Here is a 281,880-nt window from a genome sequence, read left to right as displayed (position 1 = left end):
TTAGAGAAACAAAACAAAACAAAACAAAAAAACCTGATGTGAAAATTGAGGGACTACACAGCCTGCTAGAGCTGTATTCCTTGACGTCTGGGCCACCTTAGAAGAACCAGGGGCCTGGTGACTTTTGGGGGGACAGGTTGGGAAACTGGCCTTCAGTGCTGGGGACTGACTGTCAGTGGCTGGCTTGCTAGTCATTTTAGTAGGGAACTCCATGGAGCCAGTACTTGTCCTGGGGACAAGACAACCCCAGGGGCAGGTCACGGTGTAGTCAGAGCTGGGGAAATGGACCCCTCTCTGGCTGCCAGAGGCCGGTGCGACTGGGCTATCGATGATTAGACCTGGAAGAGGCAAAGCACTGCTGTGCGAGCATCCTGGGATGGAGGATGTGAAGGGGCCATCACTGCACAGAAGCGAGAGGTAACCCCTCTGCCCCACCTCTTGTTTGCATGTGCCCAATGGAGTGTCCCATCTGTTCCTTGTTAGGGACTCAATAGACAGCTAGGAGATTAATTAATACCAAGCTGCTGGCAGACTGAGATGTGTGCCTGCCCTAGGGCCCCATTCTGGCAGCACAGATGTCCAGCTAACCCCGGAAATGCTATTGCATTGCCACCCAATCATCCTGGAGATGTGGGAAGTCTTGTGGGGAGTCCAACCCTGACTACCGAGGCTTTCGTGCAGAGAAAGCTTAGGTGGTAGCGGGAAGCCAAAGGGGGCTACAGGACAGTGTAGGGAACGTCTCATTCGTCTTTGGTTGTGTCCTGGGCTTGCTGTGTGACCTAAGCCTGGTGGCTTACTCTCTCTGGGCTATTTTCTTTTCCAGTGCATAATAGGAAGGCTGATCGCCTAGGTCTGTGTTAACTGAGCCCAATTCTCCCCCTGCTATTCCCATTTTTCCCCGAATTGCTTATGCTACATGCTGTGCCCTGGGTCATCCTTCCTATAACTAATGCCTGTCCATGCTCAGAACATACCTCGGCTTGGCTTGGTCGGACCAAGTGTCCTGTTGGGACCCTATCCCCACCCTCAGGCTGGCCTACTTCTTCCAAGGCCAGGGTAAATGTCTACTTCCTCAGAGGCCACAGCCCACAGTCCCACACATTTCTCAAACTTATCCAGGGCCCCACCTCTTGGACTCTGCCCTCCTACCCAGGAAACACCAGTCAGTACCCAGAAGAACTGCCCAAGAGTCCAGGGGCCAGGAGTAGGGTCTGAATGATTTGAGCTGGTGACTCAGCCTCATCAGGCTGGAGACAACCAGGTATAGTGTGGTGAGCTGGAAGGGTAGGCTTTTGTAGATAACCTAACCCTGGGCCATCTCCTGATCCCCTCACCATTTCCTGGAAGTTCTCCTCTGGGATCCCAGTACTCTCAGGAAGGTGGGGTGCCCTGGCAAGTTGCTCTAAGTCTGCCCCAAAGTTGTAAGAGGATGGCCAGGTGCCACCAAGCTTAGGGTCCAGGCTTCTCCAAAGCCCACTACCTCAGTTCCTTCCCCTCTTTTGCCTTCACCTCCACAGCAAGCAGAACGGGAGCCAGCCATCCCAGGAAGGGGTTAACTGCCAGCCCCAGCCTTGAGGGAGGGGACTGGGCCGGACCATTTTTCTGTTCTGCCTCCACCTCGCTTTTCCTGAATGGTTCTGCCGTCCTGGGGTTGGGAGGAAGGGAAGGAGGGAGGGCGGGCTGGCAGAGGGAGGGAGGAGTGTGGGAAGAGGAAGGAAAAAAAGAACGAGACAGCTAAGGGGGAAGAGAAAGATGTCACTGGCTCTAATCTCCCTGTCATTTGGGTTTCTAGCAGGAGCTGGGCGAAGGAGCCGCTAGAACAATGCTGAGGTGGGGGAGGTGAGGAGTGTCTTAAACAGGTGATCAGGGGAGACCAAGCCACCTGGGCACCCTCCCCGGACTCAGCCCAGCCGGCACCCCAAAGACAGTGGGGCAACCATGGCGACCAATTTCAACGACATCGTCAAGCAAGGCTATGTGAAGATGAAGAGCAGGAAGCTTGGGGTGAGCCACCCTGGTGGGAGCCCTTGTCAATAAACAGTACTGAGGACGGGTCTGGAGGCATGGTGTGTCGGGGCAATGCTGCCCGCCAGCACTGGGGACTGTGTGACTGTGATTTGAGGCTTCTCAACGCGGGCTGGCTGGCATGTGGCTAGCCAGCCTCTGTCTACTGCATCTCTTGCCCCAGCTGGGCTGGCTGGCTGGCATCCCAGCCACTGGACCAGTAGTGGTAGCTGACAGGCTGGCAAGAGGCATCCCCTGCTATTGTTGAAGTTGTGGCCACGGCGCTGGCAGTAGCGGAGGTGGCAGCCACCACCGGCTATCGGGAGTGACTGGAGAGTGAGGCTGTCAAGAGTGGAGAGCAGCTTTGGCTCCTGGGCCTCCTCCCTTGCTCCCCCACCCCTTTCCCCTCCCTCCCCCTTGCCTTGCTCCCCACCCCTCCTGTCCTCTTTTCTTTAAAGTGTCCCTCCCCCGCCCTACCACACACACACACACACACACACACACACACACACACACACACACACACACACACACACACACACACGCTTGCTCCTCAGTGTGTTCAGAGCCCTGCACTTATATTTTAGAGGGTTGCTTTGGGTGTTAAATTGTTTGGGAAAGAGAATGGCTTGTTGGGGGGTAGGGGTAGGGACATCAAGGACTGAGGCCAGAGAGGCTGACACTTCCCTGATGTGTGGGTGGCATGGCCCTTGCTCTGGGACAGGCTGCTTTCCTTGGAGTTGGTGGTGGCGGCCCTGAGCTGGGGCTTGGAGGTGCACATACCCCTCCTCACCACCCCATACAGGTTTCCAGCTGAGGAAAATCCCCTAGAGGCATGATTAGGGCCCCAGGTTCCCTTTGAAGCCTCTATTCCCCTGCTATCCCCTACCTCCAAGGAAGGAGGAAAGAAAGCCTTGGTGACAGGTGACCCAAGTCTGTTTTACCCAAGACTCTGTGCCTCCCTGCTGCCTTGATGGGCTGGGTTCAAGGGTTCCTGGGCTAACCAGAGGGTGAAGAGATGCCCAAGGGTCTCTTACTCAGGCCCACCTTGGAGTGGGGGTGATTCTTGTTCCTCCTGGCTTTCTGGGGCCTTGTTGGGCTGTCTTGTGTCCAGGCAGGACCAGCAGTCCCCTGCCCTCAGCTGGGCCATCAGTGGATTGAGGCAGGGCTTCTCGGCATGTTCGGCATGTTCGAAGTCTCACTGGCTCAAGCCTGGGAGACTCTGCTCTTTCCAAGACAGAACAAAGAGCAAGGCTAAGGCCAGGCAAAGAGGCCCCGGGAGTGGGGACCTCATTCCTGCCGCCACCCCTTATTCCCATGCTTAGATCCAGCCAGTCCCCAGGGGCCAGCAGAGCTCGATCCAGGGCAGGCTTACAAGAAAGCGCTGGCTACAGGCAGTCCTGTGGGGTCAGTGTCAGACCTGTTACAGAAGGATTCCCAGACCCCAAGTGGAGAGGTGGGCAGACTAGGGAAAGAACTGGAAGGTGGGGTGTGGCCTGACCCAGACTGGTGTCCACACTGTTCAGGGAGATCTACTTTCCACAGACCTAAGCTTATTCTGCCCTCTGTGAGGGGCTAGGCTTTTCAGTTGCCCCAGGCAGTGTCTTATCTCAGTCTCCAGGGATCAGGGGAGGGGGTGTGCTGAGAGGAATGGAAAAGGGATGGCGCCCACCCTCCCTTCCTACCTGCCAGGGCCTCCCTCCTCCCTCAGCAGAGCCTGGCAGTGTGCTTAGGAAGAGCTGATCAAAGACCTGTGAGAACTGAGGAGAGCTCTTGAGTGCATGGCTCCCTGGGGTTGTGTGAGTGTGTATCCTGTAACCAGGCAACCAGGGTGCTCAGGCCCCCAGGCCTCCCATGTTGCTGCCTGTTGGGGTGGGGTGGGGTGCTTGGGCAGCTCCCACCCATTCAGTTATCTATCCATTCATCTGTCTGTCCACCCTGTCCTTCATATGGTCATATGCACAGCCGTCAGTCATTGCTAGCTGGTATTAGCAAAGGGTGTGAGAATATGGTATACACGGTTTCTGCTTTTAAAAAGGCTCATGTGGTCAGATCAGGGCTCAGCTAGGGACAGACATGCTTTTCAGGGTCCCAGACAGCAGCTAAAAGTGACCCAGCTGTAGAGACTTCCAGGGACAAGGACTGTCTAGGTCCATTTTGTTCTGTGATCTGCTTGGCAAGGCCTGGTGGCACACCTCTGGCATATGCAGAGAAGGTAACTGGGCTGGCCAGTGGCCTCGTCCTTTCCTCTGCCCAGCCCAGCCCTTCTTTAGGCCCCTTCTGCTCACATTGACAACAGCACAGGGATGCTGGGAACAGGTCTACCAGGCTTGAAGCCTGCTGGCAGCGGCTGGTAACTCCATCACAGCCTGGCTAGACAGAGGCTCTGCAAGACGAGCTCAGATGGGCAGTTTATGGAGATCCTGGGACAGCCTTTCATGGTGTCTGATGGGTCAGTTTGTCTCTGGAAAAGGGTCATCTCTTTAGGAGTTTACGAAGCTCTGGAGAATCTCAGCAGCATAGAGCACAGGGCACTTAGTAGGTGTTGTGGCTCATACCTCTGCCCCCTTAGCCTTTGTGGGCCTCTGGTGCCCGTAGGGCACAGTGTTGATTAAGTGCTGATGGAAATCCTTGGAGGGCAACAGTGATTCCCCTCACACCAGAGCCTTGCCTGGGCCCACAAACAGGGCCGAGATGATGTGCAGTCTAGCTGGGTCCTAGGGGGCCGCTTCTTGTTCCCGAAAGACCCCATGTATGTATGGCCAGAGTGGTCTGTCCTATGGTAATGGGTGTGTCTCTGGAAATCCTGTCTTAATCCCAGACGCATCACTTGTCAGGTCGTTCCTACTTGCCTTCTTCATAGCCACTAGTCTCTGAAACGGAAGAAACAATCGAACTGCCTTCAGGAGTGACCCTGATACTGAATTCCACAAATGCTCCTTCTGTTACACGGAGCATCACAGAACAGCTCAATAGAGATGATCGTGAACTTGGCCATTTGGGTAGGGCTGCCCCTCTGGTGGCTGGCATCCTAGAGCTACGATCCTAAGGTTTTTTTCTAAGCTAGGGTCCAGGGAAGGGTGTGGTACTGCTCTCTCAGGAGGCTGGGGTAACTTCAGGGCAGCATCACTGGGGAATCATAGTTCAGCAACAATCTGACCAAAAGTTGGCTTCTTGACCCACAGATTTACCGGAGGTGCTGGCTGGTGTTCCGAAAATCTTCCAGCAAGGGGCCCCAGCGGCTGGAGAAGTATCCTGACGAGAAGTCAGTGTGCCTCCGGGGCTGCCCCAAGGTTAGGGGCCTGGGCCCTAGATCTCCCAACCTGTGAGCAAAGTTGACTCGCTGAGTCCTGAGGTCTGAGGGTACCTTCCTGAGGAACCCAGCTATGGGAGGTAGGGTTGAAGGGGCCAGCCTGGCTACATATCTTGGGATGTCTTTCCAGGTGACTGAGATCAGCAACGTCAAGTGCGTCACGAGGCTCCCCAAGGAGACCAAGAGGCAGGCGGTGGCCATCATATTCACGGATGACTCTGCTCGCACCTTCACTTGTGACTCAGGTGAGGCCCCAGGGCTGCAGGCTCCATCTGCTCTTCTTGGGCTGGTCAGTCAGTGGTCCAGGCAGCGGCTATCAGAGCAGGGCCAACTGTTGCGGGAAGAGCGGGAGAGCTGTGTCTCTCCTTAGTGGAGTAGGTCCCAGACGGAGGTAGGCAGGCAGGCAGCAAGGCCTCCCTGCAACGGGTCAAGCCAGGGCAGACTGGGTGGGCTGCTGGGACTCTGAGCTGGTAGAACTATTAAGTGCTATTTCTTTCTAGAGCTGGAGGCAGAGGAGTGGTACAAGACACTGTCAGTAGAATGTCTGGGATCACGGCTCAATGACATCAGTCTGGGAGAGCCAGACCTCCTGGCCCCAGGAGTACAGTGTGAGCAGACAGGTGAGGCTGGTCCTGGGTCTCGAAGCGGGGAGGGGGAAGGGGGAGCCCTCAGTTAGCTCAACTGTTACCCTCTGCCGCTGCAGATCGCTTCAACGTCTTCCTGTTACCCTGCCCTAACCTGGACGTGTATGGCGAGTGCAAACTGCAGATCACTCACGAGAACATCTACCTCTGGGACATACACAACCCCCGCGTGAAGCTCGTCTCGTGGCCCCTCTGCTCTTTGCGCCGTTATGGCCGAGATGCCACACGATTTACCTTTGAGGCGGGCAGGTAGTACCCTCTTTCTTACCATCCTGTCCCACTGTGGCCATTATGGAGCCTGCTCTCGGCATGGCGTCAGGCACGTTCATCAGCACGGCAGCCCAGGGGGGATATAATGTTTCAATTTTACAGATGAGGAACTCAAGGCCAGAAGAAGTAATTAGCTTGTAACAGGCAGGTCAAACGAAGCTTATACCAAAGCCCAGCTCCCTAGCTGAGTCACTGCCAAGGGTGACACTTTCTGGCTTTGTGATTGTAGCCTCAGTACCAGTTCCCTATAGGGGGTGAAAAAGCGCCCAGCCTGCCAGAGTGATGTTATAGTGAGGGAAGGTCCTTGCTAGGACTCCAGCAGTCTGCTTAAACTTCAGCTCCCCACCATCCTCTGTGTAACCTTGGCTGAGCAACTCCTCTATGGTAAAATGTAGAGGAAAACGAATAGGCTAATTTCTGTGAAGCTTTCAAACCTCCACTGGGTATGTGGTAACTACTGCTCAACCCATGTGTACTGTGACCAAGTCCCCAGATCACCATAGCCATCCTCTCCCTGAAGACCTTCATACAACTGCAGCTGACACTTAGAACTTGGTGCGTATGCACGCACGCACGCACGCACGCACGCACGCACCCACCCAGAGTCAAATTCCTGACACCTTGCCCTCCTTGCTGCCTTGTCCTTAGGATGTGTGACGCTGGGGAAGGACTCTATACCTTTCAGACACAGGAGGGGGAGCAGATTTACCAGCGGGTTCACAGTGCCACCCTGGCCATCGCTGAGCAGCACAAGCGGGTCCTGCTGGAAATGGAGAAGAACGTGAGGGTGAGGCGTGGCTGCTGTTCCAGGGCACTGGGAGGCAGGGCAGACGGGCTGGCTAAGTCTCCACCAGCGCGTTCGAGGGTGAGTCAGGCAGGACCTTGGGCTGGCGGCAGTGTCCCTAGGACTAACAGACGGAACCTCTTCTGTGACACAGCTGCTGAACAAGGGCACCGAGCACTACTCCTATCCCTGTACACCCACGGCCATGCTGCCCCGCAGTGCGTACTGGCATCACATCACGGGTTCTCAGAACATCGCTGAAGCCTCCAGCTATGGTGGGTCATCGTTGGGGGCCTGCCCCTGTGGAGGTTTCTTGGGTGAGGGCTTTGGGTCTTGGATTCAGATTCTAAGCATGCATCTCTGTCCACAGGTGAAGGATATGGAGCAGCCCAGGCCAGCTCAGAAACAGACCTCCTGAACAGATTCATCCTGCTTAAGCCAAAGCCTAGGCAGGAGGACAGCAGTGAGACCAAGACCTCTTCCCAGTGACAGCTGCTAGGCTGCAAGAACTCACGACTGCTGGGCCACTTGCTGGAGGACGGCTCACTGCAGCAGTCCATGGACAGCCTCAAGGAGCTGGTGGCCAAGAGCCAGAGAGCAAGCTGTCCCTCCTTGCCCTCAAGGGTGAGGCTGGACCTCAGTACATGGCTGGCCACACCACCTGAGCATGAGGGGCTAGAGCCACCGTGGGACTATACACTGTTAATGGTTTTAATATATATGGCTTATAACATATTCTGTATAAACGAGGCTATCCTCTATCCCTCCCCACCAACACATACCCATTTTTAATTCCACGACCAGGCATGGTCAAGGCTGTTTTTTGAGTATGAATGAGGGCTGCCATGCCTGTCCTCAGTGATACAACTCTCCTGTTGCCAAGATTGCTTGAGCTGCTAGGGTCAGAGGAGGGGGACAATCAGACTGGTGCTGTCTGCTGGCTCTCCTCAGAAGCCTAAGGGCCACAATAGCAGGTAGCTTCTGTCCTCTGGGCCTACAGTGACACAGGAGAGTTCTAAACTTCACTGTACCACGTGGCAGCCTTGCACTTGGGAGTTTTAAGCAGAGGTGGCATCTGGTTTTTACATGCACTTTCTGCACTGGCTCCTTCCCGCTCAGTAGGCTAAGATGTCTTCAGGCGGGCAGGGCTCCCTTACCTCAGCAGTAGAGGACAGCTGGGACCAGCCCAAAGGCTGCAGCGGGCCTGCTGTGGGGAGCACCTGGCTGCCCCCCTTTACTGACCAGGGTATGTGCTCCCTTGCCCTGGGCCAGCCACCCCAGGCCAGATTCCAAAACTAAGACCTTCCCATCTCCCCACACGGTGCTGAGGCTCCCTGCTGAAATGCAATTAAAGCAACTGATTTTCTAGTGCTGGTATTTATTGACTACCGTGCAGAAGGGCTATCTTTCTATTCACATCCAACCTTTTGTTGCGTGTTTCTGTTTTTTAATACTTTAGGATCTGCTCTGTGGGAACAGACCTTGTAAATAACCACTGTTCATATGTGTGGCAGAATGATAAGGGGGCCTCTCTCAGGGGGCCCTGGAGCCAGGGAGGTGGCAGAGCCAGCCCAGCTCTGACTGTGACCCAGGAACGACCACCAGAGGTCAGTTAGTTTGTACAGGAAATGGGCCTAAGCCCTTGGGAGGGAGGCAGAATGGGCTCAGTAGCACGATGACGCATGAAGGAGATTATGTTGTGCTCTTTATTGCCAAAAATAAAAACTTTTAAAAAGACATCTACTGTTGATCAATAAATACTCCTTTTCTGTACTAGTGTGTGCTTCCCCCTAGGCTGCCTGGAAACCACTACGTAGGGCCAGGGATGCTAAACCTCTATAAAACCTGCCTTGTCTAACACCAGTGGAACCCCTGGCCATCTCTCCGATGACCTTCAGGAGGCAACGTGAGCAAGCGCAGTCCTTAGCCCAGAAACCAGAAGGGCCCCAGGGCCTGAAGTCTGGTCAACTTTGAACCTAGTCTTCCGCAGCAGGCGGGCTGTGCTAGTTTATGGTGAGCACGTCACTCTGGATCTCATGGCTCAACTGAGTCTGTAAATCACTCAGCTTCTTCTTTAGCCCAGACAGGGCTGAGAGAACAATGGTTTCAGGGCGCAGTGAGCCACATGACTCCACATTGTAGTAAAACCTGAGAGACAAGAGGGGGTGAGAGCTCTCATGAGGCAAAGCTTGAGCTTCAAACAGACTTCATTCTGAGACTGGACTCCATTCCTATGAGGCCTTTGATCTTAGGACAGGGCTGACTTCCCTTTCCCTAAAACCCCTTACGCAGAGTGGTCCACATCCACTTCACAGTTCCCCGAGGAAGCTACTAAAAGGGCATTGTTGTAAAAACCCTAAAATGACTCTGGGCGTGCATGTCTACACTGGAGACAGCAGGAAAAAACCAAACACGATTCTGGCTACAGCTCTTCAGTTCTTCAGGGGAGGGCTATGGTTAATTTGTTCTGGCTTGAGCCTAAACAGGAAGGCCAGAAATAGCACGGGGCAGTAAGAAGGTCCCTTTCTTTATGGTGACCAGAGAGGGATGAAGACCAACTCAAGAAGTGCGAGTTTGGCAGTCGGTTCTATCACGTGGTGGGGATGAGGTGGGAGTGGGGGATGGGGTGTGGTGTGGTGAGCTTGGGTGTGTGACTGCCTAACAGCCTCCCACACCTACACTTACAATTACAGTCCCAAGCAGGACTGGGGTCTTACCTCTCTGGCTTGCCGTTGGGGTCATAGGGAGCCTGTGACTCATCCTCATCCAGCTCAGAGTACTCACTCTTTGGCCTGAGGGCAAGCACAGGTAAAGCAAAAGTGGCTGCTTCTACTGTTAGCAAGGCTCTCAGAGCACCCACCTACCTAAATCTCACTACAGCCATTGCTATTCTCCCCTCCCCCCCAGAACATACCATTCCTCAGGCTTGGGATACACTGTATGCCTAAGTGCGTTGTCTGGATCGTATTCAAAAGCTACCCCCGCAGTAGGGTTCCACTTGGCATGCTCCTTGCCAAACCCCTTCTTGGCATAGGCTCGAAGTCTCAGCTCCTGGCCCTTCCTCAGCTTGACAATAAGGATGTCTGCAGGGAGAGGTGAGAGTAAGGCAGAAACAAAAGGGACAAGTTCTCCAACTTGTGTCCTGCAGTACTGCATGAAGAGAACCCATATCAAGAGACCAGGCGACTCAAAAGGGTCTCTGCTCCGACCACCAGCTTGACTGCCCCATCCCTTTCCCATCCAGCCTGACCCCCTTACCATCCTGCTCCACATAGTCATTGGGGTCATTATCCCGGTTCCGGGATGTCACCTGTAGGAAGTCCAAACAAGTATGCATTAGCCTCTCACCTCTCAATCACCTCTGGCAACTGTCTCTCAGCAAATCCAGCCTGTAAGCTGTCAAGCCAGGGAAAGGAGGCTGAGAAGGAGATGGCAGAGTTGTCCAAAGAGCTCCGTGGCCTTTAAAAGGGTCTTTGGACAACATAGGGCACATGGCACCAATACTGCTCTGTTCAGGAACTCAGGGCCAGCACGTCTAGGTGGCAGTTAGAGTAGATGATCACAGGGTAGGTTAGCATCTCATAAAAGATCCACTCTAATCTACCCCACTTGGAGCCAGGCAGAGAAGAGCAAAGGCACTAACCGGGATAACCCGGGGGCTGTTGGAGATGAGATCTCGGGAGGTAACATGGCGCGTCTGGTCTTCATTGCACCTCACGTCGAGAGTGAACTCCACGGAGCACTCTGGGCAGAACTCTTCACATGTGCAGTCCTGAGGCAGGAAGGGCAGTTGGAACAAGAAGACTGGACTCTCTGCTTTTGCTAACCAGCTCCTTTCAACTTCTTCTTGGTGAAAAGGGGCGACCCCAGTCCCAGGCCCTTCAGAGCTGTGACATCTGGTTCACCACATGGTAACTTGTATACCCGCTGGCAACCATACTTCCTTTCCAGGGCCACTGCTACAGGTGACCACTAGGGGGCACACTGCTAATACAGCAGTGCCTAGAGAGGACCAAGGTTTTATGGAACAATACAGTTCTGTCTATGCAGCTTGGGAATTACTGAAAATACAAACAAGAGAAGAACAGGAAAACAAAAAACAACAACAAAAACACCCCCAAAACCCAAACAACTTTGAAGTTCTAGATTATTTGGGGAGGAGGGGGCTGGAACTCATATAGCCTAGGCTGGCCTGGAATTTAGGATGTAGGTGAAACTTAAACTACTGATCCTCCTGCTGCTACTACTGCCATGTGAACGATTACAGGCACGTGTCACAACATCCAGTAATCTTTACTTCAAAACTTCTTATGGAAAATTTTACCCACATACAGAACCAGAGAAGACAGATGGCCACTTGTCATATGCCCACCTTCCAGCTTCCTTAATTATCAACATTTGCCACTCTTTGTGGATGTTTTGTGTGTTCCGAGACAGAGTTTTTCTCACTAAGTAACCCTGTAAATGGTGGGATACAGGCACACAGCCGTAGAAGACTGCAGCACACTGATCCGTGCTCAAGTACACAGGAGGCAAGGGCAGGGCGCCTGCAGCTTATTTTCTAAAGGTTAGGGAAGAACAGGGCAGATGTAGTAAAACGTTAACATCTGGTAACCACAGAGAAACAAAACAAAGGGGGGTTTACTACTGTTTCTCAGACATGCACGGGACACACGCCTTTAATGACCAAGGGAAGCACTCAGGAGGCAGGGCAGGCAGATTTCAGTTGAAGGCCAGCCAGGGCTACATAGCGAGAGTCCCTTAAAACTAACACAAAAAACGGAAACAATAAGTGGATGGAGGGTGTGGGGCCGGCTATTAAGTGACTACGGCTCAGCTGCCAGAGCAACACCCAGGAGTTCACAACTGCCTATAACTAGTTCCGGGGCTCCGAGCGATGCCCTCTTTTGACCTTAGCCCACCTGCACATACAGAGGCAGACATACACACACATAAAAGTGGGTGTGTTCCCCCACCCTTTTGGTTGTTTTGAGACAGGGTTTCTCTGTACAGCCCTGGCTGTCCTGGAACTCAAACAGATCCACCTGCCTCTGCTTCCCAAGCTAAGCCTAAAGGCGTGCGCCGCCACACCTGCCCGTGTGATGAAGCTTGGATGTGCTGAGAGCAATCTGAAGCCCCATCAGAACCACACTATTAAGGACCACACTATTAAGACATCATCTCAACAATGAGCATGCTACAGTCAGCTGGAAGGAAGACGCCCAGAAAGATTCCAGGGAGAACTGGACCCCCCCACCCCCCGACCCGTGCCTCCTGTCTACCTGCCAACACACGTACCCGGGAGTACTGCAGCTTGTCCACAATGTCATCACTAGTGAGGGGGATTAAACCTGCAAGACACAGAAAAGTGCTCTACAGAACAGCCAACAGCCAAGCCACCACAAGAACCTCAGAGGTCAGGCAGGCTGGGGACAGGGAGCATCCCACTTTGACCTCTTCCTCCTCAACACCAGCACTCACCAAGCCTGTGCGCGATGAATTCATCATGAAGGACCGAGGAGTTGGCGTCAATCTGAACCCAGTCGATGGCTGGAAAAGGCGGCAACAAGACAGGACAAATGAGAACTAGCCATCAGATTCATTTACAGACCTACAGCACTGTCTCAAATCACTCAGTGCCCAGCAGCACTCGGGAGGCAGAGGCCAGCCTTGTCTACAAATTGAGTTCCAGGACAGCCAGGGCTACAAAAGAAAACAGTGTCTCCAAAGCAAAAACAAAAACAAAAAAACAAAACAAAAAAGAAAGAATCAAGTCAGTGCTTACAAAGTTGAAGGTGACCAGACCAGGCCAGACCAGGGGGCAAGAGGCTCTGACTTCAAAGTTTAGCTCCAGGTTTAGGCCTCCCACATTTCATATATATAATCTTCCTGCCCCAGTGAACTGGGTATAGGCCTTGCTAGTGATACACACACACAAACACACCCCTACCTACCTCAGAGAATTTAGGGATACTTAGGGAATTGAGTACTTTAAACCATCTACCTGTGCCAATACCAAATCCAAGAATAAAAGCTATTTGGGCACCTAAAAGTTGAGGGAAACATGGGTTGGAGGAATGGCTCAGAGGTTAAGAGGTTCCTGGCGGGGTTGGGGTTTTAGCTCAGCAGTAGAGCGCTTGCCTAGCAAGCGCAAGGCCCTGGGTTCGGTCCCCCTCCCCGAAAAAAAAAAAAAAAAGAGGTTCCTGGCACCCATGTCAGGTAGCTCACAACCCCTGTAACTCCAGCTTCGGGGGGATCTGAGACCCCTGGGCACCTCTGGCACCTGTATTCACCTGTAAACACCCACACACAGAGACAGTTAAAAACAATTTAAAGGGCTGGAGAGATGGCTCAGCGGTTAAGAGCACTGACTGCTCTTCCAGAGGTGCTGAGCTCAATTCCCAGCAACCACATGGTGGCTCACAACCACCTGTAATGGGATCCGATGTCCTCTTCTGATGTGTCTGAGGACAGCAACAGTGTACTCACATACATAAAATAAATGAATATTTAAGAAAAGGAACAATTTAAAAATCTTCAAGTTAGGGAAAACATCTCAAGAGTAAAACATCACAAGTTCATGGCCCACACCCTATTTATGATATCACCAGAGAGCCCACTTAGAACTTCAGTGTTACTCCCATCAAGGGATGGTTCACTGGACGACTTCAACAGAGAAAGCACAATAACGATAAATCCAACCCCTCTCAGTTCAATGCTGGGCATACGGGACTGTACACACACAGAAGCTTAACTTAAACCTGTACCTAATCGCCCATAAGCAAACACCTGCATGCAAACAATGATGTTCAGAAATCAAATGGTGTGGGAGCCCAGTTCTCAAGCAGCTGCCATAGGCACAAGGAAGAGAGGTCAGAGGACCAGGCGAGGACAGGCCCAGCCTGCCCTTCCCTGCAGCACTTCCCTAGCAAGGGTGAGGCTTCCTGACGCTTTACTTCCAGGGCCCCCTCAATGCCCTTAATCTACTCCCCATCCCTTAATCCCTGGTGGGAACTCCCAGTATTTGTCCGTATCTACAAATGCTCCATCCCCTTCTTCCTTTCTCCTTCCTGGTCTCCTGGTCTCCTTCCTTTCTCTCAAAACAAACAACAAACAAACAAAACTGTTCAGACTCTCCTGAAGACAGCTGTCATATTTTGCCTTGTGTTATGTTTGCTCATTTCTTGACTTCACCTGGAAACTTACATGATCTACAGAAATAAGAAATTCATTAAAAAAAAAAAAGACACCAGAATAGATACAAAAAACCCCTGCAGTCTGTCTTATCTGTCTCTCACTCACACACACCTCAACCATAAAGAACTAAAGTATGTTGTTTGTAAAAGAAAAGTTTAATAACACACATGCTTTCTCTCATGTGGAATCAATCTCTCTCTCTCTCTCTCTCTCTCTCTCTCTCTCTCTCTCTCTCTCTCTCCTCTCTCCTTTTTAAATAAAAGGAGAGTTCAGGGCCTACAAGATGGTTTAGCAGGATAAAGGTACTTACTTGTTGTCAAGCCTCATCGAGGTCAATCCCTGGGACACATATGGTGGGAGATGAGAATCCCTCCCACAAACTGTACTCTGACCTTCACACATGAACTGTGTGGTACTCTCGAGCCCAGAGATATACAGATATATGTAAATAAATATGTTCTAAAGAAGATAGGGGGAGAAGATAAGAAAGTATAGCAGGGTACTCTCTGGAAGGACGGGAGAAATCACTGTGTGTAGATTTAAAAATGTCATGACGTAGTCTGTTATTTTGTAAAATTAACAGACATTTTCAAAAAACGCCAACCAGTAGCGAACACTGACTTAAAAGCAAAAGCGCATCATCTACATTACTTCGGTAATCTCTGTATCACCCGTTAACGACGCTTAGCGTCACCTTACGGATGAGGAGGCTGCAGCCCTCGGCTGTTTTAATAGTGCTTAGTCTTGATTTCTGTTGCTTTTGGGTAGACGAACAGAGTTGGAATCCCCGCTGCCGAGCAAGGCACGCACCGAGCGGGCCTAGGCAGCCGCAGCCTAGCGTGCAGGCCCTCAGTGTTCTCAGCTCCCACCCGGGAAGGAGGGACGGCGGCACGGGCTCCGAGGGAGGGTCGCTTACCTATTATGGGCACCTCTGCGATGAAGACCCTCCGAATGGAATTGGCCACCCTACAGGAGGAAAGGCAGGCAGCGTGAGAGGCCGCGAAGACACAGCCCCGGGGTCAGGAGCCCGAGGCCCCGGCCGCCCGCCTCTCCCCTCGCCTCCTTACGCCAGGTCCGTGTTCTCGATAATGAACTTGACATTCTCTTCAGTGAGTTCCGTGATCCGCACGGTTGGCTGGTTGGCGTACGGCATCACGACCGGCTGCCAGTCTCCCGCACCAGCTCCACAGCGCGCCTGCGCGACCACCAGTTTGTCGGCGGGGCACCCGGGCGCTTCCGGGTAGACGTGGGCGCAGCGCCACCTGCTGACCGGAGGCCGGAACTCCTGGCCTGTGTTTTCTAACCACACTGGCTACATGCACTGGTCCTATGCTCTTGAAATCCCCAAGATACACAGCACAAAATTTCACGGACAGGGTCATTCATGCCAATGTTATTTGTAATTGTTAAAAATAATAATAAAAATTGATAGAGGCTTGGTTAAACGTACATACGGGGATATGGAGATAAGAGCACTGGCTGCTGTTCCCTAAGAGTTGGATTGTATTCCCAGCACCCATATGACGTCTAACATCTTTAGCTCCAGTTTCTAAGGAATCTCTTTCCTGGCATCTGAGGGCACCAGGTAGTCAAATGGTGCACATGCAAGCAAAACACCCATATACATAAGAATAATTTTTTTTTTTGGTTCTTTTTTTTCGGAGCTGGGGACCGAACCCAGGGCCTTGCGCTTCCTAGGTAAGCGCTCTACCACTGAGCTAAATCCCCAGCCCCAAGAATAATTTTTAAATGTGTAGGAATACAATAAAGCCTTTTAAAAGATGGAAGCTGTACATCTATACAGAAACAAAATGGCTAGGGAGGTGGCTCATTGTGTAAAACGACTGACAGGTTATTTCTCTGCCAGCGAAATGAGTCAATTCAAGACAAATTAGGACATATTAAAAGGTAGGTTTATTGGGAAGCTGCTCTCAGGCAAGTTCACTGGCCCCCAAGAATGGAGGCCAGGGGAGTCACCAAGGGAAGGACAGGGAGGGAGAAGAGGGGAGAGGGAGAGAGAGAGAGAGGGAGAGAGAGAAAAGGAGAGAGAGCACAAAGCACAAGGTGTCTGGATTAAACAGGAAAGAGAAGAGCCTCTGAGGAAAGGCCACCCAGCCTCTAAGCTGGAAAGTTCAGGGTGGGGGCAGAATATGACAAGTAGGGACTGAAGGATGCTGGGAGTACCTAGGGGCCAGGTCTGCATTGATATGTAAAGTACGCACCACAGTCCCTGGTCCCACCGTCAAAGCCAAAACACCGATGTGCAAGGACACAGGTCCAAATTCTCAGAAAACCCATAAAAGAGCCGGCATGGTAATGCCAAAGTCTGTAATCTTAGTGCTCCTTTGAGTTGGAAGGTGGAGAGAAGAATCCCCTGGATGCTCTCTGGACAGTTAGATAAAGCGCAAAGAAGCAAACAACAAAAGAGCCACACCCGAGCTGATGTCAGAGAGAGTGCTGTAACGCATACACATGAAAATCAAAATACATGTGTGTGTGTGTGTGAGAGAGAGACGGTACAACACATCATGTGTGTGGAAAGACACCAGGCCTGACTGCAAATGCTCTCACCCACTGAGCCATCTCAAAGGTCCCCAACATATACTCCAACAATGCCCATACAGAGGGGGCCTGCTCATGGCACACACCATCCCTGGGAATTGTGAGTCCCACTTGTCTGCTGAGTGAGAGGGATGCTATAAAGGATAGAGAAAAGATGAACTGTAATCATGGCAGTAACTTTATGGGATGTCGAGACATAAAAAAATCAGAGGTTCGAAAAGAGCCCGACAGAAAGTCCAGTGGACAAGAACAGAAACTCAGCTTTCCCCGTCAGCTGATTTAAACAGGAGTACAGCAGAAGGCAGTGCAAACCAGGGGCACAAAGGAAACAGCCAGTGTAAAGGCTGGAGGACTATGAAAGCTAAGGACTGCCCTCATGTAGTCAGAGAGTAGGAGCAGACAAGGAGCTCATGGCCTGGGACTGCCCTCATTTGCCTGGGCCCAGAGACGCAATGGTGTCATGGTGGCCCTGTAGGCTTAAGGAAGTGTCACAGTCAGAACTCAGACCTCTTCCATATACTACTGTCTACCGTCGGGGTCTTGGATACTCAACATTGTCTAGATGGACACCGTATAGACAAAACAGTAAGAAATTGTTTCAAACATATTTATTATTTTTACAGACTCTAAATATACTAATGATCCTGCAATGCACACTGGTGACTGTGATGCCAGGCTCAGCATGACCATCCAAAAGGCACCTGTCTCGCGGAGGCAGCTTTCTGAGGGGATCCAGAGGAGCAGTGGCCGATGGCAAATACCTCTGTGAGCACACTGTCTGCCCTGTGCTGGGGAAGAGCCCCACTATGTGTCGCCTTGGACCTTGGTTGTGAGCCCCTAAGAATATGTCTCAGGGGATTTTGATTGACAGGATCACACTCTGTGGCTCACGCAGGCTTGTAATTCTCTACACAGACAAGCCTGCCTCTGAACTCTCAATCCTGCTCTCGAGTCTCCTGCGTACTGAATACAGGTATACGTCACTGTGCCCCGCTCCTAGAGAACAGTTCTAAGGTCAAGACATGATCAAGATGCCCATGACACCATGGCAGAGTCATGCCAAGTTTCTGTGGTTTGAAACCTTGGATGTGAGTCTCATTTTTCAAACACACAGCTGCAATGCAAAAGGCACCAGAAGGCCAGGCCTGGTGTTAGGAACTGAAGAAGAGGCCCAATTCCAGGTCAGAACTGTAGCAAATGCACTGTGATTTCCAGCCTTGTGGCCGCCATGCGACTCCAAGTTCTTCAGTGTGTTCTCATTAACATCTCACTCAATGGATGATGCATCTCGTCAAAGCCCTTCATATCTACTGATGCTCCTTCCGGCACGTGGGTTCGCCTCCTCTCACCGGCGCTGGTTTAGACCTGTCAGGTTCTTGAGCTAACACAGGAATAGAAGCAGAGAGTACTGAGGCTTGCCTTACCTCTAAGACCACAATGGGAAACCCTGGGGTATGCAGGGCAGCAGGTACAGCTAGGACACGGATTCAAGCCTACTGGGAGCTCAGAGGCAGAGGTGGTCTTCTTTGGGGGGTGGGGGGAGCTTGCCCTTTGGCCAGGGTGGCCTAGAATTTTTTACCCTCCTGCCTTAGCATGTGTGATGGAATAGAGGCATGCACTGCCCCGCCTCACCCAGCTCTAGCAATTGTTTCTTGATGACAAGAGGGAAGAGCTGGGGCATTCGAGAAGATACTGAGGAGAAACCAAGGTCAGTTTTATTCAGCTTCAGCTTAAGGCTCCAAAGCTATATGGGTTGGTGACACATTACAAACAGCATGGGTCCAGAGTGGAATGGAGGCAGGCAGTGTGAACTGGGTAGTACTCACCGTGACTGCTGCACCCATCAGTCCTTGCACCAGTGCTTCTCCAGTGGACTTCACCTAAGAGGAGCCTGGGTCAGATTCTCTGAAGCCCCCAGAGTGAGCTCAAAGGTGAAACAGATAGGACAATTCAGGAAGCCTATGAGCCTCACAGTGGAGTCAAGGTGGCTTAATGTACTGGAAAAAAGCCTATGGGCAACACAACCACAGACAGACAGCAGGCTGTTAAGGAAGGACTAGCATGAGGAAGAAATGGCTAGCCTTCTTGGCAAGACCTTTGGGACAGTCAGTTAAAGACAACAGGAAGCCAGAGAACCACCAGGTGATCACATGACAGACGGGTGTGCCTACTGAAAAGGGGTTCCAAAGGGTCAGTCCCCATCTACCTGCTTAGCCGTGTGGCCCATGTTCATTGCATCATTGATCCGGTTGTCCAGGAAACGCCAAGTATCTTCAAAGTCTGGGGAGGAGTCCTGCATCATCACCAGCTCTGTTGTGTTGTAGATGCCGGCCAGCACTGCACGGCGGGTGTACCAGTTAAACTGCAGAGAGGCCCGCCCAGCAGGTGGAGAATCACTGCTCTGTGCGTTAAGGGAGTCCTGGGTTCTTTCCACTCAAGACCTCAGGCTCTTTCCTCATTTCTTCTCTCTCACTGACACAAATTAGCCCTCTGGACACCACTACTACCCTGAACTTGGCTGGGTATGGAAATTGCCTGTGAGATTAAAACTGTAAGCTCTCGGTCCCAACCTCTGAGGTTGAAAGCCAAAGGGTCTGGATTAAGCACCAGGAACCAGGGAGTTTAACCAGCACCAAGATGATTGATTGGTAAAATGCTCTACCCTCCGAGTCCTGGGGAGGTTCCACGAGCAGACAGCCATGACCAAACCTTAGCATGTATAGCACATGGGAGGGCCAAGGCAAGATCAGAGGCAGGCTATAACACCAGGTGAAGCTGGGAGTTCGAGTCCCTGGTGACTTCTGCCTGTCCTGGTAATTGCTCTTCAGAGGACCAGCTCAGCGGCTCCGTGTTTTATTCCTTTAATTTCTTTGCTTTCTAATTTTGCTCTCCCACCGTCTCTGTTGGTGGTAATTCCCACACAGACAAAGTTTATTAAAGCACTTTGTTCTAAGTATGGTGGGAGTATGTATCTGCTGTGTGCCTTCCCATCCTAGAGGCCACAAAGTACCATCCCATTTTAATTTCCTTTATGAAGGTATATTTTGTTGTTTTTTTTTTTCAACATCCCACTATGGTAGCATTAACAAGTCATATTCTTCCTTGTGCCTGCTTAAAAGGGGCTTATTGATCTCTCAACAAAACAGGTCAAGATGGGGAGGAGTTTCTTTTTAAAGCAATGGCTGTCTCCATGGTTTTTTTTCTCTTACAGTCTCAGCAAAGGCAGACATGGAGGAATCTGCTGCAGAATCTGTGTCTTAGGAGACCGAGAGGAGACAGTTAAAGCAGCACTATCATACGGTCCTAAAGTCTGAGCCACCTCTACAAGCCGGAAGGACAGTCACCGGTTCATGCTCAAATGCTGGTCCCTGAATGACAATGACCCAGATGCCTCTCTGGCTTATCAAGGACCCTTCCTCCTAAAATGAGAATAACACTGCTGCTCTTCCAGACTTCTGATCAAAGAAATTTTACAAACTTTAAGAGATCCCAAGCCTTTGCTAGCAGCCTATGGGCCTACTGAAAACACTCACATCAGTGGACTGGTCCCCAGCGTAATGCCACATGTCATCCACCATGCTGGTGAGCAAGCTCAGGCTAGGTGGGATGTTCTGAGGGAGCAGGAGGATGCTGAGGGCCTGGAGAACAAATGACAGAAGAGGTACCATATACACCAAGAGCGGCACACACAGGGTTCACATGAGGAGGTCATGGGGTCGCCCTAGTTCTTGCTCTTTGAAAGTCATCATGGCTGGAGGTAGCACTAAGAAACCTTGACTAGAGGTGATGGGGCCAGGGACATGGTTTTGTTCTAAGATGACTAATTAGATTCTCCAGGTCAGCATCTGAAGTGGGGAATACTGGCAGCTGAAGGGGTCACTCCTGAGAGTCCTGGAGCAAGGATGAGAAGGGCACCCCATTCTGTCACAGTAAATTCCTGTTGGCTTGCTTAACTCAACTGATTCCTATTCTCAGTAGGCAAAATCCCCACGGTCGATACTAATGCCAGTGCTGATCTGAGAGCCTCTTTTAGCAAATACCCGTTTTTCCGGGCCTGACCGAACAAGCTCATGATGCTTTACCTACTCCACAATCCTGAGGCTGGCAGAGAGGTCCTTCAGTAGCTGGAAGGTGTCCCCTGCAAAGTAGCCCAAAAGGTTGGACTGTGTTGACCCAGGCAGCTGCAACCCAGTACTGCCCTGCCTGGGCTTTATGAGCCATGGGCGATCAAAGTCTATCAGCTGCTGCCCAAAGTCAGAGTTAAGTCTTGTGGCTGGACAGAGGATGCTGGGTGCTTTCTTAACTCAGAAAAGGCCCAAGCTAAGACCTGCTTCAGAAAGGAGAAAGGGGAGCTTTAGAAGATGGAGGTGAAGTCCTTACAATGAATACTCTTCTAACAGGCATTACTCTAGCAATACAGCGAGCAAGGAGGCCCCTCTTCCAGACCTGGAACACAGCAGGGCCTTCACTAGCAAAGATGGCCGATACCAAGGTCAGACTGCTGTGACCTTACTCAAGAAGACCGTTCCTCCCTGACCTGGTGGCACACTTGGGCTACTGGGTCCACCTGTGATATGAACTGGTATGCAGGGCCACTCACAGGTCCGTGAATTTGTACTCCCTATGGCCACTTCCAAGCAGGAACCTAGTTCTGCTAAGTGCACTATGCTTTCCTGGCCCCATGGGAACGCTGTGAGCTACTGTCTCAATGGTGTGGTGAGCCCTCCAAGTGCACGGTGCTGAGGATGGAACATTATTACTGCTGCTATGGGGTTCAACACGGACTCTGTACCCGCGGCCAGTGCTCAATGTAGGGGATCAGCATTCTCAGTCTGGTTTCCACTGCATCCCTCAGGAACTGGTCTGTCTTCCTCTTCCTAGAAGAGGGAAAAGAAAACAGTGTGTTTCTAGTTCAAAAGCCAGGGCCATACTTCTTAGGTCGCCACAGGAGGAATGTGCTGCCAGATGTGGAGGAAAACTATCAGCACAGGCTGCTGGATTTCAGACCGTCCAGGCTGTTAGCCCTACTCTGGGCACTTCTTTTATCAGCTTCCTGGGGACAGCTAGTGGGGCAAGTGGCTGATCCCTCGTTGCCCCACGAGCTATAATGCCATGAAACTTACTCTGCCTGGCCCAGCTGCACCAGCTTCTGCTCCTCTTCCAGCACGTGGTTGAGGCGAGCATTGCACTGGGTCACAAAGTGCAGAATCAGTTCACTGCCATCGCTCCCAAACATGCTGGCTGCTGCGCTGGAGAGACCCAGGGACTACCGGAGAGAAAGCAGCAAAGTGGTGGGTACGCATACCAGCCTGCTTCCCGAGGAAACATAATCCCTTAATGGAGCTGGGTTTTCAATGGCGATCCCTGACTCAGAGCTCCTGTGATTTCAGTGACCACCACTGGTCCACTGAGCCCCTTAATTTGTGCAAAGCGTAACTGCAGGTGTGTATGCTGGAGTTCATTGGCTGGCTCGAAGATGGGTGCATGACCACACATAAAACTTAGGATACCATAGGAATCTTGCTTAGTATGGAATGGTTATAAATTCATTTCTGTTGTTGTGATGAAACCCTATAAAAAGCAACACAAGGCTGTGTAATAGCATGTCTTTAATCCCAGCACTTGGGAGGCAGAGGCAGGCAGACCTCTGAATTTGAGGCTAACCTGGTCTACAGATCTAGTCTAAGGACCTGGTCTAAGGACAGCTAGGGCTGCATAGAGAGATCCCATCTCTAAAAAATCCTAAAGCAACACAGGAAGAAAGAATTTATTTGGTTTTCAATTCCAGCTTTTTTGTTTTTCGAGACTGGGTTTCTCTTTGTAGCCCTGGCCATTCAATTTTTGTTTGGGGGAATCAAACTTAGGGTCTGGGGCACATTAAAGCATTTTTACCCTTGAGTTATATCCCAAACCTCTGACGGTTGTTTAAAACATTTTTTTTTCATGGATGCATTGAGGAGTTAAATAAGTCAGAGATGCCCTTCGCTTCCTTGCTCCCTCCATATTGTTTGTTGAGCATCCAATGCAGGCAGAACCTTGAAGCAGCAGGAACAGACGGCAGGAACAGCAGCGGCACGACCACTGCAGGCCGCCTGCACACTGCTCACACTGCCCTCACCCAGCTGCTCTATTCAGTGGCAGGTCCTGGCGATACTTTACAAAGCAAGAAACTGAGGCTTCCAGCTCTCACCCATGAACTGGGTTGGCAGGGTCTATAGGTGTCATGCACGCAGCACAAAAGAAGATAAGTAGGTGAGGAAGGCCACTAACAGAGACTCCATTTCATCCAATTTTTCCAAACAATCCTATTAATTTCTCTCACATTTGTTCCATCAATTTCTTCCTCTCCCACACATTTCTGCTGCCCTCTACTCCTTCCTAACCTCAGGTTCTCCGGGCTATGACATGCACACAAAGAAAACAAAAGTCATCCCATGGGAATTCCCCTAAAGTTTAGAAACTACACCTGATGAGTTTGTGGCTAGCCTAGTCTATACAGTGAGACCCAGGACAGCCCGGCTACGTAGGAAGACCCTCTCAAAAACAACAAACAAACAAACAAACAAACAAACAAACAAACAAACACACACACACACGAACCCAAAGCTGCCTTCTCCAACTCCGTTCCTAACACGTCTGAGGCCAGACCTTCCACCTGTACTCTGGATCTTGCAACTCCTGTCTTAGGAGTCGTACGGTTTTGGTTTTGCCTGCCACCTTCTATTATCTCCACCCTCACTATGATTCCCTCCTCTTCCCTCGACCATGCTCGCCTTCCATTCTGCTTGCCCTGCTTAGCGCAGCCTTCTCGGCCTGACGGTTACCTACTTCTTTCATGCCACAGCTCCTCCCCGATTCTGACCCAGACCCCACAGCTATTGCTACAATAACCAACAGAAGATATATTTTTATTCTCTCTCCAGTACCAAGGTGCTATAACCCAGACCCTCCCCTATACCCTTCTTCCCAGCCCTTTTCTTGATAGGCTCTCAACATGTATGTAGCCCAGGCTGCCCTCAAATGTGCGGCAGTCATCTTGCCTCAGCCTCCTAGTGTTGGGAACAGGTGTGAGTCACCACATAATACTGGGGTTCTCTTCCCACTTTATGCTCTCACCATACACCCATATACTTGAATCCTGACACATGCTAGAATACTCAAACAGCTATCTGGAGGTCTGCTATCTCCTCAAGTTCAAATTCAGATTCATATGTTTGCTTGACACCTCCATCTTGGAGGAGGGTCAGATATTAACATTAGAAACACACAAGCAAAATGCTAGATCCAGAGAATGGAGCACGTGAAGAAAAATAGCTCCATGGCTAGTTTGTAGGAGCTGTTCTGGTCTTTAGTTCAGTTCAGTTCCCAACACCCACACTGGGTAGCTTATAACCTCCTCTAACTCTGGCTCCAGGGCTGGAGAGACTGCTCAGCAGTTAAAAGCACTGACTGCTCTTCCAGAGGTCATGAGTTCAAATCCCAACAACCACATGGTGGCTCACAACTGTCTGTTGTGAGAGATCTTCTGGTGTGTTTGAAGACAGTTACAGCACACTCATACACATAAAATAAATAAATAAATCTTTAAAAAAAAAAAAAAAAGAATACTTGCTGCTCTGACAAACAACTGGGTTGAGTTTTTAGCACCTCCATGGCAGCTCACAACCACCTTAGCCACCTGTTCCAAGAGACTCAACACTCCCAAGGTCCCCCTTAGGCACAGGTATAGACATGGTGCATATACATACATTTGGGCAAAACATACATAAAATAAAAACAAATCCTTGAGTTTAAAGAAAAATATTGCTGGACTGAGCTCAACCAGAGGAGGAACTCTGTCATGTGTTCACTGTCACCTCCCCTAGCACAGTGCCTACTCTATCATTGCTCAGTAAGTATTTAAAGAATAGACTAACAGTTTCTTAAGTTTTTTTTTCATGCCAAAAGAACAGGCATTGAAAGCTGTGGGCCTGGGGGCACATGCCTGTAGGTCCAGCATTTGGGAGGTTGAGTCAGCAGGACAAGTTTCAGGGCAGTCTTGTGTACATCTTGAGTTTCAGGCTGGTGCTGTCTATACAACGTCTCTAAATTAAAGAAAAACAAAAACCAAAAGGGGACATGAAGATGGCTCATCAGAGAAAGGCCCCAGGGTGCCAGGGCAGGTTGTGGTTTGCCCTGGAGTTATTGGTATCTTGATGCTAATTCCACTGCCCCAAGGACAGCTGCCCTGTCAAGTACTCAGAACTCAGGTGACTTCTCCAGAACCACCTCCCCATGGAATCTGTAAAGTACAGGTGAGGGGCAGGTACAGGATAGAAGGAGGCCTGTCAGGATAGAAGGAGGAGAAGGAAGGATGGGCGGGAGAGAAGTTTGAAGGAAGAGGAGGAGACTAGAACAGAAAGGAGAGACAGGACAGAGGAGAGGGTGAGAAGCCATGGGAGGTGATGTTAAGATTCTGCTCTGTGTATTTACAGGTTGTTATTAATGTTCCTAAAGGATGGATGGTACCGGGCTGTGTATGTTTAAGTAGGCAATTATATCTTATCAATTGGATCTAAGATTATTGTGTTGTGTGTTCTTTTATGTGAGGGTTTGAGTGTAGGAAAGTGTGCGGCTGGGATGTGTTTCTGTCAAGATATCTAGCAGATATGTTGGGGCACCTTGGTGCAGACCTAGCGGGGTAAAAGATACCTATACTTTTTTTTTTTATTTTTATATTTTTACAACAACAATGGCAAGCAGGACCATCATCTGAATTTGGTGCCTGAGACCCACACTGACAGAAGGTGATCCTCCCCCTGACTTTTATACATGTGCACATACCAGATATAAAAGAAATAGGATCGAAAACAAGGTTAAACTCAGAGTTTCATGTATGCTAGGAGAGCACTGCAGCACAGCCTCATGCCAAGTCCAGCATTTTTTTAAAAAAATCAATGCATTAAAAACAGTGCTTCTTAAGCCAGGCATATGCCTTTAGTCCCAGAACTCAGAGGCAGGGGGCAGAGGCACGAGGATCTTTCTGAGTTCCGGGTCAGCCTGGTCTAGATAGCAAGCTCCAGTGCAGCTAGGAAGACACAGAGAGACCCTGTCACAAACAACCAATCAACCAAACATTGCTGCTACAAAACACCAAGCGCCAACTCCATGGTGCATTCTTTTAATAATTAAAAAATAGCTTGGTGTGGTAGCACACAAGCAGAGGCAGAAGGATCTCTGTGAGTCTCAGGCCAGCGTGGTTTACATAGTAAGTTCTAGGATAGCCAGGGTTATGTAGAGACTCTGTCGATAGATAGATAGATAGATAGATAGATAGATAGATAGATAGATAGATAGATAGATAAGCAGACAGGCACGGAGGCAGGCAGACAGACAGACAGACAGATAGACAGACTGACTGTAGGCAGGCAAGCAAGCAAGCCATCGCTATCCTATGGGGAAGAGAGAGAGAAAAAGAAAACCCAGACAATCCTGGGCTGTGCAGCTCTGACCTAGGCAGGAAGCATGAGGCCCTTTGTGTTCTGACTCTGCATTCATTTGGGTCTGCTGTCCCACCCTCGTCTCTACCTACCTGGGCTCCTTCAGCAATGGCCTCTGCAGTCCAGCCATGGTCAGGCACAAACTCTAGGGCTGCCGTCAAGATGCGGTGCTGTATCTGCTCCTCACTCTCATAGTCCTCTTCCTCCTCTCCACTCTGGTCCGTGTACCTGAGATACAGAACGCAGCACACATCACACCTCATTGTCTACAGCCTGGAATGCAGAATGAGCCGACCAGAAACAGAGGCTCTGGCTCTCCTTCGAGCCTGCTAAGAGGGGCTTCGCTTCTGCATTAGTATGGGTGATTTAATACCAACAGGGTTCCAATCCTATTATCCTTCCCCTCCCCCCACAGTGCCCAGGGCTTTGAGTTCTTATGATATGAAGGCAGTGGTCCTGCAGTAGCCTGGGAGAGCTGTGGACATCTGTAGGTCACCGCAGAGCCATAGGTCGGACTCCTGCAGCACATGGTTATATAGATGCTTTTCTTATTTCTGCACCAGGCTGAAGTCCAAAAGAGCATGGAAAATGGTTATTCTATTCACAGGTATAAATCCTCAAAAATATTTGTTGAATCGCAAAGTATTTTAGCTGGGTATAAGCTGGCAATCCCAGCCCATGGGAGGTTGAGACAGGAGGAACTTCAGAGTTAAAGACCAGTCTTAGCTATATGAGAACATCTCAAATAAATCAATAAACAAACAATAGGGGTGGAGAATATCTCAGCATTTACTACTCCTGAAGAAGATCTGAGCTCTTCTAGTTCCCAGCACCCACACCAGGCGGCTCACAGCTCTGATAAGTTAAGCTCCAGGAGATCTGATGCCTTGATGATGGCCTTTTTGACACCAGCACCCATGTACACATACCATAACAGACACACATACGTACACATGCACGCACTCACACACACGTGCACACACACACACACACACACACACACACGGAGGGAGGGAGGGAGGAGGGAGGGAGGGAGGGAGGGAGGGAGAGAGAGAGAGGGAGAGAGAAGTGATGCATGCTTTTTATCCCAGCACTTGGGAGGCAGAGGCAGGCAGATTTCTAAGTTTGAGGCCAGCCTGATCTACAGAGTGAGTTCCAGGACTGCTTCAGCTACCCAGAGAAACCCTGTCTCAAAAAACGTAAGCACTAAACAACACGACCCTATCAGAAAGGAAAGAGGGAAGGGGAGACGAGGGAAGAGGAGGAAGAACGAGGGAGGGAATAAGGAAGGGGTGGAAGGAAGGGAAAGAAGGGCACTGTCTGAAGGCAGGAGAGGACGGTGAAGACAGAGGTACACTCTGAACCATGCAAGGTGGCCAGCAACAGGTAGACGTGGACACTGATGCTGACCTGGGGGGTGGACGAGAAAACTCTGGCCCCTGTGTCTCAGAATGCTGCTGAGAAGAGTGGGGAGGCTGCTGCTTCTGCTCTTCTGAAGACCTGAACCCCACGGCGGTGTGGAAGGCACGTGGCATCAGAGGTGATTGGCAGCGGGCCACTGAAATAGAAATGAGACTCTTGGTTACGGACGTTCACCATGGAAGACCCTTTGAGCCCCAGAGTGGTGGTAAGATGAGGAGGAAATGCACAGCAGGGTTGCCTCTGCAGCCACTCATTCCAGTGTTGAGTCCCCCATAGACACCTTGAGTGAAACAGGAACCTTGAGACATGTAATGCAGTTAACACAAGACCTGGCTGTCTTCTTGGTCTGTTTCTACCACTGGTCAGCTGTATGTCTCTGTATAAGACATTTCCCTCCATATGCAGACTAAAATAATTATCTTAGTTATTACTGAGTGTGTATGATGTGCATGGATATTCATTCTGTGACATGTTTGGAGCTCAGAGGACACCTTTGTCGAGTTGGTTCTCTCTCCCCTTACGTACTTTCTGAGAATGGAACTCAGGTACCTAAGTTTGTGTCAAGCACCTTTACCCACTGAACCATATTGCTGGCCCTTCATATGCTGCTCTTTAAACCCCACAATGGAGAGTATTAATCTCTACTTGATCAATGACATTGTTGTTATGGTACCCCCCGAATGTAAATACAACAGTGCCTGCCTTCCAAGTGTTTGCATGGCATTTCTTTTCTTCTTTTTCCATGTTTGTGTGTATTGTGTGTATGTGCATGTTTGCATGTATGTGGGTTGGAGAGTGTGCACAAGTAGGTAAAGGCTTGAGGTCCATTTTGGGAATCACCCGCAAATCATCTGTTCTTCCACTTTATTCGCTGAGGCAGGATCTCTCAACCAGACCCAGAGCATATGGTAGTCTTACTAGCCAGCCTGTACTAGGGATCCCTAGACTTCACCTTCAGAGACTCCTTCCTTCCTTCATTTTTGTTATTGGTCAAGGCCTCACTGTGTAATCCTGGCTGCCCTCAAACTTTTGGAAATCTGCGTCTCTGCCTCCTGGGATCAAAGGCATGTAAACTTATGTGGGTTCTGAAAACCAGAATTCTGGTCCTCACACTCAAGCACTTTAACCTCTGAGCCATCTCCCCTGTCTCCCTAATTAGTATATTTTTACAAGATCAGCCTAGGTAATTCTTTGAGGAGTCTATAAAAACTTAGAAATGTTTTGTTTTCTAGGACTCTCTGAAAAGCCATTTTCTTGGCTCTTTCTTTTGAGTGCCTGTCTTTTTCCTGGACCTTTAAGCCTGCATTAAAATCTTTGTTAAACTTCCAACTGCTTTAAACACACACACACACACACACACACACACACACACACACACACACACACACACAAATTGAAAGATCAGCCCGTATTATTTTGAGACATAGTCTTCCTGTATAACTCAGGCTGAGACAGGGCTAACAGGTCCAAAGGAGAAAAAAGGAATTAAAAAGTAAGGCATGATGACACACTCGTTTAAGCACTCAGGGAGGCAGGGGCAGGCTGATCTCTGTTAAGTTCAAGGTCAGTCTGGTCTATATTATTAGCAAGCTTCAGGTCAGCCAGGAATATAAAGTGAGACCCTGTCTCAAAAACTTTAGGAAAGCGAGGAGTAATTTGGAGGCACCTGTTGTAATCTGCTTGCATAGTACTGAAAATGATTAATGTTTGGCTTTTAGGGGCACAGCCACTATAAAGTTGCCATCAATACACTTGAACTTTTTGTGGACACAACTTCATTCATGGGTAAATAAATACCCTAAGACTGGATTTGTTGGCTGACATCGCATTATGTTTGCTAAGCATATTTTGTCTGCAGCTTTAGCTAAAAATGACAGAAAGGAAGTCACTGAAAATAACAATATGGAAAGAAACTCAGAACATCATGCATAAAAACATCAGCATTTTGGTATATGCACAGAAAATGGAGTGAATGACCACGAAATTTGAAGTGAGGAGTCCCCAGAGTGAGGAGTGAGTGGCTGCGAAATCTCTGCGGCTCACAGAGATTTTAGTTGTATACTTTTTTCGTTAATGTGTCAGTGCAGAAAAATTCTATTATGGACAGCGATTTTTGCCTTTCCATTTAATGACAGTGTACAAAGTTTTTAAAAGTAAACATCTACTATAAACGTGGAAATAAGGGGTTGGGGATTTAGCTCAGTGGTAGAGCGCTTGCCTAGGAAGCGCAAGGCCCTGGGTTCGGTCCCCAGCTCCGAAAAAAAGAACCAAAAAAAAAAAAAAAAAAACAAAAACGTGGAAATAAAAACACGGGGCATATGGCAGCAATGACAAATGTCACCAGCTTAGTAACGTGGTGTGGCAATAACTGACTCTGGCGAAAAGATCGGACTGGACACTCTCTGGCTGTTCGGTCGGTTTCTCCAGCGAGGCTGGCACGGCGCCTAAGGCGACGGAGTTAAGAACGCTTCGCCACGGACGAGCTTTGTGACCTTGGGCACACCGAGCCCTCTCTGAAGCTCCATTACCTCTGGGGACCGGGGTGACAGGGCTGCCCCCAGCTTTTGCCCCTCACAGCTCAAGTCCGGAGACTGAAACCCATAAGTGCCTTTTTCCAGCACGCGACTCCAGCGGCTCCACGCCGATGCCCTTCACCTTGCTAGCCCCCACCACAGCCTCCGTCGTCCCACGCCAAGCCCAGATCCACCCTGTGCCTCCTTCCCCGCTTTCCCCCCGCGACCCGGCTCGGCTGTCACCTCACCAGGCAGGCACCGCAGCTGCAGGAGCCTCCAGCCCAACCGGCCGAGGACACCAGACACTGCTGCCGTCGCCGCCATCTTGGAGATGGGCACGCACGCTGAGGGCGGCGACACGCCGGGCAGCGTCACGCTGTGAGCGGAGCCGCGTCGACTCTCTAGGACTCAGACGCTGTGCGGCACCTTCTCGCGAGAGATTGGAACGAGAAGCCGGTGTCTACCCAGCGTGTTTTCAGGCTCTGAGGAAGGTGAGGACGCTCGGGGCGTCTCGAGCACCTGACTGGGCTTAACGGCCCTCTTTGAAGCCACTCTCGTCTTCCGTCCTCTCGCTCCGGTCCCGGCGCCGTCCTTGGTACGCCTGGGAAAGTCAGTGTGAGGGGCCGCGGCGGCAGGGCCCCTGCACGCGGCGTGCCTGAAGCCGGGACTCGTCTGCCGCCTCTTTCCGCGTGAAACCCGGAGCTGGCATCGGGACCGCCGGTTTACTCATAGCCATCGGTGGTGACCTTGAGTCTCTTCCAGGCAGTTGGCGGAAAGCACCAAAGGTGGGGAGATCCTGGAGCCACAGGTTGTCCACCCGAGCCTGGCATTTATTACCTAGGATGCTTGCTTAAAATACGATGCACCCCAGGCTTTTGTCCTGGAGAGTTGACCCTGTGCCAGGGTGTGGTCCAGAGATCTAGCAGTAACAAGCCATTTGCAAGGTTGGCAGAAGTTCGCTTCTCAGTGTCTGGCATGCCTGAGTCCAAGGTGCGGGTCGCTACTCCACCAGGGTAGGCTTGGTGTTTGTTAGAAGTAAACGGTGCTGTGTTTATTGTCATGGTCGTGGAGGGAACATGTATGTGTAGGTGTATATGTGTGTGCTTGGAGTCTTCATCAAACTGTGACCACCTTCTGAGTGACAAGGCCTCTAGTTGGCCTGAAGCTTAACAGTTAAGGCTGGATCCTATCTTCCGAGTGCCCGATTACAAATCTGGTCACAGGAGCTCTTTAAAAAAAAAAAATCATGTATTCTATTTTGTATTATTTTATGTGTGTTGGGGGGAGGTGGCGTGTGCAAATGGAAGTCGGGGGGCGATTTTGAGGATTTCTGAGAGTTAAACAGGTTGTCAGGCTTGTGTAGCAAGCACCCCATACCCACTGAATCATCTTGATAGCTAACATACCAAGGTTTTCTATGTGGGTTCTGGGGCTCAAACTTTGTATGCTTGCAAAGCACAGGCTCGTCCTTCCCAGAGCCCTGATTATGGTTTTTGAGAGGAGTTTCGCTGAGGAGCCCAAACTGTCCTCAGAACTCATAATCCTTCATCAGTTTCCCAAGAGAGCTAGGATTACGTGCAGGCGCCAACATTCTTGGCTATTAAGTTGGTGTTTGTTTGGCTTTGTGATATTGAAGTCTGAACCCAGGACAAGCCGCTGAACTGTGTCCTTATCCCTGGTCAGCTGTACCTGCTACCACTGAGTCATCTCCAGCCTCTCTGCCACCTTAAATGGGACCACAAGCCTAAGATTGTGCTTGTTAGGTGCCTTAAAGATAAGTAAGCTCACCTCCAGAAGTTACTCTCAGAAGCATCTGCTCTTACTGCCTGCTGGTAACTTAGCAGACTGGCCTCAAACTCCCAGAGATCTCCCTACCTTTGTCTTGAGAATTCTAGTATAAAAGCAAATGCCTGTTCACCTGCTAGTACATTTTTAAAAAGCAATGGGTGGATGGTATCAGTTGGAGACGTGTCTAATAAACAAGGTCAGTTATGTGACATTGACTTCTACTTCACCTCTTTAATTGTGAAACAGCCCTGAGTCACAGCTCCTAAGTATGCTGGCACAGGCACCGGAGTTTGGGTTGTTTGTTGGTTTGTTTGTTTGTTTTTGATGTTTGTTTGATTTTTAGTTTTTTTGAAATGGAGTTTCTCTGTTAGCCCAGGCTGTCCAGGAATTTGCTCTGTAGACCAAGCTGGCCTTTTTTTTTTTTTTTTTTTTAAATGAACAAAAGCAAGCAAACAAAACAGATGACAATTGTTAGTTAACACTTCTGGAGTTGAAAAGAACATTGTCTATTAAGGAAATGCTGACTGGGGGTTGGGGATTTAGCTCAGTGGTAGAGCGCTTGAGCGCAAGGCCCTGGGTTCAGTCCCCAGCTCCGAAAAAAAGAATTTAAAAAAAAAAAAAAGAAAGAAATGCTGACTGGAAGCTGTAGGTGTGTGTGTTTTGATGTAAGGAGAGGTTTTTTTGTTTTGTTTTGTTTTGTTTTGTTTTTTATGAAGTCACCCCTGACAGGCATGGTGCTTCACTCTTTTTTTTTTTTTTTCCGGAGCTGGGGACCGAATCCAGGGCCTTGTGCTTACTAGGCAAGCGCTCTACCACTGAGCTAAATCCCCAACCCCTCCTTCTCTCTCTCTTTTTTTTTTTTTTGTAAGGAGAGGTTTAAGAGGTTTTAATCTACTCATGAGGTCCCTCTTGTTATGGGAAGCAGAATGTGTTATTCAGTCTAATAAGTTCCTGACACAATGCCGTTGGTTCAGGGATGTCAAGGGGAGGCTCTCCTGTGAGGGTCTAAGGATGAAGGGGGAGCTTTGCATATCTTCCTTACAAGCATCTTTAAAGAGGAAGAAGAAGGTGTTACCAAGACTGTTGGAAACCAAGTAGTGGGCCTGAGTCTTTTCAAAACAATGTCATTGACCTCTGTGTCCCGGAATCTGCTGAATGTTTTACATAACTTACTGTCCCAGGGCTTCTTAATCAGTCTTAAGAATAAGAGAAGAGACTCAGAAAAGTTGACTTTTTGTAGTCATGTACCTAAGGAAGCTAAGTAGATCTGCAGGTTGCTTATTTTTAATACCTTCCTACCCAGCCATAAGTACTCTGATCTTCCCTGGCCAGTTCTTAAATGTGAGATTGATCCCAAGTTACCCAACTTAAAGATTTACAAAGATTCTTTCTCAACACCATGTGACAATTAAAAGCTTAAAAGTGTTCATTCCTGATGCTGTATTTCTTGGGGATTTAAAATCCAAAACTAACCAACCAAAAAGTCCTGCCTGTCTGATGACCACGTGGCATCCTTTTACTTCCGTTTTTTGCTGAGTCAGGGTAGCACACAGCTGATGTTCACATGAAGGAACTAAACAAAAGGTGTGGTTGGAAATGTAATAAGGAAGGACTCACTTGGAGTGGAAGCTGGGTTTTGAATCTAGCCAGATAATGCATTCAGTTTGCTGAAGAAATTAAAACCATTAATTGGTTATTTCTTAAATGATGAAGCACTCTGTAATCAAGAGTGACTAGTCAAGGGCTGGAGAGATGGCTCAGTGGTTAAGAGCACTGACTGCTCTTCCAGAGGTCCTGAGTTCAAATCCCAGCAACCACATGGTGGCTCACAACCATCTGTAAAGGGATCCGATGCCTTCTTCTGGTGTGTCTGAAGACAGCAACAGTGTACTCATATACAAAATAAATAAATAAATCTTTTTTTTTTTTTCTTTTTTCTTTTTTCCGGAGCTGGGGACCGAACCCAGGGCCTTGTGCTTCCTAGGCAAGCGCTCTACCACTGAGCTAAATCCCCAACCCCAATAAATAAATCTTAAAAAAATAAAAAAAAGAGTGACTAGTCAAAGGCCACGCTTTTAGACACAAAGGAATCAGACTACTTGAGCATTTTTTTCAAGCCAAACATGATGTTGTATACCTGTAATCCTAGTACTTGGGAATTAGAGGAAGCATGATCAGAAAGAAGTTCAAGACCAGCCTGAGCTATATAAGGCTCTGACCCCCCCCCCAATACCTTAAAAATGGATGAAATTTTTAAATTATGTTGTATTTATTTGTGTGTGTGCGCCCACCTGTGCTGTACCTGCATGTGTGGCTGTCATAGACAATGGGTAGAAGTTACTTCTCACTTCTCTTGCTCTGTGTGAGTTCATGAAGACTGAATTCAGATCATCAAGGGTGGCAACAAGTGTCTTCACCTGCTGCTCCATTCTGTCGGCCCCCAAAGTGAATGTTTGTACAGAAGGAAAGTGTAGTGCATGTTACTTAAATCCTGCCTGGGAGTGTGGTGGCGCCCCTGTTGCAGAGTGGCTGTCTCTGCAGAATCAGAAGTGTTGAGTGGGAATCTCCTGCCGCTGCCTCTTTGTTTCACTTATTGGAAGCTAGAAACTTAGTAGCATTAATGTTTAAGGAGGGAGGAGCTAAAGAGAGGTATCCCTTGACCTCCTTCACAGTAAGCATCATGTACACAGACCTGCATATCAAGTGGAAGAGAAAGTTGACCCAGGGCAGGGAGTTTTCATAATTAAAACATAGGCTTGTATTCTAATCCCACTTTTTGTTTTACATCACATAATGTTGGTGTGTACAGTGTTGGCTGACACAGTTCTTTACTTATACATTGAGAGTGACCTAATATCAGACTGTTCTGAGGGTCATTTGAGGTGATGTATATATAAGGTGCTTTAAAGAGGCTGGCTAAGGTTAAATGTTGAAGGCAACATTGGTTACCACAGATGCAGTGGAGTTGAATTTTTATAAGTAATGAAGTGTTTGGTTTGCAAATTTAAAAAAGCCTGGCTGTGGTTAAGTTATCTGCCAGCTTTTTGCTGAGTCCTTCTGCCTGATGAATGCCCTACTTGTTGTATAGCCAGCTCAAACTGAATTATCTTAAAGATGAAATAATCCTTCTGTCTCCACCCTTCTTACTTGATGCTAATCCCTTGTCTTGACTCTGCCTTATCCCTGTTATGTCAGGGACTATTGGGATTTTCAAGCCTGAGGCCCTAGGCTCATTCAGTCAGGCTCTTAGGGTCACAAGCTTTGTAAAGTCATCCTTAGCAGAGGTTGTTGGAGGAAGCTGAGACTAATCATACCTGATGAGCCCATGACTTACACTGTACTTTTGTCCTGTCTTGTTTCTTTTGCCAGTAGCATTTAGGTCCAGCAGCTCTGCAGGAATGGCTGAGTTTGGGATCTCCCCTGGCCAGCTTGTGGCAGTGTTCTGGGACAAGTCATCTTCTGAAGAGGCCCTTAAAAAACTGGTGGATAGAGTTCAAGGGTTAACTGGCAGCGAGGGCCAAGTATTCGTGGAAAACATCACCCAGCTGTTGCAGTGTGAGTACCTACCTCTTCTTTCCTTGAAGGGCCAGAAGAGTTTGGATGGGAGTGCCACTTGTCTGTAGTTTCTGATACTTGGGTTTTGTTTGCGTTGTCCTATTGCTTTTCAGATGAAATGTAGTGGATTTGGGCATGCACTTGGGAATCTCTGCGTGCTCTTGTGTTGTGGAGTCTATTCCCATCCAAAAAGCTTTTTCACTTCTTCTCCTGGTCCTACTAAGGTCAAGAGTTAGTAAGAAACAGAGCAGAACAGTCTTACTACTATTTGCTAGTATCAGTGGCTTAATGTTTGCTATGTAGGTCATTCTCCGGGATGATGCCTGTGTCCTGTGGGAGCTTGGTAGGTCGGAGGGTTAGGAGATCGCTTCCTGGCTTAGGCCATTGTTGATTATTCTTTTCAGCTGCCCATAAGGAATCCAGCTTCGATGTCATTCTGTCCGGTGTAGTCCCAGGAAGCACCTCTCTGCACAATCCTGAGGCTCTGGCTGAGATGGCCCGGATCCTCCGGCCAGGGGGGTGTCTTTTTCTGAAAGAACCAGTGGAGACAACTGGAGGTAAGACATGCACGCTGACTCCCAGAGCCAGAGGTTACTCCCTCAGGGATAGATGTTAGAATCTGAGGCAACAGAGCTGAAAAGCTGTGATCTTTGGTTGACCCACCAGGTCATAAATAGGAGAAAATTATCACCTAAAATGGCTGAATCTGTCACCAGATGAAAGGTTCATCTTTGTCATGTTTCTGACACAGAGGACATTCTAGCAGTAAGGAGAAGCACTCAGCAATTTCCTGTGAATCTATGGTTACTGGAGAATAGAGTGTTTTAAATGGCTGGAATCCTGGGAGTAAAGAGCAATTTGTGAGAAGCTAAAACTAGTCCAAGAACTTTGGCTCAGTAGTATAGCTGTCAGAATTGTTAATCCTGGGTTTCTAGCTTTTTTTCCTTCATTAAATTCAATCAAGATGTAGAAATATATTCCATCAGATACACTAAAATAGTAGAAATGGAAGAGTAAATAAAAATGTATTGTTTATCTATGTATTGTGATGTCTGTGGCAGACACTAGCTTTCTTGCTGGAAACTTACTTTTATGATTTTTTTTTTTTAAAGATTTACTTATTTATTATATATAAGTTTACTGTAGTGATCTTCAGACACACCGGAAGAGGGCGTCAGATCCCAGTACAGACGGTTGTGAGCCACCATGTGTTTGCTGGGATTTGAACTTGGGACTCTGAAAGAGCAGTCAGTGCTCTTAACCAATGATCCATTTCTCTAGCCTCCTACTTCTGTGATTTTTAAGAAAGAAGAAACGCACCATGCATACATGCATGCATGCATGTCTGTCTGTCTGTCTGTCTGTCTGTCTAAACATGAGTGCATAAGGCCACAGGTATCTCTCCTGCCCTGTGAAGCTAGAGTTAGGTTTTTGGGAGCCCCCTGATGTGGGTGCTGGTAGCCAGCCAAATTCCCATGGCAGTATATGCTTATAACCACTGAGCCATCTTTACAGCCTGTTCTTGCTGGAAATTTAAACCTTGAGTCATAAATGGTGTCTCTGACAGAACTTTACAGAGACAGTACTTAGGTTTCTGTGTACTTCACGGTTTATAACTTTATTCATTATCTAACATTTGGGAAGGGTTTCCAAGAAGCAGACTGATGGAGTTATGACCTGTAGAAGCCTAGATAAGAATACCTGGGGTACTGGAGAGATGGCTCAGCAGTTAAGAATATGGACTGATCTTCCAGAGGTCTTGAGTTCGATTCCCAGCAACCACATGGTGGCTCACAACCCTCTGTAATGGGATCCAATGCCCTCTTCTGGTGTGTCTGAAGACAGCGACAGTGTATTCATAAAATAAATAAATTAAAAAAGAATACTTTGAACAACCAAAAGACTTTTTTGAGGTATAATGTTATCACTAAACTGTATACACATTAAACAAAGTAAGTTTTTCCTGTTTGAAAGCCTGCTGACTCAGATAGGGTAGATAGAGCCTTATAGTTTTTCCAACTTTAACATATGGAGGCATTAATGGAGGTTTTCCTTGACAGTTAACAATGACAAAATAAAGACAGCCTCTAAGCTGTGTTCAGCCCTGACTCTTTCTGGCCTTGTGGAAATAAAAGAGGTGAGTGTGGCTATCCATCCATATCAGTGCTTGTCAGTAACCTGGGGGAGTGAGGTGATAGGTGCTGTGCAGAACTGGGAGGTGATGTGAAACTTGCTGCCTGAGAGAGAGATACAGGATGCTTTGAAAAAGAAACCCTTGGGAACAGGGCCCTTCTGAAGACTTGGTGGCTCACACTGGTCTTCCTCGAGCTGTTTAACAGTGGTGGCTGTGCTTCAGGGAGGACGGCGACTCACTGTTTCTGTCTGTCTCAGTGTGTACAACTCAGGCATGATGGAGTGTTGTCCTGTAGACCTTTTGGTGGAGGCAAGACTGTGGGTGCGGGTTGTGCGCTTAGGACAGTTGAGTAGAGAGAGATGTTCAAGCTAAGCAGAGGCATTTGTAGTTCTGTATGCTTTAGAAGTTAAATTTTAAAATATTAGCACTTCCTTGATTTGGAAGAAGTATTAGTCAATGGCAGCTCTATTGCTGTATTCCTGCTTTTTAAAAAAAATGTGATTTAGGCCTTTAAATTCTCTTTTTGAGACAGAGCCTCACTGTTGGATGTTGCCCAGGCTAGCCACATGGCTGGCTTGGTGAAACAGTGAATGGAGGAGCGTGCACTGATTGGTGGAATGTCTTCAATTACAGTTGCAGCGGGAGGCCTTAAGCCCTGAGGAGGCGCAGTCCGTGCAGGAGCACCTGGGCTACCACAGTGACAGCCTGCTCTCAGTCCACGTCACAGGCAAGAAGCCAAACTTTGAAGTGGGTTCTTCTAGCCAGCTAAAGCTTCTCCACAAGAAGTCGTCTTCAGGTAAGACTAGTGGGGGACATTCTTCTGTGTGTGGTGAGGGACTGTGTGGATGGGTGGATCTAAATATTCTTAGATTGGTCCTTCAATGTCTGTCATTTGCAAACTGCAGGTTGTTTCCTGTGCTTTTATCTTGGATATACTAGTATATAAACCTGAAATAACTCAATGATATTTCCTAGTGTGGCCTGTCTAAGACCACCTCAGCTTGGAGACCTGAGTCATTTGTTCAGTTGACAAAGTCTCTTCAGGCCCTGGGCGGATGGGTTTGTCCTCAGGAGGCCTCACAATGGTGATAACACTTTCATACATAATTCTCATACAGAAAAAAGGTTTTTGTCATGACCTTTTCATATACATCATTGTACACTGCTCCTCGTTGTCCCCTTGCTGCATCCCCTGTAGATATCATTTTAATGTTCTGTCAGAGGTGTAATCACAGGATGCATCCTGTTTAAATGCTTAAACACAAAACGTGTGTTTCTTCTTTTGGCTAAAATGTGTGCCTGTGTGTGTGCAGACACTGCTCATTGCTCATCGCACATCTCAGTTGTCATGCCTCAGTTGTGTTTGGCTGTGAGGAATGCAGAGACTTAACAGAAGTTTGCCAGCAAATCCACAAATGCACTCTTGCTGTCTAGCTTTAATCTTTATGAAGTACTTTACCTCAGGTTACAGCCCGCCCTTCTCTGTCCTCTGAGTGGCAGGAATCATGGGCTTGTGTTCTCAAGCCTGGCCTTAGGAAATACTTGGACCTTTGATTTCATAGTTCCTGGAGGGTTGGGATAGCTTAGATCAGTAATGGATCTTGTGGATGTTCTTAGTATCCAGCTGTGGCAGTGACAGTCTCTGGTGGTGTGCTTACCCAAGAGGCCTTACCTAGGATTTGCCCCTCTATGAGCCCTGAGGCTCATAGATCTTTCTAGTGTCTTGACCTAGATGGAAAATGTTCTATCACTGACTATGTAACCTGGCCACCAGCCTCACCGGGGTCTGTTTTCTTCTATAACAGGCTTAAGTGAGGCTCAATTGTAGCCACTTGGGAAGTTGTTGATGCTTTTTTCATTTGATTCTCCAAATACTTATAGTAGGCAGAGGGAATGCTACAACCCATGTTGTAGGATGTAAACTCTGGTAGCAAGGAACAGGCAGCAGGAATGGATGTTGTAGCCCCACATAACAACCACAGCTATAAAACTAGGTGGGGTACCTCAGAAGATTCTCAGCACGCACGGTTAGTGGGATGATGGGAATGCTGGTGGAGTGCCTCGCTTAAAGCAAACAGGTAATGAACACAGACATCCTTTACTGCGTGAAGGCTGTACCTTTGGGCCGTAGTGGAGCTGAGCACAGAGCCTACCCTCCTGTCTCCTCAGTCTATTCAGTCACTCTCCGACTGTTTCCACAGTGCTGGTGCTTGTAGTTTGCTTCTGACAGTTTAAAGAGCTCTTTTTCTTTTATTGTTTGACTCAGTGAAGCCTGTTGTGGATCCTGCTACTGCCAAGCTCTGGACCCTGTCAGCCAATGACATGGAGGATGACAGCATGGTGAGTTGGCCCTGTGGTCACTTGACTGTTCCTCCCACCCACACACCCCCATGCCTTGCAGTGAAAAGGGACCTTACATTTTTACGTTTGTTTTCATTTGATGTATGTGAGTGTCCATCTACCTACTGTGTATATGGGCACTATATGCATGCCTGGTCTCTCAGACCAGAAGAGAGTGTCAGATCCTCTGGACCTGGAGTTGAGTTGCAGGCAGTTATCAGCTGCTGTCTGGGTCCTCAAATCCAAACCCACATCCTCTGCAAGAGCAGGAAGTACTTTTAACCACAGGGCCATGTTTCTAGCCCTGAAAGTTACCTTTTAGGTTTTTGGGTACTAATGTTTTTAAGGCCTGGCATTGTAGTTGTGCCTGACATTGATGTCTTTGATTAGAACAGTCCTTCCTAGTAGTATTTTAGGTTTAGTATCTCTTTCCCCCCAACAGATTTTCTTGTTTTCCCTTTAGGTGAAGTAGTAAAGATTCTTGTAGACATATAAACCAGGAAGGAAGCTGGCTGAGATATTTTATTGTCCTCTGTCTAGGCAAATCATTGACTACTCACTGTCTTAAACCCAGTGTTTGCACCTTTGATCTGCCCCGTCTTTAAAAAATTAAGCTGGGGGGTTGGGGATTTGACTCAGTGGTAGAGCGCTTGCCTAGCAAGCGCAAGGCCTCTGGGTTCGGTCCCCAGCTCCGAAAAAAAGAAAAGGAAAAAAAAAAAAAAAAAGAAATTAAGCTGGGCAGAAATTAAGGAACACACTTAATTCTAACATTTGGAAGGCAGAGGCAGACAGATCTGAGTTCGAGGTCAGCTTGGTCTACAAAGGAGTTCTAAGATAGCCAGGGCTACACAGAGAAAGAAAAAAAAAAAAAAAACAAAAAAAAAAAAAAAAAAAAAAAAAAAAAAAAAAGAAAATGGTTTCTGCAGCTTTACTATTGAGGCAAGAGTGATGAGCAAATATATCATGGTTTATGCTCTCAAGCTTATAGACATAACTGTCTTCACGTTTATAAAAAAGTTATACAAATATATAACTGCCTTTTCCTCTTGAATTTTATGGAAAAGTGTTTTATTTCCTTTGACTATATTTTATTCCCATGACTAGTCATATATTGAAATAAATACAATACTTCTCTTTGTTTTACCTGCTTCCACCCTTCCCATGAACACACACACACACTCTCACACTCTCACACACTACATAGTACAGATAATCTATTTCTGGCCTCATGCATCTCCCATGGATCGTTAGCCCCTTCCGCCTATGGCCTAGTTCACAGTGGCTGTTGCTTTACTTTGCACTGTGTGAGCTTGCTCTCATAGCTGGGATTACCTCAGCTCTTCATCAGAGGAACCATGGCTGTGTTGCTAAGTGTTTGGATCACTCTCCAGGATCTCATTGACTCAGATGAGCTGCTAGATCCAGAAGATTTGAAGAAGCCTGATCCAGCGTCTCTGAAGGCGCCTTCATGTGGGGAAGGGAAAAAGAGGAAGGCCTGTAAGAACTGGTAAGTGCTGGGGAGCAGGTCTGGTCTGCTGGGTATCTCTCCAGGTGTCAAGTCATCTCCCTGTGCCTCATTCTCTTGCAAATGGTTTTCCTCTGAGATGTGAGGTCTAGAGAGGAATAAACTAAACAGGTAAACCTTAAAGAATAGCAAAGACAGCCCACCCACCCACACACACACACACCATGGTGTAGATTAAAAAAAAATGGAAGCATTCTGGCTGGGCATCCCAGCCCTTAAGAGGCAGAAGCAAGCAGCTCTCTCTGAGCTCCAGGTTAGCATGGTCTACGTAGAGTTCCAGGCCAGCATGCAGGAGGCTGAGACAGGGTTGCCTATATAGCAAGACTGTTCAGAAACTTTTTAAAATAAGTGAAAACAAGCTGAGCATCTAGGTGAATTTATTTGTTCACTTGCATCGAAAGGAACCTAGGTAGATGTTGGGGGTGGGGTCTTCTACAGGGACGGGGTTATTCAGGGTACGGTTTCCTATGTGTGCTACCAGTCCTTTGACACCTTAAGGTTCAGGATGAAGCGGGAGTAACAGTTTATCTGTTAAGCTGATTCTCTTGCTGTTTCCCTACAGTTGTCAATAGTGAACCGTTATTGTTTCTGTAGTGCTGGTGGGGGCTTGAAAATGAAATTGTAGGTACCCGTGTCATTCTTTCCAACATGGAAGTTTTGCATTGATGTTTCTACTAGTGTTGGACAGACTGGGCTTGTTTAGTCATCCACTGTTACTATGGTTTTTTTTTTGGTGGGGGGTTGTTTTGTTTGTTTGTTTTGAGACAGTCTCACAGTACAGTTCAGGCTGACTGAGCTCAGAGTTGTTCTTTGTTGACCTCTCAGTGCTGGGGCTTCAGCCCTGCATCACCACGTTCGCCCTCCTTCATCAGGCTTTAGTTATTCCAATTTCCAAAATCTACAAATGAGAGGATTGGTTTGTTTATTTTTGGTATGTTTGTGATGCTGGGGATGCAGCCCAGGGTCCTGCACGTGCTAGGCAGATGCTCTACTTCTGAGCCACATCTCAGCTCCTTCTGTTCATGAATGTGGAAAATGAAGCAGCACAGGGTCTGCTTCCCACAGAAGTCAGCAGTATCCTTCTCCACTCTGCTGTCTTCCCCAGCAGCCTCACCCCTAGCCTGCTGCTTCTGTAGCATATATCTTGGCATTTGGTAAAAAGAGAAAAATCTTAAGTGTGCGTTGTTAGCACTGTTAGAGATTTGACGTTTCTGTTGGTTCCCCAGCACCTGTGGCCTGGCAGAGGAACTGGAGAGAGAGCAGTCCAAGGCGCAGAGCTCTCAGCCCAAGTCAGCCTGTGGAAATGTACGTACTACACCTCCCCGCACCCACCAACCCCTGCTGCTCAGAACCACCCTGACTGCACAGAGTAGCTGATCTGAGGGAATTTCTCATCGAGTGTTCTCATAGTGGGCCAGTGAAAGGCCATGTATGCAGCTGGGCTACAGAGGTTGCTCAGAGAGAGTCCGAATTCTCACGCCCGTGCTGAGGGTGGCTATCAGTTTTCATTCCTTGTGGGGTGTGGTCTATTCAGCCATTTGGCCGATCTTGCTTTGATCCTATAGCAGAGGCTGCCTGAGCTACCAGCCCTTACTGACTGACTTTTCATAAAACCAGAGACCTGTGGGTATACAAAGGTACCCTTTCCTTTGGCCCTTAGCCTCTCTTTGTGACTGTTTCTCCACAGTGCTACCTGGGAGATGCTTTCCGATGTGCCAACTGCCCCTACCTTGGGATGCCAGCCTTCAAGCCTGGAGAGCAGGTCCTGCTGAGCAGTAGCAACCTCCAGGATGCCTAGGAGGAAGCCCAAGCCCACACACCTCCTCCTCCAGTCGACTCCTGCCCCTCAGTGCCTGCCACGGCCTCCTCCCATCCCTGGATTCAATCACTCTGAAAACATTCACAGGGAGAGGCTTGTAGCAGAGCGAAGCTGCTTGGGGCAGTGGGGTGTGGTGCTGCTATGTCTTGAAAGACCAAGGTATGAGGGACCTGCCTTCTTAGTGTTAGGAGGAGGAGATGTACCATAGGAACTCTGCTCCTGGTGTTACAGTGCTGACCCTCTCCACCCTTGAGTCTAGACATCCTTGAATATTTATGCTGAATAAGCTCCAGGTCCACTCAGTGATGCTACCACTTGCTGAACTTCCTCAGTCCGTATTACTTGGAGCCATGGGTCAGCTGTAAAAGGGCCTCAGGGGCACCAAAGAAGTCACTCCCTTAGTTGTCATGATCCATCTTGTGTCCTGCCTTTCTCACCTCACCCCATTTTACTGTAGTGTTGTATCTGTGTCCTGTTGTCATTTCTGTTAAATAGGTATTAAATTTTTGTGTTTCTGTCTCCCTTTTACTTTGTGTCTCTGTGTCTGTGTGAGGCAGGGGTATGTGTCAGCCATCCACATTCAACTTGAACTATGAAAATTGTTTTTGAAGAAGTCTGCGTCACACAGGAGTGGGGCCAGAGCTGCCTTTGGAGATTAAGAGCCAGGCTGAGGAGAATGCAGTTTAGGGCAGCCTGGACCAGCAGCAAGGAGTATCAGAGCAGGAGACCCTCTGCAGTCTCCCTCCTGCCTCTGCCCACATACCTGTAGTCCACCGTGCCTGCTCTTTCCTCTCCTTGAAACTTGATCTTCCTAACTTGCCTTTGCTTCTGCTGAAGTTTAGCTGTGGGTGTGGTAAAAAGCCCCTTTGAGAAGCAGAATTTCTGTTGACCCCTGTGACCCTTGGCCACAAAGTATTGAGGTACATAGTTAGCCCCACTAAAAAAAGTGGGGGCTATAGCCCCACAACCACAAGGAACTTGGTTCTGTCAGTACTGTGCCAGCTTGGAAGAGGACTTATTTTCAAATAAGAACACAAGGCCTTGTTTTTGATTCCTAGTACCAAAACCAAAAAAGGTATTCTCAGGCCAGAGCAATTGACTGAAAAGCCAAGATAATAAGTGGGTGTGTGACTGACTGATTTGTCACACAGCAACAAAAACTAACAGCCCCAAATAGGTTTAGGTTAGCGCTGACCAACTGGCCCAGCCACAGACCTGCTGATGCCTCTACTGCAGTTGCCGCTGTGAGAGACAAACATTTTGGCCTCTGGGTTGAGGAGAAGCTCCTGGGCCAGAGCTTCCTTCAGACCTGCTTGTTGACTCCTAGCTCTGATCGGCACAAAGGATAACGGTTTGATTCGCATGGTCAATAGGATCCTGGTGGGCAGTCTTTCTGTCCTTCCACAAGGATGGGAAGGAACTCGTCCAGTTCAGTCAGGTCCTCGGCTGGTGGAGAGAACCCGTGCCCGGAGCACATGTAGGCCTTTACCTGGCTACCATTGCACGCTGAGGAATTTGGAGTGTGTGTGGCGGGGCACAGCTGTTTCTCTGTCCAGACTCTTGATTCTGTGACAGTAGCCTAAGGAACAGTTTCAGCCATTTGTAAGCTTACAGTAAAGAATCCAAAAACAGTGTTAGCTGTCACTGAATTCAACCTCCATCTCCCTCCCCTCCTCCTCTCTTCCCCCTGTCTGAAACAAGCTCTGGCTACAGGAGCCTGAATCTCACAGTGCAGATCAAACTAGCCTGCAGCACACGGTGACCCTCAGGCTCCCAGATACTGGCATTACAAGCATGTCCCATCATGTCAAACCTGGCTTTAAAAAAAGGTTTTCATTTTATGTGTGTGTCTGCATATATGTCTGTGCACCAGGTTTGTACGGTGCCCATGGAGCCCAGAAGAGAGTATCACATCCTCTGGACTGAGCTGCTATGTAGGTGCTGGGAATCAAACTTACGTCCTCCCTAGAGGCAGCTAAGTTCTCCTAACCATTGAGGATTCCTCCGGCTCCCTGGCTTCTTAACTCTAAGGTCTTTGGCTTAGAGTCTGGTAGTGTGCACTCTATCTCGCCTCGTTCTGAAATCACTTGGTTGGTATAGGCAACAGAGGCAAGCCACATCTTTCCTCCGTTTTGGTGACAGCTGGGCCTTAAGGGGGCCTAGAGCTGAAGCATGAGGGGAATGAGTGAGACGGCCTGCCATTGCCTGAAGCTTATAGTTCTCTGATGTTACAAAATGTTGCTTCACCCAGTATGTGGTGATGGGGATTATTCGGAAGGCTAAGCAGAAACCCTACCAGATAAGGGTGGAGGTGTGGCCAGGCGGGACACAGCAGGATTTATTTGGACAGTTCAACACTGGCTGAACATGATAATCACCGGGCAGCTTCCAAAAATAAAAATAACGTCCTGTGCCTGGGTTTTATTTACAAAGACCAGTTAAATCAGAATCTCTGGAGTCAGCAGTGTTTTGCGAGGCTTTCCCAGGTGATTCTAAAGTGCATTCTGTGTTAGAGAAGACTTTTCCCACACAGCAGAAGACAAGGTAAAAAAACACCCCAGCCAGGGATTGTGGTGCACACCTGTAACTCCAGCACTCCAGAGGCTGAGGCAGGAAGATTGAAAGTTTAAAGTAGCCTGAGCCAAAGGTCTAGTCAGGCTAGGCCACATAATGAGACTGTTGAAAACCAAAAATCCTAAGCAAGAACCTAGGGTGCAGGCAGGTGGCCCTTAAGAGCGAGAGGGACTGGAGAGATGGCTCAGTGGTTAAGAGCACTGACTGCTCTTCCAGAGGTCCTGAGTTCAATTCCCAGCAACCACATGGTGGCTCACAACCATCTGTAATGGGATCTGATGCCCTTCTGGTGAGTCTGAAGACAGCTACAGTGCACATAAATAAATAATTAAAAAAAATGGAGTGAGTTATAGGCCCAATATAGCTGTGGGTGCTCAGATGGTGTGTGCGTGTGTGTGTGTGTGGGGGGGGGGAGGGGGAGAGGAAGAGGTGAAAGGAAAATTAAAAACATCTAAAGGATGCGTTCATATACATAGAACTTGAGTACATGTGACAAAGATGTTCCAGAAAGCTGGTGAACACACTTGAGACCAGAATCTGTTCTGGAACAGAGATGAAACGGGGAGGCAGGCTTTCAGGGTAGAAGGATACTTGGTTGGTTGGTTCGAGGCTGGGTCTCATACAAGAGCCTAGGCTGGCCTACAGCTCACCTTGTAGTCCAAGCTCACCTAAAAAGGCAGTTCTGCTCCAACCTCCTGAGTGCCGACCTGAAGCTGAGCCACCACATCCACTGGCAAGATGATTTCAGCCCCAGGCCCCCCTCACATATGTGCCTTATACGTACATGTACTTAGTATTTTAGGATACTTCTAGGCCAGAACAAAGTCCTGAAGCTCCTGACAGGGACTTTCAGGGATGTGTTCCATATGTGGAACAGCACAGCGGCTCCATAAAGAGCCCACATAGCCTGTAATGCTAGCAGGCAGGAGGCAAAGGCAGGATGGAGGGTTCAAAGCCATGCTGGACTATAGCAAGATGCTACCCAAAAAACGAAAGTTAAAGTAAGCACGCTTACATAGCAGTGCTGTGGAGAATGTCACCACAGCTGATGAACACTGACCAGAACCTTTATGTTTTCACTTAATTTCTGTGTGAGTGCATGTGTTTCCACAGTTTGTGTGAGGAGGTCAGAGGACAATGTGGAGTTTGTCTCCTTTCCTGTGTGGGTTCCAAGGTCAAACTCAGGTAGGTTTAGTGGCAGGGACCTTTGCCTGCTGTGCCATCTCACTCGCCCAGGGCAAAATTTTTGCTAAAAATTACACAGATGTATAAAATACGGAGACATGAGAGCATTACAGGAAGTGGTCATGACGTGGAGACATGATGAGGGCGCTTACCAGCAGGCTCACCGAAGACGGAAGAACAGTTTGGGTTGTTGGGAATGTCACGAGGAAGAAGGGAGGACAGAGTCCCGCAATGGACTGGGAACAGAATGGAGTCAACCCAAAGTGAATGTATTGGAACATCATATGAAGTGAGTCTCACTACGTCATGCATGCATGCATACATACATACATCATACATACATACATGCACATACGTGTACTTACCACTTTATGAGTTACCTACAATAACTTTTTCTTGAGATTTTTGTGTGTACTGGCTGGTTTTGTGTGTCAGCTTGACACAAGCTGGAGTTATCACAGAGAAAGGAGCCTCCCTTGAGGAAATGCCTCCATGAGAGCCAGCTGTAAGGCATTTTCTCAATTAGTGATCAAGGGTGGGAGGACACAGCCCATTGTGGGTGGTGCTGTCCCTGGGCTGGTGGTCTTGGGTTCTATAAGAGAGCAAGCTAAGCAAGCCAGGGGAAGCAAGCCAGTAAGAAGCATCCTCCATGGCCTCTGCATCAGCTCCTGCTTCCTGACCTGCTTGAGTTCCTGTCCTGACTTCCTTTGGTGATGAACAGCAATGTGGAAATGTGAGCTGAATAAACCCTTTCCTCCCCAACTTGCTTCTTGGTCGTGATGTTTGTGCAGGAATAGAAACCCTGACTATGACAATGTGTTATTATGTTGTCAGCATCTATATGTGTGTCACGTGTGCACAGGGCCCCCAGACAGAGGAGGATATTGGATTCACTAGAACTGTATGTAGTTAGAGATGATTGTTAGTGGCCCTGTGGATGCTGGGAATTAAAACTAGATCTCTGGAAGGACAAGTGTTTTTCCTACTTAGGTAATTCTACACCTGAAAAGTTTACAAATAAGTCAAAGCACAGAAGTAATAAAGCCCAAAATGAAATGGGAAGGGGGACCCCACAAAATATCAAAATAGTTACTTAGATGCAGTTCAAGAATTAGCCAGGAATTGAGTTGATTTATAGGTCTAGAAAGATGACTCGGAAGTTAAGAACTTAATGCTTTTCCAGAGGTCCTGAGTTCAGTTCCTAGCACCCATGTCAGGTGACTCACAACTGCCTGCAGATCAGCTCCAGGAAGTCTGACCCCTGGCCTTGTGGCACCCACATATGCTGACGTGTACACAACAGTCTTCAGAGGAAAACGTCATCTACAAGACAGAACTCGAGCATCATGGCACATGACTTTACTCACAGCACTCAGGAGGCTGAAGCAGTGTGGTCTAGAGTGACTTCTAGAACAGCCAGAGATACATAAACTGCCTCCAAAAAAGAAAGAAGGGGGAGGGGTTGGGGATTTAGCTCAGTGGTAAAGCGCTTGCCTAGGGAAGCACAAGGCCCTGGGTTCGTTCCCCAGCTCCGAAAAAAAAAGAAAAAAAAAAAAAAAGGGGGGGGAAAGGTCAATCTATAAATAACTTTAAAGATGGCGATGTCACACTGTCTAGGAGGCTTTGTCGGTTCTCAACCCTTAAAGGAGTGACGTTCATGTGTATAATCCTGGTAGTCAGGAGGCGTTGTGCACGACTGAGTTCAGAGTGAGCCTGGACCATATAGGAGAGTCTACTACTCCAAAACCCACCACCACCTGAAAAAGGGTGAAGTTAAACTGAGTCCAGAGAAGTCTAGACTGCAGTCTCATCAGAGGCCACAGAAAAACGCTGCTTACAGGCCCATGCCTCATGGCTTGCTCAGCCTTATACAACCTAAGGCACAGTGGGCTGGGCCCTCCCACGTCAATCACTAACCGAAATACCCATAGACCTGCCAGCAGGCTAATCGGATGGAGGCGTTTTCTCTATTGAGCTCCTCAGATAACTCGAGCTTGTGTCGAGTTGATAAAACAACCAATCAATACAGATAGGGTGCCCATGTCATTCAACGGGACCACAAACAACACGGGGTTTCTGTAAGGTGTGTGAGACTGAAGGCGACTTAACTGGGTCCACCCTCAACAGGTCACTGTTGCTGGAGAAGTGTGAGGGAAGGGAGGCCATCTTGTGAGAGCCCACAGCCAGGCAGTGGCAGAGCATAGGGCATACTGAGGGATGTCTTTGAGAATCTCAAAAGCATGATAGTGATTTTTGTTGCTGTAGTCAGGACATGCCTTAACTCCCTTGTAACCTAGGATAATAGGATTTAATTTAATCCTTGGGGTCTATGGCTTTATCTCCTCAGCCCATACTCTTCTCCAAGGCACCCTAGAAACCACCTATGATCTCATTTTAAAATATTCCTAGCTGAACATGGTCGTGCATGCCTTTAATCCAGTATGCTGTACGGGTGGGGGTGGGGGGTTCCTCTGCATATGTCTGTACCATGTGCGTGCCTGGTACCTTTAGAGGCCCAAAGAAAACAGCAGTGAGTGGCCATGTAAGTGATGGGAATCAAACTGGAGTCCTGTGGAAGAGCAGCAAGTGACTTTACACTGTCATTTCGGTTTTGCTTTGGAGTTAGATTCTCCTACGCTCCAGGCTGTCCTCAGCCGCACTGTTACAGAAGCTGGCTCTTGCCCCCATCTCGAGGGTGTGCTTTGCTCTGTTGCTGTAGTGCAATTCTAAATTCTGTATCCCAAGGTCCAGTTGCCTCAAGATGGGGGAATTCTCACCTACACCAGCTTTTGTTTGCAAACCTTGCTCCTCAATTTAAAACTATTGGTTGAATAAAGATGCCTGCAGCCTGTAGCTGGGCAGAAGAGGGGTAGATGGGGCTTTGGTTCCCAGCCTTGGGGACTGAGGAGAGACCAAAAAGGTAAGGAGACGAGGGAAGAAGGCACCATGGGGTCGATGGATCATGAGAGCATGTCCGTGAGGGCCGGCCAGTTAGAGTAGGAGCGATCCAGGCAGAACACAGCAAGTGGTATCTTGGGATTTTTGACAAGGAAGTAGACAAAAATAGCATCAAGGGTTAATATCTGCCCAGCTCTAGTGCTTTAAGGCTTGTTATAAATATAAAGGCTTTGTGTCTTTTATTTGGGCACTAAATGATCTAGGGTGGGGTAGAAACCCTCAATTAATGCTTACTACAACACAGGTGCCGGGATTACAAGCGTGAATCAACATGTCTGGCTTATAGTGATTTTTAAAAACTCACAAAAGTTGGATCACAGGTATACAAACGCCATTTGCTATTTGTGGCCTTGTGATAAGTGGATGATAAACAGTTACAGGTGAAGGAAATAGAAACCTGTGTGCTTCTTAGTGCTCTTGGAGTTTGCCCAAGCTCCTGGTGTTAGTGGCTCTGCAACTCCATCCCCCATCTTGCTAACTCTGGTAGTATATTTGGTGGTTTCCTGACCCATGCTCCCCAAAAGGGACCATCTGACCAGCTACAGACACCCTGTTTCAGGTCTTCCATAATTTCAATCAGCTAAGGCCAGAGTATATGCGGCTGTCAGCAATCTTGGACCTCTATTAGTGTGCCAGCGCGCCCTCTGGTGGGGTGTTGAAGAACTGCCCAATTTCAATTTCCACATCTTAAAAGGTGCTTCAGTGTTAGGAATTCTCTGGAAATTTATTTCCTTGTAGGTGTTCCTTTAGGAATTCACCCAGCCATTGTTGACAAAATATATTATCAAATGTCCACAATGTAAATAATTCATTTACTGAGTTAGCTCACCCAAGTTATCAGAGACTATAAACTTTTTGGGGAAATCTAAGCCTCCCTAAGTGACAGGTGACATTTGGCCAAGATTAGGCATGTGTATGTCAGACTGGGGGTGTCCTACAAAAGTAAGAAGACCATGGAAGGTCTTGTGGGCATGGTGGTGTTGGCACGGAGCACCAAAGGGAAACTATTTCAGAAGTAGACAGGAGAGGCACTTTGAAGACAGAGGACAAATGGATACCTTGCATCCCTCCCCACTGCCCACCCCCATTTCCACCCCTCTCTCATCAAGCATGAGAGTCTTCAAGCCACAGTCCCTTAAAGTGCCCCCAGGAATATGGGTGTTATCACCACACACCCTTGCACCCTCCCAAGTGGTTAGCTCGGATCAGAACCCTGCATTTTGTTGCCAGTTGTGGCCCCACACTTTCTCTGCCCAGTGGCCTTGAAACAACCCTTTTACTCTCCCCAGGGCTCACAGGTCTCTTTGAGCTGCCCTGCTTAGCTGAGTTTACCCAACAGGTGTCTCTGGAAGACCTGAAGAGCACAAGAGATCCGAGCAAACGGGGCCAAGCATACTCTGAGGGCCCCAGGATGTCTTCAGGATGTCTCCAGCCCGCGCTCTTCTTCCTTCAGTAGGGCTCCCCTTTGCCTCCCCTTCCCACCAACTACCCTTTCTCTAGTCCCTGGATTCAGAGCCTGTCCCCTGTCCTCCCTCCTCCCAACATGAGAAGGTACCTCAGGACTCAGAATCTTAAGCAATTGTTGGAGGGACATTCCTGGTGCTCAAGGGAGAGATGCCTATTGTGATAGAAGGAACCTGGGCTCACAGAAACCACTTCATGGCCACGAGCCTTATGCCTTCCTTGTTCTTAATTTTACCCCTATCACGACACTTAGCATTCATTATGCAAGGCAAAAACTGGCCACAAGGTGGCAGCAACAGGTTAAAAAAACCTTCCCTCAGATGACTACTGCAGCCTGGCAAGAGTCCTGGGAAGAGGAGGACTCTTGCCCGTGCTACACCCGACCTAGAAAGCGAAGCATGCTGATTGGCAAGGTTGACCTGGAATACCAAGACGCCAACTCCCTCCACAGTCCAGCCGCAGCGCTGAGCTAGGCTTGGACACGGGGGCCTCCTAGACTCCTGTGCCGTTCCTTCAGTGGCCCCAGAGTGCTCATAGAGCCCTCGGTAGAATGGCAGAGCCACGTCTGCAAGCACGCACAGGCATAGTTTGATGAGCTGCCAGCATCCGAGGCCAGTGGCAAGGCAGCCAGCCCCTAAGAGCTGGGGAAGAAATCCCAGGGCTTGTGCAGTTGGTATCAACAGCAGGCCATGTGCAGAGGGAACAGAGGAGGAATCGAGCCTGGGGGCCTGCTGGAGCCTGGGGGCAGAAGGAGATAAAGTGGCCATCGAGCCTTAGGTGATGGGTCTTCTGAAAGAAGACCATTTCCCAGAGCCAGACAGACTGCAGCGGAGGCGGGGGTGGGGTGGGGGGAGTGATGGGGGCGATGACGACACTTGGAAATGAAGGAGGAGAGACAGGGCCTCCAGGGAGACAGACACCTGCAGAAGAGTCTGGACATGTCTGTGACAGAGTTCAGTGCAGCTTCATGTGGGACAATAGGAGCTGGCCTAGGGGCTGGCCTTGAGGTGATCGGGAGACTTGGGGTACAGGGAAGACAGGCCCCCTTGGGATTCCTTTGAACACTTTCCATGGGATACAGAAGGAAGGGGGACCCTTGTGAGGGTCCTGCTGGGCTCCTTGTCCACCTCTGCCCTGCCCTGCCCTTGACCATGTCACCCCAGTTCCATTCTCACTTGTATGGGACCATGTCTCCCTCTCAGCCTCAGGTAACCTGGGCAGTGGCAGGACCAGCTGTCCTGTGTGACCAGCCACAATGGAAGGAGTTCTGCATTGTGGGGACAGAACGCGCTGACCCAGTCTGAAGGAGGAAGACTTTAATCCGTGCTTTTGTGTGTGCGTCTGCAGCACACAAGAGTCTATACAAAGGGGACAGGGACTCCTGCTCTGTGGCAGCTCTTGGGCTCTCGGGGCCTCCACTGGACACAGGCAGCTCGAGGTTGAGGCCATGGACAGCAGCTCTGGAGTCTCCAAATGACTTGGTGGGAGGATCACAGCCTTTGGTTTTTCAGGTGTCTGATGGCCTTCTTCACATGCTTGTCTTTGGGGTCTGTGCAGATAAGCCTTCCCTGGACAGTCTCAAACCTGCACAGAGGAAGGCAGTGAGTAAGAGACAGGAAGGCCTTCAGAGCTCGGCAACCAGCCACACCTGCATTGACCTGAACACTGAGCGACCTGGGCATGAGCTGGATGACGTTACATACACCATTAGCGACTCCTTCCTACTGGGACCCCGACTCCATCCCAGCCTCCCTAGGGCCAGGGCTGTAGGGCTGAAAGCCTGGTCTCTCAGAGCACCTTGAGCCTGATGAGTAGAAGTGAGAGAAGAAGTCTCAGGCTGTGTGTTACCCTCTATTCAGTCAGACCCAGAGCAGGAGGGGACGGCATTGCTGCATGCTGGCTCTGTAACCTGGGACGTCCTATCCATCTTGGAGACTCAATTTCACCATCCATAAAGAGGTTGGACCTCCCCCCCCCCGCACTCTCCCCCACCCCCGGCGACTGTGTGAGGTAGGAGAGCTTCCCTGGGTGCCCAATGCTGCTGGCCCAGGGGACCCCAGCTTGCACTTTCCTTCCCTCTTTCCCAGTGGCCTTCCTGTGCCCTCCAAGGCCCACCCACTTACCCCTCTGGGTTCTAGGCATAGGAGCAGGACAGAGGGAGGGATACTCACACGATGGCATCCCTGGGACACTCCACTGAGGTCCTGAACCACATCACCAGCTTCCTGATGGGAATGGCCCCCTTGAAGTACTCCAGGCAGCACTCTCGGCCTACATTGGTGGCTCGAGCTAGAAGAGCGATAGGAAGCAGGTGTCCTGAGGGTCAGGTCACATGCCTGATGTATGCCTGTGTGAGCTGTGCTCCCTGTGTCTGCATGTTTGCATATTCATCCGTGTGTGTCTGCATGTGCAGCTGGCTGGGTCTAGGGACCTCGTTTCAACTTCCCTTTCTAAACTAAATATAAAAATCTTTTCATACATTCTTGGAACCAGTTCTCCATCGTTACGCTGTTCCCTGATGATACATGAAGCCCATTAATGAAACAAATGGTGGCAATTCTGAGAATCATTCATTCTGCATGGTGAGCCCACGCTCAAGGCCACCATGTCCTAACATCTCCAGATGAGATGTGCAGCCGGTGGGGTTCCAAGTGTGTGCTCAGGTCAGGTGCCCCACATCATCCCCATCACCCCCACCATCCCCAGCCCCATCCTTCCTCCTGCAGTGCCCCTGCGGCCACCCCCCTTGTGACCCCTGTAAGAACAGACAGGGTATAGGTCACACAGCTTCTCTGTATGACTGTCTCTGCTGTGGTCTCTGTGCGGGTGGATGAGTGGCTCCTCCCCTGCCTTATCCTGTCTGTGCGCAGCTCTCACCAGCGCTGGCATGCTGCAGAGAAGTCCCCAGAAGAAGGGCAGCCAGGAGCAGCATCTGAAGTGACATCATGGTACCAGAAGTCCAGGCGAAGGTCTTCATGGGCCCTTCTGCTTGTCTTGGTGCCCAGCGTCGAGGTGACCTATTTAACCTCTTCGGAGGTCATCCCACGCCTCCTGTCTCCTCCTATAATCCTTCTAGACTAGAAAAATTCAAAGAATTTGAAATAATTTAGCAGAAGTCCAGCTTGGGAATGTTTGTGGCTTTCCAAAGAATGGTCACTCGACTCAAAAGAGGAGGGGGTCCATGTCTAGGGGAATGACAATGACTTACTTCTCTTTTCAAAGGGAACATTTCTTGGTTCCTCTATTAGCAGGATTCAGGGCCTCAGCCTCAACTCATTTCATCCCTTGTCCTAGTACTGGTGAACTTCCTTTGTGCCTGATGCCCTGTGGAGGCAGGGTGGGGGCCTAAACAGAGATCTTAGGGACTGTGCCAGTCAGGGATCAGGGGTCCAAAAGGTCCACAGGAGGGTGAACAGGTTACAGGGGTTTTCTGTAGAAAAGGCCTAGCTCCATCCATTTCTGAGGAAACCTATTCTTGTGCTTCCCCAGGCTGGCCCTTAGCCCAGGAGGCTAAACTGACTGGGACTTAAGTCACTGTGTACCCACATGTGCTAGAGGACTAGAAAGTGAGAGAGAGAGAGAGAGAGAGAGAGAGAGAGAGAGAGAGAGAGAGAGAGAGAGAGAGAGAGATGCTTACCTCGATGGGAGCTGCATGCTAGAGGCTGCCCTGGAAGCCTGTCCAGCATCGCCAGGCCCCAAGCAGACTTTTAAGAAACCTGTGGTACTTCCAGCAAACCCCGAGACCGTTAACAACAGTGCCCAGAAAGGAGTTCCAGGACGAGTCACTGTGGAGCAAAGCCTGGCTTTAGTGAGAAAAAGAACCGGTTCTAGTGGCTTAGGCCTGGCATCCCAGCGACTAGGAAGGCAGAGATAGAAAGGTTTCAAGTTCGAGGCCAGCCTGAGCTACCAGAGTTCACAGGTGCTAGTGAGCCCTATCACAATGAAGGGAAATGCCACTGCTTTGCTGTGTGACCCAGGACATCTTACAGATAAGGCATGTGCCTCCAGGCCTGGTTTGGCTGTTTGTGTCTTACTCTTTAAATTTTTAATTTATTGATATCTTATTTATTTATTACATTTATGTGCATGGGTGTTTTGCGTGCATGTGTTAGCAGGCACTCTACTAACTGAACCACATCCCAGCTTCTCCTGGCAATCGGCTCTCAGCCAGCAAGAAACCCACACGCAGGCCGAGGGACCCCTTTCTCTTCCCATTTTCCTTCGATTGGGCGCCCCACTCTCTCAGACTAAGAGGCCTTTCCAGGCCAAAGCCATCTCTTCTCTTATTACCTGTCCCCAGGGGTGCAGTACTGTGGCAGGCAGGGCAGTGGAGGCCTGTAGGTGTTTGGGCTTTGATTCTGTCACTCGAGTTCTGGGCCAGGCTTCTCCTTGCCCCTAAGTGACCAGAGGCAGTTTGCAATGACACCCCATCCTCCCTCACCTCCTCTCATGCTATCAGGTCTGGCCCCATATTAACCATTGAACCGCCATTAAATTTTCGCTGGAAGTAACGGTAAGCTGGGTGGTGGTGGCCCATGCCTTTAATCTCAGTACTTGAGGTAGACGCAGGCGGAGCTCTGTGAGTTCGAGGCCAGCTTGGTCTACAGAGTGAGTTCCAGGACAGCCAGGGTTACTCAGAGAAGCCCTGTCTCAGGGGTGGGGGCGGAGGAGTGATATAGGAACAGCAGCCAGTATCCGTTCAGACCAGACTCTTGGGAACAGTGCTCAGAGTATAAGCCCATCAGTCCCGGGGACACTCTTGAGACCAAGAGGAGAAAATCCAGGCATCCTTTCTCCCTGCCAGGACGCTGGCTGTTTCAGGTCCTGAGGCCTGGGCTTTCTCCTACATCATCCAAACTTTCCTGTGGGTTGTGACCTGTGGCATTGTTTCACTGTGACCTAGGGCATCTCGCTAATGCTCCATGCCTCAATTTCATCCCCTGTGGGGGGAAGTCCACATACTTCCCAGGTACCTGGGGTAGCAGAACCGGCAAAGGAGGGCTCTTCCTTTGGCAGGCCATCCTAGCGATCCTCTGCTTCCCTTGGAGTCCTGTGGCTGCCAGATTCCCTGCCCTCCCTACAGCTACAGCTTTTACAAGCCTTTAGCTTGTCTGGCTGCACCCTGGCTCCCCAGGCCAGACTTGCAGCGCTTCAGAGAGGATGCAGGGGAGGCTGACTGTCCTATGGCCACAGAGGTTATATTTGTCTAGCGGTGTCCCAGGTAAAGGCTGGTCTGGTCTGAGAACCAGGTAGGAGGTTGTAACCTGGAGGCAGGAGCCTCATGCTTGAGAAAGAGCTGGGAGGGAGCTGTCTGCTGATCTGTTCCTTATGGGTATCTCTTAACCTCACTGCACCCCTGCTGGCCTCCCCCCCCCCCCGACTGTCACCCTCACCCCTGCATTCTTTTCCCAGTGGCGGCAGAGGCCATCACATGATGCTCTGTGCCAGAGCACAGAAACGGATGATTATGCTGCAATCAACCATTCTGTTGCCAGGGACACAGCCTGGGCACCGCTTTGGAAACTCCCCACATGCACAGCACGCTGAGATCTTTTCTCCAGAAAGACCCAAATCCCCGGTCCTTCTAGAGAAGCAGCTGGGCAGCCAGCAGCAAGAACAGAGTCTGAACAGTGACCTCTTGACTCAAGAAGGGCAGGACAGCAGTTGTCTAGGTGTCCCCTCAGGTCCTGGCAGCCTATCTACTGCTCTTGGGGAGGTTCCCCAGGAAGTGGGGAGGGGGCTACAGGTGAGATAGGCACATTGGAAGGCTGTCTAAGAGGATGTGGCAATTCGAAGGTCTTTGCAGGTAGAATTCCTACCCAGAGAGGCAGGAAGGGCGACTCTATAACCATGGCATAGAATAGGCAGGGGTTCCGAGGGAGCACACACAGAGAGGCAAACTGGGACACCAGCATGAACTCTGAGGGGAAGAGCCCAGTCGCTAGGTCAGAACTGTCCATCCTAGCAAAACTGGTGAATTCGGACAAGAAGAGGGGAGAATCCTGTAGTTCAACACTGTTGGGGAAGCAACATGAAGGGACATTTGTGAGGGGCTTTCCTGCCCAGGGATTATCCACACCAAATCTGCTCCATTACCCCAGCAATGTCGTGGATTCCCTGGGGACCTTCCAAGTGGAATGTTCTAGCATCTTTGGGCATGCCATGTCCAGATCCCTGCACCCCCAGGCGGCCAGACTCACGACCTGTGCTCTGGCTCCCTCTTCTGCCCCCCACCTCTGAACTTCTGCCTCCAGGGAGTCCTTGGGGCAAGACCAGCTAGACTCTAGCTGTTAGTGGCACTGAGACCCCTTCCTATCTTGACCAGCAGGAGCTGGATCAGTGGAATTCTGGGTCTTTCACCCTGAGAGGTCCCTGCTTCTAACCAAGACTCTTCCTAGGCATGGATCTTAAGGCTTGGGATAGTCTTAGGATGCCCAGGTCACAGAGGAGGTAGCTGGGCTGGAAGCTCTTTATCACCTTCAATGGTTTGGGACACTTGTCACATAGCCGGAGTGGAAGGTAGCACAGAAATGTCATCCCAGGGCCTTGTCCAGGGAGTCCTCTATTTTAACACCCAGCATCTTTCCCCATACCTCCCCTCCCCAAGACTCTCAGTGCAGTCGCCTCCCCCCCGTACATCCCCAGCCTCAGCCCTTCCTGCAGCGCCACCTCTTACTACTCAGCTTCCAGTTCATGGACACCCAGGTCTGTTCCTCTTGTCCAAAGCCTTCACATCCACCTCTCCCACTTCCTTACACTCTCGTCTTCTTCGGATCACAGCTTGGACTCCTTCTCGCGTCTTTGACCCCCACCCTACTGTGTTCAGAGGTCACCGAGTCACTATTTTACTTGTCTTCACGTTGCGCTTGTGTGTTGCGTCACCCTCAAAGACTGTGGAATCCGCAAAAAACGAGACCCAGTAGCACCCAGAGAACATAGCAGGTGCTCAATTAAATGCACCGGATGGAAGTAGTGTGTGGTTGGACGGATGGCTGAATGGCTGACAGGTGAGGCAGCAAGTGGATGGGTGAATATGTGGATGAATGGATGTGGATGGAGAGACCATCGATGTATGCACACATACACACATGCACACACGCACACATGCACATGTGCACCCATGCATGGCCACTCACCAGTTTCTGAACTGCAGGCAGGTTCATGCCCAGCTCCTTCGCTTCAGGACAATTATTTATTTTACTTTAACATCTTTTTTTTTAAGATTTATTTATTTATTTTGTATATGAGTACACTGTAGCTGTCTTCTGACACACCAGAAGAGGGAATCGAATTCCATTACAGATGGTTGTGAGCCACCATGTGGTTGCTGGGATTTGAACTCAGGACCTCTGGAAGAGCAGTCGGTGCTCTTAACCACTGAGCCATCTCTCCAGCCCCCTTACTTTAACATCTTTTACTTTATAATTTTCCTATGTAGTACAGGCTGTCTTGAATTCATAACTCTCTAGTCTTAGCTTCCAAAGTGCTGACACTAGAAGGATGCTATGCTATGCCCAGTTTAACAGATTTATTATTATTATTATTATTATTATTATTATTATTATTATTATTATTACTGGACATAGTTTCACTAATGTAGCACAGGTGGCCTTGAAGTCATAATCCTCCTGCCTCAGCTTTCCAAATACTGGGATTCTAGGTGTGAGCTGCCATCTGGAATCTAACTTACTGTGTCAGCGTGTCCCAGCACTCACGGGTCACTCTGGGGTCCCTCTTGTCTTGAAAGAGGCAGAGAATTGAGCTGAATGCTCCTTACGTGAGGAGAGTGGGCACATTCGGGGCAGTTAGGGTGTAGACATGACCCTAGTTCACAGCTTCCTGTGGGTTGTGATGTCTGACGATCTGAGTCGCTTCTGTGGAAGCTGGGGTTACACAGCCTGCCTTCATCCTGTAGAGGTCTCCTTTCTCACACACAGCTTCAGCCCTGACTCAGTTTCTGACAGTAATGGCCAATAACCATTGCAACGGTTACCATCTGCGAGGATCCACACAGCCCCCCACCCCCCTGGGGTAGGGGTCCCCTGAGTCCTTTCCGCCTGTCCCTCTGCTTCATAAAGAACTCTGCTTGACCCACACCCTTCTCCACGACTTCCTACTTCTTCTTTCACTCACGGCACATCGCCTTCTCCCTCGTGTGGTCCACCCTTCCAACTACCACTTCCTCTCCACCCATCTGTGAGGTGATTGTTCCTTGGCAGTGTGGTTGAGGCAAGCTGCTCGATGTGGGCCTCTGAACCATGCAAGGCTACTCCCAGGAAGTGCGGCCACCCAGCAGACACCCTGGGAGGGGCATCACGATTGCTGTCCTGTCCCTCTTCCATCTTTCCATGTTGGTAATTTTGTGACCTTCACCTTTCTATCTGTGCAATGGGCACGATGCTGGACACTCCATCATGGTGCTGTAGGTGAAGGGAGTATGGGAAATTCCTCGTTCCCGGGAAAGGAGCACACTCCTTTCCTGATACTCTATCCCTCTGGGATGTACGTGGGATGGGATTCTCCCCCTGGGCTCCCTAGGGCTCCTTCCTCAGGAGCATACCTGTGTTCCCACAGTGGGTCGGTAGGCACTCAGCAGTGATAGCTCCTGGTGACATCCACCTCAGGACAGCCATAGCATCCTTTGTATTTTCAGATGAAACTCTCCAGGGCACAGGACCAGAAGTTTGCAGGAACCCAAGTCTCTGTTCTAGACTTTGTCCACTGCCCCTTCTAGTGTCACCTCTCCACACCTCTGTCCTTAATGTACACCTACAGCTCCAGACGCTGACCACTGGGACCCTGCTGCCTCTCGCTCATTCACCTGTCTGTCTGTGAGCTCCTCGACCCTGCGCTTTGCCATCTGGCAGCCGCGAGGTCGTCTTGGTAATGGATGGATGCGCTCTTGGAAGGCAGAACGCCATGCCCTCTGCACCCACTCAGCCTCAGGATCCACTCAGCCTCCATCCAGCATCGCTCTCACCTCCCTATCACCATGGAGTCTGAAGCTTTGCCCTTGACTCATCCCTGGCCTGCAGCCCCCACACGTCATCAGACAGAGGCTCTGCTCAGTCACTTGTCCTCACCTCCTCCTCATTCCACTACCTCAATCTTTTCCTTTCCACCCACACAATCCAACCCATGGAACCCACTTCCTCCTGGAAGTTTCTCCTACTGCCACCTACTGGCAGTAGCCTGTATACTGGGCTATTCCTGTATTATCCCAGGAGGCTGAGGAAGGGGGATTGAAAGCTTGGGGCCGGCCTGGGCTACACAGTGAAGATGCTATCTCCTCTCTCCAAAAGCAATCATCACTTAGGGCGGTGGCACACGCCTTTAATCTCGGCACCCAGGAAGTAAAGGCAGGAGGATCTCTGTGAGTTCAAGGCTAGCCTGGTTTACCTAGTGAGTCCCAGGACAGCCAGGACAAGTCTGTCTCAAAAAAAATTACCCATAAAAGGCTCTGTGTGGTTTGGATATATGAAGTGTCTCCCAAAAGGTTTATGTGTTGGTGCTGTAGAAATGGCTCAGAGGTTAAGAGCTTTTATTGCTCTTCCAGAGGTCCCATGTTATCTTATGTAGTTCATAACCACCGCAGACACCTCCTTTTGGGCACTAGGCATACATGTGGTATTCATACACACACACACACACACACACACACACACACACACACACACACACACACGGGGAAAGCACTCAGACACAAACAATAAAATAAATGGACATGGCACTTCGGTTCTGTGCTTACGGCATTTGCTGCCAAGCCTGACAGCCTGTTTGTCCTAGGAACCCGCACGGTCGAAGGTGAGAGCCAATTCCAACAAGACGCCCTGTGAGCTACACAGGAACATGGTGGCACATGCCCCCCCCCATTTTTCATAATTATTAACATTTAAAGAGAAAGGCGATTAGCTCATAAGGGCGCTAACTTCATTCTTAGGTTTATCCACTGATGAAATTGTACTACGTGGGCTGTGAGAAAATGGGACCTGCGTGGTGAGGGGTGGGGAGCCTGTAAAAAATATACCGCCTCACTTCCTCTGGATCCTGCCCTCTGTGAGGCAAGCAACCCTGTTGCACCATGTCCCTCTGTCTTGCTTTTATGACTCAACTCAGACCGGAGTCAACACACTCAAAACATAAGCTGGACTAAGCCCTTCCTACTTATCACACTTCTCCCTGACAGTTGTCACACGGTTAGAAAAGCTGACGACACAGGCTCTCCGTGTCCTCCCGCCTCTGTGTGGCTGGGACTGTCCCTTTCATTTCTGGAGGATGCCTCCGAAATGGTCTGCACTCTAGAAGATGGCAAATCCAGCGTGCTCCTTGCAGCAGCAGAGTTAGGAGCAATGGGTGAGCTGGGTGCCTGACTTGGGGTTCCAGTCTTCCATTAATGGGTGGTGGCACGTCTTAGGGTCAAAGCCACCTCCCTCTGAACCTGCAAGATGAGAGTAATAATAGCAATGACATCAGAAGTCGTCACTGCCTTTTGGTGGCTAAAGTAGGCAAAAAAAGAAGGAAGGAAGGAAAGAAAAACCATCTATATGCTGGTGACTCTGACTTTCACAGACTGCAGAATCGCACATATCCAGCTTCCTACTCAACACACCAAATAGGCATCTCCAATCCCCATGTCCAAAGCTGAGTTCCTGATTCCCTCACCCCCACTTGTGTACCGCCCCTTCCTTCCGGTTGGACGAGCCAGGAGCCCGAGTGCTGTCTTACTGCTTCTTCCTCTCTCCCTACCTTCCATCTGCTAGAGGGCTCTCAGTGCGTCCTTCGCTGAGCCTCAGATGCCATCGCTTCTCCTCTGGATTCCTGCATCCACCTCCCAGACACTTCTGCTACACTTGCTCTACACTCTGTCCCCAGCCTAGTAGCCCAAAAGTCACAACTCTCCTGGTGCCTAAAGGTTCCCCGAGGCTCTGTGCTAACCCGGAACAAGCCTGCAGCCCTCTTGGGCCACTCCCAGCCTCTGGAGTCTTTCCCATCGACCCCAAATGCCCAGACACACTCCCTTCTGGAAGAACCGTCTGCAGATACTCACACACCTTTAGCTCCTTGTTTGGGTGTTCCATGAAGTGCCCCAGTTTCGGGGTGCTCCTGCCCCTCCTTGGCGCTACTTTTTCTGCTGATATTCTGCTACGGATGCTTTCAAGTCTGCTGCTTGTCACCTGTTTGCCAGCTGCACCCCGACCACGTTACCACCGGGCTAAAATGTGTCTTTTGTTCAGCACAGTTTATTGTGGGTCCCTGGCCCACAATCATCTGAGACAGAGAGAGAAAGAAGGGGGAGGGGGAGAGAAGAAAGGAGAGAAAGCCGACCTGGTGTCATTCTTGAGGCAGAGTCCATAAGCTTTTGCACGAGCTCCCTCGTGCTAGTCAGCCTGTCTCCATGTCTCTGATATCTGGACATTAGGCACTGAGCTTCCCTCTAGCATGTAAGTCAGTTCTTTTTGCATGCTGCAAAGGGCTAGCTCTTCCTAAAGACCACAGGTTTCCAGGTTATTTCAAAGGTGGGTCCTTGATTCTCCAACGGCCCTGGGGACAGTTTAAGGCTCAACCAATGGGTGCAATGAAAGAAGCCATTGAGAACTCAGCGGTCTGCCGTTGCTAGGGTGGAGCTTGTTTGGGTTGCTAGGGGCTCTTTCCGACCCAATCAGACCCTCTTGGTTCAGCACCAGGGCCAGCGCTAGGCACCCAAGTCTGGGAAGTGGCGTCTAGTAAGGAGCCTACTAAATCTTGCCTGCTTGAAAGGCTCGTGTTGAAGGATCCCTGCCCCCACCTCCACCTTTATCCAACTCCAGCCAGAGCCAAAAAACCACCAGGGAGAGGTCAATGAAACCCCATCAACACTGTGATTTGACCTCCCGACCACTTCGTATCTCCCCAGCAGGCAGGATTGGGGAGGGATGTGGCTCCTTCTGAGCAGGGTCCAGACCCGGGAAGCATGGCCCCCGAAGACCCCATTCCTGAGATAAGCTGGCACGCCACAGCCTCTGCCCCAGCCGGAAGGGGCAGCAGCTTTCTCCCTGCTTTGCCTGCTGCTCGCACACCCTTCCTGCCACGCTTGGGCTCCTTCCAGCTCTCAGCTGCCGCTTCTATTTTTAAGTGAGACGAACAGAGCTTAATCCACCTCCACAGATGACTGCAGTTGCGTTGACTTTACAGATTACCTCGGGAAGATGGACATCTGTCCCACTCATCACCTCTACTCCCCACGTCCTCCACAAGCCAGTTCTTTCCCCCCTTGCCTTCTTCCCATGGGAGCAGCGGTTGGGGCTCCTTCCTCTTAGGTGGTCTCCCTGCCCCTCCTGGCTTTCCTTTTCTTTCTTTCTTTCTTTCTTTCTTTCTTTCTTTCTTTCTTTCTTTCTTTCTTTCTTTTTTCTTTCTTTCTTTCTTTTCTTTTTCCTTCCTTCCTTCCTTCCTTCCTTCCTTCCTCTCTCTCTCTCTCTCTCTCTCTCTCTCTCTCTCTCTCTCTCTCTCTCTCTCTCTCTTTCTTTTTCCCCACAAAGCAGTTTTTATTTGAGGCAAGGAGAAGTCTGACTCAAAGGATTCCAGTTTTAAGCACTCAAACTTAAGTGTTAGTGGCGCAACTTGGGCTATAAATCTTGTTTCGACTTGGTTGGAAAGGGAACTCGTGTTAAAGTCCTCCAGGTGGGAAGAAGAAAGACCAAGGAAGGCTGAAACACACACCTCGGCTGCTGGTAGTGCCCTCCAGAGTCTGTCAGGTTAACCAACTCTCACTGTCTGGTCTGCAAGGTGCCAGCCAGTGCAGAGCGACACAGGCCACAGGACACTTGCACGGGCAGATGAGGCAGAAAGAACAGGTGTAAGCCTCTCGAGGGGGAGCGGGAATCCTCAGCTTGCAGAAGGGGTAACCCTTGTGTTTGGCACAGCTCACCAAGGCACACACACACCCTCCAGTCCCTGTTGTAGCTGAGTAGAGTGTCATGTCCTTGCTGCTCGGCTCAAAGTCAAGGGCCTTAAAGTTCTCAGCAATGCGTGCTGGTGTCACAGAGTTGGGGATCACTACCAAGTTCCTTTGAGGAACTGGATCAGCACCTGGGCTGCAGTTTTATTGTACTTGGCTGCAATGTCCTTGATCCTGGGATTCTCCAGGAGAGAAAGGTCTTCAGGCTTGGCCCAGGGCCTGTCAGGAGAACCAAGAGGACTGTATGCAGTCACTGCGATGCCTTTGTAATAGCAGTACTTGATCAGCTTCTCCTGGGTTGGGTGACACTCGATCTGGTTAACAGCAGGCTTATACTTTAAGCCAGGTTTGTTCAAGATCCTCTCAATCTGAAGAGGAAGAAGTTGGAGACACCAATTGCTTTTACCAAACCTCCATCCATTAGTTTTTCCATAGCCGTCTGTCCAAGTGTCCACAACATTGGTGTCACTAGGAATCACGTTTCCTGATGCATCCAGTGGGAGATACTCAGACCCAGGCTTGAAGCCAGTGAACAAGGTAGAGATCCAGGTAGTCCAGCTGCGGGTCGCTCAGTGTCTTCTCCTTCCACCACGCTCTTGTGGAACGTGCACCACGGCTTGCTGACGATGAAGAGATCCTGGTGCTTCATCACCTGCTCCTTGAGCTTCTCCTGGAGGGCCACTCCTATCCCCTTCTCCTTCTGGTACACCTGGACGCAGTCAATGTGGCCGATACCCCATGTCAATAGCAACCTTCACAGCCTCGGTCACCTGGCCAGGAGGAGACATCCAGGTGCCAGGTCCAGGGTGGGCATCTTGGCACCTTGTTGAGTTCCAAATGGCTAGCTGCATGTTAGACACTGGACTGACAAATGTCCCCTCTTGGTTTTTCAAGAGAGGGTTTCTTTATGTAGCCCTGGTTGAACTGAAACTCACTCTGTAGACCAGGCTGGCCTTGAACTCAGAGATCTGCCTTCCTCTGCCTCCCAATTGCTGGGATTAATGGCGTGCACCACCATTGCCTGACTCTTAGGGGGGCCTTTAAGGATGTGCAGGCAGGTCTTGCTGGCACAGGCCTGCAATCCAGTTACTTGGAAGGCTGAGGCAGGAGGATCACAAGTTTAAGGCCACCTTGGGCTCCTCAGTGAGACCGTGCTTCAAAATACAAAAGCAAAAGGAAGGCTGGGGAGTTGCCGGAGGGGAGATGGCTCAGTGGTTAAGAGGACTGGCTGCTGCTTCAGAAGACCCGAATCCAACCAAGCCCCGCATCCGTGTGGTGGCTACAACTGTCTGTAACTGCAATGCCAAGGGATCTACCGCCCTCTTCTGATCACTGTCACAGGCACACAAGTGGTACACAAACATACAGGCAGGCAAAATATCCACATTCATAAAATAAAAGAGACAATTACAATATTTTTGAAAGAGAGATGAGAATGTGTATGTGTGGTGTAGCCTTTGGATATGTATGAATCCCTGGGCTCAATCTCAAGCACACACACACACACACACACACACACACACACACACACACACCACATGCATGCACACACGCATACACACACATGCACATGCGTACACACATATACACACACATACACACACATGCATACACACATACATGCATACTCACATGCATACACACATGCACACACACATACACACACATATACACACAACACATGCATACACACATGCATACACACATGCATACACACATACACACATGCATACACACACATGCACACGCACACACATATGCGTACACACATACACCACATACACAACACATGCACACACACACATATATACACACACATGCATGCATGCATACACACACATACACACATGCATACACACATGCACATGCACACACATATGCATACACACATACACCACATACACAACACATGCACACACACACATATATACACACACATGCATACACACATACACAACACATGCATACACACACACACACACACACAGCATCCAGTGGGGAAGGAGGGGGTGAGGAAGGGAGTATAAGAAGGAGATAGAGTAACTTAACAAGCAGAGGGGGCAGCTTCAGCATGCTGCCCCCGGTTGCTCAGGACTACGGGTTAGAAGAAGTCAGACCAACCAAAGGAAGCCAGGCCTATGAGCCACATCCTCGTGTCCTGCCCAGGCACTCGGTGGGCTAGCCATGCCCACAAAATGTTCAGGTGCTTCTGCAGTCACATCCCCTTGGACTAGGAAAAGCAGAGTTGGGCACCCGCTGGCCCCACGTTTCTTTGTGCTCTCCTAAGCAGTGTGTACCTTTAACATGCAGCTGCTTCTCAGAAGCCCGGGGTGTGGATCTAGGGCTTCCTGAGGGCACCGATAGCTAAAAGCGTTCAAGTCCCTACTGTGAAATGACACAGTGTTTCCCAGTCTCTCTGATCATCCTCCTACGTGCTCCTCTTTAGATGGCTGCTTCTATCGTCTGTCATTACGTAAGCACCGTGTGAATGCCATCTACCTCAGACTGCTGGGGAATAATAAATGACAAGAAGAGAAAAAGAACAGGATGTGGGGCCTGTGCATAGCAGACACGCACTCTACCACTGAGCTAGATCCTCAGCCCTGGTTTGGTTTGTTCTTCCTCTCAGACCACATCTCACTAAGTAGCCCTGGCGAGCCTGGAACCCCTTCTGTAGACCAGGTTGGATTTGATCTCACAGAGCTCCACCTCCACCTGACTCCGCTTCTCCACTGCTGAGACTAAAGGTGTGGGCCACCACACCTGGTTGTCGATTTTGACCTGATATTCTGGGTCCGTGGTTGGTTGGTTTTGAGTGTGGACCCTGGGGTGCGGGTTGACCGTGTGGAATTCTGAAAGCACCCTTCGCTTTGCACCAGCAGGATCGCACCCGGTCTGTGTTTCACTTCCCCGAGCATTGCTCATTAATCCTCTGCTGATGGGTACCGACACCTTTCTTCCCATGACTGTGTGCTACGTGTGCGTTACTCTTCTCAGTCCAAAGTTTGTGACTTTGGGTACGTTTCTGAACCTTCTCTGTGCCTTTGTACACCATGTGGAAGAAGTAACTCTTTTCAGCATGAACTAATCTTAGAGCATCGGCAGGAGTTACATAAGGACGTTTGTCTAAATGCTTACAGCAGGGATGGAGATCTGGCTGGTGGTTAGGATGCATGAGGCTCTGGTTACCCTTCCTTGCATCTCTCTCTCTCTCTCTCTCTCTCTCTCTCTCTCTCTCTCTCTCTTCCTCCTCCTCCTCCTCCCTCCCTCCCTCTGTCTCTCTCCCTCTCTCCCTCTCTCTCTCTCTCTCCCCCCCCTCTCCTCTCTCCCTCTCTCCTCTCTCTCCCTCTCTCCCTCTCTCTCCCTCTCTCTCTCTCTCTCTCTCTCTCTCTCTCTCTCTCTCTCTCTCTCTCTCTCTCTCTCTCTCTCTCTCTCTCTCTCTCTCTCTCTCTCTCTCTCTCTCTCTCTCTCTCTCTCTCTCTCTCTCTCTCTCTCTCTCTCTCTCCCTCTCTCTCTCCCTCTCTCTCTCTCTCTCTCTCTCTCTCTCTCTCTCTCTCTCTCTCTCTCTCCTCTCTCTCCCTCTCTGTCCCTCCCTCTCTTCTCTCTCTTGCTCTCCCTTTCTCTCCCCCCTCTCCTCCCCCCACACATCACACCACCACCACCACCACCACCACCACCACCACCACCACCACCACCACCACCACCACCAAAGCTCATGACACCTCTCAGGAAGGTGCCAATGAGTACCTCTGGCAACTGACAATGTCTCTTCCTCTTACCCCAGGCCATGCGGATGGCACTTCAGTCCTATCTATCTGATGATGACCGTGATAATGTAATAAAAAGTGGTCCCACGCACACATCAGAGAGCCATGTGGACCAGAAAATCGTTTGGTTAGGAATGAGTTTAAGTTCTCAGGCTGTCCAGAGCTCAGGCCTGTTGGATTTTGCCGCTAGCCAGTTATCTAAGGAGGACGGGGACAAGCAGGACATTGTCCCAGTGGGAGTTCTGACCTGGCCTGGGAAGCAATACCCTACAGAGTATAATGATGGTGGGTGGAGGCTCATTCAGGAGGCAATTAGGTCTATCCACCAGACATCCATCTCCCCGGAGATAGATGGGGGTACAGTACAGACACCAGGTTAGGGGGTGCCAAGGACATAGGAGGTTCTGTCCTTTTCTCTTGTCACTACTTCTAGCATCCATGAAGGCACTGCCACAGAAGGGGGAGCAGAAAGCCCTCCCCTGGGAGCCTATGGGTCCAGAGGGAAGCAGCATTACAGCTGGGAGCACAGGAGACTGCCATTAAACCAAGTCCAGGCCTTTGAACTGAGCAACACCCAAGCTAAGCTCAAAGGTGACGGGGGACCAAGATCCAGGCAAGAGGATCTACAAAGAGTGTAACCAAAGGGGTGGGTAGGTGTATAAGTCAGGGTTCTCTAGAGGAATAGAACTGATAGAATGATCTATGTATACACAGCTAGTCCCACGATAGTTGTCTTTCAACAGAAAGTCCAAGAATCCAGTAGCTGTTCAATCCACAAGGCCGGAAGTCCCAGTTCAGTAAATGTTGCAATCCCAAAGAAGTAGGTTCTAATGCTGGTGAAGGAATCGACTTGCCAGAGAGAGGCAAGTAAGCAGAGAGCAAGTGGTTTTTCTTCTTCCATGGCCTATACGTGGGCTGCCATGAGAGGGTGTGGCCCGGATTTAGGGCGAGTCAAATGATCCAATCAAGGAAAATCCCTCACAGGAGTGTGCAGCTGTGTGGGCTTTTAGTTAGTTCAAGGAGTAGTCAAGGTGACAACACTCACGTCTCCTTAAGTCATACTTTATTCCCAAATGAAAATGACAACGGAGCCATAGTTACACCTATCATGATCCAGCTATCCCATGTACAACCTCAAACACTATGCATTTTAGAACAGGTGGCGATGTGGACCAAGGGACATCCTTTTAGTATCTCATGACTTAACTATGACGAACACTGATAGTCCCTCCATTGCTGTTACATTACTTGAGAAAGAAATCGAGGAAAGAAACAAACATCTGGACAAACACATTCCTAACAAAACATGACAGAAACACTTCAATCAATTTAATCCTCATTACTTCGGCTGAAAAGGTCATCTGGCCTTGGCTGGGATTTAAAAACACCCACACTGTATTTTCTTACCTTCAGCAAGCACCTGGGCAGGCCTTGGTTCTATCCCCAGAGCAGCCATCTGTATCTTCATTCCTGAAGGGCCTGTGCCCTTTGTCCTCCTGCCTGTATTGGGCTGTTGTGCGTTTCCACTGACTCCAATCAGTGATAACTTGGGGAGATATCCTAAAGCTTCTCCTGCACTCCAGATGTGAAGAATTACATTCTTCTTATCTCCATTCAGAAGAATCAATAGGATTTTTTTTCTTCTAGAAGTCTGGATCCATCCTAACACTGCTATTCCTATCTTAGCCTTAGCACATCAGAAAGCCCAAAGTGGCCTGGGGAAGTCAGAGCTTCCAGTTCAATGAAATGCTTGTTGTATCTCAAGCAGGAGCTCTTTCCACTCTGGAACCAAAACTTAGCAGAAGTCAAGAGCTCTGGAGCAGGAAGCAAGCATTTCCCTGGTGGGCCACTAGGAGCGGTAGTGAGTGTAACCATCCCCCTTTCCTCCCTTGATTAGGTTTTCGAGAGTCAGCTGTCATTCTCCATGATCTGTCCATCTTCTGCACAAGTCGTTTAGGAAAGTTAGTGACAGGTGCAGTGTAAACCACCACCCCTGCATCTTTTAAGTCCTTGATGGTGGCACTAAGTTCTGCAGTCCCTCTAGGGATGCAACACTCTTTTTGGTTCCCATTTTCCTTGAGAAAGGTTAACTCCAAAGGCCTCTGTTTAGCCTCTCTGTAATAGCCCTATTCCACCAGTGAGAACCAGTGTGCGAATTCCTAATTTCTAATTATATCTATTCCAATTATACCTTCTGGAGTCGAGGGAATAATCACAGGATGAGTTCAGGAATGCGCTTGACTTACTATGAGTCGGACTTTAGTCAAAACCCCTGACCTCCATAAACTCCTGCTTTAACCGGAGGGCCACAATGTTTCTTGGAGTCTTGTGGAATTGGAGTCAGGTCAGAAACAGTATCCAGTAGACCTAGAAAGTCTGATTGTTTCCTTTTCCTGCTTTTACAAGTTACCCTTGTAAAAGGCCAGAGGGTCTGAATGACTGGGGAAAGGCTAACGGTAAAACGGTAAAACGTTTGGGTGTTTTGTCAAGGTCCTTCCTCAGAGGAAGCTGGCTGCCCATCATTCAAGGGATTCTGAGTCTGAAAACTGGTTCAAGTCTGGAAATCAATTCATGGGCTGAGATTCCCCTTTGCTGCCATACAATGTAGGCTTTCTTTCATTTGTTTGAGAATTTTTTTCCACTTATGCAGATCAAGCAAAAGTGGTTTCCTTATCTATTTCATGCCTGGAAACACCATGACTGATTAGCCAGTACCAATGGTCCACCCAGGTCATGCTACTATGTCAATCATTTTACCTGGGCAACCCATTCCAGGTCAGGCCCTTACGGACACTGCTTTGCCGGTGCTGTCCATTTTGATACCTGTGATCACCTTGCCTTTGGCAATTTAGTGCAGCTGCTGCCTGGCCTCTGGTACTCTGGAGCGAAAGTAAAAACATCACATCTGATTCACCCAACAGCATCTCTGACCCTAGGGTCTGACACGAGGAAAAGGGCAGCTGCACAGCTCTTCAGAGGTGCCGGTGCCCCTCTCACCATGTTGAGTCTTACAGGATCAGTGAAGGGCGTGTCTCCTGGGCCTGTCCATTGTGAAGGGTTAGGATTTACAAAGAACACTCAATCTAGCATGGTGGTTTCCTGGAGCTTTAAAAATCCCTTCATCAATGTCGTGGAGTATTCAGCAGAGAAGGCTGCTGGGGATATGGGTTGAGCCAATAGAAAGTCTATATTAGCTGGCCAGCGACTGTACTTAAAATTTGGGATCCCAGTGTAGCCTGGAGCCTTTTTTCAGGGTGAGTTTTAACCCAAAAACCAACATTCTGGCTTGACATAACTGCTAACAAGAACAGTTATCCAGAAGCAGAACTACAAAAGCCAAAAGCAAGGTTAGCACATTTAGGGAGTTTTCCAGAAGTGTGGACTTTGATGGACAGGGCCTTTGTTTCAGTTTTGGCATGTGGTCCTATCTACACGCTGAGTTTTGTGGCCTGAACGGTATTTCCATCATGGAGTCAGTCGTGCTAAGGTTTTGGAGCCTACTAAGTCTGAGACTCTGTTACAGTCGACTCTAAGCCGAGGGATGTAAGTCATTTCTAGTTCCTTTTCAGTAGGCTGTCTTTTGACAAAGGCTTCAGGCTTTAAATACCACACTAACTGATCAAGCTTCCTAAACCTGGGCTCTCCACTCAGTGGTCCATATCAACAAACTCAGCCTGACCCAGTTGTATGTTCCTTCCATCACTATCCCAAATGCTTAAAACGCTTTCCCACACATATTCCCCAGATTTCTGCTTGAATCAGCAACTCACTGAGCTCTTTAATGGTGGAGCGCACTTCCTCATTGGGCCACACTTTCTTTCTCCCTCCGCTCCAAGAGCCTGTTTTGCCTTAAGTCTGGTTATAGGTCTAGAGACAACTACCAGAGAGCCGTTGGGGACACCAGTACTATCTCGTCTAGGATCTTCTTCAGGGGCTAGCAGACAATGAGGAATTGATTCCCTCAGGAGGTGGGGGTTGGGGTACATTCTTTGCTAAGGGCGGAAAGGCTACCCACTGAAGAGATTCCTCAGCAGCAGGTATATGAGCTCGCCAGGGGGTGCGGGCAAGCAGGCAAAAAGCAAAAGCCTGTGTTCTTTCCTGCGTCTTTCACGTCATGCCACGAGAAGGCACACCCCAGATTTATGGTGGGTAGTCCGACCTCGAACGACCCAATCCAGAGCAATCCCTCACAGCTGCGTCTGTCAAACTGCTTGGGTTTTCAGGTAATCCCAGATGTAGACGGGTTGGTCACCAAGAACGGCCATCACGGTAAGGGGGAAAGGACGGAGCATCCACGGCCAGTGGACAAGAATGGGGCTCAGCACATTTTCTGTCCACTGAGAGACAGTGTTCAGCTGGGTGTGCGAGAGCACTCCTGTAATCCTGACGCTTGGAATCCGGAGACTGGAAGATCAGGAGTTCAAGGTCATCCTCTGAGACACAACAAATTCAAGGCCAGACTGGGGTGCCTGCAACACAAGACCTATGCCCTCATCAGAAGCGTTCCAGCCTTTGAATGGCATCGCGGCCAATAAGTCAGCCTCCAAGCTAAGCCTGTGTTTTCTTGATGGTGTCAGAGCTAACCGGATGGACCGGTTATGCAGAATCATAAGAACCCTCCAACCCTCCCAGATTAGAACCGCAAATGTTTATTTGTTCTAACCCTGCACGTTGATCAGTTGGACTCTCTTCCACAGCCGGAAGCTCCCTGTCCCTTGTGCTCTGAGACCCACATACTTCCTGGAATATTGTAGAGGCTGGGCCAGGGGTGACATGCATGGCGTCAGTCAGTCCCAGAACCGTAACTAGGGGCGATGAAGAAAAGATAGAAACGTGATGGAGAAGTCTCAGCACCCCAAGAAACTCAAAGCCCCAGCAACCCCGGAATGCTTAGTGGGTATACAGCTGAACAGGGAGGCATGTTTAGGTAAGCTCACTAGGAGCAGGCTCTGCAGGGGAACAGCCCTTAGGCCATAAACATGGGCGTTGGGGGAGAGAGAGGGGTACCCATGAACTCACTTGGACTCAAGGAAAGCTGAGCCTCTCCTGGGGATGGCTCTGCCACTTCCACAGGGCTGAGGCACTGGTCTTTGACAAGGCTATTCGAGCTGACCGGTCACTTAAGACTCCACTGAATCCCTACTGTGCAGAGAGCTCTGGTGAGTGTCTGTCTACTCAGCTACCTCAGTCTGCCAAGTTTACACACAGCTTCCCATCTCACTTACCAGAGCTGCCCCACCAGCCCAAGAGGAGTGCCAGGTCATGTGCCTGAGAGGCAGCAAGCCAGGAACATTAATAACAACCCCAGTCTCCAAGGACTTGACTTGAAAACTTAAAAAACAAAACAAAAAAGCCCCCAAACTTCCCTTTCTGTCCAAGCATCTTGATAGTCTGGTTTGAATTACTTGTGATTCAAAAAGTTTTGCTTACGAAGTTCAAAACAATAGAGAGGAGAAAACTGTCAACTTGAACAGAAAGTATTAGCTTAGGGGGGGAATGGTGCAAATTATAGATTTTTTTTTTTGAGATTTTATGTATTTTTGTTTTATGTGTATTTGTGCACCATGTGCCTGCAGTACTGGAGGAGGCCAGAAGGTGGCGTCAGATTCCCTGGGAATTTGGGCCTAGAACTGGGGATGAATGGCCATGTGGGTGCGGGGAATGGAACTAGGGTGCTGTAGAAGAGCAGCCAGTACTTATTCTTAACCATTGAGCCATCCCTCCAGCCCAAGTTATAGATTATTGTTCTCCGCTTAATCATTCATTAATGCTTTTTTTCTCCCCTCTTCCCTCTCTTTGCCTCCTTTCTTCTTTTTCTTCCTCTTCTTTTTTTTTTTTTTTTTTTTTTTTGAAACACATTTCCCTCTTGGTCTGGCTGGTCCTGAACTCTCAGCAATCCCCCTGCCTCTGCCTCTCTAGCATTGGGATCTGACACCCCAGTCTTTCTTTACTTCCCTGAAGACCAGAGAGACTATATTTATTTATGGTCACCCTGTAATTCTATAGTCTTATTCGAATACCCAATAACAAGATCTTGTATTCCCAGATCCCTGGGAGGCTGAGAGGATCCTGTGTCCAACAGTTCGAGGTCAGCCTGGGCTACATGAGATGCCCTGCCCTCCACCCCCTCCCCCAATTAGGATGGTGGCAATTCCAGCACTTGGGAGGAAGAAGCAAGATTATGAACTCATGGTCACCCTTGGCTCCATGTTAAGTCCACTCCATGGGAGACCTTCTCTTTTTTCTTCTTTGAAGATTCCTTTTACTATTTATTCATGTGTGTTATGCGTGTTTATGTATGTGAGCATGTGTACATGCAGAACCCCGAGAACTATTGTTTCGAGCAGTTCTGAGCTGCCTGCCATGGGTGCAGTCAGCTGAACTCAGGTCCTCCAGGAGAGCGGCAAGTGTTTTTAACCACTGGGCCATTTCTTCAGCCTCCAAGATCAAGTTTCAAAGTGTGTGTGTGGTGTGTGTGTATGTGTGTGTGTATGTGTGTTGTGTGTGTGTGTGTGTGTGTGTATGAGTGTGTGTGTATGTGTGTGTGTGGTGTGTGTGTTGTGTGTGTGTGTGTGTGTGTGTATGAGTGTGTGTGTATGTGTGTGTGTGGTGTGTGTGTTGTGTGTTTGTGTGTGTGTGTGTATGTGTGTGTGTGTTTGTGTGTGTGTGTGTTTGTGTGTGTGTGTGTGTATACACAATTTCAAACCATTTGGAAATACAGATCTTGGGTTCTAGTTACCAGCCACTGGTCACAACCACTTGTCTTAAATGTTCGGTGAGGGTCATCTTACAATTCCTATACCCCTGAGATAAGTTCTCCTTCCTGTTTGATATAAGAGGAAAACAAGGAACTGGGTCAAAGTGATATTGTGATATTGTGTCTCTGTATTGTTAGAGACGAGGGGCGCGTTTTGAGCAGTACTCTTCTGCCCCCTAGGGACAGCAGGGCCACCTGGAGGTTAAGGAAGGGCATCGTCTGCTCTGGCAGTAGAGGCACTGACTGCAACGGCTTGAGATTACAGAGGTCCTTCTGGAGTCCTAGCCCAGGAACTCGGCGTGGTTCAGGCAAGCCAACCTAGAACTAGGTTTTGTTTTGGAACTAGGTTCTGTTCAAGTCCTTGAAATTGAGTCATTATGTACTTTGAACATGTGCATGGGCCCTTGAGGCCTTTGAGCCCTCTCTGCCACCCCCTAAGTACAGCTGTATGCACTCACATATCATGCCTGAACACATATACTACATGCAACACACGCACGCACATGCACACACACACACACACACACACACACACACACACACACACACACCGCAAAACATCTATTATTCAGCTCAAAGCTGGAAATTCCCAGCCATTCACTTGTGTGTTTTTCTGTGTGGCCTCGCCCTTCTGGGGAATGCAGAAGTCGGGCACAGATCTAGGAGCAAAGGAGCTAAGGTGGAGGAGCCGAGGCTGGCTACTGCTGAGTCTCCCTGGGGAGAGAGAAAGGGGTTTACCTGTTGCAGTGGGCCCTAAAACTCTGGCCAAGTAAGAGGTAGAGGCAAGGGGTGAGGAGGAGGGGCTGTAGCTTAATGGTACAAATTCCAGGCCTGCGCTTCTGGGGCTGAGGGTAGGAGGTCTGATGGGTTTAGAGGTCTGCAAGCTTAGGAATCGTGGCTGCTCAGCCGTGACTTACGGGAACAGTGTGGAGCTGGGCGTGGTGACACACACTGCAGCACTTGGAAAAGAGAGGGCAGACCATCAAGGTTTTGGTAGATTGCTCTGCCCCTTTATTTCCGGTGGATTCCTTGCTGTGTAGGAAGAGGTCAGGGGAGACATCATCAAAGCCAGCCTGGGCCACACGAGGAGAAAAAAACAAACAACAACAACAACAAAAACCCCAAAAAACCAAAAAAACACAAACAAACAAAAAAAACAAAAGACAAAAACCATCTCCCAGAGCCCCAAAGCCTAACGACATATTCCACAGGATTTGAACGCTGGAGAAAGGCTTGGCCACGTGCCAGCTCTGCAGGAGCCTGGAACAAGTCACACATCTTCAGATCTCACATCAGGAATGAGTCAGTTGCTCTACCACTGAGCTATGCCCCTGAGCCTGAGTGCACATATCCTTGCAAACTTTACTGCCATGGTAAAGCTCACTGCCGGAAGAGCTTGGCACAGAGCCTGGTGCGAGGAAACGACGAAGAAAGAGTGTCTATTATCAGCACGATTGCACGGAGCTTTAGAATAACTGCCATTTCAAACTTGGAACTGGTGATGGGAACTGCTTTCGCTAAGTCAAGCTTGCAAACTGAAAGAGAAAATGAGAGGCCACGGAACTTTGAGGTCCCTGGGGAGCCTTCAACCGGGATCCAGGTTTCTCGACTCCCTTCCTCTTCCTGAACCCATCATGTCCAGCCAGGGAACGGCCTGGGGCAACAAACTGGGGCGGTTCCCATTTGGATGTGGGAATCACGTGAGGAGGATGAAGGTCCATCTGAAAAACTCCCCTCACAGACGGAGAGCTGACTGCAGCTTTCATGGATGTGGGGAGGCAGCCCCTTGTCCTTCAGGAGCTGCGGATCTGTGCTCCTGATGAAAATGGGCAGGAAACGATGGGGCAAGGGAGGCCCCAGAAGAGAGGGAAGTGAGATCGCGGTCTGCCTTCCCTTGACACGTTTTTGATAGGGACAGTGACTCCGAAACAATGTCCTTAGCATAGGAAACCAAGAGCACCTGATGGATCCAGTGAGCCCAGGGAGATGGCTGAACTGCATAGGACAGGCTGCAACCCCCACTCCCAACCCCCACCTGTCACCCGGAGAGAACATAGGCCTATGGGGTCCCGTCTCGGTCACAGAGAGAATTTAGGAAATGAGTGTACACGGCCGACTTCCTGATTTTTAAATGCTGTCTCTAATTTTATTTTCAAAGATTTACTTATTTTTATTTTACGAGTATGAATGGGTGTCTGCAGGCGTTTGACGGTGCCCATAGAGGCCGGGAGAGAGAGCATCAGATCCCCTGTGAGTTACTTGATCTGGGTGCTGGCAAGAGCAGCAGGTGCTCTTAACACTCTCTCCAGCCCCTCGATGCCTCCAGTTTTAAAACTACAGTGTAGACACTGAGTCTACGATGTTATTGATAGAAAGATGTTCTGACATTTAATAACCACAGAATACGTAATGCTAGCTACTCAAGATGTTGAGGCAGGAGGATTATAAAACCTGCCTGGTAGCTGGAGAGATGGCACAGTGGTTAAGAGCACTGACTGCTCTTCCAGAGGTCCTGAGTTCAAATCCCAGCAACCACATGTGGCTCACAACCATCTGTAATGAGATCTGATGCCCTCTTCTGGTGTGTCTGAAGTCGGCTACAGTGTACAGTGCACTTATATATTATAAATAAATAAATCTTTAAAAAAAAAAAAGATCCTGCCTGGACCAGACCGGTCACACCCACACGCATAGAGGCTCACCATTATACACAAAGGCAGCACTGAGCCGGGCCGGGGCCCAGTTCTCCTCATTCCCATCTGCAGTGCCTTCTGGGAAATCCCTGCCCATGGTGCATGATGAGTTAGACACAGGGTGTCTGAACTTGCCCCTCACCTGTTCCATTCCTCATGCTCCCTCCTCCCCCCAAAACCCCAGCCTAAGGCCTAGCCCAGAGAAAAGTTCCCTTATTTGATCCACAAGACTTTAAAATTTTATTAGTAAAATACAAAATGGCACAGACATTGGTAATGATGCTTGAAAAACCAACTCCTTCCAAAGTCCTCCTCAGATTGTTTTGGCCCGCGAGGCGCGGGAACCAACAAAGTCCAACCATGGGTGTCCCAACCCTTGAAGGCTCCCCACCGAAGGAACCAGGATATAGTGCACTCGGGCTGCTGCTCCTCAGGCCTACAACTAGTACTCTGGAGCCAGGCCAGAGCCTCCCACAAGCTTCCCAAGAGGAGGGTCGCCAAGGGGCTGGCTTCCTCACTCCGGGACAGAGCACCTGTTCTGGGCTTCCACTTATCAAGGAGTGAGTCACTGGCTTCTGGGTGAAGCCTGCCCCTGGGAGGCTCCAAAGGTGACGGTTGGAGCTATTCAGAGCAGGGTGGGGAAAGCTGCCAAGGAGGGCCCCCCCCAGGGGCGTGGTCTGCCGGTACAGCTCCCGCTGGGGCGCTGGGGCGCTGCTCTCTGCTTCAGTAGACACTTTGTGCCCAGGGCAGAGTCCCTTCCAGAACACGTCACAGGGCTCTTGGAGAATGTTACGGGAGTTCTGGCCCTGCCTGAAGTGGGGCGAAGGTGAGACCTTGTCAGGAACTGCGCTCTCAGATGTAGGAAAGGACCCTGGCAGCTTCTGAATGATCTGGGCTGTGCAAGTACACACATGCACAAGTCCCTAAGCTGAAATTGGGTGTGTGGCCACTCCAGGGGTTTGCCGTGGATCCTCGGCCTCCCAGGGGCTCGTCATAATCTTCCTTCTGTGGCTTGTTCTTCAGGCAGGGCAGACCTGTGACTGTCACCTTGGTGCACAGGAGGGGTGGCCAGTGAGAACACAGGGGGCCTTCTGAGTTGGCCTCTCTTCCTGCAAGCCCCCAGCTCAGCCTCCATTGGGGGGCCCATGGGGTAGGATCTGCACTCTCAAGTCATCCCTGGCCAGCCCTCAGAATCACAGCATACAAAAGTGTCAGTCCAGTGGAATGGCAGTGACTATTCATGTTGATAAGGGCTGGGGGGTGGGGGGTGGCATCCAGGGATGGGGACAAAGATCTCAGAGAAAGTGATGATGTCAGGGCCATGGGTTTTTGCCAGCTCTGGGCCGAGTCTCTTTTCCTTTACAGGTGGGGGGGGGCACTTTGTTGTGCTGGCAGCGGAGTGGGGACCAGAGCCTTCCTTCAGAGGCAGCATGCCTTCACGGCACATCAAAGTCTGGGGAGGAACACTTTAAACCCTCACAGAAGCTCATCTCCCTTCCCAGAGAGCTCCAGAAAACACAGCATTAACCTCATGCAAGCAAAGACAGAACGCGGTGTTGGTGGTGATGGTGGTGATGGCTCTGTACACGGGGGAGGGAGACCGGGATAGATAGCACCGCAGCTGGCCGGGGAGGAGACAGGGCTGGCGACTGCAGCAAAGCCAGGAGACACGAGGAGGTCAGGGGACAGGCAGAGAGGCCTGGCCTGCTGCTTGTAAGATGGGTGGACCACGGTGCGCACGGGAAACGGGTGTCTCAGGGGCTGGGAATCCAATAAATAATTGCTCATAGAGTTTGGGATGTCAAGGGCCCCTCTCACCAGCCAGCAGCAGAGGATTCTTTCAAATATGGAGGAGCTGGAAGGCCACCTGCTCTGTCTGTCTCTGATAAGTGAATAATGGTCTAGGGTGGCCTCCAGGGCCACTCCTCGGGGGTTGGAGCACATGGCCCCCGGAGGATCCAGCTTCTGCATTCCCATTCTCCCAGCGTGGATGAAGGTGGGTATGAGGATGGGGGTCCCCAGACAGCTGTCCGAATCACACTCTGGACACAGGCAGGCAAGCAGGCAGCTCACACCGGCACCAGGACGTACGAGTTACTGCCGCAGCTTCGGGGGACGTAGCGGAGGCCTTCTACCATCTCCCCTGCCATTTTGCGGGGACAGCCCTGGAGGCTCTGGTAGGCAAACATGGCCACCCCCAGACAGAAGAGTAGACCAAGAAAGGCCAGTAACCCCACTGCCTGCCTCCGGGTGGCTGCCTGGGAGTCAGGGACAGGAGTGATAAACACACTAAGTTTCTGGGGATCTGCAGTGGCATGAATGGGTTCCTCTACCTTAGGAGCCTGGCTGCCCGAGGCCACCAGCTCTGGGCTGGGGGTCTCTTCAGAGGAGGTGGGAGCCGCTGAGGGATGGACTGTGCTGCCAGGTCCTCTGTCTTGGAAAATATCAGCATGAACTGGGTTTGTCTCCTCAGGCCCTGGAGCCTTCTCTGGAGTGGGGTCCTGCTCCTGGACCCATGGGGGCTGGCCTTCAGACCCAACATTCTCCTTGGGGGTTGAATGTGACGTGGTGGACACTTGAGTAGATAGGGCTACAGTGGTGGGGGATTCAGTAGCTTTTTCCTCGGCCCAGAGGCTAGATCCAGACTGGTAGACAGCAGAACTCGGCCAAATGGTGGTAGAGACAGCAGCCACCTCAGAAATTCCAGTGCTCTGAGGCTTGGCGGCAAGCCCTGCATCCTGGGCTTTGGAAGTTGAGGGAGACGATCCAGTCACTGCTGCTGGTGGCTCTTGGGAAGTCCCCATGGGCCTTCGGGCCTCCTGGGAAATAGCAGTCAGTTCCAAAGTAAGGTCTTCCACTGTGGCTGACTCAGGCTTTGCCAGGGCAGTTGGGGACAGTCCCCTGGTGGCCGAGGTGATCCTAGGTGTCACATTGTCCACACGCTTCTCAAACTTGCCACCATTTCTAGTCAGGGCAGCGGTCTGGTGGTCCAGGTGCTTCATGGCGTCTTGGACCCATTTCTCCTTTGGGTCAGCACAGAAGTGTCTGTGCTGTCTCGTCTCTAGGCTATAAGGAAGACAAGGGTCTGGTGATGCCCAGATTCTAGACAGCCAGGCTGCTGTGGTGTGGGGGGCTCCTTGTACGCTCTTCAGGAAAGCTGGCCTGGCTTGCTAGCATGAGGTTTTGGGTCACTCCATCCCCTGTCTCCTAGTCCTCGGCTGAGACACAAATACCTGTTGTCTGGAGGGAACCCTCCACCTCAGATGAACTGTGGCATTCAGCCTGAGGTGCTTCCCCTTTCGAAACCAGGAAAGTCCCAGGCCAAAGAAAAAAAAAAGGGGGGGGGTAAACTATCTAGAGAATGGGTGTTGTGAGATTTAGAAATAACCACAGTGTTAACCACATCACTGCTATCAAGGTAAGGGGGTGCTCTGGGCTCTGACCTCCTGGGGATGCCACAGGCGTTCTCTGACACCAGATATGTGGCAAGATGGGTTTTCTCGATCTGGAAAGATCCTGTGCATAAGATCCCGGTCCCATGGTGACAGCTGCCCTCTGGATCCCGACCTCCTCCTCTAGGGTTTGTCCTTTAGCTAAAGTATCTTCTCAGAGCCAAAGCCAAGCAGTATCCTCACTGGGATCTTGAGTGTGGTTTCTGTCTAGAGCCTTCCCATGAGGCTGGGCATGACTGCTTTGCCCCAACAGCAGCTCAGAGCTGACCAGAGCCTACATTCCGTGCCTACGGCCTCTGCGGCTGACACATTCAGCTAACTCCACTACGTTAACCCCATTGAACAGGTGGGAAAAGTGAGGTTGACAGATGAAGTGCGACCAACTGGGGTATGCCGGGGTGCTGTGGCACCCCCAAAGGTCCCAAGTCCCTCTTCTACTTTCTCTAGAAGAGAGAGGCCAGTGTTTGGGGGGTATCTAGAAGGAGCAATCCTTGCTTCTGGGGAAGCAGAGCCAGCAGGAACGCAATATGAACCTCACTCCTTGGGGGAGCTCTCTAGGAGACAGGAAAAGCTGGACTTCCTCCAGCAGAGCCCGAGTTAAAAGGGACACTGATCATTTCCTGCCTGACTGAGGCTGCTCAAGGGACCACCATCAATGCCGGGGAAGGCAGAAAATGACTGACTGGGCCTGTTTCCTCCCCAGAGGCCTGGAGGGCCCTGCTCTTCTGTCAGCTTGGTGACAAGAAGTTAACTTCTAAGTGTTTAGCCAACCGTTTTAGCTCCTCCATCTCCTCTCAGCCTCCTGCTAATCCATCTCCTGCTGGAGTCTGGATCCTGCTCTGATGGGCCACTTCCCTCAGCCTCCCCACGGATCTAGTGGGCGGAGGGGAGGCTCCATCCTGGGTGCTGCCTTGGACCACAGTGGGCCATCCAGGACATCCAGAAGTCCGTTTCCGTTTCCTACCTCTGTGGTTTGCCACTGATCTTAAGGTCAGCGAGGGAGCCTGGGGGCCTGGAACAAGGGGACACTTGCTAAGGCCTTTGGCGGGAAGCCCGGGGAGAGGTGGGGGAGGGGGCGGGATGTCCCGGGGCCTCCGGAGGTCAGCAGTGATACCTACATGATGGCGCGCTTGCCGCAGGACTCCTGGTTCAGTTGGTAATTGATGAGCAAGGTCACCGGGATTGGCGAGGTCATCTTGTGGCACGTGATGTTGCATTTCGTCATGCCGAGGTGCTGCCCTGAGTCCAGAGAGGCCCCCAGTCAGTAGGACCCTTGGGCATCTGGTGTCCCATCCCCATTTCAGCTTCTCCCAGCTACACTCCCAAGCCAGAGCCCACCTCTGACCCAACCCTTGATAACCTGACAGACAGCAAGAGTCTCAGCTCCCGGGGTTGTTTCTGGACCAATGCGAATTAATATTTATTCATAAATCTCCTTTTGCCTGATATCCAGGAAGCATTTAGTTTTGTTATCATTATTATTATTTTTAAGACAGGGTCTCTATTGTAGCTCTGGCTATCCTGGAACTCATTAAGTAGACCAGACTAGCCTTGAACTCACTAAGACCTACTTGCTTCTGCCTCCCAAGTGCTGGGATTAAAAGTGTGGGCCACAACTCTCAGCCCAGAAGCATTTCGTTTTTAAAGTGAAGTCATAGCAGGGGAGAAGGATCTAAGGGAGACACAGATCTGCCCATAGTCACCTGGCCTAAACGTGATGGAGTGACCCTACTCTTCAGGCCCCGTCTCACCCGGCTGGCCTTGCCTGCCCTGCTCATCCCTGTCTTTGGCACGATTAAGTCAAGCGCTCGACAATCACCCTACACATGCATCCTCCACACACATGATCAGGTCCATGAAACAGGTAAGGTCCTGTGTTGAATAGGAGAGTTCTCCTTCCTGGGAAATGTATGAGTGTCTGCTGAACAGGTTCCCCTGTGCTCTGCAGAATGAGTTTGGGATAAGGAGTTCGGGAGAAAAGGTAGGGACAAAGTAGTGGGTAAGGACACGACACAGCTATGAAGCAAAAGCCCTTGGGCAGGGATTTCTGTGAGTGGATAATCCCAGGCATCTGATATGAACATTTAACATTTTTTGCGTTCTATTTCTGTCAATCTGCTTGGTCTCAACCCTCCCAATGCCACACCTTTGTTTGATACAGCTCCTCTCCTCAAAAATTTTTGAGCTGTATCAAAAATAAAATTATTTTTCGTTGCTACTTCATGACTGTAATTTTGCTGCTGTTATGAATCGTAGTGTACGAATCTGATATTCACCTCCCCTTCCCAAGTCCCTGGTCACAGTAGCCCGGTGGCCACTCCTGCATGGGTCTGGCAGATGTCTTCCTGGAGAAATCTTGGGATGATCTGAGGTAGGAGGCTGTGTGGCAGGGAAGACCCCCAACTAGGATAGAGAAGACCACTACTGCCTGCAGACTGCGAGGGCCACAGAGCCAACTTATGCTATGAGCCACAAAGCCCTTGGCTGGGGTCAGAGCTTGGTTCTACCAGGGTGGCTGTGTCACCAGTTGGGGGAGGGCTTTCCCTTCTTCAGACCGAGGCTTTCATTTGTAGAAAGGGAGGCAGCACTTGTGTGCAGCCAGCCACCTACTGTCCGCCAAATGAGTTGGGAAGTTAGAGGGGCATTGCGTCTGCCTCACATCACTGGGCGTCTCAGCTTTGGCCGCAACCTGGGCACTCAGTAAATACTCAGAAAAGAAGCAATATTTTAACCTATTTTAATCTACTTGTCCCTCCTTTAGATATATCCACCCACCCTTCTATCTACGAATGCATTTATTTATCCATCTGTCTATCAGACCATCCGCCCATCTGTCCATCTATCCATCTTTCTATCCTACTTACCTCCTTCCTCCTAGCTGCCTTCTTCTTGTTCCTACTCATCCTCTCCCATCCATCTACCCACCCTACTCTGTCATGCTTTCAAAATCTCACCCACGGGGTTGAGGATTTAGCTCAGTGGTAGAGCGCTTGCCTAGCAAGCGCAAGGCCCTGGGTTCGGTCCCCAGCTCCGAAAAAAAAAAAAAAAATCTCACCCACCCATCAATTTTTCACCCACTGCTTGTTACTAATCCACTCACCAGTCATCCATAATCCATCCATCCAGTCATCCATACACCCATGCATGCATGCACACATCCATCCATCCATAATCCATTCATGCATCCATGCATGCATCTGTCCAGTCATCCATCCATACATCCATACATCCATGCATACATGGAACCATGCAAAATCCATCCATCCATGCATGCGTCCATCCATAATCCATCCATCCAGTCATCCATGCATCCATTCAGTCATCCATCCATCCAAGTCATGCATGCATCTATCCACCCACCCATCCATCCATCCACCCACCCATACAACCATGCATCCACTTCCCAAGTCAGCCAGCACTGGCTTGCGTTACGTCCGAGTCTGTACACAACTCTGAGCACTTCCTCCTGCGGGTGCTGCCGTTTGGAAAGATCACTGTTTACTTAGGCAGCAAGGGCTGGCTCCTCCCTCTTGCCAGGCCCTGAGCTGGGTGCTGTGAGGCATGTGGGGGTAGTGGGGGGAGGTGAGGTGGTGGGTGTGTCGTGGAATGGGAGTGGGGGTGTGAATGAGATCTGTCTCTGCCTTCAGAAGGGTCTTGGGTCTACAGGCAGGTAAGATACAGATGAGGAGGAGGAGGATGTTGAGGACCTGCTGTGTTTCAGATCCCGTGGGCAGCACACACACATCTGCCTTTATTAACTTCCAATCCCCGCAAAGGGCACACTGTTATCCTCTTCTTACAGATGGATGCAGAAACTGACGATCAGAGGGTCCAGACGCTTGCCACTGTAAGCACAGTCTACCGTCCGTGGCAGAGCTGCTTTTCTTCCTAGATGCTACGGTTGCATAATCCTGGCAAAGCCCCTCATTCTGGCCGTTCACAAACACCCTAGGACCTACAGGAATTCGAGATAACTTTCAAATGTAAGGAGTAATCAGGGGAGGCTTCCTGGAAGAAGTATGCTCCTTCCGATTGTCCCTTGAGGACTGCTAAGACACATTGGACCCTGGGGCGGCTTTTCTCAATGGCCGTACTGTTCACAGTTTGGACCTGCTTAACTTTTTGTCCTGGGGGCTGATGCTGTGCACTCTGAAAATATCGGGACTTTCATAATAATTAAAAATGTCTGTGGAAATTGCCAAATATCCCTTGGGCGGGCCATCAGCCTTTAGAGAGCTCATCTATTCCTTCTTCCCACAGATAATGTCAACAATTCCTATAGGCCCCTCCCGGGAGGCTGAGACCAGTAGGAGAGCTACATGGAAAGACCCCGTCTCAAAAAAACAAAACAAGAACCAAGCAAACAACACAAGTTAACCCTCCCCCTTCCTGTGCTTTATCCTTATAATAGACCAAATGGCTCACTGGCTTATTTTTGTGTACTACAGCCAAATTTCAGCACCCCGAGAGATGGGCTGCACGGACCCTTTATTCACTGCTGTGGTCCTAGCACCCAGAAATGAGCTCGTCACACAGCAGGTGTCTGGCTTACATTTGCCAAATGAATGGAAGTGCTTAATGCATATAAAACCTCGACCAACAGAGAAGGGCAGAGTGGGGGGAGCTTTTAATAAAATACACAGGGCCCTCGATCTGGCACTGGAGCTGTCCGCCTCCGACCCCCTCCGCCCCCACTGAGGATGGGGGAGCAGGCTGTAACAGCTGAAAACAGATCTTTTTTTTTTTTTTTTTTCTCTTTCTTGCTGAGACTTGAGTGGGAGTGAATGCGTCAGTGCTGGAGAGCCTTCTCTGCTCTAACTTGCATTTGCAGGTTTGTTACATAAAGCGCTGAGCGATCGCCTGACACAGCCCTGCAGACCCACATTTGGGGACTGACGCAGATGCCCTGCATCAGCCACGCACCAGCCTGCAGCAGCCCTAAAGCCCGAGACCCCCTGCTGGGGAGCTCTAAGGCAAACCTAGCTGAATACCTCATTCAAGGGGAGGAGAAACTGAGGTTCACTGGGGTTGCATCATGCTCACCGTCTCCTAGCAGAGCCAGCAACCATGACTAGGGTCCCCAGACTTCAAACATTCTGGGTTTCCTTTCCAGCCTAGCCTAGGATTTCCCTATAAGCTTAGTGAAAGTGATATGTGCCGGCCATGACCACATGCACTTTCCAAAATGCCTCCCTAGACACTGGAGCCTTCTCACCAGTGGGGCAATGAATGGTACAGCAGTTGAGCCCAGAGAAGTCAAGACCCAGCTCCAGGACACACAGGGAGGTGATGGTCAAGCAACCTCCATCTGATTTCCACTTCCCAGTGCTCACTGTCTCCAAATAGCTCAGGCTTCAGGGCCAGGGCTCAGACACCATAAAGCCAGGCACAATTTTAGCCTACCACCCCCACTCCCACCCACTCACCCACCCAGCTCCCCGTGGCACTGGTGATTTAGTTCCATGGAGATATCCCGGAAGCTGGGGGTTGGCTATTATTCTTTTCAGTTTCACTGTGCACCCTAAGGCAGAGTGCCACCTTCTCTGAGCATAGACCTGCCAAATAGCCCTGCTAAATTAGCCTTGGCCCTCCCTGAGGATAGAGTTCTAGAGGATAACGGGGGTGGGATGGTCAACAGAGACGGTGGGCAAGGCTGTTAGTCTCTCCTCCATTAAGTCCCGTGGGCCTCACTCTCTCCTGCCCTGCGCTGAGCTGGCTGAGCATCCTCAGACAGATCTCTATCTCTGGGTCTCTATGTCCCTAGGAATGTCTACACCTTGTGCTCCCAGGTAGTGGATTCCAGGACGCAAGTCTGTGGAGACAAAATATTTTCTAAGCTGGGTTTAGAGGAAGTGGCCAGGATGATGGGGGAGACACAGGCAGAGAGACGACAAGCTGCACGCCAGTACAAGACACAAGCCCCATCCGTGAGCTGCAGTGACCTTGACCTTTAACTATTCCTGGGGCCCTTGTACAACAGGGCAGGGGAAGTCCTAACTATTCCCTGGCCCCGTGCGTGCCAAGGCTTATACAGGTTATAGTTTACCTCAGTAGGAAGAACCAGCTCTTGTCCATCAGCCAGGAGCCTGCTTAGGTTTCTCCCAGCCCTCATTCTCCTCCCTGCACACCTTGTGCTTCCCACAGATCCTCCGAGGTGTCTCCCCAACTCCCAGCCCAGTAGCCACTGGGATGGCTGGGACTAGCAGGGGCCTATTTTCCCCAGGGAGATGCAGTCTGCACCCCAACATACCCTTCCTTTCTTCCCCAGGTAGGGTCGGGACCCACTCACCCGCCAGCAGAGTACACAGATGAAAGAAGGCGGCCAGGCGCAGCAGCCACGCGAGCTGCGAGGGAGCCATGGCTGGATGGCTGGAGTGCAGGAATTCGGCGGGCCAGGAGACTGAGCCGTGTCGCAGCTCGGAGTAGTCGCTCGCCGATAGCCTGGTTGCTTTTTATAGTGGGCTGGCAGCCTCCGCCCCCGGCGCCCGCAGTAGGAGGCGGTGGGAGGGGAGAGGAAGAGCCTGTAGCTGAGGCTGGATTCCTCCCAGGTTGCCAGGGAACCAGTTGCACTCCAGCGCTGGGCTCCGCTGCGGGAGCGGCGCGGTGGGAACCTGGTGGGAAGCAGGGTTACCTTCCCCGGAGAACCTAGGTCTTGTCTAAGCCGACACGGAGCCAGAGACAGGCCGGATCTACCAAGCCCTTTCTTGATTTGGGGGTACATGGGGTCTTTCGCCCGTGTGATGCTGAACCTCCCCCCAGCATTCACCCCTTAAAACCCCCAGATACATCTCAGTTAACGCAGCCGCTGGGCTCACACCAAGCCTAGCAAGCAGAGTTTCCTGAAAGAATGATCCAGTCTCGCTTTCTGTGGACAAATGGGGAGACTGAGGCCCAGACAAGGGAGAGACCACTCCAAATCATACAGAGCTTCACAGTGGATAACAGACTTATTTAGACCACAGAGAAGACTGCAGAGTAGGGCTGCTGGGGACACGGAGGGAACACGGGCCTCCAGGCCTCCGTAGCTGTGCCCCTCTAGCCTTTGATCTACTCACTGCCAGCTCTGCCTTCTGTCAGCTCCCGGAACAGCACAGCCACGCACTTGTCTTCAGGGGCTATGGGTCTCTTGGCTCCTCCTGGACCCTAGTGCAGAGATTTGAAGAGGTCCTGCCTCCTTCCAGGGCAGCTCTGCCGCAGTACAAGGAGAGTCTGGCTAACCCAGCTTCCGGCTCGGATCTTCCTGAAGCTTTCTCAATGAGACCAAGCAAGACTTAGCAGCCAGGCTTGGGTAGGGCAAACAACTTGCTTTCAGGGAAAGCAGGCTTCCCGGAAGACAGGAGGTACAATCCTGGGAGTCTAGAGGACTCGACTAGAGCCTTCCCAATCTCAGGCTGGGAGTGAATTGCGCTATTCTTTTTTGGGCTGCCAGCCAGAGGGAAAAACCAGTTTGTGAAGAAAAGTGTCCCGGGCTATGGAGCCAGCTGGACCATAGCCAGCCTGGTCCAGACTCCAGAGACTGCAGCTGCTGCACCAGAAGACCTCGTACTCTCTCCTGCTGTCCACTAGAGCAGGGCTGGTACCTGGGGTGGGTACTCACAGTGTATGAGGATGGCTGTCCTGGCAGGGGTCAATGTCCACAGAGGCCCAGAGAACCTCCTCTCACTTGGCCAGATAAGAAGCCAGGAAGCCTCATTTTACAGCTGGAGAGACTTAACAAGAAGTGATAAAGATGGGGGGCTGGACTAGGTATGGGATTCATGCTTGTAATCCCAGCACTGAAGAGGCAGAGGAAGGATCCCCTGAAGTCTAGCCTGGGCTACATAAGTGACTTCCAGTGGCTAGAACAACAACAACAACAACAACAACAACAACAACAACAACAGAAAAGAGGCAAGGGGGGAGAGAGCAGGGGCAAAGGGAGAGAGAAGAGGGAGAAGACAGTGGGAGGTAGGGGAATCCAGGGAGGATTATGGGAAATCAATACTTGCATTTTTAAAGGAAAAGGATCCGGTAATGGAATCTTGGACTCTCTGACTCGAGGGTGTGCTCCAGAGTAGAATTTGGAGGGAAGGGAGATGGTTTGCAGGACGTAAGCCTGGCTCTGGAGTTACTGTGAAGTGTTTGGATTCTGTTTTTTTTTTTTTTTTTTTCGGAGCTGGGGATCGAACCCAGGGCCTTGCGCCTTCCTAGGCAAGCGCTCTACCACTGAGCTAAATCCCCAACCCCTGTGTTTGGATTCTGTAAAATTAGGAAGGAGGTTCTAACTCACGCTGAACCAGGTGCTCTCTAGTAACAGTTCCCACGGTGCTGAAGCTGGGGGAGGAGCTCAGCTGTACGGCACTCACCTGGCGTGCCGAAAGCCTGGAGTCTATCCCTAACAAAAGGAAACGTAAGGATTCTCCGTGACTAACCCGTGTAGTCATGACAACCAACCTAGGGTATAAGACTAGTCTCTATCCCTGTGGTGGCCTAATTTATGGTCGGGGCAGCTGACAGGTAGAAAAAACCAAGAAGGATGGGTTGACCCAGCTGAATGTCTCTTGGGTCTGAGTTACTATTCCCTGGCAAAGAACCATTTGATAAGCAAGTATCTGAATTGAGAAGACGAAGGCAGCATTACTTTAACTTGCTCAGCTCCGAGGGCAGTCCATGCTCCCTCCAGGCCCAGCTCCTGGCCTACAAATGGTTGTTCCCACCCTCCCATCCAGGTTTCAAGGAGTAACTGTTGAGGTACGGTAGCCCACCCGGCCCAATTCGAGCTCAACTTTGCCGCTCCTAAAGGTCCCACTTGGGCAGGCTACTACTGCCCTTTGTACTGCAGTGTTTCTGTCTATACTATGCTGTGGTGGATTGAATTTTGGCCCCCCCCCTCATACTCTTGCGTTTGAGTGCTTGGCCCATGGGGAATGGCACTCTTAGGAGGTGTGGCCTTATTGGAGGAAGTGCGTCATGGTGGAGGTGGGCTTTGAGGTCTCCTACGCTCAAACTGCGCCCAATGTGGACGAGAGAGCATCCTCCTGGCTGCCTACAGAACACAGTCTCTCTCTGCTGCCTTCTGATTAAGATGTAGAACTCTTGGCTTCTCCAGCACCATGTCTGCCTGAACGCTGCCATGCTTCCCACCATGATAATTGTCTTAGTTAGGGTTTTACTGCTCTGAACAGACACCATGATCAAGGCAACTCTTATAAGGACAACATTTAATTGGGGCTGGCTTACAGGTTCAGAGGTTCAGTCCATTATCATCAAGGCAGGAGCATGCAGGCATGGTGCAGGCAGAGCTGAGAGTTCTACATCTTCATCTGAAGGCTGCCAGTGGGAGACTTACTGCCAGGCAGCTAGGATGAGGGTCTTAAAGCTCACACCCACGGTGACACGCCTACTCCAACAGGGCCACACCTTCTAACAGTTATTCCTTGGGCTGAACACATACAAACCTTCACAACGGTAATGGACTAAACCTCTGAAATGGTAAGCCAGCCCCAATTAAATGTTTGCCTTTATAAGAGTTGCTTTGGTCATGGTGTCTCTTCACAGCAATGAAAACCCTAAGACCGATGGTAATGGCCACCTCTGCAAGTCCCTGGGGAGTAAATAAAGCTGAGGGCTTTCTGGGTGCCCAGCATACAAGAGTGTGCTACAAAGCCCTGGAGTGTGGCTGGGACTGTGGTAAGACAAGAGACTTAGGGGCGAGCAAATAAGCCGTAATTCTTGGCCTCGGTGAGCCTCAGCTCAGTAGCAGGAGGAAGGTACAAGGCCTCCAAGGACTCTCAAGCTGTGGGGCTGAGGCAGGAAATTAGGGAGCAGTAAGCTAGCAGTGTAGCTCAGTGTTAGGGTACTTGGCTGGCATATGTGAGGGCCTGGGTTCCATCCCCAGACTATAAAAATAAATAATAAGAAAGGAAGGAAAGGATGGGGCGGGGTGGGGTTCATTTGGTAGACTACTTGCCCTGCTTGTACAAAGCAAAAAGCCCTGGCTTCCATCACCCGCAACACGCAAAACTGGGTGTGCTGGCTCATACCCCTAATCCTAGTGCTTGGGAGGTGGAGGCAGGAGGATGGGAATTCAAGATCACCATCAGCTACCCAGCCTGTGATATACGAGACCCAGTCTCAGGAAAAGAAGAAGAAAATGGAGGGGGAGGAGGAAGGGGAGGAAGAGGAGGAGAGAGACGGGAAGAAGAAAGGGAGGAGGAGGAAGAGGAGGAGGAGGGAAGGAGGGGAGGGGAGAAGGAAGAGGAGGAAGAGAAGGAGGGGAGGAGGAGGAGGGGAAGGGGAGGAGGAGGAGGAGAAGAAGAAGGGAGAAGGAGGAAGAGGGAGAGGAGGAGGGGAAGGAGAGGAGGAGGAGGGGGAGGAAGAGAGGGGGAGGAGGAAGAGGAAAAATAAGAACTGAGAAAGGAAGGGGAGAGGGATGAATTCTTTGCCCAGAGAAAAGCACAGCAAGTCTAGCTTCTCAACATTCTGTGAAACGTTTCGAACAGTGCAGAAGAGAGTATGACACAAAGTGTTTTCACGTGTCAGTCTCCAAGATTCAGTGCTCGATGTTTTTCAGATCTGCTTCACCTCCCCCCTCCCCCCTTGGCCAAACTATTGCAAAGAAAATTCTGGCTGCTTGACCTTTTGCCTTTAGTAGATCAGCCTGTACCTCCATTTTCACTCATAAGTATGTTAACAATTATAATTCTCCCACCTCACAGAGTCAACAGTAACTCGCCTATGCCATGTAACACTCAGCTCACATTGTAATTTGTCCCCAAATATATTCTTCTTTCTCCTTCTTGCCTCAAACCCTTCTTGCCTGCTTTCTTTCTTTCTTCCTTTCTTTCTTTGTTTCTCTGTTTCTTTGCTTTTAAAAACCTTTCTTCTTCTTTTTTATTTTAGGATTTATTTTTACTTATGTGCCTATCTGTGTGTGTCCCACCTATGTGCAGGTGCCTGTTGAGGTCAGCAAAGAATGTGGCATCCTCTGGAGAAAGGGTCACAGGCAATTGTGAGCCGTGTGGTTCTGGGAAGTGAACCCAGGTCCTCTGCAAGAACAGCGTGCATCTGAGCCATCTCTCCAGCCCTTTTTTTAACCCTTCCTTCTCCTTTCTCCCCCAACCCCCTTCAGCCTCTCATTGACACATAGCCCAGTTAAACCTTGAACCCATAATCCACCTGCTTCACTTTACCAGTGCTGGAATATCCAGGCTTGAGTCATAGTTGGCAACTCCTGCTTTTTTCTGTTTCCTTCTTGACTTAGACGATCATCTAACTGTCCTTGTAGACCACTCACATGTTTTTTATTTTTATGACATTGACCTTTCAAAGAGTCAAGAGCATTGTTTGTACAATGCTTTCATTCTGTCTAGTTACTTCCTTATGACTCATCTAATTTTTCTTATCCTGTGTGCTTCCTATAAATCAGAACTTTAACCAACACGTTGGATGAGACCCAGAATACATATTCAAGGCAAGGCACTGGCATGAGTAAGGCTGGGAGCCATGTGTGAGCTCACTTTTCCTTTCAACTAAGAGTAGATGGAATGGGAGGTGAATGAATGGATTTTGTTGTTGAAGTACTATTGTCTTGTAGCCCCACAGTATGCAATATGCACACGGCAGGTTTGTTTATTTATTTGCTCCTTCCTTCCTTCATCCTTCTCTGGTGTAGCTCAGGCTGGTCTAGAATGTACTGCACAATCCGGGCTAGCCTTGAGTTTGAGAGCCTGCTACCTGTGCTTCTCTTGTGTGTAGGTTGCCGGGCTTACAGGCAGTGTTCTAACCAACTTTCCAGGCAAGCCTAGTGTGGATGAAGGTGCTGGCCCCCTTGATAACAAGAGGGGATGCCTGCACCAGTGGCTCTGAGGAAGGGCCTGGGGCGAAGCTGCATTACCAGGGCCTAATGTCGACAGAGGAACGCTGGGGTGTGCGGTGGGGAATGGGGGGGGGTGGACGACTTTGAGCTAAGGATGACTAGGGAAGCAATTTTAAATTGTGCAGCAGGAAGAAGGGTTTTTTTTCTCCCCAGTCACACTGAAGGTGACTCTGAGACCACCCGGGGGTTCACAGCCTTTCTGGGCTCCCTGGCCCTACCCCCAGCTCTTTCCAGTTCACTCTGTCTGGCCAATCAGGAGGACACACTCCCCTCTCTCCCTTCTTCCAGCTCCACCTCACAGACGGTTGTCCTGGAGGCTGATGGCTGTCTGCGCCCTTGCCTTACCTCAACCTCCTGCTCTGTTTTGATCACCTATTAGTTTATTCGTATAAAATGTGCATTTTAGTCCACATCGTTATACAGCAGAGTCTTTTTCGAGAGGGGGAGCAGATACTCGCTTAGCCCAGGCTGTCTTTGAACTCCCGAACCTCCTGCTTTTATCTCGTGAATGTTGAGATGCCAGGCATGTTCCACCGGGCCCTAGGATTTTATGTAAGAGAGATAGCACCCAGGACAGACTGGGCATGCGCTTTGCCTACTGAGCCAAACTCCAGGACCACACAGCGTTACCCAGAACAACAGACAGAACTTGTTGTTGTTGTTGTTGCTGCTGCTGTTGTTACCGTTTCTTCTTGCATGTTGAATGTTGTTGACATATTAAACATGAACACGGGTTGGTAAAATGGTTGTGCAGTTTCAGGGATGTGGAAGGGAAGCTTGCACAGCACTTATGTTAACCGTCAACAGCAGGCAGGCACTGTGCAGAGATGCGACTGTACGCAGAGAGTGAGTATGGGGGATACTGAGGAAAGGGGTGTTGTGCTGGGTGTATATGCTCTGCCCAGGGAGTGGCACTATTAGACCCCATTAGAGTAGGTGTGTCACTGTGGGCATGAGCTTAAGACCCTCACCCTAGCTGCTTGGAAGTCAGTGTTCTGCTAGCAGCCTTCAGATGGAGATGCAGAACTCTCAGCTCCTGCACCATGCCTGTCTGGTTGCTACCACGCTCCTGCCTTGATGATAATGGACTGAACCTCTGAACCTGTAAGCCAGCCCCAGTTAAATGCTGTTCTTTGGCCAAGGTGTCTGTGCACAGCCTGACTAAGACAGGTGATATCTCTTGGGGTTCTCTTAGAGCCTACTAAATTAGCAGGGAAACTAATGACCCAGGAATCAAAGAGAAACTGGTTTAATGGATAGTGGGGATGGAGTCTGTCTCCTGCCAAAACCCTTTAACAAGGCATTAGAATTCCTCGAGGATCTCTGAAACTACTATCTCTAGGGTCTTAGGCACGGGCTGTGTTTAAAGCTTCCCTGGTAAACAGAACAAAAAGCTAGATTTAAACATCCTCGAGAAGTGCGGTGTTTACCTTCTCTGTGTGCGCTTGCATAGGAAGGCCTGTGTTTTCCTTCATGTTTTTTGCGGCGCTTGGAGCTGAGAAAGCCTCTCATCTAGGGAAATAAAACTACATACCCTACCCATGAGCCCACCGCCTCTCTAGCTAGCCAGCAACCACAGGTAACTCGAGTATAAATATAAATTAAATCTGTGGTGTCAGGTGAGCTGTGCACTTAGGTCAAACTGCTTTTAGTCCACAGACCACAGTCTTACATGATCGCTTGTTTGTTTTATCTCTTTTAAGTCATATCCCCAGCACCATATAGATTAGGTCTTAATGTTTTTTTCATCCACCATCCTATGAAGTATTTTCCCTAACCCTTTATTGACATGGGGAGCTGGGGAGAGTAAAAACCCACTGAGTGCCTTCGGAGTTGTAACAAGCTTTGAGACGCGCCATCAACATGGCGGTCAAGTTCCTGGTTTTAGTGAACATTCAGGACACAGAGTCTCAGCTTAGAAACACACAAGACAGTTTGGTGAGATGGCTCGGCGGTTAAGAGCTCTGACCGCCCTTCCTCTTCCATCCCGCGACCATCTGGAATGGGATCAGATGCCCTCTTCTGGTGTGTCCGAAGACAGCGACAGTGTAGTCATACACATGGAATAAATAAATAAATCTTTTTAAAAAAATAATATTAAATAAAAAGAGAAACACTCTAGACAAAACAGCCAGTGTCTACAGATTCTAAGCGAAAGACTACAGGAAATGAAAGTGTGGTATGTGGAGGCTCACGCCATAATCTCAGCACTTAGGGAGCAGAGGCAGGAGGATGGGGAGTTCGAGACCAGCCTTGGATGCATAGCAAGACCCTGTCTCACACAGAAATATGGAAAGCATATTTCAGGCCACTCCCCTGTAATTTGGAAAGAAAAAAAAAAACATGCTTTCCTTTGCTCAGAAGACCAGGCAACTTCTTAGAAGTTGTGTTTACAATATTCTCAACCCACACTTGACTGCCTCCCAGTGAACGTTGCAAAAGTTCCCTGAGAAATGGAACTTTTATTTCATATCAAACTACTTTACAACATTTTAAACAACAGTACAGGTTAATACAGTGTCTATCTTGTACCCGTCCTCCTTGTAGTACACTGACTTTAAAATTAACTGCAAAGGTAGAAAGATTGCAGGTACAGAGAGCTCTGCAATCATTTGGTGGAAAGAGAAGGGGCTTCATTGTATGCTCTGTGCCAGGTCCAGACCCACTGCTCAGTCCCAGCTTTGTACAGGACACTCTCTGCTATAGAAAACAGAATGGCGTAGCTGCTCCTATTGGGGGTTGGGGGTGGCGGTGCCAGACACAGGTGGAAGGGAGGACTCACAGAATGCTGATGTCCAATCGCTGCTGCTGAACATGGCTCAGATGAAAACCACAAAGATCTGCACGGTGTCAAGATGGACTTCCTTGGCTGTGGAAGGCTGCTCTATGGAGGCAGACTTCCAGGAAGTGACAGAGGCAAAAAAACAAAACCAGGAACAAGTCAGGTCAGAGGCTGCCTGAGTGCTGGTTCTTTCGCTTTTGGGGGTAGGCATAGAAGAGTTTATCCGGCTTATACTTTCACATCTGTAGTCTACTTCTGAAGGAAATCAGGACAAGAACTTAACCAGGGCAAGAACCTGGGGAGAGGGCCGTGCAGAGGCCATGGCGGGATGCCGCTCACTGTTGCTCCCTCTGGCCTGTTTTTGTTTGCTTTTCTTCCTTTTATTGGAAATAGATTCTTTTTTTATGTAATATATCCAGGTCACTGCTACTACTCCCTCTACTTCCCCCAGTTCCTTCCTACCTCCCCTGCTAACCCTTCCTTTCTGTCCCTCACGAGACAAGAGCAAGCTTCTAAGAGATAATATAAAAACATAAAACAATATAATAAGAAAACAAAAACTATCACATCAAATTTGGACAGGACAAGCCAACAGAAGGGAAAAGAGCCCAAGAGAAGGAACAAGGATCAGAGACCCACTTGTTTGCACACACAAGAGTAGCATAAAAATATTGAACTGGAAGCCATAATAGACGTGCAGAGGACCTGGTGCAGCCTCATGCAGGCCCTGTGCCTGCTACTTCAGTCTCTGTGAGTTCACACAAACTTTGCTCATGTTGATGAGGATCTTGCTTTCTTGGTGTCCCTCTGTCCCCTCTGTCCCTTAAACAATGTCTACCTCTTCTTCCTTAGGTTCCCTTTGATGGGAGGGATTTGTTGGTGGCATCCCAGTGAAGGCTGAGTGTTACAAGGTCTTTGATTTTCTCTGTATCGCCTGGCTGTGCGTCTCTGTGTTTGTTAGATCCACGGCAGGAGGAAGCTTCTCTGATGATGGCTGAACAAGGCATTAATATTTTTTAAAGATTTATTTGAGTACACTGTAGCTGTTTTCAGACATAACAGAAGACGGCATCGGATGCCCATTACAGATGGTTGTGAGCCACCACGTGGTTGCTGGGAATTGAACTCAGGACCTCTGGAAGAGCAGTCAGCGCTCTTAACCACTGAGCCATCTCTCCAGTCCAAGGCATTGATTTTTATCCCTCCATTTTTCCCTCCATTTTTGACCAATAGTATTTGGTTTTACTGTAGGTCCCTGGGCCATCTAGTCTCTGGTTCTTGTCCACACAGTGTTGGGTATAGGCTCCATCTCATGGAGTGGGCCTTAAGTCAAATCACGTATTGGTTGGTTACTCCCGTGAGCTGTGTGTCACTATACCCCTAGCATATCTTGCTGTCAGGACACCATTGTAGATAAAGGGTTTGTTGCTGGCTTGGTGTTTGTATTTCACTTCTGAGAGAGTGCTGAGTACCTTTCTATATCAAGAAGCTAGAACATAGGCGTAAGGCAGCAGCTCGAATTCTCCACTCTGGTTAGGTGTTGTATTTCAGTAGCAGGGCTTTGCTGATGGTTTCTGCAGAGTAACCTATAGTCTTGGCAACAGCTTAGGTTGTTTGGGGGTTTTCATGGGAACCAATAACTCAATTAGATGTAACCCAATCCTGGTCCTAGACACTTCCTTAGGTGACAAGAAATGGTCAGTTAGGACTCTGTCTCCCCCATTTTTGGCAATTTCATTTAGATTGCCTACATATATGTATATATTTTAGCAAGTCTCTACTGTATTAGCTTTCCATCCTACCCCTCAAAGGCCCCTTAGTTTTAGCTCTCTCTCTCTCTCTCTCTCTCTCTCTCTCTCTCTCTCTCTCTCTCTCTGCATTCTCTCCTGATGAGTGTTAGATCTAATGCTGTTTGTAGTATGCTAGATTGGGTCACCCAAACTACATGAGAATCTACACGTTCACACTAAGACACTGAGGGAACCGTGCCCCGAGATGGTTTTGATTGGTAAATAAAGTTGCCAGCAGCCAATGGCTGGGCAGGGCAGACAGCGGGGACACTTTTAGGATTCTTGGACAAGGGACTGAAGAAGGAGAGGAAGAGGAGATCCAGGATGCCGGGAGAAGGTAGAGGAGAGAAGATACCACGCCTGAAAATGTGTGGGATGGAGAACATAGCTGCCATGTAGGAACTGAAGAAGAGCGGCCCCCAAGAGGACCCCTGACTGGGACTAGGACAACAAAGATAAAATATAGGTTATAGTAAGTAATAACTTGGATATATTGGAGGGACACATAGACGTTAAGAAGTAATTCAGCCATTGAGCTATTTTGGACATATCAACATATAAAGGCTATCTGTGCTTGTATTCTGTTCAGGAACCCAAAACATTGGGGTGGATATCGAGGAACACCACTGCTGATGGGATCAATTTGAGTAGATTAATTGGGTACTGCTATACCTCCCTCATCTCCCTCATCTCCCTCTTCCCTCCCTGGCTCTACTTGATCCTTCCGTTCCAGCCCCTAATCCACCCACACTTATCTATTCTACTTGCCTTTTCTGATGAGATCTGTCTGTTTTCTCTAGTCTTTTACTCTATTACCCTCTATGCTTCTGCAGACTGTGAGCTCTGATTCTCTTAACTGCTGAATGTAAAGAAGTGCATTTAAGAAGAAAATGTGAGTACTTTCCAAATCCTGCTACAAATGACTTGATATTTAAAACTATTATTACAGGTAATCAAAGTCTTCAACTAGTTTTTCATGGGTACCACAAAACAGGATCTGGGTCTAAAACGTAAATGAACCAGTCAGGAGGAGTGTCTGTTTCATGTTCATACTCGAGGTTACCTTCTGGTGAACATCTTACTGTAATATTTCCTTTTACAATTCATCCCAATAAGAAATCAAAGACAGTGGCCCAGAAGGAACAAACACACAATTTGTTTTAGATCACAGCACAGAGATCTTTCTTTTAAAGGAAGTTCTCTTCTTGGCATCAATATTAAGTGGAGGAAAAAAGATCTTGCCCTTTTGAAGTTCTTACAGGAGGCATGGGTGTCTGAGTTAGGTAGAATAAGTTATCACTATATGTTTTTTCAAAGTTGGAATGGTCCTCTGGTCACCATGGCATCCACCAGTAGCCTCAGTTCCAGATCTTGAGGAAGCTGTCCCGGGACCCTGTTGCTACAGCCATGCCATCACCAGTCACTCCCAGGCAACAGACATGGTTGTGGTGTCCTGCTCTGTCAGCCTTCCAGACACTGCAGGTGAAGTCATCGTTCTATCCGGCAAGAAGGAGGTGGTGGCCACTATTAGGGAAGAATACAGATGTGATCCCACAGATGATGTCATGGGAGTAGGTCATGAGCTGCATGGATGTCAAACAGCCTGCACACAACATCATCTGGGCCAGTGGCAAAGGCACTGCCACTGGAAAAGAAACAGATGGCATTGATGTGAGACTCATGAAAGGTCTGCCCGCACTTCTCTCCTCAGACATCCCAGGGCTTGGCTGAACCGTCGTTGCAGCACCAGAGACAAATGGTCTGGTGTCAGGAGGACAGGCTCATGACGTGTCCAGTGTGTCCAGTTAGTGTAGTTGTCTGTTGGCCTGTGTTCTTGATGACCTACAGGACACATGTGGTAACTGTAGAGTTGGTGACTGTCTGATCATTGTCCAGGAACCAGTGACATGACAGATAATTTGCATGTTCTCCCAGCTCACGATTCGCACACTCATTTCCTTAGGGAGTTTGGAACAGATGTTTTCCAGAATTATGCCACCAGACTTAATACTGGTGAGGTCTGCATAGGTCATGACCCAGGAAGAGCACAGGGGAACGGCATGGACCTTGTGTGTGGCATAGCTGTCCCAGATGATGAGTTTCCCATTCTGAGAAGAACTGGCGTAGAGTGTGAAGTCTGTGTAGCAGTGCCTGGCATTTAATCTTGGCCTGATGTCCTCTCAGTGTTCACATCTGGATTATGTCCACTGGGCCACTCTTGTTTCTGGTCTGCAAGAGTTGCATCTGCATATGGATGGGTTTCGAACATCTTTGATCCGGTTTTTCACTTGTTCAGCCTCCTCCGGTGGCTGGCCAAGCCCACTCATCTTTAAGTCTCAACGCTTTTGACATTCTGCAGAATCCATGATTTTCATCCTCAAGTGTTTCTGGTCTGGTGTCCCAGACACGCGAGTCTATCTTCGCCTCAGTCTGGCATGAACATGCAGGCCTGGTCTTCCCACTCTTGGACTGCAGACAGGAGCCTGTCTACAAGGCAGGTCAGTCCACATGGAGGCTGTTTTGGTTCTGGCCCCCACTACCGTCAGCAACTGGGCCCACCATTGCTATCCTCCAGAAATGGAACATTTGACCCATGTTTCCTCTACACAGGTTTTCCTTTGTGTGAACCCCATTCACTCCTTAACTGGTTCTTTTGGAGGCTTCCAAAACACATTACTCTGGGTGACAATTGCTGTCCACCTCCAGAACGCTCTCTTTCCACATAAAACCATCAAAAATGGTTAACTCTTGCCTCCCCCTACCTCTTGTGACTGCCATTTTACTTCTTGCCTCTGAGATTTTTAAAATGTAGCGGGTTTTAGTCATTTTTATTAAAAAAAATCTATTTATTTACTTTATGTATGTCACACTGTTGCTCTCCTCAGACACACCAGAAGAGGGCATCAGATTCCGTTATGAATGGTTGTGAGACACCGTGTGGTTGCTAGGAATTGAATTCAACCTCTGGAAGGGCAGTCAGTGCTCATAACTGCTGAGTCATCTCTCCAGCTCCAATTTTAGTCTTTTTTTTATCCTTTATTTCCTTCTCTCACCCCCATACTCCCTACCCTGCTAACACTTTGTCTTAGCCTGTGTTCTATTGTCTACAGCAACTCTTTAAAAAGAAAGCATTTAATTGGAGCTTGCTTACAGTTTCAGAGGTTTAGTCTGTTATCATCATGGTGGGGAGCATGGTGGCAGCGCATAGATGTGGTGCTGGAGAAGGAGCTGAGAATTTTATATCCAGATCCACAGGCAGCAGGAAGAGGGAGACACCGGGCCTAGCTTGGACTTTTGAAATATCAAAGCCCAACCCCAGGGACACGCCTCCTTCCCGAAGGCCACACCTCCTAATCCTTCTCAAGCAGTGTCACTCCCAGCTGACAAAGCATTAGCCCATTCAAACTCCCACATTCTATTCCCTGGATCCCATAGGCCTGTAACCATATCACAATGCATTCAGTCTAACTTCAAAAGTCCCATAGTCTCAACTGTTAAAACGGGATTCCTCCAACTTCCCTCCTCTTCCCTCCTAACTTTTATTGAAGATGGAATTGTTTCCCTGATTTACTTCAGCGTGTTTGTCTTTGTTTTTTAAGAGGCTCGTGGTTTGGGGATGTTAATTTTGCAACTCTTTGTTGAAAATGTTTATCAGCTCTAAGCATTTTCTGTGAAATCTCTGGGGATCTCTTATACACAAAATCATATCATCTGCAAATATAGACTCTTTGTCCTTTTTCCTATTTGCATCCCTTTGATTTCCTTCTGTTGTCTTATTCAAGCATTATATTGGACAGAAGTGAGTGGGGGCACCTTAATTTTATTTCCTGATCTTAGTGGGGAATGTTTTGGGTTTCTCCTCCTCCTCCTCCTCTTCCTCCTCTTCCTTTTCCTCCTCCTCTTCCTCCTCCTCTTCCTCCTCCTCTTCCTCTTCCTCCTCTTCCTCCTCTACCTTCTCCTTCTCCTTCTCCTCCTCCTTCTCCTCTTCTTCTACATTTATCATGAGAGTGAATATAGGTTTGTCATATATAAGCTTTATCACTTTGAAATATGTTCTTTCTCTCCCTAGTCCCTTCAGAGCTTTTATTTTGAGGGGATGTTGGATTTTTCTGCCTCCGTTGAGACAAACATGTTATGCCCACATTTGAGTGCACTTACGTGATAAATTACATTTATTGATTTCTCTGTGTTGAACTATCCTTGCATGTCTGGAATGAAGCTACTTTGATCAGAGCGAATGATCTTTTTTTTTGATGTGATGTTAAATTTGGTTGCATTTTATTGAGGTTTTTTTTTTTTTCATCTATGTCCACTGGTAAGATTTGCCTATAATTTTCTGTTTGTTGGACATTTACCTGGTTTCGGTATCCAAATAACACTGGCTTCCTGAAAGGAATTTGGAGTGTTCCTTTCCTTATTTTTCAAAATTTAAATTTTATTGATTTATTAGTGTAGGGTGTGGATGCACATAGAGGCCAGAGGGAACGTTTTAGTCCTCTCTTTCCACCTTTATGTAGAATCCAGGAATCAAAGTCTGGATGTCACCTGGCACAGCAAGGATATTTATCTTGTGAGCTATTTTACTTGCCCTCTTTCTGTTTTATGAAATAATTTGATATTGTTATTTGTTCTTCTTTCTGAAGACCTGGTAGAATTTTTTACTGAATTCATTTGGCTCTGGCCTTTTTTCATTTGGGAGATTTTTGTTGCTTGTTATAGATCTTTGGTGTCATTGGTAGGATCATATCCATCTAGAAAGCCACACACTTCTCTTAGACCTTCTAGTTTCAATGAGTATAAATCTTAAAACACATCCTTGTGGTTTTCAGAATCTCCTCTGTGGTGATGTCTCCTTTTTCACCTCGGATTTTGTGGGTTTGTGTCTTCCCTACCTTTCTTCTGATTAACTGGCTGAGGGTTTGCCAATCTTTTCTTTTTAAAGAATCAACTCTTTGCTTCATCAATTCCTTATGTTTACTTCATTAATTTCTGCCACGATCTTACTCACATCTTGAGATTTCTTAGTGCTCTTTGACATTCTAGGTCCGTGGTAAGCGCGTGCCTTACAAGAATGAGCCCTGGATCCATTGCCACTCCAGGAGGGGGGCAAAGAAAAAGAGGAGGAGCAACAACAAAGGGAAAAAATATAACATTTATCCTCATGACTGGATAATTGTATTTCCCTTAGTGCAATGTCCTGAAAGTTCATGCATGTAATAGCACCAGTCAGAATTCCCCTCTTTAAGTGTTCAGTAATAGCTGGGCAGTGGTGGCACACGCCTTTAATCCACACTCAGGAGGCAATTCAGGCAGAGCTCTGAGTGTGAAGCCAGCCTGGTCTACAGAGTGAGTTCCAGGACGTCAGGGATACGTAAGGAAGCCTTGAAAAAACAAAACAAAACAAAACAACCAACCAAACAAAAAGGGGGCTGAAGAGATGGCACTGAATGATCTTCCAGAGGACCTAGGTTCAATTCCCAGTACCCACATGGTGACTCAGTGACTGTCTGTAACGCTTGACGCCCTCACACAGACACATGCAGGCAAAACACCAAATGCACATAAAATAAAAATATATAGAATATAAATGCTGAATAAAATTCCACCATGGCTGTGCCACATCTGCTTCCTACATGCTTTTGGTGGATGCTGAGGATGTCCGTCTTTTGACAGTTGTAAAGAGTATTACAATGAACACGAATGCATAGCCATCTCCTTGGCATGTATACATACTACCCACAGGCTAAACCGTGGGGTCGCGTGATTCCATCATTTGATTCTGGAAGGACAGCCAGTGTCTTAAAGAGCAGCTGTAGCAGTCTGTACCCCAAACACCTATGCCCAGGAGTTCACGTTCCTTTTTTTTTTTTTAAGACAAAAACAACCTGTTTATTTCCATGTAATTTATATACAAGTTACAAACGCTTCCTTCTGCTGCTCAGAACTGTTCTGGAAAGGTCTCCATTTCTTCTTTAATCCTGTTTTCTACGAGTAACGTGAAGTCGCTGTCTGTATCGGAGAGGTCGTAGCTGACAAGCACCTGTTTGCTGGTCCTTCTGGCTAAGCGCCGAGCGAGGCCGGTGGAAGTCGCCTCAGAAATGTCTCCAAGAAGGGAGATGCACACAGGGATGGAGTCGAAGCGGCTGCACATGGCCACTGCCAGTTTGCGTAGATGCGGCGTTGCCCCCACCCACAGGAAGAGCGAGTCTGCCAGCCGCATGATGTGAAAGTGGACGAGCTGCTCCCACAGCCTTGCAAGGAAGTTGGGGAAGTCCGTAGGTCCGCAGCGGCTCGTGGCTCCTCCACCCCCCCAGGAGTTCACATTTCTCCACATTCTTGCCAACCCGTGTTACCTTTTAGGTTTCCTGTTGTGTTTTCCGTGGGTTTTATTCCCATTTCCCCAATGGGTGGTGGCGCTAAGCATATTTTTCTATGATTTCTTGGCCACCTGAGTATCTTCTGCGGAGAAAGGTCTCTTCAAGTCCTTCTGAGACAATTCAGGGAAGATTATGGAAGGAAACGGGAAGGGAAAGGAGCCTCAGTCTAGAGCCTCGTTGAAGCCTTTTGCTGGCACATTAACAGCATTGGTGTGCCGAGTCCACATAGAAACAGTTTCTTCCTGACAGACGTTGTGTGTTAACACAGCAGCGAACAAGCCTGAGACCTGAGTGTCTACGACCTGGGGAAAGGTCTATTCCACTCCCAGATGGTCTCTGGAAATCTCAAACTTTGTTCAGAGTAATGGAGATGTAATAATAGTGGTCCAGCTCCTCGGGAACCAACCCGGGATCCCATCTGGGTTCCTTAGCAACCCTTTGAAAATAAAGTCTCAGAACCCATTAGGCTGGTAGATACTTATGGTAAAGGCAACATGGCGGGGAGGGAGGGGCTGTCTGTGAGAAACCACCTCACACTCCCATGTGCTTGGCTTCGTCTTTCCCTCTGAGCGCCTCTGTATTAACCCCTGCTTCTAAATCTATTAAGTGCCTTTGAGTAAACTCCAAGTCTGCTTCATACTGGCTCATCCTGAAATTTTTTTTCTGTGCCGGAGGGAAGGATCTGGTTACACCCAAGTAGAGGTCTCTGAAGAGAACCCTTCAGGCTGCCCCGAGCACCAGTTCAGAGCTGTGTGTCCACTACTGTCACTGTCGACCCCTGTCTACTTTGTTATTGGGTTGGTGGCCTGGATCTTCTAGTCTTGCCAGATTCTCACTGGTGTCTTCTATTTCCTCCTTGGTCACAGAAAGAGAACCGAGGCTCGTGGGGCAGAGCACCTTGGTAGCCCTGCAGAAGCCTCGTATCTGCCACCATCCTTGGCGTGTACTCTACTCCTCTAAATGCTGTTCCTGGCAAATGCTTTGCATCTGTGGCAACCGCCTCGAGAGCCCAGCAAAGCAGACGTGAAGGGAACGAGGGCTGACAGGATGTGGACGGGCAGGAGACCACACAGGACACACCGAAACCTAGTTCCCAGCACAAAGGAGATTTATCTGCTCCAGGGGGACAAAGGGCAGGGAATAAGAGACAAAGACAGGAGACAGAGGATGAGGGAGAAGGGAAAAGGAGCAAGGGAGAAGAGGAAGGGGATGTTTGCCTAGGACTGCTCCTGGATAGAGAAGAGACAGACATGGCCTGTAGACAAATGGCATTTAAGTACAAAGGGGGAAGGGGGAAATCCCGTGTTACGATGAGTTGGTTTGTTTTGACTGGGCATGTAAATTAAGGTGACCAAAAGGGAGATTTTGACCGCTGGACTTCGGTACTTTGATAGCTGGATCCTAGTGGTCAGACTCAGGAGGAGGGATTGGCCAAATAGGGGAATAGACCTTGGTGGGTGGCTTTAGGGATGTCATTAGTCTAGCAAGGAGGAGGCAATGGGGAGGGGCAGGACTTACCAGAGCTATGTTTGACATGCTCCGGCCATGCTCGAGCCTACCAGAGCCCTTCAGTCCCACCTTTTCATTTTATTAACGCGCCATTTTATTAACGTGTTGGGTAGGTACGCAGTGCTTTCTCTGGCTGCTTCCTGCAGACATTGGGACCCAAGGAAGCCGAAATGTTGGTCAAGGTCAGGAAGAGCAGGCTGCTTTGCTTGTCCAGCCTCTGTGGGACCATCTGAGGTAGTCTGTGAGGCTGGACCGTGGTGTGTATTCTGAGGAAAGAGCTGGGATGGGCGAGTTGCTGGAGCAGTTTGAGTTGATTTGAAATCTGCTGTGACAGATAGACGAGAGACAGGAGCAAAGTGTCCGTCTTTAAGGAGTTTAGGGTTTTATCCTGAGCGTACATGTAAAACTTTCAGGTTTATGGCCGTAATAGTAGGGGGGGGGAGTCCTGAGACCAGAAAAAGGGGGAGAGACCCCACCCTTTAGGAACAGACAGGCGGGGGAACAGGCTGTTGGTTAGCAGAAGTCCTTTTGACCTGTGAGAGATGGGATTGAGTTGGTTTTTGATGCCTGTAGGAGTTTTTAAGTTCATAAAAAGAGCCAAACATTTTAGATATGTTAGCATTGCCACCGTTTATCTGTACTGAAGTCCACATGGGAGCAGTAGGCCCATGGAGCGAATCTTAAGAGGCAGACCAATCCCCAAGACCAAGTTCTCAGCACAAAGGAGATATATTTGCCCCAGGGAGACAAAGAACAGGGAACAAGAGACAAGACAGAAGACAGAGGATGGGGGAGAAGGGGAGAGGAGAAAGGGAGAGGGGGAAGGGGTTGTTAAGTTACCTGGTAGGGACAAAGAATTGTTTCCGGATAGAGAAGAGACAGATGTGGCCTGTAGGCAAATGGCAGTTTATAAAAAGAAAGGGGAAACCCCAAGTTAGGATGAGACCTGTAATTTTAATCGGACAGGTTAATTAGGGCAGCCAAAGGGAGATTTGACTGCTGGACTTGAGTACTTTTTGTTAGCTGGACCTTGGTGCTCAGCCTCAGGATAAGGGATTGGTCGAATAGACCCTAGATTAGGAATGTAATCTAATGGGTTTTAGCAAGGCCGAGGGAATGGGGAAGGGTGAGATCTGCCAGAGCCATGTTTGCGATGCCTACTAGATCCCTTCAGGATGCCCGTGGTTGGAGCTTACACTCAAGAAAACACGAAGACATTGAGCTCTAAGGGTCTTTCTTTGTTTCCTGGGCAGTGTGAAATGTGTGTGTGTGTGTGTGTGTGTGTGTGTGTGTGTGTGTGTGTTAGTTTGAATGAAAATGGCCCCCACAGAGTCACAGGGAGTAGCATTATTTTATTGGTGGTGTGGCCTTGTTGGGGGAAATGTGTCACTGGAGGTAGGCTTTGAGGTGTCAAGTGCTCAAGCCAGGCCCAGTGTCCCTCTGTCTTTTGGCGGCCTATGGGTCCAGATGTAGAACTCTCAGTTACTTCAGCGCCATGCCTGCCTGTGTGCCACCCTGCTTCCACTATCACAATAACGGACTAAATGTCCAAACTTGTAAGCCGGCCCCAATCAAATGTTTTCATTTATAAAAGTTGTCATGGCCTTGGTGTCTCTTCACAGCGATAGAAATGCTAGGACAGAAGTTGGCACCAGGGGACCGGGTGTTGCTGTGATAGGCCTGACCACGCTTTTGTTTGGAGGGATGTGGACTTTGAGACTTTGGGTTTGGAAAGCGGTTGAAAGCTTCAGGTGGGGCTTAATGGGCCAGCCTAGTAGGAGCAGAGGAAAGCGGAGGTGCTAAGGGGTGATTTGAACTGTGGGGGCCTGGCTCAGAAGACTTCGGAGGAAGAGAATATTTGTATGTGGCCTGGAAATCGTTCTTGTGATATTTTGAGTAAGAATGTGGTTGTCTTTTGCCTTTGTCCGGAAAAATCTGACTGAGGCTACATTGAAGAGTTTTGGCTTCATCGCACTGGCAGAGGAAATCTCAAAACAGTCTCCATCATGTGGTTGTGAGTGGCCACTCCTATGCAGATCTATAATGAGCAAGGAAAAAAAATACAAAATGTACAGTTTGAGGAGAAAAGGGGCACCAGGAAGTGAAATGGAGCTAAGTCCTGTGTTCAAGGAGATAAACAGATTAAAGAAAAAGAAGCTTAATGCTTTTTAAAGGGAGGGGTAAACTCAGGACAAGATCCCAGCCAGTGAAAAGGAATTAAAGAGAAGTTTAGAGTCAGATCTGGGTGAAAAAAGGACATAGGTTCCTGAATATCCACCTCAGAAGCTGTCCATGTATCGGGAATGTTGGATGTGCTTATATGAGAAGAGAAGTCTTCCATTGAATGAACATTCTATATCCAGTTCTGGACATGGGGATGAGCAGTGATCTTATGCACGGCCAAGCAAGGTGAGTGTGAACTTGGGGACAAATGCCTGGCTTTTCTGTTGGTATTTGTGTAGCCGCCTCCCAAGCCTTGTATCCACCACAAGTCACTTTATATTTAAATGTCAAGCCTTTTCCAGTAAGCGGCACAGGCCATGGTTCTATTTCACAGCGAAACAGATGACAAGGAGACAAGTCAGGCACTATTGGCGAGCATTTATTTTCCCGAAGTAGGAGAGGAGGTGACCCTCAGGACATGCATGGCAGTGGGCAGAGTAGCACTAATGGTGGCCCTGGTCATCCGGGTGCTCCTTCTGGAAGGACATAAGCCCTGGACACAGCTGTGGCTGGCACTGTCAGTTCCCGTGGGTTGGGGCAAACCCTTTGTGGTCCCATATTCTGTCAGCTGAGGCTCAGAGGGGAAAAGCAATGTCCTCAGGCTCACGCAATCCAGTCACTCGGCTAAGCCAGGCCACTGTTTCCTCCAGAGGAGCAAGCAGATTTATTTCCCCACCCTGGGGCACTGTTGTCTCCAGGGAAGCAAGAGTGAGTTTTAAATTCCTGACTTGGCCCCAGCCACTCAAGAATAATGTCAACTAAGTTCTTTAATTTAACTATGCCACTGTGCCTGTAGCTCCCACAACCAGCTGCTTTCTGAAGGGCAACTTTGTATGGCCCTTCCTGCCCCCAGGTCCTAAGACTCTCCAGTTCATCTGTTTGGCCTCACATATATTTATCCTCTTTCCTATATAAATATAACTATAGCTTATAACACCAAGCTATGGCAATCACTGTCACCATAGCATGACTTTGATTATCAACTACACAGGCATGGCGTCAGAAGTAGAGTGGGGTAGAAAAAGTAGAAGACCTAACATTCGGTTGAAGAGGGATGGATGGAAGTTGATTCTTGGTGAATTTAGGTCACAGTTGACCTACATAGCCCCTTTCTAACAACCCGAGTCTCCATGTTGAGAGGAGACTGCCTTTTGCCTATGTCAGGGATGGGGGAAAGATTAATTTTGCTGGTAGAATTTGCAGTTCCTTTCAGAAATCTGATTCTGAGCCCACTCCTGTGCTGGAGACCGAGAAACAGGAGGAGCTCTCGTGGGGACCTCCTCCCTTGGGGCCTAGTGGACCAGTCTGAGACTCCCAGAATTCTGAGTGTAGGTGGAGGCCAAGGAAGTCTGAAGCATGGGGCTTGGGACTGGGATGGATGGAAGCCTGGGAGGTGAGTGGTGCTGGAGAGGGCCTGCAGCAGGGATAATATTCCGGGTCCCAGCAGCCTCCGAGGAAGAGGAACTGGGTAGCACATGCTTGAAAGATATGGGTGTTCCCTATATGTAAGAAGAGAAGGGGGCCAAGGCTGGAGACTGGGAAGGCATCATAGGATCCAAAGGCACCAAAACAAGGACCCTGGTCTCATCTAAAGCAGTGGGGAGTAGGTATTGGGTAAGGCTAGCCAGAACGTGCTTCCCGGCAGCCATGTTGGAAGAGAATGAGCTGGAGGGGACGGACGGGAAGTACAGGGACCTGAGGCCTCACAGAGTGACAGCCCAGGGGACGGAGGTGAGCAAAGGTGGAGTTGTTGGCAAGGCTCTTGCTGGATGGCAGAAGGATAGGGTTTGCTGAGCCTTGTGGAGACACCAGACCCGTGGTCATCAGGCTCTTCTCCCTAGGCCAACTTGTGGAGTATCTTCTTCACCCAGAGCATCCTGGGGTCGGCACAGATATCTCGGTTCTTGATGGTTATCAAACTGGAAGAGAGGTAATGGAGAAAGCCGTAGCATTAGCAGGCTCGTTGCCGAAAGTGTGGGCCTTGCGGCCTGCCTATCTGGACTGTATTCTGGTTTTGCTCCTTGCTAGCAAGTCAGCTAACTTCTCTAGGCCCTGGTCTCTACATCTGCAAAATGGGGCTGACAGCCCTGCCCAGCTGCATGGTATTGATGGAGCCATCCGGATACATACTGTCCTGCTCAAGAAGGCAGACGCTACTTAGGGCTGCAGCACATAGTAGGTGCTATATAATGGCCCCAACATTTTTACACTGTTTTGTTTCCGAGTGAGTGGGGGGGGCAGGGTATGTGCACATTCATGTAGAGACCATAGGTCAACATAGAGTGCCTCCCTCACTTGCTACCCATCTTAGTTTTAAATACAGTTCCCTGAACTCGAAGCTCTCCAATTCAGCTAGACTGGACAGCAAGGCTGAGAGATCTTCCTATGTTTGCTTCCCCAGGACTGGGGGTTTCTAGTCACATGCTGCCACATCTGGCCTTTTTTTGCATGAGAGCTAAGGATTCGAACTTGGGTCCTCAATACTTGCTCAGCAAACATTTTACTGACTGAGCAGTTTGCCATCCCTCTTTATAATGGCTTCTCTAATTCTTGCAACAATTCTGTGTGCCCCTGCCCTGTGCTCCCCGTCCCTGTACATCCATTCTACCCACAGATGTAAAGAAATTTGGCTGAATAGAAGAAGGGGTGAAGTATGTCTTGGGTTGGGGCTGGACTGTGACTTTGAAGAGCATCCTTTTCAGGCCTTTTCGAGAGTCCCAGAGCATCTATCTGGTGGAGAAATAGGTTTGTCCACGAGGGTAGTGTTAACTGTCAATTGACAGTATCTAGGATCCCTTAGGGGGATTGCTGGGCATGCCCGTGAGAACTGTCTTATTTTAAGTGATATGAGAAGGCCTGTCTTAACTGTGACGGAGCTATTCCCCGGACAGTAGATCCTGGATGGTATAAAGTGGAGAGAGCAAGCTGAGCATTTGCACTCATCCCTCTGTTTCCTGAGGGTGGATGGCATGTGGCAAGCAGCTTTTTTGTTTTTTACCTCCATCTTTATTAAATTGGGTATTTCTTATTTACATTTCAATTATTACCTTTCCCGGTTTCCGGGCCAACATCCCCCTAGCCCCTCCCCCTCCCCTTCTATATGGATGTTCCCCTCCCCATCCTCCCCCCATACCACCCTCCCCCCAACAATCACGTTCACTGGGGGTTCAGTCTTGGCAGGACCAAGGGCTTCCCCTTCCACTGGTGCTCTTACTAGGCTATTCATTGCTACCTATTCGGTTGGAGCCCAGGGTCAGTCCAACAAGCAGCTTTAAGTTCCTGGTGCCATGACTTCCCTGCCATGATGCCCTGAACCCTGAGCTGTGTGCTGAAACACACCCTTTCTCCCCTAAGTCATTCTTGTCAGAATCCAGTCATTTATCACAGCATTTAGAAAAGAAACTAAGACAACCAACAAGTATGGCCCAAGGGACACCTGAAGCAAGTACCAGGCCAGCCCTGGGCACTGAAGCTGTAGTGGGTACAGGCTGGCTGGTGGTGGGGCCTCTGCTCCCACTCCATCTCTGCTTCCTAAGAGTCCAGCCACAGGGCGGAGAGCAGCTGGCTCCCCTCATAACTGACCTGACTTGAATCACTGACCACTAGTGAGCAGAGCTTGAGGACAATAGCAGCACTGAGCCTGTCTTTTTTGTTTTGTTTTGTTTTTGTTTTTGTTTTGTTTTGTTTTGTTTTGTTTGAAATGAGGTCTCACCATGTAATCCTGGCTGTCCTGGAACTCACTGTGTAGACCAGGTTGGCCTTGAACTCATGGAGAGCCACCTGCCACTGCCTCTTGAGTGCTGGGATTAAAGATGTGGGACACCATGCCCAGCCTGAGTTTGGCTTCTTGGGCAGTTTACCCAAGGCTAGTCCCTACCTGTGTATCTGTCTTTCCATCTGTCAAGCCGCATTCTTTCTACAGTTCCTTTGGGCTCAGAGTCAATGGATCACTAGAGTCTGTCCTTCACTATCTCCTGTGTAGCAAGTCATGAGCTCTGTGACTCCCATTGTTGTAGCTGTCCTGTGATGCTAAAGAGACCCTTAAGCTCATGCCACCTCCTCATTGTGCAGGGAAACCAGACAGACTACAATCGCTGCACCGGGCTGTAAAGGGTTAAAGAGCACGTGCTGTTTCTGCCTTTGAGAAACAAAGAGTTAAGGCTCTACTGAAGTGATGGGAAAGAGTCTCAGAGCCGAAGGGGCCAGAACCTTGGGAAAACTCCTATTCTGCCATTTGTAGACACCTCTGAGAGATAATGTCAACTGTGAGGAGGAGAGAGAGAGAGAGAGAGAGAGAGAGAGAGAGAGAGAGAGAGAGAGAGAGAGGATTATAGAGCATAAGAGGTGGTGTCATGACCCCAAATCCAAGAACCATCAGATAGGTGATGTGGCTAGCAGCAGGATCTAAGGGGTCAGAAGCAGCCAGAGGACTACCACAGAAAGATGAGTTTTCTGGTAGGGTGAAAGAAACTGGGTAAGCATGGAGAATCACAAGCCAAGACTCTGCCCAGGAATACAGATGCTCCTGCTGCAGCCTAGGAAACCTTGCTCCATGCTTTTCTTTACATAGCCTGCTTTCCTTGCCCTTTGCTGAGCCTAGGTTGTGATCCCTTTGCTAAGCCTGAAAGTCCCTTCCCTCTCCTGAGCCTAGATCCCCTTCCCTTTGCTGAGCCTGGATCCCCTTCCCTTTGCTGAGCCTGGGTCTCACCTATGAAGTGGGGGCAACCTCCTTGTAGAATTGCTCTAAAGATTGAATGAATCACGCGGGTAGTATTCAGAATAGCCCGGGCACGTGGGCAGCCATCTCTTAATAGTATGTCTCTGATTAAAATGGCTACCTCGAAGAATTCCAGGTCACTGGGAGGACCCAGAATGTCTTGGCGGGGAATGGCTCCGGGCATGTTGTTTGTACTCTAACAACTATGCTGCTTCTCATCGTCAATAGCCTGTGGCTACACACTGCCCACAGGTCCATGCCATGCTGGGGTGGTACCCATTTATTCAGTGGCCGTCCTCAGCTCTGTCAGGTCACAGATGTTCAACAGTATCTATGGAATAATGCCATCATTCTTGGATTCAGAAAACCCAAGCCTGGCTGAGCCATCCCATCCAGCCAAGCCTTCTTGAATAGGAGTCTGATACATCCTGCCTACCCTTGGGCCGCACCTGTCAGGCCCACCCTCCAAGGCTCTGAAGCCCCAGCTCCCTACTCACACGACGCCAGGCTTTCGGCAGGACTTTGAGGTCCAATAGAACTCCTTCACGAAACGTGGTGGCAGAGGGTGACGGATGTAGTCCTGGCAGCAGATACTGTCTTCCACATTGGCACCATAGGGACCTGGAGGAGACATGGGACCCAGGGGACATTAGCTGGAGCACAGAGAAGCCAGCTTCAGCCTTACCCCTGATCACAAACTGACCTATAGGGAAAAGATTCTCTTCCACACTGATGAATATCCTCTAAGCCTCATGCGCCCCAGCCTGGGGAGTCTCTGAGACGCCACTAAGGGCCCAGTGTCTTATGATCTGGGACAGTCAGCTCTAGGAAGTGGATTCAGAAAGACTAAATGGCTTCTAAATGGGTCCTGCACCTTTTTCTCAGCCAGGAAGAGCCTCATGGCTCACTTTGGGCCAGTCTGTGGACAATAGCACCAGCTTCCCTGGAGCCTGGGGAACGCTCAGCCCTATGGCAGACTTCCCTACCCCCGTGTACGCGACACAGAACTAGAGGTGCACCTTCCTCTTCTCAATGCCTCGGTGAGGCTACGTCAGATAGGGGAAGGCAAGCATCCAAGGTCCCAGTGAGACCGTGCAACAGAATCAGAATCAAGGCTCAGACAGGTGACAGTTACGACACAGACCTGGTTCAAATCCCACTCTGTCTCTGACTGACCCTGTTCATCTGTTATCTCCAAGGCCCGCGGAAGAATACCAATTCCATAGGGTTTTGCTACAAGGAAGCTCTCCAGATACTCGCTCCTGTGAGCAACAACTGTTTGGCTGTAGTTGCCTCACCTCCTACTGTGACCCCTCTCCTGCCCAGCCCAAAACAGAAGTGTTGACACTGCCATGGGAAAGAGGGGTCTGGACCCTGTATCCACAACAGGCTCCAGAGCAAACCTTGGGTGTTGGGGGAGTGGGGTGTCGCGGGGCCAGCTTTTAAGAGAGGCTCTACCTTCCCTGACTCAAGCCTGGTACCTTGCAGGCACTGCACCCACTCCCAGGGACCCTGTATTTGAGCTGTCTGGGCAGCGAGATCCCCAGGTCTTACATAACACAACCCCCAAACCAATTGGCAGATCCTAAAAGCTGAGCCTTCCTAGCGACCCGATTTATAAATGTGTACACCTGGGCTCTGAGAAGTAATAGAGCTGGCCCAGGGGAAGTGTCGGAGCTAGCCCAAAGCCATAGGGCCCAATGGCAGACTCACTCTGGGACTCTTTCCAGATTCTCTGGTGTCCACCCTCCTACTCCCCAGCCTTACCTGCATCGGAGGTCTGAAGTGCCACAGCAAGAAGGACGAGAGCCACCAGGAGTGGGACTCGCAGGCTGGCCATGATGTGTGTGTATCCCAGTCAGGTGTCTATTGGCCAGAGGACAGAAGGTCTGATACTTAAGTACTCTCTCCACCCACTAACTGGCTCAGGGACCTCTTAGTCATTACCAAGCCTGACCTTCGTGTCCTGAAAGAAGAAGTCCCACTTCCCCTCATGGGAGGATCCAAAGGCGGGGGACTACTCAGAGGGGACTGCCACTCTTCCAAACTGTGGGTCTCCAGAGACTTGTAAAGTCCCCTTAGCGGTGCTCTGCAGAGGATGTTTGTTCTGTGACCTCAGCCATGTCACTAGGGGCCTTGGAGAGGACTGTGGGTAGAGATGGAGAAGCTAGGCAACGCTCCATTGCCCACCTCAGTGGCCATGGGCACATGGATAACAGACGAGGACAAACGTTGCCTAGATTTGGGGCTTTCTTAATGGCTCAAGGCCGGGCATCAGAGTCTCTTTTCAAGGGCAGAGGTCCAGAGCCCTTTGGGTCAGGCTCTTGGCCCCATAACCTGACTCTTGTTGGGTTTTTCAGTAGACGGTGTCACCTGGCTCAGAGCGGGCTGCTCCTGCATTTGCACAGAGCCTGCGCCCTTTCGGTCTTTCCTTACCCACCTATCTCCCCCTCTTGCTGTCCCACTGACTACCCATTGATACAACCCAGTCCAGTTCAGCTCCACCTCCTGTGTGGACGTGGGCAGATTCGCCTCCCCATGCTGCAAGCCGGAATGAGTGTGCAAACACAAAGCCCCGGGTGGCCCTCTCCTACTCTAAAGCCATGCTGGAGCTCCCCATTCACCTTGGAGGACCAAACCCAGACTCCCTTCAGGGCTTCTTTTCCAAAACCATTCCCCACAGACGGACCACGCCGCACTACTTTATGCTTCCTCAAAGAACTCTTTGGCCTGACTCCGACTATATTTCCACTTTCCACTTCTCTATTGCAGAAACTCCTACTCATCCATCAAGACTGTTTGAAATGTCACTTCTCTCGTAAGCCCACCTACTCAGAAATTCATACTCTCCACGTAACCTGGAGCATGATCCAGGAAGAGACCTTCTCCTAAGCTCCTCTCATAAGCACAGGGGAGCTGATCCCTTGTCTTTCCCAGCACTCAACCTGTTGAGCTGCCTGCTGGCTGTGTGCTCCAGGTTCCCGGCTTTGTGAGCGCTCACCCATGCTGGTGTGGGCCTTGGTGATGCAGTTGTCTTTGAGTTATTGCTTTTCTATAAGTGACCCCCTCACCCACATTCCTCTAAGTAACCCCAAATAAAATTCATGTTTCACCAAGTTGAACCTTAGTAGTATTCATACTTTGTTCTGTCTATCTGGGTTGAGAAAATGTGTGTGCCGCGTTTCCTCAGGAAAAGTCTTGACGCACATTATCAGGCAAAGTAGAACATTTGGGAAGTAGATGGCAGCCACAGTCGCACAATCATCTGAGCATGCCCACTGCTGCTGAGCACGCTGCACACCTAAAAATGGGTTGAGATGCTAAGGATGTGTTGGGTATTGCATACCAAACATGTGACCCTCTCCAACTCGAACCAAGCTCCCAGCACTAATTTCTAGTTGGAGAAGATGCAGGTGTTGGACTTGGTGGCTCACGCCTGTATTCCCAGTCACTTCGGAGGGTGGAGAAAAGGGTTGCTTAGACCCATGAGATCAAGACGCTCTGGGCATTAGTGAGGTCTAGTCTTTAACAAAACAACAGTAAACATACTAGAAGAAAACTACCCCACAAAAGCAATTTGTTACTCACCAAAGGTAGGTAGAACCTTCAGACCTTCAAGTCAGCTGACCCAGGTGTGTGTGTGTGTGTGTTTGTGTGTGCGTGTGTGTGCGTGTGTGTACACTTATACACATATAGTTCTAAAGTTAGGTGGCTGATCATGGTTCCATATACCTGTAATTAGTTCTAGTGCTCAGAAGGTTGAGGCAGGAGGATCCCTATGAGTTTGAGAGAAGCCCCTGACCCTGTCACAACAAAGGTTGTGTGATGGAGATGGTTCAGTGGACAAAGCACACATGTGTGAAGAGTTTTGGTCTCCCAGACCCACAAAGGTCAGACACGTGACTTTAATGCCAACCTCCCTGATGAGGTGAGGATGAAGAGGGAAGGGTCCCTGGAAGCTCCTTAGTCTGGTTCACAGTGTGATGAACGAGAAACCCTGTCTCAAGCAAATGCCAAGCCTAAGACTGACTGCTATCAAGGACTTTCCAAAGCCAGGCACGGCGACACACTTGTAGTCTCGACATTTGGGGGTGCGCGCTGGAAGGGTCATCATGAGTTTAAGTCCAGCCTGAGCTATATATTAAGTTGGCACAAGCTAGATTTAGATCCTACCTCAAAAAAAAAAAAAACAAAAAAAACAAAAAAAAAAACAAAACCAAACAGAAGCAAAGATCTCCTAGAAATAATCAGAGAAATTTTAACACTGACCAGTATTAGATGTGAGTTAGGGTAGACATGCTTTGTGCATTGAAGGCTTCGGCGTGTATTAGAGATGGTCCTGTTCCTTAGAGAGGCACACTGAGGTATTTAGGAGTGAGAATCGTGATTTTAGAGTTGGCGAGAAATACATGATATGGGTATGTGACACCTTTGGTTATAGCGTCAACTGCATTCCTGTACACACAGAGAATACAGTGTGTGTGTATTTATAGACACAGATGCATGTGTAAGATATGTGTGTGATGCATATATAAATGTACAAGTACGTGTTCAGAAGGGAAACCAAGACAAAATGGCAAGTCGAAGCTGCCACCAATGGTGGGACTTGGTGCTGCACTCTAACAACACGCTTGACCACTGAACGGGTTTCTCACTGGGCTCGATGGTCCATTCGGATAGTCCCAGCACTCAGGATGCTGAGGCAGGAGGATCAAGAGTTTGAAGATAACCTGGGCTACATAACGAGACCCTGTCTGGGAAACAAGCAAAAAAACAAAACATGAGAAAACCAGAGTAGTTTTATGTCTTGGTTTTGAGACAGGGTCTTGCTGCAAAGCCAGGGTGGCCTCTAGTTTGTAGTCATTCTCCTGCCTCATGAGTGCTGGGATTACAGATATGTATCAACATGGCCCGTACCAAAAAGAAAAAAAAAGTGTGTGTGTGTGTGTGTGTGTGTGTGTGTGTGTGTGTGTGTGTGTGTGTGTGAGAGAGAGAGAGAGAGAGAGAGAGAGAGAGAGAGAGAGAGTAGAGTCAAATTATATTGTCCAGGTTGATCTCAAATTTGTGAATGCAAAGTGTTCCTCCTGCTTTAGTCAAGAAATATTTCTTTAAAAATAATTTTGCATTTATCTATCTATCTATCTATCTATCTATCTATCTATCTATTTGGAAAGTGAAATCATATAGATTTTGGGAATTAGTCTCTGGTCATCAAGTTTGACTCCAACCACCTTGACCCTCTGAGCCATATCACTGAACCCAAAAATTATGTTTGCCTGTAAGAGCCCTATCATTAGAGCATTGTAAGCAAGTAACGCTCGGGGCTTTCTTACAGGGCCCCTTAGGGCGCAGGGCCCTCCATGGGTGGGTCTGGGGGTCTCCCCTGGAGAACACCTGGGTCCCCAGGGACTTGGCAATCCCCAAGGTTCTCATCCTGGCCCAGCCTGTGGGCCTCGTTCTGGCCCCATCCACCCTGACCTGGGCACATCTGCCTTTCCATTACCTGGGCTCTTGACCTCCCTTGACAGGAATAGAGGCAGAGGAATAAAGCAGCCCTGATACCCAGTCAGGGCACAGAACATGGAGATAAGCTTTCAAAGGAAGGGAGGGGAAATTCTTGGGGCTGCAGGTGGTGAAGTCCGGGGACTAGAGTGGTAGTGAGGGTTGGGTGGAGTCTAATGATGAAGGGGCCACTCTTATCTCCCCTTGGTGGCTATACGATCTCATTCTGTGCCTTACAAGGTATAGAAGCTCCTAGACAATTGTCTTGTCCCAACCTCCCTCTTCTTTTGTCTAAATTAACGTTCGCTGTTTTTGGAGAAAGGGTCTCACCCTGTAGCCCCAGAGGGTCTAGAAGTCACTATGTCAACGAGGCTGACCTGAAACTTGCATTGATCCTCCAGCTGTGTGCCACTGTTTCCAGCTCCAAATTAACTTTTATTTAATAAAAGCATAAAGCAGGCATGGAGTGTGTTGGAGCACACCTTTAATCCCAGCACTGGAGAGGTAGAAACAGGTGGATCTCTGTGAGTTAGAGGCCAGCCTGGTCTACACGATGGGTCCCAGGGCAGCAAGGACTCTCCTGTCTAAAACAAACAGTAACAGCAATATCAGAACTATAAAGCAGAACCAGGTGGCACGAACTCGTCATCCCAGGTCTTAGGAGGCTGAGGCAGGAGCATTTCTAGAAGCCTGGGAGTTAAGAATCCGTCTGAGCATCATAGCAAGACTCCAGAAAGAGGGTTAAGGAGATAACACAGTAGTAAAGTGATTTCTGCACAAACATGAGAACCCAAGTTCGGGTCCCCAATACCCTCATAAAAAGCCAGCTACAGTGGCTGGAGAGGTGAGACAGGAGGTTCACTGGGAACTTGCTGGCTGACTGACATAGTCTAGTGAAAGCCATAAACTCCACTTTCAGTGACAGACCTTGTCTCGGGAAATAGGCTCAGCCATGCAAACTCTCTTGCAGACATCAGGAGCTCACGACCACCTGTAACCCCACATCCAGGAGAGCGGGTTCCCTCTTCTGGCCTTTTTGGGCACTGCCAAAGAGACACATACTATACACATCATTTAAAAATTTTAAATTACATCTTAAAAGAATAAGAAAAAGAGTGATTGAGGAAGTCACCTGCCATGGGTCATAACCTCCAAATGCACATGTACATACACACTCACACACACATGCACGCACGCACACACACACACACACACACACACACACACACACACACACATTCCAAAAGAAGATGGGCGGGAGTGATGGCTCAGCTATTAAAGGCTAGGCTCACAATCAAAAATGAAGAGGAAGAAAAAGAAGGAGGAGGAGGAGGAGGAAGAAAAGAAGAAGAAGGAGAAGAAGAAGAAGAAGAAGAAGAAGAAGAAGAAGAAGAAGAAGAAGAAGAAGAAGAAGAAGAAGAAGAAGAAGAAGAAGAAGAAGACAGAGATAAGAGGAAAGAAAGGAGAGAAGGAAAGAGGAAGAAAAGAAGGGAAGAAGAAAGGAAGGAAGGAGGAAGGGGGAGAGAGGGAATGAACGGAGGAAAAGGGAAGAGGGAAACATTCAGTCAACATGCACCTTGCTTTTTTTTTTTTTTTTGCCCAAAATGAATCTTGGCTCCAGCCCTGGGCCCCACTGTCTCTCCCAGTTTTATGGTTCTCTGCTGGGAGGATGTACACAGGCACATGGTCAGTGTCCTGTGGTAATTAAATTGGGGGTCTTCCAGTCTTTTGCCTTTACATAGAAAAATGCTCAAAGTTCCTTGATCGAATTTCCAGGGGGAAGACATGCGGTAGATAATTCCTAGAAGTAAGGTTTTTGCTTTGACTGCCACTCAGAAAGAAAGTCCCTGACCCAAACAGCCACAGGAACTTCCTCCTTTCAGCTGAGCAGGGGGTGCCCCAGGTGAGGAGTCCCCATGCATGCAGTCAGGGGACTGTAGGACTCTGTGAGCTCTTCCCTGACGCTTCCCCGGTATGCCTCTCCTTGGCTCTGAGGAGGTGGGCTTCCCAGCTGGATTCAAGAGCAGACAAGGAAAGCACACTTGAGAAGGAGACGGGAACACAGTCCTGGCAAAGCCTTGTGAGCCTAAGAGTTGGAGAAAAGACAATGAGGAAGCAAGCTTCAAAGCTGAGGGTGGCTAACCTAGGGGCCAAACCAGGAGACTGAAGCAGGCAGGCTCGGATAGAGGGCTAGACATGGAGAAGCCTTTTGAAGCTGATTGACTCAAAGGTGACATCACTACTACTATAACGATATTTAATAGCAATTCCAAGTGTGATAAAGCTTGGTTCTAGAATATTCTCCAAATGTCCCTGTGTTCATGTGCTTGGTCCCTCAGCTAGTGGTACTCCTTTATGGTATATCCATAAAGCAACAGGGCCAAACACAGCAGAAACATCCGAAATAGCGAGCCCCACTCCCAAATAAACCCTTTTTCTTTATAAATTAATTACCTGTTACAGTAACAGGCGCTGGTTAGCAGAAATAGAGACTGACGGGTGCCAGACTAACTTTGTTGAAAGGGTTGGTATTGGTCCTGCTGCTCAGAAGAAGAAACTGAGGCTCAGAGAGTAGCAGGGGCCAAGTCAGAGTAGAGATGGTGACAGCGATCAGCTGTGTGGAATCCAGTTCAGCCTGAGGTCCACCTGAAAACCCAACCCTGACCCCCAAGAGGAACTAAGGCTCAGAGGCAAGAAGCCACCTGCCAAGGCCACTCTAGTAAAGCCTGGATTTGATCCCAGGTTTGGGGGTTTGCTTTTTCATTGATTTCTTTTATTAGTTTTTTTTTCTTTTTTTCGGAGCTGGGGACCGAACCCAGGGCCTTGCACTTGCTAGGCAAGCGCTCTACCGCTGAGCTAAATCCCCAACCCCTATTAGTTTTAAGATTTATTCTTATTTTTAAGACTAGGAATATGTGGACGTGTGCATGTCCGTGTGTAGGTGTGTGCATGTCCGTGTGTAGGTGTGTGCATGTCTGTGTGGAGGTGTGTGCATGTCCGTGTGTAGGTGTGTGCATGTCCGTGTGTAGGTGTGTGCATGTCCTGTGTGTAGGTGTGTGCATGTCCGTGTGTAGGTGTGTGCATGTCTGTGTGTAGGTGTGTGCATGTCTGTGTGTAGGTGTGTGCATGTCTGTGTGTAGGTGTGTGCATGTCTGTGTGTAGGTGTGTGCGTGTCTGTGTGTAGGTGTGTGCATGTCTGTGTGTAGGTGTGTGCATGTCCGTGTGTAGGTGTGTGCATGTCCGTGTGTAGGTGTGTGCATGTCCGTGTGGAGGTGTGTGCATGTAGGTGTGTAGGTGTGTGCATGTGTGTAGGTGTGTGCATGTCTGTGTGTAGGTGTGTGCATGTCTGTGTGTAGGTGTGTGCATGTCTGTGTGTAGGTATGTGCATGTCTGTGTGGAGGTGTGTGCGTGTCTGTGTGTAGGTGTGTGCGTGTCTCTGTGTAGGTGTGTGCATGTCTGTGTGGAGGTATGTGCATGTCTGTGTGGAGGTGTGTGCGTGTCTGCGTGGAGGTGTGTGCGTGTCTGTGTGTAGGTGTGTGCAGGTCTGTGTGGAGGTGTGTGTGTGTCTGTGTGTAGGTATGTGCATGTCTGTGTGGCATGTCTGTGGTGTGTGCATGTCTGTGTGTAGGTGTGTGCATGTCTGTGTGTAGGTGTGTGCGTGTCTGTGTGGAGGTGTGTGCATGTCTGTGTGGAGGTGTGTGCATGTCTGTGTGGAGGTGTGTGCATGTCTGTGTGTGTGTAGGTAGGGGTGTGCATGTCTGTGTGTAGGTATGTGCATGTCTGTGTGGAGGTGTGTGCGTGTCTGTGTGTAGGTGTGTGCGTGTCTGTGTGTAGGTGTGTGCATGTCTGTGTGGAGGTGTGTGCGTGTCTGTGTGGAGGTGTGTGTGTCTGTGTGTAGGTGTGTGCATGTCTGTGTGTAGGTGTGTGCAGGTCTGTGTGGAGGTGTGTGTGGAGGTGTGTGTCTGTGTGGAGGTGTGTGCGTGTCTGTGTGTAGGTGTGTGTCTGTGTGTAGGTGTGTGCATGTCTGTGTGTAGGTGTGTGCATGTCTGTGTGTAGGTATGTGCATGTCTGTGTGGAGGTGTGTGCATGTCTGTGTGGAGGTGTGTGTGTGTCTGTGTGTAGGTATGTTCTGTGTGTGTGTGTCTGTGTGTGTGTGTGTGTGTGTGTGTCTGTGTGTGTGTCTGTGTGTGGGTGTGTGCGGGTCTGTGTGGAGGTGTGTGTATGTCTGTGTGTAGGTGTGTGCATGTCTGTGTGTAGGTGTGTGCATGTGTAGGTGTGTCTGTGTGTAGGTGTGTGCATGTCTGTGTGTAGGTATGTGCATGTCTGTGTGGAGGTGTGTGTGTGTGCGTGTCTGTGTGGAGGTGTGTGCGTGTCTGTGTGTAGGTGTGTGCATGTCTGTGTGGAGGTGTGTGCATGTCTGTGTGTAGGTGTGTGCATGTCTGTGTGTAGGTGTGTGCATGTCTGTGTGGAGGTGTGTGCATGTCTGTGTGGAGGTGTGTGTGTGTCTGTGTGTAGGTATGTTCATGTCTGTGTGGAGGTGTGTGCGTGTCTGTGTGTAGGTGTGTGCAGGTCTGTGTGGAGGTGTGTGTGTGTCTGTGTGTAGGTATGTGCATGTCTGTGTGGAGGTGTGTGCGTGTCTGTGTGTAGGTATGTGCATGTCTGTGTGGAGGTGTGTGCGTGTCTGTGTGTAGGTATGTGCATGTCTGTGTGGAGGTGTGTGCACGTTAGTGCAGGTGCCCGTAGAAGCCAGAGAACATTGGATGTCCTGGATCTGGAGTTACGCTACCTGATGCCATGGGTCCTGGGAACTGAACTCAAGTCTTCCGAGGGAATAGCATGCACTCTTAACTCTGGATCTCTCTCTAGGCCATAGGTATTTGGCATGTTTAATGTGAGTGCGTGTATGTATGTGTGCCATGGTACACATGTGTAGCTCACAGGACATCTCCCCCCAAAGTCTCTTTCCACAATGTGGGGTCCTGGGGATTGAACTCGGGTCCTTGGGTTTGGCGGCAAGCACCTTCACTCACTAAGCCTCTCTCCAACCTTGAGATTTAACTTATATACTCCTAAGCTCATTCTTTTAAGATATAAAACTCAGTGGTTTTTAATGCATCAAGGGATATATGAACCACTCTCTAATAATTCTAAGACTTTCTTCATCTTCAAAAAGAAGCACAGTCTCTATTTTCAACACCCCCCCTCCCTGCAACCAGTAATCTGTTTTCCTCTTGTTTTTGTTTGCTTATTTATTTATTTATTTATTTATTTATTTATTTATTTTTAGTCTTTCTTTCTTTTGAGACAGAATTTGATCTGTCCAGGCTGGCCTGGAACTCATGGAGATCTTTATGCCCTGCCTCCTAAGTGCTGAGATCAATGGTGTGCACCACCATTCCTAGTGAGTTTACCTCTCGGGGGCATTTAATATAAACAGGATCATAGAATATGAGATTTTTGTGTCTGCTTTCTTTCATTTAATGCAATACTTTCAGAACTCCCTGTGCCAGAGCTCATATCAGTGTTTCGCTTGTTTTTACTGATTAATAACTTTCCATGTTTATGGACGTGCCACGTTTCTTTCCTCTTTCTGTCAGCCGATGGACATTGGAGTTGTTTCATTTGGGGACTTTGTTAACAAGTTTCCACATGAGCATACCTTTGGTTCTTTGGGGTATAGATGGAGGGAGGTGTCCAGGTTATATGCCAACCGTAATTGACTTCATAAGGCCTGCGGCACTGTTTCCAGGGAGACCTGCTATTTCCCACAGTAACGCGTGGTCCTTCCAACTTCCCACCTCTCAACAGCTCGCCATTACCGGTTCTTGACTGCCTAGCGGGTGTGAAGGGGTGGCCATGGTTTCGACCGCTGGCGTTGAGCGTCTTATCCTGTCCTCCTTGGGCATTTGTGCATCTTCTCTGGAAAAAAGGAAACTCGCCCAAACCTTTCGCCCATTTTCCAATCAGGCTGCCCGAGCAGATTTCGATGTGAGTGTTAGATCTCCTTTCGGGCGGTTTGCAAATAGGTCCTTCCGTTCTTTGTGCTATCTCTTTGTTTACTGGGGATCCTCACTGCGGTGGCCTCTAATTTGTCTTCTGTTTATTTTGTTCCTGTGCTCTCCTGGCGTAGCAAACCATTGTCGAATCCCGAATCCGTGGCTATGCAGTTTCCTATATAAGACATAGGATCGTCTCCCGTGGTTTCTGCAGGAGCTTTGTACCGTTAGCGCCTCTGCTCAGCTCTTCAGTCCGTCTGGGCTCACACTGTGTGCGCCGGACTGGACACCGAGCTATCAGAACTACTTTTTTAAAAATTACTTATTTGACTTGTATATGTATGTGTGTGTGTGTGTGTGTCTGAATGTATTATGTGTGTCATATGTGTACAGAAGCCCAGTGGAGGCCAGGAGAAAGCATTGGATCCCCTGGAATCAGAGTTGTGAGCCACAGTGTGGGTGCTGGGAACTGAACCCAGGTCCTCTAGGAGAGCACCTAGTAGTCTTCGCCACTGAGCCAGCTCTCCAGTCCCAGAACTACTTGCTGTGAAGACTATTTCCCTCCACTGAATTGTGTGGGCACATTTGTCAAGATCAGTTGCCCTTAAACGTATGGTCTTGTTTTTAGATTCTCACTCTGACGGCAATGTCTTGATTATTGCACTGTATTGTAATTCCCTTACCTGGCTTTTTTTCTTTTCAATTTCTTTCCTCAGATCCTGCTCCCCACCCCCACACCACTTCCTTTGGAGAAAGAGTGTAGCCTTGCATTTAACAATCCTTCTGCTTTAGTCTCTCAAGTGCTAGGAGCCCAAGTGTTGACCCCCAAATTTACAAACCTTTCAATCTTAGAGGTTAGCGTTTTAGGACCCACAGCCCAGGTTATGCAGTAGACAACATTTTACTGTATTTTGTTTTAAACATTTATTTATTTATCATATATAAGTACACCGTCGCTATCTTCAGACACAACAGAAGAGGGCATCAGATCTCATTACAGATGGTTGTGAGCCACCATGTGGTTGCTGGGATTTGAACCCAGGATCTCTGGAAGAGCAGTCATTGCTCTTAACCACTGAGCCGTCTCTCCAGCCCATTTTACTGTATTTTGTTTCATCCCTTGGTGAATCTTTTTCTTGGTCATTAAGAAGCTAAAACTTTTCAATACGACCCAAGCTGTCCTTCCTCACATTTCACCCCTCCCTTTCCCTGTGCATAACCACAAAACCAGGGCCCTGACATCACTTGGGATCCTTCCCTAAGTATATGCTTATGATTTTGTAGCTTTATAAGTGAATACAGCATGGTTCTGCGCTGCTCTGCTGTGTCCCATAACTTTTCAATCAGCCGTTTCCGAGTAGATGCTCGCCTGCTCTTGCTGTCCTGATGATACTTGAGGTTCCCCACTTTCACTTTCGCCGTGCGGGTCCTGCTGTGGTGTCCTCTGCTGTCCATGAATTCCCTCAGCACCAAAGATCTAGGTTGTTTCCAGATTTTCCAGGATTGACTGCTCTTCCATAGTGCTGGGGTGTCCCTGTGTGTGTCCCTGCTCCCTCTGTTTTGCTCTTTTGTCCCTTCTAGTTTCATGTAGTTTTTGTTGGCATCAGACCTACCGTACTTCTGAGTCAGTCTCCCCGAGTGCCAGGTTATAGAGACGGCCCACCATGTCTGGCTTCCCGACCTTTGGCTCTGAACTTGGCTCTCTTTCAGGACTGTGCCTCTCCTGTAGCCTTCTGGGAGGTGCTGTTCCCATGTGGCTGCCCCACACAGAGCCAGGGCTGGGAAAGTCATCCTCCTTGCTCTGGGTAGCTTCTCCTGAGCCAACTTCTCCCTTCCCGGAAAGCCTTTGTTCTTTCGCACTCAGCACCTTTTGCCCTCTACCACCTACTTCCTTCATTGGAGGCAGTGACAGCTGCCAGCTCACGGTCACACTCTTCACCAGGGTCCTCTCTTATAGCACTTTCAGCGCTCATTTCTCTTGGTTTCACAGCCCCGTTTCTTCCAGAGAACTTGGGCCTCACTTCCTCAGCCTCTCCTGCCCACGGACATGCTGTTCAGCCCTGGTAACTACTAAGACATACCCTCAATTTCAAACACCCCACCATCACCCCCATCTCGACCCTCCAGACCGATGCCTCGAGCATTCAACTCCTGCCATCCAGCCCCAAGGGACCGAGTTGTCCCTTGTCCCCAGCTCCCTGCCCTGTTTCTAATCCTGTCCTTACTTCAGCTTCCCCACTGTGAGCAACGCTTGCCTCTACCTTGCCTACCCCTTTTTCCTGCTTTCTTCTGGAGAATCCAGGACCCGAGGGAAGCCCCCATCTCCACCAGCTTCACCCCTGCTGCCCTGGTGCAGCTGAGCAGTGCTGGGGTAAAGCGGATCATGCCAGCTGCTGGTCAAGGTCACAGCTTCCTTCCATCCTCTGTGCCGCCCCAATCCCTGTCACATTTCCCCAACCTGTGCACTCCCTGGTTTCTCACAGCAAACCTGAAGTTGGTGTTCCCAGCGAACTGCAGGTCTCCTCCAGGGCTGGGTTTAAAGTGGCTCTCCTGTGCTCATCTGCTGAGCTAGGGCAGGAAAACAGCATTTTATGTGTATTGGGGACAGCATTGTGTGTGTGTGTGTGTGTGTGTGTGTGTGTGTGTGTGTGTGTGTTTCAGAGTGTGTAAGTGGCTTTTCTGGTCCAGGCCTGGAAGCTGAGAGCATTTGCTCTGATCACGCTCAGTCCTGCCTTCCATCCGCTCAGGAGAGTCTGGGAAAGGATCCAAAGAGACAAGTGGTTTGGTGAGGGACAGGCTCCATAGCGATTAGTGATGCAGCCAGGGAACGATGGCACATATTTCATTCAATTCTTTGTCCCGGGTGGAGCTCGTGCTCCAGCCTGGGTGCCTAAAGCAAGAACCACTGCAAAGTCCTGACTGTGTTGAGGTCTGAGTTCCCTAGAAGGCCAGCAGCCTTCTATGCTCCACCTGCCTCTTATACCATTTGATGCGTTGTGTGGACTGCTGATTTGGGTTTTCAGTGTGTCATAAAAATAGCAGATGTGTTAGAGCCTGCAGGGTGTGACCTGTGTACTGATGCCCTAAGTCTTAGATACAGCTGTCTTGTCTCAACCACCAGCTGGCAGTGGGTGTGGCTTGTGGGTTAGCGAGCCTCGCTGCCACCACGTTGTTTGGAGGATGGAGGACTTTTATGCTGTCTGTCACACACAGTTCACAATAGCCACTGGCGCTGGAAGCACATGATAACCTTTGGAAAGACCCACGCCGGAGAGAGAGGCATCGATGCCAGGAAAGATCTGTCTCAGCACACAGACACGAGGTGCCTAAAACTAGGTCAGGAGATGATGTCCTCCTGGAAGGGAAGCAGAGAAAGGGAGAAGCATCATGGTGTGAGAAGAAAGGAGAAAGCCCCAGACATTCATCCCTTGGCTCATGGTTCTTTCCAGAGCCTCTCTAATATGCACTGTCCTGGTCAGAGAACAGTAAATAAAACGTAGGGACAGAAACAACACTCTCATTTCTGTAGGTGCCCAAAAAGCCAACAAAATCCCACATCTCTTCACAACAAAAGCCCTAAAGAAACCAGGAGTAGAAGGGACACAACTCAGTCTAACAGAAGAATGGGCTCAGCCAAGCCAGCTCCACTACATGGGCGTGACCCAAGGTTGTCCAAGATCAGAGTCAGACAGGGATGTCCACTCTCGCCTTTCCCATTGAATGCAGTACTTCAAGTCTTAGTTGGATTCATCAGAAAAAAAAAATAAAAGGATTACAGACAGGAAGCAAAGAGGTCGGTTTACCCCTTTTTGCAACCCACAGGACCCTATGGGGGAATACCCTGATATCCTCGAAGTACTTAGAGCTGATAGACACTTACCGTCCAAGCCGCAGGTTAGGAAGGTAAGTATCGTTCCCATGGACCAATGAGCTTACAGAGAAAGAAATCAGGCCAAAATGATGTCACTGGCAGTAGGAACCTAAATGGGTAAAACACTTTGGAATGAACCAAACCAAGGAAGTAAAATACCACCGTAGTTAAGCCACTGAGGAACTTCTGTAACAGGAAGCATACCGAGCCCACAGAATGAGCCATCTTCTTTTTTGTAGGAGAGGTTTACGTATGTCTAGTCTTCTCCCAGAGTGGACAGGTCCTGTGTTTGTAGGCATAATGTCCCCGTTCCCCCACTCCAAACAGCATGCAGCACCATGTCAGCGGATACCCCCTTTCGAAGGGTGCAGGATGGAAGTGTGGGAATATGCGATGTTCTTCTGCTCCGCGAGACATAGTTATGTGGGATAAGTTTGTATGTAGTGGGTCTCTGATGCTGCATGAACAAATTCTATCTTATTAGCACACACCCCAATTAATCTCATACGTAGCATGCAATAGTGTGATTAGGACCTGTCAAAGCAGCCAGACAGTGGTGTGAACATGCATGTGTACACACATGCGAGCGCACACGTGCGTGCACACACAGATACACACACACACACACATACACACACACACACACACATAAATAAGAATCAGGCTCGGCAATTAAGAGTACTTCTTCTAGAAGACCAGGATTCAATTTTCAGCATCCCATGATAGCTTACAACTGACTGTAATTCAAAGAGCTCTTTTCCCCTCTTCTGATTTCTGTGTGTTCTGCGTGCACATGGTACACGGACATATAAGGAGGCAAAATACCCATATACATAAGATTTTAAAATTAAATTAATTAAAATAAGAAATTGTCTAAATAAATAAATAAAGTTGTGGCAGTTCAAATAAGAATGGCCCCATATGTTTGAATATTTAGTTCTCTGTTGGTGGAACTGTTTGGGAAGGATTTGAAGGTGTGGCTTTGTTGGAGGAGGTTGCCAACATTCAGTACCTTCTCACTATGAGGAGGCACAGCTTACAGCACACAGTGTTAGGGAACATGTAAATACACTTGCCTTAAGAAAAGAGCCATGATTCAACTAGGAATATACACACAAAACCCTGAGAAGAGTAGCATCTGAAATAATTCTAGCTCAGAGGACAGCTTGGTAAAGTGTTCTAAGCTTTACACCTTAGAAGCCTTACATAACCCTAGAGGTCTATTATTCATATGCCAGAGCCAGCAGCAATTAGAATCATTACACAGAAGAATTACATATATGCCCTTTATGTATTGTCTTAGGTACTTTTCTATTGCTGTGATAAGACACCAGGGCCAACACAACTTATAAAAGAAAGTGTTAAACTTGAGCTAATGACCTCAGTGGTTTAGAGTTCATGATGGTGGAGCAAAGGTATGGTGGCAGAAACATCCAAGAACTGAAATCTTGATCCATAAAAAAGAGGAGAATTTGTTTTGAGTGAGATTGGCCCCTATAGGCTCATACATTTGAATGCTTGTTCCCCAGTTGGCAGAACTGTTTGAGAAGCATTGGGATAGCATTATTGGAGGAAGTGTGTCATTATGGCCCGGCTTTGAGGTTTAAAAAGCTCCCCACCATTCCCAGTTAGTTCTCTCTGCCTTTTGCTTGTGGGTCAGGATGTAAACTCTCAGCTACTGTCCCAGTGCCATGACTGCCTGCCTGTCTGTTCCACGTTCCCCATGACATTATAGATCATTGCTCTCTAAAAGTAAGTAATGGTGAGTCCCCAGTGAACTTTCTTCTGCAAGTTGTCTTGGTCATACTGTCTATCACAGAAAAATAACTAAGATAGGAAGAGAAGGAGAGAGAGAGAGAGAGAGAGAGAGAGCATGCAAGAAGCTGGGAATGGCATAGGTGTTTGAAACCAGAAAGCACCTCCAGTGATAGACCAACAAGACCACATCCAATCCCCAATCCTTCCCAAACAGTTCCATCAGCTAGGGACCAGGATTTCAAATATGAGCCTATGGGAGCCATTCTCATTTAAGCCATTACACATGTTAATTTAGGTTTTACTTTTTAAATAATTTTTAAAATTTAGATTACTATTATATAATCCTTCCTTTCCCTTTCCTTTTTCTCTTCCATGCAAAGTAGCCCCCTTACTCTCTCTTTTTCTTTAATTATTCATATATAAATAAGCATATATACAAACACATATTTATAAACATATATGAATACATATAAATAAATATAAATATATTTATTACATATCGATATACTACTATATAATTGTTTATATATTATAATTATCTATAATATAATTATTTCTGTACATAGTATTATGATTGTATATATCCTGCTCAGTGCATATAATGTTAATTGTATGTATATGATCTCGTGGCCGTCCACTTAGTGTTAGAGAGCCAATCACTGCACTCTTTCCTGGGAAATACTGTTTTTCCCACTCTCAGCCTTCCTTAGCGAGCTGTAGCTCCTTGTTCAGAGTGACACCTCCTGCGCCTCCCACTTCAGCATCTCTATTGGTGTCATTGCTGTTCAGGACTCGTTTAGGTAGTCATGGTGACGGTTAGCTTTTCACCTTTGAGGCAAAATTTAGAATCGTTGGCTAAGTAGAATGAATCTACTGCAACTGACAAGAATCAAAATTTTAGACATCGTACAAATTTAGAGAGCTATGCTATAATAATTACTACAAACGGATTGATTGCTTCTTGTACAAGCGTATCTTATATTTAGAATAACAACGTAGTTACTGAGTCAGGGCAAGTAGGTACAGACCAGGGTTTTCAACAGGGGGATTGCCTGAATGGCAGATCTAGCAACCCTATGCCTTTTGGTAAGTCTCTTTTCTCCCACGAAGGATCACTTTTTAAAAAAGAAACTCCTTAAATGTTTTTTATTTTGTCATTTTTTTTCAGGTGCTTTTCAAAATCTTTCTACAGAGGGTAGGCAGGGTTCCTAAAACAGGGCCCATGCCTGCCCATCTCAAGTGCTGGTTGACTCAGGGAGCAGCAGCCAAGGGGGGGCACCAAACAAAACCACCATTAAGGTCCAACACAGCCTGCATGGATTCTATTGCTTGTATCAACTGTTTCCTCGAAAGAACAGCCAGGCACAGCGGTGTGGATAGCCTCAGCCTCAGTCTCGTGAGCTGTCTGTCTGTCTGTCTGTCTGTCTGTCTGTCTGTCTGTCTCTCTTATCTTCCCGGGGTGCTACTATGCTTGTGTCTGCCTTTCTCTACTCTCAATCGGGTTTGTTCATGCTGTCAACCTGGCTGGTGGCAGAGGGAGCATGGGACAGTTGGCCCACTGCTGCTAAGCACAGCTTCTGCTGAGGTCATGGTTGCCATTTTTTATCTGACTGCCAAGAGGGCCTTGCATGCTCACTGGTCTCTCTGTACGCACTAAATCTTCATGCGTTTCACTCTATAAACTTTTGAATTATATGTAAAGTTTAGATACACTGCTCCCTTCTAGGTCGCAGATGCCTAGGGAATTAACTGTTCTAAAACCACCCTAAGATAGCTGCTTGCAAAGCATCCACTCAGAGCGTTTTCACATAAACAGTCACTTGACTGAACTTGACTGTGCTTAGATAGTTTCCCAGGACTGGAGATGTGGCTCAGGGATTAAGGGTGTTTGTGCCTCAAATATTAGGACTGGAATTTGGAATGGCACACACGGCAAGCTGGGTATCTCCCTAATTAACCATAACTCCAGACCCGAGAGGGACAGAACAGGAGGGTTTCGGGGGGCCTGCTCAGCTTAGCTGAAACACCTGAGTACCAGGGTCAGGTGGAGACCCTGCCTCAAAATGAATAGGCGTTACCAATGAGCTCGCTCTGAGGCTAAAGGTACTTCCCTGGAAGGCCGGCGCTGTGTCTTACTCCCAGGAACCCCATGGTAGGAAAGAACAGCCTCCAGAAACTAATATCTTACCTTCACATTTCTCTATGCATGTTCACATCACACAACCTGAGTAAGGGTTACTCCTGCTGTGAAGAGACATCGTGACTCAGGCAACTCTTACCAAAGAAAGCATTTAGTTGGGGCTGATAGGTTATTTCTCTGCCAGTAAAATGAGCAAGTTCAAACCAGATTAGATTACATTAAACACAGGTTAATTGGGAAGCTGTTCTTGGGCGAGTTCACTGGCCCCAAGGGAACAAGGTCAGGGAAGTCACCATGGGATAAGGGGGTTTAGGAGAGAGGGAAATGGGTGCACATGCACAGAGAGAGAAGAGAAGAGAGAGAGGGAGAGACCGAAATGTTTGGATTATATAGGGAAGACCCTCAGGGAGAGAGCAGTCCAGCCTCTGTGCATGTGTCTCGCTTTCTGTTCTATTGCTATGAAGAGATACCACGACCAAGGCCACTTATAGAAGAAAGCATTTAATTGGAGGCTCGCTTATAGTTTCAGAAGGCATCCTGGAAGGAAGCATGGCTGCCGGCAGTCAGGCATGATGCTAGAGCAGTAGCTGAGAGTTTACATCTGATCTGCAAGTAGGAAGCAGAGAGAGAGGGGGGATGGGGAGAGGGAGGGGGGAGGGGAGGGGGAGGGGAGGAGGGGAGAAGAAGAAGAGGAGGGGGAGGGGGAGAGGAGGGAGAAGGAGAAGGAGAGGGAGAGGGAGGGGGAGGGGAGAGGGAGAGGGGAGAAGAAGAAGAGGAGGAGGAGAGGGGAGGAGGAGGTAAGAGAGGGAGAGGGAGAGGAGGGGAAGAGGGGGAGAAGAAGAAGAGGAGGGGGAGAAGGGGAGGGAGAGGGAGAAGGGGAGGGAGAGGGAGAGGGAGAGGGAGAGGGAGAAGGGAGAGGAAGAGAGCCTGTAATGGGCTTGTGAAACCTCAAAGTGACACATCTTCTCCATAAGACCACACCTCCTAATCCTTCCCAAACAATCCTCCCAACTGGGAACCAAACATCCAAATATAAGAGCCTATGGGGGGCATTCTTGTTTAAGCCACATCAGCACACAAAATAAATAAATAATAATGGTAATTGTTGGGGGTTTGTTTGTTTGGTTGCTTGGTTGGTTTTCTGGTTTTTTGTTTTTTGTTTTTGTCTGTTTGTCTTGAAAAGAGTGGGGGAAGATGTTTCATACCCAAGTAAACTGCAGTTGGATCCTATGGTTCAGTCTAGTTGCTGGGAGACAGTTCTTAAAGAGAAAGAGGGCACAAAGGAAGGAGGGACCACTAACTGTTTCTAGGACTGCTGCGTGCTCTATTTAAGAGAACAGATGACAAGTTTAGTTAAACTGCAGAGTTTTAAGTAAGAGGAAAGGACACAGGTAATTAAGGTCAACTCTGTTTGTAGAAATTTTCTTTAAATATGTTAGTGTTGGGGCTGGAGAGATGGCTCAGCTGTTAAGAGCCCTTGCTCTTGTAGAAGAACTAGGTTTAGCTCTCAGCACCCACATGGCAATTCACAGCCATCACTGTTCCAGCTCTAGGGACTCCAACATTCTCTTCTGGCCCCTGAAGGCACTAGGCATGTGTCTAGGGAGGGTTTTACTGCTGCAAACAGACACCATGACCACGGTAAGGACAACATTTAATTGGGGCTGGCTTACAGGTTCAGAGGTTCAGTCCATTATCATCAAGGCAGGAGCATGGCAACATCTAGGCAGGCATGGTGCAGGCAGAGCTGAGAGTTCTACATCTTCATCTGAAGGCTGCTAGTGGGAGACCGGCTTCCAGGCAGCTAGGATGAGGGTCTTAAAGCCCACGCCCACAGTAACACACCTACTCCAATAAGGCCACTCCTTCTAATAGTGCCACTCCCTGGGCCAAGCATATACAAACCAACCTGTTACTTCTGTCTTAGCTGGGGTTTTAGTGCTGTGAAGAGATATCATGACTAAGGCAATTTTTATAGGGGCAACATTTAATTGGGGCTGGCTTACATGTTCAGAGGTTCAGTCCATTATCATCAAGGAGGGAGCATGGCAGCATCCAGGCAGGCACGATGCAGAAGGAGCTGAAAGTTCTACATGTCCATCTGAAGGCTGCTAGGAGAAGAATGGCTTCTAGGCAGCTAGGACGAAGGTCTTAAAGTCCACATCCACAGTGACACACCAGTGCCACTCCCTGGACCAAGCATATACAAGCCTTCACAGCACGTATGTGGTACACAGACATACCTAGAAGCAAAACGCCCAACACATACAAAATAAAAATAAATTAAAAAATTTAAATACATAAAGAAGGATCCGTGAAAACAACTGTTCACCATGTAAAAGTGCTTGCCACCAAGCCTGCTGACCTGGGTTCCTTCCCTGGGACCCACATGGTGGATAGAGATAACTAATTCCTGTAAGTTGCCCTCTGACATCTGCATATATGCTATGGTGTACACATGAGCATACATACACACATCATACACACATATCAAACATACACATGCATCACACACACAATACTACTACTAGATAATAATAATAAATTATTCAATAAATTAAAATAAATAAAAACATTAGTCTGTTTCTAGTAAGTTCATCCAAGTTCAACTTTATCCAAGATCTTCTGAAGCACACAGAACACATGAGGAGGAGGAGGAGAACTTAGCATGATAGTTTCAACATACAGAACGCATTCCAGTCGCAGCCAAGGCCCCCAACAGTCAGGCGTAAGTCTCAACACACCAGGGAGATAGCAAAAGACAGTGGAAGAGGTTTTCTGACTGAGGGCGAGTGCTGATGTCCTATTCCATGAGGAAGGAGTGAGACTTCTTTCTCCAAGAGCAGAGAGAGCAAGGTCTTGGGTACATTGTTGACGCTGAAAGTGTTACTTCCTGCTGGAGACTGTAAACACACACACTTTTAGCTACAGTGTTACATTCAAAGCAACTCTGAAAACTAAAACTACAGAACAAAATTTCTCATAGCATCTTGTCTGTTTTGTCTGTCAAGAGTTACAGAGCACAGCGTATATGCTCTGTCATGAGCAAATTAGGTCTGGTGGCAACAACATTGCTTTTCTTGAATGATACTATTTTTATCTTGGTAATTCTACAGTATATGTAGATAAAGGATACATTATAATAGTTAATGTTGGAGCTGATGAGACACATAGTGGGTAAAGGCCCTGAAGTCAGTCCCCAGAACCCAAGTAAAGGAGAAAACCAACTTCTCAAAGTTGTCATCTGACCTCCACATGTACACCACAGTACACACAACACATAGCAAACACAGAATAATAACGTAAGAAGAAAAATTGACTTCTAACTTCATAACACTTTTACAACAAAATATATTACCTGCTAACAATCATTCCGTTATCGGCATTGACCTATCTTGATGGGAATGGTGGCACACTCCTTTAGTCCCACCACTTAGAAGGCAGAGGCAGGCAGGTCTCTGAATTTGAGGCATATATAGCAAGATAGTGAGATCCTGTCTTTAAAAAAGGAAAAGAAGCAATCTCAATATTGAAAATGTATTTATATTTCATATGCACTAATGCCCCAAGATCATGTAAAAGTATTTCTCTAATACAGGCTACTCATATAATTAAACTTTTAAGTTTACAGTTTAAGTTTGCCTAGATAAAGACCAATTCAGAATTTTTTTGTCTTGTTTTGTTTGGCCGTTTTCAGGAAAAGTCGCTTCTAGGTAGCCTTGGCTGTCGTGGAACTCACTAAATAACATAGACCAGGCTGCCCTTGAACTCACAGAGATCCTCCTGCCTCTGTCTCCTTAGTGCTGGGATTAAAAACTTCACATCAGGTTCTACTTTGGAATTTTTTGACCACTTAATATTTAAAATCTCATCTTTTTGTTCCCCTTGACTACATAAGAAATGAATAAAGGGGGTGGAGAGATGGCTTAGTGATTAAGAGCAACAGTCGCTTTTCCAGAAGTTTGACAGTCCATTCCCAGAATGAGCATGTCCACTCACAGTCTGTAACTCCAGTCCCAGGGGGGGTCCATACCGTCTTCAGGTTTCCACAGGCACTGCTCACATGTGGTACAGAAACATGCATCAGGCGAAACACCTATACACATAAAGTAAAACTAAAGGTTAAAACACATTTTTCTGAAGTTTTTTTTTTTTCATACTGTCTTAGGCTTTTACTGCTCTTGTGTGTGGTTTGAATGGGGTCAGTGAGACCCCATTGTAGAAAACTATTTTCCTCTGTGAGCAGTTGTCAGTTGGAGATAGCTTCTTGGGTAGGGAACGAGAGACCATGTTCCCTCCCCCTCTCAGTGATGGGACCCCATCTGGCTGGGACCTTTGCAGACCCACGTAGATGCTACCACAGTCTCTGCAAGTTCAGATGCGCATCAGGCCTGTTGTGTCTGAAGGGCGCCATTTCCTTGTTTCTCATCCCTACTAGTTCTCACAATCCCTCTGATTCCTCTTCCTCAAAGGTCCCTGTGCCCAGAGGGGGAAAAATCGGACTGTGTATTTCAAGGTCTCTTCTTATTCTCAGCACATCATCCCAGTCATCATGGGTCTCTAGATCTGTTCCCATCTCCTGCAGGTGGGAGAATCTTTGATGGTGGTTGATCTATGGGTATGGCAGAATGTCGCTAGGAGTCATTGCATTGCTGTGTGCCTATAGCAGAACAACAGTATTTGTCCTATCTAGTTTCAAGCTCTTCGCCATCCGCGCAGTGTCAGGAACCGGTCCATCTTATGAAACGGGCCTTAAATCGGATGGTAGTTGATGGTTGGTGAGTCCCACAACTTCCGTGGCACTCTCGCCCTAGCGCACTATGTAGGCAGGTCACCATTGTAGACTGAAGGTTTTAGAGCTGGCGTGGTGTGGTGTTCACTTTTCCCCTCTAGTAGCATGCAGGGTACCTTCCAGTGCTGTGTACATTACACAATAGGAGGGCAGCTCTCATCGGGCAACGGCTGGACTTCTCCATATTCAAGTGTCGTCTTTAGCAATAGGGCCTTACCGTGGGTTTGATGGACAGAAATCAATAGCATTTGCCACAGCATGAGCTATTTGGGAGTCTCCGACAACTCAATTAGATGTAACCCATTCCTGGCACCACAAGTTTCATTTGGAGGTAAGAGGTGTCTACTTGGGGGCTTTGTCTCCCAGTTATTTGGGGATTCTACTTGGATTCTTTCATATACGTATAGGTAAGAAGTCTCTATTGTATAAGTTTTCCATATAGCCCCTCAAACGGCCCTTGGTTTTAACTGTCCCTGCCTGTGTTTTCTCCCTTACCACCCTCTCCATTTAATACTCCCATTCCAGACTCCTCTTGCCCTCTCTTTCCATCACTGTAAATCCTATTTCCCTTCCTCAGAGGATTATTCCCTCCCACGTAGTCCATTATTCTATACGTGTGTTTACACGGGTTGTGGCATGCCTAGTAAAGGTTTAAAAGCCAACATCTACATACACACAAATATATGCCATATTTGTCTTGTGGAGTCTGGGCCACTCCACTTAGGTTGATTTTGGTAACTCCATCCATTTGCCTGCAAGTTTCATGATTTCATTTTTTTAACAGCTGGGTAATATTCCACTGTGTAATGCATGATTTCTTTTCCCTTTTTTAATTTTTTTTTTGAGACAAGGTTTTTTTTTTATTCTGTCCTGTCCTGGAACTTGCTCAGTAGAGCACACTGGCCTTGAACTCACAGAGATCTGCCTGCTTCTGCCTCCTGACTGCCGGAATTAAAGACATGCACCACCATGCCCAGCTCACATTTTTCTTTATCCATTTTTCTGTTGCCAGGCAACTAAGTTGTTTCCAATTTCTGGCTTTATGAATAGGGCAGCAATGAACATGGATGATCAGGGAAGTGTCGCTGTGGTCAGATGTAGAAGCCTTGGGTAGAGGCTCAAGAACGGTACAACTGGATCTTGAGGTAGATCCATTCCCAGCTTCCTGAGGTGCTGCCACACGGCCTTCTGTAGTGACTGTGCAAGCTTGAACTCCCACAAGCAATGGTTGCATTTTCTCCTTACCCCACAACCTTGCTAGCATGTGCTGTCATTTGTTTTAAGGATGGAGGTCATTCTGGCTGGAATAAGATGACATCTCAAAGTGTTTCTAATCTGCATTTTCCTGATGGCTAAGGATATTGAACATTTCTTCAAGTGTTTCTCAGCCATTTGTGTTTTATCTTTTGAGAACTTTCTGTTTAGATCTGTACTTCATTTTTAATTGGGTTGTTTGTTTTCTTGATATCTAGTTTTTTTTGGGGGGGCTCTTTATATGTTTTAGATATTAGCTTTCTAACAAATGTGTAGTTGGTAAAGACCTCTTCTTCTCTGTCTGCCTCTTTGTCTAAATGACCGTGATCTTTTCCATACAGAAGCTTCTCAGTTACCTGAGCCCCCAGTGACTGTGACGGTGTTCTGTTCAGAAGGTCTTCCTGAGCCACTCAACTCAAGACTATTTCTCATTTTTTTTTCTTTGATCAAAGTCAGGGTGTCTGGCCTCATGTGGAAGGCCTCGATCCCTTTGGAGTTGAGTTTTGTGCAGGGTGATAACTATGGTTCAGTTTGCACTCCCCGACATGTAACCATCCTGCTTGACCAGCACAATTTGCTGAAGATACAGTCTTCCCCCCGCCCCCAGTTTGTGTTTCGAACTTCTTTATTGAAGATCGAACATCTGTATGTATATGAATTTACGTCTATATTGTCAGTTCAATCCCACTGATCAGCATGTCCCTTTTTTTTTTTTTTTCTTTTTTCTTTTTTTTCGAGCTGGGGGCCGAACCCAGGGCCTTGCGCTTGCTAGGCAAGCGCTCTACCACTGAGCTAAATCCCCAACCCCAGCATGTCCCTTTTTATGCCAAGACCATACTATTGTCATTACTGTAGCTCTGTAGTAGCTTGAGATTGAGGATGGTGACACATTCAGCAGTCGCATTATTACTCTGGATTATTTTAGCTATCTTAGGTTTTCGTAGTTCCATATAAGGCTGAAAATTGTCCTCTTAATTTCCGTGAAGAATTGCATTGGAATTTTGGTGGGGATTGCATTGAATCTGTAGGTTGCTTTTGGTAAGATGGTCATTTTTACTGTTAATTCTACCGACCCCACGGACATGGGAGGTCTTTCCATCTTCTGATACCTCCCTCAATACTTTTTCTTCGATGTCTTAAAGCTTTTACCGTGCAGGGCTTTCACTTGCCCTTGGGGTAAAGTTATTACTCCAAGATATTTTTTGAGGCTACCGTAAAAGCCACATTTCCCTGGTTTCTTTCTTGGTCCATTTGCCGTTTCTATATAGAAAGGTTACTGACCTTCATGTGCTAACTTTGCATCCTGATACTTTGCTGAAAGTGTTTATCATATATAGAAGTCTCCAGGTGGGTTTTTTTAGAGTCATGTATGTATACGATCATATATTCTATAAATTAAGATGCTTTAACTTCCTCCTTTCCTATTTATTCCCCCTGGTCTCCTTCAATCGTCTCGTCACTCTAGCTAAAAGTATTGAACAGGTGTAAAGACAGAGGACTACCTTGTCTCCTTGTTCCTGATTTTAGTGAAAATGCTTTGAGTTTCGACAGAAGATATACAGGCAAGGCTATGGCAAGCAAGTGAGTTTTCTGGAGATTGCCCACTTTTTTTGCATGACTGCAATAGGTGCACTCTGAGAGGCAAGGACCCCAGAGACTTTGTCCTAGGATTGCTTCTTGCTGCTGATAATGCCTTTCCCACCGCTATTACACAGCTTAATGATTTCCCGAGTTTTGACCTTCATGTGTCACAGGCATATTGCACTAGGAAAAGAAAACAGGCTTGGAACAAATTTACCATCAAGGAAAACATCCCTGTGCAGGTTAGGAATGAGGCTACTATCTGGTAACCAAAGGTCATGAACTGGGAACAGACATTTTATTGTAGGTGCAAGGAGAGAAAAGTGATCGACAATTTTATCTATACAAGACTTCAAAATACTAAAGACACAAGGCAGATGATGGGTCTCGCGACAAAACCACGTTAACCTATAACGTAAAAACTATTGCTTTAAACTTATAACAAACTTGTAGAGTTAGTTCAAAATAATGAATGCTTGGTCAGGTACTAATCTTAATGGAAAGACGTTAATGTTTCTGCTGTAACTCCTTAAGCCTTATCGATCTATGACATGAACTATTGCTTTGAACTTATGAAGCGCTTGTGGACTGTAGAAGTCCTTAGAAAACCATGTAATCAATTATCCTGAGCAGGTATAAAAAAATCTGTGCTCCAATTTGGTGCATCTCTAATTTTATTGACTTAAATCTTCTAGCCCTGTCTTTTAGTTAATCTGGCAAAGGGTTTGTCGATCTTATTGATTTTCTCAAAGAAACAACTCTGTTCAGATTTGTTGTATTTGTTTCTTCTTCTTCTTTTGTTTTTTTTTTTGTTTTTGTTTTTTTGTTTTTTTTTATTTCCGCCCTAAGTTTGATTATTTCCTGCCATCTACTCCTTGTGGGTATTATTTCTTCTTTATGTTCTAGAGATTTCTGGTGTGCTGTTAAGTTACTAATATGAGAGCTTATTTTTCTTTGGAAACAAAGGTTTCTCTGTGTAGCCCTGGCTGTCCTGGAGTTCCCTCTGTAGACCAGGCTGGCCTCAAACTCAGAGATCCACCTGCTTCTGCCTCCGGAGTGTGGAGATGAAAGGTGTGGGCCACCACTGTCTGGCTTCTTTCTGATTTATTTTATGTAGACAGAGCCATGAGCTTGCCTTGTAGAATGGCCTTCACCGTGCCTCATGGGCCTGGATATGTTGTGTTTTCATTTACATTCAATTCTAAAAAGTTTTAAACTTACTTACTAATTTCTGTCTCAATCCATTTTTATTTGGTAATGAATTATTAAGTGTCCATGAGTTTGTAAGCTTTTTTTTCTGTTGTTATTGAGATCCAGCTTTAATCCCTGGTGGTCAGATAAGACTCAGGGTTTTATTTTAATTTTCTTGTATCTGTTGAATCTTGCTGTGTTCAAGTATGTGGTCGATTTTGGAGGAAATTGTATGAGCTGCTAAGAAGAGGTATATTCTTTTGTGCATGGGTGAAGTGTTCTGTAAACACTGTTAGCTCCATTTGGTTTATTATTATAATTATTATAATTTAGCTCCACCAGCCTTTCTCTATTTACTTTTTGTCTGGGTGACCTGGCTATTGGTGAAAGTGAGGGATAGACATCTCCTACTATCACTGTGTGAAGGTCAATCTGTGATGTAAGGCTCAGCAGAGTTTCTTTTATGAATCTGGATGCTCTCGTGTTTGGTGCATAGATGTTAAGAATTGCAATGTCCTCTGGGTGGATTTTTTCCTTTGATGAGTATGTAGAACTGATTCCTATCTCTTTTGATTAGTTTTGGTTTGAAGTCCATTTTCCTTCTTTTGTGTATTTGCTTACAACATCACCTTCCATTCTCTCTCTCTCTTTTTTAAAAAGGATTTATTTATTTACTTATCTATTTACTTATTATATATAAGGACATTGTAGCTGTCTTCAGACACACCAGAAGAGGGCATCAGATCCCATTACAGATGGTTGTGAGCTACCATGTGGTTGCTGGGAATTGAACTCAGGACCTCTGGAAGAGCAGTCAGTGCTCTTAACTACTGAGCCATCTCTCTAGCCCAACCTTCCATTCTTTTACCCTAAATCGATCTCTCACCTTGATGCTGAGGTGTGTTTTTTTTTTTTTTTTTTTTTTTTTGTTTTTGTTTTTGTTTTTTTGGATGCAGCATGAAGATGGATCCAGGTTTTAAATCCAATCTGTTAGTCTGTATCTTTTTATTGAGAGAATTGAGACCATTCATGTTGAGAGTTATCAATGGGCAATGTTTATTGATTCCTGTTATTTTGTTGTTATGGTGTGGATTCTCTGACCCCCATCCTTTGATTTTGCTGGTCTGGTATTATGTATTTCGTGTGTTTTCTTGGGTGAGGTTAACCTCTTCAGGTTGAAATTTTCTTTGTAGGGCCTCCTTGTAGAGATGGATTTGTAGATAGACGCCGCTTAAATTTGGTCTTATCATGGAATGTTTTTCTTCGTCTATGTGATTGATAGTTTTGCTGGGTATAGTAGGCTGGTTTGGAATCTGTGGTCTCTTAGAGTTTGTACAGCATCTCTGTAGGCCCTTCTGGCTTTTAGAGTTTCCATAGAAAAGTCAGTTGTTATTCTAATGGGTCTGCCTTTATGTGTTGCTTGGTCTTTTTCCTTTGCATAAAAAACAATTTTAAGGAATAAAACTTAATATCTTTCTAGAATCTGTTTTAGAAGAAAATAATTAATAAAAATGTAAATAGCCAACATAAGATTTGTAGCTTAATGAACTTTTATCTTACATTTACAATAAATATAATTTTAAATAAATAATTTATATCTTAGAAGTTTTTCCCTCTAAAAACAGTATTTACATGGTACCTTGTAAAGAATTTTCTGTCCAGATTTTTTCCCTCAGCCTCAGTTCTCAGAATTAAAATTGTATTTCCAGTCATTGTTATCATTATTATTTATGTGTGTTTATGGCCACCCTGAAACCCCCAGCCATATCAGAGCATTTCCTGTGCCTTCCTTAGAGAGTGACAGAATTCTTTCTGGGTCATGAGTCTGTGCTAGTTGTGTGCTGGTCGATATTTTTCGGCTTGACACAAACTTAGGCACATCTAGAAAGAGAAAAATGGCTCTACAGGATTGGTCTGTAGTAAGTCAACGAGGTATTATCTTAATTATTGATTCGTTTGGGAAGGCCCAGCCTGCTGTGGGCAGTACCATTTCTGGGCTGTATAAGAAAGCAGGCAGAGGGGCTGGAGAGATGGCTCAGCGGTTAAGAGCACTGACTGCTCTTCCAGAGGTCCTGAGTTCAATTCCCAGCAACCACATGATGGCTCACAACTACCTGTAGCCCTGCCTTCAGGTTCCTGCCTCAACTCCCCAATGAGGAGAGAGAATTGTAAGAAGAAATAAACCTTTCTCCATTGTTGTATTCAAAAACGCGGATGGCCTGGTGTACTGACCCCTTTGCCTTCCTTATTTCCTTTGGGCCAAATCTTTTCAGACTAGTTACCTAAGATTATGATGTGGAGCCCAGCCAATGGGAAAAAGATTCACTCACTGCCTGTTTAAGGATAAAAAAAACAAAAGTACTTCCTGTCTCGGTGCGTTGTCTTGGGAGCACACCCTGTTGACCAAGGGTCAAGTGTGCCTTGTCAGACACTTCAATTGGAATCGAGGTCTCTTTCATTGAGACCTCAGACTTATTTCTAACAAGGTTCCAGTCTTGAATTCCTGCCCTGACTTCCTTCAGTGATGGACAGTGACCTGGAAGCTCCCTCCCATAAGCTGCTTTGGGGTGGAGTGTTTTATCACAGTAACAAAATGGAAACCAATACCAGGTGCAAACCGGTGTTCACCTCTCCAGTGTTACCTGGGAAATGAAATGGAGTGGAGGTGTCTAAAGCCTCCGTGGCCTCCAGGCTACTCAGCAGACACTTGCTGTCTCCACCAGGCAGCACTGTGGATCAGTACCACGTCTCAGAGGTTTAACTTTTTCTTTTTTCCTTTTTCACTCTGTTTTTAAATACTGGTCAAAGCCTAAGCATGCTTTCCTGGACCCTTGGGGCTCTCTTGCCGATTAGAAGCCTGGCTTCCTTTCTGCCGTGCAGCTGCTTGTTGACCTCCACTGCAAAAAGGGTGACCTCTGTCTGTCTCATCTCCATCCCCTGCTCCTAGCAGTTGCCAAGATTTATAGTCTGCACTGTTGTTTCTCTTTCAAACTCAAATAAAATTGTCCTCAAGTATCCCTCTGAGTGTGTTTTTTTTTTAATTAAGGAGGCTAAGAATCTCAAAAGGAAACCTCCAAATGTCCCCGTTAACAGCATCATTAACAAAGGATGTGGGCAAGGGGGAGCCATGGCCGACGAGGGAGTGAGAACAGCATCTTTCATAGAAGGATGAAGACCACCTCAGAGAAGAGAGCCACAGAGGGCAGAGAGGAGAGTCATATGCTGCAGGAAGCAGAGGTCCCATCCCAAGAGACAGAGGACACTTTCTGAGTCATAAATATGTACCTCCTTCTCAGACTGTCCTGTCCTTTTGAAGCCTTGTAGAAAATGGAGGGCCTCTGTAGGGTATGGGACTCTGTAGGGCATGGGGGAGCCTATTAGGGTATAGGGGCTCTGTATTGGGATGGGGGGTCCTCTGTACGGTATGGGGTCTCTGCAGAATATGGTGGTGCTCTATAGGGCCTGGAAGACCCCTGTAGGGCATGGGTGCTCTATAGGACATGAGAGGGTCTCTGGAGGGTATGGGACTCTATAAGGCATGGAGGAGACTAAGTAGGGTATAGGGGCTCTGTGGGATATGGGGGTGCTCAATGGGGCCTAGGAGACCTCTGTAGGGCGTGGGTGCTCTGTAGGATATGGAAGGGCCTCTGTAGGGTATAGGGGCCTCTCTAGGGCATGGGTGCTTCTGTGGGGTAAGAAGGACCACTCTGCTCCATGTGTAGCAGCACCCCCTCCATGTTCTCCCTCTTAGGAGAACCATTCTGTCCTTGTAGCTGGAATACCCTGGAAGATCCATTAGCTTCCCCCGAGCCTCCCCTCTCCTCACTCTTTGGGGTCTTCCACACTGGCTGAGGTTGGGGAGAGGGTTATTTGGAGCCAACCACAGCAGAACATGAAACAAGAGTCCAGCTCAGTTGTGGCCCCGGGACCGTCCTCCTGAGTTCAGCCGTGTTGTGTGTACATGGCAGGCCAGTGGCTACATGGCCACCTCTCTCCACAGCTGTTAGGTGGATTCATTGATCTCACCTGAAAGCCTTTAGTGGCGAGTATTGACCTCTCTGTTTCACACAGAAGGAATGGAGGAGCCAGGCTGTGGGCATGCTTGCCAAGGTCCACAGTCCTGAGACACGAAGTCAGGATTCAAATCCTGTCTGTTTGCAACAGCAATGCTCTCCCACCAGACATTCTATTGCTCTCCACGGATTCTGGGCAAAATCCCTGCCTCTGAGCCTTGTGTCTGTCCCAATGTTGTCCTGCCTTCTCTTCCAAGCAAAACACTTCTTTCTTGACCCAGTCCAAGAGCATTTCCTGCTGTATCCCCAAAGAAAGCACACACACCAGGCAGACTCCCAGGATACTTGGTATTCCTCCAATTTGACCTCACTCCCCATGGGGCTAGAAGCATTTCCAGGCAGACCACGGGCCACACCCACCTTGGCAGTCTTAGCCTCCAGCATGTTAAAGCCAGTGCCAAGTGAATTCAAGGTGCCAGGTTGGGGCTTGTCACCTCTGACTGGCCATTGGCAGGGCTTTGGGTAAATGCTGGCCTCTTATCTTGGCTTCTCCTTCTCTAGGGCTCCAGAAGTGAGGTTTTTCTCAGCTTGGTCCTTGTTGCTTGTCTTGTTGGCATAACAAAATGCCTAACAGAAGTGAGTTAAGGAAGGGAGGGTTTATCTGGACTCATTGTTTGAGGGCTAAATTCATCATCCCGGGAAAGTCAGGGTGCAAGAGTATGAGGTAGCTGGTCACATTGAATCCATAGTCAGTGTTTAAAAATGGGTCTAGGGGGTTGGGGATTTAGCTCAGTGGTAGAGCGCTTGCCTAGGAAGCGCAAGGTCCTGGGTTCGGCCCCCAGCTCCGAAAAAAAGAACCAAAAAAAAAAAATGGGTCTGGGGGTGGGTAATCTTGGGAAGATGGCCATTAATCCAAAGCACCTCAGCAAAGCAAAGAGTGGTGCGTCTGTAGAAGGGTGCACGGCTGCGTTGGAAGCCCATATACCAAGAGTCTTGGTGGACTTTTATTCCTAATGCGAAGGTGTCCTGTACCTCACTCTGGCTGGTCAGAGCTGGCTTCATACTCTTGACACAATCTGCTAACTTAGAAAGTGGCACAGTTGATAAGCGAAGTGTATTTTCCCAGAGCAGGATAACACTCTGAGCAAATGCTTTGATCTTGAGCAAATGCTAACCGGAAGAGGGATTTACCCCCACCCCCAGATATTTTCTTTTCTTTTCTTTTCTTTTTTTTTTTTAATCAGTTCATGTTATAAAGAACCTGGTCCTTTAAACCCGGAAGCCAATTCCGAATTGGCAGGCTCCTACTGGGAAGAGTAAGCCCATAGGTGGATCTCAGGAAGAGTAACCCCAGGACCTGAGACCAGGACTGACTCTGAAACCTATTTACCCATATAAAGATGAAACTTCCTTTGTTCTATTAAACCATTTAATAGAAAAGGAAGGGGTTTTGTTTCTGTTTCCCAAGCCAGGAAGCTGGGGAGGGTTCTGGTGCCAGGCTTGCCGCCTTTTATTTCAGGCATGGCCCCGTGCCAATCGATGTAATCTACAAACTCCTTACCTAGAGATTTACTTCCAAGATTCTGTCAGATTGGCCATCGCTATCAGCCAACACAATCTTGGTGGCTGCAAGTCCCTTTTTTCCCCACAGGGAAATCACCTGGGAATGTCCTCTAGCTGATGGCTCTGTGCCTAGAGACTTGAGAGCTGCTTTTTGGATAGTTGGGAGTTTCCAGGATCCCAAATCTATCCCGCAGGAATGTTTGAGTCACTTCCCTGCTGTGGGTCATAAAAGGCTAGTAGTCAAGTACCACTCTTCCTACTCCCAGCTTGAGCAGATCTGCAAACTGCCCAGCTGAGAAGAGTCAACACTGTTTATACACACTTGCTCACACTAGTCACACTAGTCACTAGTCACAGCGTCAGTCACAGCGTCAGTCAGTCACAGCGTGATTCCTAAGACGGGGAGACAGAACAATAGTCCGGAGCCCTGAAGCCCCAGATCCATGTTGTCACACCTCACTTCTCCCAGCCTCAGTTTTGTCACTTGTAAAATGGAACAAGAACACATCTCCCGGTGGGATGCTTTGAAAATACGCGAGCAAGTCACAAAGGGCATGCAGCTGCCGCTCAATGTTTGGGGGACCCATGGTCTAGGGTAACTGTTGGCCATGATCTGGCTTAGACCATCACCACGTCTGACCTCCATTGCTTGCTGCCTTGTGTACCAATATCTGATTGAGTTTTGCAAGTTGGAAAGTTTTATTTATGGGGTGGTCAATTATGTCAGTTATGAAGACAGCTTATCGAATCCGCAAATAGGATTTGGGATATCTATTGCCTCGGGGAAATGGTGCCTGAAGGGAGGTCCTCAGAGCTCTGCCCGTGTTTCAGAGGTTACTCGTATGCCTATGCATTGGACACATTTGCCATCCCCTGAGATTGGCCATTTTAAATTCAACTCAAAGGGGGTGACTAAGGGCAGGCAGGTGAGGCGGCTCATTTACATGCTCACCCAAGTTTCCCTTTGGTTTCAAGTCCGTTGCTTAGATATAAAGCCCTGAGCGCCTTGGCAACACATTGCAGCTGCTTTGTTCATGGCATCTGACATGTGTTAAGGATCCCCCCAAACCTAACAGACCTTCTTCTCTGCGCTCGGCCCCAGTAGCTCTGTGTCTGGGCTGAGCTTCTCTGTCCAGGATGCACACAGGAGCACAAAGCTCCCCAAGAGCTGACCTAACGTGTCTACTAAGGTCTAAGAGACCGCGTAGTCTGAGCCAGCGGGGCCAACTCCCTGTCATTGCTGCTTCCGTACCACCTAACCGTGAGACCTAAGGGAACTTAGAAAAGGAAAATCTATGAACAACAATGCCAAGCAACCAGAGCTTCCAGGGACTAAGCCACTACCCAAAGACTATACATGGACTGACCCTGGGCTCCAACCTCATAGGTAGCAATGAATATCCTAGTAAGATCACCAGTGGAAGGGAAAGCCCTTGGTCCTGCCAAGACTGAACCCCCAGTGAACGTGATTGTTAGGGGGAGGGCGGTAATGGGGGGAGGATGGGGAGGGGAACACCCATATAGAAGGGGAGGGGGAGGGATTAGGGGGATGTTTGCCCGGAAACCGGGAAAGGGAAAACAATCGAAATGTAAATAAGAAATACTCAAGTTAATAATAAAAAAAAAAAAAAAGAAAAGGAAAATCTCCAAGCTTCAGTTTCCTGGTTTGTAAAATGGTCCAGATTTGTCAGAGAGATAGGTCAGCAGTTAAGATGGCTGCCCCTTCTGACACAGGACCAGCGTTTGAATAAGCTCGCAACCACCTGAAACTCTGTTTCCAGGGCCTCCGAGCTCTTCTTGTCTCTAGGCACCCATGCACATGTGCACATGCACATACAAATAAAACTAATTTAAAAAATGATCCAGATTCTCTCTGCCTCTCAGCCTTGCTCTGAGACAGTAATATATAAGACATGCCTAGCACAGCCCTTCCTGGTCTTCTATTGCATAACGCTTCTAGGGCCAGGAAGAGGGCCAGTGGGTAAAGGAACCACACCAAGCCCGAGGAGGTAAGTTCTATCTACCAGACCTACATGATAGAATATAAGCCTTCCAGTGAGATATCCTCTGCATACTTAGGGGTTAATAAAAGGAAAAGCTCGTTAAAATGGCGCTCTAGGTTCTGGTTAATGCACAGGAGGGAACCAGCCTGAAACAGAAAACTTTCCCATCTTACATAGGCCTCAGGTTTATACATTCCACATATCCCGTCATCCTTAAATCTCTTTCAGGTCCACGTTCCAGGTTACTATAAACAATTTAAACAGAGACAGAAGACTGCAACTTCGGACACTTGGACAGATGGGAGATTTACACAGCAGAGGTAATTGTTAGAATTATTTAAGATTTTGTGGTAGTTTGGGTGGAAATGGCCCCCATAAGCTCGTATGTTTGAACGCCTGGCCCCCCAGTGGGTGAGCTGTTTGGGGAGGATTAGTAGTCGTGGGTTCAGTTTCCAGCAACCACATGGTGGCTCACAACCGTGTGTAATGGAATCCGATGCCCTCTTCTGGTGTCTCTGAAGAGAGCGACAGTGTGCTCATATAAATAAAATAAATAAATCTTAAAAAAAAAATAAATCCTTTTAAAAAGAGAGAGAGAGAGACACCTTGGTCATGGTGTCTCTTCACATCAATCTAACAGTCGCCGAGACACATGTGCATGCACAGACTCATATGTGTGTCATATATAAATGGACATACATAAAAACTGAAACCGCATTGAAAGAAGTAACTTGGTATTTAAATATATGGGCTGGGGGCTGGAGAGATGGCTCAGAGGTTAAGAGCACTGTCTACTCTTCTAGAGGTCCTGAGTTCAATTCCCAGCAACCACCTATAATCAGGTCTGGTGCCCTCTTCTGGCCTGTAGTTGCATACATGCAGGCAGAAAGCTGTATGATGTATACATAATAAATAAATAAATGTTTAAAATAAATAAATAAATATATGGACTGGGTATTAGAAAAAGGACTTTAGGGGTTGGGATTTAGCTCAGTGGTAGAGCGCTTGCCTAGGAAGTGCAAGGCCCTGGGTTGGTCCCCAGCTCCGAAAAAAAAAAAAAAAAAAAAAAAAAAAAAAAAAAAAAAAAAAGGACTTTAACTTTCTGTTGCCTGTAGTGTATCACCGGAGTGCCTTCAGTGGGACTGGGGCAGGTCCTGGGGACCCCTTAAAAGAAGCCCTTTTAGGGGTTGGTGATTTAGCTCAGTGGTAGAGCGCTTGCCTAGCATGCACAAGGCCCTGGGTTGGTCCCCAGCTCCGGAAAAAAAAAAAAAAAAAAAAAAAAAAGAAGAAGCCCTTTTAATTATACATGAAGAAATAGGTGGGACTCAGAGAGGAACCAGGAAAACCTTGTCTGGGAAGGCGAGCCAGGCTAGAGGATGGCTGGCCTAGCAAGTGGGGACAGCACAGGCTGTGTCTGGTGGCGGAGCAGACAGGCCCTCTGGCCTAGCCTGTAGAGGATGTTGATACAGAGAGAGGCTGCAGCGGAATTCACTAAGACCTCGGAGGGACCAGAGTTCTCATTTCTACTTCGAGGCGGATGCTTCCAAGCCGGTGTTGAAGTTGCTCCTTCATTGCTCAAGGTCCTCCTCAGTGACACTTGGATCACCTGCTCTTCAGTAGCCCCAGCTTTCCTAGGCACAGATCAGACCAGGGAGGGCATGTGTAGTACACAGGTTGGCCCTGCTGCAGCTTCGAGGACAAAGGTCTCACCGGCCAGGGCCAGACACTTCCCCACTGCCATCCCTGGTACCTTTTACGTGACTGCTTTCTGGCCCAGAGGAGGTTTTTCACGGCCTCATTCCAACCTGGACTACCCAAAGCCAAAAATGTCTTCCTTCCTTTAATCAGCAGCCTGAATGACCACAACAGCCACAGGGAGAGCTTTGCCTCCGCCTCCCGGCTTAGCATTTGTCCCGCTTGGAGGAAAGTCCCAGAGCTGACCCGGAAAGCCCACCTGAGTCGGGGAAGTCCCTGTGTGGTTCTTGACTTACCGAGCCCTGGTCAGGACCTGGTGACTACCCAGGCCAGGGCCCGGAGAGGTGGACTCCTAGCGTTTCCATGACACCAGCTCTCTCTTCCAGAGGAAAGGGTGGCAGGAAACTGAGTTTTAGCAAATGCCACTGTGGACATCATGATCCTAACAGCGCCACCATAATATGTGTGTTTATAATTATCTGACAGATGCAAAGAAAGAATGGAGCTTAGAGAGGCAAGTAATTCATTGATAGTCAGACAGCTAATACATAGATCTGATTCATCTGCGTCAAAGATCCCTGGGAATGGGGGTGGGTAGAGAGACGTCTCAGTGGTAAAGAGCGATTTCTGTTATTCTAGAGTATCTGAGTTCGGTGCCCAACGCCCACATCTGCAGCTCCAGGAGATGCCACACCCTATTCCGTCCTCCAGGGATGTCCCCTACCATGTGTATATATACACTTTTAAAAATTAAAACAAGGCTTCCTCAGAAATGCTGTGTGCCTACTGCCGGGCTAGGTGTTCTCTTAGGCAGTCCCCTCAGGGTCTTAACTGCTGAGCCAACTCTCCAGCCCTGCAGTTCAATAATTAACGTGGAGATGGCAAAAAACAGGTTTTCTTTAGCTTAACACTACTGGCTTAATTTTTTTTTTTTTTTTTTTTTTTTTTAGTTTTACAGAGATCTCATTCTATAAATTATACCGGTCCCTGACTCACAGCAATTCTCCTGCCTTAGCCCCTCAGTGTGTTGTGATTACATGAAGGCCTGACTCCCCAGGGAGAGCTGTGGGTCTTTACCCTCTAGCCCTGTGGTGCCCCCTGACTCTGCCTCACCCAGGGTTTCTTCCCACTGCCCATTCCCACTGAGAAGAAAAATCTGAAGCTGTGCGAGCTTGCTGAGTCATGAGCAGGTTGGACCCGGAGGGATGGGGCTATTTTTAGGATTGTTTTCATTTTTGGAGACAGCTAAAAGAATGGGTAGGTTTTTCCCAGCATGGCTGTCCCCGTGGCTCGGCCAAGCTTTTGTGCTCCAGGTTCTGCTTTCGTTGGCTGCCAGAGGAGGTCAGAAGCCATCCGGCGCCAGGGCTAAACCTGTGCCAAGACCCCAGTCTGGCATCTCAGTCACTGTGTGAAAGCGGGATGTCCCAAGGGACAGGAGGTCTGACAATGAAGTGGACAAGGTAGGCAGAAGTCTTTAAGACAGGAGGTGAGATCTATCAAAGACCTCCATGGTCACCCTGCCCCTCCCCACCACCGTGGCCCAGTTTTTCCACTTAGAATTGGGTCACATGGACAGAAGTGTTTCCGTGTGACCAGAATGGTTTCAAAGCCAGAAGTTCACTTTCAAGTTCTGTGGAATGCTAAATGTGCCCTTGAAATCGTTTGATCACCCTAGAAAAGAGACGCCCAGAAAGAAACACCCAGGAACGGTAGAGGCTCTTGCTTGCTACTCTGCAGAGCAGGGGCACGGGGCCCGATTTGAGCTAGAGGCATCAGAACCAAGAGAGAGAGCATGTGGGCTGGGGACCCTGGGGTCACACCTACCTCTGCTGCTCGACAGCTCCGTGATCTTAGGCGGAAGTGACTCTGCCTCAGTTTGCCCGCCTTGGAAAATAGGTTCTGTGTCGAGTCTGTGGACAAGTTAGGACAAGCTGGGCATGGGGCAGCCTGGCACATAGAGGATGCTGCCCACAAGGGCGAGTTCATCAAAGCATGCAAGGCTGCATTTCTCCACCTGGTGGAGAACACTGTGGGGCGGGCCCTGACTGCTGACCTTGCAGAAAGGTTTTCTAGAGTACCACCTACCCAACCCCAGGCTGTCCTGCCTCACCCAAGTCAACCTAAAACGTTCCCCGCTCCCCCCCCCCACTTCCCCAAACCCATCCACTTCCCTTTCCTCCATCTTCCGTCATCCAGCTCCTTCTCTTCCCCAGACAGAATCTTACTATTTAGCCAAAACTGGCCTCAGGTGCGTGACCCTCTTGCCTCAGCCTCTCAAGCCTTAGGCATTTACCACCATACTTCCTCTTTTCTGATTTCTCATACACAAAGTCCATCTGCCCCTCAAGGCCCGTCCACAGACATCCTTCCCCAGACCACACAGTGCAGGTTCTGAATCCCATCTTTCCTACGACAGCTCGAATGTGTCTTCATCATGGCTAACGTGGTTCCACTCTCTTCACAGTCACTGCAGTCTCCTTGCCTCGGATGTAACTTACTTGTTCATTATGTTTCTTTCCCACCAGGCTCAGCTACGGGAAGGCAGGGACCTCACCACGGTCTCTCCATCAGGAGAAATGCTAGTCTAGAAGTTTGGTAAGGACAAATAGATTGTGGATGGATAAATGAGTGGATGATAGATGGGTGGGTGGGTTGATGGGAGGATAAATGGAAGGATGGATGGATGGATGGATGGATAGATGGATGGATAGAAGGATAGATGGATAGATGGATGGATGGATAGAAGGATGGATGGATAGATGGATGGAAGGATGGATAGAAAGATAGATAGATAGATAGATAGATAGATAGATAGATAGATAGATAGATAGATAGAGATAGATGAATACATTATAGATAGACAAATAGATGGGTGGAGCTCAGGAAGCTGGAGAGCCCTCTGCTAAGACATCCTGATGCACTCCTTCCCTGAGAACCTTTATTCCTGTTGCCCAACCTCCCCCATCATTCTCTTAAGTCTTCCCTTGCACAAAGTCTGTGATTATTTTTGTTAGCATGTTCAGGGCTAGTTGTCACAGTTAGGGGTTTTATTGCTACAATGAAATGGCATGGCCAAAAGCAAGTTGGGGAGGGAAGGGTTCATTCGGCTCATACTGACATACTGTTTATCCTCAAAGGACATCAGGGCAGGAACCTGGAGGCAGGAACTGGTGCAGAGGCCATGGAGGGGCACTGCTTACCGGCTGCTCCTCCTCGTGTCTTGCTCAGCCTGTTTTCTTACAGAAGCCAGGACCACCAGTACAGGTCCGGACTATGGTCAGACCAAGCCTCTCTACAGCTGATTTAAAAAAAAAAAAAAATCTAACAGGCATGGACGGCAGAGATGTGGTGACGGGGAACGGGAGGCTCTTTCCCATGCAGTATTTACTCTGCTCACATGGTTTTAGCCCAGGAAACAAATGCCAGGGCGAATACCCAAGTGTTCTAGACTTAGACGTGCCTCATGCCCCATGCTAGAGTACTTCTCGCATTTCAGTGTTTTCTGTGTTACTACTGGGTTGGGGGAGTTATGACCTCTATGGCTAGAGGCCAAAGTACCCACAGCGCAGATGGCTAAAATGCTCGCTGCACTGAAAACCGGGTCTCTGTGTCTCTGCCCTGAGATTGCATCTCAGGATTGGAATCTCCCTCAGCTAAAGCCTGCCTGTTGAGGAGGACGAGGTCTCCTTTCCCTCCTCGCTCCCCCACTGTTCGCCCGATCTGCTGATCTGCTTTCCTATAGAATCAAAGAATACCAGCACAGGGGTGGCCCCACCCACAATGGGCTGGGACCTCGCCTGTCAATCACCAATTAAGAGAATGCCCTACTGATGGATTTTATGGGGGCATTTTCTAGTTTTTTTTTTTTTTTTTTTTTTTTTTCGAGCTGGGAACCCAACCCAGGGCCTTGCCTTCCCTAGGCAAGCGCTCTACCACTGAGCTAAATCCCCAACCCCTATGGGGGGCATTTTCTTAATTGAGTTTCCCTCCTTTCAAATAACTACTTTGTGTCAAGGTGACCTAGAAGTAGCTTGTACACGAGTCATATCTTCTTGAAAATGTCTGTAGAGTAGGGGCGTGAGCTTCCCCTGGGAAGCTGGGGGTTCTAGGAATGGACAGAGACCTTAGTCCTTTGTACTTTCTGAATGTGTCATGAGGCCCTAGGCGGGTGGTTGCTTCCCCAGCCTTTCAGGGCCATCTCTAGACCTACAAACTGGAGTCCAGTATCACCAACTCTCTAAGGGCCAAACCCATCTTAGCAGGATTTCTGAGGAGCGAGAGTGGGGGCATGGCTCTGGGAGGGAAGAGGAGTGGGTATAACAAACCCTTTCCCATAGGCTCTGAACCATTGCGGACTCCAACATCTCCTCCTTAACCCCACAATCAAACAGGAGTTCCTGGGCTGGTACACAGGGCAGGACTTGATCCCATGGTGGGAGGCGGGTGTCAAAGAGCTGAATAGGTAGAAGGAGACCTCCTTCTCAACAGCCAGGCATTAGCTGGGAGACTCTAGTCCCAATATTTGCAATTCCTAGGCAGGAAAACAGGCACTCGGTTCCCACCTGCAAACACATGCAGAGAAGTCTGAATTGGAAGTGAGTTAGTCCGCTCAGTCCGGAACATTCCTAAGATAACCAGGCTGGGGCCAGGGAAGGCTTCTGCCTGAGTTTTTTTTTTTTTTTAAAGATTTATTCATTTATTATATATAAGTACACTGTAGCTGTCTTCAGACACACCAGAAGAGGGCATCGGATCTCTTTACAGATGGTTGTGAGCCACCATGTGGTTGCTGAGAATTGAACTCAGGACCTCTGGAAGAGCAGTCAGTGCTCTTAACCACTGAGCCATCTCTCCAGCCCTAATGAACCACTTTTAAGCTGGCTGTCATGATTCACAGAGGGGGACGTGGACAGATTGCTCCAGCTCAGGAGTTCAAAATGAGCCTGGGGAACCTAGCGAGATTCTCATTGATATGTATATAGTATATGTAATGTATATATTAGCCTGGTGGCTCATGCCTGTGAACTCAGCACTGGGGACCCTTGAGGTAGGAAGACTCCATGTTGTAGATTTGTCTGGGCAATATACTAACTAGACAATGCTATGCTATACTTGATATGATATACCAAGACCTTTCTTAAAGACACAAAACCAACAACAAAGGAAGATGAAAAACATTTATATTTATGCTTTGGAATTACCCCATCGCCTTTCTCAGGATGGCTGGGGGGATGTTTGAGGTCCTAGGAACAGAAAACCAGAACCACTGTGGCCGCAGCCAAGGTATGAGGCTAACTGCTGGCAGGACTTCAGGCTGGGCAGGCTCTGGTGAGCTCGTTTGGGATATCCCTGCCTGGCACGGATAAGACAAGGGTGCTGCTTCCAGAAACCCCTCGGGCTTGGACACCAGCCTGGAGCCAGGAGCCAGCCAGCAACGGGACAGGTCGGTTACCTGCAGAAGCGGCAGAGGAAAGCTAGGGAGATGGGAATTTGGCACCTACAGCCTGTTTTCCTTTCCCTCTTTCCATTTTAGGGTATGTACTTCTTCCTCCCAGTGGACTGCCCAAACACCACTGTGTCATTTCCTTCCCTCTAGGAGGGAGGCTGAAGGCTTTGCTTTCCTTTTAGACCTTCACCACAGGGAGTCTCGAATTTCCCTTTTCTCCTCCCCCCTCCGCCCACCCTCCCCTCAGACTCTCTCTTTTTCTGATTTAAAAACATTTTAAATTATGTACATGTGGAACCCTAGGAGGTCAGAGACATAGGGTTTCCTTGCTGGAGTTACAGGCAAGTATGAACCACCTGCTTATGGGTGCTTGGAAGTGGACTAGGGTCCTCTGCAAAGGCAGTACCTGCTCTTGACTGCTGAGCCATCTCCCTGGCCCTCCTTACTTCCCACTTTCCTTCCCCCCAACCCTCGATTTTATTTGGGGTTAGGGTTGATAAGGTCTCCCTGTGTAGCCTTGGTATAGAGCTCATTACATAGACCAGGCTGGATTCACAGAGGTCCTATCTTTTCCTCTTTCTAGACACAGCATCACACTTTGTAGACCAGGCTAGCCTAGAACTCAGGATGTCCTGCCTCTATGTCCCAAGTACTGAAATTATAGGTGTGTGTTCTACCATGCCTAGACTTCCACGTCTCTTTTCCCTCTTTCTGTCTGTCGTTTCCCCTTTATGGCCAGAGATCCTGTTCAGGGAGGGCCAGAGGTATGTAAAGGGGTGAACTTCAGTGTGTTAAATAATATATACACTTATAATATCATAATTCACAAACCTAAGCTCCTCCGCCCTAATTCCTGCGTCTTGGCGATGTTGACACACTACCTCTCCTCCCGAGAGAGTTTAGTTCTCTCTGCCTGAGAACCTTTTCATTCACTGGATCTCCCACCAAACGTTGCTACCTTTTCATCCAACATTGATTTTGTTTGCCTTATCCTTTGGATTCACTGAAACTGTCTCAGGGCCTTTTGACCCAATGTCTGTAACCATTCTTCGTCGGGTTTTTTTTTTCCCCCTCCCATTAATTTATTCTCTAACCATTCCTAATCATTTTTGGTTTGACACAGGATTTAGCCTGAAATTCACTATGTAGACTAGAATTCACAAAGAGATCAACCCGCCCCTGCCTCAGATGTTACTTATCGTCATTATTATTGTGGGCATGGTATGCTGTCCTTATTTGTACCTTTGGAAATAACATGGGGAACAGCTCCTCTGGGCTGCGGGTTTTCTGTTTCCGTGAGCAAGTCTGAGGTTTGGGGAGAAGGGGGCGAGAAGGAACAGAAGAAGGCAAGGGGCGGAGAGTGATGAGTCACGAAATGACTGAAAGCGAGACCGCGCGGGGTTAGGGGGTCTGATCTGCTTGCTACTGTGTGTCAGGCACTCTGTGGGCACTGGAGACAAGGCCAGAACCCGGATCAGACCGTGCCGCCGAGGGGTTCATCTAAGCTAGAATCCGAAACAAACCAGTAACCCTGCAAATGGGTCGCTGCGGTTTTGGCCACCGTTAGGCAAGAGGACCAGGACTTTACGACGTCACCGGGTCAGGGTAGCAAAGGCTAAGCACCGTTAGCTGGCTCGAATATACGGATCTGATTGCCACGTGCCATAAAGTCATGAAGGTGAGGATGCAAAAAATGCAAGGTTGCTGGCAGATCCGTAGGAAACAAAGCTAAAGGACACAGTTTCTGCATTCATTTAAATGAAAAAAAAAGAAAAAAAGAAAAAAAGAAAAAAAAAAAGCCTTTCGGGTTTTCCAGTGAGTGGCGAACGCCTCCTGCTGGTCACTGTGTGGCATTACACAGGGCACTTGCTCCTCCCAATGGGAAAACTAGAGACGTCTACTTCGGTACGCATGCGCACATTCAGAAGCTTACAAAGAACACTTTCTACGCTAGCTATCTCCAGTTGTCAGGATGGCCGAGCGGTCTAAGGCGCTGCGTTCAGGTCGCAGTCTCCCCTGGAGGCGTGGGTTCGAATCCCACTTCTGACAAGTCAACCATTTTCTTGTCCATAATTAAGTCGAATTAGGTAATCATTAATCGGCTTTTCATAATATTCTCTTCTTTGTCTTTTTAAATGTCATTGTATACTTTAAACTATCTTCTTATTACGTATTTTTTATTTGGAACTGTAAAAAGAATTAAGGAGCTGGGGGAAAAAATGATAACTCTTATTCTGGTCTGTCAGGCGCAAGGTCTAGTTTTCAAATTTGCTTTTGATTTTCGGAGAAAATTGCCGGCAAGAAAACGTAAGTTTTGTCAGAAGTGGGATTCGAACCCACGCCTCCAGGGGAGACTGCGACCTGAACGCAGCGCCTTAGACCGCTCGGCCATCCTGACTTGGAAAGTGGGCTTTCTCATGTTCATTTTAGTTATTGGCATTCTGTGACACCACGGCTGCCATGCCACCACCACTTTCTTCTATCATCACCATCGCTACATACATATACATATATACACCACGCCCTCACCCCAGCTGCACATGCACATGCTAACCTGGCATCTACAGCCAGCGTCTCTCCCGCTCTGTGCAATATCTACAGTCCGGTCTACCCAGGGTTTAAAAATCACCGATAGTAGCAGGGCGTGGCGCCCCTCACTTGTAATTCTAGCACTCAGTAATCTAAAGCAGAAGAACCTCGAGTTCCAGACCAGCCTGGGCCATGGAGTTAGGCTCGATCTCAAAACAAACAAACAAACAAACAAACAAAAAACCCAATTAATCAAACAAACAAACAAAAAACCTAAACAAACGACAACAAACACATACAGTGTTGACAAGACTCCCCTCTTTTTAAACGGACCTGCAGCTGTTTTCACTGGAAACAATGTAGAAAACCTGTTTCTCTTACATTCTAAGAACTATAGACGTAAATACAAGGACGAGCTACTGCCTCTGAATTCTAGAGGACCCGTGGCTCCGCGCCACCGGATGCCGAGGCTTCTTAGCGAGGCGGACAGGCTGGAGATGACCTGCGGGCAGGGGGCGCTGCGGTCGGCTTCAGAGAAACTGGAGAACTTAGGGAGAGAACTGTTGGTGTTGATCTTGTCTGTTTTTTGTTTTTTGTTTTTGTTTTTGTTTTGTTTTTTTTGTTTTTGTTTTTTGAGCAGGGTCTCATAGCCTAGGATGACCTCAAAAATCGTTAAGTAGTCGAGGATGACCTTGAACTCCTGATCCTCCTGCCTCCTGCCTCCTCCATCCACTGAGGGTTACTGGGGCAGGGCTGAACAAGTACTCTACTAACCCAACTAGCTGCATCCTTCTCCTATAAGACACTTTTTTTTTTTTTTTGTAAATTCATGTTTAAGTCCTGGGCTACATGAGAAAAACTTTTTTTTTGTCTCCCAAAAAAAGTAATTTCTCCGCCAGGCAATAATTCCAGCGCTTGAGAAGCAGAGGCAGAGTTCAAGGCCAGCCTGGTCTACAAGAGCTAGTTCTTGGACACCCAAGCCGACACAGAGACACTCTGTGTGTGTGGAGGGGGGAGATCCAAAACAAACAAAAAGTAACTTCTCAAAGTAACTTCTCAAAGTAAACTGTTTCTCAACTTAAAACTTCGAGCAATAAGACAGGCGTGTCGGCGAATATTCATAATCGTGGTCATTGAGAGGTAAAGAAAGGAGAATTAGGAATTCAAGATTAGCCTCGGTTACAGAGTGAATTTAAGATTAATCTGGGATACACGAGATCCTATCTTAAAAAACAAATGGGGAGGAAAAAAAAGGAAAAAGAAGAAACACCCTGGGAGAGAGCCTGGCTAGAAGTCGGTGTTAGCCTGTGGTAGGGAGACAAAGGACTAGTTAGTCACCCAAGTTGTCATGCAGCAAGTCAAAGAGAGTGAAGCTCCTCTCCAAGTTTCCAATTCCACTATGGAGAGGCCAGGGAAATGGCTCGGTGGGAGACAGTTTGATGTGCAAGCGTTGAGGACCTGAGTTTTAATACCAAAAACCTATGTAAAGTAGAACTCAGTAGCATTTCTTGCAATGAGCTGAGAGGTGAGACAGGAGAATCCCTGGAAAGTTTGGGGCTAGCTAGCCGAGAACACTCAGCAGCCTCAATGTGGAAGCGAGGACAAACCCCTGAGGCTGACCTCTGACCTACACACACGCACGCACGCATGCACGCACGCACGCGCACACACACACACGGTTAAGAGCACTGTCTGCTTTCGCAACGGTTTGATTCCCAAGATTCATTCACATACCATCTCACAGTCATCGGTAGCCTAGTTCCTGGGGAGCCAACGCCCTCATCTGGCTGCCTTAGGTACTACATGCATGTGGTTGAGGTATTCTCAGGCAAAACACAGCAAATAAATAATTTTTAAAATTTCAATATGTAGCTCTTGCTCTCGCTCTTCCTCTCTTCCCCTTTGTCCCTTCTCTCCCATTCCCTTCCCCCCCTTCCCTTTACGTGCTCATGGCCGGCCTCTACTCCTCTCCTCTTCTACTCTCTCTTGTCCCGCTCCCTTGTCTGGTCCTCTCATTAAACCTTCTCACGTGGGAAAAAAATTGTTTTCAATATGTATGTTAATCTCATTTTTGTTAAAGTAGATTGGAAGGTTTTAAAGTCTTTGCATGAAAATGTCTTTATTTCCACATAGACACGCCAATGAAAACTAAAAAAAAAAAAAAACAAAACAGGAAAAGATCTGAGAAAATTCATCCAACTCTTAACATGTCTGCCAAGGAGGCTTTGACCAGCAATAAGCCATGTGAATGAATGAATTAATAATTATGTTGGAAAGAGGAGCCAATCCCACACCATCAGCACAAGTCTGACACCGTCAGGATGTGTGCTAGCTGGAAACATGGAAGCTCATAGGAAGAGTCCTGTAAATTTGTTGGAATTGAAATTTAGTTGTTTTTTTAAATAAATCTTTATTTCATGTATGTGCATACACTGTAGCTGTCTTCAGACACACCAGAAGAGGACATCGATCTCATTACAGATGGTTGAGCCACCATGTGGGTGCTGGGAATTGAACTCAGGACCTCTGGAAGAGCAGTCAGTGCTCTTAACCTCTGAGCCATCTCAGCCCTTAAATGTTAATTAAAATAGTGTTAGTACCCTTCAGTGACCCGTTCTGTAATTTTTCTCCCATTGCATCTCTCAACACTCTTAGTTTGTTTTTTTTTTTTTTTTGGTTTTTTTGTTTTTTGTTTTTTTGAACTGGGGACTGAACCCAGGGCTAGGCAAGCGCTTTACCACTGAGCTAAATCCCCAACCCCATGTCTTTTTGGTTTTATTGAGTGTGGGTGGTATATGGGGCAGATGCTTGAGACAGGCTACCTCGATGAGTTCTCACTTCTGGGCCAGGCCAATGACCTCTAGGGAGCTGCCTGTCTCCAATCCCCCAGTTTTGAAGTCATGGCCACCGACAGCCACGCCCAGCTTTTGAGCTGGATGCAAAGAGTTCGAATCCAGGTCCTCATAGACAGTGCCTTATTCCCAGGTCTAGCTGATTTTTTTTTTAAACTCTCTTTCTTTTCTGCCACAGCCATGCCACCCAGACTTGAAGAAGACTGGGAAACTCCGAGGCCACGTGAGCCACGGCCACGGTCGCATCGGTAAGCGCCGCCGCGGGAATGTTGGAGGCAAGCATCACCACAGGATCAACTTTGACAAATGTCGTCCAGGTTACTTCGGGAAAGTTGGTACGAGGCATGACCCCCTGAAGAGGAACCAGAGCTTCTGTTCAGCTGTCAACCTGGGTAAATTATAGACTTTGATCAGAGAGCAGACACGGGTCAATGCAGCAAAAGACAAGACTGGAGCTGCTCCCCCACTGACGATGTTGAATCAGGCTACTACAGAGTTCTGGGGAAGGGGAAGGGGAAGCTTTGTGAAGGCCAGATTCTCAGAAGCGCTGAAGAGAAGATTAGGGGTGTTGGGGATGCCTGTGTTCTTGTGTCTTAAAGCCACTTAATTAAATGCTAACATATTCAAAAAAAAAAGATAATCTATTTTAATGAACTAACTCATTAGGGTTTTGTTGTTATTGTTGTGGGTTTCTTTTTCTTGTTTGTTTTTGTTTTGTTTTTGAGGCTTTCTCTTTGTAGCCCTGGCTTTCCTGGAACTCACTCTGTATACTAGATTGGCCTTGTTAAGCTCACAAAGTTCTACCTGCCTCTGTCTCCTAAGAGCTAGAATTAAAGGCTTGGACTGATATTCCTGGTCTTGTTGATATTTTTGAGACAAGGTTTTTCTATATAAGCAAGTCTTGCCTGGAACTTAGGTTAATTCCCCTCTTGGGTCTTTCAAGTAGTTGAGAATACAGACCTTATACAACTAGGCCTGGCTCCTGGACTAATGTCTCTCTGCCCTGTGAAAAATCCTAGTGTCCCTCTGATCCTGCCAGGCTTGGAGTAGGGATTTCACCAGAATAGAACACTGCAGAACTAAAGAGGGCTGGCCATAGGTGCTCTGGGTGAGCAGAGACCATCCCTGGGAAGAGGGTCAAATCGATTCCTCAGCCCAGATGCCTGTGTGTCCTGCAGTACATTCCAACTATCCAGAGCTCTTGTCGCGTCTGTGTGGATCTGGGTGGGCAGCTGGTTCTAGCCTGGCTCAGATCCCCTCCCACATTTCCTGGCAGCTGACCCAGTGCTCCACTTGCTCTGCGATGCCATTTGAAAGGAATGGGAGTGGGATTAGCTAAACGGCAGAATGCAAACCAACGGCAAAAACAAAAACACACCACTGTTTCAGAATCCGCCTTAAAAACAATCCCCTGATTGTTCTGTGTCATAATAAAGTGAAAGGGCCCAGCCCCGCTTTGTTCTGAGCTTGGATTGGTCGGTCTCTAAGTTACAGTTTCCCTGCTACTGAAATGTACTTTTCACTTGTAGAGTAGCTGTTTTCGTGGTGCGTGCGTGTGTGTGTGTGTGTGTGTGTGTGTGTGTGTGTGCGCGCGCGCGCGCGCGTGTGTGTGCGTGCTCAGGAGAGAGATCGACAGAGACAGACACACAGAAACAGAGAGACAGAGAGACAGAGACAGGGAGGGGGTCCCAAGTGCACTGGGTTAAACCAGAATCAACCAGTCCTTCTGTCAAAGTCCCAAGATCCTAAAAGCCTCCCGTCTTGTTCTTTGTTTTTTGAGACAGGTGAGAGAGAACCCTTGGTCCCCCGGGTCCCCCTTCTGAGATTTTAGGCTTGCATCACTCAGCCAGTTAAAAACCCTGCAAGTGGGGTTGGGGATTTAGCTCAGTGGTAGAGCACTTGCCTAGAAAGTGCAAGGCCCTGGGTTCAGTCCTCAGCTCAGAAAAAAAAAGAAAAAACAAAAAAACAAAAAAACCAAAAAACCCTGCAAGCATCATTTTGGAGGACTGTATAACAGCTAACTAGTGATACTCCAAATATCCTTGTTCTAGTCCTCAAAATATGTGGAAAAGGATAGCTGGGCAGTGGGGGTGCCCACCTTTAATCCCAGCTCCTCAGACACAGAGGCAATGATACTCCAAATATCCTTTTTTTTTTTTTTTTTTTTTTTTGGTTCTTTTTTTTCAGAGCTGGGGACTGAACCCAGGGCCCTGCGCTTCCTAGGCAAGGGCTCTACCACTGAGCTAAATCCCCAACCCCTACTCCAAATATCCTTGTTCTAGTCCTCAAAATATGTGGAAAAGGATAGCTGGGCAGTGGGGGTGCCCACCTTTAATCCCAATTCCCCAGACACAGAGGGAGGCAGATCTTTGATTTAAGGCCAGTTTGGTCTACAGAGCAAGTTCCAGGGTAACCAGGGTAACACTGAGAAACCTTATCTCAATAAATAAATAAATAAAATAAAATAAATAGTAATAGTTTTTTAAAAAAGAAAAAGAATTGACCCAAGAGTGATGACGTACACCTGAAGCAGGAGTATCAGGAGTTTACGGGCATTCTCTGTATAGTGAGTTCAAAGCTAGCCTGGGCCATAGTGTTAGAGCTTTCTTAAAAGAAAGGAAAGAAGGAAGGGAGAGAGGGAGGGAGGGAGGGAGAAACGGAGGGAGGGACGGAGGAAGGAAGGAAGGAAGGAAGGAAGGAAGGAAGGAAGGAGTCTCCAGATGTGGAGAGACAGCTCCCAGAACTGGAGAGACAGAGACAAGAGATCCAGTCTGCAGCAGATCCGAGGCCAATCTAGGCAACATTGCAAGAAGCTCTTGTCTCATAAAAAGCCAAAAGAAACGAGTGACTTACCATCCCATTGGTCCCTAGGGTAGATTCAGCTGCTCCAGATGGCTGGCCAGGTGTCCCCTTCCTCCCTCAGGGATCCATGTATGTCCCTCCTGAGCTGCCCCCTCAGTGGAAAAGGGCAGCCCCTCCCTGATAGAGCCTTCCCTTGTGGGCATCTGAGCAGTCAAATTCTGCTACTAGACCCTCCAGACAAACTTTTAAGAAATAAAAGGGTCGCTGGACATAGAGCCTTGGGCATTTGGCCTGGTGCTAGTGTATTTGTTTATCGTGTTCAAGACCCGGGGCTCAGTCCTCGGCACAGTGTGAACTGGTGTTTATAATCTCAGTGCTTGGGAGGCAGAAGCAGGGCAAAAATCCATCATCAGACACATCGTAAGTTCAAGGCTGGCCTGGGTTACATGAGACTTTGTCTTTAAAAAGAAGACTCTTGCTCTCTTGCTGTCTTGCTCTTACCCTCTCCCCACTTTGTGCCTTCTCTCTCCATTCCCCTCCCCCATCTCTGTCCATGTGCTCATGGCCGGCCTCTCTACTCTTCTTCTACTTCTTCCTTCTCTCTCTCTCTCTCTCTCTCTCTCTCTCTCTCTCTCTCTCTCTCTGCCCCCACTACCCTCTTACATCCCCTCCCCATGACCTAACAAACTCTATTCTTTTTTTTTTTTTTTTTTTTTTTTTGGTTCTTTTTTTTTTTTTCGAGCTGGGGACCGAACCCAGGGCCTTGCGCCCTAGGTAAGCGCTCCGCATTGAGCTAAATCCCCAGCACAAACTCTATTCTATACTAAAAAAATAAAATAAAATAAAGAAGAAGAAAAGAAGAAAAAGGAATCTTTGCAGATTGTTAGTGACTGGCTGACTGAATAAATATTTCAAGTTCCTGATTTGAGGATACTGAACTGTATTATTTCGTGGGCAATATCGTCATGACCACATCCTTACAAAAGAGATGGGGTGGGGGTGTAGATCTTATGCATAGGAAGAGGAGAGCTGACTGACGATACATAGACAGGGCTAGATAGGGTACCAGAATCCACTGATGGCTGGTCATCTGTAATCCCAGCGTGTAAAGACCTGACCTACACGGAATGTCAAAAGTCAGTTGGGTGACAGAGCAATCCCGTCTCAAAACAAAAAGTGGGGGGAAAAAAAGAACTCCAGAGGTTGCCTGGCCTCAGGACATCACGGCTGTGTCTCCATGCTGCTGCTTCTGCGTATCTAGCCTCCATCACTGAGAAGAAACTTTTGTTACGTTATGGCCTTGAGCATGTGGTAAGTTGTCACCAGGAGCCACAGGTCTCTTCTCATTGGGGGCCAGTGTCACCCTCATGTGCTCAGTCCCACTGGGGACCTGCTTTCTATTTCTCCAACTCCCTAGGTTGGTCCTGCTACAGGGCCTTTGCACAGACTCCGCCCCTTGCTTACGTCCTCCTAAGGTTTCCTCCTACTCACAAATTCGGGCTTCTGCACAGGTGTCCTCCCTTCTGACAGGTCTTCCTTGACTAATGTGCTGGCTAATTTTATGTCAGCTTGATACAATCCAAGAGGAGGGAAGTTGGCTTGAGAAAATGCCCCTGTAAGATTGGCATAGGCAAGCCTGCAGAGCATTTTCTTAGTGATTGATGGGGGAGGGCCCCGCCCACTGTGGGCGGTGCCACCCCTGGACTAGTGGTCCTGGGTTCTACAAGAGAGCAGGCTGAGCAAGCCAGTAAGCAGCCCTGCATCGGCTCCTGCCTCCAGGTCTCTTCCCTGCTTGAGTTCCGGTCCTAACTTCCTTCAGGGATGAACAATGATGTGGAAGCAAAAACCAAATAAACCCTTTTCCTCCCCAGTTTGCTTTTGCACAAAGGTCTATGCACGTGACTCTCATGTCTGTGCAGGGGAAAAGGTTTTCAGGGCACACACAGCAGTGAAATCCAGTATCACCCCTCATCCCAAAGTCAAGCCTCTCTGCACAAGACTTTGAGTGTTCTCAAATAGTTCTTCAAAGTGGATACCTGTACACCCTCTAGGACAGAGAAGGAGCCACTGTTCAGCCCTCTCCAAGTTCTAGATTGTCAGTTACTACCTGCCGTGCTGGTTGGTTCCAGGGACTTGCGTTTGCACAACTCCAGCAGAAAAGCCCGCTACCGCTACCGAGTAGCTCCATTCCTGGTCCCCAAACCATTTCGTATTTTTAGCTCCCTAATATCTGGGATTAGCGTGTACCACTAGACTAGTTTTTGTTTCATTTTGTTCTGTTTGTCGTGTGGACAAGGTCTCATGTGCCCCTGGCTAACCTGGAATTCCCTATGTAGCTCAAGATAATCTGAATTCATTCTCCTGGCCTCTCAGCGTGGGGTTTACAGTCACATGCCTCTCTGCCCGACTTAGGTAGTGTTAGCTAGTTAGTTAGTTGGTTAGTTAGCTAGTTAGTTAGTTTTGAGACACCCTGTAGGTGTCTCACCCTGTAGCCCAAACAATTCTGGAATTCAATATATAAGCAGGCTAGCCTTGGATTTTCAGTCGTCCCCTCTCCTGCACTTGCCCGTTTTTCGTTATCTGTTTAGAAAGGAACCCGCCTGCAGTCCAAGAAATGACTCCACTCCACTCTCCTACACTGCGTACCCCAAGTCGGGTAGAACTCCCAAGGACGCTTATTCACAGAGACCTGCCCAAAGACCAGCACACTAGGGGTTCTTCACGATCTCTATCCAGAGCAAACAGGCGAACCGAGGGTTAAGGGGCGGGGCCTCTGCGAGGGGCGGGGCCTCGGGCGGAGCAGGGTCGGGCTTCGCGCACCTGTAGGTTCTGTCCAGGGATCCGCAGTCGCAGCCCCGGAGCAGCGCCGGGAGCGCGTCCGGAGCGTCCTAGGCTCGCGATCGCTATGGCGGAGTTCCCGTCGAAAGTGAGCACCAGGACCAGCAGCCCCGCGCAGGGCGTGGGAGCATCTGTGTCTGCGCTGCGACCGGACCTGGGCTTTGTGCGCTCCGCCCTTGGGGTGCTCGCGCTTCTGCAGCTGGTGAGCGGGGTAGCTCGGGGACTGGATGGGGAACTTTCCGGGGACCCCCGGGACGCACACTTCCGAGATCGTCTGGAACCTTGCACCCTGGGACGCTCGTGTGACAGCCCTGCGAGCACAGCATGACTCCTGTGGAGGGGACGTACACACCCTACTCGGGTGGTTCCCGCGGCGACACCGCAGCTGAGATCGCAGCTCACTACTGTCCGCCAGTCTGTCCCTTTCCTTCTGCCCTGCCCCCTTCCCTCTAGGACCGTGCTCTGGCTTTCTCCGCCGGGCAAAGTCCACTGTCTGCCTCTTCACCCGGCTTTAGCCACTAAGTGCTTTGGCTCTACAGCCCTCCTGGACAGGGCAGGACACCACATCGGTGGCCCTGACGCGCGCGCTCCCTCCATGGTACCTGCCCGGGGTCGGTGGACCAAATCTCCTTCCTTGGGCTGTGGAGATTGGCAAAGGCCAGAAACCACATGCCTGCCGTCCCCGGTACTCATCAGGCCCACTGAGTGCATCCTAAGGTGTCAGCTATCTTTTTATAGTATCCTCCTGCAAGGGTCTGGAGGCCTGTGGCTGCCTCTGGGGAGCCGTCTGCATTAACTGAGATCCACTGGCAGAGGAATAGGGTAACACTGGAGGTGGCCGTCTCTGTCATCCCTCCAATGGGCACATGGAGCCATGGTGCCAGGCCAGGCTAGGGAGTCGGGAGACCTGCAGTGAGACTAGGTCTTTCCTGCCCTCCAGGGGAGTGGCCATGTCCACCTGGGGCATGCTATCTTGGTTTCTAGATTTCTGATCTTCCTTAGTGAGCCTTCGCCCTTCGCCCTCACCCCCAACCCTGCGCCGTCTTCTCCCTGGGTTTGTTTAAGATTCTGATTCTTGGGCCCCACCCCAGGGAAAAATGTGAAACCGCACTTTAAATCTTCAATAGCGCACCAAGAAATTTGCATTTTAATGTCTTCTTCCGGAGTGGTTTTGGGCTACTGTTTGGTTTTGATGAGATCAGGGAAGATAGCACGATGCCCTCTTCTGGGACCAATTTAACTCTGCAGCGTAGTCGACCCTGGAGTGTTGGGCTCTTGGTGATTGGCTTGTTTGTTTTATTTATTTTGTTTTATTCAATTCGTTTCTGTATTTTTTATTTTTTTGAGACAGGGTCACATATAGCCCAGATTGGTCTTGAATTCTCACTTAGCTATTGCTGGCTTCAAATTCCTTATGTAGGCGAGGCTAGTCTTGGACTAGATTTTCCCAAGTGTTGTAATTCCTCTCGGGCGCCACCCGACACCACTACTCCAGGGTCTGCAGCTGGTGTCTTTGAACCTCACACCCGGGAGTCAGCTTTGGGCTGTGGGCGGAGCTAAATGGTTTGTGAAAGGGACAGAGAGGAGAAAGGTCTAGGGGGGCTTCACTGAGGGGCTAGAAGGCTAGCTTTTGAGCTGGGCCTTCAGTGGAATGCGAGGCTGGGGTAGTGCGGGGAATGGTGTGGGGACAGCAGACGGCTGAGTTGAGTGACGTAGGGAAAGAAGCCCACAGGCTGAGCAGGAGATGAAGCATCTTTCTGGTCTGGCCAGGAGCCCAGCATTTTATGCATCTAGGGCCAGAACTGGGGTCTTGGTTATGTTGGTGGCCTTGGGAGGTTTTGGAGCATGAAGATGTCAGGGTGTGAAGTGATAGGTGCCCTTTACTCCCTACCTTCGTCCCTATATTCGTTCCACAGACCTCACTTGGAGACTATGCCAGCCGCTGGTTCCTAAGATGTTTCTGTGGCAATCTACTCCACTGGGGCCGAGAGGGGGGAGGGGCAAAGATAGGCACCATACCTGCTGGAAAGCCACAACTAGCTAGGTGGAGGCTAGCTAGGTGTTTTTTGTTTTTGTTTTTTGTTTGTTTGTTTGTTTGTTTGAAAGACAGGGTCTCTCCACATAGTTTTGGCTGTCTTGGAACTCACTTTATAGACCAGGCTGGCTTCTAATTAAGAGTTTTGGGATCAAAGGCATGCAACAGCACGGTCAGATTTGACTAGAATTTTCTTCTCTTAGCAGATGAGAAAACAGGCTCAGAAGTTTCTTTCTAATCACTCCCTTCCTGGAGAGCTGTTTTCTGACCTCTCCAGCCCCTACTCATATTGGTTTGCTCTTACAGTGTGGGGTGTGGCACTTTAGAGGAAGTGGGAGAGGCTCCATGCCTAGTGCCGGGCCCCTGGGGATCAGGGAAGGCTGCCTGGAGGAGGCGGTAAACTGAGACGATTGGCTCTGTCTCCTAGGGTATAGAGAGTCCTGCAGTGACGGAAAGATGGATGAGTAGCAAGCCCAAGCTTCCGGAGCAAAACATAGTTCTTCCTTTAGCATGGTAGTTCGCCTGCAGAACCTGACATCCACAGACACTTGATGGTTTTTTTACTACTCCATAACTTTACCCACACCCATCTAGATCCAGAAAGAATGTAAGAGGGTGCTGTTAATCATTAAAACAGAAGTTAGTGTGTTTCTAAAGCTTGACTTGAGAAAGCTATGAAAAGACCTAACCTGCAAGTTTAAAATGTTAGCTCTGGGCTGAGCTTCCTAGTAACAAAAGCAAAAAGAGAAACACGAGTCTTTGCCGCTATTGTCTAAACAGGCAGGTGAGTTTGACCTAGAGACAACTTTTTGCTTCATGTTACAGTTCTTTGTGAGGCAAGGGAGGGGAAGGTGCTGACAGGCACCTGAGGTGCATCCCAATGAGTTTAGAAAAGCTTTGAAGAGTGTGGGGGTGAAGTGCTCATATTTTTCTTTCCTTTCTTATTTTGTTTTTGTTTTTTGAGACAGGATTTCTCAGTGTAGCCCTACCTGTCCTGAAACTTGCTCCACAGACCAGGCTGGCCTCCAACTCATAGAAATCCTCCTGCCTGTGTGTTCCAAGTGCTGGGATTGAAGGTGTTCACAAGTACTGCCGGGCTCATATTTTTGCTACTTTTTTTTTCTTTTCTTTTTTTCAGAGCTGGGGACCGAACCCAGGGCCTTGTGCTTGCTAGGCAAGCGCTCTACCACTGAGCTAAATCCCCAACCCCTTTTTGCTACTTTTTAACACATGTCCCCTCCCCAGCTTTGGGACAAGGGATGATCTTACCTGGGACTTACTGATAAGCACAAAGGGACTTGAGTAGAGTCACATGACGGGGTTGGAGGGAAGACAGCAAAGCTACTGCCCATGGGTAGGACTTGCACTTAGAGCTGGCTGTTTGACGCCTGATTCCATCAATGTCTCCTGCTGCCTTTAAATGAGGTTCTGGGGTTCCTAGATGACCTTGCAAGAGAAGGATGACCTCTTCCGGAAGGGGAGACTCAGCCGAGACTTTTGGGGAGGGCTTCCTGGAAGAGGTGAGCTCTTACGAGTCTGTCTAGATGATTGGGGTTTTAGAAGAAGGGTCTAGCAGGGTACAGTGGCAAACGGGGCCTGTAACCCCAGTGCCCCAGTGAGTGGGAGGCTAAAGCAGGAGGATCGAGAATTTGAGACCGGCCTGTTTAGCAGGGACACAGATTAAGCCCTGGTGCCAGGATGTGGGGGTTACCTATATATTATGAACGACTTGAGGGAATGGGGGTGTTCACAGTGTGCCCTTCCTAGTCTTCCTCTTAGGATTGGGGTCAGCCACACAGTTCTATTTTTAGGTAAACAAACAGAGGCCTCTTCTATCACCGTAGTGTTTCTGTGTCTCTTTGAGAACACTGGCTGATTGTAAGCCTGGAAGCAGAGGCTTGGGTTCAAATCCAGACTCTGCTTCTTTCAACTTGGGATCCTAAGAAAGTTCTCCCCATCCCCCTCAACCTTATACCCCTGTCTGCAGAACAGTAATGGTAGAGAAGTGGTGCCTGCCAAGAGCTTAGCCTGGCACATGTTGGCATGAAGGCAGGATTCACTGGGCCCTAAAATCCTGGGGCTCTTAGGCAAGCTTGAATGGTTCTAGGGACAAAGCTCATCTCTGAAAGCTTCGTCATCCTTCTCTTTTGGGGAACACGAGGAAGCTCATCCTGATGATTCTGGCTCTATATCAGTCCCAGTAGGCAAGCTGGCTTCTCTCCATGGAGGGGCAGGATAAGGCCCAAAAGAGCTCTGGCTTCCAAGAAGGGGCTGCTGTGTTGCTGAGCAGATGTGAGCAGTGGGCGGGTGGAATTGGGAGGACAGAGTTGGGGGTTTCCTTAAGCCCTGGTCTGTGGTTCTTTGGTAGCCTCAGTCAAGCCTGCTGGTTCCTGTGCCAAAGCCACGAGTGCCCTGCATGGCTAATTCCCACCGCGCTCCCACTCGCTGGTGGGCAAGAGTGTAATAACTGTGGGAATTCATTTGTAATTACTCAATTAGAAACAACAATTTATTCTCCTTTAAAAAACAAAAGCGAAGGGGTTGGGGATTTAGCTCAGTGGTAGAGCGCTTGCCTAGGAAGCGCAAGGCCCTGGGTTCAATCCCCAGCCCTGAAAAAAAGAACCCCAAAAAAAAAACCCAAAAGCGAGCGGATGGAGCGCTGAGTTTAAGGCTAGCCTGATCTACAAGTCAGGTTCCAGGACAGTCTGAGGAAACCCAAGGCAAGCTCAAGGCAGGACAGCCTGAGCTACATAGACCCTATCTCGTAAAAGGCAAATGAATACATAAACGTGCAGAGAGTGCTAAAGTTGGACCAAGCTCCGCTCCCTATGAGGGCAGCCATTTTGGAGCATTTGCAGTCGGCTTTCTATGCCTTTAAAAAGCACTGATGGCCCGCAGGGGCCAGGGGCCAGGGGCCAGGGGATAGGGCAGGGTAGTGAGATGCTCAGCAGGCAAACCCCTCTGTTATCAAGCGCAGTAGGAGACCAGAACTGACTCTGGTCACTCGCAGTCTGACCTCCATGAGGGCACCATGGCATGTGAACGCCCGCGCATGTGCACAAGCACACCCACGGCAGAATGAATAGAAGTGCGAGTTTAGAAAGCCCGCAACGGTTTTACGGTGTTTGTCTGTTGTGAGCCGCCACGGAGGGGCTGCTGTGACTCTACAGCCTCCGCTCACTTGGCTACAGCTCAGGTTTTCAGCCACCATCGCATTTTTCAAACGTTTTGTTCTTTGAAAACAAGCAAGCAAGCAAGCAGATGAAGAAACAAAGTCAGACCTAACAGCCAAATATCCCAGTGATAAAAAAAAAAAAAAGATTGGTAAAATGTGATCTTTTTCATTTCCGCCAACCGCTTCTGTCCTCCTCACCAGTATATGTGTAGTGGGGCTGGTGTGTGTGTGTGTGTGTGTGTGTGTGTGTGTGTGTGTGTGTGTGTGTGTGCACGCGTGTGTCTGATTGCACAGAATTCCAGCCCCATTTAAAAGCCCGGTGAGGCTGGCAGCGGTGGGCCATGCCTTTAATCCCAGCATTCCGGAGGCAGAGAGAGGCAGATGGGGGTCTCCGTGAGTTGGAGATCAGCTTGGTCTACAGAGTGAGTTCCAGGACAGCCACACAGAGAAACCACAAAGACGTGTCAGGGCACAGGAAGCTGTGTATTTTCTGTTTTTCCAAAGCCCTCATTTCCATATTATTTATTTATTTATTTATTTATTTATTTATTTATTTATTTATTTATTTTTATGGCATTGGAGGCTAAAGATGCTTGGCAACTAACTGCTCTACCCCTGAGCTCCAGGTCACAGATTCTTCATTTCAAACGTTTACATTTTATTTATTTATTTATTTATTTATTTTATCATTTATTGTTTATTTCATGTATGTGAGTACACTACTGCTCTCTTCAGACACACCAGAAAAGGGCATCAGATCCCATTACAGATGGTTGTGAGCCACCATGTGGTTGCTGGGATTTGAACTCAGGACCTCTGGAAGAGCAGTCAGTGCTCTTAACCACTGAGCCATCTCTCCAGCCCTATTTATTTATTTATTTATTTATTTATTTATTTATTTATTTAATGTGCATGGGTATTTTGCCTGCATGTGTGCCTTTGTGCCACCTGCGTGCCTGGTGCCCAGGGAGGCCAGAAGAAATCCCTTGGAACTGGAGTTACAGAGAGTGGTGAGGTGCAGTGTGGATGCTGGGATTCGAGTCTCCGTCCTCTGGAAGAGCAACCATTGCTCTTAACCACTGAGCCATCTCTCCAGCCTAGAGTCTCCATCTCAGCACAAGGAACATATTAGCCTCCTTGCTTCTGTAGCAATTCAAGGTGCAGCTGGCCCCTGAGCTGGACAGCCTGCCCCTGGTTAACACCTCTGCCACTTTACGCCGGTCAGCACGAGTGTTCTGCATATGCCAATGACTTGTCTGTGTAACACATTTCTGAAAGTGGGTTTCCAGGATCAGAGGGCACGGGCAGTGTGTGTTAGCACCCTACCCCACCCGGGCTGTTTACCTGCAGTTTTTACGCTGTTACGTAGTTAACTGTTATGCTGTGTTTAATTTTAACACGCTTACTCCCAGTTCTCTTCGTTATGTTTTTCAATTTTAGGTAGGCTAAGTCCCTAAGTTGTCCAGGTTGGCTTTGAACTCTTTCTGTAGCTTAGGTTGGACCTGAACTTAAAATCCTCTCTCCTCAGACTCAAGTAGCTGAGAAGACAGGCCTGTGCCTCTCCGAGGAGACCGGCCTGTGTTACCACACCCTGCTGTACTTGGGATAGGGATGGGGATTGCCAAGCGACCTCCATGGAGGTCACCCCTTTGCCCTATTTCCAATAGATGCCTCCCCCAGCCACCCTGGCTGGTGATGCGATACACTTCTGGACGCACCCCTGTCTGATAGGCACAAATGGCGGGTTGGTATGTGGTGTTCGTCTGTCTCTGTCCTCCCGGGAGTGAGCATGACCTTTAAGGGAAAATGTCTCAGAGTCCTTTGTGTGTCCTCCATCTGTGAAACTGCCAGGCCTGGCCTCTGGCCTGCTGCAGAAGTGCCAGGAGACTTTCAGATAGTGCTTTCTGTTTTTATGTTTAGATTTATTTATTTATTTTCAATTTTTTTCATTTTAGGTTTCTGAGGCTTGGCCGTGTAGCTGAGCCTGGTCTTGAACCCTGATCTTCCTGCTTTCATCTCCCAAATGGCTTCCAGGTGTCCCACCACACCCTCTCCTGGTGTTTGTTTCAAAGTGTGAATTTTGTTGTTACTGAGGGTCCCCACTTCTTTTTTTTTTTTTTTTTCCTGGCTTCTGGAAATTGAGGCAAGGTGAGACCTTTCCATAACTCAACATCATTAAGGTCTGTGTTGAGCTTGGCCATCTGTATTAACTACACCCAGACAGGATGTGCCAAGGAGACAGCCTCAGTGGCTTTCAGGCGGATTAACCTACAGGAATCACCTTTTCTCCATAAGGACATGTTCTGAGACCTTAGATAGGGTTCCTCTGTACCTATGTAGCTGTGGCAAATTTAATTTGTAATTGAACACAGCAAGAGATTGACAGTAACCATTGTAGCAGTGTACTTTTATGAAAGTTTTTTTAATATTTATGAATAGGGCCAGGCGTAGGGGCATATGTGACTTTAATCCCAGAACTCAGGAGGGAGAGGCCGGTAGATCTCTGAGCTTGAAGCCAGCTTGACCTACAGAGTGAACTCCAGGTTGTAGGAGACTGCATAGCAAGACCCTGTCTCAAAAACCAAAAACAATATCTAAGTAATATGAGTTGTTATTTAAATGAAATGTTGTGTGTGTGTGTGTGTGTGTGTGTGTGTGTGTGTGTGTGTGTGTGTGTGTGTTCGTGTACACAGGCAAGCCACTGCAAGAGTAAAGAGGCCAGACGACCACTTCTGGGGGTTGGCTCTCTCCTTCCACCCTGTGGCTCCCAGAGCTCAGACTCACTCTGTTGGTAGCGTCAGGAGCCTTACTCGCTGTGCCATCTCACTGGACCTGTGAATTAAAAGCCAGATGCACAGTGACCCATATTTCTAACCCCAGCCCTCAGGAAGTGAAGAAGAGCTATCAGACATTCAAGGCTATCCTCTTTTATATGGTTGAGTTTGAGGCTACCTTCTGCTGCAGGAGTTCCTGCTTTCAAACAAACAAACGTGATTTTTTTTTTTTCTTTTTTTTTTTTCGAACTGGGGACCTAACCCAGGGCCTTAAGCTTGCTAGGCAAGCGCTCTACCACTGAGCTAAATCCCCAACCCCCGTGATTTTTTTTAATGTAATATTTTCTGACTGGGAATAACTGAGACCACACAAAACTGTGTTTGATTGAGGAGGGACAGTGGTGGGAGGGGACCCAGGATCTCTTCTCTCTACCTGTGGAATTTTAACCTTGCCACATACTGGTTGCAGTTAATTTTATGACTTCCGTTGCAGTAGACAGCCCATGTCCTCCCACTTAACGGGGACTTACGTTTCACTTACTGTTAGCTTTACTGTTAGTCAGGTGAATATACAGATTCATTGTGGGGCCTATAAAGGAAATCTGTGTGCATTAATGCCAGGATATATGTCACAGTGAGCGAAGGTGCCTTACTGCTCTCAAGGGACCAAGTAGCAGTTCTATGTGTACTGAGGGCCAGGGCTAGGCCCAGGCTGTGCAGTCAGTGAGAGAGCCTGGGGCAGAATCAAGTATAACAATGGCTCTCAACCTTCCTAATGCTGTGACCCTTTAATACAGTTCCTTATGCTGTGGTGACTGCAACCCCCCAACCACAACATTATTCCATTGCTACGTTACAACTGTGATTCTGCTACCGTTATGAATCGTAATGTAAAAATCTGATATGCAAGAGATCTACTATGGGACCCTCAAAGGGGGTCACAGACCACAAATTGAGAACTGCTAATGGGTAGCCTGTGGTCATTCATCTCCAGACACAAGGCAGCCCCCTGTCTGAGTCCGGGATTGTATGTATATAGATGGTGCCTGACTGCTACACAGGGGGCCACTCGTGAGAACTTTGCCATGTATAACACTTTTTCATTTTATCGTTACATTGTATTTACTTAACTTTTATTAGTTGCATTTTTTTACGTGTATGTGTGCATGTGTGTGCACATGTGGAGGTCAGAGGACAACTTGTGGGAGGTGGTTCTCTTTCTGTCATGTGGCTCTCAGTACAGGACTCAGGTCATCAGGGATGCTGGCAGTACCTTTACCCAGAGCCATCATGCCAGCCCTACAGTACTTATTTCAAAAGATATAGCAAGTGGAGCCTATGCCCGTGGTCTCAGCTGTCAGGAGGTTAAGACTTGTGAGTTCAAGGTCACCTGGGCTACGTTAGGACATACCAGCCATCTTGAGTAAGTAATGGGACCCTGGGTCTAAAAACCAAAATTAACAAGTGGACAGCCATTCAGAATTCTTTCCAGGCGGGCGGCTGTGGTGCACGCCTTTAATCTCAGCACTCAGGAGGCAGAGGCAGGCAGATCTCTGTTGGGGTTTGAGGCCATCCTGGTCTACAGAGTGAGCTCCAGGGTTGCCAAGGCTACACAGAGAAACCCTTTCTTGAAAAAAACAAAAAAAAAAAAAAAAAGAATTCTTTCCAAATAAATAAAAGTGTTGGGAAGTGGGGAATCACACATAGTTTGTGGCTATGTCCAAAGCTGTGAGCGATGTGGCTGGCTATCAGGCCCAGAGAGGGAAGGCACTTTCCTCTGGCCACACAGCAGTGAGTGAGTGCTGTGAGTTTGGGGCTGCTGGCTGGGCACCCTGGGAGTTTTTCCTAGTAATCTGTCAGCAGAAGGTGGCCTCTACTTCAGGAGCGGGCAGTTCACATTTGCAAAGTCTTCCTGCTCATCGGGCAGTTGCCATATCCAGCGGTGGAGGCTGGACGATGGCCACCCTTCCCTTCGGAGCTGCTGTGAACCTAGGTGGAGGCTGTTTTCCTTGGGAGGGAGAGCCAACCCTCACACTGACAGAGCAGGGTTCCAGCCTTCGTTGCTGGGCAGGGTGACCTTCTCCTGTTTGCTCAGGAAGGAGAGGCAGGGTGACACACCATGGTCTCCAAGTGAGGACAAGGCCAAAGGTCAGGAGGGACCCGCCAAGTAGGCTATCAAGTCCCAGACTTGGGCCAGCACTGCAGCTCAGCCTTGACTGTGGGCTGGATGATCTCTGACACCAGATGACTCTTTCCTTCTACCAGCCTGGGCCTTGGATGTGGGGCATGGCGTGACACCACTCCTCCTGAGAGTGGAGATGGGAGAGATATTTTCAGACCACATTCTGGGAATGCGGAAGGCCTTGCCCTGGGTGTGCAGCTAGATTCGTAGACTTTACGGGGCTAAGAGGCTCACAGGCTGTGGTAGTGCCTCAGTGCTGGCATCCAGACAGTAATATGTCCTCAAAGCACTGATTTCCAGGTGTCCCCACCTCTCAGGAGACAGTACTGAGAGAAAGGAAATCTACCCTTGGGCTGTCCTGCACCCCTTGTGAATGTCCTTAGGCCGGACTCTCATCGTCTAAAAGAGCTTCAGTTTTCCTTCTGTGGACTGGGTTGAGTGCTTCTCTTGGGAGAAAGTTGGTTCCAGAGAAAGAGGAAGGCCCAGGGAGTTAGGGGGCTTGACCTGATGAATGCCAGGCTATGGCGGAAGCTGGAAGCTCAAGAGCTCTACCCGGGCCTTCTTGGGCAGAGTAAGAACTTCCTGAGATGTTCTTCTTCATGGCTGGAGGCATCCTAGTATTGGGGAGACCCAAGCAGACATTACAGGGACCCCCGGGGAAGAGCAAGGAGTGGGGCATGGATGGGTGATGTATGTTTCTGGAACACTTTCAAACACACTGTTGGGGTGCCAGAAAAAATGGAGGGAGGGGTTGGAGTCACAGCCCCCACATGCCTCACACACCAGGAGGTGATGACTGGAAGGGGACCTGCGTCATCTGCTGTATGGGCAGCAGCTGTATGGGGCCGCAGCTGGGGTTAAGTAGGAAGTAATGTGAGTTCATTCTGGGTAGACTTCCTTACTAAATAATAACAATAATAATACACTTAATTGTTTATTATTGGTGTTATTGCTGAACTAGGACCAAGTCTTGTGTAGGACATGCTGGCTTCTGACGTATGGCAACCCTCTAGCCTTCGCCTCCCAAGTGCTGGGATTACAGGTCTGTACCACTTAGCATGGCTCAGCCATCAGCCTATGTGTGTGTGCGTGTGTGTGTGTGTGTGTGTAAACTCTTGTACCTCTGCGATTTAAACACTCTCTTCTGAGACCTACGACTTGCAAATAGCAGGCTGCATAGGAAAACTGCGTTTGGAATTTGGAATACTGTGATGCTGGTCAAGGTCTAGGCAGACTCCCGCAGACCAGATCCAGTTGCCCATCACCCTGCTCTCTTCCTTGGACTTGAAACAGCCTGGCACAGAAGTGTCCCTGGGAAAGAGTACGCTGACAGAGTGACTCTGTGGTTCCTCCTGTGTCTGTTTCAGATAAAGGACAGGACAGCTTGGTGGCTTTGGGCTTCCTGGAGATCTGGACATGGTGCCGAACCCCCCATGTTCTAAAATGCTTCACATCCAGTGCAGGAATTCCAAGGTGCCTCCCCAACCCACCTTTGGCACAGAAAAGAGTGGTGTGTGGTGGTGATATGGCCAGCCCAGGCGCCTGGAGCCTGGGTCTTTTGCTCCTTTGTGTCTTGTGACACAATGGGTTACTTCTTATCCCCATAAAGTCCCTTTCAGTGTAGGGAGAAGGGCCAGGATGAGAGTGGAGGTTGGGATAGGCCAGGCAATGCTAGGCCAAGTTATGAGTGTCCTCAGCTGCCTAGCTGTGCCCCGAGTGAGGGGGAAACCCCAGGAAAGATCACGTGGCCACTCTGGGCCTCAGTTTCCCTGTAGTGGAACGGAGGAGCAGTCACTGAGGGCTGTATCAATGTCAGAGGGTCCACACCTGCTCTTTTTCTTTCTCTCTGTGCTCACATGCACTCTCTCTAAAACATTTAGCTTAATTTCTAACATTCAAACACTGAAGATGTCACAAAATTAAAGAACAATTTCTAACATCCCTTCAGGACTTCGCAGCTCTGGACAGAGCCCTTGAGAGGCGTGCATAATTCTACCCAGCAGCCCTTAGCTCCTCGGGACTGGGTTTTCACCAGCAACATGCGCTTCTATTCCAGAGGCCTGGCTCAGCCCCTCCTACAACCCGAATAGCCCATCTAGGAACGCTTCCCTTTCCTGAAAGCTCCCTCACTCCATCCTTGCTTTCCTGTGGTTTAACTACACCATATAACTACACCCTCCATGTTATGGCCCCCGGCACACCTGTCCCTGATCCCTTGCCCAATTAAAAAAACAAACAAAAAGCCCTCCTTCATGTGCCCCAGATGAGGACATAGACCAGAAAGGTTAGGTGAATCTCCCAAGACCATACAGTGATTCATTCGACTTTGGTCCGACAATGTCTAGAAATCAGGGGTTGGTGGACACGGAGGTCAAGGTTACCCAGAATGCCAGAGATAGAGTTGCATCCTTTCCTAGAGTCCCACGTGACTCTGTCCCCCTCCCCTCTTCAATTCCCTAATACTTCTAACGTGTAACTTTACCAGTGAGATCTTCCTCTGCCCTATGTCCTAAGACTTTCCTCCTTCTGGAACCCCACCCCTACCTGAATTTATCCCCACAGCACCCACCCTGTGAGCATGCGTATTTGGCCACCCCGCGAGCATGCGTATTTGACCAGTTCATGCTTTTGATCTGATGTGGGAGCACCTTGAAGGTGCCCTGACACAGAAGTGCTACAGTAGAGGGTTCTGAAGAGAGGCACCCAGGGACAGGTCACGCTGCTGGGATGTGTGAGCTACACGAGACACGTTCTGGACGTGGAGTTCTGGTCATGGGGTAAGGGAGTAGAATTAAGGACGCTGGCCTCATTCTCCACTCCCCGCTACCTGCTGCCTTTTGCCACCCCCGAAGAGTGGTGTTTGGTGCTTTAGCTAGACGGAGATCTGTGACAGGTGCATTTCAGTGAGTCCCAGGAGGTCCTGAGGCTTCCGGAACCTCCCTCACAGGACCACACAGGTCAGTCAAGGGGTCAGCAAAATACCCAGGCTGATGGCTTAGGGACCAGGAGAAACCTGTTTGCTGGGTTCTAATAAAGGAACGGACCTTCCTTGTTCTAGGACAGAAACCAAGTCAGCTTCCTAGGCGTGGGGCCAAGCTCCACAACTCCACAGGAACACATATTCTCCTGCCTATCTTGTGCTTTATCTCTAGTGTGTGTTTACTGATCTGGAAATCATGGGTGGAGTCAGATAGGGTGGGAACATGTTCTACAGCCCTGCCCTCGGAGGGGACTGACACGTTTTGCCTTATCCATCCCTCAGCAACTCCTTTCTTACAGCTCTGACAAGGCAGAGCTGGCTAATTCACCTTTTACCTTCAGTGTACTGGATGCCTGCTGAGTGTTGACGGAAACTTGGCAAGACAGCCCAGAGAGAGGGTAATTGGGAGGTCACTAATCTAGGCCAGGGAGCCTCAGCTGGTTAACTGGTGACCCCTCCGCTGAAGCTTATGAGTGACAGCATTGTAGGTGGGCATGAATGTGAACATGCATGGGCCTTTTCTGGATTGTCATTTGGACGCTCTTTCTAATTTCCTTTCAGATACTAGGGAACAGCCAACCCACGGGCAAGGTTGGGAACCTGGAACGTACTTCACCTAAGAGCTGATGGTTCCTAGGTGTTCCCCCTCTTCCCCTTCCCACATCTCACCTGAGATGCTGCCGGAGATGTTATTCCAGGGCGTACTCATTCCTCTGACAGAAATGACCTCGCCTAGCTCTGGGGGTTCATGGCCTTTCTAGTGTGTCTATTTCAGGCACGGTGATTTGGGGTGGGGAGTACAGGGTGTGTGAGGGCCAGGTGTGGTGCCACATACCTGTGGCATAGTGCTTGAGAAGCAGAAGTGTGAGTTCAAGGTCAGGCTGGACTAATGAGGCCATGCCAAGAAAGAGGTTGGAGGACAACTTTAAGGAAGTCAGTTCTTTCCTGCCACATAGGTTCTGGAGATCTAACGCAGGTCGTCAGACTCAGTGGCGAGTGCCTTCACCTGCTGAGCCATCTCCCTGGCCCTTGAGTTGTAACAAAATGAGGGCTGGCTCCCAGTTTGGCATGTGACCACAGACTAGGAAGGCCTTGCTATACTGTCCCATCTTCTTCACTGTAAAGTGGGCACAAGGGCCAAACCCTGGGCGTGCTCGTGAGGGTCAGAGGCAAGAGCAGATGGAGGGGTGCTATGTGACATGGGATGTCTGGGGCTCACCCTAGCTGGGGAGTGCAGTACAGAGTCTTCTTTGGCTGGGGCATTGCTGGGCTCCTAGGCCTGCTCAGCTACGGGGTCCCTGTCATCATCCTGCAAGCGCGTATTCCAAACCAAAGAAACTTCCTTGTGGTGGGGTGGTTTGAGAGAAGGTGGCTGGCAGAGCCCCAACTCCGAGTCCTGAGCCCTCGGGTGAGAACTGCTCTTTAGATCCCTCTGGACTTGCAAGAGGCCTGTCAGCAGAGTGGGTAGGCCAGGGGATGGGAACTTGTTTCCAAAGACCAGCATCCTGAGGACAGCTCTGCTCCTAAGATCTGACTGAAAGTGGTCTCATCCTTGGGCTGGGGCCACCGGCTTCCACACTGTGCGGGCAGAGGGAGGAACAATCCTTCTGTGTCTAGCAACAGAGGCCTTCTCCAGAGCCACAGTAGACTTCCACACCCATGGTGGCAGAGTTCCAGACAAGAGGAGAGTGGGTATCCCCCAACCTAGATAGAGATCCTTGGCCAGCCAAGAGGATGCTGGGGAGGCCTAGGACAGCCACGGAGTTGTACTTCCCTGGGTCTTCCGCGGGATCCTTGGGGTGTGCCCCTGCAAGGAGTCTGTGTGTGGAACCCTCTGCGGTTGGTGTTTTGTGACAGGACTCTGAGGGGAGAGACTACACAGGCTGACTGTTGCTCCCAGTGTAAAATTGAGCGTACTCCCAGGCCTCGAGGTCTGAGGTGGGTGCGATCCCTTCACTGTTTACAAATGAGGTAAGGAAACAGACCAGTTAGTTGTGCAGGTGGAAGAGGAACGGGTTCTTTTTTTTTTTTTTGGTTCTTTTTTTCGGAGCTGGGGTTTGAACCCAGGGCCTTGCGCTTCCTAGGCAAGCGCTCTACCACTGAGCTAAATCCCCAACCCCGAGGAACAGGTTCTAAACAAAGCCCATGCCTTTAGGTTCAAAATACACAGTTAGGGATTTCTTTTTTTTTTTTTTTTTTTAAGATTTCTGTATGTGAGGACACTGTAGCTGTCTTCAGACACACTGGAAGAGGGCACTGGATTCCATTACAGATGGTTGTGAGCCGCCATGTGGAGCAGTCAGTGCTCTTAACCACTGAGCTATCTACACATATACACACTCACACACTCACTCACACATACACAGACACATACACAATACACATATACACACATGCCATACACGCATACCATACACACTCAGACACACTCACCCACACACTCACCCACACACTCACTCACACTCACTCACACACTCACACTCACACACACACACACATACACACACACACACACACACACACACACACACACACACACCCCTCTTATTTTGAGACATGGGTTCACATGGCCAAAGACTGGCCTATGACTCCCTAGGTAGATGTTGGCCTTGAACTCATCGTGAGTCTCCTTTTCCTTCAGTGTTAGGGCTGCAGGTATGAGCCTCCAAGACTGGCTTCCAGCAGGCCTGTTGTTGTTTTTCCCTGTGACAAAATCGAGACCCTGGTCTGCTGTGGGCGGTACTGACATATGCAGCATACACTGTATGGGAGAGACGCTGTTCCTCCCTTGGGTGGTAGTATCTGGGGGACCTAGGCAAGAGCCTTTTGTCACACAGCATGGTGGGATTTGAAAAGGGGGAACAGTGGCCAGACAATATCCCCAGCACAGATGTAAACAGGCGCCAGCCAAGATTTCTTTGAAGAAGCTGTTTTAAATTGTGCGTGCGTATGGGCGTGCTCCCTGCCACTGTGCACACACAGAGGTCTGGGGACAACTTCTGGAAGTCACTTTTCTCCTAATACCTGAGTTCCAGAATTGAACTCAGGTTGTCAGGCTTGTGGCAAACATTTTACCCTCTTAGCCATCTTGCAGGCCTAAGGTACTTTTGAGTTAACAAGAAAGGAGGACAAGGCCTTAGGGGTTGGGGATTTAGCTCAGTGGTAGAGCGCTTGCCTAGAAAGCACAAGGCCCTGGGTTCGGTCCTTAGCTCCGGGGGGAAGGAGGCCAAGGCCTGAGCTCCAGCAGGCCCTGTTCGGCTCTGAGAAACTTGCCCCTATTTTTCTACAGGTGCTGGGGCTGCTGGTGTGGGCCTTGATCGCTGACACCCCATACCACCTGTATCCTGCCTACGGCTGGGTTATGTTTGTCGCTGTCTTCCTCTGGCTGGTAACAATTGTCTTCTTCATCATCTACCTGTTTCAACTGCATATGAAGTTGTACATGGTGCCCTGGCCGTTGGTGGTGAGTTGGGGCAGGGGCACTGGGTGGCTCCAGGCTGAGTCCTCTTGTCTGTGAATGGCTAGGACAAGACCTCTTGACCTTCCATTAATGTGAAACAGAGGGTGTGTGGGTGGGTGGGTAGGGTTCCTCCTGCCTCTTAGTTACCTGAGGAGCTGGGATGGGGAAGTGTGGGGCCAGCAGTGAGGGGCTGTTGATGGCCCTGCAGATATCCTAGGGAGTCTTGGGATACTGTTCTGTCTTGAGGGTGATCAGAATTTTGAGCTAGGAGGTCTGGGTTTGTCAGTGCAAGCTGGGGCTTAGCATGGGTCCTAGCTTCCTCCAGGAGGCTCCCCCGATTTGGAGAGAAGGGTACTCCAGGTTTGTCTCAGGCCGGACTCCTCTGACTACAGGAAGCACCCTAGCCAGACACAGAAAATGGCTGGCTTTTTTTTTTTTTTTCTGCAACCCAGAAAACCCATGCAGCTGCATCTAAGCCTTTTAGTGAACACAGAGGCACATGATCGCAAGGCAAGCGAGGCTGGAACTGGGCAGCAGTTGTTTACAACTCAATGCCTGTTTAATGAGAGGAAACGTGAGTCATGCTCAGACAGAATGGGTTTGTTAGATCCTTGTATCACTAGCCAGAGCCAGGCAGGGTGTGCAGTGGTCGCTCATTGTACTTGGGTACAAGATTTGGGCTTGAGGTGGTGGTGGCTGGACTCCCAGCTGAGGGCCTAGCCCCCTTCTGAATATCCCTGAGCCCCCAAAGAAGAAGCCTGCAAAGCGGGAGACCTCCGTCTCCGGGGCAAGGATGACATTGCAGCACAGCGCTCAGTGAAGGCGGCCAGCTGGTGCTGGCTGGTGCTGCTGGGCTGAGGTGGGCGGTGACCCTTCTCTACTCAGAGTTGGAGACTGTCGACCTGTTGACCAGGCAAGATGGACTAGTGAACTGGGCCAAGAAGTTTCCAGAAAACTAACAAGTACCTGGCCCTGAGGAGCTGCCTCTGTCCAGCTTCAACCTTGAGAGGATGAGGCCCCTTGGTGCCAAGCCTTGAGGGCTTTTGTTTGTTGTACTGGTGGTGCTAGGGCTCAAATCCAGGACCTCATAAATGCAGAACAAACGCTTTACCACTGAGATCCATGCCCAGCCCTGGTTAGTGTTTTGGTTTGTTTGTTTTTTGATACAGTTTTGATGTGTAAGCCAGACTGACCTGGAATCCATCGTCTTCCTGCCTTTGTGTTTGGACATGTTGGCTCCTGTAAGCTACTTTGCCCAGATTTGAGGGTTTTTTTTGTTTTGTTTTGAGCTAGGCTTTCTCTGTAGCCCTGGCTGTCCTGGAACTCACTTTGTACACCAAGCTGGCCTCAAACTCAGAGATCGGCCTGCCTCTGTCTCCTGTGTGCTGGGTTCAAAGGCACGGGTCGCCACCACCACCCATCTTATTTGGTGTTTTGAGACAGTATCTCGCTATATACACCAGGTTGGCCTCAGATTTGTGATCCTCCTGCCTCTGCCTCTTGAGATACTGGGATTACAGGTGCATACCACGATGCCCGGAAGCCTTAAACATGTTTTCATAGGAGATCTAATTTTAAATGCTGGCAATTAAAGAAAAATGCAAAGCACAAATAAATGGTTGGAGACCAGTTTGAAGACAAGAGCCATCACTGGGGGTATGGAACAGGTCCTGCTGCCAGCTGAAGGCTCACATCCAGGCGTCTGGGTGCCTTGTATAGATTCCTAGGGTCCTGGCCCTGGTATTTGCCCTCAAGTTTAGTGCAAGGGAGTTGTAGATTTCTCCCACTGGGTAGAGGATGTGAGGGCCAGACACAAGGCCAAGTGCTGATGTGGCCGTAGGGAGAGCATGGACATGACATGTGCCAGCTATGAGGTGGCCTGCATTTCTTTAGCTGGTTAGAGGTGGTGGCTTGTTGCAGTGGCACTGTCCTGCGCTGACACTTCAGGCCTTCTTCCCGCCAGGGCTTTCTGACTCAGCTCAAGGTGGCGATGTTCTCCATGGGTGTTTTACATCTTCTCTTCCTTTCCCCCACAGTTACTGGTCTTCTTTGTTGCTGCCACCGTCCTCTATATTACCGCCTTTGTCGCCTGTGCGGCAGCGGTCGATCTGACATCCCTGAGGGGCTCCCGACCATACAACCAGCGCTCAGCGGCCTCTGTAAGTCCCCAGGGCTCCGGCCTTCTGCATGGCTTCCAGCCCAGGCCTCTGTGTACTCATAGGCTCCTGTCTGAGTCGTCACTGGCTGGATGCTCAGTGGGCCTCAGTCTTCCTTAGTGAATGAACAGCAGAACTCAAGGGAACATGAATGCTTAGGATCTACTGTGGACAGTCACGTCACCTGTCACCTTGGGCTGGCTGTCAATCAGTAGACACATTCCATCTACATTTCTTTTATTTGTACTCTTATAAAAAAAAAAAAAAACCAAACTTGGGGGCTGTGTCAAATGGCCATTCACACTCCATCCACAAGGCCCTGTTCACTTCTAGTGGCAGATCCTATAGGTTCTTTGTCAGCCAAGGAAACTGGAGTTGTGGTCATGTCCAGGACAGGGCAGCCTGTGCCGGGTGTCTTCCCTCTTCCTGGTGAATGTGGTTTAGTTAGTGAACTCCCTCTTGGGAACTGAGATCTAAGCCTCTGAAAGCGTATGTCACAGAGTACAAACTGGCTCAGAGAACTCCTGGGGGCTTTGAATATTATTACGGATTGTTTTTGTTTTCAATTCCGGTCCTGGAACCACAGGGCCTTGTGAGGCTGGGCAGCTCTACCTGAGCTGAATCCCAGCCCTGAATGTTACTTGTGGATACTAGGTCCGTTAGGTGTATAAACTTACCCCATGGTCACTCCTTCCAGAGAGCAGGGGAACACTCATGGCTGTCCCTGGCACCATCTGACATGTCTGACCGGTGTAGTTCTGTTGCCCGTGACTCTTAGAACATAATGCCAGGTGTGTGGTGTGTGTGGGTAGGCATAGTGGCTCAAGCTTTTATCCCCAAGTCCATCTGAGGAGACCCACTTGGTCTTGTGTCACTGTCCCCATGTGCTTCCCCGGCTCTCTCTGACTGACCACCTTGGCTTCTTTTCTCCCCTGCCAGTTCTTTGCCTGTCTGGTGATGATTGCCTACGGACTGAGTGCTTTCTTCAGCTTCCAGGCCTGGCGAGGAGTGGGCAGCAACGCGGCCACGAGTCAGATGGCTGGGGGCTACTCTTAAGCCAGCTATGCTGTGACCTAAGCCACGGCTGGGTCTTAGCACAGGGCCACCCCCAACCTTACCGGGCTTAAGCTCTCCAAGCACTCCTGAGGAACAGGCCCAAGCTGGCACAGATGGACAGCCAAGAGCCAGGAGTTGGGACATCCTCCTCACCTCCCTTATTCAGCAGAAGATGATGGGGTTGGGGGCTCTTGTGGCTTTGCCTTGTCATCAGAGAACTTCAGTACCCCAGACTGGGCCACCCTGCTCACCAACACTAAATGCACTAACAGACCTTCAGCCTCTGATCTGCCATAGTGTAAACCTAACAAGACAACACATGGTCTGTGTTCCAGAAGCTAAGCCCGCCCCCAGGCTCTTCTGGTCCCCCCTCCCCTCCCCTACCGCACGCCAACCTGTTGTCGCCCATAGAGAGACTTTTATAGAAGAGTTGGGATTTCGAGGACTGGACTATTTCAGTTGGTTTTAATAGTTTCCAAGACAGCAAGCCTCACCATGTCCCCTCCCTCACGTGGAACTTTCTCTCCCTTTGGGAGAGAGCATCCGTGCAGGGTGCTTCCCCCAGGCTGCTGATTAGACACAGGGGACTTCCAAGGAGGGAGAGAGGGAAGCAGGGCCTTGCCTGGTGAGTTGTCAGGGGGTTAATGGCGACTCTTATTTGGAATTATTATTTTTTACAATTTAAATTAAAATGGATGTGTCTGTTTGGAAAGGTGTTATCATTTGTGGTCCTAGATGCTTGCTAACGTTTTGCTTTTTGGTCCTTTAAGAAAATGGTAACGGGATGAAGTTAGGACCACATACTTGGGGTTTTGATATTGTGAGGAGACCAAGCCTTAGCTCCTGGTCCCCACTCACACCTGCCTGGGTTACTGTAAATATTCACAGTATCTGTTTTGAAGGTTTCAGGATGAAGCCCCAAGGAAAGCTTGGTTTAAGGAATAGCCCATTTTGAGGCAGAGAGGAAAGTAGACCCCTAGCAAGCTAGAGCTCTCACAGTCCCATCAGGTATCTCACGGCCTGACACAACGCCACATAATCTGCTATGGGAGGCATTCTAGGTCCTGCTGCTCAGGTAAGGGAACAGAAGGCAGCATCCCAGTGATGGGCTAGAACGGGTCAGGCTGTTAGCTTTCTTGCCCTGGGTCTGACGCAGTATCGTCAGAGGAAGCAGATAGCATCTGTCCAAGTTTGTGGCCCAACACACAAAACCAGCAACCTATTCTTGCAGTCTGCCTGCCTTCTGAATCTTTTTTGTTTTAGACTTATGATTTTTATTTTATTTCACATGTAAGCACTGTTTTCCTACGTGTATGTATTTGCACTATATGGGTGCCAGAGGAGGCCAGGAGAGAGAGAGCACTGGATGCCCCAAAGCTGGAGTCAGTGTGAGCCGCCATGAGAGTGCTGTGAACTGACCCTGGGCCTCTGCAAGAGCAGCCAGTGCTCTTAACCACCCAGCCCTCTCTCCAGCCCCTTCGCCCCTGCCCCCAGTATTTTTTCTCTGTATTTGTCCACTTTCCGCATCTGCCTGCAGTGAGCAGCCCTGATTTTCGGAGGGGCAGGAAGGGAAAGGTCACTTGAGAGGTGACATTTACAGAGCTGGCCCAGAGAGGGCCTTTGATCTCAAAAGACCAAAGCAACAATAACCGGATGTCAGTAGTTACATTAAAACGGACAATACGCATCGAGTTATTATTCTTGCTAAAACACCTCAAATTTTACTCATTTTACAAAAGTCCTAAGTGACAGACACACAGCTACAGGAAAAACAGAGCTTAGCTTAGCTTAAATCCTTTAAAGTCGGAATGGTCACATGGAAAGTCATCGTGGATTCTTATGTTTACTATAAAAGTTAAAGTCAAAAGTATACATTAGGATCTGAACTGTTCTCTTCTTTCTAGAGATGTGACACACATGCTTTCTGGTTGGTGGCCGTCCACCAAAGATGACAAATGACCAGAAAAACTGTGTCCTGCCCCTCCCACCAGAACGAGCTGGATCAGGGGAGCATTAACTTAGCAGGAGACACTGTATGAAAACAAACAGCAAAGTCCCAACCCCCCAGTAAAAACCCCGCTCTCCAGCCTGCACGAAGGACTGCACGCAAGCATGCACAAGCACACCCAGCACGCCATTGGACAGCATGGCACACAAACATGCACGAACACACCCAGCATGCTATCCCGACAGAGCTGTGGCCCATTTCTAGCACACAGCCTGTTTGTACTGGTGCCCAGCGAGAGGACACCAATTGGAAAGCAGTTTGCACTCACAACACTCACAACTAAAAAGCACACAGCATATAATACTCTGATCTTTAAGTGGTTGATCATGGGCACCCCAAGATCATACTCACTAGGTTAGCCTGAGTTTTCATCTATAAAAATAGGTTTCTTGAAAATAATGCTTAGAGAGTAGAATAGTGGGGCTACATCAAGACCAGCAGGGTTCGCTGGTGAAAGGACTGTTAATGTAAGGTTGGAGTTCATGTTCACTTGTGGGTAGAGGACAGCCCTCTCAGTGGATCCCGACAGCCAGTCAAGCTGTAATCCCAGGAGATTCAGAAACCAGGACAGGCAGCTGGCCTGCATCTCCCTAGATAAACACACCCAAACAAAAGCCACATTGAGGCTGAGGCCTGAAACGGACCCAGGTGAAAACGGTGGGAAAACAAAGACTCACTAAAGCCTGCAGGATGAAGGGCTCACAGTGATGTGGTGTCCACACTGTTGACACACTGCACTACCATGTTGCTGGGGAAAGAGCACCCCCAGGCGAGGCGGCCAACCTGGGCTTGATTCAGAGGAGCCTCTCAGAAGTGCCTGGGAGAGGTGTCTGTATGAGGATGGGAGCGGGAACGTGAGGGTTACTGACTACAGGAAGGTTCTGACAAGGGCCAGGAGGGTCAGTCATGTTTTCCAGGACTCGTCAATACTTCACATGAACGAAGGGCTGTGGCACAGTAGGTCTTGCAGGATGCATCTGTCATCATTAGCCCACATTTCTGAGCCTGCTGGGCTGGTGACCTCATATCCATCACACCCACTGTGTGAAGGAGGGACCTAGTGCCGTAGGTTGTTCTGGGAAGCTGGCGTAGAAGATGACTTACACAGAGAAGTCACCACCAAGCCGCTGCTTAAGTCCAGTCCTCGGCCTTCCTTTTCCTACAGGAGAAAGCACAGAACTTCAAGACCCCAGGAAGGGAGGAAGCTCTCCTGACTGAGGAGCCTCTGGGATTGGAGAATGGTGGGGAGAGCAGGGAGCTGTGTGAGCTCCCAAGGAACATACAGCAAGGGGCAAGCAATGCTATTTCCTTTTTCTCAGCTATGGCCCTAGACTTCTTGGGGCCCAAGAAACAGCTTGGTGGTTAAAGGCACTGACTGCTCTTTCAGGGGACCTGCATTTGATTCCCACCATCACAGCATTAGAGTGTCTCTAATTCCAGTCCCAGGGGACCCTACCTGATCTTTTGGCCTCCCTAGGCACCAGATATACATGTATGTGGTGCACAGATATACCTGCAGGCAGACACTTATACACATAAATAATAATAAACTAAACTTAAAAAATATGACTAACTAGGAATGGGCACCGTGCCATGCTTTTAATCCAGGTTCTCAGGCAGCTGAGGCAGAAGGATGTCCGAGTTTGAGGCTGGCTTGGTCTACACAGCAAATTCTAGCCTAGATAGTAATACTCTGTCTCAATAAATGCATACAGAACTAACAAGTAAGGCAGCTCCTTTTTCTTAAAGGAGCCTGCATGAAAAATGACAGAATGAGACTCCTTTGTTGGAAGCCCCGTGCTAGCTTCATCGCGACACAGAAAGGCCCTGGTCAGAATGGGGCAGCAGCTAACTCCTCGAAAGCCACCAAACTAACACAAACCATTTTAAGGGGAAGAGGTCGAAGGGCAGAGGATGGAGGCAGGTGGTTGTCTCCACAGCTCTGCCCTCTCGTGTCTGTGTGTCTCGCTGAGGCTAGGTAGGCACGCGGCCGTAACTTACTGCTCTGTAGTCCAGGAACATCTCCTTGAAAGCCAGGAAATCCGTGAATGTGAGCAGCATGTCAAAGATGTCGCCAGCCACTTCATCCTTATGGTGCCTGCAAAAGACCGTGTCGTCGGCTTTGTGAGTGAACAGCCTCCCTTCATGCACGGGCCGGGCAGGGTGGGGAATGGCTATCAGCACCTGGGAGGTGGAGGCAGAAGCATCGGCGTGTAACCAGCCTTCGCTATAAAGGACCCTGTTTCCCTCTGAAAAAAAGTGGCTAGAGAGAGGGTTCAGTGGTTAGGAGCACTTGCTGATCTCACAGAGGACCCAGGGTTGTTTCCAGCATGCATGTGGGCACACAATTGCCTGTAAGTCGATTCTAGAACCTCTGGCCTTGGAGGCTTCCGCATGCACGTGGTACACAGAAACGCATGCAGGCGCGCAAGCGCGCGCGCACACACACACACACACACACACACACACACACACACACACACACACGCACACACATCTAAAAACCTTGAAGCCTTGCAAAGGCACAGAGGGCCTCCCACCCCCACTTAGGACCCAGCCACCCAGTGTCCTTAGAGATGACAAGGACAGAGTGGGTTTTCTTCAGTCTAGGGGAGGAGAAATGAGAAGCACAGAACCAGAGTCAAGCTCAACTCACTGCAATGTGGTGGTGAAGGCTGCCATATTGAAGCCTGGGATACGCTCCAGCAACTGCTCTTCAATGTACTTCTCTACCAGGGAAATCTGCAACAGTGGAGACAGGGAGGTGGGCCCTCTGGTCATTAGCCGAGGTCCTGTGGTGTGTGCGCGTGTGTGCGTGCGCACACACACATGCTTGCACATACACCATGAGTGCAGATGGCTGCAGAGGCCAGAAGGGGGTGTTGGATCCTCTGGAGCTAGATTTATAGGGGGCTGAGAGTCACTGGACGTAGGTGCTGAGCCGCTCTGCAGTCCTCTGGGAGCCATCTGCCCAGCCCCGTGTTTTTATTTGATTTATCATTATTGAGGACACGATGTATGTGAGTGGGCATGTATGTGCCACCGTGTGCATGTGGATGTCAAAGGACAACTCCTATGGAACCAGTTCCCTTCCTCATCTTGAGCTTTACCCATTGGCCATCTCACTGGCACTGCTGTCACAGCAGACAAATGCAAAGCCCCACGGCGCAGGACAAGACTGTGGTAAAGGTCGGTTTGTTTTAAACCACAAGCTGTACGCTCACCGACTACTTCATGAAAACCCTTTAGAAAAGAGTCCCAAGGGGCTGGAGAGATGGCTCGATCGTTAAGAACAATGACTTCTCTTCCAGAGGTCCTGAGTTCAAATCCCGGCAACCACATGGTGGCTCACAATCATCGGTAATGAGATCTGATGCCCTCTTCTGGTGTGTCTGGAGATAGCTACAGTGTACTTACATATAATAAATGAATAAATAAATAAATAAATCTTAAAAAAAAAAAAAAAAGAGTTCTAAGATCTGGCAAGAGAAAATGATCCAAACCAGATTCTAATCTGCATTCCCTTGGCAGTACTGGCATATATAAAGAGTAAACTAATTTCAATTTGTTTTTTCTTTTTTAAAAGAAATAACCTTGCTAAATGACCTAAGCTAACTTGAAATTTACGAGGTAGCCCAGGCAGGTTTCTAACTTGTAGCCATCCTTCTGCCTCAGCCTCTTGAGTGCTAGTGGCAGGTGCCTACAGGTGCCACCAGGCTTTGCAACTTTTTTGATATGAATGTAAACATTTTAATAGTATATATTAATTATTCATAACGGATCTAAGTTCAGATTTTAAGAGAAACCTTAATTTTCTGGCAGGAGAAACAGATCTACTTACATATTCATTAAAAATGGGAGTATAGGTGAGCTTATTCTCTTCAGTGTCTTCAAATTCCTGGTAGTACTTGTCCATGAAGCTTCTCTGCAGTAGCTGGAACTCAGCATCTGGTACAGTTTAGTAAATGCATTTACAATGTAGTAAAATATACCTACAATGTACAGCATAAACCTTTTAAAATAAGCACTTTGCTGGCTTATAAGTCTTTGCGACTATTTTATTTTTAGTTTTTGGGATAGGATCTCCATAAATCCATATGCTTGGTTGACCTGGAATTCACTCTGTAGACCAGGCTGGTGTTGGACTTGTAGCCATCCTTCCGACTCTGAGAGCTGGGGTCACAGCCTGGGCACTAAGGAGGCAGAGGCAGGCTAACCTGAGTATGAAGCTAGTTTGGTCTACAAAGAAAAAAAAAAAAAAAAAAAAAAAAACCCCAGGGTAGACAGGGTTACATAGAGAAACCTTGTTTCAAACAAAACTGAAAAAAAAGCAACAAACAACCAAAACACACCCACATATACACACACACATACAGGGGGGGGAGGCCATAATCTATCAAACAGGATACCTGTAATCCCACAAAGAGTTATCTGGGATCTCTCTTTAACACATCCATTTATTGTGTACACCAAAGGTCAGTTCTCAAATTGGGAGACTACAATGGCAAGAAACCCTGCATCCCTAGTTTTTTTCTCTTTAAATTACATTTTCATTTATTCATTTTTATGTGCATACGTGCACCTGCTTGGTCATGGCATGAGGCCAGAGGTGGGAGGAAAACCTGTAGGGGGTTCTTTCCTTCTACTGTCCACATACAAGGGCTTGGAACTGAATTCAGGTCGTCAGGCTGGGCAGCAGCACATTACCCACTGAGCCACCTTATTGACCACCCTTTTTAAGCTACATATTTATGTTGAGACAGGGTCTTACTGTGCAGCTGACTGGCCTGAAACTTGCTATGGAATTTCAGGCTGGCTGGGAATTCAAAGGGGTCCTCCGGCATGTTGGGATTCATACATGAGCCATGGTACCCATCCAAAGGATGGGCGTAGATTCTTTCCCTCTACCATGTGGGTCTCACAGATTAAACTTGGCCGTTAGGCTTGTGAGCCACGTTGCTGTCCCCCTTCCTCCTATTTTAATATCATTTTAGCAGCACCAGTGAAAACTGCATAGTGGGTTAAAGGGTGGGGTCTGTAAGAGGCCAGACTACCCGGGGTTCAAACCCTTCCTCAGCCATGTACTTTGTATGACCTTGGAAAAGTGACTACTTCTGTAGATCCCAATCTTCTCATCTGGAGCATAAAGATGAATGCGGTGTCTGTCCCTTGGCTTGCCAGGTGAATTCAGAGGAGACTTCAGGTAGAAATTCACAGTAAACACTCAAGGTCAAGAAGTAGGGAATTCTGACAATCCTGAGCCAACTAGCATTTCTACAACTAAAAGAAAATCTTCAAAAGTGACCCAGAATTAATTAAGCCCATTTCTCCATGATAGGTGGGATATCCACAGTGGGCAAAACAACGGAGAACTCCTCAGGAGAGGGCTTCTGGAGAGACCTAGGATTGGAGCCAGACTCTATAAAGGTGATTTTTCAGACTAATCTAGGTTAAGCCACACACCTCAAAACAAAACAACAGGTCTTTTTCCAGTTGCTAGGAAAAGCTGAGAAGCTGCCACATTTAGTTTTCGTCTTCTGTTTGTCTTCAAATTTGGATTTGTTACTGCCTGCTGACCACTCAGTAGAGTGGGAAGATGCCCAAAGGGATCTGGAAATCAGAACTAAGAAAGCAAGGGAACAGGAGACTATCGTAGCTCACGTCTGCAGTCCTAGAGCTTGGGAGCCTGAGCCCAGAAGGCAGGAAGAACAAGGCTTGCCCGGACCTTAGACCTAAACACAAAACTCTCGATACCAAACCCACCATCCAGACACATCGAGAACATAGATTGGCTGGTTCTGTGTCAACGTGACACAAGCGAGAGGCGTCAGAGAGGAAGGAGCCTCAGCTGAGGAGACGCCTCCATGAGACCCAGTTGATCCAAGCTGTATGTAGTGATCCATTCCAGGAGAATGGATCTGTCAGTTTGAAGTCATCCTGGTCTACAGAGTAAGTTCCAGGACAGCCAGGGCTACACAGAGAAACCCTGTCTCAAAAGATAACGATAATATCAAAAACAACCCAAAAACTAAACAACAACAATTACAACAAAAGAAAATGAAGAGGGCTAGAGAGCTGGCTCAGTGGTTAGAGCGCTGACTGCTCTTCCAGAGGTCCTGAGTTCAAATCCCAGCAACCACATGGTGGCTCACAACCATCTGTAATGGGATCCGATGCTCTCTTCCGGTGCGTCTGAAGACAGTTAGTGTGCTCATATACATTAAATAAATTATTTAATAAAAAAAGAAAGAAAACGAAGAGATCCAATGAGATTTGACACCTTGTCTCCTGCATGGACTGTTCTACAGCATGAAAATGTTAACGCTCAAAACGACATAAAAACCAAAATTGTTCTTACTGTATATGTGAAATAAAATTGGTCAATATTGCCCAATGCCTGGCTAAGAGCTACATCCTATCTGTCAGTTGATTGGTTTTCTAAATTGTTCTCCTCTGAAACCTTCGCTCTATGGCTGTTTTTTAAAAGGCTTATAGGGCATAGCCAGAACCCAAACTCTCCAATTTTGCCTCCACCCACCTGTGCTGAGATTATAGTGGTGTGCCACTCACTAGGTTTTGGGTTCATTCTCTTTTAATTATACTTTTATTTGTTTTCGAGTAGGTGCATGCCTGCTACAGCCTGTGTATGGAAGTCTGAAGACAACCATTGGGAGCCTGTGGATCTTGGGGATTAAACTAAGGTTGTCAGGCTTGCTGGTGAGTGCCTCTACCCACTGAGCCATCTTGCCGACCCGTAGATTGTTTCTAAGACAACAGAGCTCAGAATGGCCTGCTTACTATTACATCGGGGCCGTGTGTTAACATTTCAGTGTTTTGTGCTTTTAAAAATCAACTACTCAAATTTATTTCTCTGCATGCTCTTATAAGCAGGGGTTTGAGATGTTGTGATGGCTCAGGGACTGCTGTGTAAGCCAGGTGACCCCAGTTCAACCCTCAGAACAGAACCAACTCTCTCCTCTGACCTCCACATGTCCACAGCGACCTGGCAACAACCCCACCCACAATCCATCACACATGTAAATGAATACATTTAAAAAAAATTGTTTTAAAGCAAGGGTCTACTTGATTTAAATCATGGAATGGACCAAAGGAACTAGAGGGAGCAAGCACAGTGTCAAAACTTACCCATAATAATGTCCTCTAAACATCCAACCACAGCATCGAATTCTGCATCAGAGGCAGAGGAGCTGAAAAACACATCAGGATTAGGTGCTGGTTCAAATAATCATTTCAGGAGCTGAACTTGTGTTTTCTGTGGGTATGGGGATTGAACTCAGCCTCACACACACTGGGCAATAACAAAGCCCACTAGCAGTTTTTTTTTTTTTTTTTTTGAGTCTCCTGTGGTATCCAGAGGTATTTATATTTAATTTTTTTTATTAACTTGAGTATTTCTTATTTACATTTTGAGTATTATTCCCTTTCCCGGTTTACGGGCCAACATCCCCCTAACCCCTCCCCTCCCCTTTTTTATGGGTGTTCCCCTCCCCATCCTCCCCCCATTGCCGCCCTCCCCTCAACAATCACGTTCACGGGGGGTTCAGTCTTAGCAGGACCCAGGGCTTCCCCTTACACTGGTGATCTTACTAGGATATTCAATGCTACCTATGAGGTCAGAGTCCAGGGTCAGTCCATGTATAGTCTTTAGTTAGTGGCTTAGTCCCTGGAAGCTCTGGTTGCTTGGCATTGTTGTTCATATGGGGTCTCGAGCCCCTTCAAGCTCTTCCAGTTCTTTCTCTGATTCCTTCAACGGGGGTCCTGTTCTCAGTTCAGTGGTTTGCTGCTGGCATTCGCCTCTGTATTTGCTGTATTCTGGCTGTGTCTCTCAGGGAGAGATCTACATCCGGCTCTTGTCTGCCTGCACTTCTTTGCTTCATCCATCTTGTCTAATTAAGTGGCTGTATATGTATGGGCCACATGTGGGGCAGGCTGTGAATGGGTGTTCCTACTGTCTCTGTTTTAATCTTTGCCTCTCTATTCCCTGCCAAGGGTATTCTTGTTCCCCTTTTAAAGAAGGAGTGAAACATTCACATTTTGATCATCCGTCTTGAGTTTCATGTGGTACATCTACACAATGGAATATTACTCAGCTATCAAAAACAATGCCTTTATGAAATTCATAGGCAAATGGTTGGAACTGGAAAATATCATCCTGAGTGAGGTAACCCAATCACAGAAAAACATACATGGTATGCACTCATTGATAAGTGGCTATTAGCCCAAATGCTTGAATTACCCTAGATGCCTAGACCACTAGCAGTTTTTAATGTAAGGTTCCCAACGTGCATAAAAATAATAATAGCAAGATGAACCTCCCATCACTCAGTTTCTCCAATCAAGGATTACTGTCTAGTATAGAAATTACAGGTACAAGAAAACACCCATGACAATCACAAAAGAAGCAAACAATTTGGGGTGCTGAGGCTGGTGTGGGACATCTTCAGACTTCTGCATTTATTACCCGCGGGATTTACTCACCGCATCCTGGCTCTTAACGCCACACCTATCTGCTGGTGAGTGTGACCACACGCGGGAGGAGCGCCGGCCTAGGGGGTAACTGGATCAGGAGTGGCTTTATACAGGCGGTGAGGCCGCCGCCAGCCTGGGCAGCTCAAGGCCTCTGGGGTTTGCTGACGGCCAAGATTGAGGCCAGAGGATTATGATGGAAGCGCTGGTAATCGGTGACATATGCCCGCGGGAAGAAAACGCCCCCGCTAGAGCGGAGCCCCGATCCGCTAGCCCGCGCCCGGCCCCGGAGGACACCCGCAGACCCTGGCCACGTCACTTACAAGGACAGCGCGAAGCTCTCTTCCTCTAGGGCGTCCATCGTAGAGGCGCCGCAGTCTCCGGGCCGGGCCCGCGGCCCTGCCGCCTCCTACCGCGCCCGCCACCGGGCCGGGCTTCTTTCTGACCCGCGTGGCCTCAACCGCATCAAGGACCCGCAGAAGGCCGCGCCCGCGCCCCGCCGGGCGATCGCGCGAGGCCGGGCCTGCGGCTCCTGGCTGGGCCCAGTGCCCGCCAGCCTCTCGCGGGGCCACCCCGCCAGTGTTAGGGTAGGCGGTACTCACAGCCCCGCCTCCCGTAACCATGGTTATTTCGGCAGCCAATCACAGCCTTAAGTTTCCCAGACTCACGCAGAAGACCGGTGGGGGAGTGGGGGGAGGGACACGACACACTCTTGTTTCTGAATGAAAGAATGGGAGCCAAGAGCCTCAGTTTCTTCACTTGCAATTTAGGGATTTTAAAGATTAGGTAGTTGAAGCCTGTTTTAAGAGAGCTGGAGATGGCCAAATTGCTCGAAAGCCAGTCTCTTGTTTTTCCTAGATAATGTGGACGTCTGATTTACCAGAAAGTTACTTCTTGGAAATATGGAAGGTTCCACGGCATTAAGTGGATGACTTGTAACTTAATTTGTAATTTTCAAATAAAGAACAAGAGCAGGGCGTGGTGGCATGAGTTTGTAGCCCCAGTATTTGGAAGGTGGAGGTTCAAGTCATTAAAGACCTGCTCAGCTACATAGTTTTTACTCCCAGCTTACTGGCAATAAAAACCCCCAAACCGTAAACAATTATTAAGCAGTAAATGGATTCTTGGATAATTATGCGGCACAAAAAAGTTGACAACCACTGAAAGCGATGTCATCAAAAACTGAATAACTGCTCTTGGGTAAAGTCCCCTCTAAAACTGCGCCACGATGAACATAGGTTTCCTGGGGTTGATTTCCTCTCCCCCCTTTTTTTATATCATGCCTCTTTGGTGGTCTGGTATCTTTTAGCTATCAAACGTGTAGTACATAATTAGAAATTTTGTGGTATGAATTCGGTTTATGTGGCCAATCTGAATCAGACTTTTTTTTTTTTTTAAAGATTAATTATATATAAGTACACTGTAGCTGTCTTCAGACACACCAGAAGAGGACATCAGATCTCATTACAGATGGTTGTGAGCTACCATGTAGTTGCTGGGAATCGAACTCAGGACCTCTGGAAGAGCAGTTAGTGCTCTTAACTGCTGAGCCATCTCTCCAGCTCATATTTGTAGATCTTAACAGCACCTGGAACCAAGATGATTTCAAAGACACTGGAAGATCAGAATATTCTGGTCAGTGTCAAGTGAAGACAAGTATGCTGGTTGGTTTTTGTTAACATGAGTGACCTGGAAAGAAGGGACCTCAGTTGATAGTGTTTGTCTTTTTTCGAGACAGGATTTCTCTGTGCTGCCCTGGCTGTTGTGGAACTCACTCTGTAGATCAAGTTGGCCTTGAACTCAGACCCACTTGCCTCTGCCTTCCAAGTGCTTGGATTAAAGGCATGTGCCATCACTTCCTGGTTTTGAATGTGGATTATTTGATGATTGATGCAGGAGGGCCCAGTCTTCTGTAGGTGGTACCACATCTGGGCAGGCGCAGGATCTATATAAGGAAGCTCAGCAAGCTATTGAGAACAAGCCAGTAAACGGCATTTCTTTATCTGCGTCAGTTCCTGCCTCCAGGATCCTATTCCAGCTTTCCTCACCTCAGTGACAGACTATAGCATGGAAATGGAGGCAAAGTAAACCCCTTCTTTTCCTGAGTTGATTTTGATCAGTATTTTGTCACAGCTCTGATAAGCAAACTAGGATAAGCATCTAAAAATTCTGTTCCATTGAGCACATCAGACAGCTCAGGGTGGACAGTGAAGATGCTGTTAGGCCCCTTTTCTATATCCCATTTACTTCTTAGTACATACACGAACTGCCTGCTGACTCTAAATCATGGATCCAAGCAGAAAAGGAACATTTTTGTCTCCATTAGTTACCTATTGCTATTTGCAACCCCTTCTCTCCTGAGAAACCTAGTGAACTAAAACATTTTATTTACTTATTAATCTGCATTTTGGGGAGGTCTTGGCAAGGACAATGTCTTTTTTCCAGTTGGTTGCAATGGAGCTTGAGAAGCCTTTCACAGAGCTCAGGTGGGTGGCAACTTAGTGGTGGATCCTGGCTGGGAGTTAGTGAGGAATATGGTGTGGGGTGAGGTGGCTTGGGGAAAGGCATCAGTTCCTCTGCATGCCCTTGAGAGGAAGAGGCAGGTAGATATGTTTGAGGTCAGTCTGGTCTACAAAGGGAGTTCTAGACCAGCCAGGACTATGAGACTCCCTGGCAAAAAACAAAACAAAACACAATAAAAACTAGCACATTCCCATAATATTGCAAGAGATAAGCAGAGCCCTCAGGTAAAACTCTCTACATATAAAATAAGAGCTGGGGGGAGAAAAGAAGCTGGAGAAATGGCTCATGTTAAATGCTTCATGCTCTTCTTGGGTTCAGTCCCCAGCACCCTTATCAGGCAGCTCTAGCTCTGGAAGCCAACACCCTCTTCTTTAAAAAGGAAAAATGCTGGGTAGGGGGCACAACCTTCAATTTCAGCACTGGGGAGGTAGAGGCAGGAGTATCTCGAGTTCAAAGCCTGCCAGGGTTAAACAGTGAGATTTTGTCTAAAGATAAACCAACAGCAAACAAAAACCCTTGCTTTTTTCCCTTTAAATGTAAAAAGTATTACATTTTCTTGTATGTGTTTACATGTACATGGCAGTGCACAGTGCATAAGGATCAGGACAGCTCCCAGGAATTGGTTTTCTCTTTCTGCAATATGGATACCAGGGATCAAACTTAGGTCACTAGACTTAGTGGCAAATACTTTTGCTACTGAATGAGTATCTTGTCAGCACTTTGTTCATTGGAAAAAACAACTTAAGAGATTTATTCTGCGAGTACAGTATAGTAGCTTCGCTTGCATGTATGCCTCTGTGTCACATGCATGCCTGTTGCCTGAGGAGACCAGCAGAGGGCACTGGATAGCTTGGAACTGGAGCTACAGATGGTTGTGAGACACCATGTGGGTGCTGGTGATCAAAGCTGAGTCCTCTGGGAGAACCGCCATGGCTTTTTATTGCTGACCCATCTCTCCAGCCCACCTTTCATTTTTGGGGACAGGATTTCGAACTTTGTAACTAAGGTGAGCCTGGAACTCACAATGTAACCCGGCTGTTCTCAAACGTACAAATCTGCCCCCAGAATGCTGGGATTATAGGCACAAACCACCATAACTAGCTACTTAAAACTATTTCTGCTGGGCTGAATGGCAAACGCCGTTAGTCTCAGCACTTGGGGCAGAGGTGGGCAAATCTCATGAGTTTGAGACCAGCCTGGTCTGCATATTGAGTTTTAGGACAGCTACAGCTACACAGTGAGACTTTGACAAACAAAAAACCAAAACTAAACAAACAAAACCAAAAAAACTATTCCTGTCCAGTGTGGTGGTCCATAGCTTTAATTCTAACACTGGGGAAGAGGGATCTCTGTGAGTTCATGCCATCCTGGTCTACATAGCCAGTTCCAGGACAGGCCAATAGGAGCTTCAGTGAGACCCTGCCTCAAAACCAAAAAATAACAAAAGAAACACATAATTTCCTAAGTGAACGAGCAATTGTACAAGATGAAGAGTGAATAGCCTTGGGAAAAGCTGGTTTTCAAGGGATACAAACTCAACATGGTTAAAATCATAAAAATAATTTCTTACTGTGATAGTTACTCCTGTGTCTGTGGTCTGTGGCTCAATAATCATTTCCTGGAATTGCATATGGCATCAGGATTTTTTTCTTGCTTTACATTATTCAAAAGATGTCAAGAAAGAAAGAAAGAAAGAAAAAAGAAAAAAACAGACAAAAAAGGAAAAGAAAAAAAGATAGCAGGAGAGATGGCTCAGCAAATTGGTTGATGTTCCAGAGGACCCCGGTTTAATTCCCAGCACTCACATAGTGGCTCACAGAAGTCTTTAACTCCAGTCCCAGGGCGTCTGATACCCTCACACAGACATACGCGGGAAAAACATCAAGGCACATAAATAGTAATTAAAAAAGAAAAAGATTATTTTAAAAGTTAGGCAGTGATGGTGGCTCATGCCTTTAATCCCAGCATTTGGGAGGCAGATACAAGCGGGTCTCTGAGTTCAAGGCCAGCCTACTCTACAAAGTGAGTTCAAGGACAGCCAGGGCCACATAGAGAAACCCAGCCTCAAAACACTTAAAAAACCAACCAACTAACCAACCAACCAACCAAAACCAAACCAAGCCAAAACCCCAATTTATTATTTTTCTGGCTGAAACTCTAAATTTTCCCTAACAAATCACTGGGGAAATGCTGTAATGGATTTTTCCCCCTCCCTGATAGCAATGCACTGACAGTAAAAAAGGAGTCTGGGTTTTCTCGTAAAGCAGTGATATTTAGGCCAGAGTGGTTCCACTCCGTCTCCCTGCGGCTTGCCACTCTCTCTACATGCAGTGTGCTTCCTTTTAAAGCAGCTTCAAGATGAATTTGCTTCCACACTGAATGTTGTAATGAGTTCTCTATTGAAGCTGTTTGATAGTCTCAGAGTTAAAAAGATGGAAAGCAGGTCACCTTAAGAACAAAGCTCAAGGGGAGAGTTCTAGAAAGCTGGCACTTTCCTGCAGTCCTTTAGCTCCTGTTGATTTTCTCCTTCCCGAGCTATTTTATTCTCCAAATAGAGGGCAGAGTCATCCTGTAAGAACACTATTTAGGCACTTCCAAGGTTCACGAACATGCTCTTGCCTTTTTCTATTGTATTTAGGAGAAAATACGAGCACCTTACCTGGGTTTCATGAGCATTCCCTGACCTCCAGAAGCAGAGCAAGCTCCTCTCCCCATGTCCCGTCTTCACTGCACCAGTTTTCTTCCTTAGTGAGGACCTCTGTCTACAATGCTCTATGCCCACCTAGACACCCAGTACTAGAAACCTCTCTTCAGTCCCTTCCTCCTGGTACAACCTTATGTCTCCTTTAGTTTTCTTCTGACAACTTCCCCTACCCATACACTAGCCAGACATCTATAGTAGTTCTAATTCTCCCCATAACTATATGCTTATGCTCACAGCAGCATATTCTTCTTCTTCATGGCATTAGCAAAATCAACACAGTACATAGAAATTACATGCTTCTTCCTGCTGGTAATATGACACGTCACACAGGCAGGTGCCAGTGCCTACTACAGCAGCTCAGTGAAGATCTGCAATTAAACAAGGCCTCTTTGTAGTTCTGGGTAGCTTGGAGCTCTATGATTGGCCTGTCTACCTTCCTGGTGCTGGGACAAAGGCATGCACTGATGTTGGGGATTGGTTCTAATGCTTGGAATTAATTTGCCCCCGAACTTGGAAATCTCTATGTTCAAAAGCTGAAGGTCCTTGTCCCCAATTGATAGATCAATAAGGAGTAAACCAATGGCCAATGGCTGCAGGTAGACTGAGGCATGACCTTTAAATATGTGTAGGCTAGAAACTGGGAGAAAGGAAGGAGAGAGATCACCATGTCTCAAAGGGAGACAGATCAGATTTAGAACTGCAGAAGAAAATCCATCCAAAGGGAGACAGATCAGATTTAGAACTGCATTAGAAAATCCATCCAAAATGTAGGTGGAAAGGGGAAGCTGCCCTGTGGGAGGGGCTGCCCAGAAGGTAACAGGGCAACAAAGATAAAACGTAGATTTAGAAGGTGTTGAGCCAGGAGTACTGGAGGGAAATGTATGCTAGCTGGGCAGAGGATTAGAACTGCTCAACCTCTGAACTAGTCAGGGCATATCAAAAATTAATTGTGTGTGTGTGTGTGTGTGTGTGTGTGTGTGTGTGTGTGTGTGTGTCTTTGTGTGCAGTGGCCTGTCGGGCACAAAGTGGTATAGCTAATTTGTTGTTACACACCATGCCTAGTTAAACTCAATTTTCTTTTTCTTTGAGGTGCTAGGAAAGGAGCACAGGGCCTTGAACAGCATGCCAGACAGTAATCTACCACTGAGCTGCTATATAGCCCTGACTGTTCTGGAATTTACTATGTAGTAGCCTAGGCTGGCCAAAAATCTCCCAGTAAATCTCCCAGTCTCAGCCTTCTGACTTTTCTTCCTTGCTTCTTCTACTTGATTTTCTCCTACCCCTAGAAGTAGGAGCTTCAGTAGAGGACACCAATGAGAGCTGTGAACTCTTAACAGTAAAAAATGCAACAGATATTTTATTCTTCAATGCAAATTACTGCATTCGCCACAAGCTGAAAGAACACATAACTATATCTGTATATATACTTATATATATATATTTGGGGGGGATTTATGGAAGACCAGAGAGACACAAAGAAACCCCAGCACCCCAACACATACAGCCAGGAAGGAGATCGCCTCTGTAGTGGACGGGTTTAATGAACCACAAACAAGAAAGAGGGAAAGGAAGGAAAAAGGATGTGCAGTGAGTTAAAAACACTGTAAAATCAGAAGACATCTACTGTTCAAGTATAAACTCAGTAAGTAAGGACTTGGCATAAATTGAAAGGCAGTTGCTGAGGTACACCATTATGAAATAAGTCTTAAAAATTTACAATTCTACCTTCCTTTTTTTTTTTTTCTGTGAGAAAAAAGTGGACTCTTGAAGGCCTTCACCAGAGACCCTGAGAGGGATATAAAACACTTTTGATGAAGACAGAGTCAACAATTCATGATTGAACTTGCTATTCAAAAACATGTATTTATTTAAAACAACAGGATATGTGTTCTCAGACTGTCTTCTAGAGAGTAATTCAAGAGTTTCAAAGTATATCACTTCCCAAAACAATACTGATTAAAAATTTTTAAAAAACAAAACAAAACAAAACAAAACAAAAAACCTGATTTGATGGTACCTCAAAGATACACTACCAATTTTCTCCAGTCTAACATTGTAATTGGTTTAAGAGTTCCTTCTGCATTGGTAAAACATTTTTTCCTCACAAAATGTGGGTACTGAAACTGGATAGAAACACCATGAATGTGAAAATACCACCAATTTTCTGTAGTTTAAAAAAACTAGAATGTTCTTTGGAATCACTGAAATATAAAAAAAAATTGGGTTTGTTGTTGTTCTTTCCCTACAGTCTGTGCACCGTCTGTCAGGGTCTTCGTGCTGTTTGTAGTAATGACCTGTGTGGTCTGTGCGACGCTACGTTTACAGATTCAAGTCTTGCAGTGCAATATCCATGCTTCACACACGGGGTTCTCTGACCGATGATACTTAACCCAGACACGCTGTCAACTACTTCTCCAAAATGACTTCACCCCAAAATAAAAACTGTACACTAAGACACAAAACACCTTGTGCTAATCAAATGAACCAACATGAAGAATTCCGGCGGGGTTTCAGTATTCAGGAGACCCTTGCCACCTGTTATCTTTCATGGAAGTACCACAGGCCCAACCTTCCTTGGCCTCAAAAGGAATTCAGGGATGGCAAGTTGGATTAGACTAAGAGAATTTGTCTTTGATAAACTACCGATTTTAGCATAAAATCTGGCCATGGCTATAAGTTTCAATGTGCGTACAACTGGTTAGAGATGTTTGTGGTTTTTTTTTTCCTTTTCTTTTCAACATTGGCTGGAATTGAGTAGAAATAGGTCCATGATATCTCTTCACATGTGTCATGAAATATGAGAAATCTGTCTGATTCTAGACACTATTTCTTTACGACACAATGGGCAGGTCTCCAGTTGCAAGGCACAATCCATGCACAGGTCACTGAGGAAAAAGATATAAATGCCAGTTAAATTAATGCCAAACTCTACCTGTTAGCTAAATCCAAAAGGTTAACAAGTCTACTGGGGAAAGGGTAAATGTACATGGTTTAGAAAAAATTAAAGAAAAATTAAACTTCTCTTCCTATTTTTTTTATCTTCAATCCCCCTCCTCTGTAGGCTAAAGAAGTTGCTTATTAAAATCTATATGTACGCATTATACACACATTTATATAAACACACATGTATATACACATGTATATGTATGTTTATATGTTCAGGAATGTATACTATTTTTCCTCTATCAACTTGTCATTTATTCTAGAGATATTTACCAAATACATCATATCTTACAGATGTGTCCGGCCTTTACTATATATTAGATTTCAGTTTTTGAAATATTATGTGTTATGACTGTTTTTTCTATGCATACGCATAACACGTGCAGTGCCTGCAGAGGCCAGAAGAGGGCGCTGGGCAACTATTACATATGGTTTTGAGCTTCCATGTGGGTGCTGGAACTCCAACCAGGATCATCTGGAAGAGCCACCAGTGCTCTTAACTGCTGAGCCATCTCTCCAGCCCTCCTAGAGTTTTACTAGAAGCATGACATACTCCTTGGCATGCATTCGTATGCTTCTGCTTGGTTTTTAAGCCACTAAGAAGAGGATTTTCAGACAAATCTAACAATAGATTGGTATTTATGCACATAGCAAGAAGAGGTGCTGACTTTTGTTCATGTTGTAAATCAAGCAGTGGCAGCAGCAAGCATTTCTGTCTTGTCCCCTGCCATCTTAGAATGTTTCTAGCACACCACTATTAATAAGATGCTAGTTAGAGTGTGTGCTCAGACCTACAACGCTTCAGCACTTGTGAAGCTGAGCTTGGGCTCTACAGCAACACCTCATCTCAAAAAAAGTTATGGGGTGGAGAGATGGCTCAGTGGTTAAGAGCACTGACAGCTCTTCTAGAGGTTCTGAATTCAATTCCCAGCAACCACATGATGGCTCACAACCATCTGATACCCTCTTCTGGTGTGTCTGAAAACAGTTACAGTGTACTCAGATAAATAAATAAATCTTAAAACAAAAACCAAAACCAAAAATTATAAAAGAAAAAAGAAACAAAAGCATTAGATACATTTCAGTGGTACAGCACTTGCCTAGCCTGTGTGAAGGTCTGGCTTCTATTCCTGAACTGCCCAAAGATAATTAAAAAGATGTTAGCATTTAGCTCAAACGTAATATTTTTAAATATCATTAAGGAAATTTTTATGTTATTTATTTATTTGGACTATTTCACTGTGCAGACTAGAAAGCTGGCCTTGAACTCAAGAGATCCACCTGCCTCTGCCTCCCAAGTGGCTGGGTAGGATTAAAGGTGAGTGCTGGGAACCTAGCCCTCGTCCTGCAGGACGTCACTGTAGCCTCTCGCTACTGCTGCTGTAGACACAGTCATAAGTTAAAGTGGACTTAGAGCCAGGGGCAGTGTTTCCTGCCTTTAATCCCAGGACTCGAGAGGCAGAAGCTGGTGGAGCTCTTTTGAGTGTAAGACCAGCCTGGTCTACAGAGCAGGTTCCAGACCAGTAGGCCTCAGAGTGAGACCCCCATGTCAACAAAGACCCAAAATGAAACAAAAGAAGTCTTCTTAGCATTTTTGTTTTTGCTTTTCAGCTGTTAGTGTGTTTACTATGCAGATTTTATAATAGTGCTGTGGGCTTATTTTGCTTGTGATCTAGAAACTCTTAGATAAATTTGAACTACTTTCCCCTTGAAAAATGTTAAAGATTCACCAGTGAAAGTATCTGGACTTAGTGCCTTAGGGAGGGAGGCAAAGGCAGACTTCATTACCATTTGCTTTGACAAGAGGAATGAATGGTGTCATCTCGGTCAGTCTTGTCTAAAGGTCGGGTCTTGTCATTCATTTTATCCTCATTTCCCTTCCTCACCATCACCCTTAAAACTAACTCTAACTTCTTTACATTCCTGACTACTGAAAGGGTGCAGCCTTTATACCATCTAACTGAATTGTACTATACTCTTGTAATTCTTCTGATTTTCTTTCCAACTTTGTTTTGGATATTTCAGAAACTTTGGTCACATAGGATAATTACTTCTAAGTCTTTACACATCATCAATTAGTCCTTAAATGTGATTAAGGCCATCAGAAGGGCCAAAGGGCTCAAAGTTGGAAAAGATCAGATCCTACTATTAAAGATGGAAACTGTATGAAAGTATAAGACCTTTAATGTTTTATTAGTCTGTAAGGCCCTGATAACTAAACTGCCAAAGTGTTTAAGCTGAGTTCTGGGCTCTAGGAGAGAAACTGCCATAAATAAGGCAAAAGGAGACCTACTGCCTGCATTTCTAACCCATTTCAGAAGACCCTGGGTCAAAGATCTAGGCTGAATCACTCCTGTGTTGGCAAACTGCGGTCAAGACCCCTGGGCAATAAGGTGACTAAAGAAATGCCAAAAACCGGGTTGGGGATTTAGCTCAGTGGTAGAGCGCTTGCCTAGCAAGCGCAAGGCCCTGGGTTCGGTCCCCAGCTCAAAAAAGAAAAAAAAAAAAAAAAAAAAAAAAAAAAGAAATGCCAAAAACCACAGTACACAGTGCTGGGATAGATGGATACAGGCAGCTTGTGTTGCCAGCCTGAGTGTTGCTATCAGACTGTCAGCATGAGTCAGGCCAAGGCTGCCACACTGTTTACCCTCCTGTCTAATGTTAGTTAGGATGGCTTTCTCCGCTTATTGGCTGCTATGGTGATGCTTAGACATCGTCCTACAGGATCTAGTATGTCCTCCACTACGTTCCTTTCACAGGCTGAAATGTGGTCAGATGGTATGGAAGCTCCACCTTTTTAATCTTTAGGAATCTAAAAGGAAGCTGGTGAGGAAGGTAACTTCAAAGTGACTTCCCGAGATGCTCACGAACAGCACTGAGTCTTTCACATTTAATAAGCCTGGTTTATATAAAAAATATAAACCGGGTGTGGTAGTGCACGTCTTTAATTTCAGCACTCAGGAGGCAGACACAGGTGGATCTTTGTAAGTTTGAGGCCAGCCTTATGCATAGAGAGAGTTCCAGGACAGCCAGGGCTACACAGAGAAACCCTGTCTCAAACTCCGCCCCCCAAATCTACTTGTGTATGTGTGTTTATTTGAGTAAACAAAAAAGCAAAAAAGCGAAAAAGAAAAAAAAGTAAATAAAAAACCCTAAGCTTTTCATATGAAACAGCTTGTTCTACTGCAGGTATTTTCTGGAAAGCAATAGATACTTGGCAACTTAGTTCTCCATTCAGCTCACTACAGCTGTAATAATCTAACGCCCTGATGAATAGCTCTAGACCTGCTAATCCCCCAGAGGTAACTCAAGAGCAGGATGAACACCATGTGTGGAAGATGATCAACATGGGGAGCGTCTGACCTGTGTCCACAGGGCTTCAGCTGTGTGTCCGCCACCTCGTCACAACAGAGCGAACAGCAGTTCTCTCGGATACTGACTTGCTTCAGCAGAGCGAGGCGCCGGTGCCTGAGAGAAGCAATGTAACATTCACTTTGTCAATAAGGAGTCAGTCAGCAGTGGGGCCATGAGAGCTTTCAAAAGTCCCTAATGGGGAAAACACACTCCACAACCTTCATTCAGTAAGTTCTCAGCTTCAGCAGTGAGGGAGGCTGGACTGCCATTTTATTGACAAATAAAATAAAGTTCAATGAGATCATTTATATAAGAACTTAATAAACAGAAATCAAATTCAGATACTTTGGTTCTAATCCAGTGTTCTTTTACCAGCAACTATTTAAGTCACATATGCTGAGAATTTGGTGAAAAGTACGAGCCTTTCCCAGGAAAAACACTCACACACCACATAAGGTAAAGGGGTTTATGACATGTAGACTCCCTGCAAGTTTAGACACCACAGGTCTGAACTCTTCCATTATTCTTCCACTCAGCATGGACAGGAAAGCAGACAGGCAGAACTGCTCTCCTAAAATTCACTTACAGGCTGCTGTGTGCCTGGCCTTGCCCCAAGCCCTGGTAATTCAGCAGTGAACAGGAGACCAAGTAAGTGCCCTTAGCAAGGCATGGTGCCACATAGCTAGAGTCAGCATTTGGGAAGCTAGGGTAGAGGAACCTCCAAGAGTCTTGGGCAGCTTGGGCTCTAGAGCTGACAGAGTTAAAAGAAGGGGAAACCACAAACAGAAAGAAAGGGAAATAGACCAAACCAAACCAAACCAAACCAGGAAAGTATCTGCTCTTATAGAGTTTCTGTTCTCAAGTGGCAATGGGGGAGACAGACTAAAAATGATTGTTAAATGCTGAGGAATGCCATGGTGAAAAATAAACTGGGAAAGAGGAAAAGAAGTGTGTGTGTGTGCGGGTGTGTATGTGTGTGTGTGTGTCTGTGCTCTGTGCGTGTGTGCGCATGTGTGTGTGTGCGCGTGTGTGAGTGCCTGTATGCGTGTGTGTACATGTGTGCGTGTGTGCATGTGTGTGTGTGCGTGTGTGTGCGCATGCGTGTGAGTGCGTGTGCGTGCGTGCGTGTGTTTGTGTGAGTGTGTGTGCGTGAGTGTGAGTGTGTGAGTGTGTGTGCGTGAGCGTGTGTGTGAGCGTGTGTGAGTGTGTGTGAGTTTGTGTGTGTGTGTGTGCATGTGTGCGTGTGTGAGTGTGTGTGTGTATGTGTGTGTGTGTGTGTGTCAAGGAGGAGGAGAGGAGCCTTGTTGTCTGCGGAGACCACGCTAGGCAGCAGCAATGGAGACTGGGATGGATATTTATGGTAACAGATGGATGAGGGAAGGCCACAGGATAGTCAGTACCACTGTGGCTGACTACTGTAGTAAGGATGTTAAGTGCTTCACTGTGCATTCTCTTACATTTTTGTATGTATTTGAATTTAACACAATAAAGAGGTCAAAAATAAACAGTGAAGAGAATTAACATAACATAAACAACACAATTCCGGTAAGTTGCAGCCCTCCTGCTTCAGCCTCTGTAGTAGCTCAGATTATAGTTCTGTATGTGTGTCAAAAACTTGGTGTATTTCAGAGACAAAAAAGTATAGATTCAGAACAAAATTGACCTAACATGTAATCTATTGTTCTTGTTCAAAGCAGGACAAACTCTGAATAGGAAAAGTGAACAGCCAGTCACCAAGTTGGCCATAAAGGTTAACTTCCTACCCCATTCTGGGAGGCGTAACTCTGAAGATGCAGGGGACTCATCCACAGGTCAGTGTGCCTTCAGGTGATTTATGAGCCTCATCCCAGGAAAAGCAGACCGGATAAACAAAGGGCTGAAGTGTGACACCTCATGCTTTCACCAAGAGCAACTAGAGTTCACAATCTCTGTCAAGTACCAAGACAAAACGCATAGAAACTCTGAGGAACAAACCTCAGATGCCCAAACACAATGAAAACGGCCTTTATCTTCTTAGACTATTGCCAGGGCTCTGCTGCTCTTACTGTCACACGTTCTAGTTCATCTGAAAGTGCCCACTCACTGAGACAGGTGGAAGGTGGAGGAAAAGGGCAGCTTACAGATCTACGTTTTGCTTCAAAACAGAAGCCAGGCTATTAGTGCATTATAGCTGCATTTACAGGTATGACATATGGCTCAACACAAACTATGTCCTGGCCAGCAGGGTCTCCTCAACTGTTGAGGAACGATCTTCTTGGTGTAACAATCGTAATACAAATCCTGCGCCTCATACTGGCTCAGGCAGCTGCCCTGCTAACACAGTGATAAACTCTGGCTGGGCAATGGTGGCTCACACCTTAATCCCAGCACTCAGGAGACCCAGCAGGTGCATCTCTGAGTTTGAGGTCAGCATGGACTACAGAGCAAGTTCCAGGACAGCCAGGGCTGTTACACAGAGAAATTCCATCTCAAAAACCAAACAAAAAAGACAAACCGAACCAAAAAAATTGATAAACTTTGGCTCACAATATATAACAGGCTTCAACAATCAATAATCACCAGAACAGCTGGATTTTCCCTCACTGAAGGAACAGACTACAGTCACCTTATAAGGAGACAAGCAGGGAGACAGTGCCAGTCTCAGTTTCTGCCAAGTAAGGGCAATGAGGTTTCACCTGAGATGTGTTCCCTTGTGTTAATGGCTGTAGAACAGTGGTAGCATGTTTGCTATGCAGTTTAAATCGAAAAGGAGTTGCAGTTAAGAAATCAAGTCTGTTAACAATTTACTGATTTTCCAATATTAAGGATTTTTATATAGATTCAAGCAAAGTTAGTTTGCATTTGTGTGTATAAATATGCCATATTTTTTTCTGATTTTTGTTATTTTATTTATGTCTGTCTGTCTATCTATCTATCTATCTATTTTTACTTTGAGACAGGTTCTCTATCTATCTATCTATCTATCTATCTATCTATCTATCTATCTATCTATCTATCTATCTATCTATCTATCTATCTATCTATCTTTTACTTTGAGACAGGTTCTCTCTTAGACCAGGGTAGCCTCAAACTCTAGAGAGTCTCCTACCACTGCTTCCCAGCACTGGGATTATAAGAAGGTGCCACCACACTATCCCCTTCTGAGTTTTACATTAATATTATTTAACTCATAAAGGACTATAGACATGCTTCTTCTCTGGGTCCTGACACTTCTAATTAGTGGTCTTACTCTTGTAACCGTTTGATGCAGTTCCTCATGTTGTGGTGACTCCCAACCATTAAAATTATCTGTTGCTACTTCATAACTGTAATCTTGCTACTGTTATGAATTATGTAAATGTCTGTGTTTTCCGATGGCCTTAGGTGACCATTGTCAAAGAGTTGTTTGACCCAGATTGAGATCAGCTGCTTTAATTAATAATGAGGCACAATTTGATAGAGATCTCATGAAACGACCTGCTTTTGCCAGGTCGTCTTAATATTTTTCAAATAATTTTACGATAATCATTAGTTTGTATCTTTCTGGGATCTGTTTCACTAATTTACACTTCCCAGAAAGTCAAAGTTTGCAATAAGATTACTTGTTTAAAATCGTTTGTTCAATGCTAAAAAAAAAAAAACCAACTCCCATAAGTTGTTTTAATTTTCATGAGATGCATGTGACAGTCTGGAGGGAGCTGAGCAGACTCTTACCTTGGCAAAATGATCTTTTCTTCAGCTGTTAGGAAGGCGTAATCATTAAAAGTGCTAAATTTTATAGATGGTGGGTATTTGAATGGTCTTGCTCCAAAGTTGAACTCACATTGTTGATATGACATGAAACTAGCTGCAGCAAAAAATCCCGATCTACAGATAAAAAATGAGCAGGGGTCAGCAGAGCTTATAACACCAAGTCACATACAGAGCCATTCTGAGAAAGTTAGTGAGCCTGGCCCACTGTTGAAAGGGAGGGAGAAGGGGCTGGGGATTTAGCTCAGCGGTAGAGCGCTTACCTAGGAAGCGCAACGCCCTGGGTTCGGTCCCCAGCTCCGGGGGAAAAAAAAAAAAAAAAGGGAGGAGACAGACTCAGTTTATTAACCTACACAGGTCTGAGTCAGGGAAGCCCGCACCTTTATCTTTCTGTGTAGTATCAATTTTTTTGTTATATCAAACTCTTGGGCATGAGGTGAGATCAAATGGAGCTCTAATTAATTGAAAGAAACCAATTTTTCATACTTGCTTAGATAAAGCTGTTTTGGTTTTGTCCTTGAGGAGAGTACATCCCATGGATTCACAGAGCCTCCACTGGGGAGCTACTTACACGGTGGATGAAAAGACTTGCTTCTCAGGAGGCAGCTGGTTGCCATTTAAAAAGAAGATCATTTGCTTTTCATTCAAGTCTAACAGAAACCCCACTGTGTCTCCTAGAAGATAAACCAAACACTGTTAGGCTTGTGCTGCCCAATCCTGGAAGGGCCTCAATGCCTGCACTAAGTCTGTGTCTTACACCACATATTCAACATGCTTATCTTTGCTTCCTGTGCAGCTTATCTGACATTTCCATAGCAGTATTTTCATGTTTCATTAAAGTGAAAAAAGCTTCCACTTAAACCACGACAAGATAGCAATTGTATTAGATGTATCCCAATTTAAATGCTAGAATGTTAAAAAAAAGTGTACACGCTAAGAAAGAAAATTGTGCTGATCTGCTTCTCAGGAAGATTTACACCCCCAGATAACACCTGCCTTTGTTTTAAAGTACACATTCTCACTGATTTTCTAAAATGAGACTTCATTTTTTGTTCTTGTTTATAATGAAATATTGAAAAGCATTAAGTTATTTTACTCTGTTTTTTAATTTTCTGAGACAGGTATTTATGTAGCCTTACCTAGCCTCACATGGGCTGTGGAGCCCATGTTGGTCTCAAACACGAAATCCTCCTGATTCAGCCGCCTGAATGGTAGGGTTATAGGTACATATCCTACCATACCCTAAGCCAATCATGTTTGGTGGTTGTTCTAATTTTTTTTTTTTTTGAGGTAGTGTCTGTAGCTCTAGCTGAATTTGGTATGTAGCTCAACTTTTGATCTTCCCACCTTTACTTCATGAGTCACTGGGTTATCACTGTATACAGTTTATCACTGTATCCAGATTACTCAGTGTTAGGGACTGAGCCTAGGGCCTCGCACATGCACACAGCACTCTTTCACCTGAGCTACATCTCCAGCCCCAGTGCCGTCATTTTTCATTACCTAGAGACTTGTTCAGGAGATGAGGCATAACAATGGGAAATACGTACGCACCAATTTAAGAACTTAAAAACATCTCTAGGGCTGGAGAGTTGGCTCAGTGGTGAAGAGCACTGAGGGCTCTTCCAGAAGACCTGAGTTTGAAACCCAGCAATCACATGGTTGCTCACAAACCACCTGTTAACTCCGCTTCTGTTCTGTCCTCCATGGCCACTGGATATACATGAAGTATACAGACATACTTATATGCAAAACACCCACACACATTTATATATGTTTATATATATTTACTTATACACACACATATAATACACACATTTGTATTGTGTGTGTGTGTGCACGCACACATGCATGTGTGTGTCCTAGTTGGCTTATTTTCTGTCAACTTGATATAAACTGGAAATTATCTGGGAAGAAGACCCACAATAGGGAAAACAGCCCTCATCCACCCCTACAGGCCAGTCTGTAGGACATTTTCTTTGATGAGGGAGGGCTCAGCCCATTGAAGGTGTATAAGAAAGCAAATTGAGCAAGTCAGTAAACAGCATTCCTCCATAGCTTCTGCTTTAGTTTCTGCCTCCGGTTTCCTAAGTGATGGACTGTCAGTTGGAAGTAGATGATGAAATAAACCTTCTCCTCCCCAAGTTGATTTTGGTCATAGTGTTTTATCACAGCAATAGAAAAACCCTAACTAAAATCTGTGTGTATGTGTGTGTGTAGGATTAAAATTGCTTTGCACTTTTCTATTTTTCAAATTGTAAAATAGTAAATATTCAGATATATTTTCCTTTTTAAAAAAAGATTTATTTATTTATTTTATGTATATGGATACACTCCCACTGTCTTCAGACTCACGGTGGTTGTGAGCCACCATGTGGTTGCTGGGAATTGAACTCAGAACCTCTGGAAAAGGAGCCATTGCTCTTAATTGCTGAACCATCTCTCTAGTCCACCAGATATATTTTCTTAAATTTTGATTAAAAAGAAAAAAAGACAGCTTTTAAGAAGCCAGCATAGTGGCTCACACCTTTAATCTCAGCACTTGGGAAACAGAAACAAGTGTAGGAAGTGTCATTGGGGGTGGGGCTTGAGGCCCAGTGCCACTCTCTCTGCTGCCTGTAGATCAGATGTGTAACTCTTAGCTATTCCTCGGTACCATGCCTGCCTGTGTGCCACCATGCTCCCAACCATGACAACAATGATAAACCTCAGAACCTGTAAGCCAGCCCCAATTAAATGCTTTCCTTTATAAGAATTGTCATGATCATGATGTCTCTTCATAGCAATAAAACACTGACTAAAACAGAAGTATATGTGTTTTATGTGACATGAGTGTAAATGCCCATGGATGCTAGAAGGTATTTGGTTCCCCTGGAGATGAAGTTATAGGCAATTGTGAGCCACCTAACATGGGTGCTGGAAACAGACATCAGGACCTCTAGAAAAGCAGCACATATGTTCTTAATCACTGAGCCTTCCCTCCAGTCCCCAAGGACTTCGTATTCTCAAATACTTTACTTCAGAAGGGCTTATCAGGGAATAGCATTCACAATCGTGGCGGTGACATTGATACTAAGTCTCCTATTAAGGTACCTTATGTTATTGAAGCCTACCTTATGTCATAAGTACCTGCTAGTAACTTGCTGTCCTAACCCAGGTGACAAGTTTAAATGGAGAAGAATGAATACCTTCCTTCCAGCACGGGTGCACGTGAGGCTTACTTCTGGCATTGTACCAAATCAGCTGCCGGCAGCCATCATAGGCACAGGAGTACTCATCGTCGCCAATACCATAGCCTTCCTAGAGAGAGAGACAAGGCCCACAAGATTAAGACTCTACGTATTCTAATCTGGGAGACCTAGTAGGTCTAAGCTTTTTTGGATAAGGGAAAGCCTATGGTGCTTGGAAGATAGAGAAAATTCAGTACAGAAGCGTAGTTCCAGGTAAACAGATACTAGCACTGCAAAAACCATGTGCCAAGTGCTTCCTTTGTTGCAGGCATTTTCACTCTCGTCAGTTCATTTAGTTCTTATTAGCACCATGGAGCTGGTGTCCTTCCTGAAAAAGGAAACGCACTCTTGAAGGTTAGTCTGATTCTCTGTAGACTAGTCCTAAGAAAAGCAGACTTCAGTTTGGACTTAAACTTCCAAGATCTCTAGCCCCGCCATTTCCCAGTGGCCAGGTCAATGCCTTTCCTGTATGTGTGGGCTTCAAGATGCCCACACCCTCAGATTTTAAGAATGGACACTCAGCTCAGAACTACTTTTGAGAACAGAGCAATTGGAGTATTCTACAGGCTCTCAACCGTTTCTCCTTTTTCACTTGATACTTTTCATTGTTGTCTAGAATTATTAACATACAAGGGCGAAGGGGAGCCAAGCACAGCTAATCCCAGCACTCAGGAGGCAGGGGCAGGTCTAGAAGGGTTCAAGGCACATGAGACCCTGGTCTTAATGAATAAAAAGAGTGAGCAAAATCTTATTTTCAGTGTCTGTCCATAGATAAATAAACAGGGACAGGGAGAAGGCTCAGTGCGTAAAGGCACAGGTTGCCAAGCCTGAAGACCTGAATTTGATCTCTGGGACCCAAATGGTGAGAGGAGAGAACTGACTCCCACAAGCTGCCCTCCAACCTTCATGCATGTCAAGGAGCATGCCAACTACTCCTGTCTAACAAAATAAATTAATTATAATGAAAATATGTATTTTTAAAAGATTCACTTTATTTTTGTGTATATATGTGTGGGTATCTGTAGAGGCCAGAAAGAGGCCTCAGATCCCTGCATCTGGAGCTATAGCTGGTTACAGGCCATCCAACATGGGTGCTAGGAACCAAACTCTGGGCCTCTGGAAGAGCAGCAAGGGCTTCTAACAACTGACCCAGCTCTCTAGCCAACATAAGAATAGTTTTTTAAGGAAAGAAAAAGTTAGAAATAGAAGTGTGGAAGAGGAGGAGGAAGAGGAAGAGGAAGAAGAGGAGGAGGAGGAAGAGGAGGAGGAGGAAGAGGAGGAGGAGGAGGAGGAGATAGAGGAAGTCAAACACCTGCTATCTTTATACACCAATGGTGAAGAACAGAGTTAAAGGGAATGAAGACATGGTTAAAGACAAATCTTAGCTCCTAATGGCCCATTTGTTCTATGTAATAAACAGTATAGTCAGGATACGGATTGGAGAAAATTTTAACAAATTCCTTAATTCTAATATATTGAATTCCAAGGTGACAGTTCTGAATTAGAATTAGTCCTTCCTGTGTACTATGCAGACACCATTTAAAAGTTAAATAGCCAGGCGTGGTAGACCTTTAGTCCCGTACTCAGAAAAAGGTAAGTGACCTTGACCTAATTGTTTTGCAGAGAATTTCAGGAGCCTGCTACAAACAACACCTTACCAACCCTTCCCAGACTCAGACCTCAGCTTCAAAAACTCACCTGTAACAAAATAAACCCCAAAACAATCACAAGCAAAGGCAACAATTTTTCATTATCTTTACTTAATTTTTTAAAGGTGGGGGGAGGGGGGAGAGAAGAAGGGAGGGAAGGAAGGAAATGGTGCTTATGGAAGTCAGAGGACAATTCCTGGTTCTCACTTTCCATCAAGTGAGTACCAGGATTGAAATCAAGTCCTTCGGACCTGGCGGCAAATGCCTTTCACTGCTGAGCCATCTTGCTGGTCCCATCTATCTTTCTAGAAGACTGCTAGCTAGTCAGGGAGGTCCGTCATTACCTTCCAAGATCCTCTGGGTGAAACTATAGCACAAGAGGAAACTGAATTCAATTTTAATCACAGATCAATTTCTGTAGAGCTAAGAAGTAGAAGCCTGACTAGCAGGGATGAACTTTGCGCTTATATCTTAAATTTAGATGTATTTATGCCTTCTTTTAACTTAAAAACATTTCCAGTAGGATTAACATTAGCTTTCATTGCAATGTTGCATTGCCAAGAGAATAGGATCACTAGATTGATATTCTGGTATTCTTAAATTTCCTGTTTCTTAGCCAACTAAATTATAGCAATAAAAACGGTTATTAAAAGAAGTCTATTAAAGCGTGCCACTGATAGGGTAGTTTGAATCCTTTCCTCATGCAGTAGAAAGTTCTTTTTTTTTTTTTTTTTCTGATGCACATCTTCAAACCTTTCTATTACTCAGCATACTGGGAAGATAGTGTCCTGTGCTGCAAGTGAACTAAGACTCACTAGGCTCTGACAGGCCCCTCCCATCAGAGTCCCCCACTATCCCAGAGGGATGGATAGGGCCTATTTGTGGCAACAGTGTTGGCTGCATTCTAGAGAGAGCAGTATCTCCAAACATTAGTGTTTCACTTTGTTTTTCTAGAGTCTAACATTGCCTCACAGTATGTTTTTACCATTTTAAAGTCAAGAAGTTCCCAACGAGATTCTAAGTCATTCCTTTTCTTTCTGTGACTCAGGCTCATCTTAAGGAGGGATGCTGTGACACTGTAAGGAATATGAGCTATCCACTAGTGCCTTTAGTAAATACCCTAGTTTCCTCCTCCTTCTCACATTGAGTTAGGCTTTCTCTCACTCTGTGGCCTCAGCCTCTACAGTGCTGGGAATACAGGGGTCAGCACTGTGACCTCATGTACTTTTCTTTAATGCCTATCTAAAAGCATACATATTATTGGAATACTATATATATATAATTGTATTTAACTCAGGTTAAACATATCCTTAAACATCTGTAATTTATTTTTTGAAACTGTTTTGCTACCTAACTCTGGCTGGCCTAGAATTCACTATCTAGATCAACTTTGTGTTGGACAGATGGTAATCCTCCTGCCTCTGCCTCTGGAATTATAGGTATATGTTATATATGTGACAGCATGCACTCCAGGTGCCTTTGGAGACCAGAGGAGGGATCCATGGAAATGGAATTATAGATGGTTTAGTCATGGTTGAGGCCACAGGGCTTTTGGAAGTAAACTAAAGACAAGGAGTGAATCCCCATCAGTAGGTTGGGCAAGGTCAAGAATGAAAATGTTCAATCCCTAGAAGAGACTTGCCATGCCTTGCCCATTAGCCCTCTTCTTACAACTATTCTCTTTCTAGTCTAGGAGTTTTTTAAAAAAAAATTCCTGGACAAAGCTTAATTGATTTCAAATGGCTTTTTTTTCAGACTTAATTCACTTTATTTTGCTGGTATAAAAACCCTATGTGGTAGCCAGAGCTGAACACTGGGTCCTCTGAATGGACACTCTGGTATGGGTTTTCACAAGATGGTCAGTGAATTCCTGATAAGGAGACTTGGTGAACACAGTCTCTTTCCAGAGGTCTTGGAGAGAGCATCAAAGGTGGCCTTGGCATAGAAACAGAGATAATGTCAGTGCCTCTGCCCCAGATGAGACATCAGTACTGAGCCACAGTGGCCTATCACCTTACCTGGGATGATGTGGAGCTTGTCAATTTTGTTCCCACAGTAGCTTCTCCACACAGGCATGACAGAATGCTTGGCTAACTAAGTTGATGGCCCCTCAGATGGCAGTGGCTACCTGTTAAAGCACTTAACACCAAGAGCCACATGCCTGTGTAGTCCCCAACAGTGACAGAAGCCTTGAACCTGGTCCACTGTCCAATCCAAGTCTGCTTCTGCACTGGCAAGATCTTTAGAACCTTCTCCTTTCCAGATGTGTCCAGGAAAAGTCAGATTCCTTGATGGGTGGGGAGAACAGGCAGGTCTCTTCTAGAGATTGGACACTCACGTTCTTGACCAAGCCCAACCTGCTGATGGGGATTCACTCCTTGTCTTTAGCTTTACCTCAAAAAGCCCCAAGGCCTCAACCATGACTAAACCTTCGTTGCCAAATCCTTTGAGGAAGCTGGCTAGGCCTGCCGAGGACTGCGGCCCTTCCTACTGCACTCGCATCACTGCCATCGTGTGTTTCCTCAAAGAAGGAAGCTCAAATATCTTTTTTTTTTTTTTCCTTTTCTTTTTTTCGGAGCTGGGGATCGAACCCAGGACCTTGCGCTTCCTAGGCAAGTGCTCTACCGCTGAGCTAAATCCCCAACCCAGGAAGCTCAAATATCTTATAATTTGACTAACAGAAGAAAGGCAATAGTTTAGGTGTTAAAAGCTATGTCTGGACAGGTGTGGTGATACAGGCCTATACTATAATTCCTGTACTTAGGAGGCTGGAGTAGGAGGAACACCATGAGTTTGAGGTTTGGGCCATATAATGATCTAGGTTAGCAAGACTTTATCTCCAAAAGGTAAACTGTCTGAAGGAAGGACCTGTCACACTCCCACACTCAGTGGCATCTCAGACTTCCCTTTACTTCGGTACTTTCTATAACAAGAGATAACTATTGAAAGTAAATGTGCCTATTACTTACAAGGTAAAAGTCAAATGAGTGAAATGAGTCAATAGTTAATGTCATGGAAAAAGAATTTGTACAAGGCTCCTTTTTAAAGATGCATGTAAATTTTTATTTATATGTCTTGTGTGTGTGTGAATGTGTGTGTGTGGACCACTGAGGCAAGAAAGGGTTATCGGATCTCCCAGAGCTGAAGTTACAAGTGATTGTTAGCAGCCTTATGTGGATAGTAAGAACTGAATTCAGGTCCTCTGGGATGAGCAGAAAACATTCTTAACTTTCTGTAATCTTTCTGGACCCCTTCAAGGATTCCAAAGCTTAATCTCAAGGTAAAAATCATCTGTTGCCAGCCTGGCAGTGGCAGTGCACACCTTTAATCCTTGCACTCGGAAGGCAGAGGCAGGTGGATCTCTCAATTCGAAGCCAGCCTGATCTATGGATCAGGACATCTAGGGCTATACTGAGAAAGAAACCCTGCTCAAAAAACAAACAAACAAGCAAATAAAAAAAAATCATCTGTTGTCACAAAGTGATAACTGGGTCCCAGATATGGTCAGGACTACAGGAGAGCTATAAAGATAAACCTCTAGGTAGGGAATTAAGATGCACCTAAAATTCAAGGGGAAAACCCAGAGGCTGAGGGGCTTTTCCACTTGTTTCCCATTGAAACAATACAGTGTGTCCCTGTCAGGAATCTGGCACTACCTAGTTATTGAGCAAACCTATGTGAAATATAAGCACATCTGCGTCTCTGTAACCCACCCACCAGAAGCAAGCTGCTGCTGCTTCCTTTGAATGATCCCAGGTACTCACGTGGTTCAGAAACTTGCTGTCTCGAGTAGCCCAGCCAATCTGCATGACACCAGAAGTGACCACTGTTACTTCGTAGTACCACACCCCAGTGTCCACACAAAAAGTGCAGCGCACACTCTCAAAGGAGGAGGCATCACAACGAGCCTGGCAGAACCAAGGAGTACAAATCAATCCATTAGGGCCTGAAGACCACCAAGTAACTGCCATAGGGAAGGATGGATGGAGTTTTCCTTATTTATGCTCCTGGTGGGAGACCACTGTCCATCTTCATTGATTTATAAAAGCATAAAGCTGAATGAGACAACCCTATTATTATTTCAGTATAGGATTTCATGATGGCTGTAACTGTAAGTAGTCAAAGCTCCTAGCTTTGTTTTTTAGTTAAGAGAGCTTGCTTTGAGGTCAGAATGTTTACACATGCGTAGACATCGCCTTCATCAGATGAAGGTGGAAAAGGTAAAGACAGAGTACCTACATATGGCGCCTACACATATGTTTGACACCATGGTTCCAGCTCTACTTCAATCCTCAAATGCTGAGACCTGTGGTGCTTCCCTGTATGTGCATCTATGTATTTCCACCAACCTGGATTATAAAGCTGGCAATACTCAACCTGAGAGAGAACAGCACCAGGTCTACAACAGTTGGCCACATAGGCACTCACAAAAGGAGTGGCTTCCTTGTAAAACACCTGTCTTTGTTCTTTTAGTTAAATAAAATGGCAAAGGTTAAAAACAGATTAGAGCTAGAGAGCTGTCTCAGCAGTCAAGAGCGCTGGCTACTTTTCCAGAGGACACAGGTTTGATTCCTAGCAACAACATGGTGGTTCACAAACTCCTAAAACTCCAGATCCAGGGCATCTGATGTTTTCCTCTGGCCTCCTCAGGCACCAGGCAAGCAAATGGTACACAGACATACATGCAGGTAAAACATCCATATACATAAGATAAAGGGGTTTTTAAGGGTTAAAAACAGATGGATATACTTAGCTAGGACTGTAACTCAGTAGTAGAACATTTAGTTAGCAATAGCGAGCTACAAACCAACAATCCAGACACGGGTAAACTCGCCAACAAGCACCGCTGTGCTACAGCAGAAGCCATAACACATGGGAGGGAAGACTGAATAACATCAGGAGGCATTCTCCATCCCTAACACTTTCACCTCTAATCATTCTTCAGGGATAAGGAAAGTTTCTGCCTATTCCCTTAGACATTGCTTTTGTTCTGAAGCAGGGCATGAAAGGTGGGAACACAGTGGTTTTAGCCCTCGGAAGGTCTGTGAACGCTTTACCTCCAAGCCGTGAGGTGAGATCTTCAAGTACTCGCTGACATCATTGCTGTTCAGCATGGCCCTAATGTTATTCAAGTCCACTTTCTCGTAGGTTAGTTGTCTACCTTCTTTTAAAACTGCAAAAGAAACAGTGGTCATGTTTTCTAGGGCAGGCTGTAATGGTTTGGGAAAAAGGGAAAAAACTACCATCATCTCTAGCTGCCATACTTGTCAAGGAATGAAAAACTGGCAGGGCCTCGCGTCTGAGCTTTGCTGTTACACGGACTAAGCAAATGCCAAAAAGGGCAGCATTTTGAGTGTGCTGTTTCTAGTCCCTGTTCCCATTATAGTTTGAAAAGCAAAATCCAAATTGCAGGCCTCACTTTGTAGCCCGGACTGGCCCACAATTCGCCATGCAGACCAGGCCATTCTCGGACTGACAAGGTCCGTCTTGTCCCATCTTCCTCTACTGGATTAAAACTGTGAACCACCACGCCCAGACCATTAGCTGGCTTTGTTTTTGAGCCAGGATTGAGTATGGCTTGGTTTAAACCTACTGTGTTGCTTACTGAGGATGACCCTGAATTCCTGTCTCTTGCCTTTGCCTCTCAAATGCTGAAATTACAGACATGGGTCATCACGCCTAGCTTCCAAATTGCATTTACTCAAAATTACTCTTTAGCTAGCACTATCTAGGCTGTATTCCACGTTAGAATTAGACGTCACGTGTTCAACTGTGTAAGCACAGTGCTAGCCATAGAGAAAGGCAATGACAGAGCAATGTGCTTTGTATTCTAATAGCCTTTGGAGGAGAAAAAGGTTAAAAATACCTGCCACAGTCTAAGTAAAAATTAATTTGGGGTTAAAGAGCATTTGAGGTAAAGAGGAGAGGACAAAGAAGGTAAATGGGCTGGGACTACAAGCCAGTGGTAAAATGTTTCCTAGCACGAGCAAGGTTGTAGACTCTATCCCTAGCACTAAAAATTAAATTAAATAAAAAAAAAAAAAATAGGTATTCTGTCCTTTGTGTTTCCTTGTCTCCCTGACTGGGCTATTTCTTCTTCTTTCCTGCCACCGAGACCTCTGAAACTATGAACCAGAATAAGTCATTCTCCCCATTAGGTTGCCTATGTCAGATACTTTGTAACGTGACAATAAAAACACCACATGAACACACATAAAAAGAAAAGACAGAAGTACAGGAATGAACAGGGCCAGAGTTGGAGCTAACGGAACCAGGCTGGAGGGCAGCAAGGAAAGTGTGTGACAGAAAGGTTTTAGACAGAGCTATACAGTTAAAGGTCTATGGCCCTGAGAATGCCAAAATTAGAAGCATTCCAGTTAACTCTCATGTGAAAGGTGCCTAGGACACGTTTCTATTAGGGTACAGAGAAGCTTATTATCCTACTGAAGACAAAGACTTAGAAATGTAAACAGATTTTGGCTGGTGAGATGGCTCAGCAGGTAAGGATACTACTTGTCTGATGACCTGGAACCCACATGGTAGGAAAAGAGAACCAACTCCTGAAATTTGTTCTCTAACCTCTATATGTGTATACACCCCCTCCCCAACTCAACATAAAAAAAATAAAAATATTATATATAGAAGTAGAACCATTTTCAATAAGGACAACCCCCACTTACAGAGATTGTCTAAGCTCCACTGGGCACAGAAGCCAACCTGACGTTTCAGATAATCAGGATCATCAGCCCACAGCTCCAATGTGACCAGTCGGTCACTAATACTGGATTCAGAGATAGTCAATTTGTTCTCACCTGTTTGGAAAGATGAAATATTTAAATAGCAATGAAAGAGGAGGATGAGGATGTGCTGAGTAGATTAGTGGTGGTGCAGAGTGAGGGAGACAACAGAATTTGTGGATTAAATTTCTACCAATGCTTCCTTCTAGGGATAACATAGCCAAAAAACTGTAGCTACTTTCTGGCAATCTCAACACGATTTTTTAAAGATTTATTCATTTATTATTATTATTTTGTTCTGTTTTTGAGACACAGTCTATGTAGCTCTGGCTGTCCTGAAACTCACTATATAGACCAAGCTGGCCTCAAGCTTAGAGAGCCTTTACATCCTGAGTCCTGGGATTAAAGGCAAGCATCATAACGTCCAGCTTAAGAGTTTTTATCTATGTGCATGCATGTAAGTCTATGTATACGTGTGCCATGTGTGTCTGAGTATCTGTAGAGGCCAGAAGAGGGTGTCAGAGTTACAGGTGGTTGTGAGGTGCTCGACAATGTTGGTGCTAGGAACTACACTCCATCTGGAAGAGCATCAAGTGCTCTTACTCATCTCTCTAAACTCATCACATCACTCCATTATGCTGTAGAATTGTGTGTGCATGTGGTTGATGTGCGTGTTTATGCCTGTGTGGATATATGTACACATGTGAGTCATGCATGGAAGCCAGAAGAGGGCACTGTGTGTCCTCGTCTATCAGTCTACAATTCCTTTGGCAGGGTCACTCCTTGAACTGGGGGCCTGCATTTTCTTGACTGGCCTGAGCAATCCTCTGTCTTTGTCTGCCTCAGAGCTGAGGTTACAGGTATGCGTGGGATGCTTGGCTTCTTACTAAGTGCTGGGAGACTCAGGCCTTCATGATTGCACAGCAAGTGCTCCTAACTGCTAAGCCTTCTCTCTCTCCAACCCCATCACTAAAGTTTCAGTTATAAAAGTCATGATAATCACCATGCTTGGAATCTTAGCTGAGAACAGTCTCTGGTTTTGTTCTTGATATACTTTGCTGGTCTTAAAATCAGAATGTGTGTACATTTGATGGAGTTCAAAGTGCAGGCTCACTCTTCTATAACCAACAAGGATCATTAGTGTAAGAAGCCACTATACCTACTTGTCTGGGCAAACTTTTCCAGTGCAATCAGTGCAAAAAGCATGACTGTGGGATGGGACTGTAACTTCTGAAAGACAACAAAAGATAAAAACAAGTCACCCCCTGCAGAGGCAGTAAGGAATCAATTTCATGTTCTATTTAATACATAGCAGTCTATATATTTGGAACAGCAGAAAAGCTGCCCTTATTCAAACTCTCAGTTGGCCAATTGGCTAATGGAGAATCAAAATAAGAGTCTCTTAATCTATGTTTTAAAGTTATTAGTTGGTAGATATGGATATTTCAGCAGTGTCTCCTTGTATTAGGGCTTTGTTAACTAAAATACCATTGATACTTACATTCATTAAATCAAGCCAAAAATAAAACTAGAATTTTATCTAAAAATGACCTTTAGAACCCTCAAAAGAAATAGCAGCTCCAGATTTATAAATAATGACATCATCAATGAACATCTTAGCTTTTGTTTGTGTTTTTGAGACAGGGTCTACTATGTAGCTCTGGTTGTCCTGGACTTGCTGCATAGACCAGGCTGGCCTGAAACTCATAGAGATCTGCCTGCCTCTGCCTCCCAGAGCCAGGATTAAAATCAGATGCTGCCATGACCAGCAACATCTTAGTTTTAATCTAGTTCCTGCAGGAAATTCTACAGGAGCTCGTGATGACAAGAGAATGACAAGTGCTCTTGACTTATATATGAGTTTACAGCCTATGTGTTCCCAATTAAAGAAAGGCCTACATGTTTAGTATCTTTCCTTCTCACATTCTTGCTTTCTCCTAGCTATGTTGGGAGCCTCTAGAGAGTTCCGGAACCTGGGTATTCCATGCACTTCTGTGGTGCCTGCCTAAGTTCAACAAAGCTCATAAAATCTCTGTTCTCCCTGCTATAAAGCCTCTTCGGCATTTTTATTCTTGCCACATCCTTAACCCTCCTGCCTGCTTTTCCAGCCTCAAAACTTTCCATCTGGGTTTCCCTGCTCCTGTCCTCCTATCTGTGAACACTGCATTATCTGATCAGGTAACTCTGTTACTAGGCTTCTATCTATGCTGCCTTAGCCAAGAAACTCACTGTGAGTTCCTAATCTTAACCTTGTGTCATGAGCTAGCTAAGTAAGCCCCACCTTCATCAGGAAGTCTGTCTTTCATGATTACCACAGGCCCCGTGTCACCCAATCACCCCACCCCCACCCCTCTTCATCTTCTCTGAACTCTAAGAGCACTCAGCCTGGAAGAAGTCATTTTGCTCTTGATCACATCCTGTCATAAAGTAGAAGTTAACTGTTGTTTGAATGGTTCTATTCCTTTAACCTATAGAACTCGGTGATGGTAAATGACTGTCCTATACTTTGTATCTACTAGTGCTCACTCAGAACACTGTGAGGGTTATTGTGTAGACTAATTTATTTGTAAATAAACTATTTGGAGTTTTTGTTTGTTTGTTTTTTAAGACAGGATTTCTCTGTATAGCTCTGGCTATCCTAGAACTCACTCTGGAGTTACAGGCTGTGTAGACCAGGCTGGTCTTGAACTCAGAGACCCACTAGCTTCTGCCTTCTAAGTGCTGGAATTAAAGGTGTGTGTCACCACCACCCAGTTTAGACTAGAGTTTTTCAAAAGGCCAATTCTTACTAGGCTTGCAAAAAATAACCTAGAAAACACAGGCTAATCAAAATTGCAGTCAAGTGCTGTGAGTGATAGGAGGACAGCTTCAACAAACCACAGACTTCATGGTAAACTGTTCACAATTAAAACAGTCTACCAATGACAGTTTTAATTGTGGTAGCAGGAAAGAGAAAGGTGAGCGAGTATAGTTTCATATATATTGGAAACTTGGTCTGCTGTTGGAATGCTGTAATTTTGTTTCCACTGCGTGTGTGTGTGTGTTTGTGTGTGTGTGTGTGTGCGCGCGCGCGCTTGTGTGCAATCTCACATTCGAGAGCATGCTGGGGTGTTCTCCATTATTATTTGGTAGACTGTAAGGATACCCCAAAAGTCCAAAAGTCCTAGCAGCTATCTTATGACTAAATTTAAAACTAGAGCAACTCATAAATTCTTACTCCCTCCCCCCCTTCAGGGTGTGTGTGTGTGTGTGTGTGTGTGTGTGTGTGTGTGTGTGTGTGTGTGTGTGTGTATTTTCTTTCTGTCTGTGTTAAATAAACACCCAGGAAACACCTGAAGTTTAGAACTGGTCCTATCCTCTGCATTAGGGACTCTCTAGTAATCTGAGGAGAACATACAATTCTACATTACTGAGAATAACCGGCTTTGCTGTCTTACTTACCAGACACTGTAGCAAATATTCCAGTATTCCTGGGCTAAGTAAACCTATGCTTGCAGGACCTAAACAAACACAGCAAACACGGGACATGATTAAAAGCGTCAGGCTATTTTAAATCGGTAACTAATGACAACCAAATTGTTTTGCTTAAGTTCCATTCTCTGATACACAGTACTCAGGCCTCCTCTCTCAGGTTGTTCCTACTACCATCACTGTTTCACAGCTTAGCAACTGAGACTAACAAGGTCCAGGGCTCTTGGGGAGCTGTAACAGTCTGGACCAGTGCCCATGTATTCTGATTTTGAATCCATTATATAAAGTAATGGCTGAGATATTCCCATGTAATTTGCTGTTACTATTCCTGAAGTGGACAAAATTCTTCATTAGAAATGCATATAATAATTGTTATTCTAAATTTAGCCTTTTCCCTGTCTTTTAAGCAAATCAATACAACAAATTTATCTTAATTTTCTCTGAAAAATCAACAAAGCTAAATTAAATCACACTTAACTGAGTCGTTGAGTAATTTTCTTCCTTTTAGTCCATTTCTGTTCATTCCTTTTTTGTTTGTTTTGAAAAAGGGTATCCCACAGTTCTGGTTGGTCTCTAATATGCTTACTATGCAGGCGGGGGAAGGGGGTGGGGGTGGCGCGGCCTTGAACTCTTAACCTCTTGTCCTACAGTGCTGTGGTTATAGGCTTGGCCACTCTATTCAGTTTCTTTCCTTCTTTCTGCTCTAAGAGGTCTGGTCAGTGGTCTGCATGCAGACGTCTCAGTGTCAAACAAGTATGTGCTAGAGTTACCTGCTAGTTTCTCAGCCAAACAGCCCAGGACTGCAGATGTGTTCCTGTGTTTGGCAGGGTGACCTGAGTCCTGGCACGCTACCTCTCCATTTAAATTAAGAATTTCGGTCAATTTCTGGAGTGCATCCTATAAAAAAAGTTGCAAATAAATTTGATGAATACATATTCTGCAGGTTATTTTCCCAAGAGAATTCCTGGAAACAAGGCTACAAAAAGGTATCCAATGAGCTTAGAATGATCCTATAAAATTATTTCATTAATAATGATATCATTAATTAATGGGAAATATCTGATTAACCTTAAGTTTTCTCAGTGCCAGATTTCATTTCATCCAAAATGTACCAGTTGTAGTCAATACATATTTCATACTTTTGTTTTTTGAGGTGGAGTCTTGGGATATATAGCCACACATATAGCCATATATACCATGGCTATCCTGGAACTCACTATGTAGCCCAGGTTGGCCTTGAATTTGTAGCAATCCTCCTGCCTCAGCCTCCAGAGTGCTGTATGTAACATCAAGTCCATTTTAATACATACATACATACATACATACATACATATATACGTACTTGAATCATTAACCAGATTAAACCCATTCAAATTTCAAAGATTAAGCACAGTAACTTGGTTATGGTAGAACATACCTAAAATTTCTGGACTCAGGAGGCTGAGGCATGAAGATCGTAAACTCAAGGCTAAACTGGGTTACACAAGGTTATGTTATACACCAAAACCCTGTCTCAAAAAGAAATCAAAGACACATAGTGAGACCCTGACTTAAAACAACAAACCCTAAAAGATAAACCAAAATATATTATGACCTAATGATGCTGAAATAAAAAGTTACCTCCCACCCCCCACCTCCCCCAAGTCAAGGGCTCAGTCTAGCCCAGGTTGGCGTACAGTCCGTGGTGGTCCTGAGCTTATACAATCCTCTACGTCAGCTTTCCAAATGCTGAGATTATAGGCATAAGCCACTATACGATTTTTTTCTTTTAAGACAGGGTTACATGTAGTCCAGGCTGCCTTAAAGTTGCTATGTAACCAAAGCACCAAGGCTTGCTACAGACTCCTGGTGTTCCTGTTTCTACCTGCTGAATGCTGGGATTATAGGCATGTACTACCATGCTTGGCTTACAAGAAGCTGTATCAAGCAAGAACAAATCCCACCAATTTCTGAGGCAAATCAAAGATGATTAAGTCAGGTAATGCCCATGCTGATAAAAACTAGGCTAATAGGCTAACAGTATTTCTCTGTTATAGAGTATTTGAAACTTCAACATACAAATAAAAGTTATCAGAATCCACATTTAAAAGAATATGTATGGACATGATAGTATGTGTTTTTAATCCCAGCACTCAGCCAGATTTCTGAGGTCAGCCTGGTCTACAAAATAAGTTGTACAACTGTGAAGGCTACAAAATGAGATCCTGTCTCAAATAGAGCAGAGCAGAGCAGAGCAGAGCAGAGCAGAGCAGAGCAGAGCAGAGCAGAGCAGAGCAGAGCAGAGCAGAGCAGAGCAGAGCAGAGCAGAGCAGAGCAGAGCAGAGCATGTGCATGGAAGCAGCCTGCCTGGTGAGGGTAGAGGGCAAAGCTGTGAAAGTTTAATATCTGTGATCAGTTAGAGTATAAGTGAGGTTATGCAAACTTCTAAATGCTTGAGTGAGACTCAAGGGTTTTCAGCACAGCACTTTTACTCGTAATAGAAAACCTTTGTTATAAGGAAGTTACTCAGATAGAAATCTGTTCATTTTCTTCTAGTTTTCAAGTGAAGACTGTCCTTGCAAATACAAATGTTTCTACTTTAAACATTAAAAATGTTAAACTAAAACCTACTGATAGAGGTGATAACACTTCATTAGTAATAAAGATGTTCATGCTACTACTCAATAAAGCAGATCTCAAGTACACAGAGTGTATCAAATGCTTCAGTGATTATTCTTCCTGTGCACAGATGACATTCATGACAGCTCTGTAAAGATCAGTTTAACTTACTTTAGTGGGCAATGGACATTCGTCTAGTAACAAGGTTATAACAGCTGGTCCCAGTGGATCTTCCAATGGAATAACTCTAATTAAAGACTGGACAACATCCAACCATCCTTCATCTAAGAGCAAACCAAGAAGATTATGTAATGGAATCACTACTTTGGCAACATGAAAATATACAAAAGGATTAAAAACACTTTATTTTATGCCATGGCTTTAAGAAACTAGAGGCTGACATGGATAGAGTCATAAAGCTCTAGTCATATGATGGAGCCAGAACTCTATTCCAGGTGTCTGGTGACTCGAGGGAGAAAATTTAATCTATGGCCTTGATTCTTAGATTATGATTAAAACAGTTTTGTTGTATAGGACTTAAGCAAAGTCAGCACTTAGCTCTATTTTCGAAGGATACTTATGTAGGATGCTGAAAGACGAACAATTGTCCTCCCCATTTGAGGACAAGTACAGTCAAAAGACCCATCAGTAAAATGAATCTTCTTATCTCCTAATTTCAAATGAGATACAACCATCACTGAGACATGCAGTTCTATACCGAGGATGTGATATATGGTACCTATTACACTTATACAGGAAATTTCCATACAGCCAGGACTTTCTGTTACATATGGGCATTTTTGAGATCTTTTATCTTTAAAAGGGTGGCTATGCATTTTTCATTGTTATTAATTCATCATGAAGTATTAAAAGTTAAAAAAATTAAAATACCTGTTTCTGCCATTTCATGTAATGTAATCATTGAATAAGGAGGTTCCTGATCACTGAAAAACAAACATTCAAGACATTAACCTTAGGTAAATGGTAATTCCAAATAAAAGTCAAACTGGAAGGATGGAGCAGAAATAGAAGAAATCAACACGAGTGAATGTTAAAGAGATGGAAGAGAGAACCACGGCTGCAACTGTAAGAATATATGCCCTATGTGCTCCTCCAGTAACTGTGACAGCTCCCAAGCCACGTGAGCAGACAGGGACACACAGGACCCACTCTGTGACCCAAGGTGAACGCACAGAACTAAAACTGGGGACTAGAGTTCTCAGCTTTATTTCTCAAGGCCTGGGGCCAGCTGACACGTGACAGGAAAGCCGACAGCATCTCCCTCACACTTAACCTTAAGGAGGTGGTAGGTTGGGAGATGACTTAGGAATTGAGTGCCTACAGATACACTGCACTTAAAAAACTGATTCTGAAAAATTATCACTATTTGTTTAAACTTCATAAAATGGTAATAGAATACAATAATGTAGCAAAAGGAATTACTTAATAACTCCTCTAGAAAGCAATTAAATGTTACTGGGTTTTCACACCAGCACCCAGGAATGCTAAAGTGGTGTTTCAGGACAGCTTGCTGCTGTTGTCTACCAAACAGTGGTATTTCAAATTGCTTAAGGATTCACTTTTTGTTTATAAGTTATGGATTTCTGTTTCCTTTCTGTGCAGTCAAGTGTGCGGCAAAGGTCAATGTCTTCCTCTATCATTCTCCACCTTAATCTCTGAGGCACTGTTTTTCACGGAACATGGAGACCACCACTGCTGCTACACTGGATGGCCAGTGAACACTCGGAGCCATCTGTCTGCTCTCCCCAGTGCTAGACTACAGATGCACCTGCTTTTACATGGTGCTGGGGTTCAGAACTCAGGATGCTCAGCTTGACAGGTAATGGTCTTCATGTTGAGCAGCGAGCAGTTAACCCACTAGGCCATCGCTACAGCCCCAGATTTCTGTTTCTTACCATGGAAAAAACAAGCAAACAAACATAAAAACCATTGCTTTGCTTCATTTAATCCTGGGAGTAACTGAGATGTGGGAGCACTAGCTCATCTCCGATGCTCACTAGGTGCTTACTGCTGGCATGCTCCCGCGTCTACTCACAAGATGGGTTAGTTATTACTTAAAGGATGTTTTAGGACCAGTGAGATTGCTCAAAGGGTAAAGGTGTCTGCTGAGCAAACTTGCTGACCTGAGTTCCACCCTCAGATCTTACAGCAGAAGGAGACTCCCAAAGTTATTCTCGGACTTCTACAAGTACATCATGTCCCAGAAGTACCCATACCCACACATCTCTCTCTCTCACACACACACTCACTCACACACACACACACACACACACACACACACTCACACACACTCACTCACACACACACACACACACACACACGTTTTAGGTGGAACATGGTGGCACATGCCTGTAATCTCAGTATTTAGGAGGCTGAAACAGAAAGATCCTGAGTTAAAAGCCAGCCTGGGTTACAAATAGAGACAGAGCGCTTGCCTAGGAAGCGCAAGGCCCTGGGTTCGGTCCCCAGCTCCGAAAAAAAGAACAAAAAAAAACAAAAAAAACAAAACAAAACAAAAAAACAAATAGAGACAGAAGCTCCTGTCTCAAAAACTTAAAAAAAAAGAAAAAAGAAAAAGAATTAAAAACAATATAACTATTGTATGCATGCCCAAAGAATGATGTGCCAACAATACAGTCAAGTATGCACAGACCTAACATCTTTAGAGAGACTTTTGCATGTGTCTACAATCAGTGCACATTCTTGTTATTTATCATAGGCTATTCACAATAAGAAAATTCTGTGTTTGCTTAAGCAGCTATTACCATATGAAAATATGACAAAACATGGTATTTTCAAGACTTTCAAGCATAAAAAGCAATTCTCTGTAGCAGCCAGAAGCAGTTTTGATTTACATATGGCCTCAAACACAATACTTTAAGAAAGATATTTAAAAAGTTTGTATAATTATGTACATTTTAAAATCTACCCCAAACTTTTGTTTACAGATATTCTATCAATACAGATGCAAGCAAACATAAGCTTGAAACTGGAACAGTCAAATGACTGATTATACACTGATATGGTGGGTGATGCAGAAAATAAAATTAAGGAGGAGGAAAATAATAGAATGTAACAGAGACAACAAGGAAGAGGAGTATTGTTATTCTATGAGGAGGTACATAAAGATTACAAAGACATCTCTTTGCTCAAACAAGGTAAATGCCCCAAGAAGCAAAGACAGAGCAGACATTTCTGATGGCAGACGGAAAGCAAGCCAGAGGATTACTGAGCTGTAGGTTGGGAACTGGATGGAGGACTGAGGATGCTCTGCTAGTAATAGGACAGAAATGCTTCATCTATGGAAGGGTGAGGAAATTGCACAAAGTACATCTGGGTAACAGATCCCTCTCAAAAAAAAAAAAAAAATAAAGAGTTAAGAAAATTAGATGACAGGAGCAGGAGAGAGGACTCTTCTGTTAAGAGGCTGCTCCTTTAGAGGACCCGGGTTCAATTCCCAGGACCCACATGGTAGCTCATAACTGTCTGTAACTCCAGTTTCAGGGATCCATCACACCAGGCATGGATGTGGTACACACTCTGTGCTTGCATGCAAAATACCCATCCACATAAAACAAAATAAGTAAATATTTAAAAGAAAGAAAGATGACAATCTGAGCTACAAGTGGGATAAATAAAGTACAAGTCTCTAGTGACCTACTTAAAAATTGGCAAAACCAAGTTTGTGCTTCAGGCCTTAGCTCTTTACAGAATTTCAATAAGGTTTACCTGGAGGTTGGGGGAGAGCATGCTAGCCTCTCTGAGTATGCACAACACAAAGGCATATATAAAAGTGAGGGAAAACTCAAGGCATCTGCAGCTGTATGATGGCATATGCCTGTAAATGCTCAGTTTAAGAGGCTGAGGCAGGAAGATCTGACTGTGGCTGGTCTGGCCTACACTGTGAGACCTTGTCTCAGAAAAGAGAGGCAAAAGAGGAGTCTGAAAAAAATTCCAAACATGTAAAAATAACTAATTTTGAGGTCACTAACAATGTAAGTCACTACTCAAAATATGTAAATAAGAGAACTTTAAAATAAATATATTTGCAGGAATACCTATAAGAAGGACATGAACTGGGAGGTGGTGGCAGTGCATGCCTTTAATCCTAGCACTTGGGAAGTAGAGGCTGGCAGGTCTCTGAGTTCAAGGCCAGCTTAATCTACAGAAAGAGTTCCAAGACAGCCAGGGCAACACAGAGAAACCCTGACTTGAACAAACAAAAACCAAAACAAAAAGACATGAAAACAAAAGAGCCAAACAAAAGCCAAGAAGCAAACATGAAAAAACAACAAATAAACAAACTAAAAAACAAAAAGAATCTAAATATGCCATAAAGAGAAACTGAATGAATTAGATGGGAGCAATGGCAGACTTGTGTGGTTTTTACATGCCTGTCCTCTGGCATTCAGGAGGCTGAGGCAGGAGGAAAATCCTCAATTTGATGTCAGCTTAACCTACATAGCCAAGACCCTCTCTCAAAAAGGGAGCAGGGGGAATATACATATTGGGGAAAATACTGAAGGACTCCAATACCAAATACTGAATAACAAAAATATTCAAAAAAATAATGGCTGAGAAATTTTCAGAACTGAAGAACAAAATACAAAGGATTAAAATTAGATAGCCACAACAACAAGAAAGTTGGGTATAAATAAAAGCATGCTGCAGTTAGGCAATTTATTTGGAAATGGAGTTGTAGAGAACTAGAAACCAACAGCATAAAAAACTGTTCCCTAGCCCCTCTATGGCCCTGGGGACCTGCTGCCTTCTTGTATCATCACTTTCCTTCTGGAGTGAGCAAGGAGAGAAGACAACGAGGACTACTTGGTAACTGCCACATCTGCATCTGTAATACATTAGATATGATCTTGCTACATCCCTCTGTCCTGTCCTTCACAGTTCTGTCATATTTCATCTTAACAATCTCGAGAACTTTCTAAGTTATAAATTATCCTTTAGTATCTTCTGAAATCAAGCCACAGGACTGGGGAAATGGCTCTGTGGTTAAAGCAGAAGTGCGAGGACCTGAATTTGATTCCCCAGAACCCACATAAAAGTCTGGTGCAATAATGCAAGTCTGCAATCCCCCAGCTTCTCAGTAAGACGAAAGGCAGAGATAGAAGTCCTCGAGTCTGCAGGCCAGCTAACCTGGTGCTGGCAGAGAGAACAGCAAGAGAGACAGGTCTCAAACAAGGGAGAAGGTGAGGACAGACAGCTACAGTTGTCCTCTGACCACCTCACCCATATCTACAGCAAGCATATACGGGCACTCACACGCATGACTTCATGTGCATACACTCACATACATTCACACATCATACATTAATAGAAAAAGAATAAAATATAATAAAATTAAACCATAAAGCTGGGTCACCCTTGTAATCCCAGCTACTCTGGAGGCTAAAACAAAAAGACTGCAAGTTCAGGGTTTGCTCGGGTTATATACTAAGGTCAAGGTCAGCAAGGGTAACTTAACACTAAAAATACAAAAAGCAGTGGTGATTAGTTCAATGGTAGGGTACATGTCTAATATCCACAGGCCCTAGATTCAAGCCTCTGAAGTGAGACAAAAACAAGTTACATATCCATGTTTATGAACTGTCCCAATTCTGTTTTGTCATCTTTTATTTTATATATATATATATATATATATATGTGTGTGTGTGTGTGTGTGTGTGTGTGTGTGTGTGTGTGTTTTATTTTTCGAATTATCATTCCATGGAGACAGGTTTAAGTAAAAGTTACCTTGTTACTCAAGCATACAGCTCTTGACTCCCCCTACCCCCATCTGTTTTCTCTGTATAGCCCAAGCTGTCCTGAACTCTGTAGATCAGGCCGGCCTTGAGTTCACAGAGAACCACCTGCCTCTGTCTCCTGAGTGCTAGGATTAAAGGTGTGCAACACCAATACACTACCTGGTGCCCTTGCCTCTCTTATGTGAATCACAAGCTTAATTAACAAGGACGCTTACGATTTGTAGTATTTGCTTGGAACTTGGAACTAAGGCTTCTTTCCACCTTGCTTCTATAACCTTAGACACTTGCCTTTAAAATACAGCAAAATCTACTTTCCACGTATTTTTTCAATGTGCTTAATGTTGTGGTTTACTTCCTTATTTGGAAAGGATAATTTCCCATTCTAATTCTGTAGGACGAAGGATAACTTTTTAAAGAAAGACTCTTCTTTAGTTACTGGAAGTAACAAAACTGGTGTGTTACTGGAGGTTGGACCTGAGAGAGAGCTACATGGATATCAGGCAAGTACTCTAGCCACTGGGAAATATCACTAAACCCCCAAATTATTATTCTTGGAGATCAACAAATACTTCAGTATTGTACAAAAGCGGCTAATACAGCTCTAAGGTTTTGTTTGTATATTTTTGGTGTACAGGAGTTCTTTTCTTACCAGTTTTAAAGAACTAAATAAAACTGTACTTTTATTAATGTGAATATTAAATACCTATAAATTTTCTATCAGGGCATAAAGTAAAAAGAACTTAATTTTATGAAATGACTGCCCTCTATTGAGCATTTCCTTTTCTTTCTTTCTTTTTTATATAAAGCATTATACTAGACCATTTACACAAATTACACAAGAATAAAAATTCTTATTAAAAAAGGATTGGAAAAGTACCTTGCTGAATGTCATAAAATTAGTAATGGGCCAGAATTTTAATCTAGGCCCAAAATGGTCTAAAATGTATGCACTTATTAAATTACCTTAAACTGAACTCTTTTCAGTCTGAACAATGCCCTTTAACTTCGCTGTCATTCAATTTGAGATTTTGCTTTTAGACAAAGCAGGAAAAAGAGAACATAGGCCCAGGTGTGCCTCATTTCATCTTATAATTTCCCCAAATGGATCTAAGAGACTTAATAAGAAATAGTAGAATAGAGGGGTTAAACTCTTGTTGCCCATTGTCCTTAACAGCCTACACAAGTTGCATGTGGCCACAGTCTTGGTAAGACTACTCATCTTGAATATATGGTCAGCAGAACAAATAGGCAAACATAGTAATTTTCAAGAAAACATTTCCTTATTTTCTACTTAAGTAATACAGACTCACTCCATAGCTACTGTACTCCCTCCTGATTGAAAGATCATACTTTCAATCAGAAAAGTAAATCGAGTTTTCTGTACAGAAATGTTCAAACCTTTCCAGACAGGAGTAGATGATAGCAAGTAAAAACATCAAACCTTGTTTACTCTGCCATCAGAGGAGAAATAAGTATTCTCTCTTGGCCTATTAGCACAAGGCTTAGAAAATATATCCTAAATCAATGGAAGGAGTCCAAAAGTGGTGGTTCCTGGCAGGACACTTTCCATGACACTGGAGGTGATAGTAAGTCAGATACTTACTTATCTACAAGAGTCCGTATTACCGCCAGTGTGTCCAACACTAACCCATCCACATTTTGTTTCTTTCTCCTTGGCTCATGAGGTCCTCGGCCTCTCCTTGGAGGCCGAACAGGGTCCCGAAGTTGGCTCCTACTGTCCGCAGTAGGGACTGTACTGTTCTCAGCCTGTTGCTGGTGGGTGTCAACACTGTCTTCTGCTCCACTGTCATCTCGGCAGATGCAAGAATTACCCATAGTAGTAGTGGCACCTGTAGTCCCCAATAGATGGGCTATGTGCTCCTCAAGAGTCAACAGCAGACCCTGACCAAGGCTTCTGCTTGCTAAGAACACAGCCCAACCAAAGACAATCATTTAGATAGTTTTCAATTTTCCGAGTACTGTCTTCATAATGTGGAGTTGAACTTGCACTCTATTCATTCTTAACAACTGAAGGCTGGAGAAGGTCAAGCAGCTCGTTTCCAACATTATTAACCACTGGGAATGCTGGCCATACACTGGCAGCTCTGCAAGAGAGGGAAAGAGAAGGGAAGTTAACAGAGGATCTTGCCCAGTCAATCGCTCAAACTGTGCTAGTGTGGTTTCAATGGCATTCGCATTATAATGAACAGTCACCCTTGGATATTCTTATAGGTTCCCAATGTAAAGATATCTGTGGATTACAGAAATAACAAGACCAGTTACTGTTAGATTTAAAAAAAATGATTGTTCAGTATGTGCGTGGGTGTGAAAAAGTCCATGCCACGGAATCATAAGAAGGCCACAGGAAAATGTTCAGAAGTTAACTGTCTTCTAGCATGTGGGTCTTGGGCACTGAATCCAGGTCACCAGACTTGCACAGAAAGTGCTTCACCTACTACTAAGCCATCTTACCAGCACCAACAACTCCTTTTTATCAGGTTCTACACTATGTTAAGCCACATCCTTATAAGCCACAGGAGTTCTAATCAATGTTTAAAAAATATGTATGTAGTTCTTATCTCTACAAAAAACATTTGACAAATTTGTGGAACATTTTCAAAGGTTCCTTCTGTGATTAAAATGAATCATGTCCTTTATTTAAACATATGGGACAACTTAATATGTTTCAAATAAAATATCTAATTACAGATGTCTGTTGTTGAAAAAGTTATGATACTAATATCATAGCTGCTGTCTAATAATAAAAGAATGTTTCTCTTAAATGATGGAAACTATACTGATTTTTAAAGGAGGATCACTCAAGAATTTAGAGAAGTCAAGGCTAGGGAAATGGCTCAGTGGGTAAGCTCCAAGTTAAAATCTCCAGCACTCACATAAAAGACTGGTCAGGGCAGTATGTGCTTGTAACCCACCAGTGGGAGCCAGGACCTGGTAGATCCCAAGGAACCAGACCAGCTTCTGGTTCAGTAAAAGATTCTATCTCAAGAAAGTAAAACAGAGAACAATAAAGAAAGACATCCCATATTCTGCTCTGGCCTCTATATACCCACAGAGGGTGTACTGGCTGGTTTTGTGTGTCAACTTGACACAAGCTGGAGTTATCACAGTGAGAGGAGCCTCCCTGGAGATGCCTTCTTGAGATCCAGTTGTAAGGCATTTTCTCAATTAGTGGTGAGGGGGGAGGGCAATGTGTGCTGGTGCCATCTGTAGTCTTGGGTTCTATAAGAAAGCAAGCTGAGGGGCTGGAGAGATGGCTCATCAGTTAAGAGGTTCTGAGTTCAATTCCCAGCGACCACATGGTGGCTCACAACCATGTGTAATGGAGATCAGATAGCCTCTTCTGGTTTGTCTGAAAACAGCTACAGTGTACTCATATAAACAAAATAAAACAAAAATAAAACAAAATAAATAAAAAATGAAAATAAAAAAAGCAAGGTAAGCAAGCCTCCATCCCTCCATGGCCTCTGCATCAGCTCCTGCTCCCTGACCTGCTTGAGTTCCAGTCCTGACTTCCTTTGGTGATGAACAGCAATGTGGAAGTGTAAGCTGAATAAACCCTCTCCTCCCCAACTTGCTTCTTGGTCTTGATGTTTGTGCAGGAATAGAAATCCTGACTAAGACAGAGGGAATATGCACATGTAACACACACACACACACACACACACACACACACACACACACACACACACACACACAGAATATTTATAGAAATCATGCAAGTGGTTGTAGACAAAATTTTTCTATTACATAATCAAGACTGTTTAGAAAATTGTGAATTCATGATGAAGTTACATTCTTCACAATGATTAGTCTGTTGTTACAAAGTTAAGAATAAAATATACTGATTACCTTTGCCTGAAAACACTCTAAGCACTTTTTGCCAGGCACCAGGGCTGGGACTAGAATAGAAACAGGGAAGGCACAGTCCCTGCACTCAGTGAGTCCATGGATGGCTAGTTTTGTCCCATCCAATGTGCTTACCATCATAAATGATAGAAACAGCTCTTCCTTGATCTGAGAACATGTGATTAGGTTCTGGAATAAAAGACTTGGAAGTAGGAGACAGAAAAAAGGATGGTAGCTAAAAGTAAGAACAAACAAAATAAAAACCCCAACAAAAGGCTGGGTGTAGTGGAACACCCCTTTAGTCCCAAGACTCAGGAAGCCGAGGTAGGCAGATCTCTGAGTTTGAGGCCAGCCTGGTCTACAGATCAAGTTCCAGAACAGCCAGGACTACACAGAGAAATCCTATTTCAGGAAAAATAAAAACAAAAACAAAATTAAAAAAAGAGAAAGAAAGAGAGATGAGAATTTTTTTCTTTAAGGTTTGAGGGCAATTTTATTAAAGGTTAAAAAAAAATCTAGGGCAGGCAACGTGCAAATGTTATACATGTAACATAAACACACACACACACACACACACACACACACAGAGGTGTACATAATTTCACAAAGTACCCCATGGAATGGAGGTACGGGAATAGAGATATCATCTGCCCTCAGATTGTTTTCCTCAAACCAGTGAGGCTGAGGCTGCCTTTAAGATTTGAAGCTTGTACTTCAAAAGAATGTAACTGAATATATAGGTAAGAACATGACATAAGGACTCAGCTGGAAATAGATTTTTAACATAAAACACATACTAAACCTAGAAAAAGTTGCATAACATTCCTATTACTCTGAAGGCCAGGGGACAATTCCTCCTCCAGAGACTAGATAATCAAGAGTTTTCTGTGCTTAAAAGAACGAGAAAGAAACAAGAAATAATTTCACAGTTTATACATTTTGTTTATATATTTATATATTTTATATAAATATAATATAAAATATAATATATCTGTAAATATATAAATATAACACATATAAAAAGCATATTTATAAATATAATATGCACATAATATATAAATATATTTATGTTAGATATATTTATAAATATGAATATTTATAGATATAGTTTTATAAACCATGCTGATTTCTGAAAAAAAAAAAAAAAACCAAGTGATATTTAAGAATGCATGTTCTAAACTAGGTCTAGTAGCACATACCTGCAAATTATAGTACTCAGGAGGCTGAAACAGGAGGACTATGAGTTTTAAAGGCCATTGTGGATCATATAGCAAGACTCTTAAATATGTAAGATTGAGTGCACATTATGTTTGGCTTTTCTTGTCCAATAACCTTTGTTACACATCTGTTTGTTTCTACACCAATTATTAGGCACTCAGAAATTAGTTTTTCCTTTTATCTGAGGCCACGAATACTATTCTTTGGCTTATTTTATTTTATTTTGAGACAGCATCTCTGTGGCCCAGACTAGTTTAAACTCAGCCTGCAGCTTGGGCTGGCCTGGGCTCACAGCAATCCTCTTTCATGTGCCTCCTGAATGCTGGGCTCACTAGGGTAAGATACCAAGCTCAGTAACTTCTGCAGTATACACAGAGTCTTTATACATCATCAGTATGGAAAGCAGAATGAAGATACAAACAACGGCTTCAGTTTAACCAGAAACATTAAGTGGGGGAAGCCATACCTGAGCAAGGGACAGTCTGGCACTAAAAATAACTTTAAAATGATCTCAGAATGTCAAAGTAAGCTTAAGTCCCAGGAAACAAAGACCTGAAGGAGGCAGAACAAGTCCTATAAAAATTACAGTTTAATGGCATCAGATATAAAGTTATCTAGCATAATTTACAAGAAACAATATTAAGGGACAGGAGAGATGGGCTGACTGGTAAGAGCTCCTATTGCTCTCACAGGAGAGTCTTGTTTGGTTTCCAGCACCCACACAGCTGCTCATTACCACCTGCAACTCCAGTTCCATTGAACTTGGTTTCCAAGGGCTCCTGTGAATAACACTGTGCACACAACTCATGCGAGTAAACACGTACAACATAACAACTAAATCTTTAGTGTCTATGATGAAGGCAACTTGTTGAGTCTTAAATCTTGGAATTCATTCTACCTAAATTATTTTCCTAAGCTTGCATAAATGCAGATTACTTTCTTAATGTAAATTTTTAAAAATTTCAATAATTTTTGTAATTTCAAAGTGATTAGAAGATATCCCATACATGCAGGTATCTTTAAAACCTGACTACGTTTGAAGTGAGAAGGGGAAAATTAAAGGTGTTTGTTTTTCTTTTCCATGTCTGAATTTGAAGTCATGTATACTCTGGGTCAATATCTCCCAAAAAAAAGCTATTTCCTTGAATAACCCAGAAAAAGATGTTCACTGTAAGTTTGCTAGACAGGATATGTTTTCTGGGGTTGGGGTGGGGTAGGCAGTGTAGGGCTTTTTAAAAAGTTTCTTTTTTACTAATCTCACTAAGATGTCCACATACAATTTGGCATTGAATCCCTGGCTCAAGCGATCCTCCTGCCTCAGTCTCCCAAGTAGCTTTGACCATGAGCATAATACTCGCAGCCTAGTGAAATGGACTTTTTAAAAGTTTTCAATGATTTTAACACTAGAGATACTTTTCTTTCTTTTGTTTTGTTTATTTTTTCAAAGCAGGTTTCACTATGTAATTTTGGCTGTTCTAGAACTCAGGCTGGTCTCAAACTGACAGAGATCCTCCTGCCTCTGCCTCCCAAATGCTAGAATTAAAGGTAAACACCACTATACCCAGCTAGAGACTTCTTAACAAAACGCTGTGATGACCAGGTGTGAGGTAGGTGGTAGGAGCCATCAAGTGTTACACAGAGGACCATTCATGAAACTTACAAAGAGAAAAGGAAGAGCAGTTAGCTTTAAACAACTCGTTAAATGGCCATATTCTTTAGGCTTAAAGCCATGGCACATGCATATGCAAAGTATAAACTCCTTCAGATTCCTTCACTATTACAAATGCTTAGCTTCTTTCTTAGGAATGGGAGCTACTCATGACATATTTTTATAGGAAAAAAGCTGTGACTACTTATTGCTCGGCTTCTAAGGCTAAACAATTACACTTCAAACAACTTTGTTTTGCCTTTAAAGAAAATGTGTTCTCTCTCCAAAGACCACTGTTTCAAGAAAGTACCCTCAGCTACATGGCCACCAGAGGCCACCTACAGCACAAACACAGTTCATGGACATCACAATCAGACCTGGGTACAAGTCTCAGCTCTGTTATACTCACTGGCACTCACTCCAAGGAATCTGACCATGGATACACTTTAAGAAGGAAGAAGGAACGATTCTTACCTCATAATAACTCCAGAGAGTCAGAATCCTTTCCAGGATGTGGCCTATGCCTGTGACTACTTAAAAGCTCCCTAGGTGCTTCTGATGGCAGCCAAGTCTGGAAATCACTCTTAGTGACTCCTGCCATCTTTTGAATGAATTATCCAATAAACTAAAATGCTACATGGTGTCAATATTCTTTTCCAGAAAGATAAATTGTTTTGAATGTTTGGAGACAATAGTCAAAATAGTCATTAGAAAACTGTCATAACTAGAAAAATTGTGGCAGTAAGGGAGGGCTCAAATCTGCATGTATGAAAATTTCATAATCAAACATTTTAATTGATGAAAAACAATAAAAAGTAGTTCCATATAGTATTTTCCATTAAATATGCCCTTAATTAAATGTAGCCTGCTTATGGGTACTATTATCCAGAGTTGAATACTAGAGATTATGTAAAGACAATACGTTTTTAATGCCTATAGATGTCAAAATTGTCTTCTCACCATTATCTCATGAAATCAATTTTAAGACCAAACATAAACAAACTATTATATCTGTAACTGGGGCAAGCCTCAACTGAATCAAAGAGAACTCTTATTACTAAATACCAATGCTTAGTAGACCTTTCTCACCATCTTAATGGCAATGATTTAAACAATCGCTATTAATTACCATTTTGCTCCAAGTTGATAAGACAATATAGCACTTGCAAGTACATATCTTTGAAGTAAAACATTTTATATTTGTACATTTAAAGTTTTCAAAATTCTTATGAGAAAAAAAGAAAAAAAGAGAAGCCAACAAACTTAGCAGATCTCTGTAAGTTTCATGTTAAATTAATGAGAGTCGGCTATGCACTGTCTCACTGCCAGTAAAAAAACAAAAAAACAAAAAAAAAACACACAAGCCTCTACCCTTAAACCTCACCACAGAGGTTTGCCAGCTGGTCTAACCCTCTCTAACAAAGGATTCAGGAAAAGTGATTCATCTCTTCAACTATTTGCTTGCATTTCGTTACTAAGCACATCACTGATGGTAAGAACTTGCTTTTCCCTGAGAAGACTTCAGGATTATGCTGTTGGGAATGGAGAAGCTGGTTAAATGAAGACAGAAAACGAGTCATCAGGCCCAAAATACCAACTATAGTGAACTTTTACCACATCATTCCAAAACAGTTTGTAACACTATCTTGTAACGATATAGGATGTTTTCTAGCCCTTCAGCCCTCAAGGCTAAACCAAACAGCACACAAGGTCAAACTGTATAGTGTTTCAGTGATTTCTCTCTCATTAGAAAACGTTTCTGGATTTTCTCTCAATACAGTGTGCCTCAAACAGTAACTTCTGGTATCATCTTTTATTGTTCTCAACCAACATGTTATGATGAAAACTTTCAAGCATATAACAAAAGAACTAGTTCACTATAAATAGTGAGTATCCATATATAATCTATACATATGCCATTTCCTCTGCAATTCACATTTTGTATTTGCTTTATTACAAATTTGTCCATCACTATATACTCACCTAGCCATCTACATTGTGAAAAATGTATTCTGAAGTTAACCATATACTTTAGAGTAACCACTGCCCCCAATAACTCAGTACACTATCACTAGTTAGACCTCAATGTATTTTAGAAGATAAATGTATATATCATGCAAACCTTAAGTATCTAAATGTGGAGTTTTGTCAAATACATATATCAGTGTCTTCAAACTCTGCCAAGGCAGGGTACATTTCCAGCAGGGTACTTGCAGTAACCACAGAGGAAGAAAAAAATATGGAAAACATTACCCAGAAATAAGTTTTTGAAAATATTCTACAGGATTTCTAAAAAGCACGATTTCTTTATTAATTATTGAGGTTAGATGAAGGAAAACTAAGTAACAAGAATGTAATAAGTACAGATATATTTTGACAGCATACATGCCAGGCTGACATAGCAGGTACCTAAAGTTTTTGTTTGTTTTGCATTGTTTTGTTTTATGTGCATGAGAGTTTTGCCTGCGCGTGTCTGTACCAGAGGCCAGAAGAAGAGTGTTCCAGATGGCTGCGAGCCACCATGTAGGTGCTGGGAATTGAACCCAGGTCCTATGAAAGAATGGCCAATGCTCTTAACCACTGAGCTATTTCTCCAAACCTCCTACAGATATTTTTAATTACTTATTTTAAGGTCTAAAGCATTTGCTACTTTGTTGGAGGAGAAAAGGTAACACCTGAAATGGCCCTCCATCTTTATGGGTCCTGCATAGATTAGGGTCCACTAAGTATAGGTGAAAGAAAAAAAAAATACCCCAGCAAAAGCAAACTGGGGGAGAAAAAATTGATTTCAGTTCACAGTTCAGGCTAGTCCATCACAGCAAGGACGTCACAGAGCTAGGATCTTGAAGGAATTAGTCATATCACGTTAGGAACACACAACAATGGATGTATAAATCCATGATCAGCTCACTTTCTCCCAAGCCCCACAGCCATGTCCACTGACCTGTTTGATCTGGACAAGCCCTCACTGCCACTGGAGTGGTTCTAGATTGTGTCAAATTGACAACTAAAACTAACCATCAAATGTGCTAAACACGTATAGGCTGTTCTTGGGTTATTACTCCATAAACAATACACTATTAACTACTTATGTAGTATTTATGCTTTACTGGGTATTGTAAGTAATGTAGAGATGGCTTCAAGAACAGAGGAGGAGCATGCAGGTTCTATGCAAATATTATGCCATCTTATATAAGGGAGCTGAGCATCTATAAATTCTGGTATCTATGAGACCTGAGGAGCCAATCTCCCTTGCATATCAAAAGCTGATTGTATTTGACTGGAATATTACTTTACACCCAAAAGAAAAGGCCACCTTGATAAGGTATTTTCTTTACATGATTTAAGTGTCCAAAATTCTGTCAGCAGTAGGGCTGAGCATTTGAGGCTTAGGTTACACAGGAGACTATTATCCTGTAGACTGTAACCTTCAAGTGGCTAGGACAGGATGATTCTCCTCTTATGTGCTGAGGTTGGTTTAAGAAAGAACATCTTTGGAAAAAATTAGGTCATCTCTCTGACTGAAAGAGCACCTGGAAAATTTTTCACCTAAAATGTTAAAAGTTTCTAATCCAATAGCAGTAACATTGGTGTCAAAAACTTATAGCAAGAAGTAGGTGAGAATATGACAGCAAGATTGATAGACCGGACAAAGGAGAAAACACAAAACCTTTCAGAGTTCGAAACATGAATCAAAAGTAAAACTAGTGCTGGGCATAGTGGTGCACACCTTTAAGTCCAGTAGCCAAGAGGCAGAGATAGGCAGATCTGAGTTCAAGACCCAGCTGGTCCAGGACAGCCAGGGTTACACAAAAAAACTCTGTCTTGAAAAACCAAACCCCTCCCCCCGAAAAAAAAATCCAACAACAACGACAACCATAAAAAACCTGTGACTGGGAAGATGGCTCTGTGGGTAAAGTGTTTGTGAAAGGATGAAGACGGGAGTCTGGATCATTATCACACATAAATGCTGGGCACAAATGGCAGACACCGACAATAGATCCCAGCACTTTGGAGGCAGATGGGATTCCCACAGCAAGCTGGTCAGATAGACTAGCTGAACAGATGCACTCTGTGTTCAGTGAGAGACCCTGCCTTAAGCAATTGAGGAATGACAATGACAACTTCTGGTCATTCACATGCATGTGCAAACACGTGCTCATCTATATGTGTGTGTGTAGAGGCAAAAATATATATAAGAAATAATTAAAATAAAATTTAGGTCTTGACTAGAGCAAGGAATTTTCAGAATAATAGAAATGAAGAAACAATCAAACTGTAAATATCCTTCAATGAAGTCTTAAGGATGAAAAACAATCTGCCTTACATCCAAAAAGGAAATTCTAAGAAAGAACTGAGTCCGTAAGTGCTAATGATGGCTGCAGAAGAGGGAAGGAAAACAAATGAAATATTCTTGCTTACCCACCCCCAGCAGGCCCAATAACAGGCAGCATGGTGCTGTATTATCCAAATACACATAAGTTTTAAGGAAAGTAACTTTCTACTGAAAAAACTCTATGCTATCAAGGAAAGGAAACATAAGTGGCCCAAATGGCAAATTGTTCTTAATAATCCCTGTTTAAAATGGCATCTAAAACATCTGCTTGTACATGCAGTTGTATACCCAGCAGTTCTAACAGGTGGGGTCATAAATACCTAGGTGAATTTATTCTAAAATATATAAAACTAGAAAGTTAAAATATTTACAAAACAGAAGAAAGATGTTTAAAAATTGTGATGGCACCATTCAGTAAATATATACCAGGTTCTGAACAAAGATGAAAAAATGTCCCTGTGCTCTTGGCTCCTTGCTGGGGTTAGGGATGAAGGACAGAAGTAGACAATACACTTAACTCCCTAACAGAGTCTATGGCTAAAACATGAGCCTCTAGAAGAGGCTGTGAGCCCCAGCGCTTTCTCATAGAAAAGGACCCTGATCACACTGATCTCTGTATGGGCATGTTCTTAGAAGACTGTAAATTAGCACTAGCAACTGCATTGCAACACCAGCTCAAGTCTGGGGCGTGCAGGGCCAGTAAGATGGCTCAGTGGGTAAGGCGCTCTTCCACACAAGTCTGGCCACCTGAGTTCAACCTGGAATCCATGGAAGGGTGAAAGGAGAAAACAAAGCCATTCTCTAGTCTCCACACACATGTTCACATCATGCATACACAGAGAACAAAAATAAATTTTTAAAAATTCAGAAATTGAAAATCATGCCAGGAGGTGGTGGTGCAAACCTTTAATCCCAGCACCCAGGAGGCAGAAGCAGGTGGATCTTTGTGAGTTAGAGAGGCCAGATTGGTCTACAGAGGATAGACAGGATTACACAGAGAAACCCTGTCTCAAAAAAGCAAAACACAAAGTAAAACAAAACAAAACAAAACAAAAAAACCAAGGTTGGGGTTGGGGATTTAGCTCAGTGGTAGAGCTTGTTTAGGGAAGCACAAGGTCCTGGGTTCGGGTCCCCAGCTCCAAAAAAAAAAAAAAAAAAAAAAAAAAAAAAGAAACCAAAAAAAAAAACAAAAAAACCAAGGTTAACGGAAAGTTTAAAAATTAAATTGATAAAGCTAAGGCTAAACAGTAAGTGTAACGAAAACAATGAACACCAATTGCAATGGAAAACCAAGCTGTTTTCAGGCAGTTTGCATGCTGTACTGGACACCCCCACCCCAACTAAACCTTTTCTGCAGGTCCACACTGTACCTGACAGGGAAGGTTTGCACTGGTGCCAAGTGTCTCAGGACAGACTGCCTGAGGGAAAAAAGGTACTAGAGACTACAATAAATCTGTGAGTGTTCATGATCATATGTGATGACAGGCATAAGCCATAAGTGCCACAGAATATGTGGTTGAAGGCCAGACAACCTTAGGCATTGGTCCTGGCCTCCCATCTAGTTTGAAGCAGTCTTTCTCTCACTGTATATTAGACCAGCCAACTTCTGAAGACCCTACCAATTTTGCCTCCCATCTCCCTGTAAGATTCACTATACATGGTTTTACACTTGAACTCAGATCCTCAAGTGTCTATACGTTTGCCCACTGAATCAATCCCCTGTCAGTTGCAGTAAATCCTAATTGCTTTGGTCTGAGGCAACAAATACAATATTTTAAGCCTTAAAAATTAAGTTGGAGGGTTGGGGATTTAGCTCAGTGGTAGAGCGCTTGCCTAGGAAGTGCAAGGCCCTGGGTTCGGTCCCCAGCTCCGAAAAAAAGAACCAAAAAAAAAAAAAAAAATTAAGTTGGAAAGTTATTAATATGTAGTACATCTGCATCTGTAACTATGAACGATGATGGAGCAATAAGAACTGAATAAAGAGTTGTGTTTCCCATGAGGAGGGTGGAGTAGGACTCATATTCTGAGAATACTGCATTCAGTGAACAAAGGAAACTTAATTCTTTAGGAGGTAGAAGTAAGAAAAAACCAGCTCTGAAACATAAACTACAGAGTGATAATACACTTGCTAAGGAAGAAATTTCAGACTTTCTAATTGAAGTGTACAGGACCCATAAAATGATGCCTGGATACTGTAATTTCAAGCAGTAATATAGAGTCACACGTAGAGGTAATTCCTTACCAAATTCGAGGAGTACACCGATTTCTTTCAATTTAAATATTTTCTAGTTCTCAAAAACTCAGACAAAAAAAGGCAGGTAAGCAATCTGGAGAGGTGGCTCAGCGGCAGAGGGTACCCTGCTCTTGCAGAGGACCCAGCACCCATGGTAGGCAGCTCATCAGTGCTTGTAACTCCAACTTGAGGAGAAAATATTCGTTCTTTTATCCAACTAAAAGTTATAAAAGTTTCCTAAGGGCTGTGGGCCAGGTTTTGGCATTCATTACTTCCTGACTATTCTGTTTTTCAGTTTTTAAGTTTAGATACCAGGAAAAAAAAATCCATCCAACCCAATGGCAGATGCCTTAAAAATGCCAAAAGCTTGAAGGGGAGGAAGAGGAAGAGGAAGAAGAGGAGGAGGAAGAAGAGGAGGAGGAGGAGGAAGAGGAGGAGGAGGAGGAGGAGGAGGAGGAGGAGGGGGAATTGATTACTGGTTCAGTTGGTCATTTGTGGAGCCTACTGTCTTCCCCCTTTACACTTAGGACCCATGAGAAATACTACATTGTACAGGATCTGAACCTAAAATACAGAAAAAAAAATCTCCATTTAGTGTTTTGTAACGGAGATTCCCATCTTCAAAAATTCCTAATAGGATTGGAGAAATGGCTCAGTGGTAAAGAACACCCAAGCTCTGTTCCTAGCACTAACTAAGCTCACAACCCAAAGACTCCAGCTCCAAGGATCACCATCTCTCTGGGGCTTCAGAAGGCACTGCACACATCTGCCATAGTCCCTTTCCTACATACACATAATTAAAATATTAAAATCATTTTAAAACTTGTTTTGCAGAAAAGATTTTTATACAATTCTTAATTTTTTAAGCTTCACAGATTTTACAGTATTAAAAAAGTTGTATTATAAAACTTTCAAGGTAATTCTCAATCATAACATCTACTTCACTGGACATAGTGGAATACACCTTTAATTCTAGCACTCTGGAGGCAGAGGCAGGTGATCTGAGTTCCAGACCAGCCAGAGTTATATAAGGAGACCTTGTCTAAAAACAAAACAAAACAAAACAAAACAAACCCCAAAAACCAAAAAACAAACCTGGGTATAGTACACACCTACAGCCCGACCATTTAGGAAACTGAGGCAAGAAAGAGGACCACAGGTTTCAGGTGTGCTTAGGAATATATAGTACAATCCTATCTCAAAGAAAGTGAGAGTGGTTATTTCATTAGGAAAAATATTTTATAATCCTGGAATACTAGTTTCAACTCTGAGTTTAAACAGATTGTTGTAAATTCACTTTAGAAACACAGTTTCTGTTATTAAACTTCCTAACTATCCTTCGGAACTGAGAGAGTTGTTTCTCCTCTATTCAGTACAGAAAAACAACACACTTATATATAATGCTAAGCATTTGTAAGTATCAAGTTCCCCTTAATGCTTACTAAAAGAAGTTATTTTGCTGACAAAGCATAAAAAGTCTACATAGACCATGCTGGGATACTTTCTATGGTCAATAGCTTAAAAATACTGAATCTAGAATAAAAAAATGAAGGGCTTATGAAAACAGCAAAAAGCAGAACTTACAAAGATATTAAACAGAAGCCCTGGGCACCATGTATCCTGGGACATCAAGAAGTTCACAAAGCCACCAAAGAAAATAAAACAAAAGACCAACAAACAATCAGGAAACATAAGATTAAAAAACAGGAAATTCAGGTCAACTTTAAAAAAATGCCTACTTTAGGGCTGGAGAGGCTCAGCCGTTAAAGGCTAGGCTCACAACCAAAAAAATGCCTACTTTAAAAAGACAACAACAAAAACCCTACTTCAAACACACACACAGACAGACAGACAGACACACACACACACACACACACACACACACACAAGGAAATACCTAAAATTTTGGGACATCAGCTCTAACAAGTGTCACGAACCAAAAGTTATTGACGATAACATACTGAGAGGTTATTTTATTATTGTAGCCCTGTAATAACAGGGATCTACACATCAAGTTATCATCCAAAGAAATGCAAACTCTACATAAAATGAAAAATGAAAAGTGCCTATACTCTGGAGGTAGCACAAGGCAGAATTCATGAAAAGAAAAAAACTACAGGCTCACTTACAAATTACAATTGAGGGATGTTGCCTAGCTTTCAGTACCTGTAGCCAGTCAAAGGCCAAGGAACACATACAAGAAAAAGTGAGCCTACAATATTGAGAACAAATTACTTCAAGAAAAACTTCCTGAAGAAAGTGCTAACTCCTACCAGCACTATTAGAAGTGGAAAGCAAATTAAAACTCTGTAAACAAAAACTGGAAACCTCCTCATGTCAAGGAAGCAGGCAGGGTTTAGACTAACATTTCACTCAGTAATATATGGTTCTCAGGGCTCTACAGGTAATCAACACCTGCATTTATGCTAATCTCTTACATCAAACAATTTTACAGATTAGAAAATACTTTATTTCTCAATCCATTACACTACCTTACTTTCACACACAGTGTTGATTATTTTACAGAACAAACTAAGATGTCAAGTCACTTCAACTACGGAAGGACAAGCAGATGGGTAAGTGAGGAGCCTGGGAGACTGCATGACTCTACTCAGGCAGTAACAGACACTGCCAACTTTAAAAAGTTCAAAGTACATCACTCCAGGGGATGAAACTTCACTCAGACATCATCGACACAAGACAGAATCTCAAGAGTTTTCAGCCCAGCCGCTCTAACTAGGTCCCCTTCTGTAAGAACAGGGAAAGTGAGGCAAACAGCGGGCAGGAAGTAATGCCGAATTTGGAGGCTCACAGGGGGTGCTGCTGGTGGGATGACTCCCATGTCCTACTGTGGCGCGAAGGCCAGAGGCAGCAGAATCCTTACTCTGGGACACCTGGTCAGACTCCAGAGTGAGGGAAGAACCCTGACTATTCCCGTCTCCGCCTACTATCCCGACCTCGGGCTTTCCAGTAGAAAGGACTGACCAGAAAGCTCCCCTCCCCAAGGGTTTTTACTTAATATTTAGCTCAGGCCTGGAGAGTAGAAGAATCCGCTAGGTCTGGCCCTCACCTCCAGTCTCTCTCCAAGGCGAAGAACTCTCCACCCCAAGGCACCACCAGACCATCCCAGGGGAAGTCTGCTTCCCACTGAAACGCAAACTCCCCAAAAGGAATCCCTGCCCACGGCGTGCGCCCCTCGACCCCTTCTTTCGGTTCCGGGGAGCCCGAACGAGCATCCCTCCACGCCAGGAGCCTCCCCAGGGGGTACCTGCTTCTCACCTTAGCCGCAGTCTCCTCAGGAGGGTGACCCCAGGACCTCCTTCAGTCAAGATCCCCTAAAGGGGAACACCCTCTTCCAGGAACCGCTTTCAGGCACCTCCAGCGCGGGCCTCGGAGGAGAGCGTTCCGGCTGCTTCCCAGGCTCTGACCAACGCCACCCTCTCCAAGACCACTGCCCGGAGACGGCCACGGCCCCAGTCCAGTCTCTCCGACCTCGGCTCCAGCGGCTGTTCTCTTCCCTCACAGGCGTCGCTAGCCCTCAAGCACCCTCCCCGGCCACGTCCCCAAGGGGCTTCCCAGAGCAGCGCGGTCGGGCTATGGCACTGACTTTCACTAGCTCCGGGGCCCACCGGAGGGAGGGGACAGCGACAGCGGGGCGACTCCTTTGTGACAGGTCCAAGAGAGCGGTAAAGATGGACGCGAGGACACGGCACTGCCATTACGCGCAGGGCCCACCCCCGCTTCGCACCGCCCGGGCCCTCCCTCAGTCCCCTAGGAAACGCCCCTTCCTCGGTGGCAAGCCCTCTCTCTCAGACAGCCAATCATCGTTCAAGGCTCGTGTCACGAGATCTCGCGGTTCTGCCCGCCACCCTGGAATGAACTGGTTAATCCTTTTGCCGAAGGGTGAACGGCCCAATCAGATCTCTCCATACGGTCTCGAAGCACCGGATTTCCACGAGGCGCTCGGGGAGGGAGAGAGCTGTTGATTGGACTATGCCGCCGGAAGCGGGGTGCAAATGTGTTGTGGCTGTAAGGAACAGGAAGCCCCGAAGGGTCAAAAGGAATACAAAAGCAAAGTCTGTTTGCCTCCTTTAAGCCGTTGTTCTTTCTTGGTTTCTTTTCTATTTTTTTAAGAGCGAGTGGCCTAGGCGGCGACGGTTTGCGTTAGGCGCCGCGGAGGTGAGGGAGGCCCACCTCCCGCGCTCTGGTAGGTGAGTGTGGCCTGGGTCCGCGCCGGGAGGCGAAACCAGGCTTCTCGGCCGAGGAGAGGGTGAACTACAGCCAGAGTTAGGATTAGGGCCCAGGTTTGTCTTCATTCCTTGGTCCTTGCTAGTGCCCGGTGTCCTGAGTCGCCCGGCTTGGGAGTTCGCGGTGCCCACCCCGAGCGGAACCGCGGGAGTCTGCGAGATGGCGTGTCGGTCGTGGTGGGAGGTTCCGACACTTTCTTAACGCGCCAGAACTGCCGGGCCTCTTGTCTTCTTTCAGCACTGTTCTGTTAGCTTGGAGCCATCAGGCCTAAAGTGAGCTGCTGCTTCTGTTCCACTAGGAACAGCTCCTCTCTCCTTAGAAAACGTGGAATGCCCGATTGAAACTCGTTGAATCCCGGAGCGTAGTTGCAGGATGGGTACATCACAAGTTTCCCAGTCGCAGTGCCTCGCTCATTCTCTTCTAATAGGAAGCAAGGCTGTGTATCTATTTTATTAGAACACGACCGGTGGTTGAAATGTCTTGAGAGTTGGTGCCCTTGGAATGCCAATCCACGCAGAGGGGAAAAGGGAGAACTATTGTTCGTGGGAGTGCTTCTTGGAGGACCACAAGATCTGTGGCCCTTAGTTTTAAAATGCAAACCTTGTGCTGCATCCTTCAGGTAGTCTGATTGTTATGTCTAAAGTGGAACCCACAAAGTCTAATATGAACCTGTTTAGGATTTACAGCGATTTCTTGAGTGTCAAGCTGTGAGGCAAGTTTCGTGGGTTAATTGATTTATTGATGCGTCCCCAGAGACATAAAATAGTTTGGTGGAGCTCAGTGTAGTGACTTGTAATCCTAGGACCACAGAGGCGGGGTGTGTGTGTGTGTGTGTGTGTGTAGGGGATGGATGTCAGCTTCCATAGCAAGACTGCCAGAAAAGAGAGCAGAATAAACTTACAAGCCACCTGGCTTCTGAAATATTTGAAAGCAATCTGTGGAGCTTTCTACGACAGAAGGAACTGAGTTGAAATAAAGGCAGCTCCTTTGTTTCTGTTGGAGCCTAAGATGAGCTATGAATCTGAAAAGTCGGATGGCCCAATTATCTTTGAAGTCGAAGTCTTAATACCTTTAAGAGGAAATTCTTTCTGGTTTTTAAAAAGGAAGAATTATGCGAAGGCCATTTACCTGGTTTCATCCTTCATTGTGACCAAACGTTTGCTTAGAGACAGTCTTCAACTGCAGAAACTGAAAGCCACCCATACTTTGACGGTGAAGTAATTTAGCAGCATGATTCAACTGTGAACTTGGATATAGTGTAATAAGCTTGTATGGCAGCAGGATTAATCCGTTTCAATGTGTTCGCCTTTTTGACGTCTTCGTTCTTGAACGTGAGTGTTTCACCTTTGTTTCACAGTTATGCTCTAACTCATGAGTTGTTTTTTGTTTTTTGTTTTTTTTTTTTCAGTTGTCTTGATATTTGAGTTTTTTGATTGTTGTTTTCAGACAGTCTCTTGTAGCCAGTCTGGCCTTGGGTTTGATGTGTATGGAAAAGAAACCTTAAGCACCTGTTTTGTTTTGTTTCTCAGGTGTTCAAATTACAGGTGTACACTACATATGGCAATATTAATTAGCCTTTTGACGTTGGAATAGTGATTCATTTTGGAAAATTCTAGTCACATATATTGATACATTTGACTGCTTCCACACACATTTTACATTTTCACTCTGTCTCCAGCTGTTCTTGTTTGCTTGCTTTTTTTTTTTGAGGCAGGGTCTTGCTATGTAGCCTAAGGTGTTCTAGAACCTTAGATTCCTAAGATTTTTTGGCTCTGCCTCTTTGCAGACTGGGCAGTTTTGTTCATTGATTCTCTTTTATTAAACAGTCATCTTTGGTGGGAGTGTTTTGTTTTTTGAGACAGGATCTCTCTATTTAGCCCTGGCTCTCCTGGAACTGGCTATATAAACCAGGCTGACCTGGAACTCATAGAGATCCGCCTGCCTCTGCCTCCCCAGTTTTGGGAATAAAGGTGTGTGCCACTGTGTCTCCTCCTAAACACTGACATCTTAAATTCAATTATTGCAGGTCTTATTCCTGAAGTTTTTGTTTACTTTTTTCTAAAGATAAAAGTACATTGTAGCTTTTCTTCAGAAGAGGGCATCAGATCTTATTACAGATGGTTATGAGCCACCCTGTGGGATCTGAACTCAGGACCTCCGGAAGAGCAGTAAGTGCTCTTAACCAATAATTCATCTCTTCAGCCCTTTTATTTATATGAGGACACTGTAGCTGTCTTCAGACACACCAGAAGAGAGCTATCGAATCCCATTATAGATGGTTGTGAGCCACCATGTGGGATTTGAACTCAGGACCTCCGGAAGAGCAGTAAGTGCACTTAACCACTGAGCCATCTCTTCAGCCCCTTGTTTACTTTTATAACTTTAAAAAAAGTTTTATATTTTTTGCTGTTAATTTCAAGGCTTGATTTTTATTTTAAACATTGTAAGTATATTTGTTGTGTGATCCATGTATTTAATTCCCATAGATTGTTTTTCTTATCCATTATTCCCAAGGTTTTCTTTCTTATCTCCCTTCCCTTTCAAGGTGTAGTTCTTGGGTACCAGTTTATGATGGGGAGGAAGGATTATGAGCACACCCTGTGGGCTGCTCTTGGTTTTTCTGTTGCCTCATCATAGTACTGCTAGAGTCAATGTTCAGGTCAGAGAAGTCCTCAGGATGAAATAAGTACTTGAATCATGGGCTTAATTTCTGGTTGTCACCTTCTAGATTACTATCTTTTTGGCTTTTTGTTTTAACAATTATTTAGTTACTTTTGTATGTGATGCCTTTGATATGTGTATATACATATATGTGTATGTGCAGATTTATGTGCAATATTAAATGTATCAGAGGACAACTTGAGTTATGGTCCTACCTTTTTTGTCCTTTTAAGATTTATTTTAGATTTGTGTGTGTCTGTGTCTGTGTCTGTGTCTGTGTCTGTGTCTGTGTCTGTGTCTGTGTCTGTGTCTGTGTCTGTGTCTGTGTCTGTGTCTGTGTCTGTGTCTGTGTCTGTGTACAGGTGCATAAGGAAGCCATAAGGGTACCAGATCCCGGGTGCTAGTGGTAGAGGCAATTGTGTGCCTGTATTGTACCTGGAACTGAACTTAGCCTCTGGAAATGCAGCAAGCTCTCTTAACTTCTGCACCATCTCTCCTTGTTTGAAACAGAGTCTTTAGTTGTTCACTACTACATATGTCTGGCTAGCAGACCCATAAGTTTCTGGGGATTTTCCTGTTGTCTGCCTCCTACCTCCAGAAAGGAACACTGGTATTTGGTAAACATTTTTATCCACTGAGCCATCTTTCAGCTATTATTATTATTACTACTACTACTACTACTACTGTTACTGTTACTGTTACTATTGCTGCTGCTGCTACTACGACCACCACTGCATTTCCAGCTGTTTAAACATAGCAGCAGAGGACAGGTTTTAATATTTAGTTTGTTTTCTCCAGAGGCAAAAGCCTCTCACCCCTGGATTCTGATACCGGAATGGGAAATTTGTGATTTTTCTATGCTCTTAAGTGAAAGATGATATTTTTACATAGAATTTCTAATGTTTTCACCATTCACTGTCACAGAAAGTATAAGAACTAGGCTTCCCTGATGCCTTAGTCTAGTCTTCCTAGAAGAACTCAGTGCTTATGCTGGGCTTGGTGGTATACATCTTTAATCCCAGCGCTCTGGAGGCAGAGGCAAGTGGGTCTCTGAGTTGGACACCAGCCTGGTGTTTCATCTTCCAGTTCGCCAAGGTTACCTAGTGAGACTCTGTCTCAGAACACAAAGCAAAACATAAAACAACTTTTAAACAACTGGCACCACACAGCCCAGTTCCACTTTCAGTCTGCTGTACTGCCGAGCCATGGAAGGATGGGAGTTCAGAAGACGGGCTAGGATTTGGTGTGCGGGTTGGGTCTAAAGGCGACCCATATGGCAACATAGTTTAGAATCAAAGCTACTCTTGAACATTTCTCAGAGAGGTACCATGTTGAATACTAATGCTGAAATTTTTTAATTTTTCTTGTGTCTTCCTCCCAGTTTTGAGGGGCTGACAACCAAAAGATCTTGGTGTTTTTATTTCTTCCCTGAGTTCCAGGTGAAGTTACTTTGCGCTTACCTGTCACAGCATGTAGCAAAATACAACTAAATTAGACTCACACACATCGAGGGCTGTGTCTATTCTGAGAGGTAAAGTGTGAACTAGAGCTGAGCTACAGGAGCGGAGGTGTAAGTTCGTGTCCTTTTCCTTTACTGTAAGAAGATGAATTAGGTGCATGTAAGAAGAGATCGATACCATGTGCTGTGGAAAGATTTTGTGTGAGTGTGTGTACGTGTGTGTAAACCCATTAAATACTTGACATATAATTGCATGTTTCTTTGATGCCTCAAATTTATTACAAACTGTTTTTTATAAGACAAACCTTCTGCAGTCAAGTCAAATTCAGTTCCTATCCTCTCATGATGGGAGCTGGCCCAAATGACTGCGACAGCAAGCTCTGCTGCTCATGGGCCCTGTGTCCCCAGCCCGTGGGACCTAGGGATAAGTTTGGTTGCAGACATTGCAAGAAAGGAAAAAAAAAAAAAGACAAACCTTAACTATAGATTAAGATGCTTACGTTGTAATCAGTGTTAGAAGATTAATGTTACTTTTCTTACTGATTGCTTTATCCAGTGATAAGTATTAACAGAGTTCTTTATTAGGTAATTGTCATTCTCTAAAGAAGTTTTATGACGTAGGAAAAGTTGATTTGATCTAAATTATCATCGCTTAGCAGCAGTCTTCTGGCCAGAAAGTAGTCTTCTGGGAGGTTTAATCGGACTATCCAGCAAATCTAGGTGTGCGCGTGTGCATGTGTGCACACACACAGGGGTTTGGGGTGGTGGTGGTGGTTCATGCACCTTTATACTTGTCTATCCGTGAACATGAGGGGCACAAGAGGATGCTGGGTATATCATCTGTTACTCTCTTGCCTATACCTTTGAGGCGGAGTCAGTCGTCACCCCCGCTTTTCCTCCCTTGGAACCTGGACCTTAGGTTTTTGTAGATTGGTTGGTTTCGAGCCAACAAGTTGCAGCTGGCCTCTCAATAGTGTGAGTTACAGAGTGTGCCTGACTTGTGGCTTGTTACTTGAAAGCTGGGATCCAAACTATGGTCCTCAAGACTGCATAGCAAATGTTCTCAACCACTGAGTCATCTCTCCCTGTCCCTTCTATTTGAAGTACAGGAAGACTTACATATTAGGGTAAAAATATTGGAAAGCAGTCAACTGACGAAAGAAAATGGGTTGGCTTATTTTTGCTACCCTAAATAAAGCTTATAACACAGAAATCTTATTCCTTGAGTGTATTTCTACACATAGGGTCTAATTTTAGAAGGGGATGGTGGCCAGCCAGATGTAAACTTAGTCTGCTATCACAAAATTCAATTGCGTAGGAAAACAGATCTCATTAATTTGTATCACGGCACTAGTTACATGGACTAAGTTATCAGTTCTAGGATTACTTTGTAAGTTGTGCACTTTTAGGACTTGCAGAATATGCTATAAGACACCACCTGTTTTGTCTCCCCAGCCTGGAAAGGAAATACTGACTCCAGTAGAAACACAATACTGCAGTATGTAGCAAGTTTCCCTGCTTGAAGCAAAAGATCTTTGGTTTTTAGGCCTGTTAAATTTGTAAGCCATAGCTCTTTTTGGAGACAGAAGTCTTACTATATAAAAGCCAAGTTGGCCTCAAACTTTTCAATCCTTGAAACTTGTTTAAGTTTAGATTTTTGTTTTCTTTTTTCCTCCCCCCCGCCCCCCGAGCTGAGGACGGAACCCAGGGCCTTGCGCTTGCTAGGTAAGCGCTCTACCACTGAGCTAAATCCCCAACCCCGATTTTCATTTTCTACAAAATCCATATTGAAGAACATTGAATGTTTCTTTTTTTTTAAAAAATGTTGGACTGAGTATGCAGTTCAGCCTTTGTGCTCTTGCCTAGGTTGTGCTCTTGACCATCAGCACTGGGAAAAAAGAGTATTTGGTTTTATAGTTGGACTCATTTTTCAGTTTCCTTGAAAAATAAAAGTAGGCAAGGACAAAATGCTGACTTTAGTCTGTCTGTCTCTTCTCCACCCTCACAAGGTCTAACTGTAGCCTTCAGTATCCTAGAATTCATCCATCATGCAGACAAAGGCTAACCAAGAACTCAGGGATTCTTCTGCCTCTGCCTCTGCCTCTGCCTCTGCCTCTGCCTCTGCCTCTGCCTCTGCCTCTGCCTCTGCCTCTGCCTCTGCCTCTCTGCCTCTGCCTCTGCCTCTGCCTCTGCCTCTGCCTCTGCCCTCTGCCCCTGCCTCTGCCTCCTGCCTCCCTGCCTCTGCCTCTGCCTCTGCCTCTGCCCCTCTGCCTCTGCCTCTGCCTCTGCCTCTGCCTCTGCCTCTGCCTCTGCCTCTGCCTCTGCCTCTGCCTCTGCCTCTGCCCCTGCCCCTGCCCCTGCCCCTGCCCCCTGCCCCTGCCCCTGCCCCTGCCCCCCCCCTGCCCCTGCCCCTGCCCCTGCCCCTGCCCCTGCCCCTGCCCCTGCCCCTGCCCCTGCCCCCCTGCCCCTGCCCCTGCCCCTGCCCCTGCCCTGCCCTGCCCCTGCCCCTGCCTCCGCCTCCGCCTCCTGAGGGCATGCTGGTACTGAAGGTATGTGCCGCCATGCCTGGTTTATTTAACCTTCCTAGGATTGAACACCGGAAGGACAAAATGAACCTTCCACTATAAATCCTCTGTAGTCCTATGTTAATCTTGATAGTTAGAGCTCCCTGGGCTTTTTGTCTGTTTGTATTTTATCTTTGTTTATTGCAGTGAACAGAAGGGAACGTTCAGACTTGTGAAAATTTGGCTAAGCAATAGGAATTCAGAGTCAATGTAGTCTAAATCCTTAGTTTAGATGAGGGTGAGTACATTGTGGGTATGGGGCACTTCCATTCTGCAGAATAAGTGGCTAGTGTGGACTCTGAAGAAAAAGGTCTACTTCTTAATGGAAGTTTAAAAAAGACTTTAAATGTTGTCAATTGTGTGTGGGGGAGGGGGTGGGGGAGGTGAGTACAAGGTGCAGGAGCCACTGCACACGTCTGCAGATCACAGGAAGACTCCAGGAGTTGGTTTTCTTTCCACCAGAATTCCAGGAAGCAAGTTCAGGTTGTCAGGCTTACACAGCAAATTCTTTTACACACTGAGCCTGGGGGCCAAAGCAAGGTGCATCCATTTCCAACCTTCCTAATGCTGTGGGCCTCTGATACAATTCCTCATGTTGTGGTGACCCCCAACCATAAAAATATTTCTGTTGTTACTTCATTTCTATTTTTGTTATGAATTATAACATAAGTATTTTTGGAGATAAAGGTTTGTTAAACAGGGTCACGACCCACAGGTTGAGAACCACTGAGTTAAAGGAAGCCAGCAAGAATTGGTTTTCAAAAGATGGTTTAAATTGTGTAACAAAGAAAGTTGTTTCGATTTTGGTTCTTTTTCCTGTTACCCAAACATAACTGATGTTTGAACAAGAATTCTTTGAGACACTGAAGCTACAGTAAATCCTTGTAATGGCCACTGTTGCCTAATTTAACATTGGACAGTGTTTGGGAATATTCATTGAATATTTTCCCTGCTCAGATTCTTTAGCTGCTCCTGGTGGTTGGTTTATTTAGTAAATATATACACTGGACCTGTGCTCCACACTGTGCTGCTAGGCAGTGTGGGGAGAGCTGCTGGGACATTCAGCAGTGGCAAAGCATAGTCAGTGGGTGCTGTCTGCAGTTTCACAGGTATGTAACGGGAGCACAGGAAAGACATACACAACTTCTCCTCTAGAGGGACATAGGACGCTTCTCGAAGGTAGGGTCTTCATTCTGCGTCTGAGCAGAGAAGCTCTCATGACGTTTGAAAACAGAGCATGGCAGAGGCAACAAAGCCTGCAGAGGGGCAGAGCAGGTTGGGAGATGTGCAGTGTGGTTGTCCAGTGCCTCGTGGAGGGTTGTTAAAAGTTAGATTGGGAAGAAGGTGGGTGGTGAGGCAGTTGATGGGATCACACAAATCACTGTGGACTTTACTCTGACGGAAGCACTTTTCAACCACAAGGTAATTTTACACACAAGAGGAATTTGATTTTTGTTCTAGTTTGTACTAGGGTGTGTGTGTGTGTGTGTGTGTGTGTGTGTGTGTGTGTGTGTGTGTGTGTGTGTACTGTCACTTTATGTAGGACAGTAACAGGCAGGTTTACCTTTAGAAAGTCCATTAGATTGATAATGGAAGAATGATTTGAATGAAGCTAGAATAGAAAAATACCTATGGAATACTTTTTGAAGTATGCAACATGAAACCCCCCCAAAAAAAGGAATTAGAAAGGGGCACTTCCCACAAAAGGGGTAGATTAGGGAGACATTAAGAGGTAGAGTCAACAGAACTAGGCGACAAGTGGAATATAAAAGTATAAAGAAGGAAAAGAAATGTAGGTGCACGCCCAAGTCTTGAGCCTGGGAAACCGTCTATCCAAATTTTTGCCATACAATATCTAATTCTGCCTGTGCTGTTCACTTTAGAGGTTTACTATGTACATATGATCTGGGTTAAGAACAAGAGTACTTGGTAGGCGCTTGCCTAGGAAGCGCAAGGCCCTGGGTTCGATCCCAGCTCCGAAAAAAGAACCAAAAAAAAAAAAAAAAAAAAACAAGAGTACTGACCTTGCTCCTTTTGTGTACTTCATAAAGTCTAGCCCAGTGTTGGATAAATAGTAGAATTACCAACTCACATGTGGAGAGAATTATATATGTGGTGTATATATATATATACATACATTAAAGTTTTTCATGTTTTCTAACTTCTTAATTTGATGTCCCTTTCCCATGTAATAGGTCCTATTTGTTTGACTGATTTCTTCCCATTCCTTGAGTGCACAGTCCCTTTACCACTGTACCGGCTCAGAGCTTACATTGTTCTTTATGGGAATGGGAAGCCTTTCAGAGCAGTTTAAATGGGCCAAACACAATACCAAGTGCTTTGATGAATTGTCTTGTTTTCCACACGAAGACTTGATGTTGTACAGGGCTGTTTTGGCCACCTTTGGTGAGTGATCTAGGGATAAGGATGTCAAGACTCAGAAGAATAAATGACTAGTGCGGTGTCATACCAAGTTCTCATCCTGGCAGAGCCAAATTCTGAACTTTAGAGTCTTTATCATTGCCTGTGCACACCTTAAGAAGAGCACAACAGAGGACACCTGCTATAGATTGACTGAAATTGAGCAGCCTTATATGAAGGATGTGTAAGGTTAAGCAACTTGTCTTGCAGTATTATTTATTTTGAAACAAAATCATTATATATATATATATATATATATATATATATATATATATATATATATATATATAAATCTCAAGCTGGTGTCAGCCTCCCTGGTGCAGGGATTGCAGGCGTGAGCCACCATACCAACCTATATGGCTCTAGCTATTGACCGAAAGAAGATTGTAATTCTCCAAAGACCTGATATTGTCTGGATATTATACAGAATACTCAGAGTTTGGCTATTCATTCATCACTACTCCAGCTTGCTGGAGTCCATTTTTCCTTCCACCATGTGGATTCTGGGAATTAAACTCAGGTCGTCAGGCTTGGCAGCACACACGGTTACTCCTGGAGGCATTTGCTGCCCTGCTTTTTGAGGTGTGTCTCAGGTATTCAAGGGTGGCCTTGAACTCTTAAATCTTCCTGTTTCTGCTCCTAGCTAGGATTACAGGCTTACGCGTGCCACCAAGCCAGGCAAGTTCCACTGCTTTGAAGCACATTTATCTCCATCTTGCAGGATTAAAATACTGGATGTTTTCCTCGGAAAAGCAGCGAGTTAAGAGTAGCAGTTACCTTCCTATAATTAAAGCATTGTCATGTTGAAAGAGAGTCACCTTTTATCATCTCAAAGCTTATGTGTGGAATTCATAGGAACAGAAATTTCCGAGCATGAACTTTAAGGTGGGAGGGAGTGCACTGGCCCATCTCGAAGGTCTGGATAGGAATTGCTGATTCTGGTTGTGGTGTGTGTGGTGGGTTCTGATGCCAGTGGAGGCTGTGAGGATCTGTCCCGTGTGAGTTATTTCCTAGGAAATAGGAGTAGGGGAGGGAAGTAGACAGTCGATGTAGGTGGAAGGGAGACTTACAGCAAATGGTAGAAAGGGGAGAGCAAGGGTGCAGTGGGACTTCCATCTACCCAGTGCCTGCAGAGTTCACATTCTCTGCTGGGGACGTTTCATAAGCCGTTGGCTCTCATTTCTTAAGAAATTGTTCCAGAGAGCTTGAAGAACTTTACAAGGTCACAGAGACCTTTGTTTTAACTGAGAGTATGTGGTTTCTGAGGAGGAGGAGGAGTAAGGCGAAGTGGGTAAAAATGTGATTTTTGGAGACAAGGTATCATATAGTGCAGGCTGGCCTTGAACTTGCTGTGTATTCTAGGTTCATCTTGTAGGACCCTCCTGCCTCAGGCTTCATGAGCATTGGGACTACAGTCACGTGCCACCACGCCTATCTGAGAATATGAATTAGATGTCAGACTTGGCCTTGAGCCGATATGCTTTGAGCAGTGACTGAGCCCGGGTGTCAGCATCATCTGTGACAAGCCTTTCTCGTCGGCTGTGTGTGCAGAGAAACTTGATGACATGCAATGATGACATACAGAAAGTATGTAGCACATGCCAGGAGCGCTACACTAAGCCATTAGCTGCTTTGTGAGGCGACAGACTTCATTTTTTAAAAGTTATTTAATGTGTAAGGGTATTTTTGTCTACATATATGTCTGCGGCATACATATGGTAATATGTGAAGGTGTTGTATCATACCCTGGGACTAGAATTACAGTTTTAAGCCAAAATGTAGGGACTAGGAATTGAACTAGGAAAGAAGTCAGAGCTTTTAATCACTGAGCCATCTCTTTAGCCCCAGACTTAGTTTCTTATGAACTATTATTTTGGGTTGTCAAACGTGTTTCGTTTGTGCTGTGGTAGGTAGTAATATATTGAACACAAAACATGTCCGAGTAGATGATTAATTGTAATTCTTCAGAAAAACATTTTTCCCTTTTTTTTAATGAGATTTCTTTTAATTTACATTTCAAATGTTATTCCCTTTCCTGGTTTCCTGTCCATAAGCCTCCTATCCCTTCCCCCTCCCCTTCTTCTATAAGAATGTTCCCTCTCCCCAACCACCTCCCCTTCCCGCCCTCACATTCCCCTAAGCAGGGGGTCCAGCCTTGGCTGGACCAAGGGCTTCTCTTTCCATTGGTGCCCAACAAGACCATCCTCTGCTACGTATGCAGCTGGAGCCATGGGTCAGTCCCTGTATAGTGGTTTAGTCCCTGGGAGCTCTGGTTGGTTGGTATTATTGTTCTTACGGAGTTGCAAGACTTTTCGGCTCTTTCAGTCATTTCTCTAATTCCTCCAACGGGGACCCCATTCTCAGTTCAGTGGTTTGCTGCTAGCATTTGCCTCTGTATTTGTCATGCTCTGGCTGTGCCTCTCAGGAGACAGCTATATCAGGCTCCTGTCAGCATGCACTTCTTGGCTTCATCAATATTGTCTAATTTTGGTGGGTGTATATATGTGGGCTAGATCACAAGTAGAGCAGGCTCTGAACAAACATTACTTCAGTCTCTGCTCCAAACTTTGTCTCCATATCCCCTCCTATGGATATTTTTGTTCCCCCTTTTAAGGATTGAAGCATTCGTACTTTGGTCATCCTTTTTCTTGAGCTTCATGTGGTCTATGAATTGTATCTTGGGTAATTTGAGCTTTTGGGCTAATACTCACTCATCAGTAAGTGCATACCATATGTGTGTTTTTGTGACCTCACTCAGGAAGATATTTTCTAGTTCCATCCATTTGCCTATGAATTTCATGAAGTCATTCTTTTTTATTCCTGAGTATTACTCCATTGTGTAGATGTACCACATTTTCTGTATCCATTCCTCTGTTGAAGGGGATCTGGGTTTTTTCCAGCTTCTGGCTATTTTAAATAAGGCTACTATGAACATAGTGGAGCATGTGTCTTTGTTATATGTTGGGGCATCGTTTGGGTATATGTCCAGGAATGGTATAGCTAGGTCCTCAGGTAGTACTATGTCCAATTTTCTGAGGAATTTCCAGAGTGGTTGAACCAGTTTGCAATCCCACCAACAATGGAGGACTGTTCCTCTTTCTTCCCATCATCTCAAGCATCTGTTGCCACCTGAGATTTTATCTAAGCCATTCTGACTGATGTTCGATTAGGGTTGTTTTTGATTTACATTTCCCTGATGACTAAGGATGTTGAACATTTCTTTAGGTGCTTCTCAGCCATTCAATATTCCTCAGCTGAGAATTCTTTGTTTAGCTCTGTACCCCATTTTTAATAGGGTTATTTGGCTCTCCGGAGTCTAACCTTGAGTTCTTTGTATATATTGGATATTAGCCCTCTATCAGATGTAGGATTGGTAAAGATCTTTTCCCAATCTGTTGGTTGCCGTTTTGTCCTAACCACAGTGTCCTTTGCCTTACAGAAGCTTTGCAGTTTTATGAGGTCCCATTTGTTGGTTCTTGATCTTAGAGCATAAGCCCTTGGTGTTTTGTTCAGGAAACTTCCCCCAGTTGAGGCTCTTCCCCACTTTTTCTTCTTTTAGTTGAGTGTACCTGGTTTTATGTGGAGGTCCTTGATCCACTGGGACAGAAAAACATTTAAAAAGCCAGCATCCCAAGGTTTGCACATGCCAGGCAAGTGCTGAGCCGCACCCCCGGCTCCAAACTGCTGACTTTTAAGAGGAATAAGACATTCCCATCTCTTTCCTTCTTCCTGCTTCTCTGAGTTGAAGAAAAAGCAGAAAGGAAGTTTGGTGTCTTATATGTCAGCGTATGCATTAAGGGCTTGTAGGAATAAGAAAGGTCACTGCTTCACAGAGAGGACAGGCAGGACCAATGGCAGCAGTGTTTACTATGGAGAGCATTGGGTGAAGGTTAGGAGGGCCTGGCTTTCGTGCTTCCACTCTTTACACCCGTGTTTTGTTTTCCTAGATCTGCCACCTCCTTCTTTACAGACTGGACTGGACTGCTAAAGCACCCTGAGAACCTGAGAGTCCCCATTAGAGTCTGCTTTGGAAGCAGGAACAGGTAAATCAAACAGGTATCCTGCTCTTGAGATAGCAGCTGGAAGGAGGAACAGTGAACCATCGCAGCCGTACAGTGGGGGAAGTACCTTCAGAGTGACATGCCGTGAATCTCAGTGACTGTGGATAGCACGGACGTGTACAGTGGGGGAAGTACCTTCAGAGTGACATGCCGTGAATCTCAGTGACTGTGGATAGCACGGACGTGTACAGCGGGGGAAGTACCTTCAGAGTGACATGCCGTGAATCTCAGTGACTGTGGATAGCACGGACGTGTACAGCGGGGGAAGTACCTTCAGCGGGACATGCCGTGAATCTCAGTGACTGTGGATAGCACGGACGTGTACAGTGGGGGAAGTACCTTCAGGGTGACATGCCGTGAATCTCAGTGACTGTGGATAGCACGGACGTGTACAGTAGGGGAAGTACCTTCAGCGGGACATGCCGTGAATCTCAGTGACTGTGGATAGCACGGACGTGTACAGTGGGGGAAGTACCTTCAGGGTGACATGCCGTGAATCTCAGTGACTGTGGATAGCACGGACGTGCTCTGCCTGTTAAGCCAGGATAGACTCCACGCCTCAAGTGCTGGAGCACAGATGGGCACCATCACACCCCAAGTGTGTGGTGCTGGGGCTCGAACCCAGGGCCTCGAGCATGCTAGGCAAGCATTATATAGTTCTCTTTTGAATTTTTTTTCTGTAGACTATTCCATTATGGATGGAGGGGATGATGGTAACCTTGTCATCAAAAAGAGGTTTGTGTCTGAGGCAGAACTAGATGAGCGGCGCAAAAGGAGGCAAGAAGAATGGGAGAAAGTTCGAAAACCAGAGGACCCAGAAGGTATATAGATAGACCTAGAGTTGGACATCATTCATTTAACCTATTTTTTAAAAATAAGTTTGTTTTTCTATGTATTAGTGTTTTGTCTGCATGTGTATCTGTGTGAGGGAGTCAGATGCCCTAGAACTGGAGTTACAGACAGCTGTGAGCTGCCATGTAGGTGTTGGGAATTGAACCCAGATCCTCTGGAAGAGCAGCCAGTGTCCTTAACCACTGAACCGACTCTCAAGCCCCTCATTTAACTCTTTAATCTTCACAAAACCCTGCCAAGAAGGTGGTAATTGACCTCACTAGAGTTTAGAAACCAGACTCACAGGGTGAAGTAAGCTTTGCGAATTCTCCACAGCAGAACCAGTACTCCATATTTGCCCTCCTTCCCCACCACAGTGTCTTCCAGGAGGTTCTGCTAGTTGCTTGCTTGTTACAGGTGAGGGGCAGTTTGAACTGAGATGCTGCTAATAGGTTTGAACTAACTGTTCCTCCAGTTAGTAACTTGACATTAATAGTTGTCTTTGAAAACTGCCTGCCCCCTTCTGTCTGAGGTGCAAAGGGAAACTCTAGACTTTGTGTGGTTTTCACCTTCAGATTTATAGAGACTTAACTATTTTTCCAACTCTTTGTGATTCCAAAATAATATGAAACAACCTAAATTCTGTGTCCCCTTTATCCTGTCTTCCTTTCAGAATGTCCAGAGGAGGCGTATGACCCCCGGTCTCTGTACGAACGGCTGCAGGAACAGAAAGACAGGAAGCAGCAGGAGTATGAGGAGCAGTTCAAATTCAGTAAGCTTCAGGAAATTGACATTTGAGGGACTCACTGGACCTTTTGATGTACTTTGGCCCCATGAAACCATCTTTGTTACTAGCAATAGACTATTTTGATTATCCAGCCCCCAGGAGCTCAATTCAATGGGAAAAAAGACCATCTTCTGCCTTCCTTTTTACTTAGGACTTAAGATACCATTTGAATGCTGTGCTAATTTCTAGTAAGGGGAGAAGTGCTTTGACTTGATGTCATGCTATTTATTAAAAAGCCATAGTGTTTAACAATTCTTTCTTGTAATTGCCTAAAGAATATGCTGCTTGTTTAAAAAGGAAAAGGGCCAGCAGTATGGCTCATGAGTACCAACCAGTGCTTGTTGTGCAAGCTGACAACCTGAGTTGATCCCCAGATCCCACTGTTAGGAGAGAATCGACTCTGAAGGGCTGTCCCTTAGCCTATGTGAGTGCCCTGGTGCATGTATACACATACCACACACAGATTAAACATGTAGGGAGGGAGAAGCCAAAGAAGACTGCCTCAGTGCTCCTTCAGTCTCCTCAGTGCTCCCTCAGTCTCCTCAGTGCTCCTTGTTCGCCTTTTTCCCCAGAAAACATGGTAAGAGGGTTAGATGAAGATGAGACCAACTTCCTTGACGAGGTTTCTCGGCAGCAGGAGCTGATAGAGAAGCAGCGACGAGAAGAAGAGCTGGAGGAGCTGAAGGAGTACAGAATATCCTTTGTGCTCGGAGAGAAATGGCTCTGAGTGACTGACTGTGGCTGGTGGGGTATGTTGCATGTGCATATCTGTTGTAATCAGAATGCCACATTTTTCAGGATTAACTAGGCATAAATTCTCATAGTCAGTAGTGGGGTATTCTTGCCTTGTTGAATTAAACTTAGATGGGCAATGTAGCCAGTCTCCCTGGGGAGACATTAGCTCCTGAGATTTAAAAGGTAATGTTTCTGATCTTTTACATGCATGTGCACACAGTGCAGACTTTCTGAAGTCAAAGATAATCTCATCCAGTAGCCTGCTCTTCACTTCCTGCCTTAGTCCCTTGGATAGGACTCTAGGAACCTGAGCCCCGCTATGCTAGCTAAGCTGCCTAGGCAGCAAACTCCTAGGATCTGCCTGTCTCTGCCATGCCTGGTTTTTACTTATATGCTCAGGATTGGAACTTAGGTCCTCATAACCCAGACAGTGCTTTTACTAATTGAGCCATCTCCCCAGACCTAAAGGCATGTTCAGAAACACTCCGCTTTTTCTTCTGTGTTTAGCAAGATTCGACAATCCTCCCATATACTGAGAACTATCCCTGTAGTGGGCTCAGGGAACAAGGAAGGTCGTTTGACTTAATATTACCATGTTGGAAACATCTACTTGTAGAACTTTTTTCCCCTTTTCCTGAGATGGTCTCGCTTCATAGACTAGATTGACTCAAAACTGTGATTACATATGAATACCACATGCCTTTGAATGTCTTAGTAGGCACCTCCACGTCTTACTTAGCTGATGAAATCATCATCATTCCTGCCGTGTTGGTCCTAATCTAGTTTCCCTCCATTAGAGTCTTTTTCTGATCTTCCCTGTCTCTTCTACTCTGCCTTAGCCAAAGGGAACTCCAAACCTCTCTAAATCTTGCTGTCTTTCTCATCACTCTGGACTTTCTTCTGTATTGCTAGGGTTATTACTACTGGGTTTCCATTTCCCTTTGCCCCAACCATCTATTCTTTGGGCAGAATTGTAAACTGTAAATGGCATCGTGTAACTTTACTATTTGAAGCACTCCAGTGATTTTCCCCTGTGGCAGTTAGTCTAAAGTAGACCTCTCTTTGAGAGGGATCTCACCGTATAGCCCTCTCTAGACTAGAACTCACTTTGTATACCAGGCTAGCCTTGAAATCACAGAGACCCAACTGACTCTGCCTCTGAGTGCTGGGACTAAAGATGGGCACTACCATGCCTGCTCAAGTCAGCATTCTTTAGTCAGGCTCTGCAGGGCTCTGCATGACGTAGGGTAAACTGCCTGGGTTCTGTGGCCACTCTTCTGATGTTCACTCTACTCTAGCCTCTGGCCATTAGGTTCCTCACACATCACTAAATGGATTCTACTGCAAGGCCTCAAATTCCTGGTTTCCTCGACCTGAAATGTTCTTCCCTCAGATTTCCCAAGGCTAGCGTTTCATGGCTTCTGACTCTGCTCTGTATTCCTTCCCTTAAGCACTCTGTGGTTGCAGCTCCTGGTCGCTGTACCACTATATCTGGGTAGCACCAAGTGGTGTTGCTTGGTGTTCTCTGGGCATTCTACATTCCAAGCACATGCTCTACTACTGAGCTACCCAAGCCCCATAACTTTGTTTTAAATAAGGCACACTTTCATTTGTTGGCTTTGGCTCATTTTATCTCTTTACTGCTGGAATGTAAAATCAGTTCTATAACAACCAGAATGACTGATTGTTTCCCCCAGTGCCTGGAATATAGTAAATTCTTAAAAGATATATAAATAAATGAGTACATAGCCCACAGGATCTATTAGTAATCCATTCTAATTTTTATCCTTCTGCAGGGAAGCTTATTGGATATTTCAAGCTTGTAAGTTAAGTAAACTCACTGTTCTGTTTGAACATCCTTCATCAGTGAATTGATTACTGATGGTAGGACAGAGTCGGTGTGCATCCCTGGCTGGCTTGGAATTTATTATGTAGACAAGGCTAGACTCAGGGACAGAGGTCCACCTCCCTGCCTCCCCAGAGCTTAGATTAAAGGTGCCTGCCACTTTGCCTGGTTTGATGGTAGGGTTTTATATTTGTACTAACTAGTATTTTCCTGCAGAGCGTATACAACAGTAATGCGGGGAGCAGTGTGAGCAGGTGCTCTGGGACGTAATGTCAGCCTCAGAGCTGGAGGCATGAGTATTGGCTGCCAGCCTTGCTTCTGCTGGTGGCATTCAACTCCTTCTGAGGCTGAGAGTGGATGCAGAGTTGCCCCTCGGTTTCACCGTAAACTTAGACTTTCTGAACCTCTGCCTGTGCTCTGAGGAGTATCCTAGCATGCATGTGGAGGTGGGTCAGAGGACGCTTGTTGGAGTGGGTTCTCTTTCTGCCGTGTGGAACCCAGGGACACTCAGGCTGTTAGGCCTGTAGCACGTTCCCTTTTCTCTACTTTAAAGAAATGACAAGTTAAAGTGTTTTCTTTCTTCACTTGTGTCTTGTTATTAGAAATCCATGCCTGTTGTGGTATGCTCATTTTCCCATTTTAGTATTTAATATCGAGTAGGTTTCTTTCTGTTGTTCTTCCTTTTTTGAGCTCTGTGCCTTAGTGATAAAGTTATAGGTAGGGACTGCTATGTACTAATGACTTTGACTTTTTTTTACTAGGAAAATTGTCTCTAGTTTCAACCCCACACCCCCACCCCAATGAAAAGGAGAGTTCAGGGCTGACGAGATGACCCAGCAATTGAACCCTGATGGCCTGGATTCGATCCCTGGAACCTGTGTAGTAGAAATAAGGAGCTGACTCCTGCCAGTTGTCTTCTCACCTCTGTGTACTTGCTGGAAATGTCTGTCCCATCTCCCGTTGTGTGTGCCTAAATGTAATTTTAAGAAAATGAAGATTGGGGCTGGAGAGATGGCTCAGTGTGTAGGGCATTTGCCACCTAGCCTGGTGTGTGTGGTGAGGTGATGCCTGTTTCTCATCTTTCAAAGGCTGCTTCTTGGATGTCTTGGGCACTAGATGTCACTGTTGTCTAGTAAGGCACTGCTGCATTTTAATTTGCACCCCGTCACGTATTTACCTGCTTAGTACGTTGTGAGGAAGAGCCTAAAATAAAATGGAAAGAACATACGCAAGAGGAGAGAACAGCAGGGAGTGACCAGTCTTGTGAGCTGGTGAGGACCATGATGTGACAAGTGCCCTGCTTAGGGAGTACTGAGGAGTGAGCCTAGGACCTTACCTATGCTAGGCAGCCTCTCTACCACTGTGCTATATCCTAGCCCTTTTTCTACTTTTTTATTGTGAGGCATGCTCTTTTAACTTTCTTAGGCCAACTTGACCGCTCTATAACCCAGAGTAGAACTTAACCCTCTTTAAGTATCTGGAATATAGGCCTGTACCAACAGGTTAAACCTGTCTGTCTGTTCTCTCTCTGTCTCTGTGTGTGTGTGTCTGTCTTCCTTCCCTTTTCCCTTCCCCCTCTCCCTCCTCCCCTCCCTCTCTCCCTGTGTGTGTGCGTGTGTGTGTGTGAATGCGTGTGGAAAGTTAGGGATGATTTACAGAAGTCTGTCCCCCCTTCTATCTACCACGTGTGTTCTGGAGATTGAACTCAAGCATTGTGGCAAGTGCCTTTACTCCCTGAACCATCTGGGCAGCCACACAACAAAGGTCTTAAGGAATATAAAGGACATTGAGAAGTTATGTATGACTTCCTTAGAAATAAGTCTTACCTTTCAAAGGTGAAGTCAGGCTTTGCAGAATGTCCTACGACTGTTGGTGACATTCAGATGAGAACCATTATAACCAGCTTGTCTTGCCGGTGCAGTACATCAGAGTACTCCAGTAAGAAGACTGTAAATGAAGACTCCTAAGGACAGCACAGGAGCTCAGAGGTCATTTTCAAAAGCATAAGCAGGGTTGGGCACATTGATGAGTTTGAGGCAGGAAATTACTAAAACCTGACCTTCACACACGCACACAGAGATACACACATGCACAGTGATACACTCACATATCCACATGCACAGACACAGGATCTGAGGGTTTAGGTCTATATCCCAACTGCTTAGGAAACGAAGTCGGAAGATCTCACATTTAAGTTCCGCCAAGGGACCTGTGGATTATATATGTTGTTCTCTGGATTTACTTTTGCTCTGTAGCATTTCTTCCTTTTGGTTAATCTGACCCTTAACCTGTAACTCACAGTAATCTCAACAAGGTTGGAATTTCTGCAGAAAATAAGGAAGTAGAGAAGAAGCTGGCTGTGAAACCCATAGAAACCAGGAGCAAGTTCTCCCAGGCAAAGCTGTTGGCGGGAGCTGTGAAGCATAAGAGGTCAGTGAGAGTGCACACATGGTGAAACTCTCCCTCTGGCTACATGGTCTGAAATGCCACTTGCAGTGGTGCCCAGAGCAAATGGTTATTCAGCGTGATACCGTGACAGTGCTCCAGTGTGCTCGCCTTCCTGTCCCCTGCCAGATTTAGTGTCCCGGTAGCCTCTGACCCTAGCCTGATTGGATCCCTCTTTCAGCTGACGTGCAGCTCCTCTTCACTGAGCACCTGCAGGAGGTTAGATTCCCTCTAATGGAGATTGCTCTCACCAGTTCCACAGAGTATCGTTTATTATGACCCGTCTTACAGAAGGAAAGGCAGCTGGAGAGATGAAGAACTTTTGTCCACAGTTGTACAGTAATAAAGCAAGCAAGAGTTCAGTGTTGAGCTTTTGTATCTCTAGGCAAATGAGGCAGTAAACGCCTCAGGATTGCTGTGGTGAGGGGGTAACAAGCATGGGGGAGGGGCACAGATGGAAGCGTGCTTCCTGGAAGTTAGAGAAGGGCTTAAACGATGTTGACAGCGTACAGCAATGGACTCTGATGGAGGACAAGGGAGAAGACCGCCCAGAGAACAGCTGCGACAGAGGCCTCGAGAGAATATGGCAGCTGTGACGGTTAGAGACCTGACGTGGGGGGTAGCACTGCTGCAGACTCTGATAAGTTCTTTGTCATGTTTGCTCGTCCCTTTTCAAATCCTGAAATGGCACCAAAGTGATTGAATCAGCTTGACCAACCAGACCGTGGGCAAAATGATGTAAAGTGCAGTCTATTAGGAAAATCAATATGGTGTATTGGCAGCCAGCCACTTGTTTTGAATAGAGTGTATTGATGCAGTCTTGCGGTTTGGCACATCCTCTATCTGCTGCAGATGTTCCTAGGAACATGAGCACATGTAAAATGTCATTGTGGTACAGCAGCAGCAGGGGGCATTGGTCGTCACAAACCGTGACTCTTTAAACAGCCCATGTAAGCCTCCACTGGCTTACATCCCAAAGTTCACTGGCTCTCAAGAATCAGACCTGGGCCGGTTTGATGAGCTCTCCAGGTGGGCAATTACCCTCTTCGGTATGGGCAAATGGTTATTTCAACTGTCTCTATATTAGTCTTTATATCATATTTAGGAAAGGCTCTGTTAGCTTATTTGGTGATCTGTATAGAGTCTCTCGTGGGTTTTCAAAGTATATCACTTAATGTTGTTTTGAAGCAAGGTGACACATTAGCCTCTTGGGGCAGGACTTTGTGAGCTTTCCTGCGGGGTTTATTAAAATAACGTGAGCATTTGTGACTAGTGTGGACCCCCGAGGCATCGCACCAACTCTGGCGTAGTGAATGTTAAGTGTGGGAGTGCTCGTTGTTAAAGTTGCATGGACAATTCAGATTCCCCGTGAAAATCTGCAGTCTCCCACTGTATGAAGCATCAAAACAAAACCCGTTTCCTATCTTTTTCAAGTGATTCTTGTTTTATTGTTAGAGATTCCTGTGGGTGCCACGCTCGTTCGTCTGCAGCCTTCTCAGTTAGAGGCTCAGCACTGCTTACTGCTGTCAGCTCTCATGGAGGACAGTTTTATATTTCCCACCGTGTATTTAGAATCCAGTGGGATTTCTTCTTCACCTCAGCAATAATACTGAGGTGTATTTTAAGTTTTCAATATTGAGGTAACTTGTCCATACTCCACTTGGTTCTAAAATTCACACACACACACACACACACACACACACACACACACACACACACACCCCTTATGATCCTGGCATCGTAGAGGCTATGAAGTACAGTACTTAGTTTTCCCTGACTATTCCTACCTTAATTGTGTTGTGGTCTTGTGACTTGTATATCATGATTTTTATTTTAAAGATGGAATCTCACAGTGTAGACCCGGCTGGCCTGGATCTTGCTATGTAGACCAGACTGCTTTTGGCAATCCTGGTTCCTTGGCAGGGCTTTAGACTGTGTCACTTGTTCCTGGAGCTGAGTTCTAAGGGACTTTGAGGAGAATCTGTTTTGGGTCTGACTCTCTCTGCCTGTGAGTCAGGATGAGGCTCAGCTACTGCTGTAGCGCCACGGAGCTGCGTGTTCCTCGCCATGGTGATACTGCGCTAAACTCTGAAACTGTGAGCCAGGCCCAGTTAAATGCTTCCTCTAAGAATTGCTTTGGTCATGGCGTTTCTGCACAACAAAAGAACAATGACTGAGACACCGGGGCTTTTGCTCATTCCAGATGTAGTTACGTTGACAATGAAGAATAGTCATCCCAGCACCCCAGCCTGTCCATGCTAGTATTTGTCTCTCTCTCTCTCTCCCCCTCTCTCCCTCTCTCCCTCTCTTTCCCTCCCCCTCCCTCCTCTCCCTCTCCCTCTCTCTCTCTCTCTCCCTCTCTCTCTCTCTCTCTCTGTGTCTGTCTCTCTCTCTCTCTCTCTCTCTCTCTCTCTCTGTGTCTGTCTGTCTCTCTCTCTCTCTCTCTCTCTCTCTCTCTCTCTCTCTCTCTCTCTCTCTCTCTCTCTCTCTCTCTCCTTTTGTCTTTTAAGACAGAGTTTCTCTGTGTAGCCCTGGCTGTCTTAGAACTCCACTCTGTAGATGAGGCTGGCCTCAAACTCACAGAGATCCACCTGCCTCTGCCTTCCAAGTACACCACCATGCCTAGCTGCCCTGATCCTCTTTTTATCCATGCTTCCACTTATAATCTTTCTGGGTATTAAAGTTTTTTGGTGGGAGGGGTTATGTTTTCAAATGAATACCTTTAAATGACTGCTTTAAAATGTATTTACTTAATCTAGTTTAACTGTGGTCTATATTTAGATTTTAAAATATATTTTCTACCATCTTCACGCTGTCTTTCTTATTTTGCTCTTTGTTTACTTATTTATTTATAGAGTAGGGTGGATGTATTCTAGTCTGGTCTCCAACTCACTGTGCAGCCACTCACGACCTTGGACTTCCAATGCCCCTTCTCCACCTATGTACTGGGATTATTGCAGGGTGTGTCCCCATGCCTGGTTTATGCTATTTTGGGGGATTGAACCCACAGCTTTCCCCAGGTATTGGCCACTGTCTTAATGACTGAACTACATCCTCAGCGTCCCTTTTACTTTAAAAAAAAAAAAATTTATATTCTTGCTTTTGAGAAAAAAAGTGAAAATGACCTTAAGATGTTTTTCTTTCTATTATATATACTTTGTTTCTATTCTTTTAGTGATAGGTCTTGAAATTTAATAGGCAGGCATACTCAGCAAAACTAAATAGCTATTTTAATTCCTTAAAAATTATGTAAACAATGACCTGGAGCCAAGGCTGCAGTTGTGTGCTAAAACACTTGCCTACTATTGAGAAACTGTGGGCACACTCTCCCAGCACCTCCCTCCCCACTCCTCCACTCTCCCTCCTCCCCTCCCCCTCACCCCTCTCCCTCCCTCCCTCTCCTCCCTCACCTCCCCTCCCCCTCCCACCCCCCCACTCCTCCCCTCCCCCTCCCTCACCCCCTCCCCACACCTCCCTCTCCTCACCTCCCTCTCCCCACACCTCCCTCTCCCTCCCTCCTCCCCCCCCCCCCCCCCCCCCCCCCCCCCTCTCCCTCCCCCCCCCCCCCCCTCCCTCCCCCCCCCCCCCCTCTCTCCCTCCCCCCCTCCCTCCCCCCCTCCCTCTCCCCCCTCCCCTCCTCCCCCCCTCCCTCCCCCCCTCCCCCTCCACCCTCCCTCCCCCTCCTCCCTCCCCCCTCTCCCTCCCCTCCTCTCCCTCCCTCATCCTTCTCCCTCCTTCCTCCCTCCCTCTCCCTCCTCCCTCTCCCTCCTCCACTCTCCTGACACCCTCCCTCTCCCAGCACAAGTCCCCACGCACAGAGGGACTGTGGATCTTGTGCTACTTTTGCTCTCTTCTATGTAGTACAGTGGCCACAGGACCTATTGTGTTCATTCCACAAATTAGACTGGCCCATGGGATGAGATAGCTGTTTAGACTCACATCACCGGCTTTTCCTCTGCTATAAGGTCTTTCTCCATTGAAATGTGTTCCTGAGATACTGTTTTAGTGAAAATCTTTTTGGTTTCTCTGGATGTTACCAAAAATATTTCGTTTAAAAACTTATATTTTTGTCATTGTGAAAAGTGTAAATGCTCTTGAAATCCATCAAGAAGACAGAAAGGTAGTGTGCGTGCTGCGGCCTTGGGTTCGTTTGGAGGGTAAGTTCTCTTTCTAGCAGATGTTGATTTGAAAAGAGGTTACGAAGTGAAATGAAGGCTTTTCATTTCAATCATCCCAGCTCCTTGAGACTACCCCAGACTCTCATAAATGCTTCTGGTGCCCTGATTCTCTGTGTTGATCCCTAAGAATCAACATAACTCAAATCACCGTGTTTTCTGTTACAGCTCAGAGAGTGGCAATAGTGTGAAAAGACTGAAACCAGACCCCGACCCAGATGACAAGGCTCAAGGTGGGTGCGGCCCCTTCATTCTACCCAGGATGGATGAGAACTGTAGGAAGAATGCATCTCGTGTAAAGGGATGCATTATTTCTCTTTAAGCAAGCGTGCCTTAGCTTAGTGCCAAACTGTTTTATACTAAGCAGGAATTTCTACCATGAATATGTCAGCTGCTGTACAAAGGTGGTGTGTTACAAATCAGTAGCATTGATACATAACAATTGAGTTCTCCCAGGGGTGCTTATAAGCCCTGGTCAGATGACCTCTGCTCACAAAAGGTTTTTCTCTGTCTTGCCAAATGTCAAGTTTCTTGATTTCACCTGTGGCAGACAGAATGCCCTGCTTCTGCTGATGGTTGAATTGCACTGAGCCTAATGGAATTCAGGAGTCTTATTTTTCTTGAAGGTGGTGACTTCTTATGTGGTGAAATCTGCCTCTATATTAGGTAGCATGAAATTGTAAGTAAAGGGGAGTGTTCTCGGGCTGGAATGAGGAATTCAAGAGTTTGCTTTTAGTCGCACCTGTGGGATTGAGGATCTAATTCAGCTCAGTTGGTCATCTATAAAACAGGGCTTTCATTTATTCCTTTCTCAAACAAATCATGGATGTTTTTTAAATTGTTTCTCCTCAGTTCCAGGGATGGTAGTTGTACTTTTAAAAAGGACCATCAGCTTCCTCTACCCTCTTTCATTTCCACAGAGAAACACCATTGCATAATTCATATGTGTCCATCCAAACCTATTTAACACATGTAGACGCAGTTTCATATGTCATTCTAAGTGCCTTCTCCCTGTCCCTGCATTCCTGTCCCTGCATGCTAGCCAAGAAATACCTCCTTTGCTAGAAGGAGAGACTCTAGAAGAAACTGGCTATCCTTGAAGCTTGCTTCAGTCTTGCCCTCTGCAGGAGAAGGAAAGCCTTGGTCCTCCTGAAGGAAGCCTCGACCCTGACAGAAATTCAGCTTCTCCACTGAAAATTAGCTTGCGCAGAGCCAGCAAATGTACAAGGTGGCCTGTGTTCGCTCTCCATCTGCCTGCATTCCAAGAACATTTCACTAGTCATAATTTTCTGTGCTGAGTTGATATGACAATGTGGTCCGGCAAAGGCAGGAGTTGGCAGGAAATATCTCCCAAATGGTGAGCTTAGAGGGCAGCGCTTTGTTCTCTGGCTGTTAACTGCTTTTGGAATGAAATTTGTCAGAGTTGCAGTCTTTTCTCTCTGGAAACTTCCTAGATAATTGGAGGCTCTGGTCCTTTGATGTAAGCAACTCAGGGTCACAGTGGCCCCAGCTCCTGTGGCAGCTCTGTACTCAGTGCTGTCCTCCCGTAGGCTCCAGCCCTCCTAGCTCTGAACTCCACTCTTTATTCTCCGCTTCGGAAAGCATTCTGTGTGGTGCATATTAACACGACAAGCACTCGAGGAGTGAATTGTACAACTTCTCGTCATGCCTCAAATATTAAAACCGTCAGGTTTTTACCATTGCCCACCTCCCCCCAAATCAGCCATTTGCAAGGAAACTGTAGAATGACATTAACTCCCATCAGATTCTGGCCTACTTTGTGCTATACCCAGTGTGTCCCATGGTGGTGGTGGTTGGGAGGTCACCTCTCAAGGGTCCTCTATGGAGTGGTCACCCTGTCCCTCAGCAGGTGCCAGGGCTTCTGTGGCGCTCTTCCTTTATTGGAGAGACACTGAGGGGTGAGAGAGATGGGCAGGTCGGCTCCGCTCTGATTGCAGTGGCCAGAATGCTCTGTGAGTTTTTATATTTGCCCTTTTAAAAGCAATATGTTTTTTTTATTTATATATATATATATATATATATATATATATATATATATATAATTATTTAGAAAGGGGATGAAAAGACTACAGTAAAAAAGCAAGACTCCCCTGCTCACGTCAGTTTTTCATGGTTTTGCTTTTGTTCTTTTTAGGCTTTGTCCTGTATGTCCAGGCTGGGGATGACCTTTTAGCATTAGGAAGGGTGATGGCTAACTTCTGTCCCCCTTTTGCAGAGGCCCCGACCTGCATGTCTCTGGGAAGCTCTTCTCTGAGTGGAGCCCCCTCCCTCCACTGCCCGTCTGCTGCTGTGTGCATTGGCATCCTTCCTGGCTTGGGTGCCTACTCTGGGAGCAGTGACTCCGAATCCAGTTCAGACAGCGAAGGCACCATCAACGCTACAGGGAAGATCGTCTCCTCCATCTTCCGAACCAACACCTTCCTTGAGGCACCCTAGCTCCTGACAGTACCACAGGGAGCATCTCCTCAGAGGGTTGGATGCCAGTTCTGCCTCGGCATCACCGCCCTCAAAAAACTTACTCACTTGCTTCCTGTGTCCATGTGACATTTTAACCTAACTCAGAAATGTGTCACAGTCCATTTGTGGCTCACACTTGGTTTGATTTCTCTTTATACTCGAGTGCAGATGAACAAACCTGTCCTGTTGGTATGAGGAGTTGGGGTTCAGGCTGTCTCAGAAATGTCACTGACGGTAAGGACAGGCACAGCTGCTCGCAAGGACTCGGTGTGTCCTGTTGCTGTCTCGTTTATCTCCTCACCTAGCAGCACAGGAAGCAAGGGCTTCATTAGCTTCATCTTCTGTTATAGATGAATGGGCGGTCTGGTTCTGCCATGTTGTGTGTGGGCATAGAGAAAGGGGCCGACTAGCTGGTGGCATGGAGCTCTCTCCCCTGGGACTAACCCTTCCTGGGTGTTGTGTGACTTCAGTAAAGATTGCAGGCCACACCCACAAGGCTGAGAGCCAACTACAGCCCTTGAGGTGACGCTCTTCCATGTTCTCCCCTCTCCATCCAGCCTGAGGAGGTAGGAGGGAGCTGATAATGAGGATGTGTCCATCTTCTGCCCACCTTCTCTCCCTGAGAAATTGTTTTGATTTTGTTTTTGAAATAAAAGATTTAGTTTGATTCTGAATGTTAGAGAAGCAAACTTACTGAATCATAGCCAGAAACTGTAACTGCTGATAGCTGTGTTAAAGAGATGACTAATGCCTGGCAGTTTCTGGAATCCTCAGTCTGCAAACCATTGGGACATCCTGCCTGCACATTACAGCTGTACTCTAATCCACCAAAGCACTGCTGTTTGCACATACACTGCAGCTTTTGACCCAAGCTATTTCCAGCCAGTCTAAGGTGCTGCTCACTACCTTTCCTCTATCCAGTGTGCCTTCCCCCACCCCTACACACACGCACGCACGCACGCACGAACGCACGCACCCCAGTTCCTGGGCTATGAGCAGCCAAAAGCAGCAGGCTCTTGCCTTTTTTTGTCTCATGGAGGGAGGGAGGGAAGGACAGAGGAAGGGAGGGAGATAAGAAGGGAATAGGTATGCAGGGCTTAGGGGTTGGGAGAAAGGTCTGTGTGTCCTGCTTCAGAATGAGCCTGAGAGGTTCTCTTGTCGCTGGTCTCAGCATCCATTGTTTTTTCCCTTCCTATGGGTGTGAGACGAGCGAGACACTGAATGTGTTGGCACTGAAATACTGGCAGGCAGAGGAAGCTCCTCAGTTTTCACGTGGGCAGAGAGGGCCCTGGATCTCATCCAGCCCTTCCTTCCTTTCCCCTTCCAGTGTATTGACACCGGTGCCTACCAGCAGATGGTGGTTTTCCTCCACCATCGCCGATGCCTGCGAGCATCCTTTGCAGAGCCTCCCAGTACTAATCTCTTCTGACTGTCAGTGCAGGCCTGTCAGCCCTCCTGACGAACAAGACATTTAGGTAAAACTGCAAGCACCTTCTGCCTCTTTGCATCATTGTTCCTACGACTGTGCTGTCATTCTCGCAGCTCGTTCCTGTATCCAGAGCAACCCTGAGCCATTTCAGGAGGCAGACCAAGACATCAAAGTCATCAGCATCACATAGCTTGACTTTTCAGACCAACTGGTCTACCTCATGGCCTCCTGATGTTGAAAAGAAGATGGCAGGGTTGCAGGGTTTAAAACTGTCCATTAACTTTAGTTTTCAGCCCTGTCAAGCTAGCTCTTGCCCTGTGCCACATGAGCTTATAGCCCTCTCATCACTTGAAGCTGATTGCGGAGCAGTGTGTAGCCCAAGCTGGCTTACAAACTCACCATCCTTTCACTTCAGCTTCCTGAATGCTAGGATCACTGGTGAGTGCCGCTGCACCCAACCGCGATGTTGCTTTTGGTCCTTCTGGTGGCCTTTTTACCAGAGTTCATTGAGCCTCCATGGTGTAGGGGCCTGTAATCGAAGCACCACTTCCATGGCAAAGCAGGCCAACCAAGGGAAGCAGCCAGGGCAGACCTGTGGTTTCCTCCCACAGAAGAACAGAATGAGCAGAGAGAGATAGAAGAAAATCCCACTTTGACCCTCAGAACACAGTCATTTGTGTACCTTGGCAGGTCTCTCCGGGGGAGTCAGATTAATCAGGGACCAAAAATACTTGAAGGAAAGATTCTCTCTGAACTGACCGTATATAGACTTTTCTTATTCCCTACAAATAACACTGAGTACAACAACTTGTAGCATATCATGGTCCAGACATCGTAAATTGTTGTAAGTCGAGTAAGCTAGGAATGACTGAAAGTCTAGGGAGATGCATGAGTAGGCTCTGTGCAGACAGCATTCCACAGACAACTCTTGAGCATCTGCAGACATTGACCTCTGAGGAGGGTCTATGGACCAGTCCCACCAGACGTGCTCCTGCCTGCATTACTAGACTTGTTTCTTTGAGCCTTGTACATTATCTTGGGTGGCAGAATTCTTGGGATTCTGGGACCTCTTGGGGAAAGCCCCAGCGATCTGTCGCCAGGTGTACCTGGGAGACAATGAACTGTCCGAGTTGTATTAGTATTGTCCATGCCCTTCCTGTCTCTTCCTGACATTTGTCTACCTGAAGCCATTC

At 46.8% G+C, this 281,880-nt stretch overlaps 11 protein-coding genes, 3 non-coding genes and 3 pseudogenes across 22 annotated transcripts; 6 read left to right on the top strand and 11 right to left on the bottom strand.

The window, feature by feature from the left end:
* The first annotated feature begins 1,692 nt into the window (after window positions 1-1,692).
* On the top strand, window positions 1,693-8,754 carry Dok4 (docking protein 4). 2 transcript variants are annotated; one of them, XM_032887494.1, is made up of 9 exons: window positions 1,936-2,004; window positions 4,842-5,006; window positions 5,190-5,297; window positions 5,448-5,562; window positions 5,818-5,937; window positions 6,021-6,210; window positions 6,880-7,018; window positions 7,170-7,290; window positions 7,386-8,754. In XM_032887494.1, exons 2-9 carry the CDS (start codon window positions 4,938-4,940, stop codon window positions 7,502-7,504), a joined length of 981 nt encoding a protein of 326 aa, XP_032743385.1. In that variant the 5' UTR covers window positions 1,936-2,004; window positions 4,842-4,937; the 3' UTR covers window positions 7,505-8,754. The 2 variants fall into 2 exon arrangements, with proteins under 2 accessions (XP_032743386.1, XP_032743385.1); XM_032887495.1 differs by lacking the exon at window positions 4,842-5,006 and having other exon boundaries at window positions 1,693-2,004.
* Polr2c (RNA polymerase II subunit C) lies at window positions 8,701-15,423 on the bottom strand. Its single transcript, XM_032887496.1, has 9 exons — window positions 15,280-15,423; window positions 15,129-15,178; window positions 12,497-12,565; window positions 12,314-12,366; window positions 10,659-10,787; window positions 10,274-10,325; window positions 9,930-10,098; window positions 9,733-9,807; window positions 8,701-9,163 (listed from the first exon to the last, which is right to left on the bottom strand). Exons 1-9 carry the CDS (start codon window positions 15,363-15,365, stop codon window positions 9,019-9,021), a joined length of 828 nt encoding a protein of 275 aa, XP_032743387.1. The 5' UTR covers window positions 15,366-15,423; the 3' UTR covers window positions 8,701-9,018.
* Window positions 15,424-17,367: 1,944 nt separating this feature from the next.
* On the bottom strand, window positions 17,368-30,547 carry Coq9 (coenzyme Q9). Of its 2 annotated transcripts, none has more exons than XM_032887720.1 (9): window positions 30,437-30,547; window positions 27,664-27,811; window positions 26,346-26,481; window positions 21,898-22,040; window positions 21,567-21,651; window positions 20,308-20,412; window positions 18,981-19,136; window positions 18,601-18,654; window positions 17,368-18,155 (listed from the first exon to the last, which is right to left on the bottom strand). In XM_032887720.1, exons 1-9 carry the CDS (start codon window positions 30,510-30,512, stop codon window positions 18,120-18,122), a joined length of 939 nt encoding a protein of 312 aa, XP_032743611.1. In that variant the 5' UTR covers window positions 30,513-30,547; the 3' UTR covers window positions 17,368-18,119. The 2 variants fall into 2 exon arrangements, with proteins under 2 accessions (XP_032743611.1, XP_032743612.1); XM_032887721.1 differs by having other exon boundaries at window positions 17,371-18,155; window positions 30,432-30,521.
* Window positions 30,548-30,591: 44 nt separating this feature from the next.
* On the top strand, window positions 30,592-46,253 carry Ciapin1 (cytokine induced apoptosis inhibitor 1). Of its 4 annotated transcripts, none has more exons than XM_032887599.1 (9): window positions 30,592-30,679; window positions 35,349-35,531; window positions 35,936-36,088; window positions 37,592-37,668; window positions 38,299-38,461; window positions 39,932-40,005; window positions 41,397-41,512; window positions 42,757-42,835; window positions 43,218-46,253. In XM_032887599.1, the coding sequence occupies exons 2-9, from the start codon at window positions 35,375-35,377 to the stop codon at window positions 43,326-43,328; spliced, it is 930 nt and encodes a 309-aa protein (XP_032743490.1). In that variant the 5' UTR covers window positions 30,592-30,679; window positions 35,349-35,374; the 3' UTR covers window positions 43,329-46,253. The 4 variants fall into 4 exon arrangements, with proteins under 4 accessions (XP_032743490.1, XP_032743491.1, XP_032743488.1 ...); XM_032887600.1 differs by having other exon boundaries at window positions 30,605-30,679; window positions 35,346-35,531; XM_032887597.1 differs by having other exon boundaries at window positions 30,622-30,973.
* A 6,578-nt stretch (window positions 46,254-52,831) lies between these two features.
* Window positions 52,832-62,688, bottom strand: Ccl17 (C-C motif chemokine ligand 17). The gene is made up of 4 exons (XM_032887923.1): window positions 62,582-62,688; window positions 54,408-54,607; window positions 53,702-53,819; window positions 52,832-53,114 (listed from the first exon to the last, which is right to left on the bottom strand). The coding sequence occupies exons 2-4, from the start codon at window positions 54,505-54,507 to the stop codon at window positions 53,021-53,023; spliced, it is 312 nt and encodes a 103-aa protein (XP_032743814.1). The 5' UTR covers window positions 54,508-54,607; window positions 62,582-62,688; the 3' UTR covers window positions 52,832-53,020.
* Window positions 62,689-64,257: 1,569 nt separating this feature from the next.
* Window positions 64,258-67,428, bottom strand: LOC116886583 (annotated as a pseudogene).
* Window positions 67,429-77,897: 10,469 nt separating this feature from the next.
* On the bottom strand, window positions 77,898-88,916 carry Cx3cl1 (C-X3-C motif chemokine ligand 1). Of its 2 annotated transcripts, XM_032887588.1 has the most exons (4): window positions 88,189-88,916; window positions 87,423-87,744; window positions 82,252-82,372; window positions 77,898-80,747 (listed from the first exon to the last, which is right to left on the bottom strand). In XM_032887588.1, exons 2-4 carry the CDS (start codon window positions 87,490-87,492, stop codon window positions 79,751-79,753), a joined length of 1,188 nt encoding a protein of 395 aa, XP_032743479.1. In that variant the 5' UTR covers window positions 87,493-87,744; window positions 88,189-88,916; the 3' UTR covers window positions 77,898-79,750. The 2 variants fall into 2 exon arrangements, with proteins under 2 accessions (XP_032743479.1, XP_032743480.1); XM_032887589.1 differs by having other exon boundaries at window positions 87,423-88,916.
* A 9,982-nt stretch (window positions 88,917-98,898) lies between these two features.
* On the bottom strand, window positions 98,899-99,889 carry LOC116886339 (annotated as a pseudogene).
* A 3,546-nt stretch (window positions 99,890-103,435) lies between these two features.
* Window positions 103,436-105,475, bottom strand: LOC116886581 (annotated as a pseudogene).
* A 2,559-nt stretch (window positions 105,476-108,034) lies between these two features.
* Window positions 108,035-114,245, bottom strand: Ccl22 (C-C motif chemokine ligand 22). Its single transcript, XM_032887969.1, has 3 exons — window positions 114,156-114,245; window positions 112,886-113,009; window positions 108,035-109,590 (listed from the first exon to the last, which is right to left on the bottom strand). Exons 1-3 carry the CDS (start codon window positions 114,226-114,228, stop codon window positions 109,509-109,511), a joined length of 279 nt encoding a protein of 92 aa, XP_032743860.1. The 5' UTR covers window positions 114,229-114,245; the 3' UTR covers window positions 108,035-109,508.
* A 42,914-nt stretch (window positions 114,246-157,159) lies between these two features.
* Window positions 157,160-157,242, top strand: Trnal-cag. Its single transcript has one exon. It is a non-coding gene; the product is annotated as a tRNA-Leu (tRNA).
* Window positions 157,243-157,508: 266 nt separating this feature from the next.
* Window positions 157,509-157,591, bottom strand: Trnal-cag. The gene has a single exon. It is a non-coding gene; the product is annotated as a tRNA-Leu (tRNA).
* An 8,475-nt stretch (window positions 157,592-166,066) lies between these two features.
* On the top strand, window positions 166,067-186,744 carry Pllp (plasmolipin). Its single transcript, XM_032887853.1, has 4 exons — window positions 166,067-166,416; window positions 182,650-182,823; window positions 184,857-184,979; window positions 185,916-186,744. The coding sequence occupies exons 1-4, from the start codon at window positions 166,282-166,284 to the stop codon at window positions 186,030-186,032; spliced, it is 549 nt and encodes a 182-aa protein (XP_032743744.1). The 5' UTR covers window positions 166,067-166,281; the 3' UTR covers window positions 186,033-186,744.
* A 980-nt stretch (window positions 186,745-187,724) lies between these two features.
* Window positions 187,725-197,115, bottom strand: Arl2bp (ADP ribosylation factor like GTPase 2 binding protein). The gene is made up of 6 exons (XM_032888034.1): window positions 196,851-197,115; window positions 195,187-195,248; window positions 191,882-191,988; window positions 190,697-190,782; window positions 190,042-190,138; window positions 187,725-189,199 (listed from the first exon to the last, which is right to left on the bottom strand). The coding sequence occupies exons 1-6, from the start codon at window positions 196,886-196,888 to the stop codon at window positions 189,098-189,100; spliced, it is 492 nt and encodes a 163-aa protein (XP_032743925.1). The 5' UTR covers window positions 196,889-197,115; the 3' UTR covers window positions 187,725-189,097.
* A 5,969-nt stretch (window positions 197,116-203,084) lies between these two features.
* On the bottom strand, window positions 203,085-252,304 carry Rspry1 (ring finger and SPRY domain containing 1). Its single transcript, XM_032888033.1, has 15 exons — window positions 251,827-252,304; window positions 236,849-237,350; window positions 230,357-230,409; window positions 229,637-229,749; window positions 227,638-227,764; window positions 226,838-226,896; window positions 224,560-224,626; window positions 223,340-223,471; window positions 221,717-221,832; window positions 220,424-220,567; window positions 214,969-215,080; window positions 212,352-212,454; window positions 211,745-211,897; window positions 208,061-208,165; window positions 203,085-204,639 (listed from the first exon to the last, which is right to left on the bottom strand). Exons 2-15 carry the CDS (start codon window positions 237,196-237,198, stop codon window positions 204,543-204,545), a joined length of 1,731 nt encoding a protein of 576 aa, XP_032743924.1. The 5' UTR covers window positions 237,199-237,350; window positions 251,827-252,304; the 3' UTR covers window positions 203,085-204,542.
* Window positions 252,305-252,545: 241 nt separating this feature from the next.
* Window positions 252,546-279,932, top strand: Psme3ip1 (proteasome activator subunit 3 interacting protein 1). 3 transcript variants are annotated; one of them, XM_032888031.1, is made up of 8 exons: window positions 252,546-252,754; window positions 265,848-265,943; window positions 266,645-266,782; window positions 267,466-267,564; window positions 268,152-268,273; window positions 272,460-272,590; window positions 276,949-277,013; window positions 279,017-279,932. In XM_032888031.1, exons 3-8 carry the CDS (start codon window positions 266,656-266,658, stop codon window positions 279,235-279,237), a joined length of 765 nt encoding a protein of 254 aa, XP_032743922.1. In that variant the 5' UTR covers window positions 252,546-252,754; window positions 265,848-265,943; window positions 266,645-266,655; the 3' UTR covers window positions 279,238-279,932. The 3 variants fall into 3 exon arrangements, with proteins under 3 accessions (XP_032743922.1, XP_032743921.1, XP_032743923.1); XM_032888030.1 differs by having other exon boundaries at window positions 252,546-252,758; XM_032888032.1 differs by lacking the exon at window positions 252,546-252,754 and adding an exon at window positions 263,414-263,487.
* Window positions 257,225-257,361, top strand: LOC116886722. The gene has a single exon (XR_004386134.1). It is a non-coding gene; the product is annotated as a small nucleolar RNA SNORA5 (small nucleolar RNA).
* Window positions 279,933-281,880: the final 1,948 nt, after the last annotated feature.

The sequence above is a fragment of the Rattus rattus genome, chromosome 17 (genome assembly GCF_011064425.1).
Source record: "Rattus rattus isolate New Zealand chromosome 17, Rrattus_CSIRO_v1, whole genome shotgun sequence".
NCBI classification, from domain to species: Eukaryota; Metazoa; Chordata; class Mammalia; order Rodentia; family Muridae; genus Rattus; species Rattus rattus.
The sequence above is the reverse complement of the archived record's forward strand: the minus strand, read 5'-3'. Positions and strand labels throughout refer to the sequence as shown.

Coding starts and splice junctions, on each gene's coding strand:
- Pllp (XM_032887853.1), top strand. CDS start 166,282: ATGGCGGAGTTCCCGTCGAAAGTGAGCACCAGGACCAGCAGCCCCGCG. Junction 182,824..184,856: donor TGGTGCCCTGGCCGTTGGTG/GTGAGTTGGGGC, acceptor TTTCCCCCACAG/TTACTGGTCTTCTTTGTTGC. Junction 184,980..185,915: donor ACCAGCGCTCAGCGGCCTCT/GTAAGTCCCCAG, acceptor CTCCCCTGCCAG/TTCTTTGCCTGTCTGGTGAT.
- Ccl17 (XM_032887923.1), bottom strand. CDS start 54,507: ATGAAGACCTTCGCCTGGACTTCTGGTACCATGATGTCACTTCAGATG. Junction 53,820..54,407: donor TCTGCAGCATGCCAGCGCTG/GTGAGAGCTGCG, acceptor TCGCTCTTCTAG/CTCGAGCCACCAATGTAGGC. Junction 53,115..53,701: donor TGTCCCAGGGATGCCATCGT/GTGAGTATCCCT, acceptor TCCTCTGTGCAG/GTTTGAGACTGTCCAGGGAA.
- Rspry1 (XM_032888033.1), bottom strand. CDS start 237,198: ATGATTGTCTTTGGTTGGGCTGTGTTCTTAGCAAGCAGAAGCCTTGGT. Junction 230,410..236,848: donor ATACGGACTCTTGTAGATAA/GTAAGTATCTGA, acceptor TTTGTTTTTCAG/TGATCAGGAACCTCCTTATT. Junction 211,898..212,351: donor CAAGTCTTTTCATCCACCGT/GTAAGTAGCTCC, acceptor TTTTATCTGTAG/ATCGGGATTTTTTGCTGCAG.
- Ccl22 (XM_032887969.1), bottom strand. CDS start 114,228: ATGGCCAGCCTGCGAGTCCCACTCCTGGTGGCTCTCGTCCTTCTTGCT. Junction 113,010..114,155: donor ACTTCAGACCTCCGATGCAG/GTAAGGCTGGGG, acceptor TGTCTCCTCCAG/GTCCCTATGGTGCCAATGTG. Junction 109,591..112,885: donor TGCCGAAAGCCTGGCGTCGT/GTGAGTAGGGAG, acceptor CCTCTCTTCCAG/TTTGATAACCATCAAGAACC.
- Psme3ip1 (XM_032888031.1), top strand. CDS start 266,656: ATGGATGGAGGGGATGATGGTAACCTTGTCATCAAAAAGAGGTTTGTG. Junction 268,274..272,459: donor AGGAGCTGAAGGAGTACAGA/ATATCCTTTGTG, acceptor CCTGTAACTCAC/AGTAATCTCAACAAGGTTGG. Junction 277,014..279,016: donor CCCAGATGACAAGGCTCAAG/GTGGGTGCGGCC, acceptor CCCCTTTTGCAG/AGGCCCCGACCTGCATGTCT.
- Coq9 (XM_032887720.1), bottom strand. CDS start 30,512: ATGGCGGCGACGGCAGCAGTGTCTGGTGTCCTCGGCCGGTTGGGCTGG. Junction 27,812..30,436: donor GCAGCTGCGGTGCCTGCCTG/GTGAGGTGACAG, acceptor TTTCTATTTCAG/TGGCCCGCTGCCAATCACCT. Junction 18,655..18,980: donor TGGGCCACACGGCTAAGCAG/GTAGATGGGGAC, acceptor GGCTCCTCTTAG/GTGAAGTCCACTGGAGAAGC.
- Polr2c (XM_032887496.1), bottom strand. CDS start 15,365: ATGCCGTACGCCAACCAGCCAACCGTGCGGATCACGGAACTCACTGAA. Junction 10,788..12,313: donor ACAAGCTGCAGTACTCCCGG/GTACGTGTGTTG, acceptor TTCCTGCCTCAG/GACTGCACATGTGAAGAGTT. Junction 10,326..10,658: donor ACAGCCCCCGGGTTATCCCG/GTTAGTGCCTTT, acceptor GACTTCCTACAG/GTGACATCCCGGAACCGGGA.
- Ciapin1 (XM_032887599.1), top strand. CDS start 35,375: ATGGCTGAGTTTGGGATCTCCCCTGGCCAGCTTGTGGCAGTGTTCTGG. Junction 37,669..38,298: donor GCCTTGTGGAAATAAAAGAG/GTGAGTGTGGCT, acceptor CTTCAATTACAG/TTGCAGCGGGAGGCCTTAAG. Junction 42,836..43,217: donor CCAAGTCAGCCTGTGGAAAT/GTACGTACTACA, acceptor GTTTCTCCACAG/TGCTACCTGGGAGATGCTTT.
- Cx3cl1 (XM_032887589.1), bottom strand. CDS start 87,492: ATGGCTCCCTCGCAGCTCGCGTGGCTGCTGCGCCTGGCCGCCTTCTTT. Junction 82,373..87,422: donor TCTGTGTACTCTGCTGGCGG/GTGAGTGGGTCC, acceptor CTCTGGACTCAG/GGCAGCACCTCGGCATGACG. Junction 80,748..82,251: donor TGCGGCAAGCGCGCCATCAT/GTAGGTATCACT, acceptor TCTTCCTTATAG/CCTAGAGACGAGACAGCACA.
- Arl2bp (XM_032888034.1), bottom strand. CDS start 196,888: ATGGACGCCCTAGAGGAAGAGAGCTTCGCGCTGTCCTT. Junction 195,249..196,850: donor GAGAGCTTCGCGCTGTCCTT/GTAAGTGACGTG, acceptor TGTGTTTTTCAG/CTCCTCTGCCTCTGATGCAG. Junction 189,200..190,041: donor TGTTCCTGGACTACAGAGCA/GTAAGTTACGGC, acceptor TTTCTCCTGTAG/GAAAAGGAAGGCCGAGGACT.
- Dok4 (XM_032887494.1), top strand. CDS start 4,938: ATGCTCCTTCTGTTACACGGAGCATCACAGAACAGCTCAATAGAGATG. Junction 5,007..5,189: donor TCGTGAACTTGGCCATTTGG/GTAGGGCTGCCC, acceptor CTTGACCCACAG/ATTTACCGGAGGTGCTGGCT. Junction 6,211..6,879: donor TTTACCTTTGAGGCGGGCAG/GTAGTACCCTCT, acceptor CCTTGTCCTTAG/GATGTGTGACGCTGGGGAAG.